General features: G+C 43.6%; 32 protein-coding genes, 2 long non-coding RNA genes and 4 other non-coding genes across 83 annotated transcripts in view; 13 read left to right on the top strand and 25 right to left on the bottom strand.

Annotated features, from left to right (window-relative positions):
* Nucleotides 1-851: 851 nt before the first annotated feature.
* gnb3a (guanine nucleotide binding protein (G protein), beta polypeptide 3a) lies at nt 852-6,958 on the top strand. Of its 5 annotated transcripts, none has more exons than XM_040165822.2 (10): nt 852-1,279; nt 2,976-3,070; nt 3,879-3,998; nt 4,183-4,328; nt 4,562-4,625; nt 4,741-4,903; nt 4,993-5,059; nt 5,149-5,350; nt 5,435-5,651; nt 5,771-6,958. In XM_040165822.2, the coding sequence occupies exons 3-10, from the start codon at nt 3,942-3,944 to the stop codon at nt 5,875-5,877; spliced, it is 1,023 nt and encodes a 340-aa protein (XP_040021756.1). In that variant the 5' UTR covers nt 852-1,279; nt 2,976-3,070; nt 3,879-3,941; the 3' UTR covers nt 5,878-6,958. The 5 variants fall into 5 exon arrangements, with proteins under 5 accessions (XP_040021756.1, XP_077951116.1, XP_077951117.1 ...); XM_078094991.1 differs by having other exon boundaries at nt 1,026-1,279; nt 2,976-3,166; XM_040165819.2 differs by lacking the exon at nt 2,976-3,070 and having other exon boundaries at nt 1,077-1,279.
* A 388-nt stretch (nt 6,959-7,346) lies between these two features.
* Nucleotides 7,347-9,965, bottom strand: cdca3 (cell division cycle associated 3). 4 transcript variants are annotated; one of them, XM_078094988.1, is made up of 6 exons: nt 9,792-9,965; nt 9,142-9,290; nt 8,950-9,052; nt 7,950-8,861; nt 7,781-7,866; nt 7,347-7,608 (listed from the first exon to the last, which is right to left on the bottom strand). In XM_078094988.1, exons 2-6 carry the CDS (start codon nt 9,265-9,267, stop codon nt 7,516-7,518), a joined length of 1,320 nt encoding a protein of 439 aa, XP_077951114.1. In that variant the 5' UTR covers nt 9,268-9,290; nt 9,792-9,965; the 3' UTR covers nt 7,347-7,515. The 4 variants fall into 4 exon arrangements, with proteins under 4 accessions (XP_077951114.1, XP_040021735.2, XP_077951115.1 ...); XM_040165801.2 differs by having other exon boundaries at nt 7,781-7,848; XM_078094989.1 differs by having other exon boundaries at nt 9,797-9,892.
* Nucleotides 9,966-10,755: 790 nt separating this feature from the next.
* Nucleotides 10,756-20,431, bottom strand: pex5 (peroxisomal biogenesis factor 5). 6 transcript variants are annotated; one of them, XM_040165742.2, is made up of 17 exons: nt 19,688-20,021; nt 17,764-17,920; nt 17,559-17,597; nt 17,282-17,399; nt 17,052-17,198; nt 16,281-16,365; nt 15,965-16,055; nt 15,550-15,672; nt 14,441-14,554; nt 14,072-14,155; nt 13,837-13,956; nt 13,488-13,631; nt 13,291-13,361; nt 12,689-12,910; nt 12,399-12,564; nt 12,128-12,285; nt 10,756-11,933 (listed from the first exon to the last, which is right to left on the bottom strand). In XM_040165742.2, exons 2-17 carry the CDS (start codon nt 17,875-17,877, stop codon nt 11,687-11,689), a joined length of 2,043 nt encoding a protein of 680 aa, XP_040021676.1. In that variant the 5' UTR covers nt 17,878-17,920; nt 19,688-20,021; the 3' UTR covers nt 10,756-11,686. The 6 variants fall into 6 exon arrangements, with proteins under 6 accessions (XP_040021676.1, XP_077951102.1, XP_040021677.1 ...); XM_078094976.1 differs by lacking the exon at nt 19,688-20,021 and adding an exon at nt 18,732-19,078; XM_040165743.2 differs by lacking the exon at nt 14,441-14,554 and having other exon boundaries at nt 19,688-20,028.
* A 664-nt stretch (nt 20,432-21,095) lies between these two features.
* On the bottom strand, nt 21,096-36,764 carry clstn3 (calsyntenin 3). 2 transcript variants are annotated; one of them, XM_040165705.2, is made up of 19 exons: nt 36,157-36,764; nt 35,336-35,402; nt 33,219-33,341; nt 32,133-32,343; nt 31,745-31,953; nt 30,844-30,993; nt 30,307-30,492; nt 29,936-30,223; nt 29,423-29,535; nt 28,611-28,770; nt 27,829-27,888; nt 27,527-27,675; nt 26,546-26,694; nt 24,726-24,952; nt 24,410-24,571; nt 24,158-24,303; nt 23,911-24,046; nt 23,119-23,303; nt 21,096-23,007 (listed from the first exon to the last, which is right to left on the bottom strand). In XM_040165705.2, the coding sequence occupies exons 2-19, from the start codon at nt 35,400-35,402 to the stop codon at nt 22,846-22,848; spliced, it is 2,883 nt and encodes a 960-aa protein (XP_040021639.2). In that variant the 5' UTR covers nt 36,157-36,764; the 3' UTR covers nt 21,096-22,845. The 2 variants fall into 2 exon arrangements, with proteins under 2 accessions (XP_040021639.2, XP_040021640.2); XM_040165706.2 differs by having other exon boundaries at nt 23,119-23,300.
* On the top strand, nt 30,069-32,706 carry LOC144389608 (uncharacterized). The gene is made up of 2 exons (XR_013453743.1): nt 30,069-30,465; nt 32,178-32,706. It is a non-coding gene; the product is annotated as an uncharacterized LOC144389608 (long non-coding RNA).
* Nucleotides 36,765-36,865: 101 nt separating the features above from the next.
* Nucleotides 36,866-46,454, bottom strand: lpcat3 (lysophosphatidylcholine acyltransferase 3). Of its 2 annotated transcripts, XM_078094984.1 has the most exons (14): nt 46,303-46,454; nt 46,032-46,164; nt 43,720-43,827; nt 42,749-42,855; nt 42,189-42,282; nt 41,901-41,938; nt 40,960-41,138; nt 40,697-40,805; nt 40,507-40,593; nt 40,014-40,177; nt 39,458-39,605; nt 38,973-39,128; nt 38,391-38,534; nt 36,866-38,276 (listed from the first exon to the last, which is right to left on the bottom strand). In XM_078094984.1, exons 2-13 carry the CDS (start codon nt 46,114-46,116, stop codon nt 38,415-38,417), a joined length of 1,395 nt encoding a protein of 464 aa, XP_077951110.1. In that variant the 5' UTR covers nt 46,117-46,164; nt 46,303-46,454; the 3' UTR covers nt 36,866-38,276; nt 38,391-38,414. The 2 variants fall into 2 exon arrangements, with proteins under 2 accessions (XP_077951110.1, XP_077951111.1); XM_078094985.1 differs by lacking the exons at nt 46,032-46,164; nt 46,303-46,454 and adding an exon at nt 44,568-45,194.
* On the top strand, nt 46,326-52,126 carry tpi1b (triosephosphate isomerase 1b). Its single transcript, XM_040165839.2, has 8 exons — nt 46,326-46,465; nt 48,269-48,581; nt 50,394-50,517; nt 50,612-50,696; nt 50,855-50,987; nt 51,126-51,211; nt 51,296-51,383; nt 51,477-52,126. The coding sequence occupies exons 2-8, from the start codon at nt 48,473-48,475 to the stop codon at nt 51,593-51,595; spliced, it is 744 nt and encodes a 247-aa protein (XP_040021773.1). The 5' UTR covers nt 46,326-46,465; nt 48,269-48,472; the 3' UTR covers nt 51,596-52,126.
* Nucleotides 46,989-47,045, bottom strand: LOC120811250 (U7 small nuclear RNA). Its single transcript, XR_005710323.1, has one exon. It is a non-coding gene; the product is annotated as a U7 small nuclear RNA (small nuclear RNA).
* Nucleotides 52,127-52,283: 157 nt separating the features above from the next.
* LOC120810862 (uncharacterized) lies at nt 52,284-54,135 on the top strand. Its single transcript, XM_040165830.2, has 2 exons — nt 52,284-53,147; nt 53,237-54,135. The coding sequence occupies exons 1-2, from the start codon at nt 52,799-52,801 to the stop codon at nt 53,893-53,895; spliced, it is 1,008 nt and encodes a 335-aa protein (XP_040021764.2). The 5' UTR covers nt 52,284-52,798; the 3' UTR covers nt 53,896-54,135.
* Nucleotides 54,136-57,916: 3,781 nt separating this feature from the next.
* Nucleotides 57,917-70,290, bottom strand: atn1 (atrophin 1). 5 transcript variants are annotated; one of them, XM_078094974.1, is made up of 11 exons: nt 69,985-70,290; nt 68,016-68,152; nt 67,473-67,574; nt 66,961-67,080; nt 66,041-66,814; nt 64,014-65,956; nt 63,642-63,858; nt 61,853-63,527; nt 59,811-59,978; nt 59,445-59,625; nt 57,917-58,683 (listed from the first exon to the last, which is right to left on the bottom strand). In XM_078094974.1, exons 2-11 carry the CDS (start codon nt 68,040-68,042, stop codon nt 58,650-58,652), a joined length of 5,241 nt encoding a protein of 1,746 aa, XP_077951100.1. In that variant the 5' UTR covers nt 68,043-68,152; nt 69,985-70,290; the 3' UTR covers nt 57,917-58,649. The 5 variants fall into 5 exon arrangements, with proteins under 5 accessions (XP_077951100.1, XP_040021609.2, XP_077951099.1 ...); XM_040165675.2 differs by having other exon boundaries at nt 64,014-66,814; XM_078094973.1 differs by having other exon boundaries at nt 59,835-59,978; nt 64,014-66,814.
* A 1,891-nt stretch (nt 70,291-72,181) lies between these two features.
* On the bottom strand, nt 72,182-77,281 carry LOC120810829 (gamma-enolase). Of its 3 annotated transcripts, none has more exons than XM_040165760.2 (14): nt 76,395-77,281; nt 76,072-76,137; nt 75,774-75,859; nt 75,467-75,562; nt 75,282-75,340; nt 75,117-75,186; nt 74,873-75,006; nt 74,548-74,770; nt 74,274-74,471; nt 73,750-73,826; nt 73,307-73,431; nt 73,072-73,180; nt 72,849-72,907; nt 72,182-72,681 (listed from the first exon to the last, which is right to left on the bottom strand). In XM_040165760.2, exons 1-14 carry the CDS (start codon nt 76,664-76,666, stop codon nt 72,612-72,614), a joined length of 1,644 nt encoding a protein of 547 aa, XP_040021694.2. In that variant the 5' UTR covers nt 76,667-77,281; the 3' UTR covers nt 72,182-72,611. The 3 variants fall into 3 exon arrangements, with proteins under 3 accessions (XP_040021694.2, XP_077951109.1, XP_040021696.2); XM_078094983.1 differs by having other exon boundaries at nt 76,072-76,302; nt 76,395-76,435; XM_040165762.2 differs by lacking the exons at nt 76,072-76,137; nt 76,395-77,281 and adding an exon at nt 76,206-76,308.
* Nucleotides 77,282-77,406: 125 nt separating this feature from the next.
* mlf2 (myeloid leukemia factor 2) lies at nt 77,407-82,608 on the bottom strand. The gene is made up of 8 exons (XM_040165838.2): nt 81,777-82,608; nt 80,524-80,635; nt 80,356-80,391; nt 79,804-79,857; nt 79,569-79,697; nt 79,088-79,247; nt 78,747-78,961; nt 77,407-77,985 (listed from the first exon to the last, which is right to left on the bottom strand). Exons 1-7 carry the CDS (start codon nt 81,818-81,820, stop codon nt 78,750-78,752), a joined length of 747 nt encoding a protein of 248 aa, XP_040021772.1. The 5' UTR covers nt 81,821-82,608; the 3' UTR covers nt 77,407-77,985; nt 78,747-78,749.
* A 58-nt stretch (nt 82,609-82,666) lies between these two features.
* On the top strand, nt 82,667-86,520 carry cdc42l (cell division cycle 42, like). The gene is made up of 6 exons (XM_040165849.2): nt 82,667-82,805; nt 84,117-84,221; nt 84,381-84,453; nt 84,552-84,661; nt 85,192-85,389; nt 85,512-86,520. Exons 2-6 carry the CDS (start codon nt 84,117-84,119, stop codon nt 85,599-85,601), a joined length of 576 nt encoding a protein of 191 aa, XP_040021783.2. The 5' UTR covers nt 82,667-82,805; the 3' UTR covers nt 85,602-86,520.
* A 498-nt stretch (nt 86,521-87,018) lies between these two features.
* On the bottom strand, nt 87,019-90,533 carry wnt4b (wingless-type MMTV integration site family, member 4b). Its single transcript, XM_040165818.2, has 9 exons — nt 90,166-90,533; nt 89,826-90,061; nt 89,310-89,463; nt 89,132-89,216; nt 88,889-89,020; nt 88,506-88,648; nt 88,258-88,398; nt 87,959-88,121; nt 87,019-87,861 (listed from the first exon to the last, which is right to left on the bottom strand). Exons 2-9 carry the CDS (start codon nt 89,912-89,914, stop codon nt 87,692-87,694), a joined length of 1,077 nt encoding a protein of 358 aa, XP_040021752.1. The 5' UTR covers nt 89,915-90,061; nt 90,166-90,533; the 3' UTR covers nt 87,019-87,691.
* Nucleotides 90,534-94,798: 4,265 nt separating this feature from the next.
* On the top strand, nt 94,799-111,828 carry chd4b (chromodomain helicase DNA binding protein 4b). Of its 8 annotated transcripts, none has more exons than XR_013453737.1 (41): nt 94,799-95,160; nt 95,482-95,679; nt 96,075-96,199; nt 97,331-97,585; nt 97,690-97,805; nt 97,923-98,022; nt 98,107-98,323; nt 98,443-98,564; nt 98,680-98,803; nt 98,956-99,128; nt 99,581-99,826; nt 100,044-100,247; nt 100,373-100,584; nt 100,726-100,857; nt 100,952-101,051; nt 101,241-101,432; nt 101,772-101,972; nt 102,376-102,513; nt 102,622-102,743; nt 102,842-103,015; nt 103,223-103,364; nt 103,488-103,737; nt 103,822-103,946; nt 104,047-104,139; nt 104,249-104,390; nt 104,755-104,924; nt 105,055-105,241; nt 105,555-105,641; nt 107,071-107,162; nt 107,251-107,384; nt 107,737-107,881; nt 107,957-108,113; nt 108,673-108,755; nt 108,882-109,131; nt 109,212-109,268; nt 109,352-109,522; nt 109,611-109,719; nt 110,018-110,150; nt 110,256-110,451; nt 110,653-110,957; nt 111,476-111,828. XR_013453737.1 is itself a non-coding variant. In XM_078094972.1 (40 exons), exons 2-40 carry the CDS (start codon nt 95,616-95,618, stop codon nt 110,847-110,849), a joined length of 5,937 nt encoding a protein of 1,978 aa, XP_077951098.1. In that variant the 5' UTR covers nt 94,799-95,160; nt 95,482-95,615; the 3' UTR covers nt 110,850-111,828. The 8 variants fall into 8 exon arrangements, 4 of the variants coding, with proteins under 4 accessions (XP_077951098.1, XP_040021606.2, XP_077951097.1 ...); XR_013453735.1 differs by having other exon boundaries at nt 108,670-108,755; XR_013453736.1 differs by having other exon boundaries at nt 105,052-105,241.
* Nucleotides 111,829-112,393: 565 nt separating this feature from the next.
* ptpn6 (protein tyrosine phosphatase non-receptor type 6) lies at nt 112,394-126,629 on the top strand. Of its 6 annotated transcripts, none has more exons than XM_078094979.1 (17): nt 114,009-114,272; nt 114,383-114,780; nt 115,105-115,201; nt 116,665-116,787; nt 118,146-118,340; nt 120,719-120,902; nt 121,735-121,851; nt 122,159-122,287; nt 122,663-122,759; nt 122,891-122,970; nt 123,107-123,253; nt 123,529-123,660; nt 123,792-123,946; nt 124,581-124,648; nt 124,733-124,884; nt 125,139-125,203; nt 126,371-126,629. In XM_078094979.1, the coding sequence occupies exons 3-17, from the start codon at nt 115,194-115,196 to the stop codon at nt 126,465-126,467; spliced, it is 1,749 nt and encodes a 582-aa protein (XP_077951105.1). In that variant the 5' UTR covers nt 114,009-114,272; nt 114,383-114,780; nt 115,105-115,193; the 3' UTR covers nt 126,468-126,629. The 6 variants fall into 6 exon arrangements, with proteins under 6 accessions (XP_040021686.2, XP_077951105.1, XP_077951107.1 ...); XM_078094981.1 differs by having other exon boundaries at nt 114,013-114,272; nt 114,383-114,459; nt 115,176-115,201; XM_040165754.2 differs by having other exon boundaries at nt 114,013-114,272; nt 115,176-115,201.
* Nucleotides 126,630-127,095: 466 nt separating this feature from the next.
* Nucleotides 127,096-129,502, top strand: rbp5 (retinol binding protein 1a, cellular). Its single transcript, XM_040165850.2, has 4 exons — nt 127,096-127,534; nt 127,874-128,058; nt 128,376-128,477; nt 129,184-129,502. The coding sequence occupies exons 1-4, from the start codon at nt 127,459-127,461 to the stop codon at nt 129,235-129,237; spliced, it is 417 nt and encodes a 138-aa protein (XP_040021784.2). The 5' UTR covers nt 127,096-127,458; the 3' UTR covers nt 129,238-129,502.
* LOC120810413 (tumor necrosis factor receptor superfamily member 5) lies at nt 129,250-136,983 on the bottom strand. The gene is made up of 9 exons (XM_078094986.1): nt 136,257-136,983; nt 135,942-136,067; nt 135,217-135,363; nt 134,997-135,090; nt 134,652-134,728; nt 134,017-134,106; nt 131,541-131,591; nt 131,230-131,358; nt 129,250-130,617 (listed from the first exon to the last, which is right to left on the bottom strand). The coding sequence occupies exons 1-9, from the start codon at nt 136,324-136,326 to the stop codon at nt 130,436-130,438; spliced, it is 966 nt and encodes a 321-aa protein (XP_077951112.1). The 5' UTR covers nt 136,327-136,983; the 3' UTR covers nt 129,250-130,435.
* Nucleotides 136,982-146,817, top strand: c1s.2 (complement component 1, s subcomponent .2). Its single transcript, XM_078094148.1, has 24 exons — nt 136,982-137,134; nt 137,409-137,607; nt 137,725-137,905; nt 138,527-138,652; nt 138,845-139,038; nt 139,380-139,536; nt 139,639-139,754; nt 139,849-139,921; nt 140,014-140,148; nt 140,269-140,343; nt 140,435-141,229; nt 142,158-142,299; nt 142,596-142,809; nt 143,352-143,535; nt 143,618-143,758; nt 144,058-144,263; nt 144,356-144,503; nt 144,592-144,710; nt 144,797-144,875; nt 145,003-145,137; nt 145,265-145,351; nt 145,461-145,666; nt 145,750-145,964; nt 146,208-146,817. Exons 1-24 carry the CDS (start codon nt 137,079-137,081, stop codon nt 146,572-146,574), a joined length of 4,350 nt encoding a protein of 1,449 aa, XP_077950274.1. The 5' UTR covers nt 136,982-137,078; the 3' UTR covers nt 146,575-146,817.
* A 1,356-nt stretch (nt 146,818-148,173) lies between these two features.
* On the top strand, nt 148,174-153,101 carry tapbpl (TAP binding protein like). The gene is made up of 8 exons (XM_040165805.2): nt 148,174-148,583; nt 148,865-149,062; nt 149,153-149,422; nt 149,817-150,017; nt 150,769-150,936; nt 151,020-151,123; nt 151,920-152,145; nt 152,317-153,101. Exons 1-8 carry the CDS (start codon nt 148,532-148,534, stop codon nt 152,382-152,384), a joined length of 1,287 nt encoding a protein of 428 aa, XP_040021739.2. The 5' UTR covers nt 148,174-148,531; the 3' UTR covers nt 152,385-153,101.
* vamp1b (vesicle associated membrane protein 1b) lies at nt 153,043-157,417 on the bottom strand. The gene is made up of 6 exons (XM_040165855.2): nt 156,727-157,417; nt 156,532-156,616; nt 155,873-156,020; nt 155,461-155,619; nt 154,979-155,030; nt 153,043-154,498 (listed from the first exon to the last, which is right to left on the bottom strand). Coding segments are annotated over exons 2-6 (378 nt in total). The 5' UTR covers nt 156,534-156,616; nt 156,727-157,417; the 3' UTR covers nt 153,043-154,481.
* Nucleotides 157,418-158,198: 781 nt separating this feature from the next.
* Nucleotides 158,199-159,969, bottom strand: mrpl51 (mitochondrial ribosomal protein L51). The gene is made up of 4 exons (XM_040165851.2): nt 159,761-159,969; nt 159,475-159,570; nt 158,823-158,930; nt 158,199-158,540 (listed from the first exon to the last, which is right to left on the bottom strand). The coding sequence occupies exons 2-4, from the start codon at nt 159,563-159,565 to the stop codon at nt 158,344-158,346; spliced, it is 396 nt and encodes a 131-aa protein (XP_040021785.1). The 5' UTR covers nt 159,566-159,570; nt 159,761-159,969; the 3' UTR covers nt 158,199-158,343.
* Nucleotides 159,970-164,558: 4,589 nt separating this feature from the next.
* lag3 (lymphocyte activating 3) lies at nt 164,559-167,481 on the top strand. The gene is made up of 8 exons (XM_040165776.2): nt 164,559-164,725; nt 164,859-164,979; nt 165,169-165,386; nt 165,625-165,876; nt 165,959-166,276; nt 166,374-166,631; nt 166,743-166,864; nt 167,144-167,481. Exons 1-8 carry the CDS (start codon nt 164,677-164,679, stop codon nt 167,237-167,239), a joined length of 1,434 nt encoding a protein of 477 aa, XP_040021710.2. The 5' UTR covers nt 164,559-164,676; the 3' UTR covers nt 167,240-167,481.
* A 2-nt stretch (nt 167,482-167,483) lies between these two features.
* plekhg6 (pleckstrin homology domain containing, family G (with RhoGef domain) member 6) lies at nt 167,484-178,152 on the bottom strand. Of its 5 annotated transcripts, none has more exons than XM_078094962.1 (16): nt 178,013-178,140; nt 176,261-176,465; nt 175,371-175,502; nt 174,993-175,118; nt 174,436-174,531; nt 174,256-174,306; nt 173,863-174,012; nt 173,363-173,473; nt 172,780-172,929; nt 172,070-172,204; nt 171,864-171,983; nt 171,652-171,784; nt 171,446-171,561; nt 169,184-170,580; nt 168,716-168,769; nt 167,750-167,911 (listed from the first exon to the last, which is right to left on the bottom strand). In XM_078094962.1, exons 1-15 carry the CDS (start codon nt 178,048-178,050, stop codon nt 168,754-168,756), a joined length of 2,976 nt encoding a protein of 991 aa, XP_077951088.1. In that variant the 5' UTR covers nt 178,051-178,140; the 3' UTR covers nt 167,750-167,911; nt 168,716-168,753. The 5 variants fall into 5 exon arrangements, with proteins under 5 accessions (XP_077951086.1, XP_077951089.1, XP_040021616.2 ...); XM_078094961.1 differs by lacking the exon at nt 167,750-167,911 and adding an exon at nt 168,344-168,483; XM_078094960.1 differs by lacking the exon at nt 168,716-168,769 and having other exon boundaries at nt 167,484-167,911; nt 176,239-176,465; nt 178,013-178,152.
* Nucleotides 178,153-178,598: 446 nt separating this feature from the next.
* Nucleotides 178,599-186,227, bottom strand: tnfrsf1a (tumor necrosis factor receptor superfamily, member 1a). Of its 2 annotated transcripts, none has more exons than XM_040165806.2 (10): nt 185,932-186,227; nt 182,872-182,969; nt 182,663-182,768; nt 182,454-182,579; nt 182,193-182,348; nt 181,982-182,060; nt 181,131-181,186; nt 180,733-180,905; nt 180,101-180,221; nt 178,599-179,967 (listed from the first exon to the last, which is right to left on the bottom strand). In XM_040165806.2, the coding sequence occupies exons 2-10, from the start codon at nt 182,944-182,946 to the stop codon at nt 179,669-179,671; spliced, it is 1,191 nt and encodes a 396-aa protein (XP_040021740.2). In that variant the 5' UTR covers nt 182,947-182,969; nt 185,932-186,227; the 3' UTR covers nt 178,599-179,668. The 2 variants fall into 2 exon arrangements, with proteins under 2 accessions (XP_040021740.2, XP_040021741.2); XM_040165807.2 differs by lacking the exon at nt 185,932-186,227 and adding an exon at nt 185,533-185,925.
* An 833-nt stretch (nt 186,228-187,060) lies between these two features.
* Nucleotides 187,061-192,184, top strand: LOC120810871 (tumor necrosis factor receptor superfamily member 5). Of its 2 annotated transcripts, none has more exons than XM_040165842.2 (8): nt 187,061-187,708; nt 187,804-188,570; nt 188,895-189,036; nt 189,114-189,239; nt 190,726-190,878; nt 191,249-191,290; nt 191,367-191,471; nt 191,600-192,184. In XM_040165842.2, exons 3-8 carry the CDS (start codon nt 188,895-188,897, stop codon nt 191,698-191,700), a joined length of 669 nt encoding a protein of 222 aa, XP_040021776.1. In that variant the 5' UTR covers nt 187,061-187,708; nt 187,804-188,570; the 3' UTR covers nt 191,701-192,184. The 2 variants fall into 2 exon arrangements, with proteins under 2 accessions (XP_040021776.1, XP_077951096.1); XM_078094970.1 differs by having other exon boundaries at nt 191,409-191,471; nt 191,600-191,834.
* LOC144389601 (uncharacterized) lies at nt 192,096-196,311 on the bottom strand. 6 transcript variants are annotated; one of them, XM_078094964.1, is made up of 11 exons: nt 196,093-196,311; nt 195,880-195,994; nt 195,687-195,738; nt 195,309-195,419; nt 194,978-195,118; nt 194,345-194,441; nt 194,078-194,136; nt 193,420-193,536; nt 193,194-193,216; nt 193,002-193,107; nt 192,096-192,779 (listed from the first exon to the last, which is right to left on the bottom strand). In XM_078094964.1, exons 1-11 carry the CDS (start codon nt 196,182-196,184, stop codon nt 192,502-192,504), a joined length of 1,191 nt encoding a protein of 396 aa, XP_077951090.1. In that variant the 5' UTR covers nt 196,185-196,311; the 3' UTR covers nt 192,096-192,501. The 6 variants fall into 6 exon arrangements, with proteins under 6 accessions (XP_077951090.1, XP_077951091.1, XP_077951093.1 ...); XM_078094965.1 differs by having other exon boundaries at nt 194,345-194,438; XM_078094967.1 differs by having other exon boundaries at nt 194,345-194,438; nt 195,880-195,946; nt 196,093-196,294.
* A 526-nt stretch (nt 196,312-196,837) lies between these two features.
* iffo1b (intermediate filament family orphan 1b) lies at nt 196,838-207,036 on the bottom strand. Of its 3 annotated transcripts, none has more exons than XM_040165745.2 (9): nt 205,679-207,036; nt 203,536-203,596; nt 202,586-202,681; nt 202,137-202,277; nt 201,767-201,951; nt 201,551-201,677; nt 200,498-200,587; nt 200,155-200,285; nt 196,838-199,715 (listed from the first exon to the last, which is right to left on the bottom strand). In XM_040165745.2, the coding sequence occupies exons 1-9, from the start codon at nt 206,668-206,670 to the stop codon at nt 199,616-199,618; spliced, it is 1,923 nt and encodes a 640-aa protein (XP_040021679.2). In that variant the 5' UTR covers nt 206,671-207,036; the 3' UTR covers nt 196,838-199,615. The 3 variants fall into 3 exon arrangements, with proteins under 3 accessions (XP_040021679.2, XP_040021680.2, XP_040021681.2); XM_040165746.2 differs by having other exon boundaries at nt 201,767-201,948; XM_040165747.2 differs by lacking the exon at nt 196,838-199,715 and having other exon boundaries at nt 200,151-200,285.
* On the top strand, nt 206,795-209,204 carry LOC120810886 (uncharacterized). The gene is made up of 2 exons (XR_013453733.1): nt 206,795-207,042; nt 208,063-209,204. It is a non-coding gene; the product is annotated as an uncharacterized LOC120810886 (long non-coding RNA).
* Nucleotides 207,613-211,023, bottom strand: opn9 (opsin 9). Its single transcript, XM_040165777.2, has 8 exons — nt 210,888-211,023; nt 210,430-210,580; nt 210,138-210,277; nt 209,609-209,747; nt 209,389-209,503; nt 208,828-208,908; nt 208,215-208,743; nt 207,613-208,120 (listed from the first exon to the last, which is right to left on the bottom strand). Exons 1-8 carry the CDS (start codon nt 211,006-211,008, stop codon nt 207,987-207,989), a joined length of 1,410 nt encoding a protein of 469 aa, XP_040021711.2. The 5' UTR covers nt 211,009-211,023; the 3' UTR covers nt 207,613-207,986.
* Nucleotides 211,024-212,742: 1,719 nt separating this feature from the next.
* Nucleotides 212,743-217,126, bottom strand: gapdh (glyceraldehyde-3-phosphate dehydrogenase). Its single transcript, XM_040165823.2, has 12 exons — nt 217,007-217,126; nt 216,497-216,542; nt 215,013-215,112; nt 214,671-214,777; nt 214,504-214,594; nt 214,299-214,414; nt 214,082-214,163; nt 213,755-213,906; nt 213,569-213,647; nt 213,385-213,468; nt 213,196-213,293; nt 212,743-213,112 (listed from the first exon to the last, which is right to left on the bottom strand). Exons 2-12 carry the CDS (start codon nt 216,517-216,519, stop codon nt 213,043-213,045), a joined length of 1,002 nt encoding a protein of 333 aa, XP_040021757.2. The 5' UTR covers nt 216,520-216,542; nt 217,007-217,126; the 3' UTR covers nt 212,743-213,042.
* Nucleotides 217,127-218,732: 1,606 nt separating this feature from the next.
* nppcl (natriuretic peptide C-like) lies at nt 218,733-220,507 on the bottom strand. Its single transcript, XM_078094959.1, has 3 exons — nt 220,276-220,507; nt 219,693-219,838; nt 218,733-219,474 (listed from the first exon to the last, which is right to left on the bottom strand). Exons 2-3 carry the CDS (start codon nt 219,783-219,785, stop codon nt 219,178-219,180), a joined length of 390 nt encoding a protein of 129 aa, XP_077951085.1. The 5' UTR covers nt 219,786-219,838; nt 220,276-220,507; the 3' UTR covers nt 218,733-219,177.
* Nucleotides 220,508-221,883: 1,376 nt separating this feature from the next.
* ncapd2 (non-SMC condensin I complex, subunit D2) lies at nt 221,884-237,100 on the bottom strand. The gene is made up of 32 exons (XM_040165678.2): nt 236,956-237,100; nt 236,442-236,561; nt 236,269-236,344; nt 236,128-236,186; nt 235,865-236,040; nt 235,266-235,411; nt 235,020-235,147; nt 234,792-234,915; nt 234,548-234,695; nt 233,350-233,547; nt 233,138-233,272; nt 232,955-233,042; nt 232,328-232,517; nt 232,107-232,225; nt 231,130-231,327; nt 230,848-231,022; nt 230,641-230,725; nt 230,327-230,463; nt 229,520-229,652; nt 229,115-229,190; nt 228,804-229,010; nt 228,569-228,729; nt 227,613-227,724; nt 226,699-226,822; nt 226,441-226,596; nt 224,604-224,781; nt 224,430-224,524; nt 224,229-224,309; nt 223,358-223,541; nt 223,120-223,285; nt 222,909-223,031; nt 221,884-222,192 (listed from the first exon to the last, which is right to left on the bottom strand). Exons 2-32 carry the CDS (start codon nt 236,557-236,559, stop codon nt 222,110-222,112), a joined length of 4,179 nt encoding a protein of 1,392 aa, XP_040021612.2. The 5' UTR covers nt 236,560-236,561; nt 236,956-237,100; the 3' UTR covers nt 221,884-222,109.
* Nucleotides 232,623-232,903, bottom strand: LOC120811251 (small nucleolar RNA U85). The gene has a single exon (XR_005710324.2). It is a non-coding gene; the product is annotated as a small nucleolar RNA U85 (small nucleolar RNA).
* Nucleotides 233,780-234,083, bottom strand: LOC120811255 (small nucleolar RNA U85). The gene has a single exon (XR_005710328.2). It is a non-coding gene; the product is annotated as a small nucleolar RNA U85 (small nucleolar RNA).
* On the bottom strand, nt 235,492-235,817 carry LOC120811254 (small nucleolar RNA U85). The gene has a single exon (XR_005710327.2). It is a non-coding gene; the product is annotated as a small nucleolar RNA U85 (small nucleolar RNA).
* A 492-nt stretch (nt 237,101-237,592) lies between the features above and the next one.
* On the bottom strand, nt 237,593-241,465 carry ing4 (inhibitor of growth family, member 4). Its single transcript, XM_040165859.2, has 8 exons — nt 241,317-241,465; nt 240,771-240,842; nt 240,009-240,175; nt 239,797-239,911; nt 239,591-239,702; nt 239,351-239,495; nt 238,069-238,130; nt 237,593-237,944 (listed from the first exon to the last, which is right to left on the bottom strand). The coding sequence occupies exons 1-8, from the start codon at nt 241,351-241,353 to the stop codon at nt 237,905-237,907; spliced, it is 750 nt and encodes a 249-aa protein (XP_040021793.2). The 5' UTR covers nt 241,354-241,465; the 3' UTR covers nt 237,593-237,904.
* A 394-nt stretch (nt 241,466-241,859) lies between these two features.
* Nucleotides 241,860-243,793, bottom strand: part of nop2 (NOP2 nucleolar protein homolog (yeast)) — a 5,371-nt gene continuing 3,437 nt past the window's right edge. The window contains exons 11-16 of the mRNA XM_040165727.2: nt 243,506-243,645; nt 243,335-243,424; nt 243,125-243,247; nt 242,924-243,021; nt 242,703-242,839; nt 241,860-242,610 (exon numbers count right to left, since the gene is read on the bottom strand). Coding sequence (XP_040021661.2) covers nt 242,174-242,610; nt 242,703-242,839; nt 242,924-243,021; nt 243,125-243,247; nt 243,335-243,424; nt 243,506-243,645 — 1,025 coding nt within the window. The 3' untranslated portion in view covers nt 241,860-242,173. The remainder of the gene's footprint in view (nt 242,611-242,702; nt 242,840-242,923; nt 243,022-243,124; nt 243,248-243,334; nt 243,425-243,505; nt 243,646-243,793) is intronic.

The following is a 243,793-nucleotide window of genomic DNA, read 5'->3' as shown; positions in this document are numbered from 1 at the left end:
TACTTTTGCTCCCTTCCTACATGGCGGACAAAGTTCTCAATCAGCTACTACAGCAACAGGGTACCGCCGACAATTCAGTCGCTGTTTCATGTAATTTCAATGTGTTTTCCTTTTTTTATATCTACTAGTGAGAAGAGGACGGCATAAATAACAACAAGCAAAATAAAACATCTTACTGATAATTAAAGAAACGGCATGCTGCATTTTCTACATTATTCATGGATAGTTTCACAGCAAACTACTACTTTGTTCTAGACACCACGTGTTTACTTTGTAAAGTGAACACGCAAACTTCTCCTGACTGTGGTCACCGTGTACTAACAGAGCGCCGACTACCTGAATTGTGCTATCACGCGATAGTGAGCACACGCTGTGCTGTTTCACAATCAACACCGGTGATTTACTGTTGGACATTGTGTGACGGCTGTGGATTACACACTAACGGGCAAGGGTGATAATGAAAAGAGGAACCTTCGAGTTTTACTGTTTGCTTTTGGACTCACGTCCCACTGGCGCGTAGCTCGAGGTAACGAGGCCTTTCGGCCCGGACAGGGAGCCCACGGGGTACTGTAGTTCAGTAGCCGCGTTCATGCCTGGTGGGGCTGTTTGCATGCCAAGATGGAGCCAGAAATACCTCTCCCCTGGACCATGCAGTTGGTCCCCGTATGACCTCTGTGCCCTGTAAGATCGCTGCCTCAACAATCTCCCTCTATGTGCACCTTCTAAATTTAGCTTCACCTCAGGTTTACAAAACACAAATCTTCCTGCCAGTCATAGATATTTCAAAGTCTACCCCAGCACCATAAAAAGCCATGTTCCCAGCTCCTCTATTTATTTTGTTTCCTCCCTCCCCTCCATGATTTCCATCTCTTAGTTTTTGATTCGGATTCACCCCAGCTTATGTCTCATGACCCCATAACCAAGCTCTGCACCTTGTTTGGTTTCCACCACTGTCTCCTCTCCCTTTCTGTCTCTTTTTACCCCCAATCCACCCCCCACCTACCCTCCTCTGCCTCTCTCTCTCTTTCTGTCCATCCCAGGGTTTATCCCCTCATCACTGATCTCCCTTCATCCCTCCAATCCTCATCTGTTCCTCATAGGGGCATTGGATAGAGGGAGTGACGGAGGAATATCTCACTGTCTGTGATACCAAAAGTGAATGAGCGGGACAAAGTGTAGCAACAGGCAGGCTGAACTTATGACAACCATCAGAGGGAGACGGCTGGAGGAAGAGTGATTGAATATCTGCCGCATTACCTTGAGTGGAGTCTCCTAATTGGTGAGTGGATGGTCTTATGTTGGTGTTCTGTTTTTTTTTTTGGCCATTTGTGAAGTTGTGTCACGCCGTGTCGCACTGAAAGAACGTTCATCACCGACCGCTTTAAAAAAATGAGGAAGCCTGAATGTTTTTTTTTTATGAAGATATACGCTTAGACTCAACCAATGTAAGTGCGGAGTTAATATCTCACGCAGGGGATGTTACAGCGTAGCAAGTACTACCCATGTAAAATATTTTATCTCGATATCAAATGCGGAGATGCCGTTTAAAATGATGTAACGACACAGATTTGATGCACTTACATGTGGCCTGTCCTGTGTTCATCGTGCACACACAGCAGAGGGATTTGATTTGGGATCAGAATATAATAATGTTTTTCTCGTGTACATTGATAATCTGTCAACAAAAAAAACAATCTTTTGTTGTGTAATTCTTAATACTCAGATATAATCTGCATGATACAACTATGTGAGGCCATTTGTGTGGTTGTCCCATACGGGGTACAACATTGGGAAGTGGTAACATGCAAATGAGAACATAAAAACATGAGGAAAAGGATTGTTGGTGTTGTTTGATTTTATATTGCAGATGTATAGTTTCAAGAAACTAATAATGAAGTGACATGGTATGTTTGGCTAATTAAGTGAATCACATTTTACATTTTACCATAAATCAATCCAGGGTGTGGATTTACAATATTGCCCACAACAGCTGTCGCAGTATAAACAATGTTGTGAAATTCTGCAGAGACACTTTTGTTAGTTTAGGCTGACAAATGTTTTAGGAAGACAGGTATATAAAAGGAGTTACGACAAAACTCTATGTTCCTTTTAATCCAGGTTGTTGTTTTACGCACTGGGAGACGTGCAATAAGTAACTGGCTAGCAGCTCTGAGTTGAGGTGAAGATGCAAACTGTCACTGATCAGACTCCAGTTCAAAGGTCCAGCCAATACCCCCAAAAAGAGGTTCCCGTTGTTACAACTCTCCCTGCATCCTCCATCTGGCCCCCCTCCTGCATTCTCATCCCGCTATCTGGCCCCACATCCCTTTCTCCATCTCTTATCCAGATGCAAAGAGCAGTCAGTAAGCGGATGAGAGCAGATTTGATTCCCTTTAAAATCTCAGCCAGTAGGATTTAAAACTCACTCTCCTGACTCGCCTCTTACCCTCCACCCCCACCGACCCCCCCTCCCCCTCCCTCCACCTTCTCTTCTCTCTCCGACTGCGTTAATGCACTTTGCCGTCGAGCAAGCTCCAGCAGTCATTAATTCACATGGAACAATGAAAGGCACCCAGGAACAGAAAGGCGAAAGGGTAATAGCATGTCTAAAACACTCAAGCATTCATTACAGCACTCATTATCGCAGCAATTTACCATCTGGAACAAAGGCCTAAAATCCCCTGTTACCAACTTCATGGACCGTGTAGACATCAGCAGCTCGAGGCTGGACACCCGCAGGTAGTTGCTGAGGTGTTCTGAACCGCGCGCTACCACGAACTACGAGGGCCTTAAATCGCCACTGTAATCGTATCTTCCTTTCACTCTACGCGTTACAGATCGATAAAGGATAGAGCAAGCAAACAATTAAAGCAAATCTCTTTCTTTCACAGAGTCACTCCCTCCCTCTCTCCCTTCCTCTCTTTTTCACTTCAAACAAATTAGAAGCAAATCCACTGCGTCATGTGTTTTGACAGGGACACTCATTCAAATAGTCAAAGAGAGAGAGGCACTGCCGCAGGGACGCACGCGATAAGATCAACACAAGTATTACCTCCTATCAGTTCTCGAGGTAAGATAAAAGGAGATAGCAACGATTAGTTCTTCACAAGAGAGAAAAGTCATTTGCAATAGAAGGAGTGGATGCATTTTGCTGCTTTACTATCAAGTGAGTGTCATTTCTCTTTTGTTAAATCTGTCAAATCTGCTTTGTGACTTTGCCTTTTTCCGCTTGTGCCGTGATTAAATTTGACACATTTAATGGGTTTGTCCATTAGGTGATTGGTTTCCTGCTAAACATTGGTCATTTAATCAGGACATTACCAAATTCAATAGCGATCACCATTAGGTGAGAGCTCACTGTGTTGAATGGCTCAAACCACATGGCTCACTGTGAACTTGTTGAAAAGTGAGGGGTAAAACACGGATGACATTGTTACAGGGCAAACTGGTTTGTGTGTACATTCAGGGTGAGGACGTGTGCTCTCAATCGGTGTCACATCATGTTAAGAGCAAATACTCTCACTGTTAATAATGTCTTGGCTTGAATATTCATGCAGTCTGTGTGTGTGTGTGTGTGTGAGTGTGTGTGTGTGCCTGAATGCACAGGTAGGATTGTTCTGTGGGTTTCTGTGTGTGCTCCTGCGTCTACATGAACGTTTGCAAAGTAGACGAAGGCCATTTTGACTTGCAAAATAGCACTTACTTGGAGACTGGAGCTAGAGAGGATTCAAATCGTTCAGCCAGGTGCAGGTAGATTTCCAGCGAGAAGTATTTATACAGAAAATGCTAGAAATACTGGAGATGAAGATATGTGCAACTGTTTTCTTAAATAATATCTTGTTAACTAAATGCATTTTTTTCTCTCTTCTTCATTTCAGGATTATCAGCTCTCCTGCCATCTCTCCTATATCCATTGGTGACAGCGCCTAACAACCATCGCCATGGGTGAAATGGAGCAGTTGCGAAAGGAGGCGGACAGCCTCAAGGACCAGATCACCGTCAGTAGGCCCATCCATATCATTCGTAATGCACAATTGGGCTGCGTACAGTATTAAACATTATCATTATGTGGCTTCGCTTTGCACTTTGGCCTGAAGACATTTCTTCCCCAAATATTTACAACCACATCTTAAATCAATACCGGCAGTAACCTGTATGCCCGCGTTTGTGTCTGCTCATCAGGCGGCTCGCAAGGCGGTGCAGGACACCACCCTGCAAGAAGCGGTAGCCGAGATCCCCGCTGTGGGACGCGTCCAATTGAAGACCAGGAAAACACTGAGGGGTCACCTCGCCAAGATCTACGCTATGCACTGGGGCGCTGACTCAACGTAAATACACAGCAAGTTGTACAGCACCTGCTGGTTCATTTGCCAGCCAACCTGTGATTATAGTAAATAAATCATTTGCATGGACTTGGAGGGACGAGAGACAATAAATTGGATTGATTGGATTTGTTCAGTAGTTTTTTTCAGTAGTTTTTTCAACGTTCATAAACTAAATATGCATGTTAAGCCTTTCTCTGTCTCACTCTCTCTCTCTCTTTGTCATTGTTACACAACAGGTTGTGTGTCAGTGCCTCACAAGATGGAAAACTCATAGTGTGGGACAGCATTTCAACCAACAAGGTAAGAGAGATGGTGTATCACAACTACTGCGCTGGTAGATGAGGGTAAATGTACACCAAGTGAATCCACTAAATCAACGGTTGAAAACGAGAGTTTACCCGTCTTCTGTCCGCAGGTGAATGCCATTCCCCTCAAGTCCTCGTGGGTGATGACTTGTGCATACGCACCTTCGGGGAACCTGGTGGCTTGTGGCGGCCTGGACAACATGTGCTCCATCTACAACCTCAAGGGCAAGGACGGAAACGTCAAAGTCATGCGGGAGCTGGCGGCACACACAGGTAGCGTAATGCCGTACAAAAGTTCAGTCTCTTTAAGTCAGTGATGCTCTTGGGGTTGAACTTGACCGAGTATTTCGTCGGTTGCCCAGGTTACCTGTCCTGCTGTCGTTTCCTCAGTGACACTGAGATCATCACCAGCTCTGGAGACTGCACCTGGTGAGAATGTAGTATAGTTGACTGAACCAAAAAATTATGCTACTTTTATCTCTGTCGTTTAAACACACCTGAATGTCGTCTCCTTCTAGCGTACTATGGGACATTGAGACGGGGACCCAAAAGACAGTCTTTGCAGGACACCAGGGAGACTGCATGTCCCTGGCCGTGTCCCCAGACTTTAAGTTTTTCATCTCAGGGGCGTGTGATTTCACAGCCAAGCTGTGGGACATCAGGGAGGAGCAATGCAGACAGACCTTTGGGGGCCACGAGAGTGACATTAATGCAATTGGGGTGAGGATGAGGAAGATTTCCCCCGCACTTCTTCATCAGAGTTCAATGCAGGCCTGTTTTCCTCATCACTTCTCTTTCTTCCAGTTCTTCCCCAACGGTAACGCGGTGATAACGGGCTCGGATGACGCCACCTGTAAACTGCACGACCTGCGAGCTGACCAGGATCTGCTCACCTACCAGGACTCCAGCATCATGTGCGGGGTCACCTCCCTGGCCCCGTCCCTGTCCGGACGCCTGATACTGGCTGGCTACGACGACTTCAATGTCAACATCTGGGACACGCTGAAATCGGAGAGAGTGGGTGAGTGCAGGTGGAACACGCCGATGTTATGCGGGTTTTGGAGACCAGAATCTCAAGACTCTAATGTTAAACTTCTGACATCTGGTTTGTTGACCCTTTTCTTCTGTGCCGTGGTCAAGGGGTGCTGGCTGGTCATGACAACAGAGTGAGCTGTATCGGGGTGTCTTCAGACGGGATGGCGTGTTGCACGGGATCCTGGGACAGCTTCCTCAAGATATGGAACTGAGGCTGCTTCTCACCAGCGAGCGGAAGGAGAGCAGTAATTATCGACCTGGTAGAAAGTGAACAAGATAGAAACAGGGGTTTGGGGGGTGGGGGGTTTGGGTGGGACCTGGGGGAGGGGGGGGGCATAGGGGGTGAAGAGGGTATTTTAATTGTGCCAAGAGCTCCTAGACCATCTAATGTTGGAGGGGGGGTTGTGATCTCACATGACGGTCTCACCTTTCTTCTCACGTTATGTGGGAATCTAGGGGGAGGGGTGGGGGAGACAAGGGGTGGGGCCTCAGTAAAAGATTGTTCCTCTTAACAGTTTATGACATTGAGGTTGAAATAAAACATAACATATGCACATTCATCGCAGCAATTCAGAGATCCCCCTTTGAGGACAATTGCCAAATGGAAATGATGCACGCTGGATGAGACAGAATTAAATGTGTCTAGTTATAGCGTGTGAAGGGTTACACTAGCTATACTAATAAGCTGTGTTTAATATCAAAGCACAAGTTATGTCACATGAATAACATAAGAATTTGCGTTGTTTTTGTTTCAGACTGTTCGTTCTTAGTTTTGGTAGATTCCCTAAACGCTTACTTTTACTTATCTTTTTATTTTCTAACTTTAATTAAAATAGAGTGCTAGTTTGCAGATGTTTAAAATAGCGTTGAGTTGTTTTGTATGTGATTGACGGACAATATTTACCAGGATTTGGGGTCTCCCCCGACTTCCCTTGTAGCCAGTGCTTTGGGCAAACTGTTGCACTGAGAGCCGGGGTAATAAAAATAGTTTTCGTAGTTCACTAAACACTTTCAAAAGTTCATTTGTCTCTGGACTAGAGCACTATTTGTATGAGTGTTACATGGATGAGAACAGATATTTTGTGCATACGAGCAAGACATCTGAATCTGTATGTGATCGCCTCTTTTCCCCTGCGTGGTACAAGATAAACCTCAAGGACACTCGTGTACGTACAGAAAATAGAGATCAGAGTTCTAACGGACGCTTTTCCAGCACTGGATACACGCTGTGCAAAGTAAAGCAATACTACCTTTCTCAAAGAGTGTCCAATAAACATGGGATTCTGCATTACACATGTCGAACTGTTGATTTCTTACAGAACTGGCTTTGATGAAATGTCCATATTTAAATCCTGCTGCATTTGTAGTGTAATACCACATAAACACCAGTTCACTTGGTCAGAAGAATCTTTTGTGCTTGAAGTCCATGAAGGCTTAACTTAAAAATTAAAGTTACTTTACTATCTACAATTTAAATAAATTGTCAATGTGAATCAAATGGATGTTGCATAGAATATTTTAAATATATTTCTAGCCAAATTAAATATTTAGTGTTGAGCCTTTATTCCATTTGAGCAAAAAGAATGATTTAAAATTTTAGAAATGATATAAAAAAAATGTCTTATTAAAAATTGGAAACCAAATAAATAGAATTTATTAGAGAAATAAATAATTAAAGTAGTAGTATCAATGCAAATAATTTTATTTATATTTACAAGGTAAAAACAGGATAGAAAAAAAGGCAGAATAAAAACATATATACACGGGACAAAAACCAAAGAAAGCTGTACACATAAAAGTGTTTTAAACGATATAAAAACAAGGCAAGATTCAGTTCACGTTGCAGTGAATCATCGGTTCTCCTTATCCAAAGACACTGCGAGCACCCTGCGGTCAATCTGTCCCAGTCTCTGCTTATCTGGGTTGGACACCTTCAGCTTTGTCTGGAAAGTGGGGAGGACACGTTAGGTTACCTCAGCAACGGGCATTGTTAGAATTCACTTAAGGGAAAAACGCATTTACAAAACTTCCCCGTAACAAGCAAATACAGGTTGGAATTTACAGGTTTCGGTGTATCGGGAGCGTAGATATTAGCGGTGAGCTAAAAAACAATACCTGAGGACGTTGTTCCCGGGGTGAGTTGGTTCCCTTAAGCATCTGTAGTGGGGAGCGACCTTCCGTACCTGAGAGGTAAAAGGAAACTTCAAGCAACGTCATTGTGTACACATAGATAGGGAGAAGCGTGCCCCCGCCTCCCCCAAAGAAAAAAAGAGACTGTACACACCTTTCTGATTCAGTTTTCCAGACCGCCGCTTGTTCTCGTTGGCAACTTTCTTCACGGCCATGCGAACAGCAAGAGGAGAGGAGCCGCCTTTTCCCCTCTGCACTCCTCTAGCTCTTAGCCCGCTGGCGCCAAAACCTTTCCCCAACCACTGCGGCTTGAACACCACCTGACTGGGGCTCTTGGGGTCAAAGGTGGGACAGCGGATGCCGGTGCTGGGCTGCGGCTTCGGCTTCTCGGGGCTGGGGACACTCGCCGGCTCTGGTGCAGGAGGTGAAGCGGATTCCTCGGGAAGCTCTTCGGATTCTTCGCCCTCCGGCTCCGCTTTCTCAGACCGTGCGGGGGACTCCTGAGCCGGGGAACCATCAGACTCCGCAGGAAGGGACGGCTCGTCGGGGGTCTCCGGCTCGACGGCGAGCGAAGTAAGGGCATGGGAGTGATCCGCACCATCCCCGACTCGCTCCGCTTCCGCACCAGGCACGGGGGATGAGGTGGCGTCATGGTGCACCTCGGCCAAGGTCTGCGACGAGGTTTCCCCCTCGCGGCAGGTGATCAGACTCATGCTCAGCCGCTTGTGGAGAGGAGACTCTCTCGCTTCCTCAGCCTCCTCCAGGCTGACGTCCACCTCGGTTTCTACTTCCACGTCCAATTGGGGGTTCTCGGAAAGCACAACGGGGCTCGAGTCACCCGCATTTTTGACAGGGGGCTGGACAGGGGTGGCCGGGGGGTTAGCATGCTCAGTTGCGGAGGCCTGCAGGGTGAGGAGGGGCTCGGCGGAAGCCAGCTCCTCGTCCTCCTCCAGGACCACCTCCTCCACGGCGTCACTGAAGCTTTTCTGGGGGGCTTTGGGGAGTTTTCCTTCGCTCTCATTGTGCAAGAACATGCCCAGGCGGCGAGCAAATGACCCAACTGTCGCTGTAAGGGGCCAAACGCAAGAACAGCAAGTTAAAAGGACATATTGCAGGCGACAAAAGGTAAAGCTGAACCGTTACCAGCTGGTTACCTCGCATGACCTCCCTGACAGGGGTGCGGCTGACGCCAACGGTAGGTGAGCGCGGATCAGCGAATGTCAGGGGACACTCGGTTTTTGCAACACGCCCATCGATCTAGGGAGAATATTTATATTGTTAGACCTGTCAATACATTCAAACACAAATTACAGTAGGTTTGAAAGCCAGTTATCCAGACAACCCACCTGAATGGGAGTACGGTCAATTACTGTGGAAGGAGAGCGCGGATCGATCAGATCGGTGACCCGTCGGTTTTTGATTGCTGGTTCTGGTTTCGTTGGTGACGCCAGTTTACTCTCACTGGAACCCATCGTTTTATCTGGTTCACGGGAAACTGGGACATAAAATAAACTGTTAAAGTCTACCAGTATAAAACACTGTACACTAGCCTAGAATACTGAGCATATACTTTATACGTAATGTATTTTTTTAAATAAAAAAGGCCAAAAGCACATAGCTGTTGTATGAAGGCTTACACAAAGCAAAACGGGCCTCCTTTCTGTTAACTAACGTTATGCTCGTGGTGCCTCTAAATGATACACAAATGATGATTAGATGAGATGACTTATAAGTTGACATTGCTGGTCTACTTGCACTGCGAAGTTGATGAATTTCCGATCAACAGTTCGGAGAATTTTAAAACAAAAAGTACATTTGCTAACACATTAACCAGCAGCTAACGTTAGCTAAGCTAAAGTCCGTCAGCTTTTCTCATTTATTTAGAGTAATTTATTACGATCATAAGCAGCTGTATTAGTAGGTTAGCGTCTTTGACAGTCACACATTTGTAAGTGTGTAAACTACAGAACAGTTCGGAAAATATTCTCTGGCTTACCTTACACGAGACGAAGATAGTGGATCAGGCGTGTCGCAGGACCTTTTCACGTACTCTGTAAACAGGGAAAACGCATGAGTATTTTAAAAGATTTAAATGGTGGCTGTTATTTTTGAACAAACCAATCGGCGTCGGCCTTCTCTCCACCTCCCCGACGCTGATTGGCTTAGAGTAGGTTGTTGTATATGTGGGCGTGGTATCTAGCAGCGGAATTTGAAATTTCAAATGAATGCATGCTTTGTTTTTGTCACGTGACGATGGAAAAGTTACGTTGCAGCTGAGACATGTGGCCATAATCAAACTGCCACGTAAAGAATCAAATTTAAAGTAAAGACTTCAGGGAGAAGCATTATATATCATGCCTAGATTTTTCTACATTATTTGCGGAAATGTAGTCCTGTAATCACTATGAAGGCTGGAGTGTTCATAGAATAGTCATAGCCTTGGCCTTTTACTATATAGTTTAATAAAAATAAAAATACATGCTTATTTTTCTTATAATTATCAAAAATTACTTTGATACTGGTGTTTTAATGTGTGCAAGAGGCGGTGCATGCAACACCATATTTCCACAGAAAAATTGAACAATTTATTTGCATGTATAAACTGGAGGAAACCGGTTTTCTTTTCATGAATTTCACCACAAATAGATACATTTTACAATATTTTTATTAGTGGACCAGTCTATCCCCATTGTTACTCTGCGTTAGATAATGTTCTTATTCTATTTATTGTAATTAAACTTCAGAAACACGACCGGTGGCACACGCCAGACTTCATATATAAACAGACAGTGATATAACAGGAATTAATGATTCATTATTTTTATTCTTAAACGGTACAGCTTTAATTTGATTTAATTATATTAATATATAATTACATTAAATTAGTTTTATTTCTTCATTCATTCTTTTCAGCCTTTGGTGTCAGGCATTTTGTTCATTTCAGAAAAATGAAATAAAGATTATTGCAATCAAAGCTTTATTGCTGAATATTATATTAAACATTGCAGTCAGGATACAACTAGCCTGAACACAATTATAGTGCAACAATTATGTTACAATACACAATATGGCATATAGCATTATTTTACAACAAAGAAAATAGTTTTACAAGAGCGATATGAAAAAGAGCTTAGAGAAGGGAGGAGCCCAGAGAAATCATTGTCAATGATAGTACAATTATATGACCTTATTATCAGCGAGATACACAATTGAATCCCCCACGTGTCCCGACACGCACACGCGCACACACACACACACACACGTTGTCAGTTTACTATCCTGGTTGATAATTACAAAAAAAAATAATTAAATAATGGCTAAAAAAAGAACAGAAAAACAGGCCACTGTTGCACTTCAGATTAGTTTTTGTACTCTGGACCGGCCTAATGCCGGGAGCACTTTGGATAAAAAGCAATACTCTTTTCAATAGTAGCGTAGCTTTAATCTACTAAACCGTAGTGAGTCTACACTTCCAACCTAAACCCTGCTGTAAAGAAAGACAAGCGTAATGATAAACGTCCCACAATGCATCCATCATTATTCTTAATAGAGTACAAATTACTTCATATCTACGACAAAGGTGAACCCAGTTCTCCAGATCAACAGAGTAAGATGAAATATGAGGACTGTCAAATGTGTAAAATACAGTGAAGTGACTGTATTGTTGCTGACTGCGTCTTCCAGGGAGAGGATAATACTGCAATGTTTGATAGAAGTCATTCGACCACAAGATGAAGTCTGGGTTGGTGGGTAATTCACAGTGTCTTCCTCGTCGGTTTCTCTGGAACCGTTACTGCTGGGATTCCTCTCTCCTTCCTTCCTTCAGTCCCCGGGACATTTACCTCCCAGCAAAACACACTCGCACTCAATGAGCTCCCCCCTGGCTGATCCTCATTCTGTCCCACCGCCCACCTCTCTCTGGGAGAAGTGAGCCAGCAACGTGTCCAAGTCCCGACGGTCCGCCGCGGCGTACAGAGGGCTCTCTCCCATCATGCTGAGAGCCATGCGTAAGGTGGACCAGATGTTGTCAGACATCACGGTGGCCGCCGCACCTCCAGGTCCCCTCGCAGCTCTCGCTCCGTCCCCGGCGGCCTGGCGTTGAAGAGATAGAGCTTCTAGGAAGTGCTCTACCGCCTCTCTGATGATAAAGGAGAGGGACAGATCATTTATCATTCATCCATCCTCTCGCTGAGCCAAAGATATCAAGTCAAATTAAAAAGTAGCAGAGTTGATTTGCTGAATTTGAAGCTAACCCAGATAAACAGGGTTAACTGTTAAAAGTACCCGTTTCAAAGCAAAACATGAATCTAATAACCAAAGAATAACCCTCACCTGTGTGCCCCCAAGTTGACACAGCTGATTCCCAAGTTGTAGCGACTGCGAATGAAACCGGGCTGCAGCTCCAGAGCTCTCCTGTAGGCGGCCACGGCCTCCTCTGACCGGCTTCCGTTGGCGAGCGTGGCCCCCAACTTATTCCACAGCAGGTAGTCCTGATGGAGACAGAAGAAGAAGGAAAAAAATTTAAAAAAGAGCGCACAGAGACAAATGCAGTGTGAAGACGTACTGTAGCGCCTCCACGCCGGCTTCCACATTCAACACTAACCTGCGGTGTGACGGACAGAGCAGCGCTGAAACAGTCCACGGCCTTGTCGTACTCCCCGCTGAGGTTGAAGAGAACTCCCAGACCACACTGCAGCTGGGGGTCCACCTGGGCGGGGTCGGAGTTGGCAGCTTGCAGGAACAGTGACTGAACATCTGTAAACAAAGATCTAGGCAGGAAAACAAAGAGGCAAAGTGTTAAAAGGGATTACAATGTGTGAAAAACGCCTTTAGAAATATTGGATCTAAATGTTTAAACCTGCTATCAATGAATCCCACATGTGTAACACTCACTCTGGAAGCAGTGAGCCGAACCGCTCCTTCTCTCTTTCCTTCTCTCTGGCACCTTCCTGCCGGCTTTCACCCTCATTCTGTTCCCACACGGAGCGGTATTTGGGGTTGTGCTTCAGCCAATCACGAAGAGTCTCACAGGCCTGCCTGTGCAGCGATTCGTTAGTGAAACTGACAGCCAGCGACATCAGAGCTGTCAGGTTGTCGTTCTTCAGCTCTATACATCTGAGGAAAGAATAAAAGCAAAAAAGGACGACATGCTTCGAGTTGAGAAAGCAAATGTTGGAAATGGTCAAATGAGGCGGAACTGATAAAGCGATGAATAAGGACACCGCAATCTGAGCAGAAAGATCGCCATACAATCATATTGATAAGGAAACAGGATGGGATCTATATCCTCATTTAGATTTATCCGATTTTTATGCAACCATATCAGGTTTGTTGTGGAGGTTTTCCCAAAAAAGAAAAATGTGAAAAAATAGCTTTATATAGTAGTAGTGTCTTAAAATGTATACTTTATAAACAATGTCTACCAAATATGTATATTTAAAAAAATGAAGTGAAATTCTTAAAATAATGAGTATTTTGCAATTCCCACAGCCAACCTGCGGAGGGCGCTGATGGCGGCAAATTCCTGCTCGTTCTCTGCCTGACATGTTCCCAGATATTGCCATGCCTGCAATTTAATGAAAACAAATGCGCACACACACACCACAGCGTTATTACAACTGCCCTCTGTGGGGAGACATACGTGAGTTTCATAACAAGTAAGGAGGCTTTTTGGATGCTTTTAATGTCTCACCAGCTGGTTCTCTGGTTCTCTCTGTACGGCACTTTCAAAGAAGCGTACAGCACCGGGGATGTCTCCTGCCTCCATCCGCTTCACTCCCTCTGACAAAGGATCAGGGTTGGATAAATAGGGGTTGTCCTCTTCAAATTGATACCCCTGGGAAAAACAAAAGAAAGGCATTGAGAAATGATTTCTGTATGAACTGAACCAATATAAGATCCCGCAGAAGACAATATGTGGAAAGATGTGCACACTGTACGTCGAATCCTTCCCTGCAAGTAGAGCTTTTATGTGTAAAAACCCTCGACTCCTCAACCATGTACACTGTTCTGAGCCAGTTACCGCTACCGCAGAGCGCTACCTTGTCGTAGGACGAGCTGAGTAGTTGATCGAAGTCGGACAGCCAGGGGTGGCTCTCTGCGTCCCTCTTGGCCATCTCCTCCCACTCCTGCTGCAGCTTCTCCCAGAAGTCCACATCGCTCTGACGAAGAGACGGATGCGCGTCGTTACTTCACATTCTCATTTAACCTCTCTGTTACCACGGCTCCCATTTAATATCCAGTACGGCGTTAAGCGGTCACTGATTCTAGTCTCACCTCCACTGCAGCTTTAGCTTGTTGGAAGTCCGGCCCTGATGTGGCAAACTCATCTACCCAGGCTTCAGCAGAGTCCTGCGACACCTGAAGAACAACCAGGAGCAATGACAGCGGTTGACCTGAGAATGCACGGGCTGTCTAAAAAAACTATTTATTAGAGCGGCTGGTGGGGAGATTACGACAGTAGAGAGGAAGTGAGTGGAAAGAAAATGAACAAAGAAACACAAAAAAAAAATCTGATCACTCAACAGTAACAAAACAATAAAATGCTGAGTGAATCCTACCGTTTCTAAGTGGGAAAATACTAATCTTACTGCGTATACTGCAGCTAAAAATAAAAATAAAAACTCTCGACCACAGAGGTCCTACCTGCCTGATGACCTTGGCCCACTGCTCTGCTTGTCTAGCTTTAACTTTCTCAATCTTCTCATTCCTCTCTGGGGCTTCCAGGGGAAGACTCCCTCCCCCCGTCTCCGTCAGGAACTACGGCATTAGGCGAGGAGGGTTGGCGGTGAGGACGATGTTATAAGGAGGAGGCGATTTGTTGGGAGGTTGTTGTTTTTTTACAGGGGCGGGGTGGGCGGAGGAGGAGGAATTTAGGTGGTAGGAGGAGTAGATTGATGGCGGTTGTTAATTGAGAGAATGGCAAGCAGAGAGTTCGAGAGCACGTCAAAAGATGGGAGAAGTACATGACAGAATTACAGGGAAATTAAGTACAAAGGAGATATGATGATTAGATATTCATCAAAAATTGAGAGCTTCACACGCACAGTAGAATATGGACGCCCTTTACAGGATAAGAACAAAAACAAAAATAAATGTAGGAAAGGTAAAAAAAATGATTGAAATTGTCTTTTTATAGAAAATAACAATTGACTGTCAGAATTATTTTATGGAAAATGAGTATCAAATAGAAATCATAAGATTATCAGTAAAACACTAGATTTCTGAAAGCAAATTATTTATTAGTATGAAGAATGTTTTGCATTATTTTTAATAGAATTTATACTCTTTTTAAATTAAAAAAGTGGTTTATTTTATTTTTATTTTCTTGGAAGGAATACACAACTATTAGTTGTATAAAACTGGGACAATCTAGTAAAAATCCCAAATCTGGGATCAGCCTTTTCCTGCCTGAACTGGATGAAGTAAATACACACAACCTCAGTAAAATTAAGAAGTAAAAACGGGACAAGGGGTTAATTACCAGAGCCTGATTGTAAACAAGGCTTAATGCAGAAGAAGAGAAGCAGATTGTCATAAGAGTCCTCTCACTGCTGAACAAAATCCATCTGCAATGCTTTGCAGCGGGTGGAGCTTGTGGTTACATTAGTGGAAAATGTTTCTCTGCGTCAGATGCTGCGGTGATGAGTCACAAGGCTTCACACAGTCTATACTGTGCAAGGGCAAACCACTGTGCCTCCCCAACGTGTTCCAAGTGGCAACCAACCCCCTCCTCGGTGGGCAGTGACTCGTACCTGGTTTAGGTTGGAGGCCCAGCTCTGAGCCTCCGCGGCCTGAGCTTTATCTTTGAGCTGTTTGTCTGTTCTGCTCTCCACTGTCACACTGCCCTCGCCAATCTGCCTAATGAACCGCAGGAACTACACAACAACGGAAAAAAAAAACGAGAACAAAAAATGCATTTTACTATTACCATTCTGTCAGATGTGGACTAAAATACTGCTGGTTCCTTTCCAAACCAATAATGTTCTATGCAAACTAAGGCAATGAGCTTGAAAACAACTAAATGAAACTTAAGTCATCAGCTGTACCGATGCGCTGTTCTCCCGAGGAAGTTCTTTACAAAAAGTGTAAAAGAAAAGGCGAAAGGATATGGTGATAAGAGGAGAAGAGATCCAATGAATGAGTGACACACATGAACACGCTGCTCACCTCAGTGTTTTGTAACTTGGGGTCATCAACTTTTGAGACGAGCTCATTGGCTGTCTGCTTCAGCTCCTCCCCTGGTTGGTACTCCTTTGTCCTATCGCATTAACACGCAAATGTTAAATCAAACCGTAACAAGATCTAAGTGTAGAAGGAACAGCTTGCTTTCATTCAGCCTTTGAAGGTAGGAACAACTCAACTCAGGCTGGTGAGTCTTTTTCAACTATGTTGAAGATTAGACATCAAGAACACAAAGTTAAAAGTCTGACAAAATTAAATTCAGTTTAAGTCTCTCTCTCCTTCATTCCCTCCCTGTTCTAACCATTCCTTCTCCTGGTCTCCCAGGTCTCCCAGCCACAACTTCTCCTCCGACTGTTCCAGGTACTCTTCCGCCCAGCGACCAGGATCTGGAGCAGAGAAGTGGAAAAAAAGGAGGAAAAACACAGCGGATAGGCACATTACTAAAAAATAACACACAATTCAAAAATCTAAGGATTTACTGGAGGAAAGTTTGCTCTGATGTCAATAAAGATTGATGAAATCTGACAGAGTGATGATGATGATGACTCCAGAAACGTGTCTAGTTCACACTGCACTACTTTGGCTCTTATTTTCCGCTGTGCGACAGGTTTACGAGCTGCTGGACAAAATCCCCACATCAGAAGAATCTCTGCGTTGTTTGGCGCTTAGACACATTCCAGGTTTTGCATGCTAGATATTTGGACTTGTCGGGGGGTGCAAGACACGGGTTGAGGGAAAGAACAGGCAGAAGGGCGCCTCGCCTGCAGCCCACCACAGAGAAAAAGACTGATCTAATGGGAAATAGTTCAATAGAGAACACGTGCGCCAACGACAACATCATCAACCATGACTACGCTACGCTTGTGTAATTTCTCAGAAGGAAGATCTCATTCAAGTATCCAGAAGAAGGATTGTGTGGAGTTTGAGCCTCTGTAGTTAGTTAGTGTGTGAACAGTACAATGGTTTTGACAACTAGCAAGTTATGCAGTGTGAACTTGACTTCATTAAGCAAATTGCACATCCAGAGTCAAACACTGCGGCGCAGAAATAAACTATAACAAACTCAAACTACCTGCAGCCTCAGCAATAAATTCTTTTGTCCAATCGGCATCGGTTGCATCACCAAGCGCGAGGATTCCTGGTGCGGCAGCAGAGTCGGGACCGGAGATAAACTCCTCCGTCCAATCGCCAGAGAGGGCCAACGCTGCCACATCTGGAGCTATGGCATGGAGATATGTGGTGCTTAAAAAAAAAAAATAGTTTCTGACAAAAACAACAAAAAAACTGAATAATCAAGTGCACCTCTCTGAGGAGCTTGTCTGTAGCTCTGCTGGTCAATCTGCTGCATTTCCTCCAAAAGCTGACCCATGTCGAATGTGTGTGGGGGCCGGGGGGGGGCCTGAAGGAACTCATTCACCAGCTGCGACAAAAATGAAAACCTTATTTAACTATATTAGGTAATTGCAGCCAGTGTGCACCGGAGCTACACCCCTGTAAATTGCTTCAGAGAAAAAGAGAATAATGACATATTGTACAGTATCGTAGTCAACACAATATGTCGCAGAACGTAAGCGCTGACCTCTTCTTCAGTTGCAATTTCAATGGGAGAGGGAGGAATCTGAGAAAACAGGAAGCAAAAAACGAGGTCAGAGAACATCTGGTGACATGTCTGTTGTCCAACAGCCATTTCATGATCCAACTGAAATGTGGGTTCTTTGTAGGAATCTATTTGGCGGATAGATTTAACTATTCAAAGCATTAATGGTTATGTGCAAATTACTCACTGCAGGTGTTGAGAGGTGCCGCCATGCCCCCCCTTCCTTGGTCATGTGACTGGTCAACTTCATGAGGGGATTGGCTCCCCCACATTCTGCCTCCACCAAATCCCGCATCGCCATGGCAACACAGGGACGAGGCAAACCCAATCAGACTACCTGAGAACTGAGAAGAGAAAGAGCAGATGGATTACTCAATTTGTGTTTGGACATTCTGCAAAATATTCCACATGTGTTCAGAAAACGGTCTAAAGAATCATCTTTAGACCATTCAGACAAAGTAAATCCCTTTTTGCAGTTTCTACATCTTTAAAGTATTCAACATGTCCACACAGTACAGATGGTAACGTAACCAAAACCAGACTCCATGTGCAGTTTTCCGTGGCGTTTCCTGGCTTAGAATGAACCGTTAATAATGTGGACACGATGGCCCGGCAGGCCCTGCATATTTCCGTCAGCTGGCACGCAATTCAACAAAATGCAATTATCACCATATTGTTACATACAAAATCACAGCCGATTATTATAATAACAAGGCTGGGTATTGGAACAAAGTACTTTTTTGGTACCAATACAAGAAATGTATTATTATATTGTATTATATAAATGTATTTCTCGTTTTTCTTTTTCTTTCTTTTTTAATGTTTTAAAAAAAAAAATCTCTTAAAAGTTTTCTTTTGGGGTGGGGTGGGGGAGGACAGAGGATTTATGAGGTGTACAGATTGTAAAGCCCTTTGAGGGAAATGTGTAAGTTTTTTTTAGTCCTGCTTTTGGTTTAAGTTGTTGTGAACTTGTGTTGCCATTTACACAAATGGCTTGAAATTAAGAATTCTGCACAACTGCCTGTAAGAATTTTCAATTAATATATTGCATAAATTACTCAACATTTTGGAATCTGTATGCCCATTCATAAGATAACCACAACTGAGCCAATCAAAATGATATCGATATATACGTTTGTCCCCATGATCACTCACCTGATCCTGTAAAAGCAAAAGTATAACAAAATTCTTTATGACAAGACGTCAGTCCCAGTATTCCAGCCCTGATCAGAATAAGTATCGAGGATAGAGGACACGACGCTGCTGACCTACATCCAGGATGAAGAGACGACAAACTGTTGTACAAGCTGGCCTGCTCAACTTCTATATCCCCACAGGAGGAACACATTATGGTTACACTTTACATAATTAACTGTCAGGAACATAAATGGAATTGCACATCTTCTCCACTTCACCCTTTTCAAATGTTGAGCTACAAACAGAAATGAAGGTGGTGAAACACTACTTATCACTGACACATCTTAGGCGAACAGATTTAAGAGAAATGTATTCCTACTTATTCAAAGAGATGTACTTTATGGTGATTAGGGAGTAAGAGGTTTATACAGATATTAATACGCTCACTGTGACAGAGAGGACACCGTGACACATAATAAGCCTGCTACTGGGTGCATTAACCCTACATGTTTTGTCCCTGCACAGTCCCTATATCCCACTTTTTTTGTGAAATACTAAATTATGTTAAAGAAAAATATTCCACCGCGGACTTCTAAAAACAAACCAATGCAAGACACTGGTTGATTTTGATTGTCAAACTGCTGTCATGTGTCAAACCAGTGTACTGATATGGAGCAGCGTGATCCCATTGTTTTTGCCCGATGCTAACAGGGGCTTCAGTCAGAAACAGCATTCGCTTCGTAAATATTCCTCACATTGTCTCTTATAATACAGCACACGTGCTGCTCATTAAATGGCGAATCCAACAGACGCTCTTCTTCTTTTTTTAGAGCACTAACGGTCCGTGTGGTCTTTCAGCAGTAGCGAGTGTAGATAGCATTAGCTAACGTAAGCTAGCCGCGGCGCTGAGATCGTCTCCCGTCCAATGCGGGCAGAGAGGCGTAAATAGACGGGTAGCATGGTGTTCATCTCACCGCCGATCTGCTGCTGGAGCCCAACCGACTTGTCCCTTCTCTCCGGTCCTCTCCGGCCCGTCCTCCTCAACCGTAGCAGGTAAAAAAAAGTTGCCGCAGAGTGAAAGCAACCGCAGCGTGTTGTTCAGCGCTTGGCTTTTATTTACCTTCCTCGTCCATGACCCACGAAACCCTTCAACGATCGCTAGCATTGCGTCGTAGCGTCACGACGGGCTTCGTATTCTCAAACCGTCTTTACGCAAGGAGACGGCCCGGCTTGAACGTAACTTGACTACGTGTGTTTTACGTATATTACGCAGGAGAGTCCACGTTTGTAAACACTTATTTGTGCAGTAAAATCTAGATTTTTATTTTTATGTTCTGTACGTTGTGTATCATAGCAACTTGTGAAAGGCTTGTATGCAACAGTTGACATAAATTAAAGCCCAACAACACACGGGCCGTGGCCTCTGAGAGGAACTTAGAGTTCCTTAGAGTAAGTTATTTTTGTACATTCTGTATAAGAACTGAGCTGTCGGATAAATGTTGCAGAGTAAAATGACATTTTTTGATAAGTAGATAGTACAAAGTACAAAAAAAACGTAGTCAAAAACGATTCTTAAAAGTTTGTGTAATCGTTAGTTGTATTAGACTAGCAGAAACAGTAAAATAGTTCTAAGCTCAACCATAATAACATAAATATAGTGAGATGCATGTAATGGTAAAGTATGTTATAACATTTGTATGGAAGTAAATCTGTGTCTCAAGTGTCTGTATTTGACCCTGACGTGCAAAGAGCAGCATGATACAAAATGTTAGTTTGCAGCTGTGTCCTGAGAAGGTCAGTACAATACAAAGGTATTCTGTTCATGGCCTTGGATCATATCTTATTTGGTACGAAAGTTCTCGGATCCACGTTTCTACTTTATGTCAATTAATTATAATTTGCAACGGCCACTGAGGATGATCTTGCTGTGTGTGTGTGCTACCCTCATCTTCACCTGGGTTCTTATCTCAACTTGAATTGCAGCTTCTCGTAACTGGCACTGAGCATGTCCTTCACATGTGTATAAAGACGCGTTTTTACTGCTCGGAGACGCCATTTACACCGAACGCTGAAATATGTGCTTGTATATTCGACCTCCTGCATGCAAGCAATAGTTAGAGCCAGAGATATCTGCGGAGAATTGCTCATGTAATCTTTTTCTCTTCTAAATAAATGTTAACCTTTTGACTTTTTGAATTAATCAACGTGTTGCGATCCTTCTCATCAACCAACTTGGGGGGATCGGAGATCCCGACAATATCAATATATTGAATATTTAAAAAGTATGTGCCTTTTCCAGGGTTTTTTCATAAGAACTTGAATTTAAAAATACCGTTTTATAAAATAACTAACTACTGTAATAAAAAAAAACTCTCCCGTGGAGACGGTCATATAGTGTTTTTATTATGAATTTTGCAATGTTTTCTGACAGTTCTCAATAACAATTAGTCAGCATTATCCATGTCATCATTGTATCAATAATTATAGGTAATGTTCCAATAGTAACAGTAATAATATAAGTTATTAATCAATGCAATGTGTATTCGTTCTTAACATCACACTCAGAAACGACAGGCTTTATTTACTGACAGGTTTAGCACTGCACATTGATAGGCTACACAGACAGACACCAAGAGACACAGAGGAAGAGTGAGGGAGAGGTGAGGGAGAAAGACGGGGAGGGAGAGGGCAGGTGAGGAAAAGCACACAGTTGTACATTCATTAACCCAAATATACCGGATGGACGGAAATAGAAAAGCAATTAAAGGTTCAGTTTTGAAATGTATTAAAGATTAAATGAGTGAGACGTATCTAAGTATCACAACAATGTGCCTTCCTTTTTCAGTGATTCAGATATTGACGAGTCCTTAAATTACCACAATATTACACACAAATTAAAAGACACTCAAGCCAAAGATTATCATCCGTATCACTACTACTATTATTATTAGTATCATTATCATACTGTTATGTGATTCTGTAAAGGTGATACTTCAAATGGAAAAGGTAAATCATAATCTGCTCCCTCTCAAAATGTGCAGAAGAAGAGTGGCTGCAAGAATTACAGTAATAACGACAATATAATATTCATCATTGTATGTACAGAAAATTCATTACAATCAATACAATCAAAACTGCCCAAGCTGAGCTGACATTCTGGAAACAGCAGGGGTAGCACTATGGAGTGTGTATGTGTGTGTGTGTGTGTGTCTTTGTGTGTGATTGCGTGTGACGTCTTGCAGTTATTGTAAGAGCAGTGTGCAGTGAGTGAACCAGTGCAGTGAGAGTCATTGAGAGACATTCCAGTGGTCACTGTGGGGGGGTCGGGGGTTTTGACCGGGTTTACTGTAGAGCGTATTGCCTAAGTATCAACTTAGCGTAAATAGAGAGGTGAATGGTTGATGCTCCTCAAAACATTATTTTATCGTCAGCCTCACATTAAAATTGCTGCAGCACTAAAAATAGTCACAATACCAAAAAAAAAAAAAATACCTGCAACGTAACAGTTTTTTTTTTTAAGCTTTCAGAGTGACCTCACTGTCTTCACTCCGTGGTTAACGACGGGCGAGGAATGTGTTGAGGGACGATGCAAAGACGAAGAAAACAGCTTGTGCGAGACTTCTCGAGCCGAGTCTAATAAGCGACGTGTCGGATCAAGGATCGTGTCTACTCATCAATTCAAGGCCTGCGTGTTGCAGATTGCTCCCGTATTCATTTTGTGAAGATTTCATTCTGGGTTCAATAACAAAAGATAAGAGTACAATCGTTTTCTTTTAAAAACAAAGCCAGTGTCATTCAATCAGTATTACACTATACAGACACAAAACCACCTTGTGATTGAGAACTGGTGCACCACATACAATTTTGGTGGGGTTTGCTCAGGCGGTTAAATTACATTAAATGTATACATTGTGCCATTGAACATTTAGGTGGAGAACAACTGCCCGTTGTCGGCTATAGGTCACATATGGCGTTGAGTGTCAAGTGTTATTACAGTGACTGTGTTGTGTCTAGTGTTTGTAAGCATACATTCCTTATACTAGTAGTGTCAGCGGTTGTTGATATTAAAAGTGGTGGAGTGTGTGAGCCGGTTGGTGGTTTCCATGAGAACTGGTGCGGAGATTTGTGTGGCTCAGTAGCGGCGGGCGTTGCCGTCCCTCCCCTCCTTTTTTATAATGATTCGCTGGTCATCGCTAGCGTCTTCAGGTGACTCTGCTACCTCCTCTTCCTCCTCCTCCTCCTCCTCCCCCTCCCCCTCTGTGTCAGCAGAGATCCCCATACGGGACTCATAGGACTGGGAGAGAGAGAGAGAGAGAGAGCAATTAGTGGATGAAAACAGGAGCTCGACGGGTGCCGTCATTTCTCACCATGGCATCAATAACTCATCTGTTTGTTTGTTTTTTACCTCCATGGGGTTGACAATGATGGTGAGGGCAGAGTCGTCCCATTGGCTGGTACCCTCCTTGGCCTCGCCGCCGGCACCCTCAATGCGGCGATGGATGGAGCGAATTCGGAAAACGCCGAGGATCACCATGACAACCAGGAAACCCACACACACCATTATGATGACTGTGGCTGCTCCTGGCACTACTGTAACACAACAAGTGATGATTATGAGTGACCCAATAATCTACATCTAAACTGTAAATCAAGTGTTCTATACGTCGTCTTATTGTTGACAAATTGTTCAAATACCACAACCAGTACTACTTGTTTGTGTCCTTTTAAAGGACTTTTCAGCTGTTGGGAAATTCCACCTAGTTTCCTTTTACTTTCGTCAATGACTGATTTCATCAGAAGTTGATGAAACATTAAAAGTTTGTAACCGAATGGCCAACTTCTCATGATTTAAAGGTTTGGGTCAAATAAAACTTCGCGCCTCTTCCAGTTGTGTTAAACTTGGGGGTAATGGCTCTGGAGACGGAGGGATGTTATTCTACGAGGCGTTTTCCTGTGAAGCCGGGTGTCTTAATGAGGGGATCTATGGGGATTGACTCGCTTTGGGAGCGGCCTCACAGAGCAATTAGACGCGTGTGCTTCATCTCAGAGGTTGCTGCGTGTTGTGCGTCAGACTTCTTCCATTAAGTTTATGTTCACCTTTACTTTTACAGTGCGTATAGAGAGGCATGCGGATAGAATGAAAACCACGGGGAAGGTCACTGTAACATCGGTTCTTGACAGGGAAGGGGCATGTCACCTGAGTTGCGGTGTGGATTGGGCAGGGTGTGTCCACTCAGCTCTCCAGCGTGGTGGGAAGGGTGGAGAAACTGCTGCTGGGAGGCCAACAAATGGGATGGTTGGTACAAACTGTCCAGAGAGTGGAGGAAGTTCACCTGAGTGAAGGAGGCGAGAGAAACAGAGGAGAAAAACATGAAACAAAAACAATCCAAGTCTCGACTGAGCGCTCATGCTCCTATCCACTGTAGGCCAGCGATTCTTTTCACCTCCAGAGTCAACTCGTTGCTGGTGTATCTGCCATTCATCTCAGAGCAGGACAGGCGGAACCGCCTCTCGAAGCGGGCTGAGCCTTTGGCCAGGCGGTAGCGGACTGAGCGGAGGACGTCCTCGTACACAGAGATGGATTCGGCACCTGGAGGGAGCGCGGCACAAAAGGAAAGTTAGTAGTATGAGAACTGCAAACAAAAAGGAGAAGAGACATGACGACAAATAAGTGTATATATAGCTTTAAAATGCACCTGTGATAGCAATGTAAGCAGTAGTATTGATGATTTCCAGTCCCCTCTCTCGCACGACATCCATGTCCACCAGAAGCTCCTCCCTTTCTGGGTTTAGCTCCTCCCCCAGTGGTTGGACCTCACAGCCGTCCAAAGTGTGAGCCACAGCGTCGGACATCAGGGCTAAGAGACGATAATTTTAGGAGACAAAAGGTGTAAATTTCAAATGGTCACTTCAACTTATTTCCAAGTGGTGAGAATGGGTGGTGAGAATGATTCATATCCCAAATCTATCTAAGCTAGAAAGGGTATTTCAGTTGTTTAATATGTGACTCACCACCTCCCTCCATCACTTGTGCAGCCGTGTTGACGGCATGAGTCAGGGAACAGACAATCCGGAGCTCGGGGAAAAGGGGGACACCACGGGGACCCTCAAACTCTGGGGCAGGACGGGCCAGATGAGGGCCGACCCCAGACAGGGAGATCTGAGGGGCGTCCGGCTGGAGAACCACCAGGTATCCTTCCAGCTGCTTGTGGGACAGGCAGCTCTCCTCGTTGAAACATCTGGCGGCGACGACGGCAGCGCGCGATGCCGGTCAAGGAGACAAAGAGAGAGACAAAAAGATAAGACACTTTCCACATTTTTGGTCACCACCACTTTGGTCCAGACTGAAATACATCTGCAACTATTTGACAGTTTGCCATGAAAGTCAGTCATGGTGCCCAGATGACAAGTCCCTCTGACTTAAAGGATCCCTGAATATTACTCTCACACCACCAGACCAAACCATGCCCAGGATGGACAAACAGATCTTAATCCAGAGCAATGTCTTAATAATTATACCACTGCCGTAGGAATCTTTAGCCTGAAAATGTTAAACCATAGTTAAATTAAAATTTCCTGCCAGAATGGCAGAGCAAATCAGGCCGATGACCGGCTGCTGACATCGATTTATTTATCTGCACTATAGTTCAGCAGGCCATTTGAAAGGGGATTAAGCATGTTGTGTGTGTGTGTGTGTGTGTGTGTGTGTGTGTGTGTGTGTGTGTGTTACAGTTCCACTATCAGAGTAAGCAGCTGCTTCCATCGGCCTCTCCAGAAGGGCCTGCTGTTCAGCCATCTGGGCAACTCCTGGCCTCAAATCAGTCTAATCTTAACACACGCAATAAAACACTAGAGGGAGGAAGAAAAAAAAACAACCTCTGGGACACACCAAGTGAAAAAAAAGAATCTGCCTGTGACCTTGAATCTAAACCCCCCCCCCCCACAGAAACTCCAGGACCATCTCATGGTCCGGTAATCATTTTAATCTTATAAACACGCAACAACCGTCACAAAAGTCAGTGATGAGATAATCTGCACTGCCTGAGAGTTTGACAAGATCTGATTTGTCGGTTTTAAATACACAATGTACCAAACGGTCTGCGCGTAGACTGTACTTCCTGAGGTGAATTAATAATTCATCAGCTAAAAGTGACTGTTAAAACCGGAGAGCCAGTTTGCAGTTGTTAAGCATGGTTGAGCACTGACCCCGAAACAGAGTGCGTGTGCTTTTTATTCTCACGGCCAGGTGATTCAGAGCGCTGCACTGAGCATCAGGGACATTATTTTTGCAATACGTTTCCAGTTACATACATGTCAAATTATTTAACATAAAGCAAACCATAGAAATACAATCGAGTTGAATTAAATTTAAAAAAATGAAATGAATTTCTTAAATGTAATCGATAAAACAACTGCAGTAAAAAACAGACAGAATTAATTTAGTTTTCTCTGTCAGAGCAAAAAGCAACTTGATGGCTGAATGAACAAAGAGATAAGATATTCCTCGTTATCTCCTGCTTTCACGTATTCTCCTCTCTAATCATCCTGCCACCACAGCCTTATCACGGCCGAGGCAAGGTCCATGTTTGAAGAGTCCAATGTCAAAAGAATAAAGCAACGGCCCAGAGTCCAGAGAGAGAGAGACGCTTCAATTGAGAAGTCATCTCATTTCAAGTCGTATCATTTGTGGTGTTCAGATTTCCGGAGTGATAAATTACAATAATGATGTCCCTCTCTCCCACAGCCCGTCTCCCCGTCTTCACTGAATGACCTTCAATCAAACGTCGTATGACTACCGCTAGTTACCAGAGCGCGTGCGTGTGTTTACGTACCTGAGCGAGGTGGTTAGTTTGAGGGGCCGGACTCCGGGGGTGGCGAAGCGTAAAGAGTTGCGGTAGGTGACCTGCTGCACTGCACGGTTAAAGCTCTCGATGTCGTCTCCCTCCAGCACCAACACTGACTGGCTGGGGTTCACATGCACCTGCGTAGACAAAAGAAAAATTAAAGTTCCCATAAATTCACATGTTACGTGGCTCGAGACCAAACTGATATGTTTAACGCGGGAAAACAGGGTTAATCTCCTTTATTGTCCAATAAATTAGGCTCTTTTATACGGATTCTACACCAAGAGACATAATATTAGCTGAAGTATTGATCTGCTTTATATGTTGTTATGTTAAATGTTTATATTTTTACTGCAAGTGCTTCAAACACACCAAACCGCCACTAGAGGAGGTTAAAAACACATTTGGCAGCATTCCAAAATGAAACCACATCAAAGATAAATTACATTTGGACTTGCCCCCCTGGCAAAGCTGTTAATACATCATACGTGCATGAAATACTTGGACTATGAACCCAAAAATGAATTATTAAATTAATCTGTGAATGTATCTGCTACTTACAGATATGGAACAAGTAATGAAATAACACCTTATTTGAGGACACATATATTAGCTAGATGGGAATATACATTATAGCTACATTGGTTGGCTTGGTCATATAGTGTTTTGACTCATATTAGGTTAAAGGAGTAAAGCAGTAGTTGCTTTTTATCTTATTTTATCTTATCTTATCTTTTTGGGATTTTTTTGGGAAATTGGGATTTTTACAGCTATGACTTATTCTGCATTTTTGAAAAGTTAGTCATAATATTGTATGTTTTGTATTCTAATTCATATTTATTTTGCAATGAGCTTTCTCGGAGAAGAAAGCTCATTTCACTAATGGTGATGACGGATGTGAAGGAGCTTTAGTGTCCCTCCTCTGTTTTTTTCTACAAGGCGGCGGCCTCCGGCTCTCTGTGGCGTCACCTTCATGCCGGAGCCCAGAGTCTCCAGGTCTCCGAAGTCCAAGCCTTCCCTGCAGGCGTACAGACACTCCACCACACTGTGAGGCTCCACGCTGCCGGGACGCACCGTCACCCCCGACAGCAGGCCGTGGTAACCTCCCACATATTTCACTAAAGAAAACCCAGAGACAGTCTAGTGTGATTACAGCGGCCTCACTCATATTCTAATATGCACTTAAATTGTACATCAACACTGACGGAGCAAACGGACAGACTGCACATCCTCCCGCTGCAACTCCAACAACATGGAGACGGGGAGGTTACCTGCGTCTTTGCCCTCCGGGATGGTGTTGTTTAGGATTTCCTTCTGCTTCTCTTCGGGCTCTGCTGAGGAAAACGGAGACGGGAACAAAGGGGAACAGAAAAGGAGAATCATTAGGCCCACTGAGAAGGATACTTTAAAGAAAGAGAAAGGAAGACTCATGTTGGTCAATATCAAGAAAGAAAATAAGAAATAAATAACATAGGTAGGCAAAAATGAGAACATGCAAGCATATAATTGTAGACATTCTATGCAGCAGCAACTTCCTCTATGGATGAGAGTTTTACACTGTCAATGTGTGTGCGCGCATGTGATTTTAATGCTAAGTGACAGCCACAGTTTCCCATTTTAACCAGCAATTCTAGTCTAAGTGGCTGATAGCTGTCTGGCTCTTGTGTTGTTCTGTTATTCTGAATAATTGATAAGTCAGTTATATTATTAGCCCTCAAAGACCAAATGCATCAACCAAATTATGACTATGAGGCAAACAAGGGATTGAACGACGCGAGGGACAATGTCTCTGCAGACTTTCTGAAGGTGCCTCTGTGCCGCCATTACACACGTCAAACACGTCAGCCTGCTATCTTTGGCAACGTGGTGTGATTTTTAAGGACATTTTATGGACAAAACAGGAAGCGAACTGCATTATTGCTCCTCACAGCCTTCATGCAGAAGGATAAAAAAAGTTCTCTGCTTGCATTGATTTCTGTCAGAATCCGTCATTAAGCTAAAATTAAATACTTGTGAGTTGTGGATACAGCGAGCGTAAATTCCCATGCGTTACCCCAGGAGGCTCCAATGAACATCCTCTGGCGGGGGGCAGGGTTGGGGATGGCTCCGTTGTCGTGGATGAGAGCAGGGTCAAAGGTCACGCCGTCGACATACAACGTCACGGAGGGGAACTGGACGCTGAGTGAAAGGTGATGCCACTCGCTGTCACACACCTGTTGAGAGGTAAAACAGAGTCATCCTGAGGCTGAACAAAGGACAGAGTTAAAATATCTGTGGACGTTTGCTCTTCTAATAAATCTGAGGTGTTGTGAGATGATTAATGGGGTCAGAGAGGAGATATAACAACGCGTCGTTACATGAATTAGCTCTAGATTTTCTTACTTATCTTATTCTTGCTTATCTAACTTATTTTATTGAATAATGATGAATAAACGCATCAGCTGGAATACAAAGGGAATCGTACAGACAGAAGGGCAGAAAAGAATGAGCCGGGTAATAAGATAGCGTGGGTCAGACAAGGGATTTGACAAATCTTCTCTATATCAGCTCAGCCTTCTTTAATCCACGCTGCTTCAATCTGTCTGGGACCAGGAGCTCCAGTCAAAACAAAATCACTTCACACTACAATGTGCTGCCCGAACCGCATAGAATGTTTTTCCCATTATATTTGCTAGGGTCTCCTTTTTGAAAACTTGAAAATGCACAGAAGTACTAAGCTATCTGGTAGCTGCGTTTTATGAAATTGCTACCTGAGCCAGATGTCTGACCTTGCACAGACGGTCTATAGAATGCATTTCATTTTAATTTAAAAAGGTACAAATACAGAAGAACATCAAAGCTAAAGTGTTGCAGCTCCCTAATTACCTGCTCCAGTTTCCACAAGAACTTGACTGGCCGTGCAGCCGAGACGTCGGGCCAGTAGAAGAGAGAGAGGCGGCAGCCGTGGACGGAGAGGGAATAGTGGGAGAAGGAATCATCTGTACAGCAGAGGAGATAACTGGTGGTTAAGTGTGTCAAACGGTCTTAATCTCAGCAGGTGTTTCTTCAGACGTTAAATATGCAACGTGGTTTTATTGCCGCTTTCCCCCAGAGGGACGGTTTGGGCCAACACGCGGCTTTCTAGCGATGTCCCTACGCCCCTAAGTCCCTAAGTCATGAAGTTACAAATGTTCACACAATATTCCGCCAGGCTCAATCCAGGGTTTTTCTGTTCTCCTGGTTCTGTGCACTTGGGGTTAAGTGTCTCTCTCAAGAGCACCTTGAAACTAGTTCTTAAAGCTATAAACTGCTTTTTTTTTTGTCCAGCAGTGACTTTCTTTTTGATTCTGGGCAATTGAGTGGGTGAGAAAAAGCACACGTGTCTGTGACATGACGCACCGTTCTTGACAGTGCTGCACACAATAGTCTCCTCCTCCTTGCGACTGCCTCTGCTCTGAGTGGTGGCGGGCTGGATGTTGGCGCCGCCCCTTCGCATCCACAGCTGCAGGGTGAAGTGGTCGCCCGACAACGCAGAGACAACCGAGTCCGGCACCACGGCGACGTGGTTCGACCCGTTGAAGGAGAAGACCAGAGAGGAGTCGGAGGAGGGGAGAGTGGGCAGAGCGGAGGTCCAGTTGGCAGCAGGAGATGGAGGAGGGAGAAGATCTACTTCACCCCTAACAGCCCCTGATGACGAAAAAAGAGCGTAAACAGTTAATAGAAAGAGGATCCGGGCCGCTGCACATTCACGTAATCACACCGGAACTCACCACACAGGCGTCGCACGGATCTGTCGGAGTAGCTGTCTCTGTCACAGCCCTTCCCGATGTGGCCGGTCTGAAGCTCTACGGTGGCCTGGATGTTCCACACAGTCTCCTCACAGGTCTCCAAATGCAGGCTGGGGAACAAGGGGATGCTGCCGGACCCGGGTGTGTACTCCACACGCTTTGTCCACCCTGAAAAAAATAGTGCAATCTCAATCTGACCCTTTAGATTCAAAAAGTTGTTTTTAAATTCAGTCAATAGATTCTTATCTAATCCAATGTGAGGCGATGCACAGAATCAATGTATGGATCTAATGTAATCTACAACATTCTCATGTTGTAATTCACCGCCTTTCACTCAGGCCTATCTCTTTAAAACTCAGCTCTCAATATAAAGATACTAAAGGTGACTCATCGTAACGGCCGCCCACGCATATCTAAAAGTGATATTTTCCACAGATCAAACGTCTAAAACACATCTCTTCAACCTCTCGAGAGTTGTCTAAGCATGACAGCCAAAACAGAGACAGAGAGTCAGATTACCGATCCAACCGGGTTTGCAGGACGGCTTGACGGTGATGACAACCTGGGCATCAGCTTGTGCTCGGTTCTTTCCACAGTCAAAGGCGGTCACCCAGAATGTAAAAACGCGTTGACGCTTTGAGTCCAACGGCTCGGTGTTCTTGATGTTACCTAGGAGACGCAGAGAGAGAGAGACAAAGAAGGAAAGGACGAGGAATTATGAAACAAGAATAAACATGGCCGGAGGGGAGAAACACTGGGAGGATTCTGGTTGGGACAGAGAGAAGACAAAGTGAAAAGAAAACAGACAATGACAAGCCCAGAGTGTGTGAGGGAGGAACAAAAAGGTCTCTGTACTGGTTTTACCCCCCCCCCCCCCAAAAAAAAGAAAGGAGGTGCCAGTCCAGGACAATTCTGCAGAGTCATAATAACAAAGGGTCCTCTGCTGCTGCTGCGTCTCCCACCTCATTCAATGGAAACCATTGCAACAGAGAATTTAGGGAATCGACGAGCAGCCACCGAGTACAAAGGGATAGTATATTAAACCGAAACAGCTGCAATATTTTTACAGAGACAGAACAACACTACGCCCACACAGAGGTCTATTTTAACATTGCGTGGTTTCTACCTGCACGAGGAGTTAAGTGCGTGCAATTCGTTTTGCTCTGTCAATACGCAGACATCAATACCCCAGCAGCATCTGGTGTAGGTCCTTTTCATGTGTTGAGGGCATCCGCCGCTTAGAAATTGGACACTTAACATTGAACGTATTGATTCTACCGACGACGGGACGAGAGCAGAAAGCCCGTGAAGATAATAATATAGTGGCTGGTGTTTCTGTAGCAGAGGCAGGCCAATATTAAAAGGCCTGAGAGTCCCACACCCGCTGATTTATTGCTCTGAGCTATAAAACATATCTCACCGTCGTTGTCGATAGCAAAGGGCACATTAGGGGTGATGATGTCATAGAAGCAGATCTGGCTGTACTGCGGGGAGCAGTCGGCATCCAGAGCCTCCACGCGCACGATCCGGTCAAACAGACGTCCTTCTGGGACTGAAGCCTCGTAGCGACGCTCAACAAACACGGGGGAGAACTCATTGACGTCGTTAACACGAACATGCACGGTGGCCCTGAGGGAGGGGGGAGCAAAACAAAAGGAGAGAGAGAGAGACGAAAAGCTGTAAGAACAGGAATCTGAAATGGCTGCACGGTCTTTACGGCACTGAGCCAGAGGGAATTTAGATACAGACTTTATTTATTGTTAAAAAAACAAAATCCAATGTCTTCTGTTTGGAGGGGAATTACTAACTTGTGGGATTTCTTGCTGTTGACTCCATCGGGCCCCTCTCCGCAGTCGTAGGCCTGGATGGTGAAGCTGTGCTCGCGCTGGTTCTCGCAGTCCAGCGGCTCCTTTGACCGGACCAGGCCCTCGCCGGTGGAGCGGTCCAGAACCACAGCTTCAAACTGGACCGAGCCAGAACCCGAGGGGCCGTTATGAACCCGGAAGCCACAGATTTCCCCTGGAAGAGGAAGAAAATAACTCACAACGAAAACTAATGCATTTATATTTGAATGACTAAATGTCAGTAAATATCCAGTATATTAACATAATGCGAAATCATTTCCTTGTCTGACAAACATTAGGTTGTTTAACAAATTATATAGAATGCTGTAGTCTATATTTAACAAGTACAACATTCTACTCCCATATTTACCCTCTTTGCATCCGCTTACTGTTGAATTTAGGATTTAGATGTTACTCATTGCTCAAGCATTTCAGGTCTGGCTCGGCTTAACATTGTGTGGCAGCAAAAACAACTAACACTTAACCACAATTTTAGCCTCGAGAAAGGAAATAAAATGCGCCGATGTATAAATACTCATTATTGGATCTTGTTATTTAGTAGATTTTTGTTACCATAATAACAGGATGAGGGGGACACAAAATAAAACCCACTCTATAGCGGCTGATGTTCCCTGGCTAACAGAAATTGAAGGTTTGGAAGGTCTACGTCTGAAACAACAAATTTTCTCTTCCTTTTTGACACGAGCTCAATGAATTTCAGAGAAAATTCTATTCTATAATTGTGGACTCTGTGACTGAGTGCATTGCCTTTCATATTTAGACTGGTCTATTGGGAATGGGAGCCCTCTAAGAGCTCCAAAACATCTTTAAGAAAAGCAACGCAGTGTTTACAATCCAATCCCAAGCCTGGTGGGATCATTCATAATTTGGCCTGACCGTGTGATATTCCCTTTGTCTATATGAGTACTTCGCATGACCTATTTTTCACAATAGACAGATTTATGGAAACATCTAAACGTAGATGTGTTTTTTTTTTGCCAGGTCTGCCATCCTATCTTCTCCCGGGCCGTTTGGTGCGGTTGCCGTTACCCGCGTAGTGAAGCGGAGCATCTTTGTCCAGGGCAAAGAGGGGGGGGTTGAGCAGCACCGTGTTGTCGTTCTCCATGACAATCCCCTGGTACTCTGTCTCGATCCATGGCTTGTGCTTATTGGCTGAACGGCACAGAGAAGAGACCAAAGAGGCTTTGGGTTAAATGGAGCAATTACATGGAACCAACGGTTCTATTTTTAACACTCCATTATGGGCAAGGACATGGTGAGCATGAGTGGAAAACTACACAATACATGTCTGATGTGTGACCACAAGGACACATTTTAATCACATTCACACCCGCCCTGATTTCCCCTTATAGACGGTTTGCCTCTCGTGTCACGCGGCGCTCTACACACCTCCCTGGTTGGCAGTGTAATTAAAGCCGGTCAGATTTGACCTCATCACACACAGAGAGGTGTATTGCTCATATCAGTCAGCCAAACTGTCTTGCCAAAGGCACCGCACAATAACACTGGGGGGGGGGGGGGGCAGCCGTGTCGAAAGCAAATGCCCAAGGTTTACTGTGAATTTAACCTTTTATTGCAAATTAATTATTCATCCTTGTGGTGATATTCAGAGCGATCAAATGGCAAGTTAACGAGCAAGAAGGATGAGGATTTTACACACCAACAGAGAGCAAAAACAATAGAAGCTTTGACTGTGTTGAGTAATTGCTTTGTTGTCTTCACACAACTATTTCTCGGTTCAGAAGATGTGCTGCTTTATTTTCCTCTCATGGTAATAAAGAGAATACATCTGTTGTACTAAAAAAATGGGCTTTCTGAAACAGGTATTTTTCCCTATTTCCGGACTTTTTATTAACCAGATGATTACGTATATGTAAATCCAAAAATAAAATGATTGTTCATTGCAGTCAAAGGTACTTCAACTAAAGTAAAAGAGGCTAACACTTCTTCCACTGCGGTATTTTCTACAAAAGACATTTTTATTTTTTATTAAATAAGGCAAAGATGTATGTCCATAAATGTCCAAAAAAAGCAGCGGTACTGGAATAAAATAGGCTGAAATGGGCAAAGTCATGCTTTAAAAACAGAATGAATTGAGCCATGAATGTGACCAAACTTTTAATTTTCTGTAATTCATCCCCACACATCTGAATCAAATATTCATCCTCTCCTCTCAAGGTCTACTCCGCTATCTTCACCTCCTCCTCCATTTCCACTGTCCTTTTTTTTTTGGTAATTTATCTCCCTCCCTCTGTCCCCTCAGTTGATCTCTGCTCTCCTCCTCCTCCCCCTCTGCCCTCCTCTGCTCTATAGCATTAATCTGAGCATCAAACCCGTGGATTACATCCGGGATTACAGATTGAGAGGCATCCCATTCCATCTCTCTCCGTCTCTCCTGGCAATTTCTCATCTCTCTGTCACTCTATCGCCCCACAACTCTCGCCCACCCCTCCCTGTCTATCTCACACACACACGATATACAAACCCTCCTGTATCTTTGGCTTCACCTTTCCCTTTTCCCTCATGTCACCGGATCTCATGTTCCACCTCCCTCTCCTCATCTTCCTCCTCCTCCTCCTCCCTCCTCCTCATCGCCCTGCGTCTTTTCAGCCATGTCCTCTCCTGTCACAGCTCTGTCTTTCACAGCATTTCACTCGTCTCCCCCCTCTTCTCTGTGTTGCTCTCTGACACTCCATCTCTCCTAAAATCTCCTCGTGCTCCCTGCGTCCCTCCCTACCAGCTCCGTCTGTGACGTTTCTCCCTTCTCGCTGTCTGTTTCACTTTGCCTTCCCTCGGGATGATAATCAATTGGAACAATGATGCTGAATCAGAGCCATGGTTTTACATGATGATGAACCTGATGCAGAGGAGGAAACCGATTCGTCACCTTCTCAGGCACAGCACTGTTAAAACAGACGCGTGCACGCTGACACAAAATGTATAAAAAGACATGCATGTCTGTTACTTTAAAGAGGACACTGATATCTAATGAATACATGCAGAGCTATAAAGTAATCAGGAGCATTTCGAGGTAAAAACTGCCGTGGTCAAGCCCGAGCACCTTGACAGGTCTGAGTGCTCCCATGGCGACTTCGACCATCACTTCAATACATCACAATCAACAGTCAAAATGACGAGGAACTGACCTTTGTTGCCATCGGCAACCGAAGTCAAGCAAAGGAGGAAGAGGGAGAGAAAATGCATTCTGTCCATCTGTGGGAGGAAAGGAAAAGTAGAAGGAGGAACTGGGTGGAGGGGGGATGAAGTACATGCATCAATAACTGATCAGCTCTGACAGAGACAGGAACAGTAACGAGAGACATTGGACCAATCAGATACGGTGTTTGTGCATTAAAACACCACTCAGGTGTCATGCAACCTTTAGAGGCCTAGCAGAGACCCGACATGACAAACTCGATTTGGTGCTGCATATTGAGTCGGTATACAAACCAATACACCATCATAGCGCGTGTCTTCATAGAGAAACCTCCTATGGTGGATGCATGTATACGTGAGCGTGTAGCCTGCGCGTGTGTCACTATTAAAAAGGTAATTGTGGTTTGTTAGATTAAAACAACGCAGCCGCTGTCTTGTGGGAGTCAACTGAAAAACGAGGAGTGGTGGAGAGGGGGGGTCGGGTGGGGGTACATGCTCTCATTGACATAACAAGACACTATACGTTTTTCCCATTGCTGCAGTCCTGGATGGGCCACAGGACAACACGCTCTGCAGATCGCATTGAGAAGGAGATACAGAGCAGATGAGTCGATCACACGTTGTTCCGGCTACGCGTCCACCCGACACCATGCAGAGACGCACGCGATGCGACACTAGTCGGCCGATTCACATTACGAGCTGGGGCTCCGTTGCTGGCCGTGTTGAGAGCCCCCCCACACACACACCACCTTAGAGTCAGGAGAGGAAATGTCGCATACACGACTAGCTGAAGCTGAAGATTTGACATTACCGTGGTGAGTTGCGGTGATGCTCCCGGTTGGTACCCAGCCTCTACGCTCGCAGCATCCGCCTCTCACGCCCCTGCCGCTCGGCAGTCCCCCCACCACCCTCACCTCGCCCTCCGCAGGCTGGAAGCAGACCTCCAGGTAGAGGACACACGCACAATCTTTTACACAGCGGCTTGAAGAGATGACACGAGTGTGTGTGTGCGTGCGTTTCAGCCTGACGTGCGACTCGGTGATGAGGCGCGACGAAGATGGAGACACCGATGGATGCCCTTGTTTTTTTGGCTCTACGGAGAAGATTAAAGAAAAAAACCGGTGGGAATATCACGCTGGCGTCCCCTCCCACTCGGCGTTTTTCAACCCGCCCACACTGCGTCCTTCTCCCCCCTCCCCCCTTCTCTCTCCCTCTCCGGCCCCCACCCGCTCGGAACCAGACTGCTGCCCTGGCTGTTTTTCGCCGTCACGCGCACATCGAGGGTGACTCAACACGGCATTTCGTCCCGTCACGCTTCTCCTCAAAGCTCCGGGCTTACTTGGTGTCCAAGACCTCGCCACTGCGTAAGAATAAGAAGAAATATATATATACACACACACGCGCGGGCTCTGGCTTTCTATCGCCAGACTGCAAAATGACGTCATCCCCCCCCCTTTCGCCCGGTGCTGCGTTACACATATATAAGGGACACACTTACACCCAATAACCAGAGTCCTTGCTTGAAATGCAGCATTTTAATGAACATTATAAAATTGTATTTGAAAATCACTCCCAACCCACCCAGAGTCCATTCCAAGTTGTTTTACTTTGTACATTTGGTAGGAATAAGGCAAAAACGTAGTCTCTTAACATAGCAATTCACATCAATTAATAATCACCGTGTCGTGTATAAATATTACTAAACTCTGCGCCGCTGCTACAGTGAGGTTTGTCCTCTCCGTGTGTGTGTGTGTGTGTGTCAGCCTCAGCGAGAGGACGGCAGCAGAACCGGGTCTTCCTCTAGCATGCTGTGGAACAGACAACACGGGCCCCCACCATAACCAATTGAAATAAAAACAAAACGAAGTGGCATTCCCTCAGAGGGATCAGATGCATCTACTTCACACTTCTTTTAAATACCGCCTGCTGTTTTGAACAGAAGAGCACAAGTGAAACACATTTTGTTCCTTTTGCTTCCAGTTCAAACTCCATTTTAGAAGAAAAAAAACAAACACGTAATTTACAGAGATCAGCACGTAGGATGAACCAACATGATCAACTGCTGGGACTGTATGGTTGGGCAGTGCGCAAGTGTCCTTCTACCTCTGTGCATTGAACAGCTCCGGGACCCGGAGAGACGCAGGAGTGGAGCAGACTGAGCAGAGGGAAAGGAGTAAACATGGTAAGAAAAAGGAAAGACATCCAATGGAGGAAAGGCAGGAGAACAATGCTAATCAATTCTTGAAATCCCAAAGCTACAAAATGTTCTTATTCATAAAAGCTTTTAAAACTTTAAAAACCAAAAGTACAGTAGAAACATTCATTGATACAAGGCCATTTTGAGTTGGGGATTATTGTACAATGTGTGATTTACAGTGCTCGTATGAAAGCGGCAGGTTTCCATAAACAGCCCCTCTGATTATTATCATCATCATCATCATTAATAATATACCTCAACTATCTTTTGGAGGAAGTCTTTTTGTAATAAAGAAATTGCCACATAGGCTGGCGCTGTGCTTAAACCTCTTGTGAAGTCTGCTGCTGCTTAATGCAGGTGGTAGACGGAGAGAAATGGAAAAAAAAAAGCCACAAAGACGGACTCTGAACCCGTGACTGGTGAGTGCAATTCTGTGTCGACAGCATGTAAGTCTCTCAAGTTCTCCAAGTCCAACGTTTCTTCACCAAACAAAAAAGAAAAAAAAAAAAGAACAGGAATTCACCCTTGATTGCCTCACAGTTACCCCATGTGGCACGATTTCCTGTAAACATTTCTCAGAATGTTTATAAAAACCTTCCCCATTTAAAACACAAAAATATATAGAAATTTATTTTTACATGGACATATATATTACTAAAGGCATTAAAATATTTTCCCATTCTGCTCCTTGAAAGTCACAGTTCCCTTCAGTGGATATTTTGCCTTAGACAGACCTGGAAAGAAGAAAGAAAAAAAAAGATTTCAATAGTAAAAACATTTATTTACAGCTTTGTCTCCAACAGCATTATAACTTGACCACAGAGGGGAAACGGCCTGCTCCTGCTCACCATGCCAAGTTTTAGTTGCACGTTTTAATCCTGCTTCGTCGGGCTCCGTTCCTTCTTAGGCACCAGCGCCTTACGGATATATGGCAGGATTAAAAAGGCTAGGAGGAAGAATACGTGACCACAGAAATAGATGGACGAATACACCTGAAAATCAAAAAGGCCACAGTTAATAATTCATTAAATCAAAACCAAAGGTTACAGCCACACCTGGTCTCTTTTTCCTCACCAGACACAGTGTCTGTGGGCCACCTGACCCCCGCTGCTCTTTACGCCGCTTCCTCCCCTTTCAGGTCACACGTGTGCCTCCCTGAGCCCTGGTGTACAAACACTCTCCACTTTCCCACCCCAGATCGACCGGTGTGACGGATCGCTCCACCCATCTCTGAAGACCATCTTGCTCATGGCGAATTACTTCGTACCGTGAACGCCACATTTGTGATGTACTACAATACGACGATATAATACAAATAATGTTCCGTTGATTCTGTAAATACAGCATCTTTGCTAGACGGCTGCTCATCGTGAATTGAGCATACACTCAACCTGTTAAAAATAAAAGAGCAGAATGAGGATTTGTCTTACCTTGAGCCATTTGTCATAGGTGAAGAGGCAGAAGGGCACAAGGGGGTAGCCCATGAAGAGCCAGTGGAGAAACTGCTGGACTACATAGATGAGGGGGTAGAGTGCGCTGTTGGCCAGCTTCGACAGTAAGGGACTGTCCCTCACCAGTGCCAGGGCCTGTCACATACAGACAGACACGTATTTCAGAACACTTAAATACAATAAAGCAACGGTTATAGAATAAATCAACACCACATTGTGACTGTGGACCATAATTAATTAAGAGTACATTCAGCAGTGAGGTGCATGTGATCAATGCTATTTAATGACAAGGGTCTGTCTGTCGTGAATAAGTTGAAATTGGTTTGTATAATGTGCAACGTGCAAGTCCAGCCATTACTGAGTGACTTCAGCGTAGTACCGATGGACCCGTATAGACTGATTCTTGCACACAATGCTAATTATTGTTCCCCATCCAAACATCCTGCCGTGTGTTTGTAAGGTACCTGTCGCTCTACAGTGATGATAAAGAACTCCATCGAGAAGCAGAGGAGGTATCCGGAGTGAAGACCATGCCAAAAAGTCAGAAAGAGGAGTGTGGCCACATGAGACAGGGACTTATTGCCCAGGAACTTCAACCGTTTGAAGACATGTCTTAAAAAAAAAAAAAAAGAACACATCGAGTTAGCGGTTTTAGATTGCTTCACTTTGACAGAGAAATCTGGGCAAGGGGAGTCAAAAAAAACATAATAAAAGCGCTACCGCTGCCTACATGGTAAGCATTCACTCACCTGGAAGCTCTTGTTGCATAGCAACTGAGGTTATATTGAAACATTTCCACAACTTTACATCCTCTTCAATTCAATGCTGGTCCAGACTCTGTTACAATATCTTACAAAAGTATACACACATTGGACTCAATACCGTGTTCTTTTTTCTTACAGCTTACTTACTGGTGACACACGGAAGCGTTAGCTGTAGAGTGCCAAGTCAGAGGTACATTCAGTAACTGCTTTCTTTTCTACTGTATGTTGAATATTGGACTGGACTGTTTTGACTGACCTGGCAGCCCAGGCGTTTGTGTTGATGTTGAAGGAAGAGATGGTTCCTCCAAACAGTGGTGTGGTTTCAAAGACCCACACCTTCATATTGGCACAGGCATCCCACTTGTGCTCTCCATCCACCACGCCATTGTAGCCCAGTCCAGATAATATACATACACCTTCCTGTAACATAAAAAAAAAAAAGAATAAAAAAAAATTTAAAAAAGGAAGTGTCATTTGCTGATGACGGATTCCAACTTGAGCCACCAAACCCTTCTAAACTGTACCTGTTAGTTTGGGCTGGTCAGGGTGTGCCATGAAAATAATCTAAGCATACATGTATGCAAAGGTATGTGACGGGTGGGGTTTCACGGTTAGTGCTCCCTTCCCTTGTCAACTGAGGTTCGTCATGTGACGCAACTTCATACAAATCAGGCTATTCCGAGAACCAGATCAGTTGGCTGTCGTCACCTTTTCTCAAACACGGACTCACAGACCAAGAGGTGACTTACCGCTATAACCCAACAGCTGACATATTTATACAGGATGATTTTTGCCCAAAGCAGAAGGAACACACAGCGATACCAGAAGGGCTGAGCCTGTGGAAAAGACAGGGTTTCATATTTTAGACACAATGCCTGGCCGTACTTTGAATACACTTGAGCATACAAAGATTATTTTTGAACATTTGGTCGTTCTTACATCATACTCATCTGTTAAGAAGTAGCTGTCTGGGTAATAGGGACTAAATATTGCATATATCACCAGGCAGAGAAAACCCAGAGCAAACCTCTTCGTAGCCGGTAGAACGCTGTGAGAGAATGAAACAGTGAAGATGGGAGATGATGAGATTAACTGCAGGGCTGTAAAGGCAGCGCAGTCGGCCTCGTTTTATGGAGATCAAACAAACAGCAACAGTCTTCCTGCTCATTTTTAGCACTCCATATTTTTCCTTGCGCCCGTACCTGTTCGGAGGCTTTCCGGGGCAGTCGCTGAGCTCGCCCGCCACCAGCTTCTGGTAGCTGCGCAGTGTAAACTGAGGCCCCACCAGGAAGCCCCCATAGAAGTAGGAAAAGCCGCACACCTCCAGCAGGGAGGGCACAGACGGCAGGGCTGAGAGCTTCTGCTCTGAAGTCAGCTGAGACTGGGGTTGGAGAAAAAGGAAAAGAGGGCAGAAGTCATTTAAAGGGTCAGGATGTGTCCATCACAATCTAGACCGACATGAAACATGAGATCGTATTAACCAGATTTATCATCAACACGGATAGAAATGTAAACACTCATTTCAAGCAAACCAAAGACACTGAAATGAAGCAACATACAGGACGGGTAACAGCTTTCGCTGACTACTAGCTGCTTTAGAGAGTAACCAAGCATGCTACAGAGACAAGGGAGGAGAGGAGAGAGAGAAAAAAGGAAAAGCTGCTCAACTAACAGAATACTATTTATACCATAGACAGAAGCTAAGACACAACAAGGACTGACAATCGCTTTAAAACCTCTGGTCATGGTCTATGTTATGGCCGACTCTCATCCTTCACAACCAATGCAAAGGCGTTCAAGCGCATCTATACTTTCCCACGTCAAAGAGCAATTACATTGGAAAATGATATGGATGTGTTTGAGCAGTTTTATCGTGAGAGTATTTTTTTTTTATTAGAAACTTGAGACAGTTCATGGTGGCATCAGCGGCATTAATGCATGCTTTGTGAATACGCCCCAGAATGCAAATATCCCTCTAATCATAAAGTTTTGTGTTGTTGCCGTTGTTCCTTTTAAAAAAAGAAAAGACCCTGGTAACTTTGCATTTGTAACCAACGGTGTGTCGCCTTGCAGTCGCACAACACATCAACATGCAGACAAATGATCAAGCAGGCAAAAGCAAGAGAGAGATCAACCAACTCACTGGTTCCTTTCCGCCGTCATAGTAATCATATGACAAACCTGTAATCAGAAAATGCAACTGGTGTCAGAACCTGTTAGGTGGATGTTAGGGGGACTAACGCTGTCATTTAAAAACCAAACACTATTAAGCATGCAAAGGCCATTCGAGCAGTTTATCAGTGTTAATCTATCACTAGAGTAAAAGGGAAAGATTCCAAAAATGGCAACAGGAAGATAGTCAAATGACAAAACATGTGTTTTTATGAGACAATTGGATTTGTCAAGCAGAGGAGTGCTGAAGTCAACTCACCAACCAGTTTGAGTGTGAGGACACACTGCGGCATGGTCCACTTGATGTCATACTCCTCCGTCGCTGTGTAGTAATACCCTGCCAGCAGGTATACCTGCAGAGAGGACAAGACAGCAAGTTAGCACACCTCTGCATTAACCCAACAGATGTGCAAGTAGGACCAAAACACATCGCAACGTGCCGGCCATTAGTAACGTAATCACACCCACATTGTGTGTAAAAAAATGTCATTACCGCCCTTCTTCAAACATGAGCAATTAGTGCAAAAGCATGCAAAAATAAAACACTCCCACAGAGGAAGCATATGACATCTAACAATTATTTTTTATAGTGGGTCTTTTAATACATGTGTCAAAGGGGGGTCGGCATGCAAAAGGCAATTACAGGAAATTACAGAATGCAGATGAGGAAATTCAACGTCAGACTGCACAGACTAACTAGCAGGCAAGCAGAACCTGAGCCAATGCAGTAAAAGTCATATAGTGGAGAAAAGAGGGCGTGGAAAAGGGGAGAAGAAAGGGGGGGGGGGATATCTTTTTTTTTTTTTTTTAAACATTCACCATTTGAAAGGTAAAGCTGCTCAGGACAGTTGTTACCGTCCTTCCCATGAGCCTCAGCATCAGGAATTGGACGAGGACGCATAGTGCAGAGTGATAGATCTGGGGGCCTGGGAGAGCAAGAGAGAGACATGGGAGAAGAGGAGGGGGTCAGTCAAGAGTAACCTGTAGAACTGTATATAAAAACAGCAGTTTTTCCTCCTCGGTTCAGTATTGGCAAAAATGGATATAGAACAACAAGGAAAATCGACAATATACTGGGGATTGCTGTAGACAAAAGGTTTAGAAGGAAGAAAGGGTATTCCACGAGGAAAAAGATAACCAACAGACCTGCTGTAAAATCCAAGTGCAGCCACAACAGAACAAGAAAAGAGAAAGACATTGATGTTAGCCGCCCGCGTTTACTCCAGCCACTCACATCCATGAGGAAGCTCAATCCATTCATTCTTTTATCGCCATCTGCAGCAGCATGTGTTAAGATTGTTGTCACTTTGGCAATATAGGGTTTGCTAATCAATGACATTTTTATCAAAACCTGCAAAACAGTCAGTGGTTCCAGCTTCTTAAATGTAAATACTGCCGTTTTCTTAATTCCCAGGACCGATGAGACAATACAGGGCAAGTAAATGGATTCCGAACAGCAGTGAGATATGCTGAATAGAAGTATACAAGAATATTTTCCACCACCTTGTGGTGTTGGACGAACAGAAAATAAAAGATAGTTTTCTATCATAAGTAGCAAAGAGATTTCCATTTGAGAAGCGGGAAGAGATAAATATTTACCATTTCGAAATTGAATAAAAATATGTAAAATATGCAATATGCACCACCAAGAACGAGGAACAAGACAAGTGATCACTAATGTTTTTTTTCGGAAGATAAGATTGCATTGAAGAGAGTTTGTTACACATTGAGGAAACACAATTTCTGCGAGTCTACGGCGAACTCGCTGCTCCTCCTCGTCCTCCTCTCACCAAAGTTGAATGCTGCCAGAGCCAGTCCAGAGAACGTGTGGAACAAGTGTATGACTGTGGCGGGCTGGTAGAACAGGAAACGCCGGTAGACCAGAGCACAGGGATAACCTGCAGGACGGGAACAAAAAGGAAAAGTTTAACAAAAAGGTCTTCCTATCACACCCGCTGATGAAGAACATTGACCTTGTGGCATAAAACATATGGCGTTTGCCCGCGTGCTCACACAGACACACACAGTAGCCCGTCGGCACGCGGCGAATGTGGAATCTCAAGGAGAAAGATAACTGCCTTCAGCGGGACGACGGAAAGGATAAACATTCCGCTGTGACCACGGTTAGATTTTGATGCACAAGTTAATTCCAACTGCTACATTAAAAAAAGAATTTGGGCGGATTATAATGCGATTCTGGAGTAATATTTGAAAATAATTGAGCTTGAATGTAATCTACAGTATAACATAATTAAACAGCATGCCTTTAGAAATTAATTTAATTTGTACTGGAGGGGGAAGACCAATTCCCTGAAACGCTCTCCTCCCCAGGACAAGCACAAGCTCTGTAAAGAGTGTCCAAGGACAACACCGATGGAGCATATTAGTCTTTATCATTGACGTCCATTGTCCCACTAAAAGCACCGTGGCAGCGGACGACATGTACCTTCATGATGATGAAAAGGGGCTGAGTGGTATATTTTGAATCAATGTTTCACATTTACCAGCCTGATGCCACAAATACTCACTGGTACACAGTAACACTAGAATATTCATGGTCGTCTCCTCTGTGAGTAATGTTTTCTTGTGGCGTCCCGCTGCTTAATAATGGTTTGCCTGCTTAAGAAATGAAACTTACATCTTCTTGGTATTTGGTTTGTCGCGTAGGGGAGAGAAATGGAAGTCCTCAGAGACGGAGCAGCTCATTCTTTTTACCCGCATGGTGTTTGTTGACATTAGTGAAATACAGAATAAATGTAGTTATATCCTTTGAAAACGTTTACATCCAAGAAATCCAGTAAGGAGCTGCAGTTGTGTGGCATTCGTCTCCTGATTTGCTTGTGCACACAAGTCTTAAAAAGAACACGCACACAGGATTACCATGTAGTTGCTTTTGCAAAGCAGTTTACTGACCAAAGCTTAAATCTACCGTCCACGTACAGCGGAGGAATTGTTGAGGCTTTCAGTCTCCGCTGGTGTAGGGCAAAGGCCGTTATTACATGGAGGCCACATCGTGCGAGACCCACAGTGGGACAAGGAGCGTGCCACGGGCCTACTCAGCGTTTTTTTTTTTTAAGACTTTAGCGGACTCAAAGGCCACGTTCAGTCTATCGCTTTGTTGGTGTGAAGCAACACAAGAGAGACAAACAGACGTGTCCATGTGTCAGCCCAAAGTTCAGAGAGGACAGCGTGTAGGACGCCCTTCCCCTGCCACACAATGACACACACACACACACACACACACACACACAGGACATTCAGGCCCCGTGGTCCTTTGGTAGCCCCCCCACCCCCCCAACATGTGTTAAAGGCACTTCTCAAAAACAGCAGATCTCGAATGTGCTCACGTTAATGAAAAATACATTCAAACCCCCCAGTGTCAAGGGGGGGGGTTATTTTGCCAGTCTGTGCTCCTTATTTGTGTTTTTAATCACATATTATCCCTGCCCCCCAACAACATAAGAGACGATCCTCTTCACTGAGGCCAGGCTCACACGGGCGTGATAATCCAGCAGCCAGAAAACAATGCCATCCATGTTTAGAGGGTCGGCTTTGGGCAGCTAACTGTCAAGCTAACTTGACCCAGCTGTCCAGTGAGTCAACGCGAGCTCAGTGCAACGTCAATATAGTCAAAGGGGAATGGAAGCGAAAGTCGACAGCTGACAATATCTGACACCAAAACACCCCACCTGCCCCCCCAAACACGAGAGCACCGTCATGCCGGTTGTCAACGGCCACAAGTTACGCGTTGTCGCGACAACCCAGCCGCGGGTCGATGGTTTTAATGGAAGGGGACGCGGTCTTCTGAAGCGTTTTGAGGATGCGCAACTTTCATCGATCGGTTCGTTAGTGGTTCCTTTCGCGTGACTGTTGATCTAACGCCACGTTACATAAAACGGCGGTTGCTTAGTGCACCTGGTTCCGAAGCCTGTGTGTGTTTTTGTGTCACAGTTGAAAACCGCCAAACCGAAACGCTAGCGGTGCTTGTCTCGGTTAACACGGAGCGCTTACAAAAAAAAAAAAAAAACTTCCCACCCGCGAGATCGACAACGTGTCAGCCGGCAAACCTTTAACACCTCAGGCTACCCCCCCTAAAACTCACCGATTAAAATAGAGAGAAGTAGTCGAACCGCTGGCTCCGGGGCAGCTAGGGACTCCGACAGATTCTCCAGCAAGGGAGCCGCCATCTTGCTTGTGGGCGGAAACGTCTCTTCGCGACGGTTCAGTGAACTCTACTGACTCACGGGAGACATGCACACGCACACGCATACACGTTCACGCGCACACACACGCGCTCCGTTTTTAAAGGGCCGCGCCACGGTTCAACCCCCCTGCAAAGTTAAACCTTGTTCTCCTGCTACGTTCCTACTTACGGCTACTTTTATCTCTAGCGCGCGGCCACGAATACGGTGCGTGGCTGGAGATCGTTCGGGGTTTGTGGGGTTGGCAGGTCCGGTCCGATGTAAGTGAAGCAAACCAGAAGACTAGTGCAGCGGAGTGGGTGAAGATTAACCAGATTAACGCTGGACGGCGGAGGTGGGCCCCCTGGTGACGACTCACAGGAACAACAGGACGGAAAGGGAATTTGCCATTATTCAAATTCAATTCTCATTAAAACTACTTTCTAAAACGTTCAACCTCTAGACACGCAAGTATATGCTATTTTAGAAAGTGTTGATCGTGACAAAATATCAACAGATAAACGGTAGAGATCAGCCGAGTTGTATGAACAGTATCCTAAATTAAGTTTGTGTAAAGGTGTTATAAAAACATACAAATGCTGCCCCTTTGAGGATGAACGTGATATTCGCGACGCATACTAGTTAATAATTTGTAATGTGTGATGATTAATTACATTTATTAAATAAGTGATCGTAAATTGGAGTTTCAAAGCTCCGCTTTACTTGTTAACCGTTACTTCGCACTTTGCAGTCTATCTTGATCAGGATATAAGTTTACTTGGTCATTATTACGTAACGTTAGCGTGTTACTGCGCGTACGTATGATTCATCACTGCGTTAATATGTGCACGACGTATTATTGGTTTTTGACAGACATTGAGGGCTTCTCTTTACGAGAAACCTACTAGAAAAATATCTAAAGAGCATATAGATTCCTGCTGATCACACGGGAGCCCGGCAGTACTTGTACACCGAATGTATGCCTCATCTCCACGGTTTCATTTTTGTCACCAGTCACAACAAACCAAGTAACTACCATAATACCAAGGTTGCAGCATATTATTATGACAAAATGTATCTCAAACAAATCAAAATATGCACATAAGAAGATATGTTCTACTTATTTCTTGGACGCAGTGCAAACTGGGTATGCAAAACAGACGGAGAACCCTCCAATCAGATATCTTCAAATTGCGGCACCGCCCACGACGCGTAAGAGGATTGTGGGACTTTGGTCGTCTCAGCCAATCAGACGGTGGATCGTCATAGCGTCGGCCTCCCTATCACAGATCACAATGTCATTTTGTATAAATGTGGTCAATGATGCAGTTTCTGTTGTTACCATTGTCAGAATAAATACATGTTGATTAGTCTATGCATTTAGAATCACAGGTGTTACATCAGCATTTATAATTGTTTATTTGACACAATTAGCGTGGCTTTGATTGATAATAATTACCTGTTAAGTAAACAGGAAGTTGTGATTCAATATTTTTTTCTGAAGTGATTTAACTTGGCAGTTTCAAAACTGCACCTAAAAATCAGTTATTTAGATTTGTGGAGAGAACAGTTTATTTTTTAGCTTTAATGTCTAAAGGACCAGCAGCGAAGCAAACATGGTTCCGCTGGAATGACGGGTGTAGAAACAAATGAATCCTATTCCAATTATTGTATGGAGCACACCTGTCCAACCTTGTTTAAGATAAAGTCATTATTATCTAAATATAGATATTATGTTCGTAAATAGCCCATCACTAGTAGAAGCCTTGTGAAAATGATTAATTATGTTGATTTTATCGCTTGCAAATATATATAAGAGCCCTGTAGAGCCAATTTAACATACTTTTAATACTACTGGTTACATTAGTATTGCATATCATATGTTTTCTAATGTTAACAGTAAATAACCACTATAAGTGTAAAATAAATTCAGCAGATTATAACATATACAATATTTCCCTCTGGAGTAAAAGTACGAGAGTACCTTAAAATAAATATACATTGTTATATTGCCACATTTCACACAAAGGCATTTGTCATTTATGCTTATCTGCATTGTTATTTTTGTTCAGCTAGCCCCTTATAACAGTTAGTCCTTGTATAGGAAGGTTTTACACAGAGCACTTGAACGCGGCATGCCTCTTTCCCTTCCTCCAAGGTGGAGACGCGTTTACGGGCCGTCACCGTAAACCAATGGAGCCGGCGGAGAGGAGGGGTTTAACTTTCCCATGTTCATAAATACTGTGAGCTGCTCTTTACCCACACCGCCGCCCTCACTCCAGGAAAGATAGACGTCGCTGGCCTCGTTACCACCCCCTCCGAAACGGTTATTTCTCAGCAAAACCTCAAGCAAATCGCAATCATGAGCAGGAAATTCTTTGTTGGCGGAAACTGGAAGCTGAACGGCGACAAGAAGAGCCTCGGCGAGCTCGCGCAGACCCTGAACGCAGCCAAAGTGGATCCTAACGTCGGTATGTTTCAGGTTCATCAGCCGTTACAAGGAATCCCTCCTTTTTTTAAATGTATCACTTCAGCCACTTGTTTTTTTTTTGCTTATCAGCACGGCATTGATTCCAGCCCCCGTGGCTACTTGCTCGTGGCGTCGTTTCCTCATTGAAAATCAACTGAATCCCTCGGACTCAAAATGGCTCGTCCATTCAATAATTCAATGACACCGCGGACACGCAGCTGCTCAGTTTTGACCTTTTTAAAAAAAAAAGAATCATGTAGATATTTGTTTTTAACCGAATAAACACCAAGCCCCGCGCCGTAATGCCTAAAATGAGGGTGGGTTTTGCAGCATTTGATGGTGGGTGCGCGTTTGCAGCCGCACGTAGACCAGCAGACGATGTGCGCGTGCATGGTGCATTCAGGAGAGGCCGCTCGCTAATGAGGTCGCTCGTCTCCCATCTGCTAACCAAAGAAGATACGGTGGCCTGTTGTAAGCTTCGCTTGGTTTTATACGGGGAGTAGTTGGAAGGCAACAGATGACAATCAGAAATGTCCGTAAAGTAGATCTTGTATAAATTAGAGATTTCATTCCGTACACTTAATACAAAAAACGAGGCATTGGAGGTTGATTTTGTTGAGGCCTGTTTCTACTCTGGCATCCACTGTCACAGAGCCAGTTGTTCTCCTGCGAAGTTTATGTTCTGCAACCTTAAATGTGGTGTACTGTCACTCATTTTAGGCTCTTAGTTGTCACTATCCTTGCACCTTCCTCCATTAATGAATCCTTACAGTACCACAGTGAATCTTCAGCAGACTTTTCCCACAGTCTTTTTATTTTTATTTTTTTTCCAAAGTTCCCACTCGACTGATTCTCTTTATATGTTTGATATTTAAACTCTGATCGTCCTTCTCTGACCTCTACAGAATGCGGCCATGTAGGCGACCTTTAGGAGGCTGAACTCTGACCTTTTTTAACGCAGTGAGGCCGGGCCAAGGCTGGGAAGCAATGACCTTTACCAAACCAATAATAACAGGTTTAATATAGACTCTACTAACGCTCAAGATATTTTCATTTTGAATGTCAGTGTCTTCACTTCGCTGCACTCTGGTTAAACCTTGCAAACCAGGTTGCTGTTTGATTTGTTAAGATCATTATTGAACGTTATTTTTGTAAACCTCACCAGAGAAACCGTTACACCATTTATTTTGAGTTTCATGATAGACTTTGGCATTTGAGTGGCTGTGGACATTTATATTGACATTGCTTATTTGGTTGGATGGACACATCTGGTGTTTGCTTCCAGTGTTACTGCAACAAGCATTACTGGCGTGAGTGAGCCTATAGATCTATAATTTATTTAGGGGGAAATTTGTAAAATGGAAAACCATAGTTGTGACTCTTTTAAACCTCATGTTGAAAAAGATTGATCTGAATTTGTCTATTTAGTCTCCTGGGTGTTGAAAGACTTTTGGATGCAGGCCTTGCACTTTGCAACTGTTCAGTGGTTAAACATGTCGTCCGTTAACCGACCGCTTCAGGCTCGCGTCATGGAGCGGATGGCTTAGTGGTAGCTGTAGTCCTGTAATCACTGTGCCGGTGGTTTGTATGCATTTTCAAGGAATATGAGCAGTGTATAAAGTGTTGTAATTATCCTAAAGCAAGAACTCTAATCCCCCTTATTTAGGTAGTTCATCTTTTAACTAACCAAAAGTAAATCCCAAACTAATATTGAATCATTTGTCTCAAAATACTTTTTGGTTTTATGAGTAACTCTTGAGCACCAAAGGGGCTGCAGAACCCCCTAACCATTGTTTTCTTTGTCTCCGCTCAGAGGTGGTGTGCGGCGCTCCTTCGATCTACCTGGACTTCGCCAGGTCCAAGCTGGACGACAAGTTTGGGGTTGCTGCTCAGAACTGCTACAAAGTTGCCAAGGGGGCCTTCACCGGGGAGATCAGGTGGGTCGTGTGTCCATCAGAGGAACAGGACCTCTGTCAGGTGCAGAAGCCATCTTTAATTGATCCCTTCTATTCTATGTAATTCTGTCTTCAGCCCTGCAATGATCAAGGACTGCGGTGTGAACTGGGTGATCCTGGGACACTCTGAGAGGCGCCACGTCTTCGGGGAAAGTGATGAGGTAATTCTGGATGACTTGATCTTCCCTTTTGCACCAGCTACATTGGCCGCAATGAAGCGGCGCGCTGTACAGGAAGAGTTGCGTTCATCAAGTGAACCAAAAAGGGCGCCGTTCCTCCGTCGTGCACTCTGTGAGCAGATCTTGATGTGTGTTGTTAGCTCATTGGCCAGAAGACCGCCCACGCTCTGGAGTCCGGTCTCGGCGTCATCGCCTGCATCGGCGAGAAGCTGGACGAGAGGGAGGGCGGCATCACGGAGAAGGTGGTCTTCGCCCAGACCAAAGTCATCGCAGGTACGCGGCCCCTCGCCGACCCGGAGTGTAAATGTTATAATCAACGTCTCTGGGGCAATTTCTTTGCCAGCTACAGTGCAGTGGAAAGCAGACTTTGCGAAATATGAATTCAAGTCTTATCGCATGTCTCTCTCGCAGACAATGTGAAGGACTGGAGCAAGGTTGTGCTTGCGTACGAGCCAGTGTGGGCCATTGGCACCGGCAAGACGGCTTCCCCGCAGCAGGTAAACACTAGCAACCACTGCAAATTATTACCGGAATCTCTTATAACTCGTTGTAATGCACCCGTTTTCTGAATGATGTCTCAGGCTCAGGAAGTTCACGAGAAACTGAGGGCCTGGCTGAAGACCAACGTGTCCGAGGCTGTAGCGAACTCCGTGAGGATCATCTATGGAGGTCAGGCGGCGTGACGACATGGCGCTTGTCGTCGTGTTCTTAATTGGCTTTCCCATGTTTGGTCTCTTGCTATGAATCTCTTCTTCTCCTCAGGTTCTGTGACGGGCGCTACCTGCAAAGAACTTGCTTCCCAGAAGGACGTTGACGGGTTCCTTGTCGGCGGAGCCTCCCTCAAGCCGGAGTTTGTCGAAATCATCAACGCCAAGGCATAAAAAAAAATAAAAAGTGACCATGTCCGGATCAGAGGCCAACTCCATTGATACAATAAAGTTCCATCATCCCTCACACTCAGCACTTAGTCTTCTTCCTGTTTGTATTCAGTGTAATGATGCTATACCCCCGTTTTTTCCTTATTTTAAAATTTCTACCATTTTGTTGTGACTAGGGGACAGCGTGACGCGTGCACTGCAAACTAACTTTCACACCATCTGCTCAAGCTATAAAGACTTACAATTACACCTTGAGATGGATGGCTGGCCCACACTTTTTACTTAGTTTACCAACTTTATTTTGTGTAAACAGTGTCACATATTTTGTTCAGTTGGATTTGTCTTTAATATCCATGTCTGTGGGTAATTATGTCCTGTGGCTTTTACCTCCTCGTAGACGTGTGTGTGTGCGATCCCCCTCGTTCATTGCCTGCTTTGCCAAGAGGGAAGCATCCATTTCATGTTAATCACTGTGTCATGGCCGATGGGTATACGTGAGCAAGGCTGTAAGGTGAAATAAACGGTTTCAGTGTGTTTGATTGCTTGTGCTTGTTTTATTTTCCAGGCACCAAACTCTCACACAGCAGTGAGAGACGAGTGTAACGGGACATTACATTGTAAATCACAGATTTTTGCAACTTTATGAAAAGTTTGAAAATAAACCCCAAAGCTTTTAAGACCACCTCATCTCAGATTTCAAGGCTTGTTGGTTTCTGCCTTAATGCCATATTTCTCCCCCTCAAACATTGCACTCTCCTGACGTCAAAAACGATCTTGGCAGCTCGGGTCAAAGTTAATCCACAATCTGTCTTCAGCAAATACGTTCTTGCCAAATAGTTTCTCCCCCAGAGGCTGTCTTTTTTATATTCCCACTGTGTTGAAACGGCCACAGGACGGAACCACTTTGGGTTACAACAATGCTGTGTGCACAGTACATACAGGAGGATGAGATTACCAAAATATGATGTAACAAATACAAAAGCTATGAAACATTTCACGAAACATGGCAGTTATCAAAATAAGTATATAGTGCAACTATTGTATAGTGGAAGAAAGGCCTCATAGTTGGGAGTGCCAGAGCTGCCTGTGGGCCCTATCATCAAATGATCAAATCCAGTATTTAAATTAAGACCGATTCCCAGGTATCTTAAAACTGTTCCCTTCTAAAATAGCCACGAGATCTTGCATTTGAGTAACGTGGTTTATATGCAAAGCCATTTAAAAGTAGATAGTGTCATGTATAAAATGAATAGGCCTCCGTCTCTCTGCACGCCGGTCCAGCAGGGGGCAGCAGCGCCCCGCAGTGAGCCCTTTGTGTGTCAGTGTTTACAAGCGGAGCGTGACGTTCAGGGACTAGAATACGTCTCCATTGCACCTTGCAAACGTCCCAGAATGCAGTCCCTGAGAGCCTTCCTCAGCGAGAGACTCACCGCGGCGGCGGAGGAGATATTCGGAGCCGTCGAAAACACAATAGCCGAGTACAAAGAGGAGATTTCCCGGGCCAAAGATTTAGAAATCAGTCGTCTCAGGACGCAGCTGAGGCTTCTCAAGTCAGGTTGGTTTGAATGGAAGCCGCGTGTGACCAAACCTCGCGTCGCTGCGCATTCATTTCGTTTTACACGCGTGCTGTCTTTTCTACCCTAGAGCCCCGGCTGGAGAGATGCCTCGGAGTCCAGCTGCAGCAGCTCACCCATCACCACCCTCCTCCACCACCTCCTCCTCCTCCTCCCCAGCAGCAGCTCCATCCGGCAGTGCCTTCGGCGGAGCCTCCCGAGTCGCAGCACTGCGAGGAGGACGGGAGCTCCAGCATGGATCAGGAGCACCCAGACCCCCCACAGGTGAAGAAGGAGCAACAGTTCAAGGCCCACCGGGATTTCTGGCACGGCCACGACGCGGAGGAGCAGCTCGACAGCCTCGAATCCGACATCAAAGACTTCATCCTGTCTCCTGCCAGCCCGAGGAGCAGCCTGCAGGAGCCCGCGTTGCTCTTTCAGCCGTACCACGCGAGCCACCACGGCGAGGAGGGCAAAGAGAAACCCTACTGCTGCTCCGTGTGCGAGAAGCGCTTCAGCAACTGCTCCCACCTCGCGGCGCACATCAGGACGCACACGGGCGAGAGGCCGTACAGGTGTGACATATGCAGGAAGACGTTCATCACAACGAGCGCCCTCAACAGGCACCAGACGATCCACACGGAGGGGAAGCAGTTTGTCTGCAATTATTGTGGCAAATCCTTCAAGTGGATGGAGTCTCTAGGCAGACACGTTAGAAGCTTGCATAAGAGGGACAACATGCTCGTATGACCCTCTTTGAAAGCACGCTGATGTCCACCGTATTGGTCTTGTTGTTACTGTGTGTTAGACAGAGCAAAGAATGTTTTGTTTTATATACTTTGTAGTAAATTATATTGTGCATGGACCTCATTAAGCCTTGAAAGCCAGTAAAACATGTGCAAACAAAGTGAAGAAATTGATTGAAAGGGATTGCTTTTTATAAATGTTATGGTGAATGTTTTCTTTCAGAATAAAATGGAACTGCTGGCATTTGAATGGGTTATGCTTTCTCCTGCAGGAACATGCAAGAAAAAGGAAGTTGCACAGCACTCCAGTAGGTGGCAGTAACTGCATTTCATTCACAAGTCACACACCAATTTGAAATATATGAGTTTGTTTTTCTATTCTAAGAATTGAATGCATCTGGTAATGGTTTGAAGCGAATAAGTGTATACTCAAGTACTGGAATTCATTATATTTTCTCTAGTGACGTATTTTCAGATTCACATTCAGAATAATACTATAAAATATAATTCATTCAAAACTAGTTGTTATTTATCCAACTTTTTTTTAATTGAAATTTTGCTTTATCTATAGAAAAAAACATTCTAATTCTTTAAATATCATTTGTTTTAACAAAAGTTCAGATTTTACATTTCAATTTCAGATTTGTTTTAATAGTTTCCTTTTCAAATCCTAGCCCCTATTTTTCAAAATCTTTTTCAGTATTTCTTTCATCTGTGAATCTTTTTTTATTTTATTGTACAAATTAAACGTTTTTATTTTTTAAGAATTATTTTCAGCATTTATTAATCTTAAATCTTGTAGGTTTGTCATTACCAATCACAGGTGTATTAGAATAAAGAGGTTTAACTGACTACAAAATGGATTAAAAAAGCACCAATTCTTTACGAGGATGGGACGTTTTCAGCGAATACATACAGTATTGGTTTTCTTTGATACCTGACACTTTTTATAACCATTTGAATGGAACAAAGAGTGAGTTCCATCCCAAAGAGCTAATGGGAAACACATTGCTATTTTTGGAGATTCAGCAGGAAAACCTGCTGATAATTTATAAACTACACTACCTAACAGCAGAGGAGATTCAGATTTGAAATCCTTCAAAAGGATTTTTCCACTGCCGGGACACATAAATATTCACAGATTGAAGTTTGAACTTTTCTGTAACAATGGTAAAATGTTTGTTCAGTCACTTTGAGCAGAGCCCCATTGCACAAGTCATTTATTTCAATCCAGATTGTTAACTTCAAAGATATCTTGTGTCATGCTTTTAATTGCCTACTTGTACTAAGTGGTTTATTGAACAGGGTGACTGAATGTGCATGAGAGCTCTCCAATGAGTGAGTGTAGCCTGTAATAATATTCCAGTTCAACAAGATCTTCTACAACGTTGGAGCATGAACAAAGAACGGCGCAGGCCACTAAGCACAGTTATTATCAACACTTCAAGTTGTTTTATTGAGCAAGCTGACGCATAAATAGAAAGAGTATGAACTGAAAAAGACTATTGAAATGTCTGTAAGTGCTCCTTGAATAGATAACTGTGAATAAAGAGGGAAGTGTGGCTCCGTTCATAGCCTTTGGCGGAACAAAAGTAGTACAAAAGTGTGTGGACATCCCACCCTATAACCATACGCTTATAGGTGGGTGCTGCGAGGGGCGTCTACACTCCTGGAAATAAAGGTGTTCTACACGAGTGTTGCGACCTGGTCCCACTCAGTCCCGAGAGCGTGAGGGAAGTTGGACGCTGAAGTTGGGTGACGGTGCCTGACAAACAGTCAACGTTCCAGTTCTGCCCCAAAATGTTGGGTGGACTGGAGGTCAGTTAACCACAAGACACTCAGAAAAGTATCCTCATTTGATAAACCATTGTCAGTCTGGGCTTTACCAAATCGTAGCCATGGAGTTGGAAACACAGACTTTTGGACTTGACACAGATGGAAAATATGTTTTTTATTTGAAAGTTCTGAGTTTTCCAATAAATCATGTGTTCAATTTCTCAAATATGGCAAGGCCAACAGCTCAAACCCAACATTGTGTCGGATGGATGTATTGTTTTTTTATTCCAAAACCGGCACTGTTTTCTATTTTTTTTGGGTGAACTAAACAACACTTAACAAACCTGTTGTTTAGTTTCTCTTTTCTTTCGTGATTATAAAAAAGGTTTTGTCAAAAGCATATTGGAAAAACTAGCTTACTCTGTACCTTGAATTCCCAGAGAAGACAATAAAAACTCCCAAAGGAACAAGTAGGGCAAGTAAATTCAAAGTGGAGCTTTCCACACATGACGGATGAGTATGAAACAGACACCATGGCGGCTTCTCCAACTGTCATCACCTCATTGTGTCAAACAGCTGTTGTTTAATAAATGGGTTGAGAGAAGCCTCGTAAACCTATTCCTTTCAATGCCGTTCCTCGACCCACAGAACATTCATCCATTTTCTTTATTATATCATAGACTGTTTTAAATGTGGGCTACTTGGTAACGCCAATAATCTTTAACCGAGATGTTAGGATTCTTGCAAACTTCCTGGTGTGTATAGTGGAAGGAGGCGGAGAGATCTGGTCCCCCGCATTCCGTCTACAACCACTTAAGAAATGACTTAAGCAAGGCCTTAAGATGATCTTGTGGGATCATCTTCTCTAGGGTGGAGTGGAGTGAGGAAAAGGTCAGAAGAGTCCCATCCTACAGGTGAGAGGTGGTGAAAAAAGGCCACGGATTCTTCTCCTCAGCCGGCACTTGGGCCACTTTGCCCATTGTCGTTATGGTTTAGGAGCAGATACAGTCAAAACTGTCTCTTTCTGGCAAAATAAAAAGGTATTCTTGTTTTCATTTTCAGATTGCGTTCTGTTATCACTGACAATACATATAATTATAGACAATTTCATAATCCATAGGGACGCACTCTACAGTCTTAACACTATCCTGCACTAAAAGTAGGACATTATGAACGAATAAGAATTCATTGCAAATATTTGTCTGAGACTTGAGAACAAGAGCTGCTAAGGATAACGTGTATTTGACATCCTATATTGCTAGAAGAGACTGTATTTATAACTCTAGGTCTATATGAAATGCAGCGTTTAAACATCTTTCATCGACACCTTTCATAACATTCTTATCCACCCTGAGGGGTGACTGATGAAGTGCTAAGAATATCTCCCAGATGTGATGCCACCAGAGGGGGAAAATCAGATTTGTCCTGCTAGAGGGTACTTTACATTATGTTGACACACTTATTCAAGGTGACTTTAAATGACACACAACCTACATACCAACTAACGAGCATGCCCTCCACAGTATCCACACATCCAATGTCACTCTCCTGACTTAGATGTTTTTACAGATACGGCTATCAAGCAATCAGTAAAAGATTGCGTTACAAAAATAAAGAAAAGTGATGTACTACTGACTACTTTAACAGTATCAAAATGTGGTGCATTATGTTAACAAAATGTTAATATTGTAAAGGCGCTGCCAGCCAGCAGTGGTTTTGTATTATAGGATGAAGGCTGTATTCAGTGATCCGTGTCTTTTTGAAGGAGATTCCTCCAGCCAGACACGGTGAGAAAACACACAGCCCTGAACCTTCAACGGTAAATCACACTCTCACACCTCCTTCTTTCACTCTCCTTTTTCATTTCTCTCGTATATATATATATATATATATATATATATATATATATATATATATATATATTTCTTTCATTTCATTTCTGCTGTGCAGTAAGGAATGCATGCTCTACAGGGTGGCTGGTGTTCAGTGGAGCGCCTCAACTCCCATGTTCACACTCATCCCATGTGTCTCCTATTAGCTACACTCAACCAGGGAGGGAGGGACACAGAGAAAGAGGGGGGGAGAGAGAGAGAGGGAGAGAGGGAGAGGGGGAGGGGGAGCAGAGTCAGGAATTTGATATGCTTTGTGCATGAGTGACTTGTATAAAACAAAGACGGGGCAAATAGTCTGAACGTGTGTGAGTGGGGGGGGCGAATAGCGCACGCCTGAATACGCCAGGGACCAGCAAAAAAAGATTATAATTTATTTCCAGATTTTTTTTCCTTCATTTGCATCTTGTTTCACAAGGTAAATTGAAAATAAAAAATAAAATAAAAACCAACTGCCATACCATGAAAATGTAAAAAAATAATACAAATAATATGTACTGTATATATAATTATATCATTATCAACAAACAGACAACAATAATCATAATAACAACACTATTGATAATAAACATAACATAACACTAAATTGCTGGTCTCATGCATATAGAACGCCCCTCAAATACAAATGAGGGGGGTAATTACTAAAAACAGAACCAAAAGTTCCACCAGTTCAGAATAAGCGCCTAGCTACATGCAAAGACATAAAAGAGACTCATGTACACATTCCTTCTGGCATCGAGTATTTTACACATACTGTACTTCACTATGGCCTCTCCCATCTAATATACTGTACAGAGCACGATACAAAACAGGACTGGAGTTTGAGAACATTATGCGGGGAAGCGCCAGAGTCTGGATCTTCAACGTGGTGCAGCTAGCAGGGATTGTGTGCAACATTTTCAGGCGCCCTTCTTTCCTTAATCCTTCAAGAAGCTTCTTGTTTTCTTCAGTAGGTTCCCCGTCCATTAGTCCAGCTTTCGTTTGGAGTCTTTGCTTTCTTTGTTGTTGTCGTCAGAGCCTTTTCTTTTGCGTTTCATTTTGCACAGATTTTCCCTCGTTTTTTCTCCATGTTGCTCTTTGTCGTACCCCTCCCTCACAGGGATTTGTCACTTTCCTTCTTCAGGTGACTGAAAGGTCAAAGGGGAAAGCATTTTAATGTCCAATTTGGAGGTAAAGGTCACAGCCAAGGTTATGGTCTAATTTCAGCTCACATAATTGCAGCATCTATTGTTTTTTTAGGGTGGGGGAACATTTTAAAAGCTTTATCGAGTCCTTACTTTATATTTCTCGGGAATCAAATATGCACAAAGGGAACAAACATTGCCAACACCACAAGCGGTAAATCAAAGCTTTACAGGCTAATTGTAACAAACTAAAAGGCAATTTATACAGACGGCCATGGCTGCTAAGTGTCATCAAGGCAACAGTAAGAGTTGTGTTCATTTGTGTTGTTTGTAGAATCAACCAATGATTAAGGCTTGTTAAAAGTTGATCAAAATATAATAACTAGAAATTGAGATTTCTGTTACCTGACGTGTCCCAATAAAGTAGCAGGGATAATGTCAAATCTATGGCCACTGTTGTTTGCCAAGTCAAGAATGGTTATTTTAAGAAATTCTCTGGCAATCATGAAATGTATTGTTTCAAGAAAAGTCAAAATGGGTATAAGGAAAGAGTGTAGCCAATTAATTGCATTAACCTGGTGACAGATGAAATATAGATATATAATACATGGGTTTAGATCTGAGATTTGACTTTTCTATTTCTTGGACCATACACATATACAACTTTGGACTTTTCCCTGTAATTAGAAAAAAATTCAGAATATTGTTTCTCTCTGCTACAATAAAAAATAGGCCCAACCAATGGACACACACAGCCTACGTACCTGTAATACTCGTCCTGGGTGAGGGAGTGGTGGTGATGGTGATGGATCCACTGTTGTTCCAGAGCCAGTCGCTGGATCTGCAGCTCTGCGCTCTGGGCCTGCTGCATGGCCTGCAGCTGATGGGCTGCCGACATAGGACCAGTGAGGGAGGACGGCTGGGGCAGGTCACGGAAAGGAGCACCTAAAAAAAGGAAAAAAGAGAGAAAGAGAAAAGAGGAGGAGCAGGTGGGGATAAAAAAGGAAAATGGAGAAATAATGGAGCCGAAAAGGCCCCAATGTGAATCGTCATCGTCATCGTATTCAAAAATCCTCTTCATAAACTTTCAGCTCTTTGGAGCTTTTAAGAGAGAAAAACTGAACAAGTACATGGACGAGGAGCCTTCTCCTCACCGAACAGCTGTTGGCGGAGCACCTCGCTGTCAGTGAGGGGGTGAGCCAGGATGGGGGTGCCTAGTGTGGCTCCTGGGTAAGGGAGGCGTGTCAAAGGAGACCCCGACGCCAACGGGTCCATCAGGGGTAGTACCCCGCCCGTCGCTGGATGCCAGTGATGTAATAGGAAATACAGGAGATATTTAATAAGAGTCAAATTATGAATTCAAAACAAAGATAATGCACACAGCATGTAATACACTAACATTAATACATTATGCTACATTTAAGATATGTATGATTCTTGGAAACACACGAGCGGCTGAGACAATCGAATAAAGTCACAGAAATCTGGATTCTGGAGGCAGTGCAGAGTCAGTGAACATAATGGCTTTTGCTAAAGTGCAATATATGCAATAATATGCAAAATGCAAATATCAATTATCAGTTACAGCGTATTCCTTTAAAGGGTTGCGGGGGAGGGGGGCTGGAGCTGATCCTGGCTGACATTGAGCGAGAGGCGGGGCACACCCTGGACAGGTCGCAAGGTATTCACAGAGCAGAGCAACATTGGCCCAATTCCAAACCAGTCCAAACACCTTCCCACCGCAGGACGGAGTGAACTCTGTTTGTACTCACACTCACAGCTGAATGAAGCACACTTTTATTAAGTCGTAGGCATTAATACAGCTGCAAGTTCCAGGAAAAGATAAACAAATATCCATAAAGAAATTGGATTACCTTACAGTTGCTCCCATTATAAAATATAAGATATAAATGTAGAGGAAGTATAAAAACTATTTGTATGTCAGTAGAAATACATGCATTATACTAGAATGTATTACAACAGTGTAAAAAAGATTGCTGAAAAGTCTACATTAGTTTGAGCAGCTTATGATTACATTTAGTGTGTTGGCAAGTGGTCAGGGGCAGCTAGGTTTATATCAATCAAAGACTTGCTCTTTTGTGAATCTTATAACCCACCCTCCATGTGGGAGGAGGGGTAGGTTGTAGGAACCAGATTGGAGTTGGGCCATAAGGACAGACAACTATTCATGCTCACATTCACACTTACAGGAAATTTAGAGCAACAAATGAACCTGAATGACCTAACCTGTAAGTCTTTGGACTGGAAGGACCACCCTCGCTAATGTGGGGAGAACATGCAAACTCTGCACAGAAAGACTCACGCCGACCGGCATGTTCAAACCCTGAACCACTGGGAGCAATCATGCAGACCACCTCCCCACCGTGCCACAACAAACGCTAATAGTTTTTACAATATTTTACTTTAAACACAACTTCTTTCAAAGAGACAAAAGCCCGAAAAAAGGCTAATTGGTGTTACTAAACTGAGATCTGAGAAAACTAACATCTCCTTAGGGACTTTGTACTTTAAAGCTTGGAACATTTGAACAAATGAGTCAGATGACAGAGTAAACTATGACCCAATATCCCTTGAAATGAAAGAGTTCAATGAGGAACTACAGAAAAGTAAAATTATTCACTTTAAAGTTAAAGGATAAGGCTCGCTTTGTTTTTCTTACCAGCCACAATTTAAGTACACCTAAATGATCAGTTCCCTGAAGTGTCCGTGGAAAACAAGCCCAAGCTCATTGTTAAACAATTTCTTTAAAAAAAGCAATCCCCTAAAACCGCTGTGGCTGCAGACCAGCAAATATGACCCCAGCAGGAGTAAATCGCACATTTGTTAGGGAATATCTTTAGCCCATAGATTAGACAAATGTGGTGTATCAATCCAGCATAAACTGCGTGGTGCATGTGGGATTGACTCCATATAGACTACAAAACCCATCCTGAAGAAGGAATGTGTCATCCACTACGGTGCGGCTAATGGCTCTTAGATTATTTATTGGACAATAACAGAGGTCTATGGTAATAGAAAATAGCACGCCTTATCCTTTACTTTTTTAGTATTCAGGTGTCAACAATTAACAATTATTTTTTATCTAAATTTGGGTAATCTTAAGGTTGTTGATATGGATAAAGGGAGCATTCGTAGCAGAAGTGGTTAGTACCTGTGTCTTGCTGGTGCAGGTGAAGGTGTGAGTGGATGTGGGAATGCTGGTGATGATGAGGTGTCACATTCAACATCTGAAGACGTCCCAGATTCTCTCCTCCACCTCCATTTCCTCCTGTTCCTCCTCCCGCTCCTCCTCCTCCTCCTCCTCCTCCCGTTCCTCCTCCTGTTCCTCCTCCTCCATTTCCACCACTTCCTCCCCTTTCTCTTTCTCTCTCCCTTTCTCTTTCTCGCTCTCTGTCCCCAAATGCCGGCAAAGCTGCTCTGTCTCTCTCCCTCTCCCGCTCTCTTTCCCCACTCCTGTCGCGCTCATAGGGGGCAGGAGAGCGAGTAGGAGTGGGGTAGTTATCTGGGGGAGCGGCTGGAGTAGCGGCTGGTGGCAAATGAGAGGACAGGGAGCTGGGAAAAGAAGAATGGGGGACCGGATGATGAAGCGAGGAGGCATTGGATGTTGGTGGAGCAGGTGGAGGAGGAGCTGGCGGAGGAGCAGCTGGGCCTGTTGGGGTTGGGGGGGCAGCCGGTGGTGCCGATGATGGGTGAGAGGGAAGAGTGGGTGTTAGGAGAGATGAAGGGGGTGGATTGGACAAGGACTGAGAGGCAGGAGGGTTGGGGGGTCGAGTTACTGGGGCCAGGGTAGGGCTCTGCAGGTGCGGGGGGCCAGTCGGAGCGGGAGGAGGAGGAGTGCCATATAGTGTCACCTCATTAGTTCCTGTTGCACCTCCTCCAAGTAGCAGGGAGTGTGCATGTGTGTGTGCATGTGCATGTGCATGTGCGTGCGCATGGGCATTGGCATGGGCTTGGGCTTGGGCTTGTGCCTGGGCCTGGGCTTGGGCTTGGGCTTGGGCTTGGGCTTGTGCATGAGCATGTGCATGAGCATGAGCATGGGCATGAGCATGGGCATGAGAATGAGAGTGAGCAAGGGCAAGAGCAGCGTGATCAGGCATTGCTCCTGGCTGGTAAATCCGCTCATCACTCTTAAATTCAAATCCTTGCTTCATTCGCTCTCGATGTGCAGCCACTGCATGGGGAAAGCCGACTCCTCCAAACCCTGCACCCCCCATCCCTCCCGGTATTGGCCCTCCTGCCATTCCAGCGTGGCCTCCAACACCTGGACCCCCTTCAAGGCTGCCACCATACAGAAAACCCAAGATGGCTGCAGCCGTAGCTGCATCAGTTGGCAGGTGATGCGGGTGGCCTAAAGCATGATTCTGGAACTGAGGAAGGAAGAATGATGGGTGGACGTGGGGATGTCCATGGTGAACTTGCGCGTGGTGCGCTTGGGCACGACTTGCTGCTCCGAGTGGAGACATAGCATGAGGGCGAGCATACTCGCTCAGGGTTCTCAGTGCTGGGGTGTCAGGGCCCAGATATGGACCTCCTAAACCTATTCCAAGGGCTCCTTGGGGGCCAACAACTGTAGATGTCCCACCCATGGATGGCAGAAGGAGGGAGTGGGGAATGGAGTGAGCCAGGCTTGGGTGGAGATGGTGGGCTTGAGCAAGGTGAGCATGCGGATGGGAGTGATGATGTTGGGGGTGATGGGGAGGGTGGGAGACAGAGTTGTTAGAGGAAGAGGAAGAAGATGAAGGGTCAAGGATGATCGAAGACGAGGAGGGGAAGAAGAGAGAGGACCCCTGGCGACCCCCTCCAGCGGCGTTAATATCCTTCTGCTGCTGCAGAGAAAACAGTAAAAAACAGTAAATCAAATCTTAAAATGAACAATTTAATCTACATCAAATCCATGAAATCTGATATGCAGCGTAATTATCACTCTTAAAAGTACGCACCTGTAGATGTCGATCTAGTTCCCTCTCACGCTCCCGCTCCCTCTCCCGCTCTCTCTCTTTTTCTCTGAGGTCTCTGGCCCGCTGCTCAACCTCCCTGCGAGCCCTTTCGATCACCTCATTCCTCTTCTTCCACAGTTTGGAGCCGTCCAAAGGGACAAAAAGGACATCACTGCGGGCACAGGAATTTGCGCTACCACGGTCCAGGACCTTGTGAAACCTGGACACACACGAGACAGCAGAGTAAAATATCGCTACAGGATAAATTTCAAAAATCACTATTACTGTTAATTACATCTGATCACATTTAGATGGTATGAATTAGGCAACGCATTGACTTTTTTCATTAGAATGAAGATGTTGTTTTGACTTTACCTTGCTGATTGACTGGCGTGGATGGGAATGTCTACTGGTTTTGGTTCAGGAGAGGGACTTCTCAACACCGGTGGTGGGCTTTCAGTCTCTTCCCTTTCTTCTATTGGTTCTTCTTTGATAACAGGTGTGGGAGGTGGGCCAGAATCCAAATGTCCGTCTCCGCCCGAGACTGAAGAACTGGAAGCAGGGGTTGAAATGCTGCTATTGTTGTTGGCTGAGTTACTAAGAGGTGGAGGTCCTTTTGAAACATTTTGAGGTGAGACTGCCTGTGAGTTGGTATTGCTGCTATTGGGTGCGCTACTGTTGCTATTGCTGTTACTGCCACTACCATTGGAGTGGTAAGTTCCACTGAAAGGAGGGTGGCTGTTCAAAGTACCATGGAAAGGGGAGGGACGACATCCAGGTGACACACCTGGTCCAGGAGGGGGCATATTGGGTCCAGATGAGGAGCCAGGGGGGAAAGATGAGAAGCCTCCCATTTGATTTGTGGATGGGCTGGGTAATGGAGATAAAGGTGTTGAAGGGGTCTGGGCGGACGACTGATAGTGCGGGGGACGTACATTTGGTGCAATGCCTGAAAGGGGTGGCTGGGTGTGCGAGGTCTGAGATGGGGGTAGAGGAGCTTGGGGTGGTGGTGGGGCAAAGGAAGAATTTGGTGGGTGTCCATGATGGCTGGAAGAGGAGGAAGGAGACAGTGCAGGAGGCTGATTTGGCCCTCCACGATTTTGGTACAAAGCAGAATCTCGCAGGTTTGAGTCTCTCTCTCTTTCTCTGGGCCCAGACTGGTAGTGGGGGTGAGTTGAGTGGGGATGATGGGTTCCTACAGGCCCTGAATACTCTCTTCCCAAGTTTGGAGTTACCCGAGGGGGGCTGAGGTACTCTCGATTTGTGCCTGTGGATGCAGGAGCACCGGGAGGAAAGTCTTTTCCTCCTGTTGGAGGATACTCTCTGTGAAAGTGGTCTGCTCCAGAAGGAGGGGTTTGTGCCTGGTCCATGGTAGGAGGGAAGTCTCGGCTGGATGAGTTTGGGGGATGCGGATGGGGTTGTGGGGGCAGGGAGGAATGGGATGGATGACTTGGGTTGCTTTGGGGTGACGAGGGTGGGTCTCGGTTTAGCATTGGGGTGGCAGGTAGCCCACCGGTTGAATTTGGTGGTTTTCCCTGGGCAATGGAGTTGTTGTTTGGGTTATTGTTGCCTACGCCTACAACCTCTCTTGTCTGACCCCCAAAATCCCCCCATCGGCCTCCATCTTTGTCTCTGGGATGCCCCCCCCCAGTTCCGTTGGGGCCAAAGTCTCTACTCTGGTTTTGGTTTGTCAGAGGAAACTCCCTCCCTCCATCCCTTTCCCGCTCTCTATCTCTGAAACCTGGACCAAAGTCTCTTCTTTCTGCACCCTGGTTCGGTCCATCCCTCCCAGAACCTTGGAAATCCCGGTTCTGACCCACTGGAAGACCACCAAACTCCCTGCCTTGGATGCTATTCGACCCACCCATCCCACCACAAGCAGTAGTACTATTACTCACACTACTATTGTTGCTGCTGTTGCCAATGGGAGCAGAGAAATCTCTGTTGATCTCCCTCCCCACACACTCCCCCCTCACTCCCCTCTCCCTCTCTCCTACAGCCCCCCTCTCTCTGTCCCCTCCCCCCCCAGCGTACCTGGGAAGGTACTCCCTGTGGGGGTGGGTGTGAGGGTGGGGGAGGTAAGAAGGGTGGGAGGAGGAGTGGCGAGAGGATGGAGGGTTGTAAACAGAAGGAAGTTGCTGCTGTTGCACAGGGGGCTGGTGCTGTGGTTGGTGTGGGTGATGGTTGCCAGGGTAACGGGTGTATCCCCAGCTGCCCTGGCAACCCGTTGCGGTGCCACCCTGCCAGCTGGTGGAGCTGTAGTGGTGAGGGTGGGTGGATGGTTGGGTCTGAGGCTGGGACTGCTGCTGGGGGCCGGCCTGTGGCAACAGAGAAGGAGGAGTAGACTGAGCCTTGTCCAAGAGTTTGTCTGCCTTTTCTATTTTGTCTCTTTCAATCTTAACCTCAGCAGGCAGGTTTTGTCCTCCGAGCTCCAAGGGCTTTAGTGCAGGTGGAGGAGGAAGGGGAGAGGGTAAAGAGTGGGGAATATTGGGGGTGTTAACGGAAAAATCTCCTCCAGAGATAGTGGTCTTGTTGACACATTGCGTGCTGGCTTTGGAATTCATTCTGCTGCCACTAAGTGCTCCATCAACACCTGTCGGTCCACCATACTCAACTTTACACATCAATTTGGAGTCCAGGGAGAAATAAGACTTCCTCCCACTATTGCTGTCATTTGATGAATCACCTGCTCCACGGAGAGAGGGGTTTAGACCAGAGGGAGTGGAGGAGGAGGACTTCAGAGATGAACAGTCTTCAATTCGTGCATCCATTTCCCGCTTTTCTCCATCTCCACAGGACTCTTCCCCTCTCCCCTCTCGATGCACTCTCCTATCGTCTCCGACTACCTTCCCCACTCCTCCCTCCTTGCCTTTCTCTCTTTCCCTCTCTCCTTGCTTTGGTGAGTCGGATCCATCGGAGTCAGAGTCCAAGCTACCCAAAGGAGAAGCGGAGAGACTTGGGGACGAGGAGCGGTTGTCCTGGTCTATATCCCGCCCACTGCTCAGACTGCTGCTACTATTGGCCAGGCTCCCTACAACTGAACTTCTACTGCCCTGGGATTGGCCATCTTCATTGTCACTCTCGCGGGATTGGCTGGCGACTGAGGTTGGAGGTGGGACAGTGGAAGGAGCCGAGCTGTCCGTTGATGTTGGTGGGTTTGGGGTAGAGGCCGAATCCTGACAATAAAAAGAACATTTCTGAATGAGGTAAAATGGTACATTTTGTAAATATGATTTTATTTTAGAATAAAGCTCGTAATAACCTAGACATTCACTTTGTGAGAATTTAGCTACATCAAAGATTGATGCAATGAAACACAAACCTGAACTTTCTGCCTCTTAGGAGGAGACACAAGTTCCTCCCCCTCACTCTCTGAAGAATCACGCCCTTGTGATCTGCGACTGAAGCGATTTCCAGCCAATTCCTCACCAGCAGCTCTTTGCTAAAACAACACAAGACTTTTAATTCTGTAGTGATGCTTTTAAATCCCTATTAGGCCTTTGACAGTTTTTTAGAACAGCCTCACTTAAACACGTAAACACGCATGCAAGCTCCCACTGACGCACACACATACACACATCAATGTCAAACACAAACAATCAAAGATTTTTATAAAACACGCTATCGAACAATGCTGACACTTTAAGGGTATGTTTAAGGCTATCGTACGGATGACGCATGCACTTACAGCACACCCAAATGCCTGCGCACACACAAGTGACTATACACAGTTTTTTTATTGCTCATGACTCTTGTATTTGCATCCACACACATAACCGTATGACATATACCACCACAAGGAAAAAAAGAAAAAGAAAAATTAAGTGTGCTAACCGTCTGTCTATCGTTGCGTTCAGGGCGAGTGGGGCTGGTGTGCGGGCGTCTCCCCCTCCTTTCCTCACTCGCCCCCCGCCGTCGCCCACTGCGCATGGGCATCTACAAACCCAAAGTACAGCAAAGGAGGGAGAATTGGGACAGGATAGGAAAGCATTGTTTGATAAAATAATGAAGATTCATAGGTATAAAGTAAAATACAGAGTTAAATAAGAGATATGTTGAATGTAGTGGAAATAAGGTGAATACAAAAAGCTAAGTATGTTCAAATCAGGTTGGGATGTAGATAGAACAACAAGTGGAGAATAACGTTTCTAGGAAGAAGCACAGACCATAACAGATAGAAAGAGCAATAAAAATAAAAGGGATTGTAAGCAGAGAAAGGAGTCAAACATAAATGTCATAACCAAAATAATAAATGACATCTTAGTCATTTTAATACCATCACATATTCAACTAATTAGGATGTAGCCACAATATAAAATGTACTACATTAAGCAGGTACACAATCCCTGACCACAATGACAAAATATATGCTCATACCGATTCTTTGTGTGTCCGTGTTTTCATTATTTCTTCTTTAAAATGACCATTTTGTAACACAAGCCATTGCAGGGACTGAAGTGGTTCCTTTTGGTTACTGAGACAGCTGTATGTTGCACCATGGAAGCTACCAAAACCTGTAAAAGAACATAAACAAAGAAAGCATTATTCAGTGTTTATTGCCTCTCAAATCCTGCAAAGAATTCAATGTTTTGCAGAAGAACATTAGAATGGTAGCAGTGGTAAACAATATTGTTTGCTACCTACACCCTGTGTTGAGTTCAATCATTTGTAACATTATGAAAACCTCTGAGTTCAAAACTGCAAAAGCATTGTTGGAACATTAAAATTCCCAGCTTGCATCACACACGGAAAACTGTTTTTCAAAGTGCTCCAAACGGTTTCCTCTCTGCCTTCTGTCTTTACCAAGGTAGCAAAAAATCTGTTAACCCACTCAAACTACCAGAATGCACTGGTCTGCGTATTGGTAATTGGATATTCCAACATCGAAAGAGCAGATAAAAAATACAGTGGAGATTGCATTTTGGTGGGCGGCCCGCAGAAGACTCTTGCAAACAAGGATTCGAGGCCACATCCCGCCCATCCACCTTCACCATAACAGCCGAAACCCACAGCTACTTGTGGTTGACCCACATGACCTGCTTATGGCTGGCAGAATCACATTCTTATTTATCCATTGACCCAGCCATTACGGAAATGCACAATGTCTAGAGCCTTTATCTGGGTGTGCCTGACAACATAGGTGGACTACTTTGGAAGGGCCGGCCTAATTCATTCATTCATGTACCACTATGACAAAAAATTGCTTATGTATATTGAATGAGGATATAAATAGTCCACGCCACTGGATGTAGGAAGAAAAAGATATATTTGGCTGAGCAGTAAGAAGAGCTGTTGTACACTCCGCTGTGCAGCCAGTAATATAGGAGCCATATCCTGTGTGTGTGTTCGTATCCTGTAAATTCTGTAGCAGCTCCACTACACATGGCTATACATTAATTATTAGTGCATGCTGCAGTGACTGATCCAATCAGAGTTAAATCACTGTTCATACGCATAATAGAAAAAAACACGGCACATGTATTTATAGGCACTGCAGTGTATGTACAGTCAGTCTAATTAACATACATATGACTAAGTTAATCACGCAGGAGTCACTCTGGGCCCAGTTGGGCTCCTGTGTACACAATGCATCTCAGTTACAGGTGGCAGCTAATGGTCTGTATGTGGTCCCCTGGCAGGTCCGTGGCCCTTGGTCAGTAAACAACTAGGACGCAAACACATTGCCAACGTGCAACAACGGGATTAACATGTTTGCAGGCTCACGCGCGGCCACACAGTACATGCATTATCCACAAATTGACCACCGCATGTGATGCAAAGCGGCAGCATGCGGTTGCTCCGCTTACATCACCCACGAGCAGAGGCACCGCAACGACTCCTTTCTCCTTTCTCCCTGCGAAATGTTATTGATACGCGAGCGGAGGAGACCGGCCAAAGGCTCGATCCCCCCCCCGCTTCGCCTCCCAAGACTACCGCGGCGGAAACGCGGTCCACCTACAGCAGCACATCCATGTTCCCGATCAGAACGGATGGCCCGCGCGGTGCTGTTTGTAGACGCCAAACATATTTTTTTTTTAAAAGAAGAAAGATGATATGGAATGGCGAATCGTGGCATTTCGAAACCGGTTCTCCTTTTTTTTCTTCTTTTTTTTTTTTTTCTTCCTTCCTCGCTGGAATGTGGGTGCGCGTCGTGCACCCTCTGTTACCATGCATTCACCGGGACGTAATTCAGCCATAACGCAGGAGTGTATGACGATAATTAAAGCACAAAGGGAGAAGAAAAAAAAACATGGGGAGGGAGAGGACAAACGTGGCCGGCAGGAGTAGCTGCAAATAAACGTTATAAGCATCTATACCCCCCCCCCCCCTTCTTTCTTTCACTTACCTATGATATCCAGCGATGCGTGCTCTCACTCTCACTCTCTCGTCCTTTCTCTGCCTCCGTTTCGTCGTTTTATGTTGCACGCCGACACGCACGCCTCGGAGCCCGGCCGTCTGTCAACAGAGGCTCGTGCTGGCTCATATTGCAACGGGCACCGATAATAACAATAACGCAGACGGACCTCTTTCTGCTCGTTGCGGGCAAAAACAAAAACAGGGGTGCCAACTGAAGACTACAAATTGATGCGTACCATCGCCTCTTCCCCACCCCCTTTCGCCCCCCCCCCCCTTTTTTTTGCACCCCCCCCCAAACCCTCCTGCCCCCCTCCTCCTCCTCTAAGACGACTTGCACTTTTTTTTATTTTTTATATCCCCTCTCCGGTCTTACAGTCACATTTTTTTTTAAGCCGAGGGGTGAGCCAGAGAAGGGGATGCACAATCGGGTGAGAGAAAGGGAGAGAGGAGAGGGCGTGATTTGCATGAGGAGTGAGGGGGGAGGTTAGAGGAAGAGGAGGAGAAGGAGGGGAGTAGTGAGGCAGAGAGAAGGAGGAGGAAGAGAGGCGCAGAAAGCGGGGCCAAAACTCCGAAAGAGGGAGGGGATCGTGAGGGAGGGTCTCTGTGTCTCTGTTGCCTGTGGTCCCTCCAGAGTCACCTTTACTGTGCGGAGAGACTCGCGCCTCAGACTGAACGGGGGACAAGTGTCCCAATGGTTCTTTGTTCTCACGTGCCGCACTTACTCCCAAGGCCGGCTGGTCTGAAAGGTGGACAACGGGCAGAAAACATCTCATCCTGATGACCACGTCACGTGACCCAACAGAGCTCTAAACTCATCCAGAATAATGAAACAACCGGGCAACAGACAATGAAATCGTGCCCCCGCTGTCATTACTATGTCCGTCCAGTGACTCGCTGTCTTTCTGTCCGTCTGTCTGTCTGTCGAGGGTGGGTGGGTATGTGTGAGGGAGGGAGGGAGGGAGGGGGGGCTGGAGGGGGTTTGCAGCGGTGTGTCCAGTCAAGCGGCTCTGCAGACCTCCTCCTCCCCTCCGATCCGCTGCTGTCGCTCTCTCTCTCTCTCTCTCTCTCTCTCTCTCTCTCTCTCTCTCTCTCCCCTTCACGCAGCCCCCTGTCCCGTCGCCTATTGTGTGGTAACCATGGAAACCGGGCCGAGGACTGTATCAGCTGCGCTTGCGCCGGCTCCAGCCTTCCCTTCATCATCATCACCAGCATCCCGGCGCGACGGGCGTCGGGCGGCCTCGTCGCGCTCGCGCTCCCTCTGCTGCTCGGATCGTTCATATTCAAACGGAACGGACGCTAATTCTTATATATATATAAGCATCAGCTTATAATATATATATGTGTATATATATATATATATATATATATATATATATATATATATATATATATATATATATATATATATATATATATATATATATATATGTATATTGCCATACACACAAATATATATTTTAAAAATGAGATAATAAATGTGTGTGTTTCTCAATGCTATTTTTTCTGAACTGAATACATTGTAATTGTACAACATATTGCTCCTCACTGATAATATGTGCTAGAATCCTGTGGTATATCTTTAGCCGTTAGTGAAGTGACCATCATTATTATATTGAATTCAGAGGAATCAGTTATTTTTTTTAAATATCAGAATCAGAATCTGCTCCATGTATGCGCACACATGGGATTTGACTCCCAGTTACATGTGATCTCTGCAAAATCACAGAACATACAATAATAAATAATACATTTAAAAAAGGGGATATAAATACATATATATAAGACTGCCGCCGGAAGTTCGACCTCTGCTGCCTTCCTGAGGGTATCGATGTTGGAGGCCTAAGCCCCAGGAGAGAACCTGAAGATCTGCTCAGCCCACACAGTGTCATTGATGGTGAGGACAAGGTGGGGGCGGGGCGGTGTTGTGGGTGTCCTCCTAAAGTCCACTGTCGTTGCAACTTCATCACTAATTTATTTTATAATTTCAGGAATGATCGTCACTTTTTTCAGCAAGATTCCTGTGCAATATTTCTGTACGCATGTCAAACACCTGCTGTGACATAAACATTTAGTGTCGGCAGAAGAGCAACTTGCTCGGATATTACTTCTTTCAAATGAACTATGCAGAAGTGTCTTTTCATTGATTATTCACGCTTAACGCCCCTTTACATTGATACACAGAGTGATTTTGTTCATTTGTTCCCTGTTCTTTATTAAGCATTACCATATAGACAGACAAAGCAACGGTTACAATTTTAAAAGCAAGCTGCCGAGGGTTAAAATCACGAAATGACACAAGGAAGAGGAAGAAGAATAAATACCAGGGCACATAAGGTCAAAACACGTCTGCAGTGAGTCAAAGGAATCGAGGAAGAGAAAAAAATAACAAGGGGAGGCGCTCGTCTTTTTTTCCCTCTAGGCTTTGTTCAAGATTTTCTGCAACCAGCTGTAGTCACTCAAGCAAATCACTCGCTGAAGCGTGTGCTCAATTTACTCTAGAGTGCATTAACGGTGCATTTGAAAACTAATTAGTTGTAAGGTGTCATGATTGCATTACTATGTAATAAAACGTTCTGCTTATATGTTTCTTATGTGACACCGCCGAGGAACTGGTACTCAAAGGGCACTGGGGTTACGGAAGTTGTGTCCGGCGAAGCGAGCCTGGTCACCCAACTCTTCCTCAATCCTGAGAGGACGAAGAGGAGGCGAGGGGGAAACAGATAGAAGTGTCCAGCAGGCAGAAGAGTGTGAAAGAATGAAAGAAAGAGGGGATAAAAGAAGAAAATGTAAATGTTCTATAAGGTGTGTTTTATATTTGTATATTAATACAAACATAAACCAATTAATTCCCACCTCATGAGCTGATTGTATTTGGCCAGACGTTCTGATCGACAGGGAGCTCCAGTCTTGATCTGAATGTAGACACAAATATCAAGGATCACAGAGTCACATACGTATATTTTCACTATAATGTGATCTTTTGATTGCTTTTTTTAGTTAGATCAATACCATCTGTGGAATGCTAAAAATAAAGGCAACTACTCCAAAGGTAAGGTGTTGTGTGTGTGTGTGTTACCTGTCCAGTGCAGAGACCAACCACCAGGTCAGCTATAAAGGTGTCCTCTGTTTCTCCAGAGCGGTGGCTCACCATCACACCCCATCCATTCTCCTGGGCCAGCTTGCACCTGATAGGAGAAGAACAAATTAAAAGAAATATGATGCATGTTCTCACATGGCAGGCACGCACCTAAAAATGTGTGTCGTCTATGCATCATACACACACACACACACACATACACACACAAACTCACGCCTTGATGGCCTCTGTAACAGAGCCAATCTGGTTGACTTTAAGCAGCAGGCAGTTGCAGGCCTTGTCCTCCACGGCTCGTTGTATCCTTCGCGGGTTTGTGACCGTCAGATCGTCTCCAACGACCTGCGCAAATTATGCAAGTTACAGGCCAATAACAAGTGTGGTACTCCCAGTAAATGTATCAGATCAACTCAGCCCAGTAAATCCATTACTGTTCAACGAAGATCAGCGCATTGAGATGTAAAATGGGGTGGAATCAGACACAATAAAATACGCCATTAAGTTTCACTATGGCATTTTGCAGCCATATACTAGATGCTAAAAAAGGAATTCTTGAACTCTGCAGCGTCAATTTGGACTATTCCCATAGTTGAAAGTGCAACACTCAAATTGCTGGAATATAAGGATAGTTCACTCCAAGATAACACGGGCAAAGTGTACCTGGATTCCCACTGAGGCTGTAAACTGTGACCAAGCCGGCCAGTCATCCTGGTCAAAAGGATCTTCAATAGACACAACTGGGGAAAAAGGAAAAACGAGAACAATCATTTTTCAGCGTAAGTCTAACATTACAGCTGTGAAACGCTCATTTTCTCCTTGACTCATTCCTCCAAGTTAATAGGACGAGAGCACCAATGACAATTACGCTTCTGATGGGAGTAATGTCTTTAGAATGCACTCACATTACACACAGATGCCCACACAAGCAGGAAGTACACCATTGACAGGGTAAAGAGCCACAATGGAGTAGGTCCCTGCTTGCCAAATGTGCACTGCAGCCCATAATTAAAACCTCTTTAACAGGACCGAGTGTCTGCAGGACCGACAAGGCTGCGGAGAATCCAACTGTCTTTTTTTCCTTAGTTTCTCTGGCTAAAATGTGAAGACATGGACATTGTAGAAATATGTAAAATAGGCGGGGATATTCATTTACTCACTGGGTCATCAACACACAGAACACACACCTGGGTAGTTGTTAATGAAGCCCTGGTAGATGCTGGCCAGCTCCTCGCCGCTGATGTTGCGGGCGGCGTTGGGTGGAGACTTGAAGTCCAGGTCGTACTTTCCCTCATTGAAAAACTCTGAAGCAGCGACATCCATCCCTATCACCACTTTGTCTGTGAAGCCTGCCTTCTCTATGGCCGTCTTAATCAGCTCCAGGGCTGAAGAGGTGAAACAGAAAGATGTGACATGACAAGTTGAGGGAAGAAGAAGAATTCTCGTGTGGGTTGATCTTACCTTCACTGTTTTCTTGAATATTGGGGGCAAACCCTCCCTCGTCTCCCACATTTGTAGCATCCTGACCGTACTTCTCCTTGATAACGTCTCTCAGTGTCTGGTAGAGCTCCGCCCCCATACGCAGAGCATCACGGAAAGACTCCGCCCCAACAGGAAGCACCATGAACTCCTGCATAGCCAGTCTGTTCCCAGCATGGGAGCCCCCATTGATCACATTAAAAGCCTGAGTGAGAAACAGATGACACGGATGAGATTGTATTTGAGCTTTTTATGTTAGGAAAAGTGAAATAAAAATTGCACTTTAAATAGAATAAAAGGGACTCACAGGAACTGGGAGGACCAACTCTCCGTTTCCAGCCAGATCAGCAATGTGGCGGTACAAGGGAACACCTTTCTCTGCTGCGCCAGCTTTGCATATGGCCAAGGATACGCCGAGAATAGCATTGGCCCCAAACTTAGCTGGGAGAAAACACACCACATGGGTGCAGTGAGTGAGCACTGGTGCGGAAACACGTCAAGACACACACAGAATATGGCATCGCTGCACACGCGATGTGAACCAGGCTTACATTTGTTCTCAGTGCCGTCCATTTCAATCATCGTGTTGTCCAGTTTCTCCTGCTCCAACACATTGATTCCCTTAAAGAAAAGGAACATTTCAGAAATGTGCAATCATGAGTATATAGCTCGGCCATTTTGGATTTGAAATGATTAAATCCTGCACTGCTACTCACAGACTGGATGAGGGCTGGTCCAAGGGTGTCATTAATGTGACTGACCGCTTTGGTTACGCCTTAAACAGCAGGACAGAAGACATGTTTTCACATACTGACACATAAACTAAAACGGTCATTCCACATTTGTATTTGTAAGCAGAATACAAAGAAAAATTGAGACACATCTCAATATAAATGTCCACCTTTTCCTTTGTAGCGAGTTTTGTCTCCATCTCTGAGCTCAAGAGCCTCATAGATGCCGGTGGATGCACCACTGGGCACAGCAGCCCTGAACACACCTGGAATGGACACAGGTTAGTTGGTGGGTGGAGAGCAAGGACATACAGCACAGGTGTGGAAAGGTAAAGGTGAAAGTAAGCTTGTGCGAATACAAGATGGCTTTTCAGAAGGTTTGGATTAGACACGGTACCCGGTCAAGCCAACTGTCCGACCAGAACACAACAGACAACAGAGTCATCTTTTTATTTAAGAATTAAGAATGTTTTCAACCTTTGCCAGTATGCAGATCTACTTCCACAGTCGGGTTGCCCCGTGAGTCCAGGATCTCCCTGGCAACAATACTCACTATGGACATCCTGTAAAAAAAAAACAAAGCAACTAATTCATTTTGATGCTCATGAAAAAAAAAAATCATACGATCATTTCCCTTTTTGGTTTGAAACAGGTCTGCAGAAAAACGTGTATGAAAATAACAATAAGCAAACATCAAAAATGCATTCCATGGCAGCCTCAATTTCAGATTAGTCACAATGACTTGACACTCTTCCTCTTCCTCACGTTTACACACCTTGATGATGGTGACGCAGCTTTATGGGACGAGAAGAGTTCGGAAAAGATGCTCCTTAGGAAGACGCTGGCACACACAGACAAGCACAAATACACAGGGAGGGAAACGCAAAGCAAAAGGCTACCGATGCATACCTATTTATGGATCAACCGGAGCACAAGCCAGCTCAATGTCTGTGCCGTCACTGACTGACGATATGGACCAATGGAGGGATGAGGCGGCGAGGAGACACTGAGCAGGAGGATGTGAGGATGGGGAGGAGGAGGGAGGTTTTAGACAGACGGAGGGAATGAACAAAACAGATCACTCTTTAGAAACATTACCTGCAGCGTGTTTGAAGGCGAGTGGAGAAAGTGAGCGGATGTGAGCGAATGAGAGGGAGGACGGGGAGGTGGGAGGAGAAGGGGTGAAAACGTATGACATACATGGGGGGAGGGGGAGTGTGTGAGTCATTGGAAGACGAAGAGGGGAGGGAATGAAACTGGGGGAGTATAAAGACGGATGGAGTATCCAGAAATCCAGAAAAATCAAATATCCGAGGGAAAGATTTATTGACCTTTCTTAGTGGACTATATTTGCATTTAACAGCCTGCATGTCGAGTCATTTCTTTGGCACTGCTTTCTGTGAGAATATCTGCTCATGAGCAAACAAAAAAAACAGTATAGCACCTGATGACGTGCGCTAATCTTTGCCAAGGAAACTGCTAACATTAACATTTGATGTGGAGGCTGCGCAGTAATCCTGCAAACAAATTGATGGAAAATGGATAAAACAATCTGAACACTTTACATGTGGATGACAGCCTGAATGCAACAGAACAAAGAAACAGGGAGGAGGATACACGCAAAGACAGATGCACAAAAGGAGCCGCCGGGTAGGAGAACTTTAGAGATCTAATGACGGAGATTAGAGGAGACAGGTAGACAGGTGACGAGAGATGTTGGGGGAAGGACACGCAATTTAAAAATAGTCTCGGATGTAATTAAAGATACAGCAAGGACAGTCGGAGGCAGGCAGGGAGCCCGCTATGGGAGTGATTTATCCAAACAGAAGGTTTTCATTGGCTGTTGCCCTTGTGTGCTTCATCTGGAGGTCACATGACCAGCAGACATGGTGGCTCAGGGAGGAGGGGGCATAGCGATACGTGCAGTGGGATGGATACGTACAGCTGATTCGTCAGTTCAAAAAATGAACTAGCGCAGCAGATTAAAAGATTCACACCCTCTGCCTTCACAGAAGAAAAAACTCTCAATACAAAATACAAACATCAGACAATTACGTATAATTGACAGATTTAGTGGAACACATTAATGGCTGTACGATGACTTGAGGGATTCAGTTTTAGAAAAAACTCCATGATTTATTACACAAGGCATGAAATCTCAAACACAACCACAACAGAGACACATTTTAATTATTATCTAACAATGTTTAATGAACTTTTATTTCGTTAGATTAATTGGTTAACAGTATACAATTCAATTCACTGACACACTAGTGCCTTCACAAACATAAAATGGACTGTACAGCAGATCTATGTACTGTATACTGTAGCACTGAAGTGCAGTGGGCAAAAACACATGTCAAGTTTTGAGAATGAGTATATATAAAGTGAGTGTAGTTATACCCTTGTTTGCACAAGGGTGCATTGTGTGTGTGTGTGTGTGTGTGTGTGTGTGTGTGTTGTGTAGCAGTGGCGAAGGAGAACTGTAAATGTAACTATCAAGCGCGTGGGGTTTTCGTTCGTTCGTGTGTGTGTGTGCGTATGTGTGGTTCATGAATAGACAGTCCAGTCATATCAAACATTTACGACGGGCAGTTGTGACGGTCATCAACTTCCATCTTCAGCGTGGTTCACAGCATTGGGGAAATCTTCCCTCAACTTCTTCCATCTAGTCGCCCAAGTGTGACACCTGCAGAGAGAGTAAAGCAAGGACGCCGTGTGTTTAATGACATCAAATTACAAACAGAAGAGGCGGATGGAATCAACAGAGCTGAGCAACTGAACCATTTTAACTTTTGTTGCAGACACATAAAACAAAATCCAATTTACCGGTTTGATCGAGGACAGCCTCACATTGTTATTACACCATTTTATAAGGGTTGGCTGCGCTGACTCCTGACAGCTGCTCGACATCCTTGTCAATCCATATTCTTCTGTGTTTATAATCTAAAATGTTGTCTTCCCGAGTGTTATTGTTACGTTTGTCTATTCCTTACACACTTTCCTCCTTTGTTGATCGTTATGAAGTTTTCTCTGCATTTGGGGGAGGGGGGGGGGGGGGTTCTGAATCAAGAGTCTAACAACAGAGGTTATATTGGGTTGTATAAATAGAGCAGACTTGTCTTCTTGCCTTTTGCTGCATCATATCTGGACATGTCGCCAGTGCTTGTCTTGTCCTTGTCCTTATGATGAATTGAGATTATAGCTGTAAAACTGTTTAAAAAAACATTTTTTTAAACTGTTTTAATTCCAGCTATAATCTCAAATCATCATAAGGACGTGTATATGGCGTAGAACCCCTAAATTTGCTAATTTAATGATGCAGGAAGAAGAAATGTATTTTAATTCGTATACATTTTTGATATTTTTCTGAAGGCACATATAATTAAAAACAGTGTACAGGTAATAAACCACGGCAATCATAATATGTTACTAAATATTCACGCTTACCTCTCACCAGTCGTAACGTGGACGGGTGTGGGGCTGACGGTCTCTCGGGGAGTCGTGCCGATGTCCTGGTGGGGTCGTTGAGCTGGGAGGGGCGGCAAGGGCGAGCTGCTGGCCTCCTCCCCGTCGATCCCGGCCGTACTCCAGCCCCCGGGCAGTCGGGGGAACGTATCTTACTGCCTCCCTCCTCCATTCCTCATCAAACGCTCCAGCATCAGCTAACAGGATCACACGGACGTTTAGACAGCGACACAAATCACACAGCGCATGTCGCTGCATCATGATTAGCATTAGCAGCCCCCCCCCCCCGTCATCAACAATCGATTTCTGCCCCAATGACTCACTCTCATCAAGGTTAATGAAGTCTTGTCGTTCCTCGCGGTCTCCAGTGCGGCGATTTCGGGAACGCTCCATTATGTGCCCACGCTCCCCGATGTGGTGGCCGATGGCGAGACGCTCAAGGCCGCTTTCACTGTCCCTCATCGACTGTCGCGTCTCGCGGATCTGAGGTGAAAAGTAGCGACGTGGTTTTACTAAAACAAGAAGGATACTCTGCACTCTGAATGAACTCAGACCAAAACGTTTGTATGACAACTAAGGTGTTTATGGTGTACATTATCTATTTACTGTCACTACAATTACTGGGGATTTCATGGGTTATGAAGCCAGAACGCTCCAGTCATGCCTGGAATAAGAAAGCAAGAAGCCAACGTGGCCAATCAGGCTTGCCCTTGGAGGAGAGAAATCACTGTCTTATTTGTCGCTAATCAGCCCTCTCTAGGTGTACCATAATCATTTCAACGAACGTGAACGGGTTACTCTCACCCCTCCGGGGCCTGTTCTCGTCGCACTGGTCTGTTGATAAACTTCGGGAGGCCCGGAGTCTGTCGAGGAGTAGGAGATCACTGTTGACGAGGAAAACGTCTGACAGTTTGGTGAGCCGGACATCCTGTCCTGGAAGAGGAACATAACAAAGAGTAAATCAAAGTACTGTTCAGATAAAAGTTTTACTTGTGGTGTAATTTTGTTGTGTTTATTTGAAGTTGGTTGAGCTACTTACCACGTTTCCCATCATTTCTCCCATCATGCCAAACATATCCATGAATCCTCCACCCTGCCAAAATACATTTAAGCAGATATTGTATTATAGAATTTGATGAACTTTAAGTACAGAGTGGAACACCTCTAAAACCAGCATTCATTGTGAGTTCAGTACCACTACATCATCCTTTGAGACCCACAACGTCTTCTTCAGAGCAGGAAGATGCATAAAATACAATTTTTTGAGTCCTGTAATCAGATTATTTTGTCTTTTGTCCAGTGACAAACTCTTCTTTTCTCAACTCATCTAAGTAAACTCTACAAAACGTTAACTTATTTAAAACCACAATCTAGACTGTACCGGAACTAGTTTAAATCCCAACCCTGGGTCATGTAATTATACCACAATACAGTCCAATTTTCACACAATACTGTGCTTTCCAACTGCCGCTCAGTAGTATTTTGATCACTGTCATGTCACTTCATATTTGGCTAACTTGTGTAATCAACAATATGCAATGAAACATTTATTTTGAAGGTATTGACTGATGTCATAGAAGCCGCTACTCACCATTCCCATCATGCCAAAGGGGGCCAACGGACCAGCCTAGAAAGAAAGACACATCTTAAAATAAAAAATAACACGTAACAACTAAAATAGATTAACTAATGTGGATATCATAAACATGAAATAAACAAAACACACTGAAACAGCCCCGTCAACACGGCCGAGCGTTACCTGTCTGCGTGGTGCACGGGGTGCTTGTATCTGGGGGGTGAGGGCGAAGGGATCCATGCCAAATGGTCCAAACATTAGCCTCATCTGCTGCCTGTGAGCTGCAAATGGATCCCTAAAAGAAAACACAGATTTGGGTAAAATTGTATTAAAACAATTAATGATTGTTAATAATAATAATCCATCATATTGTAATAGAGAAAAAGATGTCCAGATCAACATGTTTTCTATACTTCCCAAATAACTTGATCGCCAAGATTAATAGATGGCCATAATTGTTGCAGGTTTACGTTCTATCAATTACCTAATCAATTAAGGTTCAATCTCAAATTGGCATTGATTCATTTATGTTGTACTTTTTGTTGTTTTGCATTCAAGAAAAGTGCATGCGTCTCTCTAGAGGGTCCTAATTATTCGATCAGTTTCTATCTTCTCATATTGGAGGATTTAAAGATGGTCTCTAATACAAATGACAGTTGACTGAATATTGTTGGGTTGTGGACATTTAGTTGTACCAAAATGACATGTTAAACACACCTGGATTTAAAAGAAAATAAAATAAAGATAAGGCAATAATGGAAAAACTTTGAGTTGGAGCCTTTTACAAGCCGTCTTTGCTGTTTTGACATTATAAAGAGGGATGTTGCTCACTGTGTGACAGCTGATGAATATCTAAGGACACCACAGGCGCCCAAATAGGGCAACGGAAGTTTCAAATACTATTTGAAACAAATGATAAAGCTTGCCTGTGTTTATGCAGCAAGTCTGTAAACTGCTCCATAGATCCAGTTTCACAACACCAAATGAGTTTATTGTGAATGCCAATGAACTAACACAAAAAGAAGAATGGTTTCATGCACTTTTCGAATGCAAATTCTTCAGGTAACTGTATGTTAATGAGGTTCAGGTACCTTGACCATTAAATCATTGCCCACTGTCATCAATTAACTAACTCTCAAAGTGAATTGGGAAACAACGGGAAGTTCTACCAGGAGTGATAATTGGCCATTTCAGCACCTAGTTGGTTAATCAAATGCTTGAGAAGTCTGACAGCTTCTTCTTTTTTTGTTATGGTCTATCCAATATGGAGGACCACTGTAGGCCCCCACAGCTGGCTGGAGTAACGTTAGGTACCTGCTTAAAGAACAGGGGGGGGGGGAATTCACTTAACGTGCAAACGTCTACATTTTCCGATTCTCGCAAAACACATGGCGATGACAGCGTCTCAACAAAATGTTATTAATGTCAATACTTACATCATGTAGGGGTCGTCGTCAACGTCATTCAAGAACCGAAACATGCTAGGTGGTTTAACTCAGCTGGCTGATGCTAGCCAGCTAGCTAGGTAAACAGTCGTGTTTTTTCAAGGATAAAATAAAATGACGGACTCAAACTATGAATAGGCTGAAAAGGAGTTCCTCTTATTAGCTCCGTCTCCAAAACACCAGGTTAGAACTTCTGTTATTCAGAGCAAGAGATGGCCCAGAGTCTCACTAGATAGTAAATTCCAGAAACCTGGACCAAACATGAAAACGGAAGTGAGTCCTCTGACAAAGAGAAGCAGCACTACGGTAAAGTTAGCATTGGAGCTAACAAAAGTAACTTCCGGGCTCCTTATTTTTCAAAATAAAGTATTTCCCGAGAGGCTTAGCAATGTTTTATGGTAATGTCATGATTCAGAATAAGAAATATTGTCGACAAAAATAAAACACATTCATTTTCAAAATCGTTTGAAATTGAGTATATTACTCATTACATAGATGTCAAAAGAAAATCGCGCATTTACATATGAGGCATATTTACTTCATATCCACGAAACCAATGACGCCAATCCAAGACATTTACAGGGGTTCAAGATTCCAGCTCGTGATAATTTGGCTTGTTTTAATTTGTTTGATTGTGCTGATCCAATTTGTTGATACATACAATACATTTTAATCTGTTCCGAAAACAAATACAAGAGGATCGACTTGCAGATGTAAAGCAAAACAATCTTAAGTAAATCCAAATGAGACATGTAGCACAGAAAAATAAATACAAAAGGATTTCAATAAAGGTGATTTACCATTAGCGTGGTACAAACTGTGCGCATGAAACACGTGTGGTACAGACAGGATGTAACGTGCATGTCGTGGGTGGTTGCTGCAGTCCACTAGGTGGCGCTGTTTCTGTTCTGCGGGGGTCTAACGTGGTGAGCGTGTCTCTGAAGGTCTGCGGCTGCGCACTAGAGGATTCGACCCTCAAACCCGGATGTAACCAACGCCTAACCTGTCCGAAGAAAAACGGTGAGTAGAGTTAGAAAAACAGTCTAAAATAGCTATTCGTGGCGAACTATACAGTCTGCAAATGTACAGGAGAAGGGTTTTAACAACACGAAGCTTCTACTGAAAGGAAATGCTTGTGAATTCGGTTAAATTTCCGTAGTGTTTAAAGTTTCCGAGCCATCAAGCCTAGTTTAATGTTGGCTAACATCAATCTGGTATTGAAGTTGTCTGTTGTCACAGTGGTTTGAGCGATTATTTGATTGTGTTTTTCATTAAAGGTTATAAGCTGTTGTTTTAGTAAGTAAGCTACCCGAGGCAACAGTTTGACAGTTGACAATTCTCCGTTTTTTCCACTTTATCAGCCTGAGCACAATCACTTAAAAAACAACAACCTCTACTACAACCAGGCCCGGCTTCGACAGCTCGTTTTTAAACAAGTTACAGCTCGTAAAGTTCAACCAATTTCCCAAAGTTTTGAAGTTGAAACGCTACGTTTACCCCAAATGAGCTGATTGTTTTATTTAGCGGAAGTGTCGCGCGGCATCCGCTCCTGAATGGGCTCGCGGGCCGTCGTCCTTTTCTGCGTCGTTGGTATGCAGCCGATGCGGAAGTGATTCGCTGTCATCAAAACGCTTCTGCACGCACATGTAGTAACAAGCATAGCAGACATAGCAAGACTTGTGTGGAAATGTTTTGAAAAATGACTAGTAACTTTAGCTCTAAAATAAACGTAGTTAATTAAAACGATACAATAACTAAGAAATATAGTGTGTATACGGTGTGTATTTTGGGATTCTTTGAGAAGCATTCTGGCTGGTGAAGGTTACGTTGATTTGAACTATTCCAAATGTCTGTTGGTGCCATTTGATTGGAATTAATGTATATCACTTCATAAAGTATACGTTTAATCTTAATTAGAACATCATAGAGTGCAATACTCTAATATTGGTGCATCATTGTGCAAGCAGCATTTACATGTTGGAGCGAGCCAATGTAGAGCTAATCTTAACTGGTAATCATATCTGTTACATAAATATGTAGAAGAGTAAAAAATATAACGTTTTCCCCCTGGACTGATAAATAAATATTCCAGTACAGCACAGCTACCTCAAAATTCAGGGCTTGAAGTTAGTTTTTTTCCCACTACGCTAAAAACGTATATTTTCAGTCGCTCTTTGTCCATCTGTCATTCAAAATATTTCCTGGCGTGTTAATGTAAATGTTTGGTTACTTCCTCTCTCTGTCTGGCTGTACTGCGTCTCGGTCTGATTATACTGTTCTGTATTTGCAAACTCTCTGGTGATGTTTCCTATTTTCTCTCTGTCGCTGTAGATGCAGACTATAAAATGTGTAGTTGTAGGCGATGGAGCAGTAGGAAAGACCTGCTTACTGATCTCCTACACAACTAACAAGTTCCCGTCAGAATATGTGCCTACGGTAAGACGATTTAATAAAAGCTGAATCATGTTGAAAAGTACAATGTAACACGTCAACGTGGAAAAGCTGGATCCTTCCATTAATTGTTCTTAAGCTAAATAAAACATGCTGCATTTTATTTTTGTCCAATTAGTTATCTTTTTTGTTTTTTCTTTAAAGGTGTTTGATAATTATGCAGTGACTGTGATGATCGGGGGGGAGCCCTACACCCTCGGCCTATTTGACACAGCAGGTAACGAGAATCTTTGTGAACATCTTTTTTTTATTTTTGTCCCTTTTTTAAAACAAGTAGTCGAGCTTCCCTATTTCTCTTGTGATTGCCGCTCACAGGTCAGGAGGATTATGACCGGCTCCGTCCTCTCAGCTATCCACAGACAGACGTGTTCCTCGTATGTTTCTCTGTCGTCTCCCCGTCATCGTTTGAAAATGTCAAAGAGAAGGTCAGTTTTCAAATCCTTTTTTTTCTGTCGCTGATTGTGAAAAAAATTGAATTGACTTTCGTTTTAAAGATATTTTAACAGCTGGAATTACTTATTTTCTCAATTCAATCATTTATTTGTTGAGTATATAAAAAGTTCATCACAATTTCCTTGAAATAATTGGAAACGGTTTGCTTGTTCACAAGATTGTTTAAAAATTAAGCCAATATCAAAATAGTTCATATAATATAGAAATACAGTAAAATAAATGATAATATAATTCAGTAGATATGAAAGCCTTGGTTTAGATCATTTCTATTATTCCTGACATTGAGAAATGTAACACAATCTGCAAAAGAGTGTTCATTGCAACCACCGTGTCTCAGTGTTATAATATTTTGTAGTGTAGTGCTGTCTCTCAGTACCTCACAGGTACAGGTTTCAATACTTAAGCATCAAACACATTTAGTGTGGGTTTTTTTGAGGTACCTAGACATGGACGGGAAGGAAGAAAGTGTGGATCTAATCGCAATGTCTCTTCTTCCACCCAGTGGGTTCCTGAGATTTCTCACCACTGCCCACGCACACCCTTCCTGTTAGTGGGAACACAGATGGATCTCCGGGAAGACAGCAACACAATCGAGAAGCTGGCGAAGAACAAACAGCGCCCCATATATCCAGAGAGCGGAGAGAAGCTGGCTCGTGAGCTGAAGGCCGTCAAATACGTGGAGTGCTCTGCCCTGACACAGGTATGGGGCGCTGTTGAATTTCCATCTAATTGAGCTGAAAAGCAATAAAATTGTTTGCTAAATCAGGCTATAAAATTGGACCGTATTTAAACGATCGCTCTCTGTTTTGATATCTGTTCCAGCGAGGACTTAAGAACGTGTTTGACGAGGCCATCCTGGCAGCACTGGAGCCTCCCGAGACCAAAACCAAAAGAAAGTGTATCCTGCTATAAAATAGCAATGATAACGGCAGACGTAACAGTGTAGTAGGTGGGGTGAATCAGAACATGAGAAAGATCAATGGCCGTTATGAAAGAAGGACAAACTAAAAGGGGAATGGAGGTGAAATGCCATTGAGACTTATTCTAAAACACGTGTACATTGATTGTGCCTTCAAAATAAACTTTGAAGGAGGATGGAGGAGAAAACCTCAGCACGCAGTGTCACCATCTCCTTTTCTGAAAGCTTTTAGAAATAACAGTGTTCTCTCTACAAATATTCAGGTGGGGCGGGCCCCCCCTGCCTGTCACTGTTGCTCCTTTTCTTTTAAAGACAGATTATTTTATATCGTTAATGCTTTGACCTCCACTGTGTTTTACTCATTTTGGCCTAGTTGTTCTTTAAAATCCAGTGTTGTGAAATATAAACGGGGGAAACACTTTTAACATCAAGTATTTTAGTGAACTTTATTCACTAAAATTCATATAAAGGGGCAACTTAATTTTAGGTAATAATCTATTTCTTTTCTCTTCTGACCATTTTGGAACGAATAATGAAAGAGATGTACTGTCATTCATTGGGGTCACAAAGGTTACTGTCTTCCAAATCTCAGACTACGGCCAAGTGCATGTTCACAAATTTCCTTTCTTCAGTGGAATTATGAATTTCTACTTCATTGTCATTTTATGTATATTGTATTCATTTTGTGACTCTGTTTTAGGAAAATATTCATTTGCTTTATTTTGACACTTGAGTTGTTACTTTATCAAGATCTTTTTATTTTGTATTGCTAGACTACAAACTTTGAGGGATTGATAATGTAACAAATAAGTGGTCTGTTATTCTTGATACAGATTGAGATGCTAACAGTCAATAGTAAATTTCTGGGTGTTTGTAATCACAAGATATTTTTAATAAAACGGTTTAATGACATTGAAAGTAGCCATTGTTTTGTATGCTGGAGGGTGAATGTTGGATGACAAATCATAAAATAGAAAATTACTTACACATTAAACGAGTGTATCGTGTTTACTGGAATTTATTCTCAAAGAAAAGGCCTATCTTTGATTATTCTGCAACCTGCCGTGTTCATCAGTTAGCGCCCTCTTCTGGCGTGTTTTTTGGCGTGTCTCAGCACTAGTCGTCAATCATTGCTGTTGGGCTCTCACGCACTGTACTTTTGTACACTGTAGTTTTTAATATATGAAAGAAATGGGCAATGATGGAAATGAATGCCCCCTAACTACAACTGCGCATAATCCCGCATGTACAGCCTGGAAAATGATGACCGGCTCATTAAAACATTGAGCCACTGTGCCTCTGGACAAACAGTGTAACACACAGCGAACCGGAGTACTGTAGTCAAGAATTTCAAGTGTGACGGTATCTTCGACACGTCTGGTCAATAAGAAACTCAAACATTGTGTGGTATTATTTTGGATAAAACTACCATATTTATTAGATTTCTTGTACAGCCCTAAAAGCTTGTGCAGGAACATACAGAAGAGCTTCACACTTCATGAGGTGAAGGGGCAAAACACAAGACGGATACTAATGTAAGTAGAAGTTATATTTGCTAATTAAGATGTATGCCGAAGTGAACGAAAGACATGGATATACAAATAAATAAACCTAAACTTAAATACAGTACATCTTCAAAGACCTGTTAGTCTATGATGCAACTCATTTGCATCAAATAGGAATCGTGCTGCAAAATCTCCCAGTTAGTTGTGGTTAAGTACAGCTTTAAAAGCTTTGTCAGTTTAATGCGACATTATCGGAGTGTGTTCATACCTGCATATCTGTTCCTGCCCACCTGACGGGGTTTTTTTGTTTGTACCTTCCTTACTGTTGATGCTTTGTCATGGTTGCTTGCTTTCTAACGTTGCAGCTCCTACAACAGAATCCTCAAACATAACTCTCGCCGCATTGACTCGGACTAAAAATGAGTTGGATTAATGTTTCTTTTGGCAAGAACTCAAGATACTTTTTGTGCGTCGCTGCCTACGTTGCCTTGATCCCGTCTTGTGTTCACGAGTGAGTGTCTACTGGTCTGTTTGGATCTTTTTCCGCTCAGCCGGTTTGTTCTGGTCGGGTGAGCCTCTCACACTCTGCAGGTGTGAATGGTGACCGTGTTCTTGCACTGCTGGCAGCGGACTGAGCAGCACCAGGAAAACTTGCAGGAGCAGCGCTGCACCACCTCGGCCCGGCCCGCTCTGTACCCCGGCCCGCAGCACACCAGCTCGCAGCCGTCCGGGGCCAGCCGAGAGGTTCCTGGGTGTGTTTCAGAAGAGGCCAGCGTCATTTCTCTCTCATTGTTGTAATTTATAAATTGGATAATCTTTTTTTTTTCCCTGTGAATCGATCGTACCGTTACACTTCCTACCAGCGGTCCCGGGAATACCGTTGTCAGGGTCGAGATGGCAGAAGTCTGGAGACGGAGAAAGGTACACAAGGTCTCTGGCAGCAGGGGGTTTGACCTGCGGGTCGCGGGGGAGCAGGGCTGTCCTGGATCCTACGCGCGTCAGGCGTACCTAAAGGGAGGAGGAGGTTGTTGAGAGAGCTTACAGACTGGGAACTTTAATACAGGCGGAAAACGTGCTTTCATGTAGTTGTGACTGCTTCATCTGTTCACCGGCTGAGCTGCAAGCAGCAACAGTTTTATGATACCTCTGTGGCTCCATCGAAGCGTTCCTTGAGCACAACACCAACGCGCCTGAAGGGGGGCATAACCTTCCAGCAGGTCCTCAACTCACAGGAGCCGGAGACGCCATGACACTTACACTCCACCTGCATGTTGTGAAGGATGGCCTGAGGACGAGCGAACAGCAAATGTAAGCAACAGAAAGATTGAATCTCACAGATGACAAAGACACGTATGCAAACCAGAGATGCCGTCGAAGATTTCGACCACCAACCTTCCGGCCAGCCTCGTTGTTGTGGAGGTTCATGAGTGGGCGCCCCGCTGAAAGCCCCTTGGCTCTTTCTGGTTCGTCCACGAATGTTTGGGAGAAGGCCACGCCGTAGGACAGGTTGTCACTGCACCCTGACCACTGGAAACCTGCCGTTGGACACACGGAACAGTGTTTTGGAAATAACGGAGATGGTGAATCCACACCCAAACGCGGAGGAAGCGTGGCAGCTGATAGAAAAGTACATGCTGTCCCTTTCTGGGATACAGGCATCAGCGCTCCATACTTTGCACTGATGCAAATTGTTTTGACCGACGGAAAAATTTAGAGACAGTTTTTGGATCTATGTGTGTGACTTTTTTTTGATGATCAATGGAATCCGAGCTCACCCTCGGGGCTGACCCCCCTGACCTTCCTGTCGCAGCCACACCTCTCCAGCTCCCCGCGGGTGCAGGCTCGGGTCACAGCCATTGCCACGGCCGCTGAGGACAAAGCATGCACAAACGCCGCCTCACGAGTCCCTGAAATCAATACAGAGCACATGATGCGGAGATTCCTGAAGGGAGAATTTGTTCAATGTATGGATCCGTCATCGGGTAACTCTCCATGACACATTATCAATGTGATGATACCTTGGTTCATGACTCTGCCAAATACATTGATCCCACGTTGGGTGGTGGAACAGTTCCAGCGTCGATTCCTGAACTGGTGCTGGCACTGAGGACGACACGCATGGCAGAGAGATAAGAGGCTCCAATGATTGAATTTGGACATTCGTTGGTGCTTTCGAGGGCAAATGGTGAGACAAACCTCTTCTATGACCATCTCGGCTGCCTTGCGTACGGACTCCATGACCTCCCCTCGCGCCCTGCACACCCCCACCTGCCCCGGGGTCAGCCCCCTCAGCCGCGCACACGGGGCAGCACCGGACACGGGCCTGGAGCGAGGCAGCCTCGCCAGGGAGCTGGGACACAAAGGTGGGGAGTGGGGAGGTTGACTTTGAGCAGGTTTTAAAAGGGAAATAATGGATCACGGTTGGGATGCAGAATGAGGAAAAGGGGAGGGAGGGAAAGAGGAAGAGCGCGTGAAGAGGGGGAAAAGAAAGCCCAAAAAGGATGTAACGACCGGGCTGAGTTTTAGAGAGGACGGAAACAAGGAGAAGACGAGGCAAAGAAGAGAGAGAGAGAAAAGAGAAAAGGTCACCAGGGCCGAGACAAAGAAAGAGAAGGGAGCGACTGAAAGAGATTTAGAGACATGTCACCAATCTTTTAAAAGTTATAGCATTGCAAACAAACTCCCTCTTTCTCCCTCGCACGCTAGACTTACAGCCAGTTGGTTGCCATGGTGGGGTGGGTTGCCCATAGCAACAGGAGGAGGAGTGGTGCCGTGAGATTGACAGTGGAGACAGTTGGCATCAGACTGTCTGTCTGTCTGTCCGTCTCCGTGCGTCAGGCCGGGTCTTTGGACAGCACGCTGCCCGCCTCCGCAGTGGAAGGGATCTGTTTTGTTTGTTTGCCGGGTTTACGTTTCCGTCCCAGAGTCCGGGGAGGATCCCCACATATCTGTTGCAATGAAAAGTGAACACGTCAGGGACGAGAAAGCATAGTTTCATGAATATTTGAATACACAAAGCTCCAAAGGTTCCAAAAGTATTTCTTATTCTTACCAGATTATAATTCTGTGATATCCAGTCATCCTTCGTTATCTGTGTTTTGTTTTTTGTTTTTTTTTACAATGAATTGATCAAATTAAAATTTGAATCCCAATTTCAAAAAATCAAGTTCGTCGGTTTCTTCACTTATGCCGTCCGTAACGGCGGAAGCATGCTCACAGGAACGCTTTACAAACTGCAAGCACAACCCATCCTCACAAAACAAAAGTCCATGTGTCCAATTTCATTCAACATATCTGTTCTACCTCCCTCCAAAAATCAAACCTAGAATCCAAAAACGCAAATAAAATTGTGTCATCAAGAATTTTGTTTCATCAACAGAAAAAAATGGTCCGTTCCAGGTTGAAACAGCCAGAATAAGTGAGAGCAGTGAGATGGGAGTGCCGGGTTTTAAAGGAGGTGAATGAGGGTGGGAGAGAGGGGACGGGCGTGATCCAGGGTGTGGAGTGATGCGGAGGGGGCGGAGTTTTCGGGAGGAATTAACAGTGTAAATATGCTTTCTATTATGTTTGCTGGCATGAGACCTCAAATCTGAGCCTGCAACGGAGATGCTCTTGAATGATTGTCGCAACTAGATGTGTGTGTGTGTGTGTGTGTTGTTCCTTTGTTCCATTTCTTTTAATGCATGTTTATGTGTGTACAGGCGTGCATTTAGTGCTGAGAAGACAAACTGAAGCCTTTTGTTTCCTATACAGAAATACTATGACAGAAATATTGTTCCATCGGATCTCTTGCAAGAAATCCTCACATGAGAAACTATGTAAAAGCATTTCTGTTTCCCCAATGGTGGCTGTGCATGAGAAAAGGTGTCTTACCTAATGTTTAATTTTCCCAAACTTTGTTGCTCATTTTACGAGTACCCCCCCCCCACCCCACCGCCGTTCCTCTCTCTCCCCCCTCGTTCGCCCTCTCTTTCTCCCTCTCTCCCAGTCCCTATATTGTCTTAGAAGAAGGGATGACATTTAGACAAGGGGAAGAAAACGCACTGCTGACAAATATTGGAACTGAGGCAAATAAATCACGAGATAGGAGGGGCAGGAGGGCACAAGGAGAGAGCGGATGGGTGTTACACTGGGGTTAGGAAGAGGCAGTAAATATAAACAAAGCAGCTTCGCGACAAATAAATTATATTGCGAATACGAAGCAAAACATGAAGATCGTATTCCATTATTGTACATTATTTACTGGGAATCATTCACACTGATAATAAGTTATTACTGGGAATCATTCACACTGATTATTAGTTATTTAGCTTAAGTGCACTTTTTTCACGGTTGTGTAATTTTCCCTCCTTTTCATTTCTGTTTATCCAGCAAAGTAATGTTACAGATAATCCATCCCACTTTGAAGAGCAGTAGATATCTGGAGAAGCACACTGTTGTTTCATCTTTAGCTGCGGTATTTATTTAGTGTCTTATCTGTTATTGATGTTGGCTGATTTGTTTCATTGTCATTTTTGTCATTTTACAGATGAATACATTGAACTTTGAAGACAATTATAATCAAGAATCAGGAATGAGGAACATGTATTGCCAAAGTAGGTTAGACATACAAGGAATTTGACATGGCCGGTGCATAACATCAGACAGTAAGAAAATGGGCAATAGGACAGATGAGATAAAATCACAGTGGGATAAAGTAAAAAGAACATTTTTCTACTGCGTTTTTACACCGGACTAGAACTTTTTTACTGCTAAATGCTACTTTTTTGGATAAGTTAATTATGTGCGGCACCAAAACCAAACATATTTAGACATACGGTCACTGTTCATCACACACACACACACACACACTTTTTCTGTCTATATCTGCAGACAGCTTTCTTTTAGGCCCCCTTCCCTCTTTTTTTTGTCTTCCTCACGTCGTATTCCTCCTTTGTGTCCTCCTCTGTTTCTCCAAGTGACGTCTTCCGCTGTCTCCCACAGCAACGCCATGGTGATGAGCTGGCCACTGTCATGTCCGGCGCCTCCGTTAGCCTCATCCCTTCACCTCTCTCTCGTAAATAACTTGCCCTCTTTTTTTATCTTTATCTTTCCCCCATTTTGTGGACATTTTATCATGCTGAAATGGTTCAGTTCTGATTGACTGTAGCCAGGTTGCAAAGCCTCAAAGGATGCTTGTTAAAGCTTCAGCATGACATACTATGACTTGTGTCCCCTCTGTTGTAGTGGGAAGCCGCAGCAGCCTTCAAGAGACTCCACTGTGAGGCGGGGCGACTCCAGACCGTCCCGTTGCTTACTGGTGACTCTGGACCTTCACCCACATTTCCGCCCAAGGTCATTTCAAGACAGAAATGTGCTCCACCACCTTCCGCTCTCTGCGTCACGTCCTTTGTTACTTCTCTGCACTTGAGGGCGGCCGGCCTCCCCAGTCCGAGCGCAGATCAAATGATGGTGGCAGGCAGAAACGCGACTGCTGTGCACGAGCGCGCTCACATTGCTCAGACACCTCTGCCAACAAAGAGCTGGACGCACTGCTGTGTGTGTGTGTGTAGCGTGTGCATGAATATTATGGGATGGCGGGCGGTGGTGTTGTCAGGCAGGGAAGGGGGGGGGGGGGGGCAGAGTGGGCGGTGAGCTGTGTGCACATGGGGGGATGGGGGGGGGGCGGCCCGGGAATATTATGGGATGGCGGATGGGATTGGGATAGGGAGGGAGTAGAAGGAGGTGTTGGTGACGGCATTGCACGTGAGTGCATGTGCACATGCACACGTGCGCATGCAGGGGGCCTTCAGGCGATAGTAACGGCGGACAGACGTGGGCCTTTGTTGCTTTGCGTTCTGGCCGTACCTTACACAGGGGGGGGGGGGGTGTTCCTGTCCGAGTCTCTTACCCCCGTCCACTGAAACCAACATGCAGGAAATACCATTGTTGACACAACAGAAATCTTTGCCGCCATGCACTAGGATCAAAATGAATGAACTTGTGCAGTGAGAACATTTATGGCCTTCCTGCAGCGAGCCACAGACCGACAAATCATATGGAAGTAGCTGTTTAACTGGGAGGAAAGACATTGTTTTTACTGTAAACAAAACGATCATTTGAAATGACAGTTGATTTAAATATTACATAGATAGATATTATTTTAAAATATGTAAGAACCTGATTTAATTTCATACTGTCACATTATGGCACATGCCCAAAATAGATCCAGTGAGATTAGGACGTGCAATTCAGAGGCGAATGCCGTCAGTAAGTCTCTATGCAGCGTGATTAGACCCTTTAAGTGCTCCTTCTGAGCCCCAATTTGAATTCAAAACTTTTCGCCTTGAAGGACGTTTCTGGTGCAGGTGGAAAAACACAAGTCTTATTTATGAATGAAAACCTACTTGCTTCTAACTTTCAACACATAACCTTTGCCCAAACATTACGTGACGAGCACCTGCCGTTACTGATGTAGACTTGAGCTCCTGTTGGCCTGTTTTGTTCTTCAGGGACTTGCAATTGCTTGTTCTTGATTAAAGAGTCATATGCGATGCAGTCTAGCTGTAATAACACATGAGTAGAGGAGTAAATGAGTTCAGTCTGTATTCAGAATGATTGAACTCACATGTAGCCTTCAGTGGCTCCCTCCGCGCCCTCATAACGTGCTTTTACTTTGAAACAAAACAGATTCTGAGCAAAAAGGATTATTTGCACTTTAAAAAGTAAGCAGCATGAAGCTGCAAAGCTGGAGCGGGCCTCAATGGACGTTTAAGTGAATGTATTTGACTATCTGTTTGATGATGTGTGCCTTTAATGGCATGTCTTGATAATTCTAGTACCCGAAGAAATATAATGTTCTCAGTCATATTCACTGATTTAATGTGTCACTTATGTCCAGCAACTAATTGACTACTTTACACACTGAACTGAACATGTTGTGTGTTTTATGAATCGTCATGCTTACCTTTGACCCCCCATCCCAACACAGCAGAACAAGCTACTGCCATGATTTACACCTGCGGGCCCCCTTGTGGACTTGCACACCTGTTGGCCCGTGTTGCTGTTGAAGGACTCGTCCATACAGTGACATTCTCTCTGGTCAGTGACCCGGATGTGGTGAGCAGCGACGGCCCTGTAACTGAAGGCCTCCACCTGCAGCAGAGGTGCTGAGCGCTCATTACGGCATTGGGACCCACATCCACCCGCAACCACCAGGCCAGGCCCACAGGAGGCCCGTTTGGACCTGCGCGCTGCACGCACGCAGTCTACCTGTGCTTGGATCACATCAACACATCAAAAGTTCTCTGACTTCTTGTCACGCTCGCTCCCAGATGGATGCTCGGTGAGTATTATGGTCTGTCACCGGTGCACTTGAGTTCCCCCCGGAGACCGTGTCAATAATGTCTTCCTTCTTTTTTCTTGTGTTTTTAGGAGTTGTGTATTATGGGATGCATGCTGGTACTGCTGGAGTATTATGGTCTGTTGAGGAGTGTAAGGGGGGGGGGGTGTCACCATGACAACGTGGGTTGCTAAGGGGGCCGGGGACTACTAGTGGAAAGGGGAAGGAGTGTGCATGCAATGAGCCTGGTGCGTGCATGTCTAGCAGCAGTGGTAGTGTGCGTGCCCGCGTGCGAGTGTACGCGCGCGCGAGCGCGTGGTGGAGGGGGGGGGGGGGGGTGGGGGCGGGCTGAGTATTATGGTCTGTCCGTTGCGAGGTAACTATGCAGAGTCCTGTGTGGGAGGGGGGGGGATTATTATGGGATGTCTGCCCCTTTGTGTGTTTGTGAGGATGTTAGCTAAGCTCTGCCTGTAAGGTTGGGGGAGAGAAGAGGGGGACGGAGCAACGTGTTCTGGGTCAATGACGGATCCTTTTTTAAAACGAAAATGATTTTATTCTGCTGATCATTGATCCAGACGCCTGAGCGATAAATGACAACAACTGCCGCACAAACAGCCCGACTTGAATTCATTCTCACACCGAGAGAGAGAGAGAGAGAGAGAGAGCGAGAGAGAGAGCGAGCGAGCGAGCACACCTCGACCCGGGACTGAGCCTACACACACCACAGTAAGTTTATAATGTGGGACGGTTGGGTTTTGCAAGCTTAAACTTTTCTTCAATGTGTTGTTGTTTGTTTAAACTCGCAAATGCGAAATTGAACAACCCACTTCCAATAAGGATGGATGCCACACGTAACTTCATTCACTCCCGTGTGCGCGCTGAAGATCTGCGAATCAACAGCAGATCATGTCAAAGCGCAGATAATCCAGTTATCCGACTTCTTTGAATACGCAGGTGGTCAATTAGAGCCGACGCCGTGTAAATGTGAGGGAAGGAGGAAGGATTGCGTTAGCTACCGACCAATGCCATTTATTAATTTATTTTCAGCACCCGCCGCCCCCTCCCTTTCCTGGACACCCCCGGTCCGTTCTCCAACAGTCCCACGTCATTTTCCCTCCTCCCTCGCCGACGGAGGAGCAAGGTTTTTAGGAGGGATTAGTTCCACAAGCAAAGCCGCGAAAATGTCGGGCAGCGAGGATGAGAGGGAAGACTTTGGAGCCGCGGACGAACCCTCACTTCTTCACGGTAAGCTCGCGTCTCTAAATCCTCTGAAGAAGGTCCATTTGTCTGTCTGGGCTAGCCGAAGCTAACGTTAGCTTTGGCTAGCCCGTCCGTCACTCGCCATTAGCGACTAGTTAGCTAACTTCTCAAGGAAGTGTCGATAGTTACTGATGTTATTTCCACACACACACACCCCCGCGCGTGTTTTATACGAGCGCGGTCGTTAACTGTCAAAGTTTTGGAGCTTCTTTAAAAAATAAATAAAATACACACAAGTTTCAACCTGTTTCTGTTTTTGTAGCATTCAGGGTGCGTGCGTGCGTGCGCGCGCACAGACGCTCGCCATCATGTGCCAGTGCGCGCGCGTGTCCGTTGTCCGCGCGTCTTGATCACGCGTTACGGCGGCGTGTCTCCCGCAGGTGGGGACGAGCTCGAGGATGCTGTGTCCGACGTGGAGGAGGCGCCCAAGTCGAAGAAGAAGAAGAAAGCCAAGAAGAGCAGCCGAGAGAGCAGGAGCAGCAAGAGGCAGAGGCCCGTCAGAGAGGTGCGCTTCAGCAGAACTTTTCAGTGCACCTCCTTTTTTATTAGGAGGTTCCGGCGTGTCAGAATTGACCCGGTAAAAAGATCTGTCCATCCAACAACAACAACAACACGTCTACTGGGTGCACACTAAAACAATCACGTGGGAACCCTCTGAGTTCTTTGAGTCCAGATCAGTAAAGTAGAGGTAAAAAAGGATGCATTAATTTTAATATTAATTAATTAATTAATACATGATGTTCAGCGTTAACGGATAATTTGTCGACATGAGGCAAAACACAGTTAACATGGCTAAAATCAAGTTGTTTTTTTTTCATGAGTAAATTCCAACAGCATCAACAAAAACAGTTCTCCGTTTAGATAATACACTAATCATCTTAAAGTAGCGATTTCAAAGATTTTCATTTAGAGATAGAAAAAGGCCACCATCTACCGGAGAAACCGGCAACACAATAGTGTTTGTGTCGATTGGAAGAAAGCTGATATTTATATATTCGCAGTTTTACAAGGTTTATTTGTTACTGTCACAGTTACTATATGTCCACTCAAGTCCTGGTTGATTTGTTATTTCTATTTGACTACAAACAAGGGAACGTTGATTATTGACTTGTAGTTGAATTTTTTTTTTTTTAGATCGTTTGCAATGTTCCGCATTTTGTATGTAATAGAAGACACGAGGAACACTGCCCAGATGTATTATTTTGAATTATTGGCCAATCAATCAACAGAAGAAGAATACTCAACTCTTTTGATAATCAGTTTGATGTTATGAGACCCTTTTTAAGGCGGTAATGCCAAACGTCTCTGGTTCCAGCTTCTTGCATAGGCCTTGACAGCAAAGGACTTTACATTTTTGCTATATCAGCAATGAAAAAGATGAATTGATTTTGAATATAAATAAAAGGTTGTTAACTTATTTTTTGTCAGTCGGCCAATAGATTCAGTGACTGATTGTTTTAACTATGCCTGTAATGAACTCTATGCTGACCATGTAGCGACATCATAGCGGAGCCGTGCGACCTCCACAACCCCTATAGAGTGACATATTTATTACTAGAAATCAAATTTTGATTTTCTAAAATATAAAAGCACCGGTGCCTAGGATTAATTCGCAAAGTGGCTCTTTGTGTTGCAGGAGTTGCCAGTCAGCTCCCCGGAGCACATGCTTGGAGTAGAAGCAGCAGATAGAGATGCAGACGAGGGAGGCGCGCGGTCAGCCAGCGAGGGCAGTGATTACGCCCCTGGGAAGAAAAAGAAGAAACGTTCCAGCAACGCCAAAGATAAGAAGAAAGGAGGTGCGGCAGCAGAGAAAGGCGCCTCGTCCAGCTCAAAGAGCAAACGTAAAGATCCAGAACCAGAAGACGATGACAATGACGACGACGATTGCCAGGTAAAGATTCATTCAGCTTCTGCTGATAACTAATTAGTCTGGGCAAAACATGTAAAATGCACCATCCCTTGCTGTTCTTTTCAACTCTTCCTTTCATGCTTCAGCCTAAAAGCTCCACCCAGCTGCTGGAGGCCTGGGGCATGAAAGACATCGACCACGTCTTTACTCAGGAAGACTACAGCTCCCTCACAAACTACAAGGCCTTCAGCCAGTTTGTCAGGTGAGAAGACCCCTTTTTTTATCCACCCTAAATACTATTGTACAGCCTCTACCATGTTATTTTTATGTATGGAAATATAAATAATCAATATGCATCTTGCATATTTTATTTCCTTAGACCTTTAATCGCTGCTAAGAACCCCAAAATTGCTGTGTCCAAGATGATGACACTAATGATGGCTAAGTGGAGAGAATTCAGCACCAACAACCCTCTTAAGGTACGATAAACCTGAACCGGTCCGATTTGTGTCTGACAGTAGAGAGCAGAAGAGTAGAGTTTCTCACTGTGTCGTCTCATGTAGGGTTCTGCCACTGCCAACGCGGCCCTGGCAGCTGCCAATGTGGCTGCGGCTGTAGAGAACATGGTGGTGGCTGGAACAGATGCAGGGCTGGAGGCCGCTGCCTCACCTGCACCTGCACCTGCACCTGCTCCTGCTCCTGCTCCCGCGCCGACGCCCGCTGCGCCGCCAGCAGCCCCGGCACCGCCACTCCGCAAGGCCAAAACCAAAGAGGGGAAAGGTAAAGTACTTGTTATTGTTTGGATAACAGTATGATCAAATGTAAAGATGAAAAACATATATTTTTTAATAAAAACTAAACTGTATTCAGATGAAGCTTTAATCTCTGTGTCTTGTCAGGTCCCAATGCTCGCAAGAAGTCAAAGCCCGCGGCTAAGCCTCCGCTTAAGCCCAAACCCAAGAAGGTGGCTCCACTCAAGATCAAACTAGGCGGCCTCAACAGCAAGAGGAAGCGCTCGTCGGTGAGATACTTTGTTGCCACCCAGTCTCCAATCATTAAATTGATAATTGTGCGTTCGATGTAACAAGCGATTTATCTCTTTCCCAATCTCCTCTCCTTCGCCGATTCTCCCTCAGAGTGATGAAGATGAACCCGAGGTCGACAGTGACTTTGATGACGGGAGTTTCTCTGTGTCAGATGGCTCCAACCGCAGCAACCGTCCCAAGAAGAAACCCAAGAGTGCAAAGAAAAAGAAGAAAGGTTTGCACGGAAATGTTACCTCAATAAACTTTGCCCCGTTCATCAGTACTGGACAGATTTCAGAACAGACAGTAGATCAATTTTAGAAGGTTTCCTTTTTTCCTGTATGTCTTTTTTCATCCTGCTCATTTTTTGTGGTTGTTCTCTCTCAGTGGAAACGGAGGATGGCGACGGCTACGAGACGGACCACCAGGACTACTGTGAGGTGTGCCAGCAGGGAGGAGAGATCATTCTGTGTGACACTTGTCCCCGAGCTTATCACATGGTCTGTCTGGACCCTGACATGGAAAAGGCCCCCGAGGGCAAGTGGAGCTGCCCCCACTGTGTGAGTATCTGTGCATCCGGTCCTCCTGCTACAAAAGATTTAAGTCCAATTCTCTTACTGGAAAGTTGCATTGACAGGGGGGTTGGTTGGTTTTTGTCAAATGTACTTTTTAAATGTTTTTTTCAAAATACCATTTTTTTTGTTCTCAATTTCTCTTTGTCTTCTGCTGCACCCCCCCCCGACCCCCCTCCACACTGCCCACCCCCTCTTGCTCATGGTCCCATCAATCCTTTCCTATTTCCCACCACATGTCTCACCCCCCATCCCCCATTCCCTCATCTTGTCCCTCCCCTCCCACCCTCCCCCCTCACATGCACACTCGCGCAATGCACCCACACCCCTCCCTTGTTTCCTTTCACTCCGTTCCGCATACCTTCCCTGTCTGCCCACCCTCCCCCCACCACCACCTCCTCCTCCACCACACCTCCCTCTGTCTGTAATTCTGCCACCAGGAGAAGGAGGGGATCCAGTGGGAGGCCAGAGATGAGCTGTCTGAGGCCGAAGGGGAGGAAGAAGACGACCGGAGGGATGAAGGGGTGGAGGAGGAAGACGACCACCACATTGAGTTCTGCCGGGTGTGCAAGGACGGAGGGGAGCTGCTCTGCTGTGACACGTGCCCCTCCTCCTACCACATCCACTGCCTCAACCCTCCTCTCCCTGAAATTCCCAATGGAGAATGGATCTGCCCCCGCTGCAAGGTGAGCGCTGGTGCACGTGAGTCTGTGCACGCCTGCGCTCACGTGGGCCTGTATGCGGATGCAGATTCCATCTTGTCCGCGCCTCCAGTATTTTAACTAAACCCCAGCAGCTTTTTTTCATTCCTATTGTTTTTTTAAAACCAGAAATTCTGATCAGTGCTCCTGTTCAAACATCATGTCCTGAATTATTTCCCTCCCCTTTAATACTTTCTAACAGTGTCCACAGATGAAGGGCAAAGTCCAGAAGGTAATAACGTGGCGGTGGGGGGAGCCACCAGCCCCCACGCCTGTCCCTCGGCCCGCTGATCTCCCTGCCGATGCTTCCGATCCCCCGCCGCTGGCGGGCCGCAGGGAGAGGGAGTTCTTTGTCAAATGGTGCAACATGTCTTACTGGCACTGCTCCTGGGTGCTGGAGCTACAGGTAGCTCTCTCCCTCTGGAATATTATCCACCTGTAGTCGATAGTGTGTACATTCTTTCTCTGCGCGCGCAACGTGAGGCAACCATGAATGCAACTGTCCCTTTTATGTACCTCCCTGTCGCCCAGTTGGAGCTTAACTGCCAGGTGATGTTCCGCAACTACCAGAGGAAGACCGACATGGACGAGCCGGCGCCTGTGGATTTTGGAGGTGAGGGTTATGAAAACAAAAGAACCAAGAGGAAGAACAAGGACCCGCTCTTTGTCCACATGGATCAGGAGTTCTACCGCTACGGCGTCAAGATGGAGTGGCTGATGATCCACCGCATCCTCAACCACACGTAAGACACGATCTCATGAAATACACATTTCACCCATTAAAAAGAGCACATTGAATGGAGGTTTCACACACCTGTAGAGCAAATAGTGATGGTACTTTATCATAACTCAATTTGATTGTGTGTTTCCTCTTTTCGTGTCAGTGTTGATAAAAAGAACAACATACATTACTTGATCAAGTGGAGAGATCTGGCCTATGACCAGTCCACCTGGGAGAGCGAGGACATGGACATCCCAGAGTTTGACACCTACAAACAGACATACTGGAATCACAGGTATACAGAGACTCACAAAATGTGACAATTCTTCTCAAAATGAATGCAGTACAAAATACATTTATTTTCTTATATTTCTGTCCCTTTTCTTAAGGGAGTTGATGATGGGAGATGAGGGTCGGCCTGTTAAGAAGCTGAAGAAGACAGTCAAAGTCAAGAAGGCAGAGCGTCCACCTGCAAATCCAGTTATTGATGTAAGTATTATAAAACCTTGAAGCAAAGAGTAAAACTCTCAGCCTTGGGTATAGAATAAACGTACTCTGCCATACAAAGTTTTTTCATTAGAATAACGAATTATAGAATGAAGCGTTAAGGGTATTCCTCCAGAATCAAATTTGCTCGATCCAGGACTGATGATTGATTTTCTTCTTTCTTTCTTGCAGCCCACCATCAAGTTTGATCGGCAGCCTGACTACCTGGACAGCACCGGGGGCACTCTGCATCCCTACCAGCTGGAGGGGCTGAACTGGCTGAGGTTTTCTTGGGCTCAGGCCACAGACACAATCCTGGCTGATGAGATGGGTTTAGGGAAGACTGTGCAGACCGCTGTCTTCCTCTACTCGTTGTACAAGGAGGTAAGAACAGTATATGTGATCGGCCCGCTTTCAGGGTTTTTCTGTTCTAAAGCCATTTCCAGTATCTGAACTGTCCAGTCTGCGCTCCCCTGTCAATCACTGTTAGTGGGAGAGGTTTCAGACATGTGACACACAGCAACTCTGCCCAATAAAGGGGATAAGCTCTAAGTAAGGAACTCTATCCTAAAGGCAGGGCAAGACAATAATCTTTTACATATCTTGTTGCGGAGAGGAATGTTGCATGTGCAGAAATGACAATCTAATTGTAAAGTGTTTTTGATTAAAACACAAGATAAAGTCTGCACATTTCACAATAACGTTGACTTCTTCCTGGAACAGGGTCACTCCAAAGGTCCCTTCCTGGTTAGTGCTCCTCTGTCCACCATCATTAACTGGGAGAGAGAGTTTGAGATGTGGGCCCCCGACATGTACGTGGTGACCTACGTAGGGGACAAAGACAGCAGGGCTGTCATCAGGGAGAACGAGTTCTCCTTCGAGGGAAACGCCATCCGAGGCGGGAAAAAAGCATCCAAGATGAAGGTAAGGAAGACGGTAGTGAATAAAGCAAGAGTGGCGCTATCAAATGGAAATGTTATATCTTAATGAGATAGTGTAGTCGGTTTTAATTGGTGTCCTGGATACTCGATTAAAGTGAATGCAAGGAGAGCGAGAACTGTCTCAAAACAGTAGTTTCTCATCCGCCTGACCTGTAGCTTCCGTTTTGATTATATTCTGTGTATAAAATGACAGCGTTTTATCTAAACTTCAGAATAGACTCTTCATGCTGCTGGTGTTTGGACTTAAATATGCACTGCTCCCTTTACAAAGGTTTAAAAAAAATAATAAAGCATATAAGTTGTGGTTCCGCCGGTTGCTTGCTTTTCAATATTGTAGTTTTGCAATATTGAGTATATATCTCCCTCTCTCTCTTTGTGCTTTGCAGAAAGATTCAACAGTTAAGTTCCACGTCCTGCTGACATCCTATGAGTTGATCACCATCGACCAGGCTGTGCTGGGCTCCATTGAATGGGCCTGTCTGGTGGTGGACGAGGCTCACAGGCTCAAAAATAATCAGTCTAAGGTAATAATGAGTGCTTCGTGTTTATCCGCTTTTTTAGATGTTATTCTGATTTTCAAAAATGAGCTGTGTCAAAATACTTTTTTTTTTTTCCTCCCTGCCTATCGTTAGTTCTTCCGGATTTTGAACAACTATCCGCTGCAACACAAGCTGCTGCTTACTGGCACTCCTCTTCAAAACAACCTGGAGGAGCTCTTCCACTTGCTGAACTTCCTGACACCAGTGAGATTCAAGTCAGTAGCCCCCCCACGTGTGACCACACCACAGCATACGGGCCTGAACACCAGCCCAATCCTATATTCATGTTCACTAATTCTCTTTCTCTCTGCAGCAACCTGGAAGGCTTCCTGGAAGAGTTTGCTGATATTGCCAAAGAGGACCAGATCAAGAAGCTCCATGACATGCTGGGACCACACATGCTCAGGAGGCTGAAGGCTGATGTTTTCAAACACATGCCTTCCAAGACTGAGCTCATCGTCAGAGTGGAGCTGAGTCCAATGCAGAAGTACGTTATTGAAATATTTTTATCAATATAGAATAAAAATATACACCCATTGAAGTTATACCAGTCGGCATTCTGAAGAATATTCATTGCCATTTTTCATCATCGCTACTTTCTGGAAGTCTGAGTGGTGAAATATCTGAGATATATTTTCCTTTTGTCTAAATTATTTATTGTCTTTTTCAATTTTCTGTCTTTGCTGTAAACCAGGAAATACTACAAGTTCATCCTAACGCGTAACTTTGATGCCCTCAACACTCGTGGGGGAGGAAACCAAGTGTCTCTGCTCAACGTGGTGATGGACCTGAAGAAGTGCTGCAATCACCCCTACCTCTTTCCTGCAGCTGCCACCGTATGATGTTCAAGTGTTAGGGGAACAAACTGTTTATTGTTGGTGGGGGGGGGGGGTGTCCATGTCTGAGTATTGAATCTTGTACGGCTCTCAGTTCATTTTGATTTCTTCCTGTGACTGTAGGAGGCACCGAAACTTCCAAATGGCATGTACGAGGGCAACGCTCTGACCAAGTCTTCTGGAAAACTGACGCTGCTCCAGAAGATGATGAAGAAGCTAAAGGAGGGAGGCCACAGGGTTTTGGTCTTCTCCCAGATGACCAAAATGCTGGACCTGCTGGAGGACTTCCTGGAGAACGAGGGATACAAATATGAGAGAATCGACGGGGGGGTCACCGGCAGCTTAAGACAGGAGGCCATCGACCGCTTTAATGGTACGCGCACTGTTAGTGTGGCAGGTAAACAGCTGCTCTGTTCGGCAAACCAGTTTCCTAATTTTCCTTCCTTCATTCCAACAGCTCCTGGTGCTCCCCAGTTTGCTTTCCTCCTCTCTACCAGAGCTGGTGGTTTGGGCATTAATCTGGCTTCTGCTGACACCGTCGTCATCTACGACTCTGACTGGAACCCGCACAATGACATCCAGGTACGCCGACCCTTGATTGTCACCTCATATCCACGTCGGGACGTTTGTTTGTTCGGTCGATAGGTGATTGTGCTGTTTGTGTCGTGCGTGTTCTTCGTAGGCGTTCAGCAGAGCTCATCGAATTGGCCAGAACAGGAAAGTGATGATCTATCGCTTTGTGACCAAAGCCTCTGTGGAGGAGAGGATCACGCAGGTCTGTGGGGGAACAAAAGGAACACTACAGGAAAATTAAAACGGTGTCGGGATTCTGTTTTCACACCTGCTCACCACTCGTTCGTCCTCCATCTACCCGCCCCCACCAGGTGGCAAAGAAGAAGATGATGCTCACTCACCTGGTGGTGCGACCCGGTCTCGGCTCCAAGACGGGCTCCATGTCAAAGCAGGAGCTCGACGACATCCTCAAGTTTGGAACTGAAGAGTTGTTCAAGGATGAACTGGGAGAGGGTGAGTCCGCCTGAACCCAATAACCGTTCTAACATACAGAATGAATTCTGTCATACACTTGCTGACAGAACACAACTGTTTATCCAGGTTTTGCATTCTACATTTAAGAGAATATCTGCACAGCAGCATTACATCTCGCACTTTAAATAGGAAGCCAGAGTGTAAAAAAAGACATTCCGCAAATTGTTTGAGAACATCAGAGGTCTGTTGAAAATCAGATTCAGGTACATAGTAATGGTTATCGGCTAAATTAAGCTTTATCAAACCACGAGCCTTTGCTTATTTAACACTTCGTTTGGGAGTCTGACGTTACTGTGACTAAATCTGCTCCCTTCCTCTTTCATTTGACTCATCCTGCTTCCAGGGGAGAACAAGGAGGATGACAGCAGTGTGATCCACTATGACGACCACGCAATTGACCGTCTGCTAGACCGGAACCAGGATGCTACCGATGACACTGAGATTCAGAGCATGAACGAGTACCTCAGCTCCTTTAAAGTGGCCCAGTATGTCGTCAAAGATGAAGAGGATGAGGTACTTTTTGACAGCTAGCTTTTCAAAAAAGTCTAAAAATGTCTTCAATTAGAGGTTTCTAACGAAAGAAAGGAATCTAATGCAAGTTTATTTCCATGATTGTTAATTGCTCTTTGCTCTCCGTGAGGAGGAGGAGGTGGAAAGAGAGGTGATCAAGCAGGAGGAAAGTGTTGATCCGGACTACTGGGAGAAGCTGCTGCGTCACCACTACGAGCAGCAGCAAGAAGACCTTGCACGGAATTTAGGGAAAGGCAAACGAACTCGAAAGCCGGTCAACTACAATGACGGCTCCCAGGAGGACCGAGGTATCCGACAGGGTACGGAACAGATGTTTAACCTCATCTATTCATGTTTGCGTGGTGTCGTTGTTGTAACATGGTAGTATTCAGTTTGCTCTTCGCATGAAATTAGATTTCTCACCGCTGTTGTTTAACCACCTTTTGAAATGTAGCTACCCTTTTATTCAATAATGCATTCATAGAAACTGAAAAGCTGTAGCACCCCCACCTGGCTGACTGCCGGGTTGGCACAAACTAAAGCTCCTAGAGGAGTTTGGATGTTCTTTATCTCGACTACCAATTAGTTTCTGCATTGGTCCTCTTCAACATTCCTGTCTGTGCTCCCTTTTAGACTGGCAGGAGGATCAGTCCGATAACCAGTCAGATTACTCTGTGGCGTCGGAAGAGGGCGACGAAGACTTTGATGAACGGGCTGAAGGTAAGACACAGTGTTTGGATCTCGGCTGCTAAGAGAAGAGGTACAGTGGGGAGAACAAGTATTCGATACACTGCAGATTTTTGTCCAGGTTTTCCCCACTTACAAAGCATGTTGGAGTCTGTCATTTTTATTATGGAAACTCTTCAACTGTGAGTGACGGAATCTAAAACAAATCCAGAAAACCCCATTGTATGATTTAAAAATATATATTTTGCAGTTTATTGCATGACGTAAGTATTTGATCACCTACCGACCAGTACGAATTGCGGCTCTCACAGACCTGTTGGTTTGTCTTTAACACAGGTGCACTCATTGTGTGTATTAACTGCGCCTGTTTGAACTCGTGACACCTGTCCACACACTCAGACTCCCAACTGCTCCACAATGGCCAAGACCAGAGAGCTGTGTAAGGACATCAGGGATAAAATGTCCTAGCTGGAACATGCTTTGTAAGTGAGGAAAACCTGCAAAATCGGCAGTGTATCAAATCCTTGTTCTCTCCACTGTATCTTAGTGGGTGTGCTTTTGAGCCACCACTATTCATCTGGAGATAGAGATGTTTCCACTGAAGTTGTTAGAGGTCAGTGGCCGGGATGTATTTGAGTTTAGGAGTTGGTCCCAGCAATGATGGAGACCCGGAGGTAGCCCTTCTTCTTTGAGCCCCAGTTCTCCCTTCCACTGACATCCTGCAAACCACCTCGACAGATGTTCATTCAGACAGCAGCGATGACGCGGTCGTTGACAACCTGTACAACAACTCACGAAACGCCATTCGCTGCTGCATCATCTGCGATGAGCGTAGAAAAAGAAAAGACTGAAAGACAAGGAGGGAAAAGGGAAAGAAGATTGTTGTCAAAGGTTTTTCAACCAGCTGAAATATCTACTTGCACTTTAAAGTTGATGTTTAAAGTTAATTTTGCTCCCTTAAAATGCCCTTAACAGGGTTTGTGTAGATAAGGCACTGTTCAGTATTTCAGATCAAATTGTTACTTTTGTATTTATTCATTTTCATGAAGTTGGTTTTATTTTATTTATTATTATTTATTTATTTATTTTTTGGCATCAGATGTTTTTTTTATTGATGGTCTTTTTTTAATTTGATTTAAAATGGCCTAATAAATGCCTCTGTTACAATTGAATAAAATAAAATCAACCACCACAACAATGCTTTCAGTTGTAAATGTTCTGAAAGCTTTACGCTTCAAGAAGAAGCGGTAAAAGTGGAAGAGTTGAGAGATGAGGAGGGACCTCAGGATCAGAGTGAGTCGGGATGAGTCGTAAGTGGAACATCTTCAAAGAGCATCTTTAAAAGATTAAGAACGCACACCAGGACACCTTAAAGTTAGATTTTTAGGAAATCTCTGAAATAACATTGACTGGAATGCCTAGTCGATCTCAGACGAACTCACTTTGTATTATGTCGCTTTAGCAAATGCTCGCAGACCAAGTCGCAAAGGGCTGCGGAACGATCGGGACAAACCGCTGCCGCCGCTGTTGGCCAGAGTGGGCGGGAACATCGAGGTGAGAATTGACACAAACAGAAAAACGATGACGAGTGCCTTCTTTTTTTAAATGTGATGGTTAAACGTGTAAATGTTCTTACCTTCAGGTTTTGGGCTTCAATGCACGGCAAAGGAAGGCTTTCCTAAATGCAGTGATGCGCTATGGGATGCCTCCCCAGGATGCTTTCACCAATCAGTGGCTCGTCAGGGACCTTCGTGGGAAGTCGGAGAAAGAATTTAAGTACGTTTTTCTACTCCCAACAGTCCCTCCTGACTATCAAACTTCTCTACTTTTACCAAGTCTGTAATAAACTGTCAAGCACTGAAAGTTTAGTTTTAAATGTCAAATTATTATTTTTGTAAAGAGATCAAATCTTAGAAATGTATTAATACCTAGCCTCAAGTAGTGTTACAGCTGACTTGGCTGAGTTTTTTTTAGTACTCAAAGCCTCGCTTACTCATGAATCTAGTGTATCATTGATGCTTACATTGTCTTTTCTTGGTTAACTTATTCAAAACGTTCCAGGAGATTTAGATATTTTCCAAATGTATTTACCGGGACATCCGTCCTCCTTCTTCACCGACTGTCTCAGGGCCTACGTGTCTCTGTTCATGCGTCACCTTTGTGAGCCGGGGGCGGACGGGGCTGAGACTTTTGCAGACGGCGTCCCGCGTGAGGGTCTGTCGAGGCAGCACGTGCTCACTCGTATTGGTGTGATGTCACTTATTAGGAAAAAGGTACGGTTGAGATCATTTAAGTATTTTCACCACTGAGTCGGCGATGGTCTCACCGATTCACTTATTGATTGACAGGTGCAGGAATTTGAGCATGTGAACGGTCAGTGGTCGATGCCCTGGATGGCGGAGCTGGAGGAGAATAAAAGGGCTGCAGCTTTAGCTGCAGGTGAAGACCCGAAGACTCCTTCTACTGGGACTCCTGCAGACACACAGCCCAACACTCCTGTGCCAGGTACACACACTTAATTATTAGGAAGCTTAATTCCATATGATTTATTCTTAAAATGTAGAAGGAACACTTTTGCAATGAGAACCATGATGTGACATGTGTGTTGTAACACTGTCTTTGTGGGTATCCTTTGACAAATGCATGCATTTTGATTTCCTCTTAGCCCCAACCTCAGCATCACATGCTTTGCCTCACAATGTAAGCCCCTAAGCATGTAGAGAAACCGTTGTGATGGGCCTCTCTTGCTCCAGGACATGTTTTGTGGAGCAAATCATTTCGCCGTTTTTCGACATTCGAGCCTAACATAACCCTGGAGGTTGGGAGACTTTTTGTTTCTCTGAAGGATATGTTTTAAGTATCTCTTGACTATCAGCTTATTTTCTGAAAGCCTCTGGTGGCTACAAGGGAAAAATGAAACGAGTACTAAATGGACTCATGACAAACATTCTATTTAGCTATTGACATTGTAATTTGTTTTTGTTGACGGCTACAACAGAAACAGGAATAAAATAACTCTTTGCATGTCCATGGTTGACCTGTGTTTTCTGTTTCTTGTCAGAAGATTTGTCAAAATCAGACGACAAGGAAGACGTGAAGAAGGAGGGAGAGGACGGCAAAGGAGCCAAAAAGACAGACGACCCAGAAGTAAATTCTGCTTTTCATTTCAACATTTATTTAGGTTTCCAGTAATGTATTATACGTTAAGTGCAGCAACATTAAACCTGGACTTTCAGATTTAATCTAATTCGACACTGACCGCCTTTCCTGTAGATTATCGAAATCCCAGATGAGTCTGAAAAATCCCCCGTCGTCGAAAATAAAGAAGAGGTGATGGACTCCACAGTGGGGAAGGAGGAGAAGGAGGCAGGCAATGGAGATGATGACGGCAAGGACAAGGAGGCGACTGATAAAAGCAAGGAGAAGGAAGACAAGGACAAGACTCTTGAGACAGAGAAGGACACTCCTGCCGAGGTCAAGGGAGAAGTTTCGGAGAGCAAGATTGATTCAGAGGAGTCTAAAGGTAAGGCAACAGTTCTGCATTCTGGGTAGTTTCCATATTTCCTCTTTTCAGCCTTTCTAACAGTGCCTCTCTTGTCTTAGCTGAGGAAGGGAAAGATGAGAAGATGGACACTAGTTCCTCTCCAGAGGAGAAGAAAGGTACATGGCCAAACTCGCCTGTAGAAAAAGAATAATAAGCTAAATGTACATTTTGGTGACCCGATTCTGTTGTTTTCTCACAGAGCAAAAAGAGGAGAAGGAGGCCGTAAAAGCAGACGAGTCCAGCAAACTGCAGAATGGAGAAAACGCCAAAGAAGCCGCCACAACTGCACCGGTGGTCAACGTGAGCGAAGAGAAGAAGAAGGCCACCAAGCAGAGGTTCATGTTCAACATTGCTGACGGAGGATTCACAGGTAGACACACCGTGCCCACACATACACAAACTTGTCTTTTTTCCCTCTTTAGTTTATGTCTTTTGACCTTTTCTGCGCTCCTTTGCAGAGCTTCACTCTCTGTGGCAGAATGAGGAGAGGGCGGCCACTGTCACCAAGAAGACCTTTGAGATATGGCACCGTCGCCATGACTACTGGCTTCTGGCTGGAATCATACAGTATCCTTTCCAAAAAAAGAATTCCTTGTTCATTTCGGACAGCGTGTGATTAGTCAAAAGGAGACCAGGGCTTTGTATTCAGGCCATATAATGTACAAACCCTAACTATCCTAAAAGGAGAGAAGACTAACTAAAGGTTTACATTTACAGCTTCACTTGCCAACGTGTAAACTTAATGATGCAAGATGATCGGCGTTCATATTCCTAAAAGCTGCTTGAGAAAACAAATTGCTGTATAAAACAACAACCCCGACGAGACAATAATGTTGTTGTTGCACTTGACCACGGCGTCTCTCAGACATGGCTACGCTCGATGGCAGGATGTGCAGAATGATGTGAGGTTTGCCATCCTCAATGAGCCCTTCAAAGGGGAGATGAGCAGAGGAAACTTCCTGGAGATCAAGAACAAGTTTCTGGCTCGCAGGTTCAAAGTAAGTTGAGCACTCTCACCAGTATCACATGTTTCCTTCGTGTGTCTGTGTGTGTTTTTTATTATATCTCACTGGGCCCGCTGTCTTACTTTGCTTCCTGTACAGTTGCTGGAGCAGGCCTTGGTGATTGAGGAGCAGTTGCGCAGGGCGGCTTACTTGAACATGACCGAGGACCCGGCCCACCCCTCCATGGCCCTCAACACTCGCTTCAGTGAGGTGGAGTGCCTCGCAGAGTCCCACCAGCACCTCAGCAAGGAGTCCATGTCTGGAAACAAACCTGCCAATGCAGTTCTGCATAAAGGTAAACCATATGTGATATCAAAAGAGAAAGTGAGAGTTGTTGTGCACATGGAAAATGTCAGGTGGCGTCCATCACTTTTCTGTTCTGCAGAATGACATTACAAATCCTAATTCCAACCAACCTGAGAGGTGACCACAGCCGTACGACTTCAAGTTTAAGATTGAAACTTTAAAATGGATCAAATTTGTGTTGTATTTACAGTTCTCAAACAGCTTGAGGAACTACTGAGTGACATGAAGGCTGACGTGACGCGTCTCCCGGCAACCATCGCCAGGATACCGCCAGTCGCCGTGCGCCTGCAAATGTCCGAGAGGAACATCCTCAGCCGACTGGCCAGCCGGGGCCCCGACATCAACGCCCAGAACCAGGTCTCGCAGCAGATGCAGGTGCCGCGCTGACCAATCCCCTCGCTCGTTTCCCCTCTCACCGACTCAGGCTAGTCGCCCTCAACCCACCGCCATGTAGCAGATGTCCTCCATCTCAACCGCCATGTACAGCACAGCCAGGTTAGTCCTCAACCTTCTGCACCCTCAACCCATTTCTGGACTCGGAAGAGCATCGGCCGTGCTGCTGGAACTGCAGATGCAAGACGGGAGAAAAAGGAAACGAGTCTTTCTCCTCCACTGGGATTCAGATGTAAAACCTTGTGAATCTGAACTCTGTCGTTGTGACTGAACTGTGGGCAGCGCCACTGACCTGTCCTGTTCCGTCTGTACAGCAGGGTCAAACATGTGTATGTAACTGTTTGTAGAATGAAGAAGCTAGGCGGGAGAAAAAGCAGCATGCTCGGAGTATACAGGTGCTTTGTAGTCATTTTTGGATTATTGAAGAAGTCAAGGGATTTTATTCTGCCCAATTTTGCCTTTAGAAAATTGTGATTTGTTTTTCAGTCATTCAACTTTAGTGTGTGTGTGTGTCTGCCTGTGTGAGTGGGTGAGTGTGAGAGAAACAAGGCATAATAATGTACACCTCTACTGCAGAACGCCCCCGCTGAGAGACTGTTACTGTCGTTTTTTTTTTACAGACACTCAGTTCTGTTACCTCTTCCTGTGTCCTTGCCCTCCATCCAAAACCTTCCCTCTTGTCGTCAGGTGACCCGATCCAGGATCAGCTCTCTGTGCTAAAGCCCTAACCAGCACCTCGACATTCCTAACTGCTCCACAGATTCGCTCCCTTGGAAACGCTCCCGGAGCACGGTCATGCAATAGCTACACGGCTTTTAGGTACATGGGATGGTTCTGAGATCGATTTAATTTAATTTCCTACTGTATATTGTTATTTTGTTTTACATAATTGAATATTATTATGGTTACCACCTTGTTGTTTCTATCATTGACGTTTGTTTTTATGGACTACAATAAAAAAAAGTCAACCGTTTTTTTTCTCCCCTCAATTATTATGGGATTGCCATGAAAATTGGTGTAAACATTCACGTTCCCCCGACGATGGATCAGTTTCATACAGCGTAATAAGGTTCAAATCTCAATTTCTTCAGCACTTAATGACACTTTAAAAGACCTTGAAGCCAATCATCCGCAGCTGCACGTTGCCAAACTAAGATGTTGAGCGTATTAAACAGCTAAAAACAGCATAGCATTCACTGTGAGCATGGAGACGTTCTGACGTCAAGCACAGCCTCACTGAGCCACCAGCAAGGCTGCAGACGTCTCTCTTAGTAAAGCATAATAAAGTATTCGTTGACAAATTAAAGAGCAGATGAGATGAGCTATGCAAAAAGTGATTCTCTCATTTGATGTTTAAGTAATGCTTGTGGAGAGAACTGGGAAAGGATCCTCACCTCCCATTCAACTGGAGGACGCTGATGTGTTAAAAAGTATTTTTGTCTGGGTTGTCAACCTAATTTAGGAAAGTGTAACTGTTCAAATAAACCCGTGGCGTCAAGCGAGACCTACTTTGAATTCCAACGTCGAGAGATGTGGTGGAATTTACATGGAGGCAAATGTCGGCCCGTAGGAGAGCTGGAAAAGCAGGAGAGCATTTGCACACGGAGGAGCTTGTGAGAGGAAGATCAGGGGGGAGAAGCTAACATGCACATTGTCTTCCTGTGGATAGTTGTATAATTGGAGTAAATTGCAGGGCGGAGAATTGGTCGGGCTGCGGATGAAGCTTGATATCTTATCATGAGAGGGAACGGCGACTAAACACCAGCGAGGCCGGGCAAGACCGGACATGGAGAGCAAAGAACAGTGGAGCTGAACTCGCTGTAACCGGACTGTCTCTGTTTGGAGAGACGGACGCACATCGTGGACGGCAGCGCTGAGGAGAGTCGGGAGAGAAGAACCCAGAGCACCAGTGAGTCGGTACAGAGTGCCCGAAATGTCTTGTCGGTGAGTATCTTGTATTTTCTTGCTATGTGTGAACTTACTTTATTTTTTTTAACATTGTCAACTCTGGTTTAGTGTTAATGTTTTGGTCTTTATTCGACAAGTGTTGCTGTAGTACTTACTACACAAAGCCTATTCACTTCACTATTGTCTCTTTGTATCTGCGTTTTGTGAAAAAAGAAGCCGGTTTGATATTTCCAAACATGTTCTATTGTTAAGGTAAGTGGAGGATATGGCTCAAATCCTCAATAATGCTATTATATCTTCACGGTGAAGAAACGAACCAAATGGAAATGTTAAAATCCAAATGATGCAACCATTTGTTTCCACCGTTGCCCACATGGATTAAAACAATAAAACATAATATAGGGTTAGCTGCTACGATCAAAGATTTCCAATGGTTGAAAAATCGCTAAAGTTTCATGGTTGTATTACATACGCAGTCCATGAATGACATCCCCAAATTATATATTTCTATAGAAATGAGAAAATCCTCATTCAGGGAGGAGGAAACCCTGAAAACGTGGATTAATTGACTAATAGTTTCAACAGTGTCAATAATATTTAATTGTTTTCCAGGTTTAGACGAAGAGGGAAGGGACAGAATGACGTGTACAGTATTTTCATATATACAGTGTGTCGTTATATATGAATAAGCATACACAGCGAATAAAGCTGATTCTGATATTCTGCTGAACAGACACAATTGGGAGCAAACGTCTGATTCATGCGACATATTCTACGCCTGAGAAGTGACTCTCTGCTTTGTCAGAAGGGAAGAGAAGCAACAAAAAAACATCAACTGATAAGCATAAGAATCTGTGAGGCGGAAAATGCAAACTGCAATAGCTGCGTTAACCACGAGCAACGACACCTGCTGTGTGTGTGTGTGCGTGTGTGCGTGTGTGTGTGTGTGTGCGTGTGTGTGTGAGAGAGAGGTGGGGGGTGTTACAGCAGTCCCTATACATTGTTTGTTTGTACTTGTTTGTAGGTTTTTGAACCGTTGTGAGCCTCACATGCTTTTGTTCTACTTCTACCCCCCTTTTCAAACCTCTTGTAGGTCAATTCGATTTGCAAGTTAAATGTTTGTTCCAACATTGTGTGGTTGCTAAATGTCAGTCTGTGTGTTGGTGCCATTTGGCAAACAAGCCTCCCTCCTGTTGCAGTTTGTGTTGCATTATATGGAAAGTAGCGTGTCCTGCGAGCCTCGATGTGCATTCGAGATACCAGCAAATCCAACTACTGGCCAAAGGGGGGGGGGGGGGGGGGATCTGCTTCACGCCACTCGGCTGCAGCTCTGGAGTTCCGCACTGCAAATGGTTTACCAGCTGGAGGGCAGCTCACACACCCACGAATAAGGAAGTGTTCTGTCAGTCTGACCTTTGTCAGGGACACCCACCCACCCACCCACCCACACACACACACACACACACACCTGGAACAAACGCACAACAGTGTCAGCAGACAGGCAGACAGGTAGGCAGGCAGGCAGAGGGGGGGGGAAGCTCCACTGATGTCTGCCAGACAATGTGTGGGCTTTTTCTCGACAGGCGCACACTTTACACTTTGTGCATTGTTCGTTCCAGTGACGAAGGTGGAACTGCCGGACGCTCACTCTCGCTCGTGATTCCCCTAATGAGTGGAACGGTTTCCGTCATCTGATGTGAGTTCTTCTGCCGCGGCAATTAAACAACGGCTCATCGGGGGGCAAGTTTTCAGAGGTCGACCCTGCTGCTGTTATGAAGAGTTTTGTTGTGGCGGTGACTTGTAACAAAAAGACACACCTCCCTCTGTTGGAGGAATTCAGACCTGTCAGCTTTTTTGGTTCCTGTCTTGCTTTCACTGTTTTGTGAAAGGAGATGTGAAAAGGAAGGAAGGGGGGAGCGCGAGCGCGAGATCGACAGAGAGAGGAGGGGAGACAGACGCGTGCAGTCCAGGCGTCTCGGGCGAAGTCTCAGTTGTTTTCAGAAGGCAGCCGAGAAGAGTAAGTGTTCACCCGCTTTCCTATTGGGGCCGAGAGATGTTTGATAGGAAGAGGGCCGAGTGTGGGCAAGTGCAGAAGGAGAGGAGGAGGAGAGGGCGGGTAGTCTGAGGGTCATTTTATGTGTGTTGTGTGATACGTGGGGTATTTTTTTTTTTACAGGTGTCAGACTGGAGGGTAAAGAGCAATAGCATGAGAACGAGTGTTGACTTCTGTTTATTGTGCTGCAGCGTAGTGGGGAAGTATCGATGAGCTGGGTGTTTCTTTATAAAGTTAGAAACACATGAAAGCAAAAAAACAACTACAAAGATATATACGTATTGACAGGCTTACGCTTGTCTGCACATGTGCAGCTACAAGTGACTCTCACCTACCGCTCTCCTTCTATTTGGTTCCAGAAGAAGCGAAGAGTCAACATGGTTCGGTGAGTCAAGCGCCCCCCCACACACCCACCCGCCGCCAAACTGTCAAGTGCTCCGTTGGTCGAACCCGGTTGTGTCCTCTGTGTTTTGTGCGACGATACTTCTCTGTTTCCATTCCTCCTTCTCCTTCTCTCCCAAGCTGTCTGCCCGTCCTGCTCTTGTTCCTCTGTCATGTGGTTTATGATGCGTCGCGCGTTGTTCAGTGTCTGTTGCGTAAAGAAATGTTTGTCCTAAAAGATGTACTAATTCAGTGATTTTGCATCCTCAATGTTCAAAGTCTTTAAAGGTCGTTCTCTTTCCCTTTATTATGAGTTGACGAGTCTTTTCTTTCTGGGACTGTGTTCTCTAAATAAGGTTTTCTTTTTAATAACCAAAAGCTAAATGGGGAAACACTTACTGCAGAGCAAACACAACCTGATTGTGCACGCACAGGGTTCCCCATTTTCAAAATTAGTTTTCTGCAACATTACAAGTTTTATTTTGTACGTTTTAAACACTGAACTTTGTCAAAAAATGTAAATAATTTAACCAATAAATAAAAGTGACAGGTTCAGTTTCAGGAAACCTATTGAAACAACAATTGAATATTTCGGGGATCTTTTTAACCGTTCAGCTCAGAGGCTGTAAGCCGGATTTGACCTAAACATACTTTTTCCACCCTCAACAAGCTCCAGGAAATGGTGGGTATTTGGCCGGAGTTGTTGCAATTACGTTAAATTGAGAAACTCCTTAGTGTTTTCTGGCTTTCAGGCTTTCAAGCTGGAGCTTTCCCGGATTTCTGTCGTTATAATCGTGTATATTCACAGTATGTTATTGAAGTGTTCTGAAAAGGTTCAATTAAGAACCGGTGCTAAAGATTGTTAAAGAAATTGTTAAAATATTGGTTTATACACTTATAAATAACTTGAATAGATTTCTTTTGGTCTCTAATTAGAGCAGCATTTTCTACAGAATGAGAAGGAAAGAATACAGTTATGATAATAAATGATAAAGACTACGAAAAAACTGAACTGGGAATGAAACGATATGAAAACCAGTTATGTTATCCATTAATAAAATAATTGTTTTTATCTAAAACATGTTACTAAAGTCACATCACAGGTTGCCAGGAACCACGGCGATGTGTTAATGAAGCATAAAATACCATTTTTACATCTACAAGACTTTAACAAGAAAAGCATTTGTAATACGAATTATATGTTGGAGGAATTGGGGGTTAAACTTTGCAAGACTGTGATGTGATGAATGGTAATTTATTGGTAAACCAGCCACAGTTAGAATGCCAGAAAAAATACTCCATCTTCTTCATGAAATAACCTTGTGCTCATTGTGTTTTCAATACAGAATACTTTAAAGTTATGTGTGTTCTTATAAAGGCGTCCGTGTTAATGATTATCAGATACAAGTCTTATCTGTGTGTGTATTAAGTGCAGTCATACTGAGTCTATTTTTACTCTGGATTCAGGTGGTTCCACAGAGAAATCACAGGTTTGGAGGCCGAGGAAAGGCTGAAGACGAGAGGCATACACGGCAGCTTTTTAGCTCGACCCAGCAAGAAAAATGTAGGAGATTTCTCCTTGTCTGTCAGGTAATAAAGGGGAAAAACACCCCGATCTCCCTTCTACATTTCTATCTCAGTAGCTTAGGTTAGAACCTTAACCTCCTTCTCTTTAAAATTGGCCTGAGGCTCAACCATGTGACATCTCCACTTAGCAAACCTTAAAGAATTTAAACAACAAGATCTTGTGGAAGCTGATTGATTGCTGTATACACGTATACTTCATTTTACTTGTTCTTTTATTGGCCGATTGAAATTAACCTTTAAACTTCACTGTTGAATAAAACAAACTGTTGCACAACTAGGATGTGATGCAAATATTCAGTCTCTGACTAGACGGAAACTTTTTCTTGCACTTTTTGGGTGCGATAAAACACGTTCTATTAATAAATGTGGCAATGCTGATACTGATGCTTTTTTCCAGGTGTGAGATTGCGTTGATGTGGTTGTTCAAGTTAAACTAAAATGTCTTTACCGATGAAAAAGAAGAATGTACGTTCTTAAAAATACAGATAGAATTCTAATAGAATAAAGGCAGTGTTTATTCCTCAAAATATCACCATATAAAATAAATTGAATCCCAAAATGTGATTGACCAAATAGCACGTGAATTTTATTTGACTTTGATTTGACTTTTATCCAAGTTACTTCATGAGGTTCAATTGATGTAAAGATGATCTGCTTATACACTGATCACAGTGCTACCGATCACATAAAGTGTTGTTAAATTAATATATATATATATATATATATATATATTAAAATAGATGTCTGTACCGCTGGAGGAATAAACTGAATAACTCCAGTGTTTTCTCACAGAGACATACTGTATAGGTTTGTGATAATATCCGTTCCTGTCTTTAAAATTTGTCTTTGAGACTTAAAAGAAGGGCGTAACGTACATTTTTTACATGTTCTCCTTTTCACGAGTTCCTCTTAAGTCACAAAGACAAATGTGTCACACTGACCGCTGCCTTTTGAATGAATTAATGAATGTGATGTGTATGGAAGGACAGTGGCACTCCCACCTCTCCAAATCAAATGATTTACCAAAAAAAACATATTCAAATAAAAATATTCCTGGTCCCAACTAATAATAATTATGTCTAATTATAATAATTAGGTATGATTATTATTATTAAAGTTAGACAGCCAGATTACTACGTTGATTAAAGCAAATACTGAAAGTTCAAATGTTTGTGTCAGAGAACACAGATTCCTGTATATTGCACCAAAACACATTTTATCAATCTGTGTGTTGTTGGAGGAATATTATTCTGCAGTTTTAACTGTCGTAGACAGATGTTCGGTCACCTAGAAGTTTTTGTCAACGAAAAACTGTTGACAAAAACTGTTGACTGTTCTAAACCGGCTTGTCATCTCCTCAGGGTGGGCGATCTGGTGACCCACATCCGGATCCAGAACACGGGAGACTACTACGACCTGTATGGCGGGGAGAAGTTTGCCACTCTGTCGGAGCTGGTGGAGTACTACACGGCCGAGAACGGAATCCTGCAGGACAAGGACGGCACCGTCATCGAGCTCAGATACCCCCTCAACTGCTCTGACCCCACCACAGAGAGGTCTGTGCATGCTTACTTCCCGATGTTGAACCTCATTCAGGTCAATTTGGCTCACGGCCTCCAGCTTCTCTCAGGTCGCTCCACCGGCGCTCTCGGGTTACGTGCAATTGTTTTTGGTTACGTGGTTGAGTCGATAAAATTAGAGTGTTACTCCTTCTACAGCTGTTTATTGAGGATAATTACGCTCATTTGTGGGTCTGATGTTCCATGAGGTCTTGGGTGAAGCCTCATTCATTCCAACATCTGGCCCGCTGCTGCAGCTCATCAAAAACCCCAAATCTATGATTATGCAAAAAGATTCCAGCTTAGACGCCCATGTCCATCCATGTCCTATGTGCTTCTTTTCCAGCATATAAGGAATAGAATAATAGACATTACAATATTATTAGTGATTATTTATCCCTGCGATCAGTAATTCAAAGGCTTTGTGTGACTTATGTAAGCAGTTATTCATGTATTCAAACCTGCAAATACCATCCCTTTTAATTCAAATAGTTTAATTTCATTATTGGTGATAACCTGATACGAGGCCCACTATTGCTTTTTATGTTAATGCATTTTTCTGAATCACATTGGCTCTGGTTACTGGTTTTAATTTTGACGTAAAGTAGCAGCATACACTCTTCACACTTTAGTTTTGACTGAGATTACATAAAAATATGCTTTTGAATTCATGCATATCGCCGTGAGAGTATTGCTCCTTTATTAAGTTTCAGTTGTACCGATAGTAGCTGTCGTAGTGTCTCTGTTTGCTAAATATAGCTTTTAGATAATGTGACAAGTCTGTGTTTGCATCCACAGCTGACCACATCAAAGACTGCGTCAGGTAGCTGCTAGTAAACAAGTAACACATATGTTTGTTGAATGCACGTGAAAAAAAGGCTATCAGAATTTTTATCCAAATTCCATTAATGCTGACGATGGAGTTTGTTTATTGACGGCGCTTTCTTCCAGTCGGAAACATTGTGCGGTTAACGGTTGTTAAACTAGCTTAATACCCAACTAGTATAACCTTAAACGTTTGCACCTCTTTCAAGAGCCAAGGAGGACGCCACTTGCTATGGTATGTGTGTGTGCGTGTGCATGTGAGTGTGTGTGACTTTGTACTTAGCCCTAGCTGGCTCTGCCCCCTGACCCCCCCCCTCGTCCTTCTCTTTCTGTCAGTTGTCTAACTTCCCTTTTGTTGCTGCGGTTGGAAACTTTAGGTTTTGACACAGTTTTGAAAGCAGTGGCCAGAGCCAACGTGTCTTCCTCTATTGCACACTCCATGTTCTTGCTCGCTCGCTATCCTTCTCATCTCACACAATCTCTAACTCTCATCTACAATCGTGACTACAAACGCGTCAACTCACCCTTAATGTTCGCGCATGTATTGAGCTTATCTACTCTTGGGGAAAAAAAAGGATAAATATAGTTATGACATTACGATTTCGGCATTAATGGCGGTTCTAGGTGGAGGAAACCTGGCTGACGTGTTTGCCCGGTAGTCTGCTGTCCTCTTCTGTGAAGTGCAACCTTTCCCTCGACAGGCTATTCTTCAGCTTCTGCAAAACCGGGACACCAAATGTATTTTATGTCTGCAGGTGCTTCATGCAACCTGCTTTAATTTAAGTGCAATTTCAGTTTCTGTGGATATAATGTTGTTTGACAAGTTAGTCAAAGAACTGAATCAATAAAAGCGTGTGAAAAAAGGCATTAAGAGAGAAGGCAGCGTGTGCGATGGAGAAAGGTGTATGCATGGGGAGGGGCGGGTTATATGTGGTTGATACATATGGGGTGACAGGCTATAAATACTTTGTCCTCTTAAGCCATGAAATCTGTCATCAGAAATTTTCCGACCGCAAAGCAGGAAGTTCAGAAGAAGAAATCGAGAACAGTGCCTAAAATTAAGTCACAAACATGGCCTCTGATAATTCACTGCACAAAGACGCGCGCACACACACACACACACACATGCAGTTTGCTGGTGGACAGAAATCCAGCCTGCATCTGTCCATGCTGTTTTTATCAATCCACCTGATTCTTTTGCGGCTTTCTATTTCTACTCACTAGGGGATGGGCAGCTCTAGCATGCAGTGTACCACATCAGTGAGTCTGACAACCGCTCAGCTCTGTATAGATGTCTACATGTAATTCCCAGCCTCTGCGCTAAGGGTTCTATGCTCACAATAAGCAGTCAAAAAAACAACCCAAGGAGGATGTTGTTTAGCTGCTGCGCGCAAAATGTCAAGCTTAAAGCTCAAAGAAATGCAATTACAGGTCAGCTCGCTGCATGAGGCAGACGGTGTCCTTTGGAAGGTCGTAACCACAAACAAACTAAAATGTAAGTGAAATGTGCACGCATACGGAAAACACTCATTGCCCTTTGTCCCTCTCAGGTGGTACCACGGCCACCTGTCCGGGCAGAACGCGGAGAAGCTGCTCTGTGCTCGGGAAGAGTCTGGGACCTTCCTGGTCAGAGAGTCGCTGTCCAAACCTGGAGACTTTGTCCTGTCGGTTCTGACGGACGAGAAGAGCAAAGCCGGAGGAAAGAGGGTCTCCCACATCAAGATAATGTGTCAGGTAGGTGTTTGTGTGTGTGTGTGTGTGAGAACATGGGTGCATGTCACATGCAAGACCATTAGTACATGAAACTTGGGTTTGGTCTTGGTCAGTCTTCTACTTTGAATATACAGAATTAGGATTCACATCATGTAGAAAATGTTGGGGTATTCCCACAGTTGTGCAATGTGCTGTGAGATTGTTTTCTCATTTCCCCTCGCTTTGGCAATATCAGACTGTTATATTTTAATTGTTCATAGATGGCAGGCACAGTTTCAGTAAAGATTTTTCCCAACAGTTGTTCTTGCTAATTACAGTTTTTACTTTTTCAGTAAAAACAATACAATATGCGAACCCAAAAGCTGCATCTTGGTGTGTTTTACACTGTGCAAAAAGCTGCTGGTAATATTGACACTGTGACACTATTGGCAACAGGTCACATGGTCGTCCTCTCAAACTCATTTTCATAGATTGTGTCTTTCCGTTATCACCTGGGCGTTTGCATGTTGGCGGTTTAGAGAAAACAGTCTGGCTCATTCCTGTGTAAGCCTTGTTTTTAGGCACCGCTGAGGTGCAAACGATTGATGGTGGATTAGTGGAGGGGTCACACTGGCCTTTACATGAGCAATTAGGGCCGAATGCTTTATGAGGCTATAATGTTATTTTATTAATTTCTATTAATGTTCCTTTTGTCTATACTCTAGAGGAAATGTACAAATGCAAAATACGTCACTTCTATTAAAGTGCTCTTCTTATAAAACGTTAGTCTTTATTTTTAAACCAGTTATTTTGGGACAACCTCTGATGAGTGGCTGATTTTATGCTTCGATGCTTTTTTTTTTTTCGTCTTCAGAATGACAGGTACACAGTTGGAGGTTCAGAGATGTTTGACACGCTAACAGACCTGGTGGATTACTACAAACGCAAAGGCATCGAAGAGATTTCCGGTAACTGGGTGCATCTCAAACAGGTGAACTTCAGTGTTTCACATACAATTGATATTAACTAAATCATTTGTAACGTGTGTGTGCGCGCAAATTCCACAAGTTGAATGTCAGTGAGCTGTGATAAACAGAAACGTGGTGTTTGTGAATTATTATTCGAAGATGAACAGCACAGCCGACAGGAAATATCACCCACAGCTTTGACTTTACGTGGCCTTACTGACTGATGCCTTCAATTGGCTCAAATTTCCTTTCAACTATATGATCAGACTCTCACTTTCTCCGTCTCTCCGTCTCTCTCTCTCTCTCTCTCTCTGCCGCTCTCTTCTGCAGCCGTATTACTCCACCAGAGTGAATGCAGCAGACATCGACAGCCGAGTGAAACAGCTGGATCTGACCACAGAGCAGGAGGAGGAGGGCGAGGGAGAGAAGAGCAAGGCGGGTTTCTGGGAGGAGTTCGACGTAAGATCTCACCCGGCCTCGTTTATGTTCACGGCGACTTTTTCTTACAATGAATAAGAACCACAAGGTTGTACTGAAGACTTCCTAACTGTGCGGCAGAACTAGAGGTATTCTACCACCGTCATGTGGTCCAGATGCCGTATTACACGGTGACTCATCAGAGGATTTGAGTATCTACTGGATGCCTGATCATATTAAGTTTACTTTAAAGCTCCAGTTTCAAGTTTTAATCTGTAGTTTACTTTTAGAAACAGTCTAATTGACATATTTGATACAGAATGTCACAACTATTTAATAACATACTGTTAAATATTAATATGTAGTAGGAACTTGGAGCACAGAAAGCATCACACAGTCTTCTCTCTCTCCCAACAGGCTCTGCAGAAGTCTGAGGCGAAGGTGAAAAAGAGCAGAGAGGAGGGTCAGAGACCAGAAAATAAGAGCAAAAACAGATACAAGAATATTCTTCCCTGTGAGTTTTGAATCCTGTCCGTAACATTTCTTTTTCAAATTAACCAAACCGTACAACACATTTCGACTGACATTGAACAATTGTCCTCGTTCTCCCTCCGTGTCCTCACTCTGTCCACTTGTTCCCACAAGTCAATGACACCAGGGTCCCCCTGCGGGGCAGGAATGCTGATGTTGTGGGTTCAGATTACATCAACGCCAACTACGTCAGAGTAAGTCTCTAAAGTCTGTGGCCTCATAGTAACGACAACACAAGAGGACAGAGCAGTCGGATATTCTCTGCTTCTACACCTAAAGGTCCATGTCTGTGTATTGAGCACCGTTCACTGGTTCATTGTGCGTTTGTAGAACAACCTGTCGGAATCCGGGGCTCCCAAAGTCTACATCGCCACCCAGGGGTGCCTAGCAACAACCGTCAACGATTTCTGGCAGATGGTATGGCAGGAGGACACACGGGTGATCGTCATGACAACAAGAGAGGTCGAGAAAGGCCGGGTCAGTATCAAAACAAGAAGTATGAAAGCAGTGTTTGGGCCTCAAGCGTGTTTTGTTCTTTTAAAAATTACTAAAAGCATTAAAAACAATTGACTTTGGTTAAGTTAGTGAATATATGAATGTACAGAAACCTTTTCTGTACTTTTAAGTGCAAGTTCAAATCCATGGGGTCAAGTGAACATATTACAAAAGGCTAATCATGACAAATAGTGATAAAAGCTGCATTGTAGTCTTGCAGATAACCAATAATTTACTTGATTTATTGTTTATTGCAGAATAAGTGCGTGCCATACTGGCCCGATTTACAGACCTCCAAGGAGGTGGGTCCATACGTGGTGACCAACAATTCAGAGAGGGAAGCCGCTGATTACAAAATCAGAGTTTTGGAGATCGCTCCCGTGGACCAGGTAACCTGCCACCACCAATCTCTGACCTCACAGCACCCAACCCCCCCCATGGACGCGCGTGTACAATGCTGACTTTGTCATCTTAATCCCACAATTGTGTGTGTGTGTGTGTGTGTGTGTGTCATCCACAGCCAAATCAATCCCGTACTATCTGGCACTACCAGTACATGAGCTGGCCTGACCACGGCGTCCCTCATGAGCCAGGTGCCGTGCTAAGCTTCCTCAGTCAAGTGAACGGCAAACAGGCCGACTACCCCGATGCCGGACCCATGGTCATCCACTGCAGGTGCTCACCATGTTGTGACACGTTTTGTCAAAAAGAAAATCATTCAAATCATCACTTTTTAAAGGCTGGAAAGGTTTTTTTTGTTAACAATGAAGTGATTTTCAAGACATTTGTCAACTATTTTTTTTCCAGTGATTGACTGACGGAATGTAAACAGTTAATCTGGTTATTTTGTAAGACATAATGGCGCATTTGGAGATATAGTGTCACACGCTATCAGGAGCATGTAAATCCTTCTGGCGTGATGTTGACATCACAAAAAACATCACAGCACTAGGTTTATCTTAAATCGGGTGATAACACACTAAGGTTTATGATTAAAATGATTATATATTTAGGATCAAGATTAGTAGTAGTGGAACAAAAAGCTTTGAGTCAACTGACATGTTATCCTCATGGAATTTTCCCCATGTGATGTTGTGGATACTGAGGTAATTTGTAAAGTTTTAAAACGTGTTGTTTGAATGATAGTATGACTGTTGTGTGAGTATTTTGGTGAGTAAGCACGCAGCGAAGCCCCACAGAGCAGCTAGCATGGTTGCAGACTTCTAGTTGCGTTAGTAGAGGTGACAAAGTCTTGTTGGATTGATGGAAGGATATATATTAACTTTGCTTCTTCTGTGAATTCCTGCAGTGCTGGAATTGGTCGAACGGGCACGATTGTGGTGATCGACATGATCATTGAAACCATTGATGCCATAGGTAACTTTTATTCATAAAAACAAAACCATTCAAAATACACCGTTTATTTTTCCTTTCTCGACGGTTTCATTTATCCCACTGTAGGTCTGGACTGTGATCTTGACATCCCGAAATACATCCAGATGGTGCGAGAGCAGCGCTCCGGGATGGTGCAGACAGAGGCCCAGTACAAGTTCATCTACCTGTCTGTGTCCGAGTACATACAGACCACCAAGGCCAAAGACTGCGCCTCCATGGTGAGCAACGGGGCCGGGAAAATGCACGAAAAGCACTACGGACTTAGTCGGTCCGTGTTTCAATAAGCCTTTGCGACCGACTAGCTCAATGTCAGCAGAATGATACGTTATCAGAGAGCGACTTGTGAAAGATGAACATTGACCCAGGGGCAGAAAACAATCCACTCCACTCCAAAAAAAAAAAACAGTCGCATGAACCTCTCGGTGTTTGAGTAATCCTTCAGTCACATCAGAAATGTTCCTCTCTTCCCCAGGAAACCGAGACTGAGTATGGAAATCTGCAACTCAAACACCAGCCGGTGAGCAAGAAGGTCTCCAAGTGAGTGAGCGCGTGTCTCTGTCTCTTAAAAAGGGATAAAAACAAAAGTGTGTGTGACGCATTTGAACTGCTCTCACTGTTGCCCAACGTTCCTTTCAAAAACCCCGTCTGCAGGCAGTCAAACCATGTCGAGATAAGGACTTGTGGGGGGAGGGAGGACTCATTGTAGTTGCAGCTGAACTTCACGTCAGTTTTATTGAATGTTGTCTGAGGGACTGCGTCGCTAATCATTATTCATATTCAGTATTAAATGTTGGGGAAAGTGTATCTCGTGCATTTCCAACCACATTAAACAACCATTTTTCTTAAAAAGAAACAGTTTGTTGTCGCTCTGGAATACTGAAACTGAAGACAATAAACTAAGCTGTGGAATAAATCCTTACAAGCTGATTACTGCCGTTCCAAACAGTGTAACAAAGCACCAGTATTTAGCAGTACCGTGCTGTTAACAGGGGGCCTGCAGAGCAGTGTTAAGTCTGTCCACCCTGCCAGAGCCGAACGAAATGTCTCAGCTATTGCATGGATTGCCATGGAAGCTCGGTGATCCTCTCAATGTTTCTCCATTTCCTTATTTCTCTGTAGGCATTGAAGCAGCACTATCAGATGAGAACCACGCTTCCATAAAGATGAATAGTTCCAAAAATAAACACGTTATTTGAAGATTTTTATTGGTGTGATGAGTAAAAAGACACGGCCAGATCCTCCAATTCCCACAGTACAACTTAAAACATATGCAATCAGGGTTTATTCTTTCAATTCCCCTCCTGAGCGACAGAAAACATTACACAACTTGTTTAACTCCCCATGAATAGTTAACTGAACCTCGTGTTTTACGTACGAGTCAAGTGTCCCTTCACAGGACAACAGAAGTGATGATGTACAAGTGATTTGGGCTTCAACTATGGACCAAGTTGTATAGTAACTAACCAATTAGGGAAGAAAACAACGGAACACAACACTTAACAATCCGGCCCAGAACGTTGTAAGCGTTGACGCACTTGGACCTCCGAGGGCTTTGAGTGATTGATGGTCAGCAGTTCTGAACGTTCATTAACACTTCAAGCATCTTCTATTCGCTTCGAACTAAACTAGGGGAAATCAATGTGGGCTGCGGATTGAATCTGAAGCAATAATCACTACTGTGTTCTTTTCCTTTATTACTTCCAGAAACAAGGAGGATGTTTACGAGAATCTCTCAAAAGGAAAAAAAGATGTGAAGAAGTCAAAGTCAGAAAAGAAAAGTGGCTCCGTGAAGAAAAGATAGATGGATGTTTGTTTCTCCACAATATTCCACGTTGTTATATTTATGCAGGCCCTTTTTTGTATTTTAGTGGAGACAAAATGAAAATGCATGAAATTAAAGATAACCGGTCGACATCTGATGGGTCACATAAATTCTTTGTTGCAAATAAAGTAATCGTGTGAACATTGCCTGCAATTTTCTTTCTCAAAATTTCAGTTACAAACTCATTAATTGTGGTGTGCTTCAGTATTTAGAAGCAGTCGTGTTTTAACAGCAGATGTAACAAAATGTCCTCTTTTAAAGGTTAAATTGTTTATTGGTTATTAGAACCGCAAGATTAATCGCTTTTTATATTTAGATTAGTCTAAACAAGCGATTTATTTGAGTTCTACACGGACACATGTTTGATTTTATTCCCATTTGCTTTCATCCTACGCTCTTTGTACACATCTACAATAATATACACATTATTCTGAAATGGGTCTTGATAATCTGCTCGTTTACTTTCTCAATTAAAATCAATTCTGGTCCTTATACTTTTGCGCGGTGTTGACTTTTATTCTACACGGCGTGTGAAATGAGCCCCACTGGGACAGGGAACGTCCTGGTCAGCTCCCAGCGGAATGTAGCAATGAGGCTCAATTCATCCCCACCAGCAGCACCACCCACATGCGTTTAGGGAGCCGAAGCACCGCCTCTGAGGGGAGATGAGCGAGCCTCCCCCCTTTAAAAAGGGATACTAGTGAAAAAAGAGAAAGGAAAGCACACGCGCACACGCACGCACACACACACACCATCGGCGAGTCGCGGCAGACCGAAAAGGACCTGCACAAGTCCGGCCGGAGTCTCCACCCGAGAGGACGTCCACAGAGCAGACACACGTTGTCCACACGTTGCGTAAGACAACGTGAGAGCGACGCGTCGGCAGATCTGCTGCGGACTCGAGGAGAAGGAGAAGAAAGAGAGAAGCAGACGTTTCTGTCCTGTCTGAGTTTTTTGGAGGGGAACAAAAATGTCTAAACCCGATTACAGCGGCACGTTTCACATGGTGGAGCAGGAGAATATGGACCCGTACCTCGCAGCTTTAGGTGAGACTCGCACCGCAAACAACAACAAATGGGCTTTTTGTGTCCATTTGAAGCCCGCGTTCACACAGTTGTTGCACCTTTTGTTTTAAAACTTGCATTGCATTGACGTAATCGATGACTGCACAATGTTGATCATCTTCGTTTTGAAGCTGTAAATTACATTAATGAAATGGAATCACCAGTGTCCTTTTCATGACCCCCCCCCCACACACACACACTCATTGGGTTGCATCCACTTTGTCTCTCCCCCCAGTGTGACAGGACAAAGCTCCCCTTTTCAATAAAGCAACAATAAAGTGCCTCTCATGTGACATTAACCATGCTATCGTCTTCTCCCAGATATCAATTTTGCCCTGAGGAAGATCGTGTGTTTGTTGAGGCCCAGCAAGGAGATTAACCACGACCCGGTGACGGGGGCCATGAGGATCCGCACTCTCACCACCTTCAAGAACTTCAACATGGATTTCACCATCGGAAAAGAATTCACCGAAGACTTGGGACCAGTGGACGGTCGTACTTGCCAGGTGCGCGTTGTTGGTCTGAATATTAAACGTAGTGGCGTCGGGACGATACTCACTCTCTTTGCACTAGAAACATCTGTAGGATATCACCATATAACTTGGTGTACAGGTTTGCTTTATGTGATTTTAATTGGGAAAGTCTGCGGAAAGTCAACTGGGCCTCCAGCTGTGTTTTTGTGCTGTGGTTCCCCTCCGCGGCCTCAGACCCCTTTGAGCCCACAATGAGTAATGTTTTTTTTTACCATGAAAAAAAAAAACTCATGCGAGCTGCTTCACATACTTATTGCATGCGATGACACAACGCGTATGTCTTCATGCAGACTACAGTGAACTGGGAAGGGGACAACCTGATTTGCGTACAGCGCGGCGAGAAGGAAGGACGGGGATGGACACACTGGCTGGAGGGTGACAAGCTGCATTTGGTAAGTATGTACAGTGTGAGGACGGAGAGGAAAAGGAAACGAGCAAACTGAAAACGCTACAGGAAAAAGTTTAAGTTCATCTGCTAAACATGCAAATGAATCAGGGTTTGGGAGTCATCGTTTCCTTATTCCGTTGCTCAACAGTCCTTCTGTCTTTGTGTGGAGGTTCGTGGGGCTCCGGGCAAGTCAACTCCGAGAGAGAGCGAGAGAGGGTTTCTTCTCGTTTTGTAAAAAGTCTTGAAGTTTACAAATAATCTCTTAATGCTGATTAAGATTTCAGACAATCTTACTATTGTCTCACGCGCAGGATTTCTAATTGCCGTATCGCAGCTAAGACAAAGCGCCGGGTTGTTTTAAATTTAAGAGGATTGGGGAAAAAACTGCTGGGGAGGACAAGGCTCTAAAATGGTGGATGTTGAAGGAGCAGGGAGAAAATAATAAAGAGTGAGTGAGAATAAGGGGGGAGCCAGAGGAGGAAGCAGGGGAGTGGGGTCAATGGAGGAGATGAGTAGAAGGGGAATGAATGGGAGTCTGAGTTTACAAGTTCAGAGAGGGGGAGGGATTGTATGTTGTATACAATCCTGGGTTTGTTGATTACATTTTTAACTATCCTTTGATGTGAACAACAGTGTTACTATTAATTTACACCCCCCCCCCCCCCCCCCTTCCCCTCCCAACCCCCCATGTGGTCTTTTCCTCTCTGCAGGAGATGAGAGTTCAAGGCGTCGTTGCCAAGCAAGTCTTCAAGAAGGCTGTTTGAAGTCACCGCTGATTTGTTTTAGTGAATTTATTCTCAGTAGAACCGACTCGGTACAAGTCTGAATAATGTTTATAGAGTTTTTTTAATTATTGTAATCAACGTTTTTTTTAAATGTCAGAATTAGATTGAACATCGTTGAAACATGTACATCTTAATCATCTGTTGGTACTAACTGAAGAGAGCAGTGGAGCAAAAGAGCTTTCCTGACCTACTTCCTCATATCTATCTTCACAATGTTATAAACAAATCATTCATCCGCCAGGCATCACTGCTGCATCTTTAATTCAATACTCCAACTTTTATATCCGTATCTCGCCGCTGCACATTTTAAAGTTATGTATAGTTTACAAAATCGGAAATTTACTGTAAATACACATTGGAAGATTACAATTCTGCACCTGAATCAGGGGCTGAAGATTTAACAATACAAGTTTAATTAAGTTATAATTACAAAACTTACCATTTATAATAAAGTTTAAGCCAGGAAATAGACAACAAATCCCATGAAAAGACCAATTATATTGAGATAGGTCTCTCAGCACCCTGTGGCATGCAGCCCCGATCCTATTTGTTTTGTGAAGGTGTAATTAAAGAAAAGCTTGAGACTTGCCAGCTAATATTTAGTCAGACCTAAAAAAAGAGACCAGTAATTCTCTGAAGCAGTTGAACATTGTAGTTTTTAGCAATAGTTGCTAACAGGAGTAAACAGAGCATTTGTCGAGGGTTACTTTCTGTGGAATAATTAACAGTGTGATACATGAGATTAAGCTTAAGTGCTCGGTGTTCATGCTTATTAAGTAACACGTCATCCAGTTGGCTCATTAATATGATGTCAATAGATTTTACACCCGGCATCAATGTCACAGACATACTTGTTAGACGGATTCCGTCATTGTGGTTTTGGCCCTTATCGAACACCGATTCCCATCCGAGGGACCGACGAGTACAGAGCTGCACAAGGATTTAAATATAATATGTTTGTTCGTTGTGAATGCATAAATATCCCATTATATGAGCTGATCTCGTGAAAGTCCTGCAGGGGGCAGCAAACTGTCAGCCACGTTAAACCGTACTCTTAAAAAAAAAAACATGTTTTAAACGGATCCAATTTAAGCTTTTAGAAACTAGTCGCAGGCTCTCCAAGGCGGAGAGGAACTCGGGGCTCCATCGTCATGCTGTTACAACAATGTTTACTTGATTATGTGCCACACCACTCGTCCTCCTGTGGCTCGGAGTAGGTCCTACGGAAGTTTCCAGTGCAATATCCTGCACTCCCATTGATGTGGTTGGAGTCAGTAAATGAAACCGAAACCTTCATAGGAGTTATAGGTGGGCTGCTTTCCATGCGTTCTTGAGTGTCACAACCGACCGTATCAACATCTGATGAGGATAAAAAACACATATCAAAGTCATATCAAACATGCTTTCTTGTTCTATATCTAATTGATGGCCATCCTAATGAGGCTGAACACTTTGAGCATAGAGGGTTCTTGTAGAATGGGCTGGAAAAGAGAATCTTTTTTTCATGATGATACAGATTTAAAGGAAAAAGTATCTTTGTTGCTTGTGGGTTTAACACCAGTTGACCCAAAGAAATATTCCACCAATTGTCGTTTTGTTGACAACATAGAGCGCTGTCTAATAAGGGTGGCAAGATTTAATGACTGAGGGCCACAGTGATATGATTCACACCATGTTCTTATTCATCAACGCGTTTGCTTTCTTATGTTCCTCCCCTATTCAAGAATGCCAACATGTACAATTTCCATCTTAGTACTTCTTAAAAGGATTGTAACTGCAACTGGAAGAAAAGTGCCACACAGGGCTTGTGTGCAGGTTTAAAAAAAATATTGTCACCTATATGTATTTACATATACAGTGTTGACAGGTCATTTAGAGCAAGTGAGACAAAGCCCTGTACGTGATGGCAGCAGAAGAAAAGTGTGCGAATGTGTGCGTGTGCGCATGCAGCAATGATCAAGGATCCGGCACCTGAGTTAAAAAGTGGTAGTTTGCAGTTCTCCACGTCACAGCTGTCCAGACAGTGACCATTCGACTCCAGCTGTGTGACCGGGGCTGCTGGCACCACTTCAACCAGAGAAACAGCAACACTGGAGTCCGCTGTCACATGTAGAATTGTTTTAATATGATCGTAAAGATTGGAATAGTCCTTTTTTTGGCACTTGTAGTCATCCAGATGTGAAGTCACACTGCACATCTGGATGATTGTTCTTTATACGTCTTCCATCACACATTACACACCTGTGGAATTCTACATATGCAAATGCATCTGAAGCACTCACCTCCTGCAGACTTGAAAGGCTGCTGTAAAAATGTTTTTGTTTTCTTTTTATCTGTGGAAATAAAAGTCAGACTTGAGTCATAAATGACGTCACGTTTTGAAAATGGAAAAAAATGATCAGCCGTTGGTCAACACGGCATCGTCATGCTGTGAGTTTGTGGTAATGGCCCAGGATAAGTATCTGTCTTCTCAAGTTGAGTGATCCAGGATATTTGTGTGACTAACCAAATTACGACAAACATGGACTCATTTTGACCGTGGTGACCCTTACTGGGTTAGTCCAGTCACCGGAAGAGTGAGTGACGACTTCTCTGCTCCCCCAGCCATGTTTTCGAACGCTAAAGACTTCAGGTATTTTGTTCTAGGGCAGCGGTTCCCAAACTCAAGAATGCCGCAGCCCAATTTGAAATCTGAAAATCTTTTGCGGCCCACCCAAACCTTTAATCACAACTCTGATCAAAACATAAACTAGGGATGATTAAATGACCTTAAGAATTTAACCGATTAAAAATGTATTAACCGACAATGTATGTTTTGTATGCCATTTTCTCCGGAGCTCATGTGCCGTGTTTTCCGCACAATAAGGCGCATAAGATACTGCAGTCTATCACCGCAAATCACTGTCAAAATTCGAGAGCGCAAATCAGGTGGATGCGCGCGCGTAAATCAAACATCCGCCAGCAAAAGTCCGTCTCGAGCGAGGTATTTGCTCGCTTGCGAGACGTGAACTTCGTTGCTCGCGAGGAGAATCTTAGAAAAATAGTTTTCTACGCGCTCACGGTTGTTCTTTCAGACAGTAAGGGGGCGGAGCCAGTCACATGGTACAAACCCCGTCTTTGGATTGGCTTGAGTGATGGATTCACACAACTATAGAAGCCCATTTCCGCACTGAAGAAAGGGGATAGAAAGCCGAAGTTATGAGATAAAACGTTGTCAAAACACAAACGACACCTTTATGTAACCGTAGTGGACCGTAGATGACAACCAGCTACAACCATCATTTACCATCATTACCGGCACATTAAGACCAATGCGTTCAGCTCGCAGACCGGCTGGTGATTTTCCGCCATAGCAGTCAAACGTTTGGCGATGGGGGGGGAGTGAGGTGGAGACGGTGCTTTCAGGGTCCGATCAATGCTGCAAGGTGCGTCTGCTCCCGCCGCCCCCCTCGCCATCCACGCCTTAAATCTCCGGCTGTTCTACAGCCACGCCGCCTGCCAAGGACCCCTTTTAGAATAACTTATTTTCCCCGTTAAGATGGTTCAGCCATTGTAAAGAAAAGGGCGCCGTCTCTCGCTCGACAACGACAGCTTTGTTTCTCCGACACGCCCTGAAAAAAGCTCCATATCGCGCTCCTCACGCACTCGAGCGCCCGCTCAGCATCTCGCCGTCGTAGACCGAGCTTTGGCATGTTTGTTTAAATTGTTTATGCTTCATCAATTAATGTTTCACATAACTAATGTGCAGCATCATACATATTTTTATATTGATTTCAAACTTTTCAAAATTGAAAATTATTATTGCTTTTTATTTATTTATTGTAAATGACCTCTCGCGGCCCACCTGCAGTACCTTTGCGGCCCACACTTTGGGAATCGCTGTTCTAGGGTATAAAATATGTCAATAGGTACTCCTCTCTTGCATTTTGAAGCTTTCAAAAGGCTATTTGTAAGCAAGTGCCTAAATTATCACACAAACTAGATTCAACGATTAAGTATCATAATTCTACCTTATTTTTCTTCATTAATCAAAAATCCAATGGAAATATCCCATTGGCTTTTTGAATAGGAAACCAGTATCGTGTTAACTTTTGAGGTTGACCTTCAAAAGTGCGTCAACCCTGCACTGCTTTATAATGTAATCACACACTGGGGTTTCAAACCAGTTGTGAAACTCAACCTTTTCTTGATTAAGTGAGCATGTTTGGATGTGTTTTCCAGTATTGGCTCATTGCTTCAGTGGAAATACAGTAAATTACAATAAAATACCGCCAAATGCGTAGGTCTCTATGAGTGGTTGCCTTTGAAACGTACGTCACATTATACCAGATCATTGCGGCAGGCCGAATACATACAGGATGTGGTTTTCTCATTCTGTTTGTCATCCTCTGTTCTTCAACATCACATTAAAAAGCTCCCCATTCAACCTCTCTGGGACTTTCTTTTGTACACTTTCCTGCCTTTAAATTGTGTGAAGATCACACTTATTCTGCACTATAAGCATGATGAAATCAGGTATGTGAATTCAATTTGACCTGAGATTTCAACGATAGCTTATCTTTAAAGGAAACCCTGTGAGGTATTTGTGAAAGACATAAGCAGTGACCTTCTCATGTGACTCGTAGTTTTGTACGTGGTAATTACCAGTAATTGTGTACCAAGGTTGGTGCACAACCTTTAACCAAAGTGTGTGAAAAACAGAGATGAAACGCCCGGACATTTTAGACATTTACGCATTTACTGCTCTGTATGACCTACGTTTTGACCTCCAGCAGATCAGACCAAAGAGGATGAGTGCAGTCAACAAGAGTCCTGACCACAAGCTGGTGGGTAATATCCAGGAACAATCTGATGAACAGAGGAAAGGGAATTTAGAGAGACACAAATAAGCAGCAATGGAGTTGTAAAGTGAGATTATTCTCATGTGTGTTTACTAATGAATCTTTTTTTAGCAATAATTATATCATGAATGAGTGTTGCTGTCACCGATATCACAAAACTGAAACTTTAGCATAGCGTCAAAAACGTTACTATGGATTTGTTTGTCAAAATGCATTTGTTTTTACATGATTAATGACTGACTTTAATCAACATGTGATGGTGAAAAAAACTAAATCCAATGGCAATTTGTTATTCATTTTCTGTATTCATGTATTTCTGTTTTGTCCAGTAAAGATGGACGAGCAGGCATCTTGATTTTAAACCTTGATTTTCGTATGTTTGCAACTTCTACTTCCTCTCTTCTGGTCATACAGGAACTAAAGGTCGACAGGAACTCATTCATCACACAGGATAAGAACATACACGGCACAAAGTACTCATTACGGTTTTTAAGATCTAAAGTTATTAAAAACATTTGTAAAAGCAGCGTTGATGTTAAAATTGAGACCTACGAGTTATGAAGTTGCCACAGATGGCATCAGTTGCCGCATTTCCTTGCGTTTTGAACACTTTCCCGAAGTCCTGACATCTGAAAATAATATACAGACCTAAACAAATTAAAATCCCCAAAATGAGTAATGAAGCCATAACTAGGGTTGCAAAGGATTGGTAAATTTCTATAAAATTTAAGGAAATTTTCCAAGGGAAGTAAGGCTCAGGGATTTACTAAATCTAGATTTAGTAATGCTTTTTTTAGGGGGCTCGACAGCTGACTAATAAATAATGCATCCTATTCTATCCCAATACATACATCCACATCCTTCAGCTTTTAAAAAACGGTGGAGACGCAATCTGACCTGGTGTGTGTTTGACAGAGCGAGTAGGAATCTGTCACATTGCTGTACGTTCCGCCTGGACACGGAGCACAGACTGTGTCAGTCGTGCGAGTGGCTGCGAAAAAACGAAAAGAAGAAGGGGGTTTTCAGTTGCCATGGTAGACTGTTTTTGTAAAGTATGAATGCTTGCTGTAGCCCTACTGCATTATCATTTATATGGCATTTTACAATGGAAGCTTACCATGAACCATGACCCCTTCTCCCGGACGGCATTCGGTCAGCGGTTGGCAGTGGTCACAGTGCTCATCGTTGCAATAGAAACCCATCATACACTTACACACCGTGTCCTCTTGAGCTGTACAGTCCTTTAGTTTCTCCTGATTGTTAACTGAAAGAGTCAGAGAGATAAATAGTCTGTGCTGGAAGGAGGATCAGTCTTCTGTTGCTGCTATTAAAGTCTCAATCTTTGTTGCGTGTGTGAATATTTGGTCCCTATTAAGGATAGAGCAGTGGTATAGAAAGTACTACACACTTTTACTTTATGTAACTATGCACTATGAATAAGCATCACGGTTTAACTGTTCGCCTCGCAAAAATGTTGTATTTTCTGTTACATTCTCATTTGAACCACAGCTTTTTAGGCTGTGGTTTTGTATGGGCCTCGTATAGCTCTTTACTGAAACTAGGTGACGTGAACACTAAGTGAATATTTAATTTTTTTTTCTCCCTTTCAGGTCAATATTCCTGGTATGTTCCAAACCCGGTTTTCCATTTATATTTATAATAACGTTAGAATAATGTAGACAAAAAAGTTTTGTGACAGTAAGTTGTGTAACTACTGATCTCCACTGATTAAAATGGAAGAGAGGTAAAAAAAAAAACAGTTGTAATGAACACTACAGAAGAAATGTGTGTGCGTGTGTGTGATCATGTACAATACTGCATGTGTGTGTGTGTTGGACTTACTAGAAATGCATTCCTTGCAGGCTTGACATTTCTTCAAGTGATTTTTTGTGGCCGTGTACCCGCCGCGTCCACATTCAGCACACACAGATTGTTTTTCGCCTTGACACTCAGCTACGATGTACTGTCCTGAGAGAGATCAGGAAACAAAGATATACACACGAATGTCAGGCTGTTACGCAAATTCAGTGTGTGAGGAACACTGAAACGCTGAATAAACACTGATAGCAGCATACTGTAATATAAAGAAGGTTGTCATCCAATGAGAAAAGACAGAGATACGTTAGCAACAACCGTAGCTTGAAGATGGTGACTGACCTGCAGCACAGCGATCGCAGCATGTCCCATTTACCTTGTACGTATCCCCACTGCAATTCGGATCAGCCATTACAATCCTCTACCTGTGTGCAAAAAAACTAAGTTGAAGACTACAAGGAAAATCTTTCTCCTCACTCTTCCTCGAAACCTGTTCATAACACGAGATAGAACAGTTACTTAGTTTTATTAGCTCAAGGAGCATCGGTCAAAATGCAAACTCTTGATCCTATTGTCTTTTTCTGACTGTCTCTGCTTTCTTTCTGCTGTCTGAACCGTCTCCGACTAAATATGTGTTTCCCCTTCTCGGTCGGCTTTACCCACTTCGCAAGTTTTTTCTAATCCTACACAGTGGGAAACCCCAGTGACCCTAATTTGCTGTTTTCCCCTCCATCTCTCTCTCTCTCTCTCTCTCTCTCTCTCTCGTTTCCTTCCTGTCCTAGGCCTCTCGCTGCAAAGTGAGCTGTGTGTGTTTCCGTATCGCTGAAGAATCAGAGGCGGATTTTGGCACTCTTATTGCACATTAAGACATTTCCTCTCTCCGCTACACTCTTTCCCTTCAGTCCATTGTTTCACTGAGCCTTTGTCCCACAGTGTCACAGGTACGCTGCCAAAGACATTTTGTTGTTAAGAGTCGAGCTAAAATGGGTTTTGGCTCGGCCTGTTTTCCTGCTTTCCCGTTTACCGGCAGTCACTCCCTTGTTACTGCACACATACAAAAAAAAAAAAGGTTTATAAAATGCCTGCGTCTGCAAAATATGAGTGAGAGAGAGAGCGAGAGGGGAGGGGGTAGAAAGAACATTATGGAGAAAAGGGGAAGGAGCCATGTTGATAGTTTTGTTTTCGAATAGATTTGATCGGTTCAGGATGATGAGATTAAGGTGGGTTGGATTCTTACATTTTAGCACATTAAAAGCGATTACCACACTGTTATGATTAGCGATATCTGTGTGGAGTCCTTTTAAGATGTGGTGATGTTAACACTTTGTGGCATTGGGAATTTGTGATTCATCGTCTCTGGCTCTCCCATTAAGTAATATCTCATTCTCTCCTAACTTTTCTTGTCTACGCCTTTCCTCCTCTCTCCCCTCCTTTCCTTTACATTGTATATCGCCTCCTCCCTTGAATTTCCGTATCTTCCATACCCTCCCCCAGTCTTCTGCTTCTCCTTCTGCACCGCCCGGCCTGCTCGTTGCTGCTGGGATGGGTGGATTCTCCAGGGTATCCCGCTGGATATTTGCCCCATGCCAGTCTAAACTGGAGCAGGTGTGCCCCCAAGGGCCACACCCTCTCCATCAGGCTCATGCACCTGGACCTGGAGGAGAGCAAAGACTGTGAAAACGATGCAGTAAAGGTCTGGTACCGTGCTAAATTTGTGCTAAACTTTAGATGACTGTGCAGTGAGAAGTTGAGGTTTATAATTAAAAAACGGTAATGTTGTCGTGTCCTCTACAACCCCATTATTTCCCAGATCTTTTCAAATGGAAACTTGATCTCAGTTCTGTGTGGCGGAAGAGAATTTGAGGATCTTGAGTCCAATGTTAATCCCTCGCTCCTCTCCTCCCCGGGGGGCTGCCTCTCTCTTACCTTCCACTCCGACTACTCAAACACCGAGAGGCACACGGGCTTCAGAGGGTTCTACACCGATCAAGGTGAGATGTAGAGAAGGAAATAAATGAAATACTGAGTTGTAAAAGTCTCACCAAAGTCTATTGTATTGGTGCACAATCACAAGGAGAGTTCAATTTGTACATGAATGCATTCAATCATTGTGAATACTTTTGTAATCACACTGTCAACCGTTAGGAAGGGGACAGTCTTATACAATTAATAAAAGTTGGTTTATAGTTTAGCTGAAGTTTAGCGGAAACATATACATTTTAAGAAATAATTATTGTCATAAACGATGGTGATGTCGAGTGAGCTGTGTCTTATTTTCTAATCTCAAATGAATAAGTGAAGCCCTTTGCTTGAAGGAGATCTTTAGCTTTAAGACTTTCAGTTTCATTTCAAAGGTGCTGACTGTTGTTTGTGTCTGATTGAAGTCCAGACCAACAGCTTCAGCTTCAGCTTTGTTCAGAGCTAAACACCCGATGGCCCCAGCTACGTCTTTAAAGTCTAGATATGAGATCATGTGTTGAGCTTCTCATATTAATAGTGCTGTATTGTAAGTAGCTGTATGCCGGATGCTTGGGGGTTGTACAACGTGAATCATCCGCACTAAAGCAACATGTGGCCTTTAAACTGACCTTTAATTAAATTTGCTCCCTCAGACTTTGATGAATGTAACGACGACCCCGACAACGCATGCACCCACTTCTGTCACAACCACATCGGAGGGTACCGCTGCTCCTGTCGCCATGGTTACTACCTGGATGGGGACAATCACACTTGCACGGGTACAAATAATATCATGACTGGAATCACTTAAACGCTTACAGAATTATGAGTTCACATTAGACAGAAGTGAAAAGGGGGAAATAGAGGAAGCGGAAGCAGTCCGACTGCGAGGAGGGAGGAGACGAGGAGAATTAAACAATACAGGCTGATTGTGTAATCCCTGATTATGTCGAGTGTTTTCTCTAACACAGTGAGCTGTAGTGAGGATCTGTCAGGGAGGCACAGTGGTGACATCTCCAGTCCCTCCTGGCCTGCTTCATATGCAGAGAATGCCAACTGTCAGCACACCTTGTCAGTGGAGCCCACCCTGCAACTGGAGATGCACTTCTCTGAAGATTTTGATGTGGAGCAAAGCCCTGATGGTCAATGCATAGATGCACTGACGGTAGGTGTGGGGTTCAAATACCTAATTAACACATTTTTTTAACGCTTCTAACTGGACAGAGCAAGACACACAATTTAAGTTCAGACAAACGCATTGTAACCACACATTTAACAAGTGGTATATGTTTTACTTTGACCATTTTATAGGCTCTCCACATTTTCATGGTTTTTAGTCGGTAGGTAGTGACGATCAGAAAGCTCTTTGTCTCAGCAGACACATTTTAACAACAGTGGATTTATTAGGCACCGTACAGGGGACACACATACAAAGTTAATTGATCAGAGAGGAATTTAAGTCAGGTAGAAAGTGCAACATTACCTTTAATGTATTTTGGTTTACAGATTGAGACTCTCAACCCCTCTCGGATTCTGGGACCATTCTGTGGCCACAGCCCCCCCCCATCTCCCTTCCTCACTCACTCACATCATGTTAAAATACGCTTCACCTCTGATGGCTACGGCAGCAACAAAGGCTTCACGATCCACTTCAAGACCAGAGGTACTGCTGTCTCCTCTCTGGTGACACGCGGGGAAGGCAGTATTTGATAGTGACGTTTGTTGGAAACTGATCACAGATGAGCCTGATAACTCCTTTCCACAGCCAAGGTCTGTCCAGCAGTGGTGACCCCGTACTCGACTGCGACTCCTCAGCAACCGGAATATCACGAGGGTCAAACAGTGACAGTCACTTGTGATCTTGGCTACATTATAAATTCTGTGAGTGTACAGATAACCAGAGGTTTCAATGCATTTTAAGTCTGTTGTATTTCAGCCACTTTTGAGCTAAATCAGTTCTGATTTTGCAAAGCAGGAAGAAACCAGGACCGAGTATGTGGCGCATTGTCGGAATACAGGCGAATGGACTCCAAACAACATCTGTGAACGTGAGTTTGAATTAAAACATTTTTCCTGAAAATAAGTTTGAACTTTTGTGGTTTTTCACCACCTTGTTTTTCCGCCCCTCCTCCACATGTAGCTGTGGATTGTGGAGTTCCTGAAATCCCAGAAGATGGCATCCTTCAGTTGGTGTACTCAGATGAACTGAATACTCAGTATAAAGACCAGATTCACTTTACCTGCAGCTCTAAGTACTACACACTGGAAGGAGATGGTGATTATTTTGAGCTAGAACATTGTTCAGATTACTTTCCTTGACTAGCTTTTAAGAATGCACATTTTTCTAGTGTTAGTAATTTGTTGTTTTACCAAAAATATCTCTTTAATCCTTCAGACACGTACACTTGCAGTGCCAGTGGTGACTGGGTATCAGGTGGAGACAAGAAGGAGATGCCAAAATGCACTGAAGGTACGACGCTGTATGTGCTGTTTCTCACGTTCTCTCATATGAGCTGCTTTTGAATCAAATTAATCCATTCAGGACTCCTTCTCTATTTCAGTGTGCGGGAAACCTGAAAAACACCACGCGAGTGTAGCCCGGATTTTGGGAGGTAGGGATGCAACCATGGGGGAGATACCGTGGATTCTTCTGATTAAGTGGCCAAATAGAGGCGGAGCATCACTGATCAATGACCGATGGGCTGTCACGGCGGCTCATGTTGTGGAACGAGTAGAAGAAAGCTCTCTGAAACTGTACGGCGGACTGGTAGATGGAAGAACAATATCAGATGCGTTGTCCAATGTAGTTGTCATGGAAAGTGAGAAAATCATAATTCATCCCAATTATATCACAGGCATTCCTCTTTCAGAACGCACCAATTTTGACAATGATATTGCCCTCATTAGATTGGCTTCCAGGGTGAATTTCGGCCCAAACCTCCTCCCCATTTGTCTGCCGGAGGTGAACAGCGTAATGACAGAAGGTGAGCAGGGCACGGTGTCAGGCTGGGGGAAAACCGAATCAAGGTCTGCGTCTCCTTCGTTAAAATACGCTCATATTGGGGTCTACTCCCTTGCGGTGTGTGCAAATACGCCTTACATACCGGCAACGGACCAACACATGACTATGACAGCTAACATGTTCTGTGCTGGAGCCCCGGGGAAGGACAGCTGCCAGAGAGACAGTGGATCTCCGTTTGTTTCACCCATGTTGGCTGAAGGCAATGAGCCCTATTTTCTGACTGGCATTGTGTCCTGGGGACCCCCCTGTCAACAGAGGCAGTACAAGGGTTATTATACCAAGGTGGCTGGTTATGTGGACTGGATTAAGGAGACAATGGAACAGCAGAAAGGATAAAACAACAGCAGGGTCCTAGAGGAAGGAAAGATGAGGAAGAAAATCATTTTCTTCTAAACATAATAATAATCAATTCAGATTTCTTAAATAATTTTTTTTTGAAAAAAAAATCCTGTAATCAAATGTACCAACATTAACACCATCATGCTATGATCACCTTGTTACTTCATACTTCCCTTTTTGAATTAAAGGAATTTGCAAAATAACTTCAGAGAATGTGTGTTTTAATTGTATTTCTGTCTCAATGCATTTTTTCAGGGATCAAAACACTCCAAACAATACTAACTCAAAAAATGTTTTTAAAAAAACTCAAAATATATTTGGTCAAAAATCTCAAAAGTGAAAACATATTTTCAAAGTCAAAATATATTATCTCGAAAAATACCAAAATACATTGTACAGTACTGTACATAAGTAACACATTTTTCATCATATTGCTCTGTATTTATTTGTCTCAGGGTTTATTTGACAACCCAATAATATGACTGATGATGACTCTTAAGCCGCTTTGTAATAAACCAGGCAACCAGTGCTTAATTTCCTCCTATTATTTTCTATGGCCTGTAAGCACCAATCAGCTGCATCTCACAATGCTTTCATAATGAAATAACTTGCGCTTCTCAAGGGAAAGTAAGCTGAAAAAAGTTCAATACCACCCTCAAGTGGTAGAAAGGTGTTTATGGGTGAAGAAGCTAGAGTTTGACATAATGGGACCTGAGAGGTAACGTTAAAATGGGGATTATTTTTTAGATAATGGATCATCTAAAATAAAGGAAATAGACCAAAATTACTAATCTAATTTCCCAATTCTCTATTTTAAAGGAATTGTTTGGAGCATTGACCCTGTTTTTCTACAATTCAAAGTCAAGAGTTCAATTCTTTTTGCCAAGACAAACAAGGTTTATTCCTGGCATCAACGCAGTGAGTTTCTAAACACTGGAAATCACTGACTTTGGTTACATTGCTGTTTCATTTGAAGGTGAGACATTCGCTCCTGCAGCAGCGGATCAGTTCACACTCGGATATGAGATTTAATCCAGAGATGGGGTGGACTCTCTGTATCATTTTGTAAGTTTTAACAGACTTTAAAACCAATGTGTTTGTTAGAATTCAATTTTATTTTGAATTGAATTATTAATTTCTAGCTTGATTCCAAAACCCACTGTGCATATCTGCTGCCGTTGTAGAGCTGCTTCTTGTATCATTTTGGATCTTCTATACTGCCAACATATGAGCACTTTTTTATAAGTTGACTGTCTAAACTGTCTAAAACAGCATTGTGCAATAGTGTGTATTGTGTCACTGTGTTTGTTCTTTTTCTGTTTGCACCAACTTTGACCTCTCCTACCCCTGCACCTTTGCAGGGTTCTGCATGTGTCCGTGTGCGAGTGCTGGCCTCTGCCTGATCCAGAGCCTCTAATGCACGGAGCGCTCCAGTCCCCCCAGTATCCCCAGCCTTACCCCCCCAACCTGCTGGAGCAGTGGGAGCTCAGTGTGCCCGAGGGCTACCAGATCCAAATCACCTTCACACACCTGGACATTGAAGCTTCTGCAGGCTGCTATTACGACGCCCTCACAGTCAGAGCTATTCTCCCACACATACGAAATACACAAAAGACCAGTGCTGAGGTGTTTGGGTTCTGAGCTAAAGGACGACTTAAACAACTTGACTCAGGCTTGAGGATTGAAGATTTGCTAACATACATCTCCATGTTTGTGGTTATTGCCAAATATGCTTTGGTGAATCTCAGTTTTAGTAGCTGCATGGAGGGTATAGAGTGGTCTCTCATTGGTGCTGAATCAAGTATGTCCCACTTTAGCTACTGCAGTTTAGTAGGCGCTAACTACCTTTAGTTTGATCTGTAGCATACAACGGGTTACCAAAGCTACTGCTGCTGAAACATGCGTTGATCAGTGCAGTGATAATCAGCCCAAATTGATAAGCAATGAGTTGAAAGATGCTAAAAAAAAGACTCACACTTGGACTCAAAGATAGAAGACCAGGTGCAACTTTGAGCAGCACCTGCTGCATCGCTGCAATTTTATTTGGCTGCCGATACGTGCTACATGATGTATTAAACCCTTTTCACAGCAATAAATCCATCTTTTTTACCTTTAAGGTACTCTATGACGCAAAGATCCTGGGAAAGTTTTGTGGGCATGAGAACTCGGCCGATGGGCATCATCCAGGCAATCAGCCCATCCTGTCTCCAGGCAACAGACTCAGCCTGACATTCCAGACGGACAACAACAACCCAGAGCGCCATCAAAATGTGGGCTTCTCAGCTCAGTACCAGGCCATAGGTAGCACCCGTCTAGTTTCTGTCACTTCCCTCTTCAACTACGGAACGACCTCCCGCTAACTTACTGTGTTTCTCCATATCAGACATGGATGAGTGTTCTGCGCCCCGACCTCAAGATGACCCAGATCCCCTCTGCTCTCACATCTGCCTCAACACCCTTGGCTCATACCTCTGCGCCTGTCACCATGGCTACGAGCTTCGGCCGGACCAGCGCAGCTGTGTGTGTGAGTATTGCGCAAGTGGGGAAGAACGACAAGTCAAACTTTTGTCACACAATTTTGAACCACTGTGACCAAATCTAATGTCTATTTCAGTCAGTGGTAGTGTCAAAGAACTGAGCGTTTATAACAGATTACAATTCAATTAGCCTTTTCTCTTTAAGGCAATAAAGAGTTTGATACAAACAACATATTTGGATCTCAGAAAATGTGGCATTGGTGTGCTGGTAACTAAGCTGCTGACCGGTAAGCATAATTGATTCCTGATTGAATTTAACCTGAACATTCCTTTACCAATTTCGCAGTATCCTGCGGCGGGGGTATATTTGATGAGCTAGAAGGACATCTGTTCAGTCCAGGATACCCGACCCCGCCCCCTCATGCTGTGTCCTGCCAGTACATCATTTCTGTAGAACCTGGCTTTACCGTCGCTCTGAACTTCACCGACATCTTCCACATCGAGAGCGTGCAAACCGAGCAAGGCCCAAACTGTCTCCATCATTGGCTGCAGGTAACGATAAGCAGCTACATGAAAAAATGGAAGAAATCCGAGCATTACAAACTATGTTAATGATTGAGCTGTCAACTCCTCTCCTTGAAAAGGTGACCATCCCAGACAGAGAGCCCATGAAGCTGTGTGGTGAAAACAGTCCCGATCTGATAGTCACCGACTCCAACACCGTCCGACTGGACTACCACACTGATGATGAGGGCCTGAGCAAAGGCTGGAGCCTGGACTACAGCACTCATAGTGAGGGAGAGAGGAATGGGGGCAGAACAAAGCCAGTGAGCATGTATGCAGCTGTTGTCACATGTCTGCTTGTATTTGTTGTTTCCAGGAGTAAAGTGTCCGTTTCCTGGTAATTTGGCCAATGGACGGGTGACTCCTATCTTGACTGAATATTTCTACAGAGACTACATCTTTGTGCGCTGTGACCAAGGATACAAGCTGATGATGGTTAGATGAAACTTTTATTTGTCGATGTAACAGATAAAACTAAATATCGGCTGATGTTTTATCAGTTCCCCTGTTTTCTCTGTCAGGACGGTGAAGAGGTCGAGGGTTTCTCTACAATGTGCCAAAGCAATGCACAGTGGCACCTCCCTCTGCCAGAATGCCACAGTACGCTACCCGAAAGCTGCGACACAACCCCCATTCTCAAATGAATAGAATTACAATTTGTTACAAGTTGTGTCAAGTTGATCATTTTTGTGTTACTGTAACAGCGATTTGTTCTGTTCTTCTGCAGTACTTGATTGCGGAGAACCTGAATCTTTGCTGAATGGAGGGGTGACCTTCCTGTCTGGCCTTCAGAATCAGTACCTTTCTGTCATCCAGTATCACTGCAACAAACCATTTTACTCTCTCCTCGGTGGTGCAAACGGTGAGACATCAACATACAGGCTTCTATAATGAACAGTTTCGAAACGATCCTACCCTACCCAGTGGCCGTTAGTTCGCCAACTCCATCCAATACATTATCATTGCGCTGTAGTAAAGTTTAAAAAAAGTTTGCTCGGCAGTTGTCTACACCTGTGAGGCGGACAGGAGGTGGAGATCAAACAGCAGTATTGTTGTCCGTCCAACATGCATACCAGGTATTTGCTTTTCATTAAAGAGATAAAACCCCATAAACCCAAAGATAGATCTCAAATGGATCAAAAAGTCTGTACTTTGATAAATACATATACATCTGTATCCCTCCAGTTTGTGGCCAGCCCACAACTCTCCTCTCCTCCTATCAAAGGATCATTGGAGGCAGTGATGCTCCAGAAAATAGCATCCCCTGGCAAGTGCTACTGAGTTTAAATGGACATAGAGGGGGAGGCATGGTGATTGGAGACCGCTGGATAATGACCGCCGCTCACAATGTAATGGCAAATGGAAATCCAGTTTCAAGCGAGAATGTTCGTGTAAGTGGGCTAGTAGAGGTGTCAACTGCATCCCCATCGCCTCCATGATCTAAGACCAACATTTCCATTCTGTTGATTTTCAGATTTTCATGGGACTTAATGATGTTAACACCCTTTTGGTCTCTCCTGTGATTGCTGCCTCAATCCACATTCACCCTCAATACAATAACCCCAACTACGTGGATTTCAACCATGACATTGCCTTGATCAAAATGCAAGACCCAGTCACGTTCAACTCATCCATTATGCCAATATGTTTACCAGCAGAGGGCACAGCTTACATCCCCGGCACCATGGGGTAAGTTTGCAACTGTTTTGTTTCATTACGCTGTATTATCCATTTTATGTTCCTTTATTTATCTGCTCCACTTAAAGACTAAAGAAATCAGTCAAAACTGGTAATGTTAGTTTGCCAGGTGTTTTTATTACCGCTGACAGACTTTGCCAGTACAATAGTGTCAGAAAAGTAGCCCGGAAGAAGTAGTCCCAAAAGCTTAGCTTTTTTCTACTTTTGTTTGACTATCCCCTCCACTTTTTTCAGACTGGTGTCTGGTTTTGGAGTAACAGCAACTACCAGAGGAAGGATTTTGACAAATAAGATGAAGTATGTGCATGTCCCTGTGGTGACGCAGGAGACATGCTGTAATTCTATCACTTTGTTGAAGAAGACGAGGACCAACGTACCAAGTCTGACAAATAACATGTTTTGTGCTGGAGTCCCTGAAGGGGGGAAGGACTCCTGCCAAGGTGACAGCGGAGGACCCTACGCCTTGAGAAACGACGGACGGTTCTGGGCGGCTGGGATTGTCAGCTGGGGAGTTGAATGTGGAAAGCAGGGAGCATATGGAGTCTATACCAAAGTCGACCAATACATAGACTGGATCGACAAGACGATGCAGGAGAACTAAAATTACCCCGATTCATGACAACGCAATACCAATAGAGAACAAAATCAGGATTTTAAATAATTTTTGAACTTCCAAAATCTAATAAATTAGTGTTATACTCATTGTAAAGTCGTCAGACAGTATTAAAATGTAATTTCCCAAAAGCATTTTATTTTTTACAAATAAAGTGAAATAATACAGACTTAAATGTGCCTTATTATGTATGTACCTAATACATATTGCCAAATAAAAACAAACGAGTAAGAATGTCTCATAAAGATTGTCCTTCTAGATCTTCCTATTAGATGATGACGGTGATGAGCAGGTTGAGACTATATATACACATATATACGCCCGCACGTGTCGGCCATCTTGGTACGGGTCAGTTCGCGGACGAGACATCAAACCTTTATATATATCTATGGCTGTTACAGCCTATGTCAGCCCTGTGAGGCGGGGGACTTAAAATCTAATAAAAAAATAAGATACATTTATAAAAAAGGTACCAGCAACGCCACCTAGTTGCGGAGTCTAGGTCTCCATAAAACAGGTTCTTGTTCACCAGAGGAAGAACAGCATGGATCACAAGACTTAAAAGCGTGGTTTAAAAGGAGGATTTTATTATTAACTAAAAACCCATAAATAACTACAATATTAAAAGTCCAGCTGGAACAAAGTACTAAAAAGATTTAAGAATTCGACCAGCCACTGCTGCTGATCGGTCTTGCCCTTTCTTCTTGTTTCCGGTTCCGTTCCTTTCCTGGGTGAGGTGTCCAGTCCGTTTCGTTCCTCTCCTCGTTGCACCCTGCCTGCTCGTCCGTTGTCTGGCCGCCCTCTCGCTTGATTTCCTGTGGCTTCTCCTGCCCGTGGCTTCACCTTTCTGTGGCCTCCCTTCCTGTGGCTCCCCTGCCCGTGGCTTCACCTTTCTGTGGCCTTCCTTCCTGTGGCTCCCCTGCCCGTGGCTTCACCTTTCTGTGGCTTCCCTTCCTGTGGCCCTCCTCTTTCTGCCGTGCTTAGTGCCCTTTATAGCAGCTGTGTTAATTGGAGAGGGGAGGTCCTTTCATTGTGTAATGTGGTTGGCCAGGGCTCTCTGTAATTGATTAGTCCCTCCAGGTGCATGTAGTTTACTGAAAGGTGGGTTAATATGTAAAAATGTAATAAAACAAACCATGCAAAAATGTAATAAAACAAACCACGCTAAAATGTAAAAACAAGCCATGCTAAAATGCAAAACCAATAATTTACAGAAACCACGATGTCCCCCTGGTGACACCTACAGTAGTATCAGAGGTCACATCCAGACGGTATGGTGCCACATTATTGTTCGTTTGTAGCCATGTTTGTGTCCGCATGACGGATATGTGTCTATGTTTGTGCCTACCCCTTTTCTAACTCTACATCCTGAGGTAGCTGACCTCAGGATACTACCATTATTTTGAATATATTATTATTAGTAACACATTCATAGATGAAGTCTATTGCAAATAGTGTTTGCATACACATATCTTTGAAGCATATAAAGGTAGAACGTACAAAGATTCCTACCATGCCCTTAATTACACGAGCGATGAAGGCTTGTGCTCGTTTCCATGGTGACCGATGACGCGCCCTGCGCTCTTCTCTCATTGGATGACGGCGTCGGCTTGCTTTCATTTTCTTCCTTCCACTGCTGCGTTACGCGCATGAACCCGAGTTCCTGTTCACCGTCCAGCTCACAGTTTGTTATACGATTATTTAATATCGGGATAAATAGACGTGGTTGTTCGCGCGATCGATGTGACGGAGGGAGGCTGTAAATACTCAAACGACAGCGGTGCAATGATCTGCCGTCAGGTGTCGAAGTCAAAAGCGAAAGTGCGGCGGTGCTTTTGCGTTCACTGCAGTTGTTTCACTTTGTTTCGGTGTTGTACTCTGATGACTTAAAACTATTCCTTACGGAATAAAAACGCGGAAACAAGATCCCACGAAAAAAGATCCCATGAAGATGATCGTGGTTATTTTGTTTGGATTCTTCCTGACGTGCGTTTGTGGTAAGAACATTTTACAATGTCTAAGAGAGCATATTTCAGCTCTGTGAATTTGAAAGTGTTGTTGCACACTTTAATAGAATCAAACTAGTCTTACATCTGAACATGCAGTTTAAACATACAACACACATTTACAACATCCTTAGTAATAGACAAAATAAATGACGCATTCCTTTTATTAATGTTTTATAGTAGTTTTGTTTACTCAATTGTGGCCAAAAATGTAAACCTTTTCAGAATGTTGAAATTGGTAAATCTTGACTCTTTGTCCCCTTGTTTCTCAGCTGACGGGGTTGCAGATGTGGTACTTTCCTGCACCCTGGTGGAGGAGGGAATGGGAGGGGGGACATCCCTCACGCGAACCCCAGCCACTCTCATCTTAAGAGACGTCCCGGTGCCTTCTGACGAATCACTTGAAACACTCACTCCGTTTGTGCCGACATCTATCCCAGACCCAGACGCCATCCTTTTGGAAGTTAAAGGTCGTCCCCGGCTTCTCTACATTTACGGTTCGGTGTATCACATAAGCAAATCCTTGTGTTGAACTCGTCCTTTCATCCCCTCGTTTGCAGTGTCATCACCCGAGATCCCCAACGCACATCTGTTGCTCCACGCGGACTGCAATGAGCAGGAGGTGATGTGCGAAATGAGCCGTTACTCTCCTCACGGATCCCAGGAAAGTCCAGCATCAACTTATTTCATGGTGTCCCTTGATGTGGAGGGAGTGGAGTTCGGCACTTCCTTGATTCTGCAGACTTTGGTGGTAGAGAAGGATCAGTCGACCCTCATTCAAAACAAACTGGGTCTGCCTCTCAGCCGGTCAGGAACTATTCTGTCTGAGGGTGAGATTTTACTTTTAGATATTAAGTAAATTGTTTTAATGCGTGTTTGCTGGTTGTGGAGATATCAGACAGGTCGACACAGAGATATCGTTTTTTTCTCCAATATAAAGGGGACAAATGACGCTTGGCTTGTGTCTTTTTTGCATTTTCGGCATCATAAGCCAAGCGCCATGCAGCCCTATTACATTTGAGAGCTGGGGAACAACTCGACGGCTAATATCTTCAAAACAAAGCAACTGGTACAGAAACAAGATACATTTATGAAAAGCACCATAGAGGAAAGATATATATGTTTTGGAGTTTGGTGTGAAAATTCCTTTCGATATCTCATTTCATCTTCTCATTGAATTGTTCATGTCACCACTTCTTCTTCTTCTTTTGTTTTTGCCCTCAGTGATCTTCTTGGTGTATTCCCACATGAAGTCTGTGTCTGCCCCTCTGAGAGGCGACGTTATCCTCGACTGTGGCTTCAAGCAGCAAGAGATACCATTAGCGCAGGAGGTGGCCGTTGAATGGCGACTGCAGCACAGGGGGAAAGGGTGGAAAGTGCTCGAAATGAAGACCCGGCTGGATGAGGCAGAAGGAAGCGCAGTGGGTGAGTGCTGTGGGAGCAGGTGGGCCAAACCTCTTCTGGTTTATCCTGCGACTTTAGGTGAGAGTGACAGCGCTGATGAAGATGATGATGATGATGATGATGGTGCAACAATGCTTCATTGGCATGGAAGTGCTCAAAATTCAAAACGCCAATTTATAGGGAGGCTTCGTGCACAATGTTGGCAAGTTTCATAACTGCAAAATTATTCTTGTCAAGTGGCTGTTTAGCACTAAAATATTAACTTTAACTCTACAAATCTGTGGTTGGCAGATTTGTAAAACATTGGTCTGTAAGTAATGCATCAGAACAACAAAAGATTTTTCAAGTTGAAGAATGAGAATTGTTTAAGCCGATGAAATTAGCTGTCAAACCACAGAATAAGGATGAGTTTAAGCAGACAAATACAGACATGAATGAATAGATGACTACTATTTATTTGATTTTATGATGAGTTTTAATTGTTAACCCCGAGTCTCGTCTGTTTGTGTGTTCAATTACTTAAATTAATATAATGTACGTCAAATTCAAAGGCATTAACATTTAAACATTTCATTTGTTCTGTTTGATCAAAAGCTCTAATGCTAATCAAACTTAAACTTTCAACAGCCACAGCTAAATGTCAGATCAGTACTGATCTCTTCTAGTCCTCCCACATTTGTGTATTTTACGCAGATTTCTTTATCAAATAAAGTACTTTCTGCCAGAGCGATCAAAGACGATTTTGAGATCCTGTTTCATTTTCTGTCGTCAGCGCATGCAGAGAGGGTTGGATCAAGCATGGATGCTTCCCAGATTGCTGGAGAGGGTAACGTCTCTGTGATTCTGACCAAGCTGAAGGTTCTGGACGAGGGGACCTACATCTGTACCGTCAGCATTGGCCTTTTTCACGCGCAGCAGGTCATTCAACTCCAGGTTATTCGTAAGTTTCACCCTGGTGTCTCAGTTCAGAAAAATCCACTAAAAGTCCCTCTCTTCATTTTCTGCTTATTTTGTTTGTTTCAGAACCACCTCACGTGTCCCTTTCAGAGGAGAAATTGGTTTTGAACACAAAGTCCTCTCAGATGCTGAGCTGCTATTGCGCTAACTATTATCCACTGGATGCTCAGGTGTGCGACTATGTTCTCTTAGAAGTAGCTGATAACCTGCCACATGTTCAATGTTTTCCTTTTACTGCTAGTGAACAACTTGGCAAAAATCCCAGGAAGCTTTAATCATTCATTTATTGATAATACCACAAAGCCTGAGAGAAGTAGAGACAGGAAATACGTCAACTTGGCTGACTACGGTGGTCAGGCATTAAGTTTAAGTGTAGTTGTTTGTCCAACATCAAATAAGTATCGTCCAAACAAAAGACCAAAAAAGAATCCCGCCTAATGCTGCCGCTCTTGTTCTGGTAAAAAGAACTACCAAAGCATCCACAGGGAATGTTTGTCCTACAACTGCCCACTGGTGTAAAATCTGAAGTGGACATTAGTGCTACGATTTGGACAAAGAATTAGCAACTGGATGAATAACTGAATAGATGAGACAATCTTTTGTGATCAGCACTCAAAACACTCATGAGATGTTAATATGGTAGGATTTGACTACGTTTTGTAAACAATTTATATTTACTCTAAATGATTTGAGAGCAGCTGAAAGTGATGAAACCTTTAAACGTAAACTTACCCCTTCAGCTTGGCTTTGGATTGAAATATTTTCTATAATTATTTAACATTATCTATAATTGATTTATATTGTATTTCTTTTCAAATGTTTTACTTGCTTATATGTATTACCTACTTTGTTGGTTGTATTATTCTTAATAATGTTATGCCTCATTCTTAAATTATTTTTACATTTTAATACCATCTTGTTCCAGAGCCCGTTTGATCCCTTCTCTGATTTTCTCCTGCCGTTCAGATGGAGTGGTTGTCCCTCTCTCCTGCAGACACGGAGCCCACGGTGCTTCCGGATCAGGGCTCTCTGTCCAGCCACCGACAGCATGGCGATGGGACTTATTCCCTCTCATCTCATCTCTCTGTGGCCTCCACGGTCTCCCCTGGGATTATTATTACCTGCAGGGTGTCTCACCCGGCCCTGCAGGCTCCTCTCTCTGTCAGCCTGGTGGTAGAAAGTCCTGAACCAGGTAGTCATTTTGTGGCTGCGATGTCTAACTGCTGCAGCGTTGCTGTGACACGGAATTAAAAAAGATCATGTTATGTTGATTTGTATTATATTCTGTGCACTGTATCGTGTACTTAAGGACAACACTGTATGAAATAACCCCATGTCCTGTTTTGTGTGTTTCTTTATACAGGTTCCTATTGGTGGATTCTGGGTTTCCTGGTCGTCACTTTGCTTTTCTTCTACCAGGTCATGAGCTAAATTATGCGGCTATATTCTAGGAGATACTCCTAATTTAAACCTCAGCCCAGAGTGACTTTTTTTCCATGTGTCATTTGCGAATCTGTGAGTTATTCCTGATTTCATTGGAAGATTTCATTTCTCCATAGTATCCTTGGCTGGTTTCGGGCTGCATTATAATTACTCATTTAGTAAGATTTTGTGACTCTGGATCATTGTTAAAAGTATTTGAAATTTGTAATATCAATGCATTTCTTGTATTGAATCTGGAAACCGGTGTCTCTTGTAGATAAGTTAAAGTAAGTTGGCTCAAAAGAGAATATACCAAAAGTTTTTTATTTTTATTTATTTATTGGCATCAGCAAAAGTGTAAAGCATGCATTTGTCTTTGCAAATCCGGTTGCATCGTCTCACTGCATATTCAGGTTGTAAATCAGAAAACATGTTCCCATATCTGTGGTAATCGCCTGATAATACTGTTACACAATATCATCAGATAATTACAACTAACTGCAACAATTCTGCATCTGTATTTTATTAACTCTCAAAATCAGTCTGAAGAAAACAAAAGTAAGTTTTCTTTTTTCATCCTCCCAAACCCTGAAAGAATTTACACATTTTCAGGAGCATACTCTTGACATACGTGTACTATTGTTCTATCCATACATTAATGTTTTAGCAGTTTACTATGGTTCTTTGCTGTCTCTGAATAATAATAAATTAATTAAATTTGGCAAACTCTTGAGCATCATTGCGTTGCATAAGCAGTAATAATCAGATCAGAAAGACATTAGACACAACTAATTGAAACCACTAACAAAAGAACAATGTACAATCGGCAGTTAGATTCAGAAGTGGCAAATACACAGATCACACAAATGATGGACACAGTTTGCCATGCAAGTTACAAAACCAACTCCTTTTGCATTTACTGCACGTGAGTGACAGGGTTCGGGACGGGATGGCCGAGGTGGCTCTTGGTTTCTAAATCGTGTCCTTTCTCTCATCTACCTGCTCAACTTAAACCACAATCAAACAAACATTCCAAAACAAGTTGACTTATTTTTTTTTTTTTTACATATTTTCTTTTTTTGTAATGTGCTGCTTCACATTCATCTGTCTATGGCTATTACTCTGTCCAAGTCAGAGTTACGAGACGTCCTCTGGGTCAGTAAATGTATACGGTGAGTGGATTGTCTGTTAGTAGCTGCTTGTCGGTTTCTCCTGGTGTGCACGTCGCTGTGCCACTAAGCCTTCCACGACCGCTCAAAGACCAAGGTGAAGTAAAGCATAGCTAGACAACTACCTTATCAATAACTATTTATCAGTCTTATTTATACAGAGCAAAATGTACACTACTTATCCCCAAACACTCCTTCCTTTCCTTACACTCTCACTCATTGTTGTTACTGTACGTGTAGAAAGCTAGGCCAGAAAAGAAACTAAAAACTCACTAATGGAAACCAGCTATTGGCTACAATGCTTTGGATCACAAATACACACACGGACATACGACTAAAATGTTCCTTATACTAATCTAACATGACCGCGTGTTAGTAAGTAGCAATGATTGTAGCGGTTGTGAAGAAGAAGGGGCGTGTTAGTTACGCGTGTCAGTATCAACTTACAAATGTAGGACTCTCGAAAAAGGTAATATGAACAAGCTTTGGCGAATCTTAGGTAGAAAGGACTGCAAACTCTTGTTGAACCTCCCTGCACTCATCCACGACGTTAACGTTTTACATTTCTTTCTCCCGGCTCGGCTCAAAGGGCTTCATTCTTGTGTGTTCCCGTGTAACAAGGATTTTCTCCCCTCCTTCCTCTTCCGCTCCATCTGCTGCGTCCTTCAATAATACATGAGGTGCAGAGGCAGGACAGAGTGAGTGAGACACCAAAACAGTAGAATAAAGCGACCGGAAGGGAGGGACAGAGGGACAAAGAGAACAGAGACGCCTATAAACGCCACTGCCGCGTAAGATGGTTCAATGGAAGACTGTGTGAAGAGAAGGAGAGGACGGATAAAAGGGAAGGAGTGGCGCTTGGGTATCTTTTTTTTTTCTTTCTCTTCCCGCTCATCTCATTCTTAAGTCCATATCCATCTGTGAGGATGGGCTGAGCTCAGTAGAAGAAGTACACTGCAAATAAAGAAGAGATGGAGTGCAAGTCATTAGTCTAATGGATCTGGCTCACTCAAGGCATCGCTCCAAAATAAAAAGAAATGAGTCAACAGTCAGCTGACGTCTCGGTTTTGTATGAAGTTTACAGGAGCTTTTTTTAATAAAGAAATGTGGCAATTAGCATTATAACCATTATTTAGTGGCATTAGACGTCAACTATCACAGTAGAAGCATGCAGGTCAGACATAAAAATGTCGGTCTCAGCATCTTAATCATCAGCATGACAATGTCATCAGCTATTGTCTACTGACTAACACCATACGAGAAATTCCCATCTACACGGGATCATTCTCTTCATATATGATCCTCTTATGTTGAAAGAAAAACACATTTCATGATCGTCTAATTTTTTTTAATCATCGTATCTCTTTATAAAACCATAAAAGTAATTTGTCAATAAATATACCAAAATTGTAATGGTATGAAAATGCTACTTACAGAATATTATTCCAACCACAATGACTCCGATGATACCCATCATGATCATCATCTGAAAGGAGGAAACAGTGACATTTACTATAACAGGTTCTCAGACACTGTGTCCGTCTGTTGGTTCGATGCCTTCAAACCGAAAGGAATCGTACAATTATTATAACAAACTGAAAACTCTAGAGTGACTGGCTTATTTTCCCCAAAGCATCTGCTTCCACAGCAGCTCATTAACAGATTAGCGTGTCGCCCCCCCGAGTCACCAGAACAGATACTGTGAGTTTGCCCCGGCGCACCTCATACGAGCAGCAGTTCAATGTGTTAACATAAATGCGCTGAGCATCTTCTCAAGCCTACCAGCTCCATGTACATATTATATATCCATGCACAACTTATATAATAGAAATACTGTTAATTCGGACTGTGGTCGCAGTTTGACTTTATTTCAGTAACAACAATGCGTGTGATGGGAAAAGCACTAATGTGCCCACCTTGCAGTTCTTCCACCAGTACTTGTTCTTTAGCTTAGCAGCGCAGCTTTCAAACTGGGAGGCTCCGGCTTGGAGAGCATCCGCTCTGTCATCCAGCTCTGAAAGCTTCTGGTCCCTTTCCAAAACCTTGTCTACATTCACCCGCATGATATCCACCACCTAGCCCACAGGATGAGACGGCATTTAGCAGCGATGGGGAGGAAGGACGAAAAAGATGAAAAATTAGGTTAGAAGAACGGAAGCAAAATGTCCTGATCCATTTACAGGTTACATATGAAGCAGACCAGATGTTAACGGATAGAAAAGGGACAACAAATCAACTCGTGTTCAGATCAAGTCCACACATCCAATCATTTCACATTGCATTTAACATCACATTTTGGTGCAGAATCTCAGTATGTTCTTGGCTCACCTCCTCGACTTGGGCCTGTGTCTGCTGTAGTCTACGGTTGCTGGAAGTATTGGGTGGGCCAGGAGGTGCACCACCCGGGGCTCCATCAGCACCAGGGGCTCCTGGAGCACCAGGGGCTCCACCTGGGGCCGCAGCATCCGGGGCAGACCTGGGAAGCAGCACAAGGAAGGGGAAGACGAATTGAAGTTGGGGAAAGAAGAGACCTTTTTTCGTTGACTGAGCACAAATCACAGGACAAAACCAGATTGTACATAAGGAACGAGAATGTCCTAACGTCATGAACCATCATTCATCAAACATGAGCGATGGTGACCTCAAATTCGCAGAATCGCAATATACTGTGTAACAAAGATATGTTATTATTTAAACGGCAGTGTGCAATTATTGTAACACACGCAGTTCAACACCGAGGCTTTACAGTGGAAGCATTAAAACTTCCAATACATAATTTAGTGATGGTGTAACGGAAAATTTCCCTTGCGTCAGCAAAACCCATCAAGCAGAAAGAAATCAGATTAGTCCGACCCCCCCACCATTAAAAAAACAATGAATTGGTTGCAATATACAGGCGATTTATTCATCGAAGCTTAGGCATGATATTTATTCGTATTTTTGAAAACGTGAAAGAAGCGCAACGGAAAAGCCGCATTGATACTCACATCTTCTATGCAGCTGTTGGAACTGGCTCACAGGCAGCGAGGAGGGGTGAGGGGGGGTGAGGGATCTGAGGAGGACAGGGAGGGTCTGAAGTACAACAAGAAAAGGAAGAAGGAGGAAAAAAACAGCAAGATCACACACAAAAAGAACCGATGCGAAATGCACAATCAGCAAAGTAACTAAAGTGCCGCACTGACAGCGGGCAGGCGGCCGGTCTTTGCGCAGTGGAGACGATCCTCTAGCGGTGCATCTGCACTGGAAGTCGTCAACAAAGTACCGCAACGTAGCGAGCGATAATTCACTGGGTGAGCGGACCGGGAGGCGGGAGGCGGAGGGGGAGCGACGCGAGCTCAGGGGAGAAGTACTTCTAAAAGATCATCCATTCAAGCGGAAATCCACGGATGTTTATAAATCCCGCAGGGCTGCACGCAGTCGATGCGGAGTCCCGACGCTCCTGGGTGCGGAGACGCAGCGCTGATTGGCTGCCCGCTGGAGTTGCCTCTTCTAAAAGCTAATGGTAAATGCGTGCAATCTCAAAATCGAGAAGGGAAAAATAAGTCATCCAGTCACGAGAAATCAGTTGTGCGTCTTTTGATTTCTGATCTCCGCCCCCGTCCTCCTGCTCCACACCTCCCTCTTTCAATCGGATGTGCGTCTTGAGGGAAGTGCGGTAGTTTCGCTCGTGTAAAGTGCTGTGTCTCTGAAGGCTGCTGCAATAATGCGTCTATCCTCCTGCCTGGACTTGGACTCCTAACGACGGTGCGTTACCCCCTCCCCCCTCTCCACCCCCCCTCTCTCCTTTTACACTTTGCAGTGCTGCAGCTCTCTTCGTCGGATGGGGCGGCAGGACGACACTGCGGTACAGCGGATGCCTGCCTGTGCAGTGGCGTCACTGCACTTTTCGGGGACCCGGGGTGACGCAAACGGGGCACCAATTTATGCTGGGGTGGTGCCAGGTAGTCTACACGCACAACGTTAATAACCGCAATCTTTTTCATTTGTCTGCATTACTAGCACTGCACAGTATCTTAGAGCTTATTACATTCCCATGTTTAGATGTTTTTATATAAAAGGGGATGCATGCGTACTACATACGAATTCCGCTACATACTAATTCTGCTCACATGCAACAATATTAACGTGTACGTCTACGCTGTGATTAGTGTGTGGATACATTAAGTTGCTCAACTTTTACGTACAAAAGTAAACTATGAACTATGCAAATACAAACTTATTAACTTCTTTATGGTGTTAAACATTTTTTCCACACTGTATGTCCCAATTTATCAGCACCAACATAGAATTGCTATTTATTGCCTATATCTGGTTTGCCTACTTGTTACAGTACTAATTTGACATGTTCTTTATCAAAACAAAGGTGTATTAATTTTAATTGTTTATACCGATATAGTTGATACTGAGCCTTCAGACTACAAACTCTGCCTGTTATTGTCAAAGAAATTAAGTATTTTAGGATGTAGCAACCTTTCTGATTTTAACTATTCAGTCTTTTCCAAAATCAAAGCAATGTTTAGAAACCCGTCACAAATAAGATTTTAAGATACAATATTTTTAGCAGATACTTTTTGACTTCCTTCTATCCTTGTTTTTCAAAATTGTGTTAACTCCCCAATCCAAAAACATTTAAACCAAAGAACAGGAAGAATGCTGCTCTGAAACAAAGCTTGCCTTTATATGAATTTGACAATTAAAAAAAAAAGTGTCTTTACAGAAGTTCAACAGCATGACATCACACAGATTGACTAAAACGGTCCTTATTGTCAAATGTATTTGACGGTATGGTTTGTTCAACGTTAGCGGCGTTTGCCAGTGCGGTTGAAGCGTCTGTAGAGGAAGCGGATCCTCTTCTCCAAGTTGTGTTTGTCCAGAGTCATCATTCGATCGCCCACCATCTTCTTCTTCCTGACTAAACGCAGCATTTCATTGCCTTTGAAACCCTTCAGCCAGCAGGGAGCCACAATGAGGTCTTTGGGATGAGCTTTAAAGTCACCTGCAGACACAGTGTGGAGATCAGAAAGCTCAGCAAGATACAATCTGAGCCAGTGCTCAAGCTCAACGAATGCGTTCAAAGTATCCCCTAAACATCTTCTACAGAATGTAGTTGACTGCATACAAATATTCTGAAGTCAGTATTAGGCCACGTTCCCATAAACCAAACAGTCAAACATATTCAGTTAACTAAATCACACCAAAAACAAATTAATCCATAGATGTTTGGAGTATACAGTCCAAACCTATTTTTATTAAGCATCAACTACTTGAGGGAAGTTACCCAAGATGCCGATGTTATCGTAGACACCAAACATGCTCCTCTTCTCAGTCCACCTGTCCACCGTCTTCAGCTGAGGGATAGCATGCATCCTTATCTGACAGCATGTGCCTAAAGAAAGCACATAGATTCACATCACTATGCAGCACTTTTTACACAGATAGTTCATAAACGTTCCACAGTAATTGATACAACAGTTAACAAAAAATGAACTAGCATTTGAAGAAGAAAACACTTTTAACTGGAAGATGTTACATCGTTGTTCGGATAAAACTAATTGGAAGACATCACTCAGGAAATTCTGAAATGCAATTAGATTTATTATTAGATTTATTATTTTGAGAAGAAAATGGCCCCATGTGAATATACATCACGAGAAATAAAATCAAGTAAACCGTATCAGTAAACTGGTCTCAAGTCAGCTAATACTTCCCGCTGTTTAAAATTGAAATCAAGGTTCTTATTTTGATTTATTCAGTCATTGTACCCGTTTTGGACCCGTAGAGTCTGGTTCTTGCGCTTTTGTAAGACCGAAACAACCTGTGGGAAATGTTTGTTCGTGCAAAGTTATAAAGGCTGAATCCGTGTTGCCGCAGCAGCGGCATAAAAGCGGAACGGTTCGGCTACACGAAGACTCAGTGAGGTTTCTTCTCACCGGTAGAGACGGTTCTGGCTGCGCCGAGCAGCGACCCAGCAGACTGACAGAAGGACGCTCCAGCTTTCAGTAAAACTCCGAGAACAGACATCGTTCCTACAACAAACATGAGAACGTTCAACTTCAGTTTTCTCAGGCGAAGTAGTTATTCGATGTGTATTATCGAACTTATGTCTTAAACGTTTCTAGCTTTTATAGGATCTTTGCATTGACCCTTAGCTTCGGCTAGCACATTAGCTACATCAAATGAAGTAACGTTAATGGGGACTTTAAAGTTGCCAGTTACCCGCTTCCACGTCCGGCTACGATCTTGTTCCACGTTTATCTTAATTTCTACAACACATACAGCGTCTCTGTATGCTGACATATAACACTTCATACGTTATTGAGTCTTCAACATGCTCTTAGAGGCCACCTCCATCTTACTGACGTGATATCCCACAATGCATCGCAACGGCTAGGCAGGCTTTCTTCTTCTATGGTTTCTTCTTCTTCGTCTTTAGTGCTTATTGGTGGTTGGAAGATCCACCTTAGATGCACATCACCGCCCCCAGCTGGCTGCGATACAAGCTATTGAGACATTTAAATACATTATTAAATAAATATATACATCATTTTGAGTTCATCCATTTCTTTACAAAAAAACTAAGCTTGGGGGCATTTCAACCGATTCCCATCAGCTCTCAAGAGAGTAGATTGAGAGTAAACAAAAATAAATGTTTTTAATTATAATAAAAATAATGCCGAATTCGGGTACTGAGCTTTAGATGGAAAGCCAGACGATTTACTTTTCATTATTGCTATAAATGTAGACACTGAGTTTTCAACGCTGCTGTGTTTATGTGATGTATTGTTGTGCTCCGCGTCTGCCACCAGAGGTCAGTAGGTAATGAGAACAGTAAAAAGTAAAGTCTCCATCCCCCAAAAATCAAATCTGATTCCCAAGATAAAGAAATGATTTGCCACCCACAGTAGAAATGGTTTTAATAAATAAATGATTTCTGTATTTTTTGTAAACAACACAGAAACATATTTATGGAAAAAAATAAATGTTGATCTAAGGACAGAAAAAACGAACATCAATAATAGCAATGAATAAATAAGTTACAATTGATTAAACATGGTTGTCATGATAGGTCAAATTAATTTCTAAACTTTTGTACAACTTTTGTGCTTATTTCAGTATTACCATCATAAAGGAAGTAGTAGGTCTTAACCTCTGTTTAAATAACACTTACGATGTATAAATAATTCTTACAGCATTCTTTTTAAACACAATCTAGTTTTTGAGGGCTACTTAAATATAATGTATGCCCTTTCATATGCATATGAAATATAGGGTTATATGTTATTCATAATTAAGTCTTTAAAGATTAAAGATATACCGTATCTTTTTTTATTGTAATGAGGCGGAAGAGACAGAAGGAGCAACAAAATACAATAAAAAAGAAAGCTGGGCTTGTGGGTGTTTTCTGCATCTGCCGACTATAAACGGATTCATACTGTACATTTCAATAATGTAACATGGACCTCGTTAGACATCTGAATTCCACTTGCAATAGAATATTTGCTCTATCATTTAGTTTAATAGCATTTAGTTTATTTATCTTGAGGACTTATTCCACACTCCAATGCAATAGAAATTTACCTGAGGAGGAAAAAGACAAAAAAGAAATAACAACCCCAAAAAACAACAATAAACTAGTAAGCTCCAAACTCCTCCTCATCTCATCTGAAAGCTCCAAATCTGATTCTCCCTCAACTATCCCGTAAAGTATCCTCTCTGCTTGAATTCGGCCGCCTACAATGTTGACTCATTAAATACACACATTTTGTCCTGGTGTCCACTGTAATTTACATTCATAAAAGGACTAAAAACAAATAGCTGAATGCTTTCAGAACCAAATGTATCATTCCTAACATCTTAATAAACAAGAAAAGATATAAATATAATGGGAAAAAAGGCCACGATTAGGTAATATTTGACTTACCCTTTGACTTTTCATAAAATGTGCTGGCTAATACAGACTCCATCTTGTGTTGAAAAGAAGAGGAACTCTTTTAAATACAGCAGGAATTAATAGGATAACTCAAATTAGTAAAAGGAGAGGTGCAAAACCAAAATGTCCACCACAGAGGACACAAAGGAATGAGCTGGGTCTCAGAATAAAGCAAACAATTCCAGGCGAATTTAACCTTTTGCCCGTGATGAGGGATTTATTCAGTTGTACTGTGCATCAGGTTAGACAAGATTCCTTAAAGTGTGTAATTCCTAAATATTTCCTTTGAGATTTCTATAAATGACATTATGTTCTATAACTGTTTATAGTCGTTTTCACTTCATCCTTGACAAAATGTCAAGACTGTTTTGTCCACACACACATGGACGGAGAAGGTTGACTTCGTAACACACACAGACGTGCATGCACACGCACACACACGCACAGACACGCACAGACATGCAGACACGCACAAGCGCATATACTGATACTTTCAATTTTAGTGTTGTGAAAAAAAGAATGGAATATTATGTCAACTGATATCGTCTTAATTTCGTTATTACTAAGGTTTGTGTGGAAATTCAAACCAGACAAACCATTATTAGACATTAGATTCCATTTAACTTTAACATAAACACAATGATTTTCAGAGAAGTGATCTCTTACTGTAATTGTAAATTGTCTCATTGTCTAATTTAAAACGATAATGCTGCACAAAAAGTGGATTTCTTTACTTTCTTTTGGAGTAACTCAGCGCTGAGATACTTTGATCCACAGCAGGAACATTTTTGAAAGATTAGCACACAGTGCATTTCACACAAATGTCATACTTTGGAAAGAAACATGTATTATGTACACATTCAGTCATGTTTCCATCTTCACCCTTAACAGCACTGAACAACACGCTGGCTAAACTCAACAACAACAAAAGTCTGAGCACAGCAGGATTTGATCTCGGCTTCCTCTGCCAGTAATTCACAATGGAACATTACATTTCTCATCACCTACACAAACACATGATCTAATCAGTCAGTTATTGAAATTAAACCACAGCAGTGTTTGCTATAAGTCAGAATGACTGGAGCCTCAGTGTTCTTAATAAATGTTTACGCTGATTCAAGAACCATCTTGAATATATAATTTTTTTTGACTATAGCGGATGCAGAGACGAGAGCTTGACAGGAAAAAACTAGTGCTAAACTTCAAAAGGGGGCCATCTGATTTGATTATTTTCCAACTCTTTCTACTCTCATAATCATCTGCATTCCCTCGTGTTCAGAGCCCAGTTGTTTCCATGTACGATACAGGTGACTCACCATCTGCTGTAGGAAAGACCACCTCACGATGAGTGATGCACAAATGCCCCCAATATATTTTTGTGGGAGAACACCAAACTAAAGCCACAGCAATAAGAAATATGAAACAGATTTAAATTATTTGGGCCAAGGAGGGAGTTCTGGTTGGGTGAAATGAAAAGGTTTGAGATTGATGCATCACTCACCCAGCAGCGAAGTGGCTTTTACCAGGGAAAATAAATCTAAATGAAGAAAAACAGCTCTGTGGTTCCACCCCCATATTCTCAGGTGAATCCGTTCAGCAGTTCATCTGTATGACAGTTTGTAGCTCAATGTCTATCTAGCTATGGTTTCTACATATAGTAGTTTTTAAGAACTTTTCTTAACAACTGTTTTTTTTAAGTTTCCACATATTCTTATATCCTAAATAAATGCTAGATTGACAGAAGAAAATGTGTTGTGTGTAATATATTAATGTCTTTCTTTTTCTTCCTTTTTTTTGACTGAAAAGCCGTTCTTCATTTACAAAGTAATATCAGCTTTTCTTTTAGATAGTCGGATATACCGAGAGACAGACATAACATAACTAGATGGATGGATGGATGTTGATCGTTTTCATTCATTATTAATCACAAAAGAGGTACATAGATTAGAAATAAAAACCGCTATACTAACGGAAACTAAGCTAGAACTGAAGACTATGACTAAAATCTGACTCATGTGTGGAAATATTTTAAATTGGCACAATTGGGGTTCTGTTATATAGTCATTCATTGTCTATCTATAGTGTTTACCTACATTTTTTGCATTATTTTGCAAATGCATTCATGATACCTGTTTGCCGTTACAGCATTTCATGTACAACAACTTATCAAACGTTTTTATACTCCTGCCAGACAATAGATAACTATTAATTCCAGCCAGGAATTAATAGTTATCAATCATGGCGATAAGTATTCAAAACACAGACTGAGATACTGCAACCATTATTTTTTCCAATCTTAAGGTGTTTACAATAAACTGCATTTGCTCAAATGGAGGCCAGCCAATAAACATTTGACTGACGCAGGAGGCCTGCTTCTAACGCAGCGACAGAACAAGAATCGACAACAAGGAAAACAAAGTGCGCATGGAGATGATTCACTTTCACGAATGTTCATCAGAAGACTACACCATATTACGGGATGGCCTCATTCTCATGAAACTAGTGGTGGTGATGATCGGGATGAGAGCTGTGGGTTCAGCAGCGGTTCTGAACCTGGGCTGACTGGTAGTGACGGAGGAGACGCGACAGGGTGTTTTGGAGTCAGCAGTTTTGCCATTTCGGTTTCAAAGCAACAACTGAGCTTCTGTGAATGTGCTTTCTAAACACACAACATTCAATGCATGTGTGGAGATGATTGAAAAGTAGTTCACAGCTGATTTTGAGCTAAGTGTTTCTAAATTGGAACTATATTTTAAGGGAAAATGCAGTAAGATGCACATATTCTGTATATATTCTATATTGTGCTTTGGTCTTGAGACTTGAGAACCTTTGGCTTGCAAATTGAATACTGTCTGATATCGTCACACTGACTGTTTAATCTGAAAAAAAGTAAACGGAAAGAATAAGAGAGAATCCGTGGGATGGAGTGGGTCTCCCTGTTTACATCTTTGTCTTACAGTTTCCAGCCTGACAAAGACAGACCGCATCAAAGCCGAGCTTGTAGAGGAAGTCAGATGATCGTTAGAGGAACCACCAGGAGCTCCGCCTCCTTTTGGCACCCACAGATTCATATAAATACCTCATCGATTCAACTCGCAAAAAAACACACTAGAGAGCACATTGGGCAAAGAAAGACCGTCGGAAAATAGAGCAGCTAGAGATTACAACATTTTAACAAATAAACAAAAAAAAGAACAAAATTATGCTGTTGGAGTATTTCCTCTTTGGGATGATGACCTTTCATTTGTCAGGTATATATATATGATTTTTTTTACAGAATCGTCTGCTGTCTTTTGGTTTGATAAAATGCCCAATGACATGCATCTATTCTTTTTTGCATATTTTCTATCTGAAGTAAATGTCCTATGTTGTTTCTTTCGACAGGGGCACAAAGTGAAGTAACTGAAGTTTTTGCTGAAGCCGGCTCTCAAGCTGTGCTGCCCTGTAAATGTGGCCCGCCGTCCGCTCGTATCCCCGCCATCATCTGGAGAAAAGACGGCAAAAGGTAAGACAAAACCGCATGTTGGCAGACTCTACTTTAAAAAAAATCTTTTTTCCCCATTTTATTTTTGTCCATCCAGCTCCAAACACCCACAGATCCCACAAACTGTCACTTCACCATCCTTCCTTCAATTCCAAAGTTGTATCTACATAGTAATAACTCTGGATTGTTTGTGATGTTTTCTGCCCACAGCACTGTTTGGAGAAAGCAAAAGAGTGGTCTGGAGTACTGGGGCTACGCATGGTCTTCAAAAACCCAACGCGTTAGATGCCCCCACACCATGTTCGAAAGCGGCGATTTCAGCTTGCAAATAGACAATGTGAAGGAGGAGGATGGAGGAGTTTACTCTTGCAGGGTGGAACGTGGAGTCCAGGTCATTGAAAAAACAGTCACACTCCGAATCACTAGAGGTAAGAAACACGGTGAAACAAAGACGTTTTCATCACTCCATGAATTTGTTAAATCAGTTTTGAAGATCGGAATCAATAACTAATTGATAAAGAAGCAGTTAAACATGCCAAGACAGTAAATCCACCCACTCGTGAAAATGTTTGATTCATGGCAAAAAACTTCAGAAAACAAAAAAAAATCAGGACTGGTTATATCTGCCTCAGAAAGTAACCTCATCCGTGTCTGTGTCCTTCTCAGTGTCCGTCTCTTCATCGGCTCCGATATGGGGGAGCGACGTTTCGATCACCTGTAACGTGACTCCTTGGCCTCTAGAAGCTCTCGTGAGGTGGACGTTGAACGACAGTCCATTCGAGCCTCAGACTGGAGCCGCCTCTAACACTCGAACCGCCGCGATGGAAAAGGCAACCGGGAGACTGACGGGAAACTGGACCTGTGTGGTGAACTACAAGGGCCAAGAGGGACGAGCTTCTGCTACTCTGAGCGTGCAGGGTAAGATTCAAGAGATCAGCGTCGGCAACTCAGTTTGGTTTTGGACCTTCTCTCTTAACCTTTCCCTCGCTTTCTCTCACAGGGGTCATCCACCCACCAAGAGACGATGCCAAGGTGTACGCTGCTGTGGGATCTGCGGTCACGCTCCCTTGTGTGTTCTCCCCCGGTTTGATCCCCTCTGATCCGGTCTGGGAGAAACTGAAAGCCGTGTTTCTTACCAAACCCGCTCCCGGTCGCCTCCCTGCCTCTTTCTCTGCCTCCGGGCCGCTTTCTCCGCTCCCCTCCGATCAATCGGCCAGTTTGAAGGAGGTCGGGTTGGGGGATGAGGGCAGGTACAGATGCTCTGGCGTGATAAAAGGACAACGGTTGACTCGAAATATGCAGCTCGTCGTGGCCAAAGGTAAAATTAGATGGTTTCAGTTTAAGTTCAATCTGCCGAAACCTTTTTTTTCTTGCTTTTAACAGCGCATTTCATTGTTTCTTTGCTTTTCTCTCAGTTCACAGCAGCGTCCAGTCCCAGAACACAGGCTCTGTGACGCTGACCTGCCAACTGACTGACACAGGCGAGGTCACCAACTACGAATGGGTTCATGTGATCTATGACCTCAAAGGCAGCCGATCAGTTGGGCCCATCCTGGAGGGGAAGACTCTGAATATAAGCACAATGTCCGAGGGGAACCAGGGTGAATGGTCGTGTCGTTTCTACGGGAAGGACGGCCTTTTGGGAAATGTGACGTACCACATTCAGCAGATGAGTAAGTTTGCTCCTTCTGTTGTGTATTGATATTTGTCAATTGAGGCCCTGGCAAAAATATAACATTTGGCATTCATCTGACTATCTGTTTTTGTATTGATTTTCCCCACAGGTGGTGTAAGTGGAGAAAAACCTACGAGTGTCTCACATAACACTGCAGCTACAGTGGGTCTCAGCTTTCTCCTCCTTGTTATGCTGTTGATTTTGGCTCAGATCTACAAGAACCACCAAAGGGTAAGAATCTTCCGAAATTTACCAACAAATAAGGAAGGAGACAGTTGTATAGGATTTTCTTTGTTTAACCAACTTTTTCCATGAAAAATGTTAAATCTCGAAATTATTGCATTTTGAGAGGTCACTTGATTCAAGAACATTATTTGAAAGGAATGTCAATCAAACAATTTCTCATATAATTAAGTTTAAAAAAAAGAATTTTCCTGTTGATGTTGCAAAACACGTACATGATCCCACATCAGATAAAATAATGTACATTTTGTGTATCTTTTTCCACAGAGGAAAGGCATCTTTCGGTACCCTGCGCTGGAGACAATTGTTCACACCGTGTCCAATGAGCGGGAGGAGAGAGAAAGAAACGCAGTGAAAAAGTAAAGATATTAATGCGGCCATCTCACCAAACTACTGACGTGGGATCTATCTTTTATTATCTTTATATCGGAAAAATGTGGCATTTGTTTGTAAATACTGTATTTTCAGAGCCGACATTGTAGCAGTTTTGTTGAACTACAAACGTTGTGTATTATCCTAATATTTGTGTCTGTTTTCAATTATCAACTGTATGTGAATATTTGTTTCTGTATGTACATATTAAGAATAAACTGTTTTAAAAATAAGGTACTTTTGGCAAAGAACACTTTATTTTTTACATGATATACAATGTGTAACGTACAGGTCAATGACAAGGGAAGTGATTACTGATATAAATCTAAATCTATACACTCATTTATATAAGAATGTTATTATTTAAAAAAACTTTAAAAAAAAAATAAACGGACGGATTTTTTAGTGATGAATAGTTGTTGGATGATGGTTAGTGGCACCATTTGGTATCCACTCAGTAAGTGCAGCGACGTGCAGCTTCAGAGCTACACGTGACTATAATGCCCGTCCTCTTGCTCTGAAATTTCGGGGATATCCCTGGAGGCCAAGGATCGGTTGATGCTCTCCAGAAAACCTTCCTCTCCAAGGTGTAAATTATCCAGGACATCATCATCATCAAAGCACCAAGCTGGCCAGTCCACATTTACTCCGACTGTAAAAACACTAAAGAAGGCGAGAAATGGCAGCACAGTGTGTAATTTATGATTTAACAACATTCTGGCGATGATGCATCGTCATTTATTAGTGTAAGTGCATGTATTGAAAGTCAGTAAAAGTAAGAATACCTAAAAAAGAGAGCAGCAGCATGCACAAACCCATAGTTATAAACCGATGCGTGGTGTTAAATATACAAATTGCTTGAAAAATGCTTTTAGTAAGAAATTGACAGCATAAGTAAATTAATTATTAGAAAGTAATGAAATAAGCTGTTAAGAAGTTTAAAATGGAGCAATGAAATAATAAAAATGTGTCATGCAGTGTAAACCATGTTATTCAAATTCTTATGATATGTAACATTATTAATTATTATTAAATTAACTAAATGTTCTTTTTATTTAAACACACCGACGAGGAAAACATCTGTTGTGGGATAGTAATTAAAAAATCCACCCGAAAGGAAGTAACTTGAGACTTTTCAAGCGCTATTTTACTGTGAAACGACATCCAACTTTGTTTGACTTCAGTAGAAGAGGACCTGGGATTTTGTCACAGAGCGTCCAGCCAGTTGAAGTGTCCTTGAGCAAGACAATCAAATCAACACAAGCTCCAAGGAAGCCGCTTAGTGTAGAGTACAACCTTTGCAAATACAAATAGATTGTAAAAACTTGACTTTGCTTATTTTCATTTGTAAGCACAAAATACATATACTGTACGATTAAGATTACTATCATTCAGAGTGTATTTCTAATGATAGTTTTTATGAAACTGGAGCAATCAAGAATTTGGCGTTCTGAAAATGCAACATACCAAGAAAAAACGTAGCATGCAGAGTGTTGACTGATGGGTCAATTTTTGAAATTCCTTAAAAACAGAAAAATTAGTTTCACAATTATTTTTTGCTTTTTTGTTCTTCCAAAATCTACATCACTTTTGTGTAAAATGTTATTTTATTAATTGATCAATTGTACTTGTTTCTTGGTTGGCTCCTGAATGGATATAATTATGTCTACAAGATGTGATCTTTTGTGTTTTTGTGGGTATTGTAGTGTGTCGTTTTCGTGCCTTTTTTTTTTTTTTCTCTGCCAAGGAAACGTTTTCCTTTGTTTCCCTGCAACATTTTAATATAAAAAAACTATATTTTTAGAATGTATATTTTTTGAATGTTTATTTATGTAATATTTGTTAATATTTGTTAATATTTGTTAATGTTTGTTAATATTTGTTAATATTTTCCAACAATTGTAAAGTGAATGTACAGGACACTGTCAAACTAACCTCTTGTCATCTTCATCTCCATCCACCAGCTGCTCCTTCCATCCTTTACTCACTGTGAGCGCTCTGTGTCTAAACAGCTCCACCTCCTCCTCCTCCCACCCCATGTAACTTTCTCTATCGCTGGGCGACGGCGATGGTGCGGGGGAAAACGAGGGGGGAGGAGGATTTCGCAACCCCGAATTGGCCCTTTTCACATTTCTGCTTTTTAATCCATCTCTCTCTTTGGCCCTTACCAAAAGACCCTCCAAGGCCACGTTGTGTCCGCTTGGTTTCGGAAAAAGTGCATTCTCCACTTTGGGTAACGTGTGCGGACTACTGGTCCATGTGGCTCCATGGCCCTTGTTTATGTCCTTCATGTTATGAATAGAGGCCGTCCTTCGGGTTTTCCCTCTGTTATAAATGTTATGATCCGAAAGCTCAGATTCAGACAATGTTTGGGGGTCTGGAGATACTCTACCGTGCATGTCCGCGAACATCGCTTGGTTATTCTTCAGGGAGCCCAGCTTTAGCACTCGGTGTGACTCCTGGACAGATGGTTGAGAGTTTCTTTTCATTTGGCCATTTAAAACCGGCAAGGACTGATTTGACATCTGAGAAGAGGGGCCCTGATGAGAGCTGTTTTGCCTCCTCCTGCGTATCCCGGGCGACTTCAAATTTTTGGAGCAACCCCAGGCCTCTGCAGGTGTCTCCATGTCTCCGGTCTTGCTGTAGTCGGAGTTTCTCCCGGAGTCCTGATCCACAGCGTGAGAATCTGAATCCCTATTTGTTGCCATTCTTCTCCCTTGTGTCAGTCCTATAAACGCAGACTCCCCCCTGAGTATTGCTAGTTGAGCAGGAAGGTCTGGGGTACTTTCCTCCTCCGTTGGATAGTCAACATCCGGATACAAGATCGTATCGTGTGGTCCAGTAGTATTGTTTCGTGATGGATCAGCTGCAATACCGTGACTTACACAATCCAGATCGGGGGCCGATTGTGCACTGTGGTTCCCCACTCTTTGCCCCCTTCTTTCGTCTGCTCTCACTCCCATTTCTATCCATTCATATCCATGTTCTGCTTGTTGCTGACCCTTGTGCGATAGTTTACTGCTGTTGACGTCGAGGTGGGAATGCCATAAGGGTAAAACATGATTGTTTTCAGTCACACCACCTGCAGGATGAGACTGTTCCTTTGCTTCTGCTTCTTTAGACACCAACGTCCCGTTTCTTGTTTGGGCGATAATACATTTTTCAGTGAGTTCGTCGATAAAACTCCCTCGTCTGGATTCCGTGAGAAGTTGTTTTTCTGTGTCCATATCATACGTTTCGGCATTTGTGACAGGCTTGGCCTCCAGCTGCCGGATTTTCCAATTTTCCAGTTGTCTCCTGTTCTCAGTCTGTCTCAAGTTCCACAATGTTTCCTGGTCACAAAAAAGAGACAAAACTACTTAATAAGTGTGTTATTTGCAATTCTGTTTCATACAAAAGACTACAACTTTACGCCGGCTGTGCTCTGTGAGCCTGTGAAGACGTTTTGATCACTATCAGGTTATGAAATCATCCAGAAGTCAGAAGATCAACTTTTAAATGTCTTACCAAAAATCCCATGTGTTGACATTATCGTTAAATGGTTACACAATGGAATAAATTACTTCATTCTCAACCCATCTCCCATCTGTCATTTGTCATTTGGGTTAAAACATACTGTTTGAATGAACATTTTACCAAAAGTTTCCTTTTCAATAGAAATTAACAAGACAGAAAGACAATCGGTGGTAAAGATGGTGCCTTTGCAAACCTATTGCCTTTATCTACTTCATAGATATTAAGACCCGATGACCTCTGGAGTGGCTTGGTGGCTACAACCCTCGAGATACAGTGAAGGAAAAGTGTTGAACAAGAAAACTCTACTCCAGCCATGCTAGTGGCTCTGTGAGCCTGTCATAGACACGGGGATAAAAGGTAACATCAGTAAGCTAACGTGATGCCATAACCGCTGATGTTCAGCAGATATGTAATGTTCACAGCCACGTACAGACCGTTCACTCAAAATGACAAATATGAACCTGCTGATGTTGCTGGAGGAAGTCAGTTTAGAATTATACTCCCAGAACTAAGAATGTCTGTGAAAGTGCATCCAACAGTTGCTGCCTTCAGTCTGGACCAAAGTATGGGAGAGATTGAAGGAGCGACGCCGCTGACACCAGAGCCACGCTGATAGCATTGCAGCAAGTTACGGTGGACTTCAATCCTCAGAAGACTTGGTGAGAGATGTTTGTTTTGTACCTTTGCATGGTTGATGTTGGAGACCCATCTGGTGCAGCTCTCTGAGGTACCGGCTACAAATATGTAGACATTCATAGCACTGCGCAGCTCACCAACCTCTACAACAACAAATGAACCTGAGAGAGCGGAGGAGGAACGACAGGTGGATCTTTAGTGTATTTGTAAAAAAAAAGAGATCGCTTTGTGAATAAAGAAGTGTTACTCACAGTCATCTTTCAGTGAGAAGCAAAACGTTCTGTCAAGGGCCAGAGGAGGTCGAACTACCTTCAGCCGGTCCCCTTTCTTCTGGACTTTGGTCATTAGAAGAACATCTGAGAAAAGTAGAGCCACCACCTCAAGCTGTGCAAGAAAACATGAGAACGTCAAAAAGAAATACATTTAATTAACAGTCATTGAGCAGCACACTGGCTCCGCTCACCTTGCTGTCTTTCCTCTCCCGAATCTTCAGGTTCTCTTCCAGCAGAAGCTTGCGCACGACTTCAGGACCTACTCCACTGATGGGGCAGGTTAGGTCGAACTGACAAATCTCTCGGACACGCTGTGAGTTGCACAAGAAAGTAAAAAGAATATCTGTTAATTTTGACATAAGTCTATAATGTTCCGTAGGAAACAGTCCTATTTTACCTTGTCAATATCTTCGTTTATGCGCTCCACCTCGTATCCCTCCACCCTCTGAGCAGAAATGCTGAGAGCGAGTTTCTCATCTTTTAGCCTCAGGTGATCGTTGATGCTCTCCAAAAAACAGTTCACACTTGACAACTGGAGAGGAGAGAGAAGAAGAGTTGTGTTGTTCTGCAGAAAAGAATTGAAGAGCTTTTGTGATTTAAACGTTCCGGTTTCATTCCTTAGTTTAGATATGAAATATGTTAATGTAGTTCATCAGATTTTGGACAATATTTTCCGATATTGAACGGATTTCATAACAAAATGGTAAATGTAGGCGTGAAGACATTTTGATCACTATCAGGTTATGAAATCATCCAGAAGTCAGAAGATCATCTTTTAAATGTCTTACCAAAAATCCCGTGTGCTGACATTATCGTTAAATGGTTACATGATGGAATGAATCAACCCATCTCCCATCTGTCATTTGGGTTAAAACATACTGTTTGAATGAACATTTTACCAAAAGTTTCCTTTTGAATAGTAAACTAAAATTCTTTTCAAGACATCAACAAGAAATAAAGACAATCGGGGGTAAAGATGGTGTCTTTGCACACCTATTACCTTTATCTACTTCATAGATATTAAGACCCGATGACCTGGAGTGGGTTTGTGGCTACAACCCTCGAGATACAGTGAAGGAAAAGTGTTGAACAAGAAGCAGTTAGTACCATGCCTCTGAGTGTGTGCTGCTCGTGAGGATCCTGGGTGTTTTTCAGCGCGGCCTTGAGAAGCAGCGGGTACTTTGTGATCCTCTGGTGGGGTTTAACCTGCATGTCCCCGAGCCGCATCCGCTCACACTGAGGATGGTTCTCCACCCACTGGACAGGACCGAAGCAGAAGAACATTGTCCGAACAAAGTGAACAAAGTGGCTTCAAATTATAAATTAATAACATGTTAATTTAAACGGTAATTTGGCCAAAACTATCTACCAAAACAAAACTTCCACACAAATTAAGTGAGATGTGTTTTGTATCATTTGAATGAGCAGACTCTAATGCCCACCAAGTACCATTTCCTGGTAAATTGTCTCTTTAACTATTAAACAAAATAATATCACCTCCCACTCAGACAGACAACAGTGATGCTATGACATGTGACAAACACATTTACAGTACTGCAAAAGATAGCAGTGTTAGTTGCAGATCATACCTCCTTCACAATGCTATATGTATCAGCTGCAGGACGTCACTACGTAAAGTGATTGTTTGTGTACATGTTGTGCGTATCGTGTCGTCTGCTGCTTACATTACCTGAACATAAGTGAGGAAATGTGGGTTGCTCCCCATCTGCCTGCGTGTGAACTTCAGATTGTTTTCCTCCTCCCAACAGTAATGTTGATAGGACGAGAAGCGGTCGTGGAACTGGGGACAAAAATATGGGTTACATTCTGAATTTATTTAAAAGAAATATATAGAAAATATCCTTTTATTTTACAGAAAAATACCCAAATATTGTCAACGCATATTGGTAAATTAGTGGATAATAAAAAAAAAACATTATAATCCTTCAAGTAACATTCATGTTATAGCTGTGTTTGAACTATTTTACATGCTGCTGTGTCATTTTATAAGTCATCTGCATGAACTTTAACCTTCAGATAAATGAATTGGGGTAGAAAGTTATATGTAGATGTAAATGTAGAAAATCTAAATACCTCAACACAATGCCGACTACCTGAGTAAAAGAATTCCTGACCGACAGAAACACACCTCTCAATGTGTAACAGATCTTAGAGAGAGTGAGCTCATACCTGCAGACAACCAGCCTCCAACACCAAAGGATCAAAGGGCTTTCCCGTCCCCCGGACTTCTTGTAACATGGGATAAATCACCTCCTGCCAAAACAGCTGGTGAGCGGCGAGGATGGAGGGAATGTTAGCGAAGAGACGTTCAGGGGTCACCTGTCACAGGAGCAAGATAGAGATACACATCACAAGAGAGATAATGGTGTTTAAGTGTTCAACTCCCTTCTTCTCAGAGGAAATCTGCTGTTGAACTACATTCTCCCCTTAAAGTTTGAGCAAAAACGGATGTTCGTGTTGTGACAGTCACTGCGTGTCGGTAGTGTGTGGAGCAGTGCAGCATAAGGCCGCAGATTTAGCATGTTTGAAGTGCAGATGGGGCTGCGCGTTCTGCAGACTAACCTCCCGGAGAAATCCATGCTGGTGCAGGTTGACAAGAGCTGCAACAACCAACTGTGAGAAGGAGACACAACTTTGGTTAACATCCTGTGGAAAATTCCCTTTCAGCTCTGACACACTGCATGTTAATGTAAATGCTTCATTTAAATGAGGCCATGACGGTAGGTAGAAATGACACATTACATCTTTGATGATCATCAGTTTGTTGATGTAGATGAGCTCGGTGTAGACAAACTCCCACAGCGCCTCCTGCTGGTGCCTCTGCATCTTAGACATCGTCTGATCGTTCACACCAGACAGAGGGCAGAGAAGGGAGAGGACATGATTATTACAGATGCTTCGACAATGAAAATGTACCGAGCAGTTAAATTACAGTATATTTCTCATTGTCAACGAATCCAATGATGAGAACAAAGCTAATCTCTCAATTTTTTACTGCTCCCCCAACTTGTCTGGATCTCTGAGGCCTACCCGTCCCTACAATTTGATGCAGTATTTACAGGAATCGGATGGATCATGTGGGAAGGATTCAAATAAACTACAGTGCCAGTGTTCATGGGAATAAACAAATAATTCAACCAGTAAAATGCTGTTGTTCATTAATGTGTTTTAAAGTGGACCTCAATGCCTCCGAGGTGTAAATGACTACATATCAGTTGTTGGTCTTGCTCTTTTCATGGGATTTGTTCACATTGAGAGAAACTCAAAATATTGTTGAGTAATTTATCACAGGCTCGTACTGAATGAGAGTGCACTATATCTGTCCAGTTCTTCTCCAGTGTGGTTCCCTGACTTTCCTCCTTCCACCTCCAATTCAGATTGTGCGGCACAGCAAAGGCATCCAGATCCTGCTTCAGCCCATCCAGCTGACCTCAGGTGAGGGAGGGGTGAGGGAGGAGGGGGGGGGGGGGCAGAGGTCAGGGAGAAAAAATGGAAGACTTTGATGACCTAATGAATCAGTACTTCTTTAGTTATCCTTAGCAGTTGATGTATATACATAATAAGATGTTACATGTAAATCTATTCAAACAGAGCAGGACAAGTGCCGCGGTACTTGTTTTTTCAGTTGTTTGAAAAAGTACCTAAGCATGTCCTCATGTAGGCTGACAACAGCTTACCTCAGAGGCCTGGGTCTTCTCAGACTCTCCCTGGCTGAAGAGGACCTGTCTCAGTGCAGCTCTGGGTTTGGCTGCAGCAGAAGCCTTACTCACTGTTGCTAAGTCAGTCACAACCTTTACCTTTCTCCGCCTCTGGAAAATGAAAATACCAATTTCAGGAGGTGCATTTGAAAGGTTATATCAGCACACATTGATGAGATGAGGAACAAAGGAGGCAAGAGATGGAAATGGACGTCATGCATCTGTAGCCATGATTTTTGTTTTATGCTAAGCAGCACTCAGGGTCATGGATACAGAAATACACATTTACTCACATTTGTTTTAAGCACTTGGTGCTGATGTGAAGTAAACACTTAAGTGAAGCTTTCTTAAGTAAATGTACTTGTTATGCCAAAAAAGCCCCTTTCCTATTCTCTTATAGAAATTCAGTAGAAAAGTTTTCTATTTTGACCCGTTTTTAAAAAAAGTTTGTGTGTATCTTGAAACCAGAGAGATAAAGGCACTGTTGCTGCACTACAATCATTAAGTTTATTACAAACAAATGTAAACGTGTGATAATAAAAGCTTGCTTTTTGAAGGAAAATATATGTAACTTTGAATACTTAATCTCAGACTATAATGAATTAACAAGAGAGAGTTCTTTCTTTTCACGAAACAATGCATCCGTAAAAGATAAGATAAAGTTATTCCTGTAAATGTGCCGCACTTCCTTCTCTGTAAAGGGAAGTAGATATATAAAGTAGCATAAAAGGAAACACACAAGTAAAATACATGTAGCTTAAAGCGGCAATTGAAGTACTGAACTTTAATAAGTTCACTTAGTTACATTCCACCACCAGTCAGTGCCGAAGTCGAGCCCCACCCTCACATTTCTGTCACATTCCACCTGCCTGATAGCCGAATGTGTTGAACTTGGCTTTGTCTGCTGACCCCCTGTGGTGATGGTTGCTCTCTGCACCTGCGGTCGTCCCATCGACGTCTGAATCTCTGGCGTCTGCGTCTTTCTCCCTCCCCTCGTCCTTACTATTTCCCCATGGCACCGACGGATCTCCCATCAATGATTCATTCCCCCCACCGTTGTTTACATGCCGTGTCCTTGAGGAACGGTGGAGAAAAACCACACAGGGTTACTAAGACTTTACTAATGGCCAAAATAAGGTGTGTGAGGCAACAGAGAATAGCGTGTTACAACGAAAGGTTTTGCAAGAGAGGGTAAGATACAATGGGAAGACATTGTGTGGCACGTGTGTGTCCTTTTAAAGGCTTATTCGGACTTTCTTTAACAAATTATACATTCTAGGTAAACAAACACTAATGGCACGACTTTTCTCCACCGAGCATCCGAGGAGCCTGCTTATTAAGGCTTTATGGATGGGTTCAATATCAGCACATATTATTGAAACAATATAATTATTTAGATATTCAATGCATTGAGAAAATTGTATTGTTAAAGTTTTCACACTCCCTTTGTTAATTAGTATTAAATAGCTCTAATAAAATGTATAGGTATTAGATTAGATTAGATTAGATTCAACTTTATTGTCATTGCACAGGGTACAAGTACTGAGGCAACGAAATGCAGTTTAACATCCAACCAGAAGTGCAAAATAGCAAAAAGTGCAGAGTATGTGCAGATGTAAAGTGTAATAAGTGAATAAATAGATATGTACAGTAAGAAATAGTTGTGCAATATGAACAGTAACAAATGGATATACAATACCAGTGCACGTATAAGCATGTATAAGTAATACATAAGTAAGAACATAAAGCATTAATAGCTAAACAAAGAAGAGAGGGGCAGACACAATAACAACAAACTAAACAGAAATGAAAGGTGAAGTATCTATTAAATAAACAGAGTGATGATGAGTGAGTCTTGATAATATTGTGTTTTCATATCAGTCAATCGGACGCTATAAAGTGTCAAGAGTTAACTGCCAGAGAAACAAGCGCTCTAATATTAATGTAGGCATCATTGACTCTTTGCACTCATAATACACACAGTGAATAGAAGCAGTCAGGCAGGTAGAAATCTGTGACATACTGGTTCATCTTTCTTACGACACCAACAGTTTCACGCAGCCGGTTCCAGGACTCGTGTGACATACGAGTGTGTTCACACAAAGCCAATGTCACAATTCCACTAATGTTGTCCAGCAGATTTAAAGTATAGAATGTGTGTATTATGCTCAAAGCCTCTGTATCTTAATGTATTATTTACTGATGCACATCTTTTCCTGTTTACATTTAAACACACTGTTGGATCGCTGCTGTTGCAGAGCAGAGAGTCAGTGATTACTGGTGTAACTGGTATTCACAATCAATAATTACAACAGTAATCATTATACAGGCTTAAAGGGTTGGTGTAAAATTTTTCAACGAGCAAACCAACAGCAGAGGTTACACTAACGCTGTACCCACAGCTACATAATATAGATAACAGTAGATTATTTTGCTATTGTACCATTCATAGACTAAACACTGGCTTCCTGGTTGTTTTTTTCCTCATTGAAAACAAACAAAAAACCAGCTCCAACATGAAAGTGATTCACAGCAGCGAACACACCAAGTAAAACAGTCTTATCGTACACTCTCACACAACCAGCTTTGATTTTTTAATTAATAAAAATTATAGACTGTACCTGGGCTTGGTTGGATCCATTTCGTTTCGCACTGTCATCTTTCGTTTGCATTAGCTTTCTCCTCCTCTTTCTGTCTGCCGGCGCAGTCCCTCCCTCTGTGTCTCCGTCCTGTACCTACTTCTACCCGTTTTCTCTGCAACTGGCCCGACGGGAACAACTGGATTCTGCAGCACAAATCGGTGCTCGCTGGTTTAATGAGTTGCAGCAAGGAGTGCTGGGTGGAGCGAAGGTGCTGAAGGATTTCTTTGAGGATGATCTATTGTTTTTTTCATGTCCATCAAACCTAGATCCTCAACCTGATAACTTTCCTCAAACAGTGGAAAATCATTTAAAAGCGGGGGAACAGAAGTCTGAACAGAGTCAGGCATTGATATGAAAATCAACCATGACGATCTTGTGTTTGTAAAGTAAAACAGAAAGCACAGCAGTTTTCACACGTAAGAAGAGGTGAGTAATAGGAAAATAGACGAGCTAAAAGAATGTAAGCAAATGATAATAAAAGACGCTTGAATTTATAGCAGAAGATATGCTGTGATTATTCATTTACAGCTTCAGGCTGGAATGTTGCACAAATCAGAGACAGAGATGGTGATACCAAAATTATTTTATTTAACGTGCAGATATCCACTCAAGGTGCAATCAGTACATTTTTCTGTTATGTAATACAGTTTGATAAAAGTGCGGTAGAATAACACGTCCTCAGTCTTTCTGTGTTAGACTCATGAGATTCATATGCAAATCAGCGGGCAGCAGAAGAGGGCTGAGGCAGACTGAAATAAGGTGTGTCTTGTTTTCTCTTACAGAAATGAATAACGCTTGTGTGATGGGGCTTAAAAGAATGCAAATGGGGCGCTGAAAAGCCTGTCCAAAGCGGCACAGCTCTGTTCTACACCAGGAACTACAAACTTCCCAGGCCTTGTTATTGTTCCCTAAATATCTCAACAAAGGAGACTTGAACTGTTGAATGTAACAAGGAACTGCTAGTAAAACATTACCAGCTCACGGCACGCACGGAGTAGTCAGGATTACATTTTGCACAAAAAAAAAAATTCAGTCTATTATGAAACCCTGCACAGTGATGGAGCTTTTGAAAGCCTTGCAAGGTTTTCAGTCATACACTTTTTGGCTTCTGGGCGGAGAGTAAAGCAGATGAGCGGTTGCCAGGCAATCACCAAGAAAAAGTCCAGTGTAACAGAATATAACCCCCAGAAAAGAGCAGGCTAGCTGTTTTCATGTTTGCGCTCTTTGCGATAGGCTGCGCTATCCAGCTTTCTGGGCGTAGCTTCATATTTCCCCTAGAGGAAAAGGGCTGACTAAATCATTATCATCTAACTCTGTACAACAAAGCCAACTGATTATTATTCTCTTTAAAAACACAACATGGATATGTTTATTATTTTATGAATTCATCTGTGAGACTTTCTTTGACTCTCCGTTGATGAATCATTTGATTGGTCGCTCTCAGTATGAGTTTGGTTGTGTCTTCTTAGCCAGCGAGTGGAGCGGCAGAGTTCTCAGCGTCGCTGGTTTCTGTGAAATAAAACTGCTGGTGGCAGCACCGTATCACCTCGCACACCTTGCGGCTGCCCGTGACTGAGTCTCTGAAGGGAACAATACTTGGTTTCATGAGCTTCTTGCCTGGCGCACGGTGCAGAATTACTGAATGCCGTACTTTGTCTCCAGCTCCTCGGCTGCGTGTCCCAGGTGCATCTTTCTCACTTCGTCCAACAACTCTTGCAACAAGTGCCAGTGCATCATTCCGCCTCTCCCTCCCGCGCCAGCATGTGACCCTCTCTCGGCCCACACCCTCAGCATCTGGTAGTGAGCCTCGCGGCAGGACCTGTGGTCCATCTCTGCTTGTTCGATCTCTGTATCCTTCACACCGAGAGAACGCACCAGCTGCTTCACCTGCAGCACGGGGACCAGGTCCAGCACAGTGTAGATCAGGTCGGGGGCTGTAGAGGGGAGGTAGGAGAGGGGAAGGGGGGTGTTGAGGGGAGGAGAGGGTGAGCACAATGGTTTTCTGTATGTTTGAGCTATTGGTCGGGAACACATGCTGCTGCTTTGTAAAGTATCAGATATACGCACTCTTGATTTCCAGGGGGATGCAGTCGGGCAGATTGGACGGCTCCTGTTCACCCACAGGACTTTGGGGAACAGCTGTAACACCCATGTTGTCTGAAGGTTCCTCGCTGTGAACCAGGACTTGCTATGAGACAAAGGGAGGTTAAGTGTTACGGACTGTAGACCACAACCACAAGCCATGTAGTGCTCAAACTGGAACTAGTCCACTTCTGTAGCGTCTGAGTCTCGCCTGTGAATCAACCAAGTCTGCTCAACCTTTATGTCGATCTCCGACAATAAGGACTTTAATTCTAGACCAGTCAACAACGGCAGCAGGGATGTTGCTATCTACCTGTGCATTGTCTGTTTCAACTATAAATGCTCACAGACAAGAAAACAAAAACACCCACCTTGTAATTGCTTTTCTTTATCAACACATTTCTCATGGTACACTTATACGTTAAAAGAGGTGAATTAATCGTCATTTGTTTTACGTTTGCACATTTATAGAAAGAATAATCCAAAGTCTTAGTCTTGATGCAGTGTAATTACATCCTGGCCTGGTCTCGGCCCTGACTTGGTCTCGGCCCTGACTTGGTCTCGCTTTATGCCGTCTTGATTAACACCGGTAGCCGCGGGCTGTTGGGTCGGTTTACCTCACATGGGTCCGGGGAGCCATCGGACGGTAGGTTGGACCGTTTCAGCAACTTCTTCTTTGTGAACCGCTTTGTGGCCACGTAGGTGACGAGAACCACCGCCATTACAGATACCGCAGCAATAAATGCAAATACAGCAATTATCTTGTTCAGGTATTGATCATTTGTAGAAGCTTGATAAGGATCCGATGAGGTACATGGGGAAGAAGACATGATGGACACAAGTTTAAATAAGCAATCATGTGCTTGGACTAAACTGCATTCTGCTGTTATGAAACAAAGCTATAAATATAAGTACACATATTTGCACACACAAATAGCTTGGCTCTGCAAAATATTTACTTCATTCAAAAGGGTATTTCTTAATAAGATATATAACCATAATCACATGTGCTCACCTTTTGTAGTCACAGGAAGTGACGTTGAGCAGTGATGACGGCACTCAGCGGTACAACTGCGAAGAAAAGGGAGGACGTTTTACAACACGAAGGAGGAAGTGAAAATCTTAAAGAGGAAGTGATTAACACAAACACAGACAGGCCTTCTTTATATACAGCAAGAGTTCTTTTTACAATTTTTGACACACAGGACTCTTTCATAATTAGTACTCAAGGTAGGGCTTAAGAGTGTGGCTAAAGATTGTGGTTCTTCTGGGCTGCCTTCCATTCCCCCCTTTAAACTGAGATGAATACCTCTGCCCGTGCACCTACTTCACAATTCACTCAACCGCCATTAATGACATGACATTGTCATTAAAGAGTGAAATAGAGAGTGCTGAAGCTCTACCCTGATCAGTCGATAGGCTGTTTCATAGCCTATAAGAACTTCTGTTATCGTATTACCAGAGAAACTTTGCCTAAATGTTTGTGATAGTGTATTTGCTCCACTTTTAAAAATGTACAACTGTCAAAAATGTTAAAAAGATATTTAGAAATGGAAATATCACCAGAGGGATTTCTAAGGGCCCCTTTCTCAGGCCTGCATTGGGTAAAACAGAATCCCATGCTCTAATATATTTAAACAATGGTTACATATTTAGTAATTGTTAGAACATCAGTAACCCAGTTAAGTCTTGTGACTTCTGTCTTCTGTGGCCTACAAATGGAAAGATTTAACAAAGTCGGAAGTGAGCTGCGAGTTTCAATTCAACAATTCAACTTCCCCATTAGCAACTCTGAAAATACCCCATCCCAAATGGCAGGATGGGAACTGTGCGTGTACCAAAGCTTATATACATTAATGTACTCACTTCATGCAGGGTGTACACTTGCCCTTGGCTCTGTAGTAGTTCTCTATACATTCACACTCAGTGTTTTTCTCCGGCGTACCTGTGCAAAAGAAAAATTGTATTGAAACTAAAACCAAGGAAACACTTGATGAGGCATAGTGGATGATTAAGACAAGGATGTTGCACAAACATAACCAAGTCTTAGTGTAAAAATGCTGTGGTTCAGACTCACATGTCCGTTTTTCCTTTTCCTTCTCCCCACAGCTGGTACATCGGAGACACTCGTAGGCCTCTGAGTCGATTGCTTTCTTGTAATAACCGTCTTTACAGCGACACACAGTGTTTTGGGTTTTTTGACATGCTGACACCGTCACTTCATTCTTTGATACTGCAGAAAAGTTGGAAAAGGGAAAAAAGAAAACCATTAATTGACACAACACAAACCGATCAAAGCAGATAAACTGATGCAGAACAACAGATTGTGGTGCCGTACCCTTGCAGGTTCCGCAACGATTACAGTTGGGGGAGTAGTTTTCCTGGTCTGTATATTCTTTGTCAGGACAGGTTACGCACTTACTTCTCTGACCTTTTGCATTACAATCTTCTAAAAGCTTTTGACCTGGAAGACATGAACGTGCCACGTGAGCGCAGTTACTTTGCAGAAGGATTTAATGGTAGAAGAAGCCGTTGGCCACACGGTACCTCGAGAGCATTTGTTGCAACAAATTCCCTTATCAGTTTCATAATCCCCGTGTGGACACAACTCCTCCGGAGGCTCTGACAATGTCAGAGTGGGGATGGACATGCACTGAAACACAGAAAATACAATGAATGTACGTAGAAAAGCTTACTGCCCGTCACATGGACTTTTTTTCCGGTATTTAGGGAGTGATTTATAATTCCTTTCTCACCATAAGGAGGAGCAGTATTGTGCCAGCAAGGTTTTTTTTGGTCAATCTTCCTGCAAGCCCATCTGCCGCCATCATCTTTGAGGTTTAGCTCAATCCATCTGAGGACACATGAAAGAAAAACAACTTTAACAGCACATTTTGTAGCGATATAATGCGTAAGTACTCTGTGTACTATTTTACTCTTTAAAACGATTCATTGAATGCCTTAAATTCCCTTAATTTAAGCTAACTGGCGTAATTTTGGGAGCAGGACCACACCTTCAACACGCCCCTTCTGGTATTTCTATAAATACAGCTCAACCCACTCTTCTCGTTCTCGAGTACGCAGTCTGAAACACGACCGAGGTCAGGTAACACACGCTCAAACGTATGCATGTTACGTCATCTAAACTCCGGCACGCCATCACGCTTTCCCCTTCAGACGACAACAACATTCTCTCCAGGAAGAACCAGCAGAAACCCGTCTGAAGTTTCCAGGATTCCACAAGATCTGAATATTTCAACGGCGCCTCCGTGATCCAGATGCCACTTTCCCCACCAGAGAAGCAACCGAGTAAAGGAAGCCGTTCCGGGCTCACGGCACGTAACGTTAACCGGAACCTCCATCACCACGCAACGTCCACCCTTTTTCAAATGCAAAAAATCTTCAGTTAGCCTTTAAAAAAAACGGAATCAGTCGACCGGCAAAGGAAGTGAAAGGTTTCATGATCAGCCCATCCATACAACCGCCGTTCCCCAATTACCGCACAAACCCCATTGGCATCGCATCTAAGAAATACTCGGGAATGAAAGGTATCATCATTTGGAAAGGGATCACCCTTTTCTATGACGACACACAATCTACATTTGTATACGGACTCTGCTCCTTCTGTTGGTTTTGGGGGCTACTACAATTGGAGATGAAGTTCAGAAGCTTGGCCCCTCACGCAGAGACCCAGCCAACGCGAGTTCATCCATATTGGGCGCTGACGTTCGCCCTGTAAACCCTGCCCTTCTACCGCTGATCGCCAGCTCGCAAAACTCCATACTCGACAGCCTATCAGCATCCACCCTCTCGTCTTACTGGACAGCATGGAAGAGCTTCGATAACCGACACCAAGTGTCCATGACATGCTTCGTCACCTTTGCCCATTCCGAGATGGCCATCAAAACCTACCGTAGTGGCATAAACTTCTTCTGCAAACTCTTAACCGGCAAACATGTGCAGCCTGGAATCATCTCCCATTAGCTGCACTCCTCAAAGGACTATCAAAGAAAGAGACCTCGTCGCCTCCCTCTCACCTTTTGACCTCTTGTTCACCCATATGATCACTATCCGTTCCAGATACAATAACCTGCACCTTGCCTTAACCTTGGAAGCCATGTTCTCCCTGGCCTTTTTCAGATTCCTCAGATGCTCAGAGTTTTCCGCCTCAATCTCCTTTAGTCGTTTTGAAACCTTTTCCACGTACGTGCATTCGACAATGCCATAGTCTATCACCAACAGAACATTGTGAGATGACCCTCTTCATCTCACAATCCGGCGAAGCAGCCCCTAGATTCGGATTCAGAACACCCCATCCAAATCCTGGGCCTGGTCCTCACAAGTCTATCACCTCTCGTTGAGTTCAGAAACCAGTCCCACTTAAGAATTAGTGAATATTAACTATTTTATTCTTATGTGTTATTTATGCAAATAGTTTGATAGATTAGGTTGATAGTCTACGAATACTCAAATAGTCCACCGATGAGTCTTTAATGTGGTATCACTCACAGGTGTTTGTGGTGCACAAACATGACAGGATACTAACTCCCCTCACACTCAGCTGTAACTTGACAGCTCGATATCATGACATGTTACTGACTGATGAGGATCATACAAAGGTAACATACTGTTTGTTGTTCACACAGCCTCATCAATATTGAAAAACCTAAATACAACCATGTCTAGACAATCCTGTTAGGGGGACATTCATTGGCACACAACAATGACAACATGGCCGAAAGTTTCATTTCATAATGTGCTTTATCAGTGCATATTCCTATTTACTGTTTAAAATAGTATTATTGTAAATGACTAGAAACCAATGAATCTGGTCCAGGGTCCATGCGTCCAGTGATTAACCCAACCTGTGGCTGAAAACATACAACTTTATGTCTGATTAATTGTTTTTAGGTCTTTGTTTAGGCACTGACTGAAATTTTAGAAGAATACCCACACTCAACTCAACAAATACATGTTGATCTATAAATCAATCATGGTTTTCTGTTTCGTAAAGAAAATGCTTCGTTGCATAATTTACGAGGTTAAAAAATATGAAATATGTCCAAACTCAATAAAATATCTTTTGACCCAATCTTGATAAGCCTAATGGGTCAAATCTCCTGATTTAAATGTGTTTTCCAGCATGGTATTTCATATTGAATCAGTAGTTAGTTGCTGATGTTCCTGTTTAGGTTTCGAGTCATGCGGATGACTCGAGGTGGCATCTCTGCGATCTCAATAAAATGGTGGTCAACAAAATGTAGTTTGAGCTGTCGATTATCAGTCAGGATCATCAATGAAAAACAGTAGAACTTTTAGAAGTGGTTTTCTCCAACACAAGCAGATCAAACCAAACTATGAGCAAGAAACGCGGCTGATTCATTTACTATTTGGATCAAAAGTGAAAGTCACCGTACCTTATTTTGTTTAACGCTACACATCACAAATCATCGCGGTTTTGGAAACACGCCATTTGGTCATATATCGTGGGACTGGAAGAATTAAATAGCAAAAAAACAACCGGTCAGTTGCGTATCGTTAGTGGAACTAGTTCGGCCGCTTCGCGCCCCTCTCTCTCTCCCCCTCTCTCTCTCCCTCTCTCTCTCTCTCCCGGGAAACAACTTTTACTTTATACTTTTTAAAACTCTCGAAACTGCACGCGACGACTCGCGCGTTCACCGACAACGTGGCCGTAAGAACCAAAAAAAAACTACGGCAGATTCTATCGTTGGTTTCGGTTCTATAAGCGCGACCACACGACGCCCACCGCAGACCCGGAGATGTGACGTCTCCTTCCCACGCACCGACCCGCTTACCTGCACGACCACGGTCACGCGCCGAACCGGCGGGGGGCAAATGGGGGGGGGAGGGGCGGCGCACCTCCGTTGCTTCACCCACGAACCCACTTTTTTCTTATTATTTAGTATTCAGCGCGACAATGTTGAGCGTCCTTCGTCGAAGGAGGAAGAGCGACCTGCCGCCCCTGTGCGCGGAGGAGCGGGGCGTGGGGGCGGACTCAAACGGGAAACGGCGAGGCCGAGGCCGTTTCGAGGAATTGCGTCTCAGGGCCAAACAAAGAGAAACAGTCTTGAATAACCGGCGGAAGATGAAACGCCAGAAGTCTGCAGGCGATCGCTGCCTGGTGGTTGACAGCGCAGCGTGTCGCTCGTGTAGCCAAACATCCGAGGCATTTTCAACCATACAGTGACTGTTTGGGTTAAGAAGTAAAGAAACAGCACGATTCACAAGCAATTGAAAATATCTCAATTATTATATTCTTAAACCAACCAGTAAATTTTAAGAATCAAGTGGAGAAAATGAGTAAATAATAAGTAAGTCTTTTTTTTAACTTGTAATTACGGCACTATAATTGGAATACGCTGGTACTTTAGTCATCAGGCCTGCAGAGTGCATTAGATCGTGTCATTTTGCTGGTACAGTAGTCAATATAGGCGCCCAGTCAGCGGAGCAAGGCAAATACTTCCTCAGAAAACCCACATCCTTCCTTTTAGTGAGCAAACAGAAAAAGACTTCATCTCTACTCAGCCGCCTCTCTGTATTTAGATGTCTCGTGCACATATAGCAGAGCCTATGGGTCCTATACAGACACCTCGTGTAGATCTTTTCTTACATGCAACTAATATAATTCAACCAGAGAGGACAGAGTTCAGCCATTATGTGGAATTGGTATATTTCAAGCCAAATGAAAGAGAAAAAACATTCATTTTTGTTCCATTTCTGATTAGTTCGTCCGAACGGACCTCAACAGGTTTCCGACAAGTTCTAAACACAGTTTCGGTCAAGCAGACTGATACACAGAAACCTCTATAATCACGAGGTTTGCTTTGAGTCACTTCTGAGTGCTGAGTCATCTCTCTGCCAGTCACCACCGTAGTTTTGGTGTTTATGAGGCTTCATGATACTGCTCCACTCACCCTTGGGCCCGGTTCTGCAGTCGACGGACGGTCGAAGGATCAATGTTGTGAGAAGAGCGTAACATGAGCGCTGAATGTGGGACGTGCCGAGGTGAAGAAAGGCTGCCACTCAACGTCTAAGGATGTTGCTGAGGTGCCGACTCGTTTTCAAAGACAATTTTTTAAAAAAGTGTTCCTAAAAGCTCTCCACACTAAATGCGATTAGCTGTTTATCACCAAGCAATCGATTGCTTGGTGATAAACAGCACACTTTCTAACACTTCAATTTTTTTCTGCGACAATAGAAGACTTCCCCAAACACTCATTACTGCTACAATTTAGTGTCATCAGAACAAGGGGCAGATACTCATCTGTACTGCACGCATAAAGTACTACACACGGCAGGAAAATAGCAGTATTTCAATTCACGAGAAGTACGTTACACGCCACTACATCTGATCAGATCGTTCACAAAGCCATGTCTTCTTACCTGAAGCTCCGTCCCGGCGGGGCCACGCCTCCTACCTGTGTGGTGTGGTAGGGGCGTGGCTTCAGTCTGAAGCTTATTCAGACTCACATGCTCAGCTACAAAGTTGCCTTCAATCAACTAATCACCCTGCAGTATATCTACCCCGGGTTCCTCATCCACTCGTCGCCAGATCCTTGTCCAGCCTGCCTGGTAGTGACTGCGCTTGTCTGAGTGTTTTCTCAGCAATAGAAGTTTATTGTTGGTCTGCCCGCTTTTCCGCTGACCCTGTATTTGTGTCCTTTCAGTTATCCGTCCTCCCGGTCTGCCGGTCCCCGCCTGGATGTCCCTGCCATTCCCCACTGTCTCCATAGCTGCGTCCTTGGCAATAAACTAGTTTCCCCTGTACCTCCTGGTCTCTGCATTTGGGTCCGCCACCACATACCGTAACAAACTCTGTGTGAAGCGTGAGATGACTAATGTCACGTTTGGTTTGTTGACAGGTAACTGTCTTCATTCCTCACTCCTGTGTATGATAACGTTGCAGAGAAGCTCATCAGAATGATGTATGTTCCTGGTAAAATGATTATCCTCTCATCAGCTTTCTGTAAGAGCAAGTTGGGCGCTTGGAGTCAAATGAGTATTATGTACTGAAATGACCCTGCCGTGCAGGTGTAAGACAGAGGAAGAGACCGGTGTAAGACATACACAGAGAGAGGGAGAGAGAGAGAGAGACAGAGAGAGAGAGAGTGTCTGATAGAGTGAGAGAGCCTGAGCGGTTGTTTGCAGCCAAAGGAAAGATTTTTGAAGAAACGAGAGAGACGGTGCCCGTGGAAAGAACGTGGAGGCTGGAGGTCGTGTTTTGTGCACAGAGCCAGGGGGTCGCAGCAGAACACCGGCACAGGATGAGAGAGAGCAGCAGAGAGCAGGGACATTTCCCCAACTGCATCAAGATGTTAGGCTTTCACAATGAGTCATCCCTTTACCAAATATCCCCTGATACACTTCTGCTCCCCTGTTCAGTCTCCCACTCGGAGGGTCTCAGGCTACATCTCTTCTCACACTCTCGTCCACGGTAAGTAAGGGCTTTGATCTTTTCAACCGTAGCTGTCGGTGTGTTTAGCTTCCTGTAATCTTCCTTCCTCTAGGATGTAACATTTTTAAAAAAGCAGTTTATGTTAGTGCAGGGCTTATTTTACTCGTTCCTACGTTGTCTGATAAGTACTATATATTGTGATGTATATTTATTGTGACGTGAGAATACTACAAAGCGTCGGGCATCTTTTCTAAAGAAAACGTTTCCCTCTGTGTCTGTTTTGTGTATAAATCAAATCAAATAAATAACTGTTTTCCTCCACCTCACACCTCACACTTCTTTCTTTGCTTTTCTTCTTCACAGATGAAGCCAGACTGTTATTTTGTTTTTACTTTCCTGTTCAGTCTCTCCTTCCTTTCTCCCGTCTGTCCCATAAACTGCAATAAAACACAATATGCCTGGCCAATGGACGGACCCCAGCTGTGCTGTGACAAGTGCCCTCCAGGTACTGTACCACTACTCCTTTTTTAAATATATTTCATAGATTTAATGCAAATGAGTTATAATATTGTATTATTTCAGGGAAACATATGGTGCGGCGTCCAGATCGCACTTGTGGAATTGAGTGTCAGTCCTGCACTGGTCGCCGGTACACGGATGCTCCCAACGAGGAGCTGGGCTGCGAATTTTGCGAAAACTGCGATAAACGTGAGTAACTTCACAGCTTTTCTCTCATTGGCGGCGTGCCAAATATATATGCGAGACCCCGACTGTGACAATCCTACTTATGGACACGCAACTGAAACAGCCTTTGTGATATTACATGTTTTACAAGCCATATCTCCCAGACACACAATTGACATTACATTACATCACATGGCAATGAGCTGACGCTTTTTTCCAAAGCGACTTACAATAAGTGCATTCAACAATTTGAATAGGTGAATTAACCTGTTAACGGGTTATGATCATTAGTATAGAGATTACATCATTCTTTGAGCGTGATGTGGGTTGTGAGATGTGACCAGTCAAGTCAAGTCCGCCACAAGTCCGGAACAGCAGAACTGAAAGAAGATGTGCTGTTATTACTGAACTCTACTGTGTGTAGAGTCTGTCATGTTTGCTGATAGAGACCACGGGGGGGCACATATACGGAGGGGATTTCCCCTTATGTGTGTCATGGTGGGACACAGTCAAAGAGAGACTAAAAGGGGCCTGGGGGTCTGAGAAACTGCTGTAACCAGCTCAGAGGTTATTTGGGTGGGATCTGACCGCAGTACCAACGGTATAACAGCAGCACAGCCCACTACTTGCAGTGAAGACAAGAGGAGGTACAAAAGTTAAACCATTGTCTTGTCGGTGGAAAAATAAGAGAAAAACAGAAAAGACACTAAAATGTCGTCTCCTATGTTGTTACTCACGTCTCTGCTCCGCAACATGAGAGCAAAAACAGCTTGTTGTGCTTTTTTTTAAAGGTCACTGAGGAAAAAAACAAAGAAGTGTCAGAAAGTACATGTGATTGTTTTGACTTTTTACGCCGAGGGGCTCTCTTTACAGATGGTAATCAAAAGGTTAGCATGTGTTGATGCGATGTTAAAGTGCAGCTGTATTACAGTCTGACATTACGCTGGAGGGGACAACGGTGGGTGTTTAAAATGTCAAAAACATCCAACGGGTAAGCGGCCGTATGCCAATTAACAGCTATCGAAACTAATTCAGTCGGAAATGGTTCAACCCACACAAAATCCTCTGCTCTTGAATTACAACAATAATAGCAGTGCAATAGTTTTAACCAAGGCCCTTTAGAAATAGTCTTACGTTCGCAAAACGTATTGTATTGTATTGTTTATGCCTCCATGGGACTCATAGAAGTGTTCATCTCTTTGTTCATTTCTGAATTGGTATTGAAGTATGCACATTATTCTGCAAAGAAGGTAAAGTAAAAATGTGCTTTCACTGAGCAATAACGGTTGTGACAGTCTTTAAAGAACAGGTATCAAAAGAGACGATAACCGTTTTATGACACAAAACCAAAATCTGTACCTGCCCAGGTTGTGAGTCATTTCTCATTTTCTGATATATGTCACGTTTTACAGGCACCCGTTGTGCATATGTGTCACACATGCTAACTCAGAATTATGATTGACTTTGATCTTTTAATGACTACTGACTTTCGGTAATTTTTTGATCACAGCACACATGGAGTATCACTCGGAATGTAGCAGCACTCGTAACGCTGTGTGCAGATGTGAAGCTGGCTACAGATGCCAAGACGATCCCTGCAAACAGTGTGTGCCGATACCATCCACCACTACCACCAAACCCACACTCCCTCCATCCACTACAGGTACCCGAGAGTCAGCTGCAGCAGCACACCAGAAAGATGATTTTTAAAAATGAAAAACTTTTGTCTGATCTATTCAAATGTACAGTCTTGGCAGACTTCTCTAAAATAACAAGCAGACGTTTTGAAAAGTTTAAACGTTTTTCACGTTTCTACATATGAAACATGAAAAACTGTGAAACAAACTTAATATCAGGATGAATAGTTACCATAAAAATGGATCAGACACATCTGCTCTGCCTCAGCATCAGTTGGACAGCAACCAACATCAGCAACACGTGGTTGTGAATCTGGACTTTAAGGGACCTTGTGTCTGCACTGAGCCGATAACGTTTTTATTTTTTGATCTCTTCCCCTACATTCCTGAAACCAGGAGCCATCCCCACTCTCCGGACAACTTCTCAACCAATCAAAGGTAAGGGAGAGTTAAAAAAAAAAAAAAGTACTTCTCTGATGAGGCTTTATCTCAATCTTTCTAAAATGTCTTACAGAGACGGCGTGGTTCGTAGTAATAATCGCCCTCCTGTGTGCAGGGATCACGCTTGCTGCTGTTGCAAAAATCAAGCCCTTTATGCTGTGGATTAAATCCAAACACGGTTAGTAGGCTATTATAACGAGGCAGATAACCTGACACAGAACACGTTTTCATTCAAATCCAGTGATTATTACTTTCTATTTCAATTAAATCACAAAGACAACTTGCTCTTATTATTTTGTTGCTCAGGCTACATGTTGGCTAAAGATCCCCAACCAGCATCACCATGCTCCGAGGATGAGCAAGTATCAACCCCCATTCAGGAAGTTCTTGGGAAATGTGAAGTATGAGTTGAAGAGCCTGAACTTGATGAGCACATTATTATTATATGGGCAACGTGGCGACGGGGTAGAAAGGGTGCGCCGGGAACCACAAGGTTGGTGGTGTGAGTCCCTGAGCAAGACACCTAACTGCTAATGTAATGCAAGTTGCTTTGGATAAAAGCGTCAGCTAAATGATGTAATGAGCAGGGATTTGACATTTAGTGCAAAACATTTCTGTTGCTTTTGGACACTGATGACAAATGGGGGCAAACAGACACTGCAGTGATTGTACATACGCTTTAGGTTGTGCAGTATGTTGTCCAAATGCAGGTATGTACTATTGTACATGACAGATATTTCACATCTTCGTTTAGGTGTTTTTGTGTATATACACTTTTCAGATAATACATCAAATGTAAATGTTTTTAACATGAATTTCTACTTTCTTTATTGTGGATATAATAGTTGTAAAGTGCCTCATATATACAGAACATTAAACATTCAACTCTAATACTTGAAAGCAAGAAATTTATTAAAGAGTATTTATCTGATGTCCTAATAACTTACAAGGCAGATCACCCTCCAGCTTTTCTTCCCACAGTTCATGTTTTTTGTTGGTACTGACTGCATGTTTTCTTGGAACCTGGAGATAAAAATGGCTCTGCAGAGCACTGAGATTTCTTCACATTTTGCAAAAGGCGTGATGGATCGGCTCCACACTCCACACACGCTCCAACCATACGTGGTTTCACATCCTTTAAGACAACGTGTCTGTGATGAGCCTGGACGTAACCACCAACTGCAATCTTCTAGGGTTTTCAGGATGAATCATAGCTCTTCCTCTTTGGACATGTGGCAGTCCTTCCCCTGCTCCTGGGAGGGAAAGAACACGCTCTCAGTCTCTCCCCTCCACTCCTCTTTAGAGAGATGGGGACTCGGAGAAGAAGTGGGATGGAACACAGGACAGTATCTCTCTTCTTCTTCTTCTTCCTCACTATTCACTCTTTCGGATTTCTTCACGCATTCAGTGGTCGGTCCAGCTTGGCCTGTAAACTGACTCAGCAAGCTAAAGATGACTGTCCCTGGATTGTGGACATGGACCGGACCTACGGAGATTAGAACAAACAAAGAATGCACTTAAAGGGATGTTTTAATTGACCCATGGAGGTACATTGAAATATAGTTCACACAGTCAAACAACTAAAACAACTCTGAATAATTACAGTAACCCAGCTGCATCTTTTACATGTTTACGTTTTATTTTCATCATGACTCCACAGAGTGAGTCAAGCATTTCACATGAAAGTCTTTGTTTCAGTCTTCAGTACCCAGATTGGCTGTGGAAAGGAAGGATGGCTGCTGCTTTGCACTGAATGAGTCTCTGGGGATGTGATGAGTCGAGTCGTTTGACTTGTGAGAAGCATCTGCTCCTCCCTAAAGAACATGTCCGTTAGTTTGGTGCAAAAAAAAAAATATATATATATATATGATAGATAGTAGCCTGGAAATGAGCTACTTACCAGATTGCATAATTTTATAACAGCTGGAAAACAATAGATACATAGATGAAAAATAGAAAGTCAATTTTTTAGACATATCCACCAAAGATGCATCATGCATCAACATTCATTTGTTTTATAAAGAAAATAACAATCCATAGAGCTAATGATACATTCCTGGAAGCATTTCAGTCAATTGTAACGGGATCATAACGTTCAAGGATGTAAACTCGCTTGACAACATTACCTCGCTTGAAACATGTTTCACCTCTGGTGCTACAAACGAACAAAAGCATCCCAAGCGACGCGCATCCCACGGCAACCAATGGACACAAGATGGCCACCAGGTCATCGTTTGTCTTGTCTAAGGAAGAGAAACAAGACTTTCTTTGAGTCACTGCTAAATACAAATTTGCTCACAACGGAAATGTCGGCATGCTGATGTGAAGAAGGTCATATAAACCGGTTAGCCAACACAGCGAGTTGTCATCAGCGTATTATTGCTAATCATTAAGTACAGCTTTGGCTGAAGTTATTAGTTTTGCAGGTGGTTGTTTCTAAACTATATGGAGGTAGACTATTATGGAGTTAGATATTGTCCACAGTGATAAGCCAAATCCAGGGATATTATTTTCCAGATTTCATGGAAAATAATACAATATTTTCAGAGAAATTTCACTTCCTTCACAACCTTCTTGTTGTGTCGGAGGAAACGTAGCTGTCGGTAGAGTAAGTAAGATTCTCCATGAGTGAGTACCATGGATATATGTACCTGATTCCATAATAATCCAACCTTGTATTTAGTGAAAAGTAATCATCAAAGTCAGTCCATTACAATCCATAAGGCATTTCAGTCTATCACTGGAAATGTAACGTATTGTGCACTCTCCATATACCCGTCTCACCTTCACCGCCTCTGTGATGTGTATCATTTCCTGCCGGTGTGACTAACGGAGGGCCGCGCCTGTGTCAGATAAGGGTGAGGTGTTGAATATGTCAGCTATCTCAAACATGGGACCCAATGAACAGAGACAGACTGCAAAGCCACTGATGTCTGTACCGAATGCTAAAATAATCTGTATGAATGCATTGTGACATGAAAGCCCTGTCATCTAGAGTTCTTGGTTGCGTGGTATTAATTATGTACTTTATCTAAGAAATCCATAACATACTTGGGAGATTGGCTGGGTTTGTGGGAAGTGCTGTTGTTTCCTGAGGAAGCTGAGGGAGGTGTGTGTTTATCTTTGCCTGGAACAACAGCAGCTACTTCTGGTGAAAAAGGAAAAAAACAGACAAATATCTCACTGGTTAATCTTGACAATGGAATTTATTGCAACAAACTGTAGATATATATGACAAATGCTGCAGGTGTTTGAGTCACTCGTGGTTGTGTGCAGCTGCTTTTGAGGTACTAGAACGTGAGAATTTGTACCGAGTATAAACTAAACTTAAATTACTAGCATACGTTTTCACATTTTAAAACATGACAACCATAATTACTTTGCATATTAACATTTTACATTCTCATTCTTCTTGAAATAAAATAAAGAAAACATCCCTGTTGTGGAAGAGTAAAAACCTCTTATATTTAATGTATATATTTCCTTATTTGTAATTTAGCAATGTTTCATTATTTCTTACCAGCAACATTGAAGAGGTTTGTGGCCAATTCATAATACAGTGGTGCCAAAGGCTGCATACAAGTAGTAATGCTGTTATTCTAAATAAAAGGTTGTATTATTTGTCCGTGTTAACACCCCTTGTTAGGTGACAGAATTTAAACTCCTCCATTTCTTAGTATTTACCAGTTGTGGTAGTGTCCTGAATCTCACAGTATCTGCAGTTTTCCGAGTATGGGACCGTATCTGTGCAGCGGAAACCATCTTCACAGACGCACTTCACATCCGTCTTCCTGGTGCAGTTCTGAACCACCTTCATATGACCATCTGAAATGGTGGAAAACAGAGATTATTTTACAGATTTGTATCACAGGGAAGGGAGTAAGAACAGAAAAACAAAAAGCATATTTCCTTTCTGTTTTTTTGTAGGAACGTAACGTTCACATTGGCATCATCATCATCTTCAGTGATGGATCACGCCGTAATGTTGGGAAGCGAGGACCAATGGTTTCTTTACCTGGTTTACAGTCCAAGTAGCAAGGATGGCAGTTGTATTCATGGTTCGGACCAGATGTGTAGTATCCAGCAGGACAGGACTGACACTCTGTACAAGACTTCTGATAACTACCTGCCAGAACAAGAAGAAACAAATGAGGACAACCAGAGGAGCAGAGAAAGGCTGCTCGCCCAGAGCGCATATCAATGAAGGATGTGGTCGTACAGCACAAACTGTCTACGCTGCAGGCATCACTTTTCATCAAGATAAACAGAAACAGGAGGGAAAGATAGACACCATATGCCTCAGGGTTTTAGAGTGATTTTTAGACAATAAAATAAATGAGAAACAGACCAAAGACAGAAGTAGAAGATGCTATTGCACCTGATATCATCTTACCTGAAGGGCACATCTTGCAGCTTGGGCCAGGGGAATGCTGGGCCCCATCCGTCTGTTAACGCATTAACACAATCAGACACAAACCTCGATACTTGTTTATATATTTGTCACCCATGTATTATACTATAATCAAACAAGACTATTTCTTTGTAAAATGTTATTATTTTGTACTGTGGTTGAAGGACATCACTACCAGCGGAACTGAGAGCACCATCTTTGCAGATAACACGACGATCACGAAGCTTTGCATGGGGCCCATTCTATGGAGACCAATGCAGAGAACATTAAAACCAACCGTACAAAGTGATCTGTAGAAAAAAACACCAATAAAAGTTAAAAGCACCAAAACAATTTCTAGTCCTTTGAATAAGTGATAACCAATAAAATATTAACAAGAGATTTCTACCTTTGACAATAATGTGTCCTCTGTCCTCCTTCGATAACTTCAAGGTGTGACTCTTTCTTTCTCTCAGTCACTCTACCCGTCACTATTTCCATGCCCCGACACCTTCCTGTGTCTCGCCTACTGATCTCCGCCAGCGACCTGCGGTTCTGTTCACACGTTCAGCTGTCACATGGCGACCCAGCTGCGCGCACTCTGACTAACGCTCCGGCGTAAAAGCCTCATGACTTTCCGTTCAAACTGTAAAACCCTATGATAGTGACGACGGAGCAGACCATTTTGCACAGCAATTTGAATTTCTGATGACTGTACATTTTCCATTTCGTTAAAGTACATTACCAAGAATGGGTACAAAACAATCTTTAGTTAAATCAGTGGAAATAGACATTTCAATAAAAAAAGCTCAATTACTGCCTTGAAGATGAATTCCTCCGACCAGACAAGTTGCAAGTTCCATTCACGCCCCTCCAATTTCTCATCACTTCATAATTTAACCTGTTAGTTATTTCGGGAAAAAACTCACTGCAAACAATAAAATTGCATTTATAAAAAAAATCTGACAGGGCTCCGTGTCAACCGTTTCTGTTAATAATAATTAAACAGAGTATCTGTGCATTATTTCTGCACCGAGATGCAGCTCTTGAGTCGTTTAAATACGATTAATTAAGGCTGCGAGCACAACAAACCCAATTCCTTGCTAAAAGGAAACATGTATATTCCCTCACAAGTAATAACACACAACGATGTCTCTCAGTTGCATATTTTATTCTTTCAGTCTCTGACACTTTGCTCTGCTGTTAAAAGCTTTAAGCTGCATTGTCACACATCTGGAGAAGTTCCTCAGGATTATCATCAAACTGTTTTGTGACACAAATTAGTTCTGATTATTTTGTCCACTCATTAAAGAAGTGAAAGAAATATGTTGTGATTGACTGCCATCTTTTCCATAATTATTCCTTTCCATATGTGTGACTGAGGACATTCTTCGTTTGCAGTCTTTGAACACAAGGATCCAAAGCTATATTTCTATTACACATATATTATCAAAGTCATTTTACAGTCATTTTGTTTAAGCATTTTGCATTTGTCTTTTTTTTTTACGCGAGTGATCTTTAAACTGACTTTATTTGGCAACCGCATCCACTTATAAAGAAAACGTACCAATGGGAAAAAAAGACCACCATTGTCATTTGATTTAGATAATTTCAATATTTGAGGTGATTATTGTCAAAAAGACATCTCAGTCTCAAATGCTAAACATAGAGACAACCTCCAATAGGACCAATGTTTTGTTTTTCCTTGTGATGTAGATTTGCCCCGGTAAAAGTCTTTTTAAAAACACTCACTATACAGACATAACACCCAAAAACAGACGCACATGCATACACAGAGACTCACGCGGTGAGCAAAAGTAAAACTTACATAAAAAGAAATGGCGCATTTTATGTCCCACACAACTTATCTCTGGCATCCTCCTTTTTTTCAAACAGTAGTGGAAACACTGCGTTTAGCACTCAGATGAATGCGACAGCCACACATGCACCACTTTAAACAAGATTAAACTCCACCGTCCATTGTGGAAACCGAGTGTTGACGCAGCGGAAGCAGAAGAAATATTTCACAAACTACCGCCAGGACGATATTTAGACAATGTTGTGTGATGAAAGATCAGTGATGGTGGGGGGTGGAGGGGGGGATTCCTATGCCAGTGATGAATTCCAGCAGCAAGGTAATATATATATATATATATATATATATATATATATATATATATATATATGTTCTACGGTAGCGGTGTAAGTAAAACACTCACGGTTAAATATACGTAATAAAACTTAAAGTAAAAATGGTATGTGTAAAATTCATTATTCTAGATCCCCACCTGCAACATGAATGAGACGCGTGAACGTAACAGAAGTTTTGTTTCCAGCATGTTGACGTCTTTATCTTACATGTTTTACAAGTAGCATTGCTGATTGTTTCGTATACATTTCGGCTTTGCTCTTCCTTTCTATGTGCAAACAGGCTCAAAAATAGGTTTAGTTTATATACATCAAGCACCTTGGTGAAATAGCTTTAGCAGCTATATTAGGTTTTACATTTTTTTTATCTAACTGCAGCTTTCTGTTTATTTACAATCGGGCCATTATATTTTGGCACCAAATGGCTAACTTACTCTATTATTGACATTCCTTTGTTCTCCTTTTAGGTTATTCAGCCGAACAGCACTGCTCAAACCATCCAGGCCGGACTCGGACCTTTGACAATACTGCTGAAAATAAAACTAATTAGTTACAGCTACATAACAGGCAGGCGTCAGTGCACTTTATCACACGGTATTATTATTGCCAGAGGGCAATGAAGACCCAACATTGACTTCAAGAGGGTGCATTTAAAACTGAAAACCAATGCAGTTCCCATGGGGACTGGGACGTCCGTCTCTGTGCTCACCTGGGACTTTGGGCTGGTTATAAAGCACCGTTGACAGATTTATACGTGAGGTTCAATGTATTTCAGATTCGTTGTTACGAAATGTTTTAAATGTGAGTGGTCTACTCGGAAATTTTTGGTGTTAGTGGCTAATAACAGAAATGTTACCTGTGTTTCAGCCACTAAGTTTAAAGCTCATCATTAATGAATAACATGGTTACATTCAGGTGATTCACAGCAGATGAATAATAGAACTGGGACAGACAACCAAAGGTTTCTATTTACTTTTTTTTAGGATCCGATCCTAGAGGGAGGAGGTATTTTGATATTTAGCGACACAACCCTGCAGCTCCACAGCCAATGCGTTGGATCTTTATTTGATAATTTCCTCACTTAATGCTTTGCTAAATAAAGCAGAGATGTTTTGAGTTATTAATTAAATAAGGTTTGCTTTGCTTGTGGTTAAACTGGTTATTACACCGAGAAATACAGAAAGACCTCTGTAACTTCAAGACCCCAACTATCCCCTTTTTGTCTTTGTTTAGTCATAGTTTTATAATAACAGGCCTGTAACTTTGTATAGAGTGGACCATAAGGATCCAGTAACTCTACAACATATATTCGCCTGATAGTCCTTCAGATTTTTAAGTGTGTTCTTACTGTGTTGGGAGTGAATAAGTCATGCTATGCTTTCCAGTAGCATGCAGTACTGCACATCGGCCCGTTAACTTAGATTCAGGATCCTTACATTTCTCCATGATAAGATTAAACTTCTTGACTGCTGCTCTTAGACACAAAATAACTAGGTCATATTAGGTCCTACAATAAGAAGACCTCTTATTGCGTCAGTGACATCTGCATGAAGTAGTAAAGACAGAAATCCAGATACTCATTCCTAGTTTCAGCTCTGAAAAGTCTCCCCGGACCAAAGTGGACTTGCACGGAGAGAAGGAAAATACTCCGTAAATGAAGAGGTTCATGTGTAAACATGGTGTTGCCATAGTTACTGGGGTGCATTGCATCAGCGCGGTACTGTAGCTGGGTGCGTCGCAGGTCATGTGAGCACAGCCTCCGTTGCTGCTGGAATGAGGAAGTGTCAAGATCGTTTAGCACTCGAGGAAGAAGGCGGCGATGATGAGGACCTGTCGCTGTCCCTCCGGTCACCATCCTCAGAGGACACGGGCGCCGCAGAGTCACTGTGCGACGCGAACACAAACATATGACGGAATGAGAGGAAATGGTAAAAGTATTTATACATTCTGTATAAAAATGGACTAAACAGTTAATAACATACTGTAATGTGTATGCGAGGAGATGTAGGATTCTGCAGGTAAGTAGGTAGGAAGCCAGAAATTATTCTATTCAGGCCGAATTACCTGATTGGACAGGCGTATTACTGCAATAGCTACAGATATATATATATATTTTCAGGGTTTGATTTTTAGATTGCTGTTGGGGTGTAATGAGATTTAAACAAATATTTAAAAGGAACAGTATTCTTACACACTGTTCCTTTAAATGCATGTATACTGCTTATTGACGTTGTAAGGGGATAAATAGTGAAGTATATCACTATGGAGCTAAAGGACCAAAAAGATGAAACGGACTGACTCCTGTTTCAGGATATATTGTTACCTGTCTCCACTTTGTGTGATGAGTCTCCTGCAGGTCTCCATCTGAACATCTAGGCCTCTCTTCATCGAACACATCTCCATGTACTCGTGGAGGTGCCGGTTCATGTCACTCTTTGCTGTGGCCAGTTCCAGCTGGAGTAAGAAGACATATATTCAGTCATATTACAAACGCACAAAGGGAGTTGGATACGTGGTTTTTTGCATGCGTGGGAGATTAAAAGTAATGAGCAGTACAGTGCAATCTGCACCAGAAAAGGACATGTGATTAAATAAATGACACTGACCAAAAGAAAAGCACATATATGCACAGGGATATTTGTGCAATTTAGAATTCTGTGTCTAACCTCAATCTGGTCAATTGTCTCTTGGTATTCCTTCTCTCGGGACTTGAAAAGACATTCTGTGTCATTTATCACCTTTTCCAGACAGTCCTCCTGGTAGAGAGAGAGACAGAGAAGTGAAACATTTCAAGTAAGTTTGTGGTCAGGATGTAGGAATACAAGTGATAAAATGCACTACCACTTCTGCTACTAATCATAGCACAATAAGTACACAACTATCAAAGTACAGATGGCTTAATGCTCCGATCAGCTCAAATTTCCCTGACATGCAGCTCCTCGCTCGCCCATTGTTAAAGTACCACTCAGCCGGTGATTGAAAACATACTTACAAGCATTTCTTAGAAAAAACAAACACACTGATAACAGGCTCAGTCACTGCATCGGTCTGGCTGTGTGTGTGTCTATTGTTTTGTCTGCAGTAGCAGAACTGTGAAGCTTCCTGTCAGCGCCAAAGACAGAAATGTAAAAGATCTTCAAAGACGCGCATGCAGCCGGCTGAAGTGACAAAAGGTTTAGATCCCCATCAAAGACACAAATTGTTCTCACAGTGTTGTCAGAGTATAATTCAGGGATGGAATTGGGTCTGCATCTCAAGGCCAGCCAACACAGATTTATTCCACTTCCACTAGTTATGTTAGTGTCTTTTCAATATGTTTATTATGGATTATATCTTCTCATTGCTCACGTATCCAAAATCGAAGGTCATTCTCAAACCCAAAGGTTGGCTAAAATTTGAGAGAATATAAGAAAATGATATTGCAGTCTTGAATGATTACAGCAAAGGGAAACGCCAGGGACGGTTCATCAGGCTTCTGTGTGTCTGGACACAGAATCAAGACGAAAACGACCACAGAGCTGAATCATTATGTTTCTGACACAGTGAAGGGAGTCCTGTTAACAGATGTGAGCATTAAAAGACTAAACAAAGTTAAATGTTTGGTTTGTTTTTATTATGTTGTGTAGGTGTTGTCATAGTACTCCGTTTCCACTTATTTAGGTAAACGTCCCTTCCTTTAAACGGATCTCATTGGAATGATTCGTTCCACCCTGGTTTACCTCTCCCGGTGGGTGGGTGGGGTCAGGTGGCAGAGTGCATCCTGGGAAGTCCTCCCAAAGGAGCAGAGTCTCTTCAGTCTCCTCCCAGGCCAGACTATCGCAATCGTCCTCAAACTCACATTCACGTCTAAAATGAAAACAAACGAAAACATACACACATTCACACATTAGCTGCAGGACTAAAATGCACTAATATTTAGAAGTTAGACCACCCACAGATGGTTCAGCATCCTCTGCATCTCCTCATTGATCTGATTGGCCGATGAGCCACAGTTGTCTCCATCTTTGACCCCTCCGCCGTCGCTTTCAGAGGTGCTGACGGGATCATCGCCCTCGCTGCCGTTGAAAGACAGAGGAGTTTGTTTCCGGCGGCAGTGAAGCGCTGATGGGTTAGGAACCTGCTGGGAAACCATCAGGATTTAGACCATCGGCATAAATATTCAAGGAAACGGTTCACACATAGTGACTTGTTGACTCCTGGAACTATAGCGTGGCAGTAATTATACATTTTTTCGCCGAGCACTGCGTGGAAAAAACAAAAGAACCAGAGGTGAGAACGTTAGCGCCTCAGATTTGATCCTGGTACCTGGTACATCTGGATGACATCTTCACAGTTCCTCTGCTGAGCGACGTCACACAAGCGAGCGGTGATGTCGATCCTGCGGCAGATGTCCATGTCCACCTTCATGGCTTTCTCCTGGATCTTACTGTCCAAATCAGACAGGTTCTACAGACCATGGAAGGAACCATAGTAAGAAATGTACCAGACATTCTATTAAAATGTGTATTTACTGGAAATAAAGTAAAGTAATTTCTCATGCATCATATAAGGGATTAATAAAAACGTATCTCTCTGTAATGTATAACCATGTATAAAGCGTCAGTAAATGGTCAAGTGACATTGAGGTGGTTTTTTTCCAGGATTTGTGGTATTTTGAGAGCTGAATGCCACATTTCATCCACTGAAAAGCGGGAAGACATATAGTTAGCGTTCATGTGCATAGACTAGAGAGTATGAACGTGTGGTTTGCTCACATTACTCATGAGGCCTTTGAAGAGAACCAGCTCGGCCTTCAGCTGCTTAACTCTGACAGCCAACTCGTCCTGACAGCCTTCACTCTCTTGCAGGTCCTGCACACATAAAAACAAAATATAAAAAAACTAAACACGTAGAAGCGCAAAAACAGAAGCCACATGCACTGGTGCATCTCTTTGCTGCAAAGTACAGGTCACATTATGAAAGCACAGGTCATCGACAGCATTAATAAAAGTACACTTGCAAAGTGCATGGAACATTGTAAATCCTAAAATGCATGATCTCCTCTGGGGATTCTCCAGATTTGTGTTAGGGCTTCATAATTCTCTGTCGACTGGTCCATGTGCTACAGCAATGGTGAGGACCCGTGTTTTTTTTTCACTGTGATAACTGTGTGATCTACTTTTTTTGATTTGCTGCCTGCTAAACGAGGTCAGGTTCAGATTCCTGGCATCGGCACAGGTGCATGTGAAGAAACGCCTAGCCGCCACCGCACACACACACACACACACACACACACACACAAGAAATTGGTACAACCATACATAAAGACAAAGATGCAGGAAGCATACATGTGGCAATCAACCTGATGAATTTGATATTTTATAAAGAAATAACTATTTCATTGAAAATATAGTGTGGTCATTTAAATGAGAATGGTCGCTGCATTAGGTAATGATCAGATGCAAAAACATTGAAGAAAACACTAACAAAAGAGTGGAACAGCTTTGCATGAGTCAGGACGTCTGCCAGTGTAGAACACTGCAGACAGCTTGAACACGGTACGCAGCAGCAAGCAGCTTTTTCCCAATGTTATCAGTTACGTAAAAAGCCTCATCTAAACTATTTAACTACCAGCTAAGCAACAGCGAAAGTACAACTTTGGTTCAGACATACCGCATTGTTGGGCTCCAGCGCCCCACATGCACACAAACACGCACAAAGTTACCTCTTGTAGGTCGGCTATTTTCTGTTGCAGATCCATCCTCATAGTGTATTCTTCTTCCCACCTAAAGGTCCCATTGAATATACAAATAAAGAATATGTTAGTGTCTTGTAATGTAAATATAGAACATGTTGTTTCACATAAACAGCGAATGATGCATCTTTTACACCAAGTTCGGAAGGCCACTGTAGTATAAAGGGATACATGACATCACTCATTTCAGTAAGTTGAAAGGTCAAATCATATATCATCTCCAGCGCATCTGACTAGCCACATAGAAACGCTACAACAACCAAATTCCTCCAGATACATAAAATCAGATGACGCTACGGGATCAGGTTTGCATTTTCATTTAATGCTGAATTGCGATGCTCTCGTGCAGCCCAGACGGCGTGACCACATATCTGAAATGGAAAAGCCTGAGCTATATATTCAGCGACTTCATACAGCACACGTGCCCATGGAACAAGAGTCACTGCAGAGGATGTAGCTTCTTATATAAATGTCGCTTTAAATGCAGAATGCTGCGGCACATCGGGTCCTTCGGGGAATACTAATTCCGAAAAGAAACTGAGTCATGAAACCGGAGTTGTTACCGTTGTAGAGGATGTTTTTTAATCAGTTAAAGGCGGACGCAAACAGAAGGCAAGAGAGGTGCCGCCTTCTGCAAGACAAGCTCCCATCCGGCAGTCAGAGCTCGCAGTGCATGCTGCATTGCAGATAGTGTGGAGTGTGAAGAGGGTGATGCGCAGTGGGAGAGAAGGGAGGTAGAGACCATGAGGGGACATGTTCAGTGTGGGGAATTGAGAAAGACAATATGACAGTGTGGCAGGCACAGGGGAGAGAGTGAGGGGCAGGGGCTCAGGGAGGGTAAAGGGGGAGGTGTGGGGGGGGGGGGAGAAGTCGTCCTTGAACGAAAAAGTTCAAAATGTATAAATAAAAGCAAACAAATAAAAAATGGACTTAATTCAATAAAATGAATGACTCAGTGTCAACAGCAGACACACACCACGACTGTTGAAATGAGCAACTCATCCGGCCTCAAGTCTCTACCTACGACCACATTGTGTGTGTATAGCCCACCATACTGTGGTCAGGATCTCCTCTGTGAAGAACGTATGGCCGCTCATTTGGACATAATATGAGGGAATTTAATGCGCTGGAACATGGATCCAAAACTTGCCCCATGTCCTTCAAAGTCACAATAGGGTTTAACTGATGTGGGCGGTTTTCTCAAATCATTTAAAAAGGGAGAATCCACAAGATCACAACGAGTTAGATCTTGTGTTCTGTGAAACTCAGACAATCTCCCAAAATTGGAAATCAGAGCATCCAGATCTGGAGCGGTGACGTCATCGTGAAACATTGTTGTGGTACGCTGATGATGAATAAGTGATTGTGGGTCCAGCAACGTTCCATGATGATGGTGCAGCAACTATCCATCATGTTCATTATTTAATTGACCTGCTGAATATTTATCATGGGAAGCATGTCAGACAAAAAAAAAAGAATTGAAAGATTTTAATCTATAACAAAAAAAAGCAGTATAAATTAAAGAATTTCAACTGCAGGTCAAACTTCACATTTTTAAAGCGCTAAGCTGTAAATCTGTAAAGCATTGTAGTGTTTGTGAATACTCACATTAGACCCAACTTGAACACCTTCAGGGTTTGTGGTTGAAACCATCATTTCGGTCTCTCATTATCTCAGTTTCCGAAAAAAAATGTCTGCTCACTCAGCTTGGCTTGTGCCCCCTCCCCCCCCCCCAACAGTCTGGTGAGTCATCTCGGCAGCATAATGAACTCCGAAGTGAACATTTGTGAAGCAGTTTGAGCTTCACACGTCCACACTAATGATATTTGACCTTCATTCTTCATATGATATGTGTTTATCTTGTTGCGTGTTTATGGTGTATTTCCAGCAGCGGCCTCTGTGGTCAGACATGGTGCAGGCTTGCAGGGTCATGCAGGATGGAGTTGGGTTTGTGCTGACTCCACTTCTGCTGTAGACAGCTAATCGGCAGTTGCTTTACACACACTGCAGTCGCATTACACACACACACACACACTTTAGGAAACTACAGTACAACCTCATTCCCCCTGTAGGCCTGTTACAATTACAATAAAAGGCTTTTTACTCCATTTACCTGCGTTTATACTCGTCTCTCTCCCTCTTCACTTTGGCCAGGACGTTATACAGGGCTCTTATCTCAGGCGTGATGGTGTCAATCTGGACCCCGACTCCGTCAGGCTGCACCCAGGGGACTCCGGGGCTGGTCAGACGCTCGGCACCGGGGCCAAACCTCCGTGTGTGGTTGTAGGACCAGATGGTGCCCGGTAGAAACCGTGGTGGAGGGTTGGCAGAGCTCCCTGGACCGGCGCTGGCGCTGCAGAAGGTTTTGGAGCCGGAGCCGGGGGAGTCCCCGCAGGGGGAGGCCTGGCTGATGGTGATGGCCGGAGAATAAGTTGCATTTATTTGGGTCGAGCCGGGGTTCTCTGCAGCAGCAGGCGACAGGGTTGAAGCCAGCGGTGGTGTGAACTGCGCCGTCGGCCTCCTTGCCGAGTTGTTGGTGTTGTGGAAGGGAAGGGAGCCGGGCCGGAGAGGTAGGGTCCCGACAAATCCCGTCTGCACACCTGCCTCCTGGGTACGTCCCCTGCTCTCGCAGCATCCACCTTGACAGGTTTTGTTGGCGTCCAGCGCCTGCTGCAGCTGCTTCTCTAAAATCTTATTTCTTCGCTCTAATTCGTGCACTTTTGCTAGAAAGCATCTGAACCTCAGATTGAGCGTTTTCAGCACGCTGATGTTGGATCCCAGGTCGTTTCTGAGAGCCATGGCGGCGGGGGGCTGCGACACAGCCGCGCGATGGTGGTGGTAGTGGCCGTGGGGGAGGTAAAGTGACGTCTGCGAGGGTGCGGTGAAGTCGGGCCCCGGATGGTCGGGTCCCGGTCCGGATTGCTCACCCAGCCAAAAGGACGCCGGGTCTGATCCACCGAAAACGGCGTCGGGCAGGATCCCGGACGGAGAGTCCGGGTGTCCGGGAGCCTCACCTTGCTGCGGATGCTGTTGGAGATGCGCGTTGCCCCCCAACAAAGGATTCATGCTATGGTACGGGAAGCTGAAGCGCTGCAGATCTGGCATGAACACGGACGGGAATGCGCTTATTGCCACAACGGAATTAAATAACACGCGGCGCGCGCTCAGAACGCCGGCGTTCGCCGGATTATATAACAGCTTCTAAATACGAATCTTATCCGTAAAGCTCAGAGGTCTTAACGTCGGCCGACGGATCAGTGCTCTCCAAACCTCCACAAATAAACAAATAAATCCTAAAGCGACGCCGAGCGGGCTGCGAGCGATGGATGCGAACGGCGGCGACGCCTGCAAAAAATAAACGTTGATTAGATGAAGGAAATGACGCAGGGCGAGGAGAAGGAATCCACCGAAGTCACGGAGGTTCTGGCATCGAGATGTGACGGCGGGCGCTGCGGGATCGGAGGAGCAGCTGTTACCGTAAACACTCGACTAGAGACGCGCTCGTCCATTAACTGCTTGTTTTCTGTGCAGCACAACACTTACCAGCTTTATTGTTGTTGTTGTTGTGGTTGCCGCTTTTTGTTTCAGTCAAACAATTAGTTCATTAGTTTATGAGTTGAATACAACTGGGAGTCAAGCATGGATGATTTAATGAAACAGTAATAATACTACAAATATTCAAGTACAAAAGAAAACGTTTTAATTACCCGCCACATGCACCCCAACACCGAAAGTCCAACTTTGATTGTGTTTTGGAAGTGTTTTAGGGTCATTTAATTGCATTACAGTCACCATGTCGCATGCAGTCAAAATACCCTTTTGTTAAGGAAGGTTCATAACGGAGTGAAATGCACAACGGAAAACCAACAATTCACTGCAGGTGTAAACACAGACTTACCAGTGGAAGCATGGAGACTTAAGAAACGGTTAACAAAGAGAAGAAGGGCATGCAGGCGTTCAGCCAGCAGACTACATCTACTCATAAACAGTAAAGGGTTAAAGATGGGACAGGAAAATACATGCAATAAAAGGAATGGACCCAAAGACTATCGGGCAGGAATTTATTCATCAAACATTTCACTTCACAAAAATAAGTAAATAGATGTTTTGTTAATTAACTCATCTTGTGATGGAAAGACCCTGGAAGATGTTCAATTAAGGGAGTAAAAAGTAAGAATAAATACCCCTATTTGTACAAACATTTCTTGAAATTGTCATGGTAACGACATCCGTTGCAGCAAATCTGGTGCAGAGCTAAGACATCAAGGAAAGAACATTTTCATAAATATGTTATTATTATATTTCTATATTCTATTCTATATATATTTTAGATCTCTCCTTCTGTGTCCACCGATGCTGCAGATCCAACGCATTACCCCCCCCCCCCCCCCCCCCCCCCCCCACTATCCTCCAACGTCTCCTCAGGAGTCTGTTCCCCCTTCACTCTTGTTCCCCGGTTCTTCTCCTTCTTCAGATGTCTGTTTTTTCTTTCCATAGACAGGGACATGGCTCCTTCTCCTCTTCCAGCTGGGGCAGTCTGAGACGCTGATGCTCCCTTGAAGAGAAGATTAAAAAGAAAACAGACTAACTATTTGCCCTTGGTGGAAAGAGCCTATACTTCTTTTCAGAACAACAGACGCGTTCCTTACTGTCACAGCTTTCCTTCCTCCCCTGCATTCGCCTTCTCTTCGCCTTCTCTTCTCCAAAAAGCATCGCGTAGATGTCATTCCTGAACTCCCTGTTCATGATCTGGTAGATCAACGGGTTGATCATGCAGTGGGACTTGGCAAACAAAACGGGGATCAAGGTGACCACGGGGGGGAGGGAGGAGGACGGCTGGGGGCTCTTGCTCAGTGGTGCGGCCCCTCTGTCAAGGGTGGACCTGAACGTGGCGTCGCTCAGGCCAGTGACGGAATTAATGTTGTTCACACTGCTCCACTTTTCCTCGGGGCCGTAGTGGATTTGTCTGTAATATTCGGCAGCGGTCCAGTTGAGCAGTGAGGGGATGTCGAGGATCTTCGGAGCCCTCGGAGAGCCCGGGGTCATTTCAGTCGACTCCGCCACGACAGTCTGCAGAGATGCCTCTTGATCATCTCTGGGAACGAGTGCGGAGAACAGAGACACGGCAGCGTAGGGCATCCAGGCCAGGAGGAAGGTGGTGCACACCACAGCAGCTATCTGAAATCAACAAAATGCCTTTTTTTTCTCCATCCTGCAATATGTTCATTTATGAATCTAAAAAACCTCCTTGGTGGGGTTTACTTTTGTAAGTTTGAGTTCTTTGCCGGTGTGAGTGACAGAAGAGGACGGGATGGACGCCAGAGTGCGTTTAGATCTGTGGACCTGAAAACAGAAGCAACAGTTAATGCTCCAATTATGACAACAATTCACAAGCACTAACAAAGTCAACATAACTCCCATATTTATATGTTAAAGCCATTATGTAACAATGGTATAATATTTTCTCATTTCAAATTTAGTTTATTTTAAATTGTTTGGAGCATTTTGTCGCTTCTTGCCTTGCAAATCTATTAACATTTATATTATTTATGCTTCCAAGTCTGTGTGGTACCTCGTCCTGATTGGCCACTGTGTCTCTCTTGTTTGTCTATTGATGGCATTAAAGTTGTTTCTGTGCACACTTTGCTCTCTGTCATGGTGTCTTTTTCAATACTTTCACTAGGAGGTGCCAGAGTTGACATTTTGCTAATCCACACATTGTGCCTCTAAGCAAGTGACTGATACATCTGAACAAAATACGTGCAGAATACACACACGGCTCCCAGACCTTCCATCTTGTGTCATGAAGTAACTTGTACTCACCGTCAGAAGGATGGCCAAATATGATGCGACAATGGTGAGTGTTGGAATTCCAAAGCATAATATCAGGATGAGGAAAATGTAGATTCTGTCATACAGAGACGATCTCATGCTCCACCTTTAAATAGTTGGACACGTACATTGATTATCACTAAGAAATCTGAGAATACACAGATATGCAAAGTATTGTTTCAAAAAACAATAAAACAATTGAGAGGTTTACCAGTTTATGGTGCAGCTTGTCCCATAAGGTTCTGGTCCATAACTTCCAAAGCCAAAAGCAGGCAGTAAGGCCCAGAACAATGTGTAAACCCACACCAGCACTATGGACAGAGTTACATGGCGTCTCTCAATCCATTGACCTACAGAGCAAATAAACATGAAAAAACATGGGGAACTCAGTGGCACTGTTTAAGAGCACCAGTATATTTTTTATTAGCGGGTTTAATGGACTTTCACTAAAATGCATAACTTTTAAATCACTTACTCTGAGTCAATTCATTTTAAGAAGAAAGAAAGGGTCGTGCGTAATTAATAATTCATGTGTATTGTGTTAGTGAGGTTTGGGTAAAAGCCTGCGTGCCAAGAAATGCACCTACAGTACCAGTGAAACCTTTGGATACAGATTCTCATTGAATTGAATGAGAAAATGTGTCCAAACTTCTGACTGGTGCTGAATTTATTCAAATTATTCAGTATTTAGAGTGCAGGCATGTGCAAGTGCACGCCACATGATTATGTCTCAGACTTGCCGTATCTTAAGCAGCAGATCTTCAAGCAACGGTCCAGAGAAATGAGACAGGTGGTGAGCAGGGAGCCGATGCCGAACACAAAGCCCTGAATGCCATACCAAAGGCACCCTGCCTCCCCAAACACCCAGGCGTGACACAGGCTGAAAGAGGCAGAGAAAAGTCCCCCCCCAACCCCTGCTTAAGAGATCATCACCGTCGTCGTTTCTTTTTTTAGATGTTGCACTATACTCACAGTAGCATCGCCCTTCGGCCGAAGCCTGGCTTCTTATTAGGTAATAACAAAGTTGTGTACCTGGAAATGATGAAAAATGGCCCTCCCAGAAGGCTGAACCCGAAGTCGCAGAGGGCCAGGTTGATGATCATGAGCTCTGGAGGTCTGAGCTTCTTCCGTCTCCTGCAGTAGACCAACAACGCCACTCCATTGCCCAGCACTGACGCAACGACTGGTTTAAGGAGAAGTGAAGATGGGAATGAAAGCGCTACTTTAACTTGGTTTCTTCTGTCCTAAAATACTAGTTCTGCCATGGATTCAGCTCAGCATCCAATCAAATACGCACCGTGCTCCACACAACACCAGCCAACCCGGACAAATTAACACATTTCTTTATTTCTTTATCCGTAGCTTTATTGATTTTGCTGTGCAAACCGATTAAGGAATAGGCACAGAGTACTTTGCTGTGTTTCTAAGACTGCCTGAACTGAACTTCAAGTGTAAAGTACTGGTAGAAAATGTCTTGAAACCACGCTGACCTGTGAAGGTGAGGAAGACAGCGATGGCCATGTCCGCAGAGGGGGACAGCCGGGAGAGGAAGAGTGGGTGGATGTACGAGGGGACGAACCAGGAGCCCCTCTGTGAGCCGTTCTCTCCCATACTGCACCTCAGCGAGGTGGGGCAACACCTGGAGCCTCAAAGAGCCGCTGATGACACACAAGCAGAGAAGAATTTGGAGCTGGGAGCGCGTGGAAGTAAGAGTCCGCGGGGGAATGCCACGCAGCGCAGCCATTAGTACACTGGTGACTACATCCTGATCGCTGCTTTGTTTCAGCTGAAGATTTTCACTCAATTTTAATCTGCTCTTACTGTGCACGCAAAAATAAGGAGCTCATTGAGAACATCCAGCTTAAGAGAACAACGAGGGTAAAACAGTGGTGGGCGAGAGACAGCAGGATATTTTGCAATCCAGCGCTTTAAGTTTCAGAAGTATTATTCATATTATCAAAATCATCTTTTCTTCACTGATCACACAGTGCATATAAAAAAGGCACATTTTCTTTCTCCTCTCGTGGACTTCGATTATTTACATTCCTCGGGAATTTCGGCACTAAACATTACTAAATGATACCATTTGGATAACTACAAATAATATGGATGGAAATGTAAATTCCACAAGCATACCGTAAAATGAATAAACAAAGTTAGTTGTTGACCCTTGGTAAGAAGTGGTCACAGGGAAAAACCGGGTGCTTTATTCTTATTCCTCCAGCAGGCAGTCAGCTGAGTCTCATGAGTTAAAAAAGGTCAAAGTGTGATGAACTGAAAGAACACAAAGATAACAGGGAAGATGATACAACGTAAAAGGGATGTCTTGAAATAATCAACCCCCTTCCCCCGGGCCCCCTAAAAAAGTTTTTCCCATCCCTTCTCTTTACAGCTCTCTCACATTCAAATCCACACCTGCCCGAAAACACGCTTACTGAGCATCACCACTCACCTTCACCCGGTTTGCTTTCTCAGATCCTTCCTGTGGTTTCTCTCGGTTGGCCTTTGGAGCAGAGATCCAGTATTTTTACTCCATCGTGGGATTCCTCTGGAGAGACAGTTCCCTGGTGAAATCTGGCTTAGAATAAATGATCAGCGAGAGGAACACAGCGAGGGAGAGGAGGGGAGTGTGGGAGGGGGAAGAGAGATTTTAAGTCTCCGACCCTCTGAATCTCCTCTCCAGCTATTTACTAAATCTTTTTGAATGATTTTTATTCAATCATTAAATCTGGCTGAATGAAATGTTTTTTGTAAATCTTGATTTTACTAAATGTAGATTTTTGTGAAAAATTGAATATTAGTGCAGGACAACCTTTGAAATGTAATTTGTAAATTAATTGTAATGAAACTGGTAAATGTCCTAAACGTGGTCCCACTTATACAACTGTATGTATGAAGTGTTTTCAAACAATAAATCCGTAATCTTTTCTATTCTCGAGGAGCTCCTAGCGATTGAGGCCGGTCAGTTAAATCAATTTTCCATACTTAGCCACTTTGTGAGTGCAGATCATCTGCAGTTATAATTCATTAAAGCCTCATGTTGAACCGTTACAATGGGCCTTTTGTTATCCAGAGTACAGTACCCACGCAGACGGATTGTGAAAAGCACAAAAGGGAGGCAGGGGAGAAGAAATGTACGAGTAGTAAACATTATAAAAAGGCGATGGTGAGAGAATCGATTTGCAGTAACTGGGAAATAATGACATGGACTGCATGCGCAAACATCTTTTAAGGGTTCGATAAAGTCAAGGAACCATGCAAGAACCCATCTGCCGAGACTAGAGAACAGATTTTTTTTTCCCCCCTCAATAGAGAAAAGTCTGCAGGGTCAGAAAAGCAAAGTGATTCTCAAACAGGAATTTATTTCACTTCTGACTGCAGTTCAGCAGGACAGACAAATATTCACACCTTCACTCCATCTCACACAAGAACACAACAGGGAACTTCCCAAATACAAAAAGAGTAATTGGTCACCAGTTTAGATGTTTTTCGTTTGCTCTCTGGGGAACCTTTTTGCGAATGTGGGTCAAATATTTTCAGCAACCAGCCAAAGTAAAGGACAACTAATTGTGTTTGTGCATCTCTGGTATCAGGAGAAGGTGGGTGATGTGGCACAGTGCAGTGACGAGTGGTCCACTGGTTCCTTTACTCCTTGGACGCCATGTGGGCCATCAGGTCGCAGACACGGTTGCTGTACGCAAACTCGTTGTCGTACCTGAGGAGGAGAAGAATATAGAGTCAACGTGCATCCGGAAAAGAGACCTTAGCACACAAGAAGAATCCATGCACGAGGCGTACCATGAAACCAGCTTGACAAAGTGGTCGTTGAGGGCGATGCCAGCGCCAGCGTCAAAGATGGAGGAGTGGCTGTCGCCGTTGAAGTCTGTGGAGACGACCTGCAGGAGAGCAAAGAGGAGGACAGTTAAAAAGGACCAAATGACAACAGTTTAAAAAGATCAGATACAAGAGACACGGCCACACACACACCTGGTGTTCCGTGTATCCCAGAATGCCCTTCATGGGTCCTTCAGATGCCGCCTTGAGAACCTTCTTGATGTCGTCGTATTTGGCCTGTTAAATGTATTAAATAAGCTAATCATCACATGAATACTTAATGCATCTATTAGAAAAGGGTTTTATTTAGTTTGTTAAAATGTTATGAGTCACTCACAGGTTTCTCCAGGCGGACCGTCAGGTCAACCACGGACACGTTGGGCGTGGGGACGCGGAAGGCCATGCCGGTCAGCTTGCTGTAAAAGAAAAAAAAAGGTCATAAACTAAATTCAGCAGCAAGTTCTGGAAACCCAATAACATGCGCTGAGTTGCGATTTGCATCGCAGTGGTTTCTGGCACTGACCCATTGAGCTCGGGGATAACCTTGCCGACAGCCTTGGCCGCACCCGTTGAGGCCGGGATGATGTTCTGACTGGCACCACGGCCGTCTCTCCACAGCTTGCCGGAGGGACCGTCCACAGTCTTCTGCGTGGCGGTGATGGCATGAACTGTGCTCTGATGGACACGGAGGAGGAAGATTAATATGGCTAACGCCGCCGCCGCCACCCCCCCCCCCCCTCTCTCCCCTTCCACCTGACTTTGTTATGTCATGATTGTGCGTTTGGTAATCTGGTGTTCGGGGCTTCCCAGCATCAGTCTGCTGGATTGCTCACAGTGCTTTAATCCTCACCATCAGGCCCTCAATAATGCCAAAGTTGTCATTGATGACCTTGGCCAGGGGAGCCAGGCAGTTTGTTGTGCAGGAAGCGTTGCTAGGGAGACAAGAGTAACAGAAAAAGGTTGCAAAAAACAGTCAGTTAACAAACACATTTCTTACACATCAGATCTAATACGTTAAAGTACATACAAAAACGCAACGTGCCAACAGTCAGGTTGCTAGTTCTCACCTGACGACCTTGAGGGACTTGTCGTACTTTTCGTGGTTGACACCCATGACGAACATGGGAGCATCAGCGCTGGGTGCAGAGATGATGACTCTCTTGGCGCCGCCCTTCAAGTGGGTCTGCAACGGGTTTCAAAACAGCATTTAATTTATGTTCCTTTTTTCTTCCATTTTCACATTCAACGGCTTGGGGGGGTTGAGATACATACTGAGGCTTTTTCAATGGTGGTGAACACACCAGTGGACTCAACCACGTATTGGGCACCAGCATCCCCCCATTTGATGTTGGCGGGGTCTCTCCTGAAAAAGAGTCAACAATAAATTCATATCTGCTCGTAAGTGCTTTCCGTATTAAAAGCCGGATTAGTGAACATACTCGTGGAAAATGGTGATTTTATGTCCATCGATGACCAGCTTGTCACCCTCCAGTTTGACCTCCCCCTTGAAGCGGCCGTGAGTGGAGTCATACTTAAACATGTAGACCTAACAGGAAAGGTGGAGGGATTAGAGAGGTGATACTTTACACCACCTTACGGACGGCTGACAACTGACAGGGGCAGAAGAGATAATATTGGTTTAAGTTGAAACGCGTGTCTGAATACAAAAGGCTGCGTTACACGTTTGTTTTAGCCACCTAAAGTCCAAAAGGTTTCCCAGCACGTGGCAGATGGCTGGTTCCCATTTCAAACCCGGATCCTCTGTAAGCTCCATCACTTACCATGTATTCCAGGTCGATGAACGGGTCGTTGATGGCCACAATCTCCACCTTCTTAGAGGTAAAGGCAGCACGGGTCACCAGACGACCGATGCGGCCAAATCTGAAAAGTGAACATTGTTCTTAATCTGGCCTCTAGGTGGTGGTATGATACCATGGACTCTGACCAAAGTCACTGGGTGACGTGAGCCTGCCACACAATGATCTAGAACAGCGATTCCCAAAGTGTGGGCCGCGGCCCCCTGATGGGCCACGAAGTTACTGCAGGAGCGCCGCGAGAGGTTATTTACAATAAATAAAAAGTTTTTAATTTTGAAAAGTTTGAAATAAATATAAAAATATGCATGATGCAGCACATTAGTTATGTGCAACATTAATTGAAGCACAAACAATTTAAACAAACAGATTTTTAAATCGGTTAAATTCTTAAGGTCATTTAATCATCGCTAGTTTATGTTATTCAAATTATTCAGTATTTAGAGTGCAGGCATGTGCAAGTGCACGCCACATGATTATGTCTCAGACTTGCCGTATCTTAAGCAGCAGATCTTCAAGCAACGGTCCAGAGAAATGAGACAGGTAGTTTGAGTTGTGATTAAAGGTTTGGGTGGGCCACGGCATTCTTGAGTTTGGGAACCGCTGATCTAGAAGGTTCGAGTTGAAACGATCAGTCTGATGACTTGTGAATATGCAAAGTTAGGTTTGTGACATTCATGTCAACCCAAGCACGGCCTACTTCACATGTTGCACTCTTTTCCCCTTTGTCTGGGGTTAAAACAGTCTGCCGGAGACACAGAACCACTGACAAAGAAAGGGCAGGGTTCAGGAGGAGGGGCAGGTGGAGGTGTACACATCAGCACGCACTCTCCTTGCTGGGGGCTAAAGTCGAAATGAACGGCTAATGTGCAAAGCCTGTTGATTGCAATGCACTGTTTGATCAGCGATGAAGTTACTTTTTAACTGCGGGTCCAAAATCCTGACACACAAACACTGTGTCCTCAGACATTGGGGGTGGGAGGACGAGGGGCAGGGAGATAAGCACTTAGAACGTCACAACGTGCATGTTCAATAACATTGAAGTAATGCGGTCTACTTGCTCAAGACAGCAGAATAACAATTCCCCGCTAAACGACCCCCAACATTGCGATCTGCTCAGGGGCCAAAGTGCAAAGACCAAGACAAACATGAGAACAGCCAGGTGGCTGCATGTTCAACTATGCTTCTCCCTCAGCCTCTGCATGGTGTCAGAAATCAACCACAAGTATTTTTAATATTCAAAATAAAGCATTTAGAAGCACAGGCGGTGAATCTTGAAAAGGTAACGAGGAGATTACACCCGAGTGCTGCCAGTGCACAGAGGAGAGGGGTGTGGTGCTGGGGGCTGGAGGAGCAGAGAACTCTCTTGCATAATAAGTGTGTTTGTTGAAGTCGAACACATGTTGATTTTATTAATTGCAAAATGTCATGGGATAAAAATGAACTCTTACCCGTTGATACCAACTTTCACCATTTTTCCTGAGTTGTCCTGGTTCTCTGGAAGGAAACATGCAAAGAGAAGTGGATTTACTAAAATGTGGCTTGTTAAATATAGAGCAACATTCATGGTACAGTATACTAGCATTCCCTTGATCGACAGCACTGCAATTGTACAGTGGGATAAAACGTCAATACAACATTTTTCCATTGATAAGATACATGACCACAGTCCAAGTAAATGCCTGTCAAAGTAAATCATCAGTTACTTCAACAAAGTTCTCTAATCAGGCGTATTTAAGACAAAATATGTGCATTCGCATAAAGCAGTAAACAATGCATTTTAAAAGAAGAATATAAAGAATTTGCTCAAGCTTTATGACCGCATTTAGTTTCAAAGTTGGTCCCAATCCCAAACAGATTGTCGCCAGGTGATCAGAATCAAGACCTGCCGCCTGTGACGGAGGCCCTGCAGGCTCCTGACTCTCTGGCTCCAGAATAATGACGTTATTGAAGGTATTTACCGTCTGTGAGGTGCCTCTGTCTGTCTTGCGACTCCGGGTGTGAGTGGGAAAGAGAAAAGCTGTGCGGTGGGCTTTATGATCGAGTTTAAAGCCACGCCCCCTCAATGGTCACGTCTCCCCGCCCCCTATGAATGTCAAGGTCATCAGTCTGCACAGGGACATGCAGGCTTGCCTCTGCGACTTATTGGGAATGAAGAATCCCAGAGCCTACTTTCTCTTCTGCTACTTGTAGAGCTAAAGTGCAGAAAAATTTGCACCTGTATTGACATCCTTTCTCTTAAGTCTAGTTTCTACTTTTCCTCAACCTTAGGACGTAAGAAGTTAAACTCCTCAGATAGTGGACTGAAAACAGAGAGGGGTCCCTCACTGACCTTCTCAATAAATACAGTTAGAAGAGGGATCAAATCTCTGTCGTCCCGACTGTGACATTTAATGTCCAAAGACCACGACCCTTCACTTCCTGGCTATCTGTAGCGACCGATCCGTCTCTGCCTCTGCGTCTCATCAGCAGTTGAGTCCGCTTGGGTCTGTGCCAGGTAATTTAGAAGCAACGAATAGAGTCTGAAGGAAGACATTTAAAAAAGACATGTAGTCAGAAGTGTAGATCTGCACCAAAACGGGGCAATGCTGCTGTGTTTTATGGCTGTGGTCCAGATGTTCAGTCATAGCTGAACAAACCTTGTGGGAAAACCAGTCCTGGCCTCTGCTTTGCAGTTTAAGGTCAAAGAGGGGAAATAAAGGTCAGACCAAGATTAGACGAGGGCTGACAGGTCAACACATGTCCCTTTTATACTCTCAGACTCTCAGAAAATGCTGCCTCATGCTAAACATATGTTCTTTCTATATAACAACTTCTAACCTGCACTCGTACTCTGCACAAACTATCATGTTCTTTATTATTCTTTTCCTCGGGTCCCTGTAAGACTCTACATCTGCGTTTATGCAAATTAAACAAAAGTTCCACTCCGGTTTACTTAATAAGTGCAGTGACGAGACACACGTTTGTTATTAGTTCGCTGATCACAAGCATGGCTGCATTTAAAAAGCGGGGCCCTCTTGAACACAGCTGGTTTCCTATACAAGGTCCAGAGGGCAGCTCTGTACGCTGAGGAACAGATTAACATGTGATGGAATGAAACCGCCACCTAGTGTCGCAACGGAAAGCTCCATCTATTTAGAATCACCCTTTAAAATTGATGTAAAACAGCTGAATATATAATTAATATACAGACTATATATGGTGCAAGCGATGTAGCAGAAGAAAAAGTCTCCCCTCAAAGTCCATTTAGTTGCAGCTCTGGAGCTTTCAGTCGCATCGCATGACCTTCATCTAGAGAGCTAATTGTGAGTCTTGTTCTTGAGACCGCCGTATGTGCAATTGCATCATATTCATGTATATTCATATTTTATTGGTAGGAACATTATCTGGGATTATCCGCAAACGTGTTTATTTTGGTTTCCCCGTGGAGTGTTTTAACACTTGCCCGGGGAATTGGCTGCAATACTCAAACCCGTCCTGGAGGCAGCGGAGGATCTCATTGTTAGAGATTGGGCATCTGTACTGCAGGACAAACGAACTTTGGAAGATATGATAAGGTTTCAAGAGTTCCAAGATGAATATGTCAGGACAAGCTGAAGCGACGCGCTTGGCGGGACAAATTGAGATGACGTGCGCCAATAGGGAGGACGCAAACTGATTTAGGTGAGACAGAAAAGAAAATCGAAAAACATGTCAAATCAATTTATTCATGCAAACCATGAGAAAAACAAAATAGCAACCAGTAGGAATCCCAAGTGCTTTTATATTTTAACATCTACGTCCATGACACATTTTACACACACACCTCATTTGTGGACATAAGAATATTCTATTCACATTTACTTCACAAACGCAAATGCTAGAAATACACGTGCCAATTTACTCAAAAACAAGCACAGCAAACAAAGATGATCGGTTGATGTAAATGCAGCTCAAGCAATGTTCTAATAGTCAGTTTAATACTTAGCTGCTCTGTTATTACAGCCACAATAGCGTGAAGCATTTGATCTACGCTGGACGAAACCACATTAGCAAATGCTGCAACTTTACACCACACGTAAACATCCATCAGTGCACGTGAACATCTTTGCATGTGTGTTTTTCCTAATGGCAGTCTTTATTTTCTCCCCAACTAACAGCCCAGTCCGCTCACGGACCCGATCCGATCCAGCTTCAGCCCAAAGCATCCCCGGTTCCATCCCCGCCGTGACCGGTCCGGTCCTGCTCGCTTCTGATTGGCCACGGCCCCCTTCAGCAGGCGCAGCCAGGGGGTCTCAGGCTGAGTTTGCGCGTCGGCCAGCTTCGGGTACTCAGCCGCTTTGACCCCAGAGGAGAAGGTGGACTGCTCCTCCGGCGGGCCGTTTAACAGGTTCTCCAGGTCGTCCAGGGTCAAAAGGTCATTGTAGCGTTCTAGAAATTGTTCCATGAACTACAGAGGGGAAAATAAATATCAAATTGAATTTTCAGTGAGTGTACGAGGGAGAATAATTCAATCAGGGATGTATTTCATTACTCTGGTCCCCCATTCTTTCCTGTTTTCCCTCCCTTCTGCGCTGCTCTTTAACGACTGTGATCCACTCTGGTTTCTCCTCAATCCACTCTTTTTTTCATCCTGCCAGCTCCCCTTTCTCCGTCCAACCTCCCTACCTGCACAGCATCAGGGTGCAGAGCGCGAGCCTCCGTGATCTCCAAAGGTGTCAGGAGGAGCAGAGTGGCACAGAGCAGCACAGGGCACAGCATGGCAGCAGAGACGAGTGGCAGGGAAAAAACTGGATCAGCACTGTAAAAATACACTGCGAAGACGAGAGCAATGATTGAAACATAATCACGGAACAAAACAAAAATACGTAAAACAATAGTTTTGAAAGACGCAAATTTAACTAATTTGAATTATTATTTATAATTTCCATGGACACGATAAAAGAAGTTGCATACAGAAAAGCAATGCAACAGTTGTGATGCATATAAAGCGTCTAGCAGGAATCAATTTGCAGCCACTGGTCCAGTTTCGGCTTTTAGACCAATCAACATCAGGATACATTTATCATCGACCAGAAAATAATCCATGAATAACATTTGTTTTCTTTATAATTGTACCTCGGTTTCAAGTGACATTCTGGAAAAGCATTATGCACACTATTTGTATTTTACTTTAAGAGACAAAATACAAAAGAAAGTAAAAAAAAAATGCATCACATCAAGCCATTTAAGAAGATTGTAGTGTGCTCACCCGTTTGGTTTCTCTCTGGGTGTCTTCTGCTCTCACAGACTCTTCATCCCTCTGGTTCCTCCGTCTGTCGGTTACCTCTCACTTGTTGGCACCTGCAGGGAGCATCACCGTCTCACTTGGTGGACTCCTCCTACTACTGCTGCTGCAGTATCTGTGATGGGAATAAAAAGGATTTTTCTTTGGGTTTTCTTGCGTTGGTCCTCTTGGCAGGAGCCGGGATGTTGGGGCAGCAGCTGGGATGCTGCAGAGGTTTTGTAGAGCAAAGGACAGCGCCCCCCCCCCCCCCCATCTTCCTCCTCCTCCTCATTGACTCTTCAGAGTGATGTCATAGCCTTGGAGAGTGATTGTCATTGCCAAGGTGACTGCGTACCCAGTACTGTGCTGCACGAAGCAAAGTCAGAGGGCAACAGCCTGCTGATGGCTTATCGACGAGACCAGCAAGTTATCAACTGGCCGGAAGGAGTCACGTTTCACGTCACGACAGTCGGAATTATGCATTTCCTCTGTTGCATGCATGCTCCTGCATGATGTGCACATCAGCCTCCCTCTGTCCCCTTTGTCTCTGCAGTCTTTCCCAGCATACGCTGACAGCCCTTTCCTTTTGGCTAAGTTACAGTCTGTCAGTGCCATCTGCTCCCTGTACCCCCTGCCGCCAAATTACACCACTAGGAACGGCACAATGAAAAGACACCGACCTCAAAGTTCAGCAGCCTTGGATCATTTCAAGTGAATAAATCCCCAGCAGTTACAGATCTATGCCAGATACTGGACAACGCATCAGGGGATTTTCTCTTTATTGTAAAGAAGCCTCTTGGAGTAAAATGATGTTTTCATACCTGCAGTAACATGTTTCACTATTAAAGTTAAGAACCAGGCAAATTTGACTACTCCCACTGAATATGTGTCCTCAGATAAAACCTAAGTGCTGCTGCGATCACAGCATTAGCCTCTAGTCGGCAAGTGTCTTTACATAACGCATCAATCGCACGTACAAAAAGGCACCTCTCTCATCTTTTCGGAGAGGACAACGTGTGGGAGAGGGAGTGGGCGATAAAGGAGAGATTAGCAAGGAGGGGAGGGAGGAGGGTTAAACCGCACTGTGTGCCATGCGAGTGAAGAGGAGCGCTGCCAGAGGAAAAGTAGGCAACGAGGAGGAGGAGGACGGGAGGGAGAAACGCAACAGGCAGAGCCGACGGGAGACCAACAAGAGAGATTGATTACGAGAACAGAGGCGGCCAATGAGGCCACAATGTGTCAAAACGAGAGAAAAAAAGAAGATATTAACTAAATAGGCAGCCATATTCATTGGAGCGAAGAAAAAAATAGTTTGTCAAACAAAGAAAAAAAAACATCTGATAAGGTCGTAAAAAAGGAAAAGAAATTGGAGAAAGATGAAGCGAGAAGCATGTGGGGTAGTAACTGTCTGGGCAAGCTGTGACGACCATTAAACACCGCCGTGCAAACACACGATACAAGCACATTCACTGCCGCTTGTAACGATGGTGTAAATTTACATGACATTACGCAGCGGACATCCAACCCGTCACACATTTCTTCGTGTCAGCCTTGAGGGGTTCGGTCAGTGTGCAGAAATGAGAGACAGCAGAGTTCTTATCAAAACCAGAAACAGGTTTATTAAAATACTTTGTGATTCTACGTTATTTTATAAGTCGTCGAGCTGCTTAAGATCGATGTCAAGTACAAATGTCTTAAAATACAATATACAAAAAGAAATTAAACTTATTAAAACAAATGCGTAAAAACTGTAAAACTAAAAATGCAAAACATAATTTCATAAAAAAGGGAAAGACAAATAAAAACAACACAGGACGGGTCAGTTTCTAAGGCGAGCTCGTCGAGATGTGCGGGCGATGGGTGTCGTCACTTTCGGGGTCTCACTCTCCGCCATCACAGCATCTGATAAAGATATGCAGGAAGAAATTGATTAGGCAAGAGCAGTCACGTACTGCGCGTTTCCACAGAAGTCAGTAAATCCTAAACATTGGATGAGGATACAGAAAGAAAATCGTAGCACTTTATAAACACTGTTGAAAAAGGCATTTACTCGCGCCTTTCCCAATTTGAATGATTTATAATTTGCAGATTGAATCTTTTCAAGCGGTTTTCTAAAAAAGCCATTAGAGAAGATTACAGATCTTGGATTAGTGCTGCTGCGATGCACAGCTTCATTTTAGGAGTAACCTCTTAAATCCTCTTACACACCTACATTGTTCAGCCCACTGCCCCCAAGAACTTTTTTGTATCGATTGATCTGTGTGCTTTACTGAAGTTCATTCGTTTTGGTTTTTTTCACGAGGAGACGCCTGCGATCAATCCTTCAGCTGAGTGTTGTTGCTTCGCTTTGTCATATGTGATGGCAGCGGAATATTCAGTTTTTGACAAGAACACCGAAGATGTCCCTTTGGGGTATTGGGAGTTAAAAAAACAACAACAGTTTGGCTTAAAAAAAATAAGTCAATTAAATTTTGTATGTCACACAACCATGTTGTCTAAGGAAAACATGAGGGGAAAGTTTTAAATCACCAAAACAACTGAACACACGTAAAGAATAAATTAACAGAATCCTGAAATTATTTTAACTAATCAATTCCACTTGAACCAGCTGCGCTCACCCTCGTCGTCATTCTCCTCCTCATCACTGCTGAAAGTGATCAGAGGTTTTTTGGACTTTCGAGACTTCTGAGGCGTCACAAAACTGTCGTTTGCGTAGCCAGAGGGTGATGGCTTTGCTTGACCTGCAAAAATAGAAAAAAACGCATTTAAATGTTTCCGTCTGAAGATTTGCACACAAGGACCCTCCGATTGAAGTGCAAGACCACTGACCTCTCTTGGACCTCGCTCGGCCTCTGGCGGGCAGAGGCGTACGCATCACCGTCCTTTCAGAGGATCCTTCTTTTGGGTTTTCCTCGTCCATCTCAGGACTCTCCACATTCTCCAGCCCCCGCGTGTGAACCGCAGTCAGAAGCTTCTCAAACTCATCTACCTGGGCCTGCGGGCACAACGCTGCCATCAGTAAACAAGAGATTTCATGAAAATGAAAAAGGGAAGATTTATGCGGCACCTTGAACTGGGCTTTGGCCCCACGGCGGAGTTTGGCGGTGATGGCGAGCAGAGGCTGGTAGACTCCAGGCTCGGTTAGCTTGTCGCTGTAACACTCCCAGCATTCCTGCAGCCTCTTAAAACCCCGCTCACACATGGACAGCAGAGACAGAGACGTGGCCAAGTCACACCACTGGCGCTCCGTCCTGAGCGAGAGTCATAGGAATAATAAACCTGATTAGAAACCTTTGTGAAATGCATAGAAATTCTAGCTCCTCAACATAAAGTCATTACTCATGAATACGGCTTTGCCCTGACATTTGGACCAAATCTCATTTTCCAGAAACCTTTTGTATCTAAATTCACTTTGCCATTGTGTAATATAAAATGTCCTTCCTCAAGAGTACAGGTCAAGCATGAGTCAGAGGCAGACTGAAGAATGGCCCGACCAATGAGTGTGTACGATCCTGAACTATATGGGAAGAATGAGAGCAGGTGAACTGCTGTGTGGAGGCAACACGAGTCTATTGTTAAAGCACCGTCCAACAAGGCAAACCAAAATGGATTTCTGCTTCTGTTCAAAAGGAATCCACCAATATTAGTGCGAGATATGAAACACTTTAACAACAGATTGATTCATTTCAACAGAACTACTTTTCAAAAGTGGAATATAAAGTGTATTGGAGGGCCCGGCTGCACGAGGCATTAGGTCCATCCCCAATGGGAGAAAGCGCAGGCACATAAGCTGAAGTACAAGTGGGATGCGGCGCATCGGCCATCTGAGCCTCTCTTGCTTTAATGGCTCTTCACAAACCAATTCCTCACGCAGCCACCGCTGCACAAGAAAATAAGAAAAATAAAAAACAGCAGACGAGAGGTGTTGATTTACTCACCTGGCGGTCCTGAAGCGCTGACACAGTTTCTCTACTAGAGACTCTGTTTGCCTTTCCTTGGTGATGTAAGAGAAAAGCTGTCTGAAAAGACAGACACACAACTCAGCATCTAAACAAATACTCCCAAATTTAGATAAGCTGTCAACTTCCCACTCTAAGGCACGTGGCCTTCTAAGAAAGTTCAAAGGCTATGCAACTCACTTCATGATGGTGTTGAAGTCCTCCGAGGTCATGCCTCTCTCCGGGTCAGACAGGCGGCTGATGATGTCTGGGAGCAGGTTGTAGATGGCATTGTCCTGATGGGCAACACCGAGAGTTGAAAACCCTCCCAAGTAGTCAGGCTCCACAAAGGGTAACAGAGGCAGCAGTGTGTACCTTGGAGGCCAGCTCGTTGAAGAAGTTCAGGGCCAGGCTGGTGATGTGAGATTCGGGGTCAATTAGCAGCACAGCGACTTCGCTGACTTGACCTTTGACCTTGAGCACATCCTTGAGCACCAACTGGGTAAGAACCGTCACAGCCGTCTGCCTCACCGAAGGCACCTCGTCACTGAGCCTAGAAGAGAGGAGGACGTGAAATCCCCGGCAGAGTCGGCTCCAGCATCCTAAGGCCAGAAGATTGCATTTCCCCCCTTAATCAGCTTCCTATCACCAGCATGCTGAAGTGAATGTGCCATGTGTTTGTTTTGTTAAACATAAATATATTGTACCACGAGTGGTCAGAGGCTTTAATGCATCAGAGCAGTTTCTCACTTCAGATTTCCACATTTGGATGCATCCTGCGGGAATCACGAATGTCTGCACAACATTTGCCACTAACAAAATGTTGTGGCAAACCATTCAATAGTTCTATTTCAGTCTGTATGAATGGACAGCCGTTGTTTCCCCAGTCAATTAAGCTTCCTGTAAAGACTTGGTTATTAGGCAGAATGTTACGGGCACTAAACTGCCACAGCTTAACACAATAGGACAGGACACGCTGCAGGGGGGGGGGCACTCTGATAGCAATTTAGATTCACCCACACCCAAAACCACAGCACAAAAGAGACTCATTAACCATTTATGACAGAGCAGGACTCCTGGCAGAGCATCAGACACTGGAACATGGCCCTTCCACAAGCCAACGGAGGGAGTTCGCTACTGCAACGAGCCGGGGTAATTAATTCTTCGTGCGCTTATCAGGAAGCTCCGCGGCAGCAGCCCGGCAAACCGCGGCGGCGCCGTGTAATGCTTATCAGGTAAAAAACACAAGGCGTACAGTGAGGAATTATAAATGAACAGAATGTTTTACACGTCCCAAACAGGCCAGTGAGCGTTATCACACATTATAATTAAAGCTTCTTCAAAAACAAGAAACTGCAGCTTTCAAGTCAGCTATGGGGAAAGCAGACGCACAAGTGAGTGTTTTTAAAATGAAAGCCTACCTACAGGGCAAAATCCTTGTAGAACCTTTAACTTCACCCGAAATTATTCCCTTGTGCTCACCCAACCGCTCTGTGTCATTACAACACACTCATCTTTGTTTGAAAAGACAATAGTAATTAAGTTGTTCGTTGTCTAAAGGCGCCCTCTTCTAAAGGCGGTTGAAGGCTCCACCCCAGTTCATGTGTGTGCATTCATATACTGGCAGTGAAGCACCGGCTCGTTCCCATGGCAACATTGGTGGTCAGGATACAAAACAGACCTCATTGGTGTTTGCAAGCACAGACGATCTCAAAGTTTGCGTCGCTCCTTAAAAAAGAAAAAGTTGTGATGGAAGAGGAAACCTTCCCCATCATGTGGCTCAGTGGAGCACAGTGACAGCAGCGGCGCTTGAGAGGCTGAGAGGAATAATGCGCCGAGACGGGGTGGCGGGATCCGGATGAAGATGGCTGAAGTGTACACCCACTCAGTTGAGCCTTGGGCGTAGCCTTCCATCTCATGTAAAGTGAATACAGCCCATTGTGATAATGTCCACTGATTAGTGTGGCATGTTGAGCATGAGCTGCTTTCTCTTTTTTATCACCGGGCTGATTTAAAAGGGCAATCCTGTGTGCCTTATTTTACAGTTTCTTAAATAAATGTCAGTAAATTACCACAGTAAAATAATCAACTAAATCCCAAATAATGTCAACGCCAGACATTCGCTGTGCCAAATTTGTAATTAACTGAAAGGGTTGGTATTTTTTTTGCTCTGACCTGTGATTGGCCTTAATAATTCAAATCACCACATTACCTGGCATAGAGATTCTGAGTCCAGGGCTCCAAAATGTTAGGGAACCGAACGGTGAGATCTCCCAGGGCTATTATGGCATTTGCCCTGACCACAGGGAGAGCAGAGCGCTCCAGCACGGTAAACATCAGACGGATGTTCTCTTCACACACCGATGGGCTGGTAGAGAAAGAAATGACAGCATTGAAAGTCAGTTTGATGGAGTTTAATTTATATCAATATATACATAAGAGAATAGGGCAATAGGCAGTATGTTTTCACCTTATCATCATGTACTGAGAGAGAGCCAGACAAGCAGCGGTGGTGAGATGTGGGTGGGAGTAACGCCCCGGGGAGCTGCAGACTCTCACCAGCAGGGGAAGGAAGGCACACAGCAGGTTCTCCTCTAGACAGGCGGATTAAGTGGGTGGGGAGAAGAGGTTTAATACATGCAAACATTGTATCAAACATCTTTATTAAAAATCATAGATCTTTGGAACTTTTATTAACGTATACAATTAAATTAGAATTTAAAGATTACCGTATTTTCCGCACTATACGGCACACCGGGTTATAAGGCGCACCTTCAATGAATGACCTATTTTTCATATATAGGGCACACCGGATTATAAGGCGCATAAGATCCTGCAGTCAAACGTTTGACGTGGGGGGGATGTGGGGAGGTGGAGACGGTGCTGTCAGGGTCCGATCGATGCAGAAGCATGCGCAAGCCTTTAGAATAATTATTTTCCCCGTTAAGATGGTTCAGCTACTGTCAAGAAAAGGGGCACCGTCTCTCGCTCTTTAATCTCATGAAGTGCTCGGCAAGAACGACAGCTTTGTTTCTCCGACGCGCCCTGAAACAAGCTCCATATCTCACGCGCTTGAGTGCCCGCTCAGCATCTCGTCGTCGTAGACCGAGCTTTGGCATGTTTGGCAGAGTGCCTTGAGCGTCGTGTACAACCAGTATGGATCAACCGATTAACCAATTGATCCATATCTCACACACACACACACACACACACACACACACGCACGCACGCACACACACACACACACACGATTATATGGCGCAGTGTCGTTTTTTGAGAAAATGAAAGGCTTTGAAGTGCGCCTTATAGTGCGGAAAATACGGTAGATTTTTATGTGTAGCTGAAAGCCGCTATGGCTGCTTTTCTAGCACAGGGTTTTCTTACCAGCGAGTAATTCAGTCTCGCAGATCTTTCTAATGAGTTCAGCTTCCGTGTCTTCAGCGGAGGCTCCCATCAGCCCCAGCTCCTCCTCCATAGCGCTCTCACTGGCGGTTTGCTGTTGGAATGACGAAACTCAGTTCTGCAAGCTGATTTTTGCTTCACATATATTAATATGCAAATTCCACCGACAGCAAAGCAGTACGATACACCGGATTACAATAGTTCTAATCGTTTCCACAGGAGAAAAGGGTTTTCAAAGTCTATTGAGACCCTTTTCAAATCTACAATGCCCGACGCAAAGTCAGTTTTTTTATTTTTTGCATGAGAAATTAGATTGTGTGGCGGGAGTGCGTGAAAGACTGAAATGACTGACTGCTACGCTCAACGCGCTTAAGTGCTCAGCTGTTGGGCCTCCCTTAAAAAAAAAAAAAAAAACTTTGGATCTGCACAATTCACACAAGTCACCCAAACTGACATGTTTGCATCCCTAATATTATTTAATGCATGATTATATATATATATATATATATATATATATATATATATATATATATATATATATATATATATATATATATATATACACATATATATATATATACACATCTCATGCTCAAGATAATTTTATTTTCTTGTTTTCCGGACGGGCTGAACAATGAGCCATCCCTCATCTGACATTCAATCAAATTAATGTAGTCATCCTGCGGAGACTGATTGTTAAACCCACAGAGGGGGTTGGTTTTGCTGTTATGTTAAAGTGACAGTAACTCTGGTAGGAACTGAAACAGGGCAGCAAATGTGTTGATTGATGTTAGTCAATAAAATTATATAAAAGTTTGAAAGGAGACAATCATAATTCTCCACCGCCCAAAGCAACATGCTGAAATTGTTTGTCACCGAAACGGCCTAAAATTGGACTAAAATTGTTTTACATGTAATGTAATACACCGCCTCATTACCTTTGCTTTGCTGGATGGAGCCTTTTCCTTCTCCTCCCTCTCCTCTGTCTCTCCCCTCCTCCTCCGCAGCTCAGCGCTAACGCTGCGCTCGAGGTGAGATACCTGCCAAAAGGCCACGCAGCCACACAGAGCCAACAACTGGGCCAGGCACACGCAGTTCACTGCAGGAGACAAGGACACATCTGAGTAAGAGCACGTCGGTTAGGCTCAGTCAATGCAGACAAAAGAGACTCACCTTGCTCGTTGGACTCTTGGGATCCGTCTTGTAATTGGCCGGCGTCCTTGTTGAGTTCGCCGCCTTCTGCAATCTGATCTAGTAAGAGGCGAGCGCTGCGCTGGAGCAGCCGGGAGCACAGCTGGTCAGGGGATTCAGCCAGGAAGTAGATGAGACGGACGGCCTGTTGCATGAAGGTCTGCCAGTACGGGTCTTCCATCACCACACCTGGAGCGGTCAGAGGAGGAGACCAGCGTGACTTGAGGAAGGCTGAGATGAATATCTTGCATCAAAAAAAAAAAAAAAAAAAAGGCACATTTGTCTGAATTTACCTTCCGCGATGGCCTGTGTGAGGCAGGTGAAGAGCTGATGGTCCTGCGGCAGTCGGAATGGAGCGCCTTTTGATTGCTGGTGGAGATAATGAAGCAGATGTTGACATCGCTTTGAAGATGCCTACTTGTTCAGTGGCAAAACGTAGTCAGAAGACAGATTTTCCTGCATTCAAAGCTTGGAATTATAATAAGTATTTTTTTAATTAAAGATCTTTAAGATACAGCTCATCGCTTTCGGCGTCATTCATTGTAGCCGCGTGTGCGGAAAATATAATTTCTACGCAGAAAAACGATGCTTTGAAACAACTTGGTAAGTATGTTATTGATTAAACCTCTATATGGAATATTTTTGACTGAATCAACACACTCAAGTCAACGTGGCTCTCGTGTCATTAGTCCCCTTACCCTGACATGGTCCGTGATGCTGCAGATGGTTAGAACGGCGTCTCTGGCCAAAAGAAAGTCTTCCGTCACTTTTTCTCCCAGAGCCACGGAACAAAGAGTGTCCAGATTACTGAGGACTACCTCCCTCTCGGCCCTGTATTTGCATTAATACAAAGAAATATTTTACACAGGCATCAAGTATTAGAGGTTATTTTTTCCCCAATGATTACAGGATGATGCAAAGTGAGGTAATAACATCTCTGCCCAACATCACCCCAACCGCTGGGCACCGGCCTTGCCAGTGCGATAATGGGGGTAGGAGGATGAGTAAGGAGAAGCACATAAACGGCTGGGAGGCAGCGGTGTGGCTGGACTGCAGATTGTCCCTTAACTCGCTCACTCTCCCCTGCAGCAGCGGCAGTCTTTAGGGAAGATTGAGGGGAGCACTAAAAATAATATAAATATATATATTTTTTATACACACACATTAGTGAAATGCACTGGCAAGGAGCCTAGTTGCATTGTCGTGACTTTCGATTACAATGAAGAGGAGCCCAGCCTGAGCTTAATGTTCAGTAGCTGAGGACTAAAATGTAAAAGGAAGCGCTTCCATACAGGGTGAAATATTGCAGATTTGAAATATGATGAAAGTGACTTGTCAGTCAGTACAGTAACAAACATTTGTAGAAGGCATTTATTTAACTAAAATGAACAGCCGAAGGCCAAAAAGTTTACATTTCTCATTTGGTAGACTATGAGCCCTTTTTCTCAGCCTGGCATCAAAATGTTTGTTTCTTGGCAGCGCTCTGAAAGAGGCCCATGTCTTACCGTGCAGCCAAACCCAGCAGCAACACCGCGGCTCGCCGGTGTAAGGCGGCCGTTTCTCGTTTGCCGGTAAACCTTTCCCACAACACCTGCACCACGGTAGACTGGAGATGGCTTCCACTGCCAAAGAACTCCTGCACCTGAAGACATCACCAGACACAGGTTACAAATCTACACAAAATACAGGAAGCACGAGTTAATCAAATTTACACAGAACATTTTATGGAGGATACACTCAATGTTCTACGCAGTTGTGTTATAAAATTAACAATTGCACTCAGAAAAGATCCATTCGTTTAATGAAAAGGGTCACCCACTATTTCCTCAAGACACTGGATTGTTCCCAGAGACGCATCCACCATCAGTTCGGAGAGACTGTCGACAAGAGTGTGGGCTTTCACCCTGATGGGAGACGAGAGTGGCTTTAAGAAGAGAACGCATTGCAATGTTCCTTTTTTTACAGCTTTAAAAACATACATAAAAATAAATGCAGTATCAGCTGAAATCCCATTAAGTGGTTTTACCGGATGTTCTCTCCTTGAGGGTTCAGGTACAGGCGCCTGTAGGCCTGAACGACAGCATCTTTAATGGCAGCGTCGGTTGACCAGACCAGAGGCAACATCTTCCTCACCCCACTGATTGAGTTGGCAACGCTGAACTCGCACACAGTCACACAAAACTGCACAGCCTCCTGGACCACTGAAACCAAAAACTGCAGTTGTCAAATCTGAAAATATATCTTTGATGAACTACATGGAGATACACAGGTTTGAGTAAGTTTGCGCTCAGATGCATATTGGCTCAACCTGAAGTGGTCTTCCAGTAGAGCATGGTGTTAATGACGGAGATGGCTCGCTCCACCTGTAAGGCGAAGGTTTCAGTGTCTTTCAGGTACTGCACCAACATCTCTTGCTTCTTCAGCTCCCCATCTTCTTCCTGCTCCGCATCTTTCTGTGGGGTCGGTGGCAAGTTCTGACTGAGCTCAGCGGCGTCCTCGTCCGAGCCTGAGGGGACAGACCATGTTTTGTATGAAGTGAGGCAAAAAGAAACCAACGTGAATTTAAATAAACCATTTTTACAATTGATGCTCAATTACTCCACACTGCGGTTCGGTAACCAGGTTAAATCTATTCTCGCTCAGTGAGGCTTTTAGTGTGCAGCAACAGAAGGGTTCAATTTACATTAACAGCACAGAGTAATAAGCTTTTGGCCATCTGCTGATATTACAGGGCCACGGTTCATACAATGAATAAGAATAGTTAAAGAACTTGTCTGGACTTTTCACCCATGATGTGATCCGATGAATTGAAACTTCAGAAAACCCGGCACATGGTAATTAAAACAGAGCTAGCATTAGGTACATTCTATTCAACTCAATACTTGTGCAAAGGCCTTTGTCATTTTGCTCCCTGTCTGAAGACTTAGAAGTTCAAACAAAAGCCATGTCCCACATCCCCTTTCATCTTCAACTGAGTGCACCAATTTCTTTCATTTAATGATAGTTACGTTTTATACGTCGACGTGTATCTGGTGTTTTAAGCTGTCAAATATATCCTTTACTCACATTGACCTATTAAAAAGGACAAATATTATGGATTATTCACTTTTTTTTACTCTTCACTTTTGAAGTGCCACTGAAATTCCCTCCATTAAAGAGAAAATGCAAAGAGCTGGATTTGAAATGTGTTCAATAATGCTTCTATTAAGATTCACGGCAGAGAGCTCTTATGATAAGTCCATCTCTGGATACAAAAGCATCAGGCGAACAGAGTGCAGCCTTTACCCTTGAATATGTGAGCCAGGGTTCCCATTAGAGTCTCAGGAGTGAGAGTGGAGAGGGAAGCAAACATTTCAGATTCAGGGAAGCAGCCGTGTGCCCTTATGCAAAGACGTACAGCGTTCCTGCAGAGAGGGAAGGGAAAAGACATTGCACTTGTATTGTTGTCTAATTGACAGTGTGGAAGAAATGAATAAACCCTGGCCAACGTTTGTGATGAGCCTCACCTGTATTTGTTGACACGGAGGTACTGAGCAACCTTCACTGCAGTCGCTCTGTCGTCCTCTGCCTCCACATCCCGGTTGTCGTCTTCATCCTCCTTCTCCGCTTCACTTGTCGGCTCGAGCTCGGCCCTGACAGTGACAAGCAGCTCGGGCTCCATGGCGGCCCACAGCTCTGAGGCTTTAATGGTCGCCACTGCCAGAAAGGAAAGAGATTCAAATCCAACCAGGGGGCTGAACATTATGGTCTTTTGTGTTTGATGTTGTGATCTTTTTTAAAGCTAATCATGGTTGTGAACTTAACCCTCAGATTACCAAAGAAGCAACTCACAGCTGACTGAACTTTGAGCTGGGTGCGCTCCTTGCCTCCTTACACATGTACACATATTGTCCGCTTCATACCCGTGATTACTCCACTGTCACTTACAAAGGACTACTGAGGGTTGAGCAAAGTCACTGTAGGCAGGCCCTTACAGCAGAGCAGGAATGCTCCTCTGCACTGCCAAGATTACCTGCCAAGAGGCAAGAAGAACCCAGCTCTCGTTCAGTTCGCTCGTATTCGCCTTGGACTCATCATCGGGCAACGCGTTACCGAGCATAAAGGAAAATTAACGTCTCCGGGTTCATCCATACCTGGAGCTTTCCCCTCCAGTCTCGCTTTCATGTCTCTCAATTTGGCGGTCTCTTTCTCCAGCGGTTTCTGGAGATCTGTACTGCTGAGCTGAAGCAGCAACAAGAAATTATTTCAGCACGATTGGAATCTGAATAAAAAAATAAAGTTGTTGTGTCATCATTGATCATGTTGCTTTTAGTGACCTTGCAGCTGTAGGGGTTGAGTGCAATGAATGCAGCCAACAACTGGATGGCGCTCTTTACAGCATTTATGGATTTGTCCATCAGTCTCCCCACAGCGAGCTCCATCACCTCACTGTACTTACACAGGGGCAGTGCCTAAACAAAGACTGATTATTACCACGTGCTATATTGAATACCGTGCGTTTAAGGATACAGAGGCGATTGAAACATACTTTGCTGTTGACTATGCGCGCGTAGACCTGTAACACACGCGCCCTCACGTGGGAATGTGTGTCATGCAGGTGTTCCTGCAGTGTGTCAAAGAAGCGGTCGCGGTCGGCTTTGCCAGACTCGTCCAGCTTGTCGCCACACAGGACCCGCACAAGGATCTCGCCCAGCACCTCACACACAGCGACACGCATGGTGTGGCTCTGCAAAACAGGAGGCAAGAAGGGATAAATCTGCAGCCAATCACGTTCTTTTAGGCAGTAACAATTTGTTTTGAGTTTCTACAACAGTCGTTGACTATATAAATAAAATGTGTGTATCTTGGCATCCCATGGAGAGTCCGGCAAGAATGATACAATGAAACTACTCGAGCAACTGAAATACAGCACTTCAGCACAAACACATTACTTTGATTTTAGTTCAGTTTAAGAACACTGCCCTCAGATTACCAAAGAACAACTCATTGCCAACTGAAGAGCAGAGAGAGCTGGGTGAACTTCTGGTCTCTTACAAACGCGCACACACATTCACACAACACACACACTGTCAGCGTCATCCCAGCAATTACTCTGCTGTAACTGTAGAGGAATAATTTGGGTTGAGCCAAGTCACTGTAGGCAGGCCCTTACAGCAGAGCAGGAATGCTCCTCTGCCCTGCCAAGATTACCTGCCAATAGAGGCAAGAAGAACCCAGCTCTCGTTCAGTTCGCTCGTATTCGCCTTGGACTCATCACTGGGCAACGAGTCAACTGAACAGCAAATAAAGTAAACAAGTCATTTGTGGAAGGGACATTTCCCTGAATGATGTACCCTTTTGTTCTGGTTTCTTGTGTCAGTGTGTTAACACTCATCAAGTCTGCAATGAGGGCTGTGCATTGTGCCTTTGTAACAGCACAATTTGCATCCGTTGAAAATGAAGTGATCAAATAAATCTGTAGAAATGACTAAAAACTAATTATTTATGGTCATAGCAAATGCAAACTTTGAGATAGACTACAATGTAATGGGATGCTGTGAAGTCCCTATCATGTAATATTAAATATCAAAACATGCTTTTCATTAAGACACTTATTAAGTCATTATGTCTGTTAAACACATAGCGTTTAACTGACATCTTGTTATCATTACTGTACAAGCGCAGCTCAATCCAGAAAAAGGAGAGCTGTAAATGAATGATTCAATGTTAGCAGGGTGAACATGTACCTCTCCTTCCAAGTGTGTGATAAGCACACTAATGTTGGGGATCATTAATTCAGGCACCAGGGAACCAAGTTCTGCAATGAAGGAAGAAAAGGCTTTGACCCCCGACGCCTCTCTAGCAAGCTCCTCACTTGACCTCTGGCCGATCTCGCTGAAGGAATGGAGGGAAGAAAAAAGGGTATGAGCATCCAAACAAATATTACATTGGATTAACATTTAAAAAAAAGATTGAAATAAGGTTACTAACCGGATTACTTCCCCTATGATCGCCCTGACGCCGTACTCAGTGCTCCACACACAAACCGCCTGGGCAAACACGGATGACAACTGCTCAAAGTGTTGCAGCAACTGGATCACCTTTACACTTGCACCTGAAAGAGTGAGAAAACTAAAATGTACAATGGATGCTGAAAAAGCAATAGGCCGTGTAAGGTTTCATTATTGCACACAGGTTCCGCATGCGACAGAGACGAACCTAGAAGGTGGTTGTACTTCTTGATTAGCACTCCAAGTAGGTGGATTATACCATCTCTGGTGGGTTTGCTCTTCACATGGCTGATTGTTGGGTTCTCAAGGAGTTTATAGCAACAGCAGGTCACACAACTAAGAAGAAACAGTATCCAAAACTGTAAAATGGTAAAATCTCCATGAAGCACAACTTATATACATCCGGAGCAGAACTATAGAGTGCGTGTGTTGCTGGGTCTGATCAGACGGGTACCTGGTGAACTCTTCCTCGACCAGTGAGAGGCTCCAGAGAGAACGAATATCCAGCTGGAGGAGCTGGATGAGGGCCTGCAGGACTCGCTCTCTCTCACTGTCCCATTGCAGTAGTCCTTCTACGCCCCCTTTGCCTTTTTTACCTCCCTGTGTATGAAAGAAAAACACTTTAAAGATACTACACAGTTACACAATACATTTTACTACTGCAATTGACATTGAGCACATGCCCTCAGGTTACCAAAGACTGTAATTCATAATGGTCAAAACCCCTGTAGAGACGTTAGCTTCTTGCCTGCTGACATGTACATTCATCCAACATCGATAGACACACAAACATTCACACACTGTCTGATATCTCCCACCTGACCAGTCCCAGTGCTCTTGGGGAGCAGAGGTTAAGGAAAGTATCAAGTTTACTGTGGATGGGCCCTTACAGCGCTGCAATAAAACTCTACCACACCACCAAGATTACCCACCAAACAGCAGGCTAGAAGCAACAATCTCTGGGTCTGACGGACTCATCAAACTTGCCATGATATCATCATACGGGCATTAACATAACAGTTCGCTGTGAGCAAAAATATTTTATAACCATACCTTCCCCGGGGCTGTGACAATATTCTGTCTATTGGAGTCGCTCTCGAAGGCCTCAGTGAGTTTGCAGAGCAGGTAGACGCTCATCTTGACAGCATTAAGCTTCTCTTTGCGCTCTGCGGCAGAGACGGAGGTGGAAAGCAGGAGCGCGGGCAGTGAAGCTGCCAGGCCACTGACCACTGAGGAGGAGGAGAAAAACATCAGGCATGACTTCAGAAAATTATATATAATATTTAAACATAGAAACATGAAATAAAAGCTCTGACCTTGTACGAGTAACTCAAAGGTATCCTCCTTTACACCCAGGTCCACTAAGTTACATTGCCTTAAAGAGAAGAGCTTATTTATTACACATGCAGTTCTTGGTAACAATGAGGAGAGCAGGCTACATTGTAACTGATGCTTACTTTAGCACGCTGTAGCCCGTGTCAAAGTGTTCCAATATACACGTAGGCCCCTGGCTCCTCAATGCAGCCTTAAACTCTGTGGGGAAGAGACGAAACGGTCACGAACACGACGGCACAGTTGAAAAGGAAATCTCCACATCGTTTGACTAGTCGACCCAACTAAAGTTACTTACTACTGAGACATGCCGCCAGCTGTTTGGGGGACACCACGTCCTGGACGACGTACTGGTTGATCCCCCCGGTCTTCTCCAGGTCTCCCACGCAAACGGGCACAATAAAGTCCCACGACATCTCTGAGTCGAGACCAAACAAAGAAACAATAAATTGAAAATGATGAATTGCCACCATTGACGATGCATCGTTTTACTGTAGCGACATAGTATAGTAACGCTCGTACGGCTAAAGTGCATCACTTAACTGACGTCAATTCTAACCGGTTAGCTAGTATTAGTCGATGTGACTGGTTTAGCAAAAAGGGAAATAGTCTTTTAAAGTATGCAAACATTTGTTTTGTTGTGGAACAAGCTAACGCTAGAGGGACAAACAACTAGCGTTAGCGCTAGCAGGCTAGCTAGCTGCTAAGCCATAGACGTTATGCCACTGTGCGAGTTTATCTTCAAGTAAAACAATTGCAGCTAGAAAATAACTAACTACTCCGTATAGACACATTGTAAAGATAACGCTCACCTGGGCCGACTGCGGTCCCTTTATCCACGACGACGACCTCTGAAGACTAAAATGTGCTCTGCTCCCTCCGCCGCCCACAAGCTCTTTGAATCTGCAGGTTTTCAAACTTATTTGTATATCGCGCCAAATCACGGGAATGCTGACGTCAGAGGTGGTCGGTGCTTTTCGGGCCACACCGCCACCTACAGGACAACTATGAGCACTGCAACACACCGTTAAAGCTGCGAGGGAAGCCCAGACCATCCGATAAAACACACACACACAAAGGCATGTTTTTTTGAGGTAGTAGCTGTATTCAAATGATTGACAACACAATCACCCCCTCTCCATTGTACCAATGTTTCAGCTACAGAAATGTCAATACTTTTCACAAAGCGTTTTACTTTCTATACAGCACTCAATCAAATGTTAAAATGAAATGAAACTCACTACCCGGATGACTAATACTGTCGGGATGCAGCATTTGTCCTTGTGTTATTTTGCCTTCTCGTTACACTTAAAACATAAAACTAGTGTTTAAGGCGAGGCTCAAGAAACTAACTATACAAAAGAAGCAAAAAAATATAAATTGGCCTAACCGTTCGCAGAGATGATGTTGTGGTACACATGAATATAATATTAAGTATTGTTACACTTGTAACCGTTCAACCACAGGGGGCCGTAGTGTTTATTATTTACTCATGAAAAAATATGTTCAAAAAAAAGAAAGAAATCACAATATGAGCACCAAAAGTAACGAGAAATTAATTTTCTAAAAAACAAATTTTAAATACATTTGTAACCACTTGGCTTTCACACACACGGCATCAGACCATGGCAAATCACATAAACCAAAGGAAGAAGCACCAAATGTCAAGTAAAATGAGAAACAAAAATTCTAGTAACAAATTAAGAAATATTCTTCTCATTTTCCATCTGTTCTGTGTCCATGTTTTATTTCCAAGTGTTACTATTTTCTCTTTCTGTCTTGGGAGCATCGTGGACAATACCTGCATAGAAAAAAAAAAAAACGGGCAGCAGAAAATCTATTTGGTCAACTTGAATGAGAAAGAATTCACACTTTTATTGGATGCATTGAAAATACCATAGTACACGTCAGCTTGGCTTTCTTACCATTTGCCCCTTGGTTTGGTTGTCAGGCCCACGCATGCAAAATGGAACCACTCAATGGAGCACTGGAGTCAAGACAAAAAAAAGACAACGTTCAATTAAGCATTACTGCAAATTGAGCATTTGGTTGAAACAAAACGATTCAAAACACAAGATCGGATTCTGTCAAGGAGAGACATACAGTGTGGGTTGTTTTGCATCTGCTAACTAATTAATTTCTCTGTCATCTGTGACCTTATCTTCAGAGGAAGATGTACAAGACTGCAGGACTCTTAAGCATCAGTGTGGTTCACATCTAGGAAAAAAATATATATACAGTAAATACATTTATAAAGGAAAGGATGTGCTTGTACATGTGCAATAACAAATTATTGATATATAAGATGTAAGCTTTTTGTTCTTCAATATTCTTATTTAACCTTTTTAAATTTCAGCCCTGTACCATAACAGTATGTTGTTGTTGACCTTTTGTGATACATGAATGATATTCAACGTTAATGTTATTTAAATCAAAGCCAAACATGAAATCATAGGCTGTTAATAAAGGTCATTCAAACTGGATCACTTTTAATTAAATACATTGTCTGTGTTATCAGACATAATGTCCATCCAAAATAACTATTTTAGCACATCGTTATACAAAAACACCCCATTTCCTTTTGTTGTAGCGTGAACATATTTTGATGAATGTAAGCTATCTATCCTCTTTTTCAGGGCATCTGATGCCAAGCATTATTTATCCACAAAACTAAAATAAAGAGCAATGTCAGCATACTTTGTGTGACATTTACCCCTCCTAATTTTATATATTTAAATATTTAAACCAAATCATTCACACCACTAAGTCCCACGTAAAAAACCCTTAAAGCACAGATACTCACATTGATACCGGGCCTTTGGAGGCTAATGGATCAGATGTATCCATCATTGAGTGGAAGAGTCTGGGGTCACTTTCCATGTGAAAGGCCACATCAGTCTCAACTTAATTGTTGCTGTTTTATCTTTTGAAATAAAATGTAAAAAACTAAATGCATAGACATAAGAGTAGTGAATAGTTATTGATATGAAATGATAGCGTCTGATTTTAGAGTGCCATGCTGTCTTCAATACCCGATCCAACTGTAACAGTCGTTGTTGGACCGATATGCAATGTCATTATGACTGCATATGTGGACCCACCGCAAAGTATTGTTTAATGGAGAAAAATTTAGAAATTACAATCTCAAAAGGAACTTTGTGGGACCCCCGAGATCTAAAGGGGGGGGGGGGCAAAACATAAACTCACATCAGTGTTGTCGCAGCCGATCATCTCGCCGTAGGAGACCTGATGACACAGACAGTAGGTGGGTTCGTTGGGGTCCACGGGCATGTCCAGCACATCAGATGGGTGCACATTCCCAAAGTTGTTGGCCGGGCTGTTGAATTCGCCTCTGATGATGGGAGAAAAGTATTAGAAGTGAGAATGGGACCATAGAACTATAATTAGAACACGTTTCACGCGATGGAAATGAGAGACACAACGTACGGTTGAAGGAGTTTGACTTTCTTCTGTGCGCTCTTAGGACTGCCGTCTTCATCTGAGCTCTTCACTTTAGACCTTGTTTTAGCGGTCTTCTTTTCCTTCTGCCTGGTTTCAACTGAGATTACAAAACACACTTTATTAGTCAATCAAGGTTGAGTCCATGCACAAACAAATATAAGATATATTGAGCAAATATAGTGGACACACACCTTTCTTCCCCTTGCTGGAGGTGGAATCATAGTCTGTGCTCTCGATCTGCTTTTCCTTGAGGTCGGCCTCAAACCGAGCCAGGTCCGTGTCGAGACGTCTGATGTGTTTGTCGACCTGCAGAAAATAGAACGTCGGTCGACTGATTATAACGTATTGGGTCCATCTCAATGTCATATATGTAAAATATGATGTCTATTTCAAATATACTGACCATCTCATAGGTTTGCATGGCAAGTTGCACTTTATCATCTCCAAACTCTTTGCATTTACTGTAAGACTGCTGAATCTGTCGGAGTATGGACAGCTTTTGTTCCGAGGATAGAGTCCGTGCATTGGCTGTATACTCTTTAGCCAGAGAGTCTATCTGTCCCTTTAGATCTAGAAGAGAGAGGAAAGTAAAACTAATTAAAGAAAATCATCTACAACAAAACTCAAACCATTAAATAAAAGTTACAAATAGGATACAAGTAATGTTTAAATTGAAAAGAAGCTAAAACATTTACTTGGCATTGGCAGGGATTAACATTTTATGTTGAGCAGCACATGAGGTTGCAAAGTTACCCCCTAGAATATGTATTTATTTAACATCATTTACAACCTATTACGATAAATTGACCAAAGTAAATCAGTGGTTCCCAATCTGTTTTGGCTGGTGACACCTTAGAATGAAGCCATAGGAATTTGGACTTCTCATCTGTGGACAGCAGTTCAATCAAAGAATGATTCCTCGGTCTTGGGTTGTTTATGTTTAAGGATGTTCTTTAGTGAGCTCTAGGAGTTTCCTATCATCATCATCATCAGCATCATCATCATCATCGTTTGACCTCACAGACTTCCCTTGTGATCCTTTTGCGGGCCCCGACCCCTCGGTTGGGAACCACTGCACGGATCGCATTGTTGAATAATGCGATGTGTGGGTGGCGTAGTGCGCTGTGACAGGTACTCATCGACAGTTATGACACCGGTCACTCACCCTCTGTGCGCTGATCTAGATCCCTCATCAAATTGAAGTTTCTCTGCAACTCGAAGGGCAAGTTTTCGATGCCTGGCGATGTGAAAGGGGGGGAGACGACACACCGTTTAAAAAAAACTGAAGAACATCACATCGGTGCGAGCAGGATAGCTAACGTTAGCTAAATCATGTACCCCGGCTTCCATTAACGTTAGCGCTCCAACCGACATTCACACATATTGCAGGCATGCGCAGGGAGCAAAATGCATATATATCTGTTGGTTTCATTTATTTACAACAGGTTCAGCAGGAAACGTGTCTGGTTACAGTACGTCATGTATGCAATCTCAAACGGCATCATTTTTGTTGGTTGCGGGGCGATGCGTTAACCGCTTCCCCAGCAAATAGACCGAGCCTGAACCCGCCGGCCGCCGAAAAACGGTTACGACGGTTTATTCCGCACGAGGATCGTGCAGGAGAGAAATCACACAACCAAATACAGACTACGAAGCAGGGGAAGAAGGAAGGAATGCTTTTCAGCATTAAAACTCATAATAAACGGCTTACTGTCCAAATAATGCTCCAAATACATCCCCGCCGCCATCTTAGAAAATGTAAACAACACAGCTTCCGGTCCGAAAGGGATCAATCTGATTGGCTGATTCCACAGACCGCTGATATAAATGTCAAAGACAAATTTAATCAATTTAATACATACTAGTTGGCATATTGCAAGGTTTACCATAAGATTTTACAGGATTTCTGACCCAGTCAAAACTTAAATTTTTGACTTTATTCTATTCTATTGAAAATCAGATAGAACATTGTAGGACTTTACATTATGACTAATTAGAACTTAACTTCAATACAAGATAACTTCAATTACCAAGATATTAACTTGGAGGTTCAAAATTGTAATGGGAATTCTGAAACAGGAGTTATCGCTGATCAAGAGTAAATAACCTGGACCAACTACATTTGTAAATCTAAAATGACATACATGGTCAAGTGAAATCTAAAGGCACAAAATGTTTTCCCGACTTGACTTGAAACCATCTAAAGACCAGATAATGTTCCATTGAACTGATAAATGATGAAACGAACAAGTGATCACCAAGGTATCTTAAAAGATTTATTATGCATCACAGATTCATACATATTATGGATGTTGTCCCACTCTGCAATTAAATCAACAGACAAACATTATGAATATTCTGGAATACATATAAAAAAGGGGAACGTCCAACTTAAGTGAGCATCGATATCAGGATTAGTTACCTGTACACGGGCCTTGGAATCACATCTGGCTGACACAGTACAGTATTGCCACTTCAAAATGGTAACAGCACACATTTAAGAGATGAAGGCATCTGGGTACGCAAGGGGGCTCTACAAAGATACAATTAATTACTCTGTCCACACCTTCACTCCAAGTCTGCTTTTTCCAACATTTTCTTCAACTTTTGGAATTTATTCTTTCCCATTCTCTTTGCTTTGTTGGGTGATTTTTGGTTTTTTCCCTTCTTTTTCTCAAATCTGCTCCCCTCCTTTTTGTCGGCCTTTGATGCTTTAGTGTCACCAGCCGTCTTCACTGCAGGCTTCTTGTCCGCCTTTCCTGGCACAGTCTCTCCATCCATCTTGGCAATCTTTGCCTTTTTTGGACCAGCCGGTGAGTTTTTTTTGCCTTTCGCCTTTGTGTTTGCGCTTTTCTTGGCAGCTGTTCCATTGGCTTGTGTTTTTCTCTGTGGGTCACTGGCCTTGCCAGAGACGATCTTCTTTGTCTTGTTACTTTTGGATGGTTTCTCATCATCAGAGGAGTCGGTCACAGCTGTCGCCTCAGGAGCATCTGGATCTCCTTCTTCTACATAAGTAACAGACAGAGGAGGAGTTTAGTTTCTAACATGTCAACTAACATGATGAAAGATGGCAAGTGCTCGTACGGGAAAGCTTCACCTGTAGTTGGAGACAGAGTTGGAATCACATTGGAGAATTTCTTCAGCTTGGCAACGAAAAAACCATCCATATTGTGGGAATGAGGGTAAAATCGCCGAGTGAGGCGCATCGTAGGATGGAATCTACGTTCTTTGAACCTGAAAGAATGGAAAAGTAATGTACGGTTAAAGATCAGAGTGCCCCTTCTTTAACTCAACCAAAAAAAAGATTGACTTGTTTACCTGGTGAAGCCTTCCTTGCCAAAGTCAAGTCCAATGGGAACCAATTTGACGTTTCTTTTCTTTAAAGCGTAGTCCACCACCCATTCGTTCTCCTCCACCTGGTGGAAAATATTTTGGTCAGTACCTGAATCTCTGTTAAATACTCCTCTTTAACATGATAACCTATAAATTAATTCAGCTGCATGTGAAGTGCACACACACCAATATTGAACATGTGCAGTAGACCAAGTATCCTCCTGAAGAGGACTCCGCATCGACACAGTCAATGGCCGACAGAATTAGTTCCTTCTGCAAGTGAGCAGACCGCAGGATGTCAGCCTCGTCCTGTCAGAGGGTCAAGAAAAAAAAAAGTATGAAGTTAACACAACGTAATTGTTTGACTGCGAATGTGAACAGCAAACCACGAGTTACCTTGCTGGTCTTCACTGCGGGATCTTTAGCGATGACTCCCGTGCCTGAGCAAGGAGCATCAAGCAGCACTCTGTCGAACCCACCCATCACCTGGTGGCAAACGTTTTCAATGAATTGGCACACTTCAGAAAAACCAGAGAGATGTTTCTTCTACAGATGTGTGAACCTCACCTTCCGGATTTGCCTGCCATCATAGTTGCAGATAATCGTGTTGGTGACCCCCAGACGGTGGACGTTTCCCACGACGCTTTTCAGTCTGTCAGCGTTGGCGTCATTAGCCACAATCATTCCAGTGTTTCTCATCAGCTGAGCTGAGGGAGGGACGTTCACAAATACCGTTAAATAGATTTAACTTGAATGTGACCAGAGTTCACATTTGCTTTGTTAGCATTGGTCTACATTAAAGTTGAGTGAGACAAAAGCCAATGTGATTTATTTCTGCTTTTAAATGCATTATTT

This window comes from Gasterosteus aculeatus, chromosome 20, assembly GCF_964276395.1.
Source record: "Gasterosteus aculeatus chromosome 20, fGasAcu3.hap1.1, whole genome shotgun sequence".
NCBI classification, from domain to species: domain Eukaryota; kingdom Metazoa; phylum Chordata; class Actinopteri; order Perciformes; family Gasterosteidae; genus Gasterosteus; species Gasterosteus aculeatus.
The sequence above is the reverse complement of the archived record's forward strand: the minus strand, read 5'-3'. Positions and strand labels throughout refer to the sequence as shown.

What these genes read in the sequence shown, in the direction of transcription:
- tnfrsf1a (XM_040165806.2), bottom strand. Translation starts at nt 182,946, where the DNA reads ATGATGGCGGCAGATGGGCTTGCAGGAAGATTGACCAAAAAAAACCTT. An exon ending in TCGTTGCGGAACCTGCAAGG is followed by an intron (nt 182,349 to 182,453) that starts GTACGGCACCAC and finishes ACTTTTCTGCAG; the next exon opens with TATCAAAGAATGAAGTGACG. An exon ending in AAGTGTACACCCTGCATGAA is followed by an intron (nt 181,187 to 181,981) that starts GTGAGTACATTA and finishes TTTTCTTCGCAG; the next exon opens with TTGTACCGCTGAGTGCCGTC.
- nppcl (XM_078094959.1), bottom strand. Translation starts at nt 219,785, where the DNA reads ATGCTGTGCCCTGTGCTGCTCTGTGCCACTCTGCTCCTCCTGACACCT. An exon ending in TGCACCCTGATGCTGTGCAG is followed by an intron (nt 219,475 to 219,692) that starts GTAGGGAGGTTG and finishes TCCCCTCTGTAG; the next exon opens with TTCATGGAACAATTTCTAGA.
- mlf2 (XM_040165838.2), bottom strand. Translation starts at nt 81,820, where the DNA reads ATGTTTCGGTTCTTGAATGACGTTGACGACGACCCCTACATGAT. An exon ending in CCTTTGGCATGATGGGAATG is followed by an intron (nt 79,858 to 80,355) that starts GTGAGTAGCGGC and finishes GTATTTTGGCAG; the next exon opens with GGTGGAGGATTCATGGATAT. An exon ending in CGAGAACAGGCCCCGGAGGG is followed by an intron (nt 79,248 to 79,568) that starts GTGAGAGTAACC and finishes TTTTCACCTCAG; the next exon opens with ATCCGCGAGACGCGACAGTC.
- chd4b (XM_040165670.2), top strand. Translation starts at nt 95,616, where the DNA reads ATGTCGGGCAGCGAGGATGAGAGGGAAGACTTTGGAGCCGCGGACGAA. An exon ending in GCCTTCAGCCAGTTTGTCAG is followed by an intron (nt 97,806 to 97,922) that starts GTGAGAAGACCC and finishes TTATTTCCTTAG; the next exon opens with ACCTTTAATCGCTGCTAAGA. An exon ending in TTCTGGCTCGCAGGTTCAAA is followed by an intron (nt 110,151 to 110,255) that starts GTAAGTTGAGCA and finishes CTTCCTGTACAG; the next exon opens with TTGCTGGAGCAGGCCTTGGT.
- opn9 (XM_040165777.2), bottom strand. Translation starts at nt 211,008, where the DNA reads ATGGGAGAGAACGGCTCACAGAGGGGCTCCTGGTTCGTCCCCTCGTAC. An exon ending in CCATTTTTCATCATTTCCAG is followed by an intron (nt 210,278 to 210,429) that starts GTACACAACTTT and finishes TGCCTCTTTCAG; the next exon opens with CCTGTGTCACGCCTGGGTGT. An exon ending in ATTTGGCCATCCTTCTGACG is followed by an intron (nt 208,909 to 209,388) that starts GTGAGTACAAGT and finishes TTCTGTTTTCAG; the next exon opens with GTCCACAGATCTAAACGCAC.
- ing4 (XM_040165859.2), bottom strand. Translation starts at nt 241,353, where the DNA reads ATGGCGGCGGGGATGTATTTGGAGCATTATTTGGACA. An exon ending in CTCCAGCAAGGGGAAGAAAG is followed by an intron (nt 239,703 to 239,796) that starts GTGTGTGTCCAC and finishes TTGTAATCTCAG; the next exon opens with TTGAAACCAGGCAGAAGGAA. An exon ending in ACCAAACCAAGGGGCAAATG is followed by an intron (nt 237,945 to 238,068) that starts GTAAGAAAGCCA and finishes TTTTCTATGCAG; the next exon opens with GTATTGTCCACGATGCTCCC.
- ncapd2 (XM_040165678.2), bottom strand. Translation starts at nt 236,559, where the DNA reads ATGTCGTGGGACTTTATTGTGCCCGTTTGCGTGGGAGACCTGGAGAAG. An exon ending in ACGGGCTACAGCGTGCTAAA is followed by an intron (nt 236,187 to 236,268) that starts GTAAGCATCAGT and finishes CTTCTCTTTAAG; the next exon opens with GCAATGTAACTTAGTGGACC. An exon ending in TCCAGTGTCTTGAGGAAATA is followed by an intron (nt 230,464 to 230,640) that starts GTGGGTGACCCT and finishes TGATGTCTTCAG; the next exon opens with GTGCAGGAGTTCTTTGGCAG.
- tpi1b (XM_040165839.2), top strand. Translation starts at nt 48,473, where the DNA reads ATGAGCAGGAAATTCTTTGTTGGCGGAAACTGGAAGCTGAACGGCGAC. An exon ending in CAAAGTGGATCCTAACGTCG is followed by an intron (nt 48,582 to 50,393) that starts GTATGTTTCAGG and finishes GTCTCCGCTCAG; the next exon opens with AGGTGGTGTGCGGCGCTCCT. An exon ending in GCCTTCACCGGGGAGATCAG is followed by an intron (nt 50,518 to 50,611) that starts GTGGGTCGTGTG and finishes TTCTGTCTTCAG; the next exon opens with CCCTGCAATGATCAAGGACT.
- LOC120810413 (XM_078094986.1), bottom strand. Translation starts at nt 136,326, where the DNA reads ATGGCTGATCCGAATTGCAGTGGGGATACGTACAAGGTAAATGGGACA. An exon ending in CTGTGGCAACTTCATAACTC is followed by an intron (nt 134,107 to 134,651) that starts GTAGGTCTCAAT and finishes TCTGTTCATCAG; the next exon opens with ATTGTTCCTGGATATTACCC. An exon ending in GCCTTTCAAGTCTGCAGGAG is followed by an intron (nt 131,359 to 131,540) that starts GTGAGTGCTTCA and finishes TACATGTGACAG; the next exon opens with CGGACTCCAGTGTTGCTGTT.
- LOC120810862 (XM_040165830.2), top strand. Translation starts at nt 52,799, where the DNA reads ATGCAAAGCCATTTAAAAGTAGATAGTGTCATGTATAAAATGAATAGG. An exon ending in GCTGAGGCTTCTCAAGTCAG is followed by an intron (nt 53,148 to 53,236) that starts GTTGGTTTGAAT and finishes TTTCTACCCTAG; the next exon opens with AGCCCCGGCTGGAGAGATGC.
- LOC120810871 (XM_040165842.2), top strand. Translation starts at nt 188,895, where the DNA reads ATGAAGCCAGACTGTTATTTTGTTTTTACTTTCCTGTTCAGTCTCTCC. An exon ending in CTGTGACAAGTGCCCTCCAG is followed by an intron (nt 189,037 to 189,113) that starts GTACTGTACCAC and finishes GTATTATTTCAG; the next exon opens with GGAAACATATGGTGCGGCGT. An exon ending in TTGCGAAAACTGCGATAAAC is followed by an intron (nt 189,240 to 190,725) that starts GTGAGTAACTTC and finishes TTTTGATCACAG; the next exon opens with CACACATGGAGTATCACTCG.
- c1s.2 (XM_078094148.1), top strand. Translation starts at nt 137,079, where the DNA reads ATGTTGATAGTTTTGTTTTCGAATAGATTTGATCGGTTCAGGATGATG. An exon ending in AATGCATAGATGCACTGACG is followed by an intron (nt 139,039 to 139,379) that starts GTAGGTGTGGGG and finishes TTTGGTTTACAG; the next exon opens with ATTGAGACTCTCAACCCCTC. An exon ending in TCTCCTCGGTGGTGCAAACG is followed by an intron (nt 145,138 to 145,264) that starts GTGAGACATCAA and finishes GTTTAAAAAAAG; the next exon opens with TTTGCTCGGCAGTTGTCTAC.
- atn1 (XM_040165675.2), bottom strand. Translation starts at nt 68,042, where the DNA reads ATGAAAACACGGACACACAAAGAATCG. An exon ending in AACGCAACGATAGACAGACG is followed by an intron (nt 67,081 to 67,472) that starts GTTAGCACACTT and finishes GTGTTGTTTTAG; the next exon opens with CAAAGAGCTGCTGGTGAGGA. An exon ending in CCTGCACCAGCAAGACACAG is followed by an intron (nt 59,979 to 61,852) that starts GTACTAACCACT and finishes ACTGGCATCCAG; the next exon opens with CGACGGGCGGGGTACTACCC.
- vamp1b (XM_040165855.2), bottom strand. An exon ending in CACAGGCCCAAGTCGAGGAG is followed by an intron (nt 155,620 to 155,872) that starts GTGAGCCAAGAA and finishes CCTGTGGGCTAG; the next exon opens with GTGGTGGATATCATGCGGGT. An exon ending in ACTGGTGGAAGAACTGCAAG is followed by an intron (nt 155,031 to 155,460) that starts GTGGGCACATTA and finishes TCCTCCTTTCAG; the next exon opens with ATGATGATCATGATGGGTAT.
- cdc42l (XM_040165849.2), top strand. Translation starts at nt 84,117, where the DNA reads ATGCAGACTATAAAATGTGTAGTTGTAGGCGATGGAGCAGTAGGAAAG. An exon ending in CGGCCTATTTGACACAGCAG is followed by an intron (nt 84,454 to 84,551) that starts GTAACGAGAATC and finishes TGCCGCTCACAG; the next exon opens with GTCAGGAGGATTATGACCGG. An exon ending in AGTGCTCTGCCCTGACACAG is followed by an intron (nt 85,390 to 85,511) that starts GTATGGGGCGCT and finishes TATCTGTTCCAG; the next exon opens with CGAGGACTTAAGAACGTGTT.
- rbp5 (XM_040165850.2), top strand. Translation starts at nt 127,459, where the DNA reads ATGTCTAAACCCGATTACAGCGGCACGTTTCACATGGTGGAGCAGGAG. An exon ending in TGGACGGTCGTACTTGCCAG is followed by an intron (nt 128,059 to 128,375) that starts GTGCGCGTTGTT and finishes GTCTTCATGCAG; the next exon opens with ACTACAGTGAACTGGGAAGG. An exon ending in AGGGTGACAAGCTGCATTTG is followed by an intron (nt 128,478 to 129,183) that starts GTAAGTATGTAC and finishes TCCTCTCTGCAG; the next exon opens with GAGATGAGAGTTCAAGGCGT.
- mrpl51 (XM_040165851.2), bottom strand. Translation starts at nt 159,565, where the DNA reads ATGTCTGTTCTCGGAGTTTTACTGAAAGCTGGAGCGTCCTTCTGTCAG. An exon ending in AGCCAGAACCGTCTCTACCG is followed by an intron (nt 158,931 to 159,474) that starts GTGAGAAGAAAC and finishes TGCTTTCTTTAG; the next exon opens with GCACATGCTGTCAGATAAGG. An exon ending in CGATAACATCGGCATCTTGG is followed by an intron (nt 158,541 to 158,822) that starts GTAACTTCCCTC and finishes CTGTGTCTGCAG; the next exon opens with GTGACTTTAAAGCTCATCCC.
- plekhg6 (XM_040165682.2), bottom strand. Translation starts at nt 178,050, where the DNA reads ATGACAGTGCGAAACGAAATGGATCCAACCAAGCCCAG. An exon ending in AGAAGACCCAGGCCTCTGAG is followed by an intron (nt 175,119 to 175,370) that starts GTAAGCTGTTGT and finishes ACCTGAGGTCAG; the next exon opens with CTGGATGGGCTGAAGCAGGA. An exon ending in AGCATGGATTTCTCCGGGAG is followed by an intron (nt 174,013 to 174,255) that starts GTTAGTCTGCAG and finishes CTCCTGTGACAG; the next exon opens with GTGACCCCTGAACGTCTCTT.
- tapbpl (XM_040165805.2), top strand. Translation starts at nt 148,532, where the DNA reads ATGAAGATGATCGTGGTTATTTTGTTTGGATTCTTCCTGACGTGCGTT. An exon ending in AGGAACTATTCTGTCTGAGG is followed by an intron (nt 149,423 to 149,816) that starts GTGAGATTTTAC and finishes TTTTGCCCTCAG; the next exon opens with TGATCTTCTTGGTGTATTCC. An exon ending in ATTATCCACTGGATGCTCAG is followed by an intron (nt 151,124 to 151,919) that starts GTGTGCGACTAT and finishes CCTGCCGTTCAG; the next exon opens with ATGGAGTGGTTGTCCCTCTC.
- gapdh (XM_040165823.2), bottom strand. Translation starts at nt 216,519, where the DNA reads ATGGTGAAAGTTGGTATCAACGG. An exon ending in GTTATCCCCGAGCTCAATGG is followed by an intron (nt 213,648 to 213,754) that starts GTCAGTGCCAGA and finishes TTTCTTTTACAG; the next exon opens with CAAGCTGACCGGCATGGCCT. An exon ending in TGGGATACACGGAACACCAG is followed by an intron (nt 213,294 to 213,384) that starts GTGTGTGTGTGG and finishes GCTCTCCTGCAG; the next exon opens with GTCGTCTCCACAGACTTCAA.
- LOC120810829 (XM_040165760.2), bottom strand. Translation starts at nt 76,666, where the DNA reads ATGCAGGCTGTTAAATGCAAATATAGTCCACTAAGAAAGGTCAATAAA. An exon ending in CAGCCTCAGTGGGAATCCAG is followed by an intron (nt 73,432 to 73,749) that starts GTACACTTTGCC and finishes TAATTTGCGCAG; the next exon opens with GTCGTTGGAGACGATCTGAC. An exon ending in TTGGTCTCTGCACTGGACAG is followed by an intron (nt 72,908 to 73,071) that starts GTAACACACACA and finishes GTCTACATTCAG; the next exon opens with ATCAAGACTGGAGCTCCCTG.
- ptpn6 (XM_040165752.2), top strand. An exon ending in TCTGACCCCACCACAGAGAG is followed by an intron (nt 118,341 to 120,718) that starts GTCTGTGCATGC and finishes TGTCCCTCTCAG; the next exon opens with GTGGTACCACGGCCACCTGT. An exon ending in ACATCAAGATAATGTGTCAG is followed by an intron (nt 120,903 to 121,734) that starts GTAGGTGTTTGT and finishes TTTCGTCTTCAG; the next exon opens with AATGACAGGTACACAGTTGG.
- pex5 (XM_040165742.2), bottom strand. Translation starts at nt 17,877, where the DNA reads ATGGCGATGCGGGATTTGGTGGAGGCAGAATGTGGGGGAGCCAATCCC. An exon ending in GGCACCTCTCAACACCTGCA is followed by an intron (nt 17,598 to 17,763) that starts GTGAGTAATTTG and finishes CTGTTTTCTCAG; the next exon opens with ATTCCTCCCTCTCCCATTGA. An exon ending in GCCATCAGCGCCCTCCGCAG is followed by an intron (nt 12,911 to 13,290) that starts GTTGGCTGTGGG and finishes TTCTTTCCTCAG; the next exon opens with ATGTATAGAGCTGAAGAACG.
- lpcat3 (XM_078094984.1), bottom strand. Translation starts at nt 46,116, where the DNA reads ATGGCGGCTCCCTTGCTGGAGAATCTGTCGGAGTCCCTAGCTGCCCCG. An exon ending in TCTGGCAGCATTCAACTTTG is followed by an intron (nt 42,856 to 43,719) that starts GTGAGAGGAGGA and finishes TTGCTCTCCCAG; the next exon opens with GCCCCCAGATCTATCACTCT. An exon ending in TCAGCTGTTGGGTTATAGCG is followed by an intron (nt 40,178 to 40,506) that starts GTAAGTCACCTC and finishes TTTATGTTACAG; the next exon opens with GAAGGTGTATGTATATTATC.
- lag3 (XM_040165776.2), top strand. Translation starts at nt 164,677, where the DNA reads ATGCTGTTGGAGTATTTCCTCTTTGGGATGATGACCTTTCATTTGTCA. An exon ending in CACACTCCGAATCACTAGAG is followed by an intron (nt 165,387 to 165,624) that starts GTAAGAAACACG and finishes TGTCCTTCTCAG; the next exon opens with TGTCCGTCTCTTCATCGGCT. An exon ending in GTACCACATTCAGCAGATGA is followed by an intron (nt 166,632 to 166,742) that starts GTAAGTTTGCTC and finishes TTTTCCCCACAG; the next exon opens with GTGGTGTAAGTGGAGAAAAA.
- wnt4b (XM_040165818.2), bottom strand. Translation starts at nt 89,914, where the DNA reads ATGCCAACTGTCTCCACTGTCAATCTCACGGCACCACTCCTCCTCCTG. An exon ending in ACCATGGCAACCAACTGGCT is followed by an intron (nt 89,464 to 89,825) that starts GTAAGTCTAGCG and finishes TTTGTGTCCCAG; the next exon opens with CTCCCTGGCGAGGCTGCCTC. An exon ending in CAGGGGGGTCAGCCCCGAGG is followed by an intron (nt 88,649 to 88,888) that starts GTGAGCTCGGAT and finishes GTCCAACGGCAG; the next exon opens with GTTTCCAGTGGTCAGGGTGC.
- cdca3 (XM_078094988.1), bottom strand. Translation starts at nt 9,267, where the DNA reads ATGGGTTCCAGTGAGAGTAAACTGGCGTCACCAACGAAACCAGAACCA. An exon ending in TGTCAGGGAGGTCATGCGAG is followed by an intron (nt 8,862 to 8,949) that starts GTAACCAGCTGG and finishes GGCCCCTTACAG; the next exon opens with CGACAGTTGGGTCATTTGCT. An exon ending in TGGAAAACTGAATCAGAAAG is followed by an intron (nt 7,867 to 7,949) that starts GTGTGTACAGTC and finishes CGTTGCTTGAAG; the next exon opens with TTTCCTTTTACCTCTCAGGT.
- LOC144389601 (XM_078094964.1), bottom strand. Translation starts at nt 196,184, where the DNA reads ATGGAAATAGTGACGGGTAGAGTGACTGAGAGAAAGAAAGAGTCACAC. An exon ending in AGGACACATTATTGTCAAAG is followed by an intron (nt 195,995 to 196,092) that starts GTAGAAATCTCT and finishes TTTTTTCTACAG; the next exon opens with ATCACTTTGTACGGTTGGTT. An exon ending in TGAAACATGTTTCAAGCGAG is followed by an intron (nt 193,217 to 193,419) that starts GTAATGTTGTCA and finishes ATTGTTTTCCAG; the next exon opens with CTGTTATAAAATTATGCAAT.
- gnb3a (XM_078094990.1), top strand. Translation starts at nt 3,942, where the DNA reads ATGGGTGAAATGGAGCAGTTGCGAAAGGAGGCGGACAGCCTCAAGGAC. An exon ending in CACTGGGGCGCTGACTCAAC is followed by an intron (nt 4,329 to 4,561) that starts GTAAATACACAG and finishes GTTACACAACAG; the next exon opens with GTTGTGTGTCAGTGCCTCAC. An exon ending in ACAGCATTTCAACCAACAAG is followed by an intron (nt 4,626 to 4,740) that starts GTAAGAGAGATG and finishes TTCTGTCCGCAG; the next exon opens with GTGAATGCCATTCCCCTCAA.
- clstn3 (XM_040165705.2), bottom strand. Translation starts at nt 35,402, where the DNA reads ATGGACAGAATGCATTTTCTCTCCCTCTTCCTCCTTTGCTTGACTTCG. An exon ending in CTTTGCTATCGACAACGACG is followed by an intron (nt 30,994 to 31,744) that starts GTGAGATATGTT and finishes TGCGTCTCCTAG; the next exon opens with GTAACATCAAGAACACCGAG. An exon ending in CTCTGGGCTCCGGCATGAAG is followed by an intron (nt 26,695 to 27,526) that starts GTGACGCCACAG and finishes TTGTCTACGCAG; the next exon opens with GTGCATGTGAACCCCAGCCA.
- iffo1b (XM_040165745.2), bottom strand. Translation starts at nt 206,670, where the DNA reads ATGCCAGATCTGCAGCGCTTCAGCTTCCCGTACCATAGCATGAATCCT. An exon ending in ATGTCATCCAGATGTACCAG is followed by an intron (nt 201,952 to 202,136) that starts GTACCAGGATCA and finishes ATGGTTTCCCAG; the next exon opens with CAGGTTCCTAACCCATCAGC. An exon ending in CCACCCACCCACCGGGAGAG is followed by an intron (nt 200,588 to 201,550) that starts GTAAACCAGGGT and finishes TCTCTCTACCAG; the next exon opens with GAGGACTGTCTGGAAAAGGT.